The sequence below is a fragment of the Schistocerca americana genome, chromosome 1 (genome assembly GCF_021461395.2).
Source record: "Schistocerca americana isolate TAMUIC-IGC-003095 chromosome 1, iqSchAmer2.1, whole genome shotgun sequence".
Lineage (NCBI taxonomy): Eukaryota > Metazoa > Arthropoda > Insecta > Orthoptera > Acrididae > Schistocerca > Schistocerca americana.
Window position 1 is genome coordinate 607,417,933 of NC_060119.1, and position 288,358 is coordinate 607,706,290.

General features: G+C 39.2%; 4 protein-coding genes and 1 non-coding gene across 10 annotated transcripts; 3 read left to right on the forward strand and 2 right to left on the reverse strand.

Annotated features, from left to right (window-relative positions):
• Positions 1-993: 993 nt before the first annotated feature.
• LOC124607202 (density-regulated protein homolog) lies at positions 994-51,976 on the forward strand. 4 transcript variants are annotated; one of them, XM_047139439.1, is made up of 6 exons: positions 994-1,073; positions 1,156-1,307; positions 31,036-31,123; positions 36,831-37,007; positions 51,595-51,734; positions 51,817-51,976. In XM_047139439.1, the coding sequence occupies exons 2-6, from the start codon at positions 1,206-1,208 to the stop codon at positions 51,859-51,861; spliced, it is 552 nt and encodes a 183-aa protein (XP_046995395.1). In that variant the 5' UTR covers positions 994-1,073; positions 1,156-1,205; the 3' UTR covers positions 51,862-51,976. The 4 variants fall into 4 exon arrangements, with proteins under 4 accessions (XP_046995395.1, XP_046995415.1, XP_046995423.1 ...); XM_047139459.1 differs by having other exon boundaries at positions 997-1,078; XM_047139467.1 differs by lacking the exon at positions 1,156-1,307 and having other exon boundaries at positions 1,001-1,073.
• LOC124607210 (DNA-directed RNA polymerase III subunit RPC9) lies at positions 51,862-73,038 on the reverse strand. 2 transcript variants are annotated; one of them, XM_047139481.1, is made up of 5 exons: positions 72,802-73,038; positions 72,328-72,364; positions 61,388-61,468; positions 61,136-61,288; positions 51,862-52,055 (listed from the first exon to the last, which is right to left on the reverse strand). In XM_047139481.1, the coding sequence occupies exons 1-5, from the start codon at positions 72,855-72,857 to the stop codon at positions 51,969-51,971; spliced, it is 414 nt and encodes a 137-aa protein (XP_046995437.1). In that variant the 5' UTR covers positions 72,858-73,038; the 3' UTR covers positions 51,862-51,968. The 2 variants fall into 2 exon arrangements, with proteins under 2 accessions (XP_046995437.1, XP_046995445.1); XM_047139489.1 differs by lacking the exon at positions 72,802-73,038 and adding an exon at positions 72,446-72,707.
• A 79-nt stretch (positions 73,039-73,117) lies between these two features.
• On the forward strand, positions 73,118-218,654 carry LOC124607225 (serine/threonine-protein kinase unc-51). Of its 2 annotated transcripts, none has more exons than XM_047139500.1 (21): positions 73,118-73,513; positions 73,601-73,693; positions 73,781-73,831; positions 74,922-74,954; positions 75,069-75,105; positions 75,254-75,304; positions 91,319-91,444; positions 92,461-92,534; positions 106,107-106,267; positions 107,581-107,753; positions 125,350-125,439; positions 128,635-128,755; positions 128,843-128,987; positions 129,364-129,459; positions 133,998-134,157; positions 134,979-135,125; positions 144,743-144,846; positions 178,599-178,902; positions 197,216-197,364; positions 214,176-214,311; positions 218,268-218,654. In XM_047139500.1, exons 1-21 carry the CDS (start codon positions 73,424-73,426, stop codon positions 218,330-218,332), a joined length of 2,406 nt encoding a protein of 801 aa, XP_046995456.1. In that variant the 5' UTR covers positions 73,118-73,423; the 3' UTR covers positions 218,333-218,654. The 2 variants fall into 2 exon arrangements, with proteins under 2 accessions (XP_046995456.1, XP_046995463.1); XM_047139507.1 differs by having other exon boundaries at positions 144,746-144,846.
• Trnas-cga lies at positions 152,707-152,781 on the forward strand. Its single transcript has one exon. It is a non-coding gene; the product is annotated as a tRNA-Ser (tRNA).
• A 20,161-nt stretch (positions 218,655-238,815) lies between the features above and the next one.
• On the reverse strand, positions 238,816-257,794 carry LOC124625343 (kelch domain-containing protein 10). Its single transcript, XM_047149162.1, has 2 exons — positions 256,980-257,794; positions 238,816-240,921 (listed from the first exon to the last, which is right to left on the reverse strand). The coding sequence occupies exons 1-2, from the start codon at positions 257,646-257,648 to the stop codon at positions 240,433-240,435; spliced, it is 1,158 nt and encodes a 385-aa protein (XP_047005118.1). The 5' UTR covers positions 257,649-257,794; the 3' UTR covers positions 238,816-240,432.
• Between the last annotated feature and the right edge of the window lie 30,564 nt (positions 257,795-288,358).

Below are 288,358 nucleotides of genomic sequence, written 5' to 3' on the forward strand. Positions count from 1 at the left end.
CTGCCGTAGTGCAGGTCTTATTACATTCGACGCTACATTGGGCGACTTGAGCCCCGGATGGGGATGTAATGATGATGAAGACAACACAACACCCAGGCGGGAATCAGACCCAGGCCCATAGGACGGCAATCCGTCAGCTATCAGGGCAGACTTTCTAAAGTATGAAGTTCAGTTTCCTCTTCTTCGAGCTCCTTGTATAGTGTATCGGTACTTTCTTCCTGAAGAAATCTTAAAGGTGCCATGACATGACGTGACGGATACGACGGCCACTGCAGAAATCCGCTTTATGAATGTAGTACAGGGCAAGTAATTTAGTACATGCATGTCGTACATTTCAGACTACTACATCACTGTTTCAATTAATCTTTCGTCATTTATTAGAAATGCGTGGACGCCACCATTTGAAATACATTGCAGAATGTTTTGACGGGTGACGGCCAGTGTGAGTTGACCTTTACCTGATATTCCGGACAGTACTTTAAATTCCGCGAGAATCCCGCCGAAAACTGGACGGGTGGCAATGCTAGCTAGAGATGTAATTTCCAAAATTGATGTGAAGTGAAAATAACGCCAATGTGTGCAAAAATCCAAAAAACTATCAAGTGCATGTGTACAACGATGTTTCTGTCGACCTCAGCGCCCGCTAACAAAGAAGGAAAAAAGGACATGTTAACAACAGACAGAAACACCAATGACCGCAAACATGCTTTGTAAATAAAAGAGAAACCCGTGTGGTGTAGAATTCTCTTTAATTAATTCTAGTAAGGTTAAGACAGAGAAACCAATAATAAATGATAATAATGAAAATTGCGTGCAAGTTTACGTATTTGTTTGAAAATTTATTCATGTGAGCAGGAAAATTTTACTAACTGCATGGAAAACATGCTTGAAAGCTAACAAAGACTTCAGGCTGTGGAATTCTTTCAAAATCTTTTCCTATTCTGCAGTCTGCATCGGAGCAGAAGCCAACTGTAATGTCTTTTTCCACAATCTGTTTGGGCTTTTGTTAAATTCGATTTTATGTGTCGATGTTTCGATGGTCCATATCGACAGGACTGCTTGAAATCTACCGGGTAAGGTAAAGTACACGTTTTGCTTGTTATCGATATGTATAGGTTTGTGATCGTTTTATCTAAAGATTTTTTTTATTTTCAGACTGAAATGCAACTTTTAAACTAGGCTTCTGTGCACAACCTAATCAAAATATGAGTGAGAACGAAACGATTAGCCTTCCTGTGGGCCCACAACCGGACGTCACGTACCCTATACGAGTACTTTATTGTGGGAATTGCTCGTTGCCTATTGAGGTACGTATTGGTAAAATAGAAATTACTATCGACAACAGTAGAAACAAAATTTCTAGTAACGCAGGAAATTTTCTGCCAATTATATAGAGGGTATGGCGATTTCTGCGGTACATATCAGCGAAAAACAATCATTTTATTTCCTTTCTTGACTACCTTAAGAATTGATGCATTTTAGCGAGATCGGGAGAAAGTAAGCTTTGTTTTCCCACACACAGTCGTGTTTACTAGAACACAGCATAGAATTAGACGGACGTGGTAATTTAATGCATCCGTGGGACAGTGACAAAAATCGTTAAATCGGATGTGTTGAAGTAAATGCCGAGACATACGTTTTCCAGACAGTTTTATACACGTTTGGTTCGTAATAATGTTTCTGGTATTTAAGTAATATGGTGGTGTTAGATGCACTTGACCTAATCGTTTTTCATGTGGGGCAGACAGTGTGGTTAATTTGACGGAGGCTGTCATCACCCACTTTGAGCGCAGGATGCAGAAGTGCCTTTACTTTTCATTGTCTTCCTTCACCACGTATTATTAAGTGTAATTACCTAAATATGTACTCTGTGAATGACCGGAGTTTTACAGGGGGTAGGCCTATATTTTAGGGTGTTAAACCTAAAGGTTTTCTCAGTCATAGAAAGATCATGGGAAGGTTGGCTGCTTGTCTTTTGTGCCATATTCAACGCACTTTTAACTATAAAAACTAAAAAAATCAGAAAAGCTTTCTTATTGAACAAATATTTGTTGCATCTCATGTACATATATCACATATATGTAGAGTTCACCACTGTGTAACTCTTACCTATTTTACATAGTATGGTCTCTCTAGGATTGGTTCAGAGATATCTGAAGCATTTTCTTAGTTTCTGCCCTGAAAGTTGCTTCTCAGGTGTTCCCTTGAACTAAATTGCACTTATTTTTTGAGTACCTACCACTTAAAATTTTTTAATACTTCTCTTACTTTCTCTTGTTAGTAGTATAAGCCTCTGACCAATTGCACTCCTCTCCCTTGTAAATAGGCCTACTCAGTGTCCCTTGTCAATCTGATGTGACGTGGATCTCGTACAATTGAGAATTGTTAAAGTATGGGTCATGCAAATGACATAGTATTCTCAAATATTTGTATAACACAGACCCTGGCTGCCCTGTGGTTGAAAGATAACTTGCTTCTGTGTCTTATGCTATGCTTAAATCTCTATTTCTCATCATTAGTGGCTACTTGCCAGTCTTTGGCTCAATCTGATATTTTGTCATGATGTAACTGGATGTCACTATAACATTTAGCATTTTAAGTAAAACATTCTTCTTCTTCCAGAGTCATTACTGTATAGCAAAAACAGATGGTCGTATTACACTTGCTTGGACACACAAGATATTATTTCAATGCCTGTTGTAGACTCCGTCCATTATAACGAGCTGTGGTGTGTCTATTGGGAGTGTTTTTATCATTTCATAAACCTTTTTATATATCCCATAGGAACATAATTTATGTAGAAGATGATGATAATGAACTTCTTAACTCCTAATCAGCTTGGTTTATTTTATCTGTGGTGCTGATGATATCATGTGAAGAGTGTAAGTTAAGTTCACATGATTGATGTTTTCAGAACACATGGTTCTTTCTATGCAGAAAGTTTCGTCCCTGCTGAGACATAATGTTTGAACTCTTAAACTGTTCTAAGATTTTGCTACATGTAGATGTGAGTGGTATCTGTTGTAGTCATATGAGTCTTCTTTGTCTGTAGATGAGTGTAACCTGTGTTCTTTTTCCAATCACTGGTAACATTTCCCTGCTAATGTGGTCTGCAGAAAATTGTTACAAAGAACAGACCTAATTCACTCAAAAATGACTTGACTGAAGCTTCATGTGTAAAGAAAAAAGTATCACAAACTAATATTAGATATAACCAAATGTGACAGTAATAAATATAAGCATTTTACACAAAACATTGACAGCGTTTTAATTATTCTGGTAAATTAGCTTTATGCCAGGCTATTGAAAAGGTTATAAGTGATAGGTTAAAATGTCAGAAAACAATCAACAGCTGTGAACATGAATGTCCCCAGCAGGGGAACTTGCAGTGATGACCAAGACTTGTTCTCACAAATCTTGGTCTAGGCCTATTAACCTTCAACCACCACCATTAACTACAAAGTTGGATTATGGGAAACCAGTGCTACGATCAAAAGATAACTTGTGACCATCTGTCCTTGTTTCATATAAACTTACAGTCAGTGAGAAACTGAATGAACTTGAACTGGTTTTAAAAGACTTGCATTGTGATATTCTGTGCCTAAATGAGCACTAGCTTAAAGAACATGAATCCAGGTTGTACACTCCTGCTGGTTTTATATTCTTAACTGGCTATTTTAGACCAGTTATGGAAAATGGAGGAGTGTCAATACTAATGAAAAGTGACCTCAAACATACAGTTAAGATTATAGATCTTAAGGATTTAGTGCATGAAGGAAAAATTAAAATTGCTGCCGTTCACTTTACCGAAAGCAAGATTGTTGTAGTATCTATGTACTGTGTCCCAAAAACTGGTGCCAAGGTTATTGTCCAGCATATAGATAATCTCTTAATGTACTTACTTAGATATAAGAATCACAAAATTTTAATATTTGGTGACATTAATATAGATGTGATTGTGCAAAATTCTAAAAGCGGATTACTGATAGATACCTACAAATCATACAGTTAAAATTGCCTTAACTACAAGTCTACAAGGCAGAATGCCTGTCTAGATAATGTCATATCAAACATTGTCAAAGATGAGGTAGTCTTAAATGTTTTTAAACCAATGCTCTCTGACCATGACGGAATTTTCCTGAAATTAATGCCGTTCAAAAGAAATAGTGTTCAACCAGTAGAATCCTGGATATTGAGGCAGATAAATCCACCAAATTTAACAAACCTCACACAAAGACTTCAAACTATTGATTGGTGTAATGCTGTCATGGAGAATGAGTCTTTAAGTGATGTTTTTGAGTATTTCTAAGATACCATTACCATTGTCTTTAATGAATATTGCCCCCTCATCATTAAACACAATAGACTAAATGCAAGGAGAAAACAGAAAAGTAATGTAACTGACTGGTATACACCTTACTTAAACAACTTAGGAATTCTATTAAGAATTTACTATGACAATTCTTGCTCAAATAATGAATATAGACATACATATGCCAAATTAAAAAGCTTTACAGAAAAGTTATCATTTCTGCAAAGAAAAAGCAAATTACAACTATATTTCGCAGCCCAGTACCAAATGTAAAGCAGCATGGAAAATAATTAAAGCAGAAACAGGGTTAATTGCAGAAAATTTACCTGTTTCTCGAAGTGCAGATGAAGCAAAATAATAGTTTCATAAATTCTGGGGAATTAGTTTTAACAAATTAAAGAAATTTAGAGGACAATGCAGGTAGACTACCCAGTTTGTGGGGAAACAGACTTTCCAGTAGACCTGCCAAAATTTGGATGGAAAACTATCCTAAGTACCGGGTGATCAAAAAGTCAGTATACATTTGAAAACTGAATAAATCATGGAAAGATGTAGATAGAGAGGTAAAAATTGACACACATTCTTGGAATGACCTGGGGTTTTATTAGAACCAAAAAAATACAAATGTCAAAAAATGTCCGACAGATGGCGCTTCATCTTATCAGAATAGCAATAATTAGCATAACAAAGTAAGACAAAGCAAAGATGATGATATTTACAGGAAATGCTCAATACGTCCACCATCATTCCTCAACAATAGCTGTAGTCGAGGAATATTGTTGTGAACAGCACTGTAAAGCATGTCCGGAGTTATGGTGAGGCATTGGCGTTGGATGTTGTCTTTCAGCATACCTAGAGATGTTGGTCGATCACGATACACTTGCGACTTCAGGTAATCCCAAAGCCAATAATCGCACGGACTGAGGTCTGGGGACCTAGGAGGCCAAGCATGACAAAAGTGGCAGCTGAGCACACGATCATCACCAAACGACGCGTTCACGCGTCTAGCAATATGGGGTGGAGCGCCAACCTGCATTTTGGTTCTAATGAAACCACATGTCATTCCAAGCATGTGTGTCAAAATGAGCAACTCAATGATGGAAAAAGCAGCTCAGTGGTTCCAAGAAAACAGACTGTCATTAAATAAAAACAAAACTGAACACATCTCCTTTTCCCTTAGAGATATTAACAATAGACCAAATGAACCAAGACATTCAGTAAAATTGTTAGGCATATATCTAGATACAAAATTATGCCGGAATACCCACACAGAAGATCTCTGCAGTAAGTTGACAAGAGTTTTATATCTCCATAGGGAACTTAAGGATTGTGTCACTAAGGAGTGCATGCTTATGGCATATTGTGCCTTTTTTCATACTCATTTGCATTATGTAATACTTCTTTGGGGAAACTCTGCCAGGGCAAAAAATGTCTTCCTCTGGCAGAAGAAAGCCATTAGATGTATTCTCGGTTTGAGCAAATTAACTTCTTGCAGGCAGTACTTTATTGAGAACAGAATATTTGAAGTCCCCAGTCTATACATACTCAAAGCACTTACGCAAGCCAAACAGAATGCCCACATGTATGAAAGCAGGTCAGATGCGCACTCATGAAACCAGGAACAGGAACTTATTAGACATTCCTTGGACATGCTGGCAAAACATTTTTTAACACACTTTCACATGGTACAAGGGAGCTGCATAAAAATAAATTAAAATGGTGGTAGAGATATGGCTGAAAGAGAAAGCATTCTATAGTACAAGTGAATTCGTATCTAATAACAAAATTGTATGCTCTTTTATACAATGAAAAATATGATACTCTTTTATATAACAAAAAAAAGAATGTGATTGTGAACTAAGAAAATTGTAACTTACGAAATACAACAAAATTTGTCTGTGCAACCAGTGTAACTAATTATGGATGAGTAGAAGATATGCAATATTTATGTAATAGTATCTATGTATGTCAACATTTTGTATAATTTTTGTAACCAACTGTATAATTATGTAACAAATGACGATGCCTTGTACAACACAACAGTTGTTTACAGGCAGATAAATTCCATTCAATTCAATTGTATGGAATTGAAAGCGTCTTCCGTCAGGTCCAGACTTAATGAGTTTTAGCGATCGAAGCTGCTTTTCACCACTACTACTTCAAATGTCACTCATCCTTGCTGTCATAAATATGTGAAATGAGTGTTTCATTCCTTGATTTTCCTTTGTGGAGGAACATTTGGAGACTGAATTTATCATTTCAGCTTTCCTTTTATTTTGTGTTCTTGCCTGTCTTGACACTCTTTGAACACTGATTTTTGTGCCATTGCCAACCTTTAAGAGATGTCCAGAATAACATTTTACTGTGATTGTTACTGAATACTTCAGGCTTTCATGTGTACCCTCATTAAAAACTTTGTTTCGACACTTGTAACCTAGTAGCACATATCATGTTTCACTTTGCTGTGCTGTGTTTAGACTAGAATCAGTGACACAGTCCAACACAGGTTGTATATAAGGAAAAATGCTGAAGACAGATTCTAGGCATGAAACAAGTATGGTGGCTACATTGTGTTGTGTAGTTGCAACTTACTCCCTCCCTCCCCCCCCCCCCCCCCCCAAAAAAAAAAAAAAATCACCTTCCACCTCTCCTCACCACCTCCCCCCTCCCACCCACTTTTTATACTACTATGTACATACTACACCTGTTCACTATGTGTTTCAACATACAAGTATGGAGAAGACTAGCTATGGATTAACACCGCATGATAAAATGACATCTGATAGCATTGCAGGCATGTGATGCTGTAAGGAGTATATGTAAGCAGAGCAGACACAAATGGAGACTGATCGTAGTATGATTCGGGCCACAAATGGGGAAATCCACTGACATAAGTAACTTTGATAAAGAGCAAGTTGTTCCAGGTTGGTGTCTGAGAATAAGCATCTTGGGAAAGATAAAGCTGGTCAGGTAGCCACATGCTACTTTCATGAGCATCTAGTGGTTGAGGGTTAGTGAAACCATGAGTTGATGACACTGTGTTAGACTTCCAAGCCTCATCACAGAGAACAGAAGTCAAAGGCTTCCTCATTCTGCAAAGCAAAATAGGCTGCCTGGGTATGTAGGACTGCAGTGTGCAGTTCTGGTGCAAGCAAAAGTGTTCAAAAGTACTTCATTCACCACACAATGAACATGGTACTCAGCAGCAGACAACCCCTATATATGATCATGTGGACCAATTGACATCAGTTAAGGTAGCAATGGGCACAGCAGTAATGAGATTGGACTGCAGATTTATTGAAGCTTGTTGCCCATCAGGATTATTCATGTTTTTTGTTAGACCAGGTAATATCCTGATACTCTGTCACCCAGATTGAGGGCTGCCTTAAACATGAACCTTGCCACAAACACAGGCTAATGTGGACAATTTTGTGGTACGAGGGACAATACCACACCTATGCTTACTGTCAAAAGTATGATCATATGGTGTGTCAAGTTGAATTTGTGACTGGATTGAGGACTTATTGGTAGGGGGGACTCAGCGTGTTACCTTGGATGGAGAGTCATTGTGGGATACATAGAAGCATGTTTGGGTATGCCCCTGGGATGTGTGGTGGGGCCCTTGCTGTTCATGTTGTATGTTAATGATCTTGTGGACACAACAGTAAACTCACACTTTTTGCAGATGACAGTTGTCTATAGTGAAGTACTATCTGAAAGAAGGCACATAAATTTTCTGTTAGTTGTTGATAAGATTTCATAGTGGTGCAAAGATTGAAAAATTGCTTGAAATGTTCATAAATGTGAAACTGTACACATCTCAAAATGAAAAGCATAGTATCCTTTGATTATCTTATAAATGAGTCACTTATGGAGTCAGCAAACTTGTATAAATAACTGGGTGTGACACTTTGTAGGGACATGATCACATAGGCTCATTTGTGGGTAAAGCAGGTAGTAGATTTTGGTTTTTTGGTAGAACACTGGGGAAATGCAATCATTCTACAAAGGAGATTGCTTTCATATCACTAATTTGACCCATTCTGGAAAACTGCCCAACTGTGTGATACCTGTGCCAAGTAGGACTAACAAGGGATTTTGCCCTAATAACTGGTACAGTGGGAGTATCTTCTGCCGTGTACTTCAGTGATTTGCAGAGGGACCTGTGGTAGCAGTACATTATGCCATGACAGCTGTGTACTGTGTGAACATTGTTGTGGACCATCTGCATCCCTTTTGGCTTAATACCTTCCACCATGGTAACTATTCATATGACAAAACTGGAATGTCGCTGGTTTGAGGAACGTGATAGTGAGCTTATATTAATGTGTTGGGTACCAAATTTGCGTTACCTGGACCCAATGGATCTTTCATGCTATCGGGTGTCAGCTCTGTGCCCTGAGACTCCTGGCCAATAATTTATAGTAATTGCCTGAACTGTCCATAGGCATATAGTAACACATACCTCTGAAAATCTACCAAGGACTTCTCTTTGTTGTTCTGTGCCACCCAGAATTGCTACTATTATGCAGGTGGGTGTAATGGTTTGCCTCATCAGAGTATTTTTACGTTGGTTTTTGTAGGCTTGTTAGTAGCTTGTCACAAAGAAATTGCTTTAACTGACTGACAGTTTACCGAAAGACATGAATAGTGTTACACCTATTGTTGTGTGTAGCCTATAGCCATAAGATGTACAAGGATGAACACTGTCAAAGTATTTTGTAAGTATGCGTGTTTGCATGTTAAGTGATTTGTGTTCTGCCAAAACATCTTATAGTGTCTTCTTTGAAAACATATATGTATAGATGAGTCATTCCATGTCAAATCAACACACTTTTAAATAAAAATTTTACCTCACCTTCTTAGATTTTGCTGGAAGTTGGTATACTTATTGTGGGTGCTGAAACTTTACCTCAAACCATTCCTGAAATATGGTCATGTAAACTTTTCAAAAACTGGCCAAAAATGTGTGACCAGACTATTTTAAATTGCCCTAGGAGCTGCCGTAATTGAGCTACAGAACTGGGAAAGGTGCCATTTTGCATGCTCTTTCCACTGATAAACAAAAAACATAGCTTCTAATTAATAACCTTTTTCAAAATGGCAATTAATATTTTGATTTAATTTTTTTACAAAAAGTGCATAAGTGAAAATTTTCAAAATATAACTACTTCATACTGTTGTAAATCACATGGCAAAATATAAATGTGGGATGATGATGGGTTCATTGTTAAAAAAAATTATTCCAGACTCTTTGTTTTTCACTAACAGCCCTAGTTTGACCAAACTGACCTTTAAGGTAGTACGTCAGTAGAGGATCGTATACATAGGGCTTGATGTCTGTACAATAATTCAGAGACTGGAGCCATTGTTGAGATGATGTAGTCTGCATTGTTACCTTCTAAGGCTTTGTGTGCCTACGGCATTATTGTGCACTGTGGTTTTAGTGCAAATCAATTGTTACCTCTGTGTTGACCAGTCTGTATCTATTATATTTAATAGTTCATTTTCAAGTAAATCTATACATTGAAAGACAGTTTATAAGTGGTTTTTGTATAAATATGGAACCAAGTAAAAAGTGCAGTGCTGTAAGAGAGCAGTGTTGTAATCCATTGAAGAAGTCAAATCATTTTATTAGACAGAAAAAAACTGAGAAATGTCACAACATGGATGCCCAAATTATTTCCTCAAATACCAAGTGGTGCCAAGATTTTTGATAAATGTAGGAAAGATGTAACCAAATTGAAAAATACACCAGAGCCCATTAGTGATGAAAGTGTTGAAGAAGAATCTTCTGGATCAGAGATAACCATCAGAGACCAAGACCCTGACTTCACTCCAACTTCAGTAGCAGTTAAAACATTTAACACAACACTTCAAGAACTATGTGAGTCCCCAAATGACAAGAGAAAAATAACATCTAGGCATTACACCAAATCAAAAGTGAAGAAAATCTCATCAATGACACGTAAACTTTTTGTTGCTCCTGAAACTTCTTCGTCGGATACTGATACTGATGAATCCGTTCTTGAAAATCTTAAAAGAAACTTAAAAAATTCTATAAGTAGAGCAAAAAAACTAATGATTCTTACAAGTTTACCTGAAAAGTGGAGTGTCAGGAAAATGAGGGAATTTAATGCTCCTAATTACATTGTTCGGCAGTCCAAAAAAATTTTGAAAGAGAGAGGATTCATGGAAGGTCCAAACCCAAAACCAGGGAAGTGTTTACCAACAGAAACTGTCAAAACTGTACATTCATTTTATGAAAATGATGAAGTTATCAGGGCAATGCCAGGAATTAAAGATTGTGTGACAATTACAGAAACAAGTGGAAGTAAAACAAAAACATCAAAAAGATTTATGTTGTGTAATCTTAAAGAAGCTTACAAACATTTTAAAGACAAGTTTCCTAACATAAAAATAGGTTTCTCTAAATTTGCTGGGTTGAGACCAAAACATTGTGTATTAGCTAGCCACAGTGGCACAAACACTGCCTGTGTGTGCACAACTCACCAAAACATAAAATTAATGATAGAAAATGCCAAACTAAATACAGTAACAAACAGCAGTGTAAACAATTATAAGCAGTGCATTGCAAAAATGCTTTGCAACCCATCATCAGTTGATTGCAACATGGGAAACTGTGAATACTGCCCAGGAGAAACTGTCATACGTAAAATTTTAAGATTCTTTTCATGAAAACTTAATTGAACAAGTTCAGTTCCGATAGTGGGTGTCAGTTGACCGATGTTATCTGGAAATTGTTCAGAAAACTTCTGAAGACTTATAGATTTATTTTGTAGTAAGATGTCGACTTTGATTCGGCATGACTTCATTGCCAAGCAACAACGAACATTCCTTAACTCCACAAGAGAAAACCTTATGGAATCTGAATTTGTTGTCATATGTGATTTCTCAGAAAATTATAGTATAGTTCTACAGGATAAAGCTCAGAGTTTCCAGTGGACAAGACAACAGATTACCATTCATCCTTTTGTTATATATTACAAACAGGAAGACAAAATTGAGCATATGAGCTTTGTCATTGTTTCTGATTGCCATGAGCACAATACAACTGCGGTTTACACCTGTCAAAAGAAGCTAATTTCATATCTAACATGGCGACATGACGTTTCGTATGCCTTCCGCATGTCAAAAAAGACAGCGATGAGGTGCTGACGGCGGGCAAAGGCCGTAGGGATGACTGACTCCAGACTCACCAGACTGTCGGCAGCAGAGCGGCCTTTACGGAACCCACCCTCAGACAGAGCCAGAAGGCCCCGAGACTCGAGTACCCAACTCGCCATGTGTTCGAGCAACTTGCAAAGAATGTTGGTGAGGCTAATGGGGCGGTAGCTGTCCACCTCCAATGAGTTCTTACCAGGTTTCGAAACAGGGATAACAATGCTTTCCCACCACTGCGACGGAAACTCACCCTCGACCCAGATACAGTTGTAAAGGTCGAGGAGGCATCGCTGGCAGTCCAGTGAGAGGTGTTTCAGCATGTGACAGTGGATGCAATCTGGCCCAGGAGCTGTATCAGGGCAAGCGGCTAGGGCACTGGAATTTCCACTCACTGAATGGAACATTGTAGGATTCAGGATGGCGGGTGTGAAATGAAAGACTCTGACGTTCCAACCCCTCTTTAATGGAGTGGAAGGCCAGTGGGTAATTCACAGAAGCGGAACAAAGCAAAATGGTCTACTAAGCAGTTTGCAATTATGTCTGAGTCAGTACAAACTGCTCCATTCAGTGAGAGTGCGGGGACACTGACAAGGATCCGATAGCCATAGAGGCGCCTAATCTTGGCCCAAACCTGTCACGGAGAGATATGGAGCCCAATGGTGGAGACATACCGTTCCCAGTACTCCTGCTTGTGTTGGCGAATAGGGCGGTGGGCCCGCACACGCAGCCATTTAAAGGCGATGAGGCATTCTATTGAGGGATGTCACTTGTGATGCTGGAGCGCCTGCCGGCGATCTTTAATCGCCTCAGCAATCTCAGGCGACCACCAAGGCACAGTCCTCTGCCGAGGGGACTCAGAAGATCATGGAATGGCAGATTCTGTGGCAGTAATGATGCCGTTGGTGACGGAGTGAACCACCGCATCAATGCCGTCATTGGGAAGAGGCTCAATAGTGGCAATGCAGGAGAACAAGTCCCTGGCAGCCTTATTCATAGCCCATCTGCAGGGCCGCCCAGAAGAGTAAGGCTGTGGCAGTGACAGAAAGATCGGAAAGTGATCACTACCTCACAAATTGTCGTGCACACGCCATTGGACAGACGGTAAGAGGCTAGGGCTGCAGATCGAAAGGTCGATGGCTGAGTACATGCCATGCGCCACACTGAAATGTGTGAAGGCATCATCATTCAAAAGTGAAAGGTCGAGCTGGGCCAATACATGCTCAATGGTGGCGCCTTGGCCTGTTGCCACTGATCCACCCCACAGAGGGTTATGGGCATTGAAGTCGCCCAGTAACAGAAAAGGGTGCGGCAATTGGGCTAGCAGCGCAGCCAGGACATGTTGTGGGACACCACCATCTGGTGGAAGATACAGACTGCAGACAGTTACAGAATGTGGCTTCTACACCCGAACAGCGACAGCCTCTAAAGGTGTTTGTAGAGGGACAGACTCACTGTGAAGGGAGTGAAGGATGTAGATGCAGACGCCACCAGATACCCTTTCATAAGCTGCCCGGTTCCTATAACAACCCCGATAGCCACGGAGGGTGGGGGTTCGCACTGCCGGAAACCAAGTTTCTTGAAAAGCAATGCAGAGGAAAGGGTGAAGGCTGAAAAGTTGTCGGAGCTCAGCTAGATGGTGGAAGAAACCGCTGCAGTTCCACTGGAGGATGACATTGTCCACGGCTGAGAAAGGCGTGAAGGGACTGGGGAGGCAGATTATGCTACTGGGTCACCTGCTGCCACCAATTGAGCACCTGTGCAAGTGATATCCATGGTGTCTGAGGGACCGGCGAGATCAAGGTCCTCAGCTGACGCCAGGATCTCCACCTCATCCTCAGACGCAGAGCTCGAAGGGTGCAGTGGGGTGGGTGCCACCTCAAGTTCTTTGGCCTTAGAGGTCTTTCTCTTGGACTTCTCTCACTGAACCTTGGGTTTCACCGGCTGGGAGGGCTTCACCAATTCAGTCTCCGGGACGGAGGAGGATCACGTAAGCCCTGTGACCAGCCACTTGTTGGCACTTATTTCAAAAGATGTACTATTATTCTGACGGTTCTGCCGCTCAGTATAAAAATAAGAAAAACTTCCTGAACCTTTGCCTTCATGAGGAAGACTTCAACATAAAAGCTGAGTGGCACTTTTCAGCCATAGCACATGGGAAAGGGCCTTGTGATGGAGTAGGGGTTTCAGTAAAGAGACTGGCAGCTCGTGCAAGTTTGCAAAGGCCATACCAAAATCAGATCCAAACCGCACGAGATCTATTTGAGTGGGCGGTGGATAATATCACAAATGTTGATTTTGCATATTCCACTCAAGAAGACTATGCTGCTTCAGAAATATTCTTAAAATGCCGACTTGAAGAGGCATTGACAATCAATGGAACACAGCAATATCACGCTTTCATTCCCACCACTAACATCAAAATTAATAGTCAAATACTTCTCAGGTGATATGCAGAGTTGGGGGAGGGAAGTAACTACATCACCAGACAAACTGAAGTTACAAGATGTATCAGGCTATGTCACCACTGTATATGGCAGAAACTGGTAGCTTGGGTACATTTTAGAAAAAAAACAAAGAACTTGATGAAGTGAAAATAGCTTTTCTTCATCCATGTGGACCAGCTAAGTCATTCTCTTATCCTGCACATGCAGATGTCCTGTGGGTGTCAGTTGTGGATGTTCTCACAAAAGTGAATCCATTTACCCCGACAGGGAGAACATACATTCTTAATGAAAGTGATGTAAATGAAACCCAGTAAGCTTTATTAAAATGTAATGTGTGAAGTTCCAAGACAATTTATTGGGAAACTGCTTTCAACTCAAAACTTAATTTTTGTCTCAGGTTAGTTTTAATGTATATTTTATAGAAAGTTGTTTCAAAATTATTGTTAGTACCTATTGTGTTAAATTTAGCTATGTACAGATACCTGTTGCTCAAAAACAAGCATTACGTATTTAATTTGTTTAATAGTTCCATTTCAAACATCATGAACCAGAACTATTATGTAAATAATTGTACTTATTCATACTTTATTTCAGTTTGTAGTTAAATGCTCAATTTCTTGTTTTTGTTATATCGGTTAATATACTGTTAGTGAAGTTGTATGAAATTAAAATAAGCAATCAACTTAATTATAAAATATGCTGATTAGTTTTGGTTTAATAAGGTGATGTTTTGATATTTCTAATACTTTTTTTACTTACCTTTCAGTATATTTTAAAGAAATTCCTGTTTGTTAAAGGTCAATTTGGTCAAACTAGGGCTGTTAGTGAAAAACAAGATTCCGGAATAATTTTTTTTAACAATGAACCCATCATCATCCCAGATTTATATTTTGATGAGTATGAAGTATGAAGTAGTTATGGAAATATTTTGAAAATTTTCAATTATGTACTTTTTGTAAAAAAATTAAAATTAAATCAAAATATTAATTAGTATTTTGAAAAAGGTTATTAATTAGAAGCTATGTTTTGTTGTATATCCCTGGAAAGAGCATGCAAAATGCTGCAGAATGACACCTTTCCCAGTTCTCTAGCTCAATTAGGCCAGCTCCTAGGACAATTTAAAGAAAGTCAGTTCACACATTTTTGGCTGGTTTTTGAAAAGTTTACATAGCCATATTTTAGGAATTGTTTGAGATAAAAAATTGAAATTTTGTATTTTTCTTAGTCTCAGTGCCCACTATAAGTATACCAACTTTCAGAAAAATCTAAGAGGGTGAGGTAAAATAGGTGTGTTGATTTGACGTGGAATGACTCAGATGAAAATTCTACCACTATGTGGTGGGAGGAGAGAAAACACATAAAAGATATGGAAATGGACATGCTTGTGGTTCCACTTGCTCCTTCTGGTATAAGGGTTGAGGGGAAAGAGAGAGGGGTGAAGGAAAAGGACTGGCAAGATTCAGGAAATGTGGAAAATTATGGAAAAGTCACCCAGAACAGGGGGTAAAGAGAGACTTCCTGGATGGGGTGAGAAGGAAATATCCTTTGTAATAAAAAGGAAAGTTCAAGTTATAAAATTAAGTACACAGATATAGATTACCTTCAGGCAGATTATCTCCCAATACAGCTTCTAGAAAATAATAAATAACAGCTTTTGAAGTAGTGGGTATCTACTTCAAGGAGAAAAGAGGAATTCGGGGAAGGTGTACAGTCGGACACGTGTCTCCCCAAAGACAAAGACCCGACTGTATGGAAATGAAAAGGGGACAGGGGGCAATTATGAGAAAACTTACATTCCTTCAATGAATTTTGAATGGTATTCCTTCATATTATTGCTTTTAGGCATAAGAGTGATGCATAATAACTGTTAAATGACAATTATTATCATCATCTGCAAGGAATCTGTTGCCACAGTGTGCTATATCCCACACACACTACCATAAGATGTGGTCATACCATGTTTTCCACAGTTGCTTCTGACTGTATGCATGGTGATGAATTGAGGCAACCCAATCTGGTGTTGACTGAATCGTAATAAGGATCTCTCCCTCACTTTCCTTTATCAGATTTAAGTTCAGAAATCTAGTTGTTTATAGTACTGGTTGAATGTGTGTATTCTGTGCCATGAAGTTTGCTCTAGTATATTCTCATCATTCTGTATAATGTAGGGAGTGACACAATTTCTTTCTTTACATTAATCTAGCTGCATGTTGGAACAATAGCAGGGTTCAGAATGTTTGACAAACACCTAGCCTAGGATGGGTACGGGAATAATGCTATTTAGGAGTGATTGCTAAGTTACATATTTTTGAAAACAAATTTCTTTCTTGCACTGAAGTGACAATAGAGAAGTGAAAATAAATAAATAAATAAATAAATTGGCATTCGACACAAAGGAAGAAGGCTTTTATTCCATTATGTTCCAAATCTAGTTTAATTTAATCCTGCTCAGTTTCATTTTTACTGTAATACAGCCCATTGTTATTCACTGTATGTCAATACAGGATGTGGAAGAATATTTTCTGGGGAAAAGGTTGTCAGCTGTCTCATCTCTGTTTCTACCTGCTGTACCGTATATTTTGTGAGGTCCCCCCTTGGGGGGGGGGGGGGGGGGAACGTTTCTCCAGAGGAAGTCCTTGTTCTTAGCTCTGTTTCCTCCCATTGATCGGGCTTAATGTGTAATAGTTTGTAACTCCTTTTTCGTATTAGTGTCCTAAGGCTCTGACATGGATGCATATGACCTTAGTGGTTTTTCCACCCTAAAACAAAAGAAAACCAAATGTATTTTGCAAACTTCACTGATAGCTATACGAGGAGATCTGAACTTGAATTAAACCTGTGTGTGACACTTTCAAGCAGATGTTTAGACTTGTCATTCCATGTGGTGGAATGGGACATTTGCATGACATTGTAATATTTCTCACATTAGAAAATTGAAACTGAAAGAGGAATTCTTTTTGTGCCCACAAAATGACATGAGCCTAAACATAATTTTACTAAAATAAAATTATAGAAATGTTATTCAGTATTATGTCAATAAATAAAAAAAAAATACATGTACAGGATTCCATAAAAATACACCCAACTTTATTCAGAAATTTTTGGTGATTGATAAATCGAATCTGCTGTCATAAATTTTTTATCATCTGTTATTGTACTTTTAAAATTATTTCTTCAAGTCATGGACTGTGACTAATATAAAACAATTTCATTTTTTGAACATGAATGAGTATACAGATTTTAAAGTTCAAAGAAAATACATCAACCTTTGAAATATTGTTGGTGTCCAGGCCAGGGAATGAAAAGATTTGTCAAAAATTTGAACAATATTGGACCTTGGTACTTGTGCAGTATTATATGTTTTACACACACATTTATTTGCCTGTACTGTACTTTCTAAAGGACGTCACTTGTTGTTCGCCATCTACTGTTAGAACTTCTCCTACGATTTGCTTAATTGACTTTTTGGTTGCAAATTTAACAATAATAATAATGTTGCGATTTTCCCTGAAACAGAGTTAAATTCAATAACGTTTTTGGCAAAGGAGTGTGCCAGATACTGAATGGATATCAGCTATAGCTGCATCAAATAAAGACCACACAACCCCCCTTTTTTTTCTAATAAACATTACACATTACTTAAGATACAAACGTTTTGACTTTCTGTCTTGTATGGCAACTTTTTAAGCATGTTAAGAGTAACTAGAAGTTGATTAAAAGCACTTCATAATCAACTTTATTCAGAGCATCTTCAAATAACACTTTAAGCTGTGGCAGAATTGAACAAGTTGTAAAACATCATTCTGAAGGTTGACGTTTTAAGTCGATGATTATTTATAAATTGCATGATTTTCCTTTGTATTTCTTATTAATGAAACACACTGAAAATATCATTAGTATTTTTTAAACACTGTAAACTTATTTGTTTTACTGTGAATGAATGAGACAGTAAAATATACTTTCCTTTCTTTTTCAAAAAAATTGTGTTAAAAGGTATGATCGTGCTACTGCAAAACAATGAAATAATTTAAGTTAATAATGGAAGTACTAAATAATTTAGAGAAGCAAAATAGAGAAAATCAATCACCGCATGCATAGAACACGTGTATTCTGAAAACTGTGTTCACGAAATTGCTTTCTTATTAACAGATACTTAGGTTTGTCAGTAAAGGCTTCAGTGAGACCCTCGGTATATTTTGAAAGCGACTTCTCCCTATTTGCTTCACCTGGTCCTACTCAACCCAACAAGCCACCTTCCTAGATGTTGACCTCCACATCAAAGATGGCTACATCAGTACCTCTGTCCATATCAAACCTACTAACTGCTAGCAATACCTCTACTTTGACAACTGCCACCCATTCCATGCCAAGAAGTCCTTTCCGTACAGCCTAGACACCCGTGGTCATCGCATCTGCAGTGATGAGCAGTTCCTCTCAAAATATATCGAGGGTCTCACTGAAGCCTTCACTGGCTGTAATTATCCTCCCATCCTTGTACAAAAACAAATCTTCCATGCCTTATCTTTCCAGTCTCAGTCACCTTAGAGCGTCGAGGTGTGCATTTCATCCGGCGCGTTCATCGGGGTCCGAGGGATAATCAGGATGCTACTGGTGCCTTCATCTTGGCCTTCGAGGGTGATACATTAGCGGAGAAGGTCAAGGTGATGGTCTACTGCTGTGATGTCAAACCCTATATCCCTCCCCCAATGCGGTGGTTCAAGTGCTGGAAGTTTGGCCGTATGTCTTCCCGCTGTACTTCCATCCTCACATGTCGAGATTGCGGACGCCCATCACATCCCTATACTCCATCTGCCCCGCCTCCCACCTATGTCAACTGTGGAGAGCATCATTTACCTTGCTCGCCGACTGCAGGATCTTACTGAAAGAGTGAAAAATCATGGAATATAAGACCCTGGACCGACTGACCTATAGTGAGGCTAAGAGGCAAATATGACCGAATACATCATGTGAGAATGACATCTTCATACACCGCCGCTACAACCACCATGCTAGCCCCATCAGTTCCGAGAATTCCAGCCAGATCGACGAGCCGTACAACTCCACATGCCCCCTTGCCCGTGGGGGGGGGGGGGGGCTCTACCCACCCTGTTGCTCCTGCATCACCTACCTTGGGAGCAACACCCTCCCGCCCATCGGGGACATCCATCTCTGCTTCTAAGCCAGAGACTTGTCCAACTTCTTCGGCTAGTCTCGCTCGCAAGGGCTCGGCCCCTTCCCAGGTTTCCACAAGCGGGAAGGATGACGCCGACAGTGGCATAAGTGCCAACAAGTGGCTGGTCATAGGGCTTACGTGATCCTCCTCCGTCCCGGAGACTGAATTGGTGAAGCCCTCCCAGCCGGTGAAACCCAAGGTTCAGCGAGAGAAGTCCAAGAGAAAGACCTCTAAGGCCAAAGAACTTGAGGTGGCACCCACCCCACCGCACCCTTCGAGCTCTGCGTCTGAGGATGAGGTGGAGATCCTGGCGTCAGCTGAGGACCTTGATCTCGCCGGTCCCTCAGACACCATGGATATCACTTGCACAGGTGCTCAATTGGTGGCAGCAGGTGACCCAGTAGCATAATCTGCCTCCCCAGTCCCTTCACGCCTTTCTCAGCCGTGGACAATGTCATCCTCCAGTGGAACTGCAGCGGTTTCTTCCACCATCTAGCTGAGCTCCGACAACTTCTCAGCCTTCACCCTTTCCTCTGCATTGCTCTTCAAGAAACTTGGTTTCCGGCAGTGCGAACCCCCACCCTCCGTGGCTATCGGGGTTGTTATAGGAACCGGGCAGCTTATGAAAGGGTATCTGGTGGCGTCTGCATCTACATCCTTCACTCCCTTCACAGCGAGTCTGTCCCTCTACAAACACCTTTAGAGGCTGTCGCTGTTCGGGTGTGGAAGCCACATTCTGTAACTGTCTGCAGTCTGTATCTTCCACCAGATGGTGGTGTCCCACAACATGTCCTGGCTGCGCTGCTAGCCCAATTGCCGCACCCTTTTCTGTTACTGGGCGACTTCAACGCCCATAACCCTCTGTGGGGTGGATCAGTGGCAACAGGCCAAGGCGCCACCATTGAGCATGTTTTGGCCCAGCTCGACCTTTCACTTTTGAATGATGATGCCTTCACACATTTCAGTGTGGCGCATGGCATGTACTCAGCCATCGACCTTTCGATCTGCAGCCCTAGCCTCTTACCGTCTGTCCAATGGCGTGTGCACGACAGTTTGTGAGGTACTGATCATTTTCCGATCTTTCTGTCACTGCCACAGCCTTACTCTTCTGGGCAGCCCTGCAGATGGGCTATGAATAAGGCTGCCTGGGACTTGTTCTCCTGCATTGCCACTATTGAGCCTCTTCCCAATGACGGCATTGATGCGGTGGTTCACTCCGTCACCAACGGCATCATTGCTGCCGCAGAATCTGCCATTCCCTGTTCTTCTGGGTCCCCTCGGTGGAGGACTGTGCCTTGGTGGTCGCCTGAGATTGCTGAGGCGATTAAAGATCGCCGGCAGGCGCTCCAGCATCACAAGTGACAGCCCTCAATAGAACACCTCATCGCCTTTAAATGGCTGCGTGTGCGGGCCCACCGCCCTATTCGCCAACACAAGCAGGAGTACTGGGAACGGTATGTCTCCACCATTGGGCTCCATATCTCTCCGTGACAGGTTTGGGCCAAGATTAGGCGCCTCTATGGCTATCGGATCCTTGTCAGTGTCCCCGCGCTCTCACTGAATGGAGCAGTTTGTACTGACTCAGACATAATTGCAAACTGCTTAGTAGACCATTTTGCGTTTTTCTGCTTCTGTGAATTACCCACTGGCCTTCCGCTCCATTAAAGAGGGGTTGGAACGTCAGTCTTTCATTTCACACCCGCCATCCTGAATCCTACAATGTTCCATTCAGTGAGTGGGAATTCCACAGTGCCCTAGCCGCTTGCCCTGATACAGCTCCTGGGCCAGATTGCATCCACTGTCACATGCTGAAACACCTCTCACTGGACTGCCAGCGATGCCTCCTCGACCTTTACAACCGTATCTGGGTCGAGGGTGAGTTTCCGTCGCAGTGGTGGGAAAGCATTGTTATCCCTGTTTCGAAACCTGGTAAGAACCCATTGGATGTGGACAGCTACTGCCCCATTAGCCTCACCAACATTCTTTGCAAGTTGCTCGAACACATGGTGAGTTGGGTACTCGAGTCTCGGGGCCTTCTGGCTCTGTCTGAGGGTGGGTTCCGTAAAGGCCGCTCTGCTGCCGACAGTCTGGTGAGCCTGGAGTCGGTCATCCCTACGGCCTTTGCCCGCCGTCAGCACCTCATCGCTGTCTTTTTTGACATGCGGAAGGCATACGAAGCGACCTGTCGCCATCACATCCTCTCTGCGCTTCATAGTTGGGGTCTTCAGGGACCGCTGCCGATTTTCTTATGAAATTTTCTGTCGCATCGTACCTTCCGCGTGCAAGTCGTGGCCTCCCGTAGTTCCCCCTGAGTTCAGGAGAACGGGGTACCACAGGGGTCTATCTTAAGTGTCTGTATGTTTTTAATTGCAATTAACGGGCTCGCTGCGGTGGTGGGAACATCTGTCTCAGCTTCCTTGTATGCTGACGTCTTCTGCCTCTACTATAGCTCCATTGGTATTGTAGCTGCTGAACGTCTGCTGCAGGGCACTATCCACAAGGCACAGTCTTGGGCTGTAGTGCATGGCTTCCAGTTTTCGGCTGCCAAGACCTGCGTTATGCATTTCTGCCAGCAACGCAGTGTTCACCCTGAGCCGCGGCTTTATCTTGCCAGCAAACTTCTTGCTGTGGTGGAGACACATCAGTTTTTGGGTGTGGTTTTTGATGCCCGGTTGACTTGACTTCCACTTATTCGGCAGCTTAAACAGATGTGTTGGCGGCATCTTAATGTTCTGCGATGCTTGAGCCACACCAGCTGGCACGCTGACCGATCTACCCTCTTATGGTTGTACCAGGCATTAATCCAGTCCCGTCTGGATTATGGGAGCCTGGCTTATGGTTCAGCATCCCCTTCTGCGTTGCAGGTGCTGGACCCAATCCTTCACAGCGGGATCCGACTTGCCATTGGTGCTCTCCGGACCAGCCCTGTGAACAGCATACTTGTGGAGGCAGGTGTCCCTCCACTGCGGTTACGACGCCAATGTTTACTGGCCGCTTATGCTAGACATGTTTGTAACTTGCCCGGGCATCCTAATTATCGTCTCCTGTTCCTTCAGTCAGCCGTCCATATCGCAGAACGTCGGCTCCGGTCGGGTTGTACAATCACGGTCCGCGTCAGAGAGCTTCTCTCCGGGCTTGGGGTTTTCCCTCTTTCACCTCATTTCCGGGGCCCACCTGTGTACACCCCCGTGGTGTGTGCCTCACCCTTCCCTTCGGCTCGAATTGGCACAGGGCCTGAAGGACTCAGTCACTCTGGAGGCCTTCCGTCGCCGCTTTCTTTCCATGCTCTGGCATTGTTTACACTGATGGTTCGATGGTTGCTGGTCGTGTCGGTTATGCTCTCACTCTAGGGGACCATTACGAACAACACTCATTGCTGGCTGGCTGCAGCGTTTTCACTGCTGAGCTGGTCGCCATCTTTCATGCCTTAGAGTATATCCGCTTCTGATCAGGTGAGTCCTTCATTATCTGTAGCGACTCCCTGAGCGGGTTACAAGCTATCGACCAGTGTTTCCCTTACTCTCATCTGGTGATGGCTGTCCAGGAGTCCCTCCATACTCTTGCCCGTTGCGGCCACTCTGTGTTCTTTGTTTGGACCCCTGGTCATGTTGGCATGCTGGGCATTGAACATGTTGACAGCCTGGCCAAACGGGCCACCAGTGGTCCAACTCTGGACATTGGCCTCCCGGAGACTTATTTGCGAGCTGTCTTACGCCGCAAAGTTTTTGCGCTTTGGGATGCTGAATGGCGCTATCTGACCATACCTAATAAACTTCGTGCTGTCAAGGAGATGACGACTGTGTGGCGGTCATCCCTGCGAGCCATTCGCAGGGACTCAGTTGTCGTTTGTCGGCTCTGCATTGGCCACACCCGGCTGATGCACCGATATTTACTGAGCCTTGAGGACCTGCCCCTCTGTCACTGTGGTGCGGTTTTGATGGTGGTCCACATTTTCTTGGCCTGTCCACTTTTAGCTGTGCTCAGACAACCATTTGCACTGCCTGATACGCTCCTTGCCCTTTTAACAGAGGACACTGCCATGGCAGGCTTAGTTTTGCGTTTTATTCGGGCAGGGGTTTTTTATCACTTAATCTGAGTGTTCGTAATTTTTTTGTTATGAGGCTGGCCTTTAGCCTACGATTTTAGACTGGGTTAGTTTTTAGTGTGTTTCTAGGTCGTTGGCTTTTCCTTTATTGTCTCTATGGTCGGCCAACCACTGTCACACTCGATGTGATTTTAATTCCTTTTGTCTGGTCTGTCTGCGTCTTTCTTGTCCTATGTCATCTGTTGTCATGTCCATAGTTCGTTTTTATTCTGTGCAGTGTTTGAAGTTTTGAAAAAGGGACCGATGACCATAGCAGTCTGGTCCCTTTAAGCCCACAAACCAACCAACCAACCATTTTGGCCTTGTGACCATAAGCAGAAAGCGCGACAGTCAGTATTGTATCCTAATCTCTGTTTGATGTCAGTATACATAGAGAGCATATCTGCCAATGTCTTATTAAAGCCTTCTGTTATCGTGAGCAATTGTCATTCCGTTTGTGATGTTGCAACGTAAAATTATTTCTGACACTAGTCTCGACTGGAAAACTTTTTCAACAATCAGACATCATACAGGGTTTTCTGTGCCTCAAAATGATGTCTTTAATCACTGCAGAATATTATCCACCAATTGTCAACTTCAGGATCGTCCGTAAGAGTTTGATTCCAGTTTGGTCGAATGGTGCTGCTGCAGGTGGCATTAGTGCCAGATGCCCCGAGCATGAGTTTCTGTCATTGGCATTCGTTACAGTGATTGACATACTGTCTAACAGATCTGTAGAGACCTGACCAGTGTTACCTGCCTCAGATTGTGTATAAAGTCTTAAAAAATCCTAGGTGATCATATGCTGAAGTGTTGTGGAACTGCTCCAGGATAACTGGTCGTAGGTGAGTTGGGGTGTCAAGTAACTGTTTCTGCCCCATAAGATCATAGTTCTTCTTACACACAGTGTTTCAAAAAGGGCTTTATGACTTTAAAAATTCATATAAATTTATTGAAAGAAGATATAGAGCTGGATTTAGTGTTATTTTGTAGGGAAACACATCAAGCTTTTTACCTTAAACTAAAGGTGTTGTATATGGCTTCCGTTGGCTATCCTGCACACATCCCATCGGAAGTCAATTTCTTCCCACATTGTCTTCTACAATTGCCAATCTACATGGTTTCAAATGCAAACGGTTTCTCAACACATGCCAAACAGTCGAATGTGGGATTTGCAGTTTGCGAGATGCACTCCGAGTTGATTTTATAGGCTGTTGACAAAACGTATCACTCACTCAATGACACTGTTGGATGTGCTTGAATGACCTGATTATTTCCTATGTCTTACCGAGCACCCTGTTTCTACAAAATATTTGTCATTCGTAAACTGTAGGCCTGCTAGGAGTATCTTTAGTTTACTTGGTACGAAAATTACGCTGAACTGTTGTCACCAACTTTGATTCTTCAAACCAAAACACACAGCTAGCACGCTCAGGTCCAGTGAAGGCAACCATCTTTAACGCAACTGCTGCGAGCGCTCCTTATGGTGCAATTCAGCGCTAGCGAACTACATAAGACAAAACTTTATGTATTTTCCTATAAATTGACACTACAATCACCTCTGTAGGTACTATGAATTAATTTATATGAATTTTCAAATTTGTGAAATCCTTTTCGAAACACCCTGTACAATGTCCCGTTTGTTAATTAAAATTCTCCTTTGGTTGGTTCCTCATTCTTCAAAGCTTCTATGGTTTTCAGTAGTGTTGTATCTTTCCTTTGTCCAGCAACAACAGCCATGACTGATATTTTGTCCATGCTACTGTGTTCAGCCGCGGGATTTTGTGAAAGGCAGTTGTGTGTACTTGTGTTTGTGTCCATTTTTATATATTACTGCATTGTCGCATTACTGAAGCCTCCCTGGCCATCTTGTTAGTCGACCTGATGGATCCTTCAAGCTCGTCAGCCAGCACAGAGAATGGTGGTGTGTCACAGTGGTGATTAGTTTGCTAAATAAATGTAGCCGGAATTTATGGCTCAAACAAATGCAAGACACTCTTTCTTGGATTTGGAGCATAAGATACCAACATATTAGCACACTCCTAGATTTGTAATAGAATACCACGTACCTCGTAACTGCTAGCATCAATGTGAAGTCAGTCTCGTCATTCTTGTCATACATTGATAGGGCTGGAGAGATGTTAGCACAGTTCTGTCTTGTGCCTTGTTCCAGGAAAATTTGACATCTCTCTGCTGTAGTCCTTGCAAGAAATATGCCTTGTTACAGAAGTCCTTTATGAATTGTAGGTAGTATGAGCACATTCTGAGAAAATTTCTAACATCCTAAACATAGTATCAAGTTGTAAAAATCTGTGAATGATCATATTTTCTCTGAATCAGGACAGACCTGCATCATCTTTCACTCAGTGTCCCAAGATTTTTATTTGTTGTGTTGTTGTTGTTGTTGTTGTTGTGGTCTTCAGTCCTGAGACTGGTTTGATGCAGCTCTCCATGCTACTCTATACTGTGCAAGCTTCTTCATCTCCCAGTACATACTGCAACCTACATCCTTCTGAATCTGCTTAGTGTATTGATCTCTTGGTCTCCCTCTACGATTTTTACCCTCCACGCTGCCCTCCAATGCTAAATTTGTGATCCCTTGATGCCTCAAAACATGTCCTACCAACCGATCCCTTCTTCTAGTCAAGTTGTGCCACAAACTTCTCTTCTCCCCAATCCTATTCAATACCTCCTCATTAGTTACGTGATCTACCCACCTTATCTTCAGCATCCTTCTGTAGCACCACATTTCGAAAGCTTCTATTCTCTTCTTGTCCAAACTGGTTATCGTCCATGTTTCACTTCCATACATGGCTACACTCCATACAAATACTTTCATAAACGACTTCCTGACACTTAAATCTATACTCGATGTTAACAAATTTCTCTTCTTCAGAAATGATTTCCTTGCCATTGCCAGTCTACATTTTATATCCTCTCTACTTCGACCATCATCAGTTATTTTACTCCCTAAATAGCAAAACTCCTTTACTACTTTAAGTCTCTCATTTCCTAATCTAATCCCCTCAGCATCACCCGATTTAATTTGACTACATTCCATTATCCTCGTTTTGCTTTTGTTGATGTTCATCTTATATCCTCCTTTCAAGACACTGTCCATTCCGTTCAACTGCTCTTCCAAGTCCTTTGCTCTCTCTGACAGAATTACAATGTCATTGGCAAACCTCAAAGTTTTTACTTCTTCTCCATGAATTTTAATACCTACTCCGAACTTTTCTTTTGTTTCCTTTACTGCTTGCTCAATATACAGATTGAATAACATCGGGGAGAGACTACAACCCTGTCTCACTCCCTTCCCAACCACTGCTTCCCTTTCATGTCCCTCGACTCTTATAACTGCCATCTGGTTTCTGTACAAATTGTAAATAGCCTTTCGCTCCCTGTATTTTACCCCTGCCACCTTTAGAATTTGAAAAAGAGTATTCCACTCAACATTGTCAAAAGCTTTCTCTAAGTCTACAAATGCTAGAAACGTAGGTTTGCCTTTTCTTAATCTTTCTTCTAAGATAAGTCGTAAGGTTAGTATTGCCTCACGTGTTCCAACATTTCTACGGAATCCAAACTGATCTTCCCTGAGGTCCGCTTCTACCAGTTGTGTGTGTGATTAAGAGGAAATTTTTCAGATTCAGGCAGAGGCTTGCAGTCTGAACACATTTCAACATGTTTGTCAGGTAGCTTAGATATTTTTAAGGTGTCTTCGAAAAAATGTCAATCTCATCAGTATAACTGATAAACATCATCCATTTAAGGCGTCGAAGCAGGCTGCTTCTAATATGCTCAAAGGTGGCTGGAATGTTACTTGGGCCAAATGGCATAACTTTGAACTCGTACAGGCTGTCAGGAGTTACGGAGGTAGTCTTTTACTGATTAGCTTCATCAGTCTTAGTTTACCAGTATCCTATCTGTGTGTCCATAATTGTAAAATACTTCACTTCTTTCAAACACTCTGATTTTGTTCAGTTGTTGGGAATTGACTCAGGAATGCCATATGCCAGCCTTCTTCACTTCGACCACAGGAGAGGACCAAGGATTCATTGAAGGTTCAATGATGTCATCTTGCAGCATCTTCTCACTTACTCCTGGATTATCTGTTGTTCAGCTGGCAACACCATGTACGAGCACTGGCTAATTGGTGGATGATCCTTATTGCTGATGCGAACTTTACCATGGACTGTTTGGTTCATCTTTCCTCCAGTTTGGATTTGAAAAAATATGAAAACTGGTGAAGAACTGCCAACTCTCACCGACGTTGTTCTTTGGTCAGGCCAGATATTATTCGCTGACTGGTAGTAGCTTCCTCCTGTTGTCTGTGGTGGTAGTGAAGTACAGTTCTCTGTTGATAGCATAAAGCTGCACTTCCTGGATGGTTTGGCTGTCCCTGTGCACATATTTTTGGGATGCATTGTCTGCTCATAACAGTTAACAATCCACAGTTCTCCTTGACCGCCTAAAAAGTGTATGATCATCACTGGCATGTAGATTTATTTTATGAGCCTAAGTAGTTCTTTGCAGTTGCCAAAATCTTTACAGTTTAACTGAGCATTTAGATTGATGACTGGAACTCGGCTTGTTGATTATGGTGTGATAACGTTGCCTTCAATGGCAAACAACCAGCTTGAGCAATGTTTCTTGAGTGTGCTTGTTGAAATAGCTTTGTCAGTCTGGAGCTCTGATCTTTTCAGAGAATACTTTTTTGTTGGGTAATGCAAAGATAGTGTTCCTTGGGCAACTTGTAAATAATTCTTATTTTTCTTTTCAATACTTCAGATATGTTTTGTTGGTTAAAAAAGAATTCATTCAGCGTAAAATCACATTATTTCTTTAATATTTACAATATATTTTATAGTCACTGAAGATTCATGTATACAATACAGCACCTAATTTCAGAATGTATACTTGAAGACTTAAAACATGACCTGTTACATTACAGATACGTAAATTGTTTCATTTGTTTTACTTTTTAACAATGAAAGTCATCAACAGTGACAGCAACAAGATCTTCTTGCAATCACAGGCTGTTGTGTAAGCTGTGGCAATACCCGACTCAGCATCTTTGGCTGCTGCAATAAAGATAATGCCATCAGCATGTTGCATCGCTCATGCTCTCAATGTGAACAGAAAATGAAAACATCTGTGTAACATACAATATATTTTTGTACAAATAAAATGATTAAAATGACAGAAAGTCATTAACATATATTTAATTAATATAATTTCATCTCACCTGTATTCGTATAGGTGTGAAAGTTTCATTCTCTTGTCATACTACACCTTGCACAGTCCGATTGCTTGTGAGGCCTGCAAGAAGTATTGTCCAAGAATAAAGTTATAACAACATTATGTTGAAATGACATAATGTGAATTGTTTTTTTCTGTCATTTCATGAATACATTTCCAGTTGACTGTACATATTTCCCATTAGCGATTTTGAGCACAACTGCATTTGTATTGCAGAACATAACCTGTTTTAGTTAGTGTGGTAAGCATATGATATTACAGAAAATGAAGCCCTTGAGTTGACTAGTGTCCTGATAGGTTGAGCGTCAGTGATGACGTGAATGAGATTTAAAGACATCTTGGTGACTGTCAGCTTCACCTCAACAGGTGGTTTCTTTGGATACTTTCCTGTGTTTGGCAGCTGGGCGATTAGTTGTTACCTCTGTACAGTGACGGGAAATGGCTATGGCACGTTGAGGAGTGACCTTGTGCGGGGCACGGCAATGGGCTTCATCCCACAGGTTGACCATAATTTTGTGCAATTGACTTGTGTGAACAGAACTGTTGCGGTGGTTAATGTCTAGTGACATAATAGTTGTAAACTCATCTTCCTTCTTGCAATAACATATAACATGTCCAGGGCACCCACAATGGAAACAATTTGGTGTGTTGTCCCTCCATGCAAAGGATTGTTCTTTGGCAGGAGGAGTTGATTGTACCTGCATTGGTCCAAGTAACATTGTCAAAGGTCCAATTATCCCACGACTTTGAGCCCTGTGCTTCAGTTTATCCCCTAAGACTTGCTATTGATTGTTGCTGAATGTTTTCTTCAATTCAACGTGCAGTTTATCTCCGCCATTGAGCTTCTCCTCATTGTTCTTCAATCACTGCTAGGCTGTGCTGTCCAAGTAAAAGTACACATTTGTTAACACATCCCAGCTGTTGCGTTTGATGACTATGTAGAACCCTTTCAGCCATTTCATTGGGCCCCGACCAGTGTCTCCAGATGCTTTAACTGCAGCTGACTTACTGCTGTTATGGATTACATAGGTCATGTCAATATTTGGACTGTGTACTGTTTCTATTCCATTTCCTGCTTGTATAGGTGACATATTTTACATTACCTCATTGGAGTCACAGTGATATATCCAGTGTCGCCACCAAACAATGTTGCACATCATAGCCAGAGTCAGATCAAAATCCAAAACAATGAAGTAAAACACATGGTATTGAATGCAAATTTATTACGGACACCAACACATGGACAGAACAGAACTGCAATCCTGGACAAAGAGTGCAGCTATTTATACAGAGATTTAGTGTTCCACAAGATGCCAGCCAGTGATTCTATCTGCTAAACAACATTGCATGCAGCATAGCTCATGGAAATATGAACAGTATAACAACCAATGCACTGGATAATATGATTTCAAATCTGTAAATAATTTCCCAGACACCTTGATAACGCTATACTGATTTCTCATCTTAGTACAACAGTTAAAATATTAATGCATTTCTTTTAATTTTAGGAACTGAGATGACTTAATTATAAAAGTACTTAATGTCACTTATTCTTGACAGCAACCATGGAAGCATTGACAGACTGTGCTTATCTTTGTTTTATTTGCATTTCATTTTTCTAGTAGGCAGGTCCTATTTAACTAGTGTTATCTGGGGGCATCCAACATTACACAGAAATCCTCAAGACTCAGAAGGATACTTTAAAATGTGATAAAATAATATATCCAGTAAAAAATGTATGAAAGAACTTCAGTATTCTCATGGTAATTGAATTTATATCAAGGTGTCTTGTATATTGACTGGCTGATACTTTTCCATTCCCTAAGTTTTTTAGAGCTGTCACAATAACAAACTATTAACACCTTAAGTAATTTCTATAGAGTTACAAATTTGGTAAACACATGCTGTAAATTTGTGCTTAATAAAAGAATAAATAAATTAAAGTTATGATGTATGCACTGGACGTTGTTGTTTCATTCATCATATTTCTGAAGTATACAGTTGATCAGAATTGTGTGGATAATTCATATTTTGGAACAGTTTTGTCTCATGGCCTCATGTTTCTAAGACTAGGGAAAGGAATTACTTCTTCAAACTGTGTTATTAAATTGCCTTCGTGAAACAGTGCAAGTGTACATTGTGTTCTCTCAAGGTATCTCAACTTGGTCGATTAATGGTGCACTGTTGTGTTTAGAGCTGAAGAATCAACAACTTGAGTGAACATTTGAAAGCACATAGTAAATTGTGCATTACTTCAGCCCTTTACGCATCGGAAGGAGGGAGTATATGCAACACTAGTATATTTCACAATAATTATGTGTTTGCATTTTTTCACATATTTAAAAATTTGGTGACAGAAGTCAGAGCAGTGTGTGTGTGTGTGTGTGTGTGTGTGTGTGTGTGTGTGTGTGTGTGTGTGTGTGTGTGTTTTAAAGAAATTCTAATACAAAATATCGCATAAACCAGTACCCCACTCCCTCCTAACCCATCAGGTATTGTGTTGTGCTTAGATTTATTAGAATTGCTTGGCAGTAGCTTGGATGCAAACCCAGTAAATTAATTGTCTTTCCTTTTTCAGTATTGTGAATACTATCCTGAATATGAAAAATGCAAACAGTGGTTGGAGCGCAACATGCCATCAGAATTTGAAAAAGTGCTGAAGTTAGGTGAGTTCTGTATAACTTGTGCATTAAAATCTAACATGACTGAGAAAGAAGTAAGCTACAAAATACAGGGTGTTTCAGGAAGAACAGTAAATATTGTAGGAAGTGGTATATAGTCAAATTGCATTAAAAATGCCATATAACGTGTCAAATTTTTATTGAATACAGAGATGTAGCTGTTAGTATGTAACCCAGACAAACTTAAAGCAAATGCAAATCAGGATATTCAGTTGATTTTTCAAAAATTTCACCAACTACTTCACTGCAGTTTTGACATCTCTTGATAACACCACCTGTAGCTCTCATGAGGTGATCTTCGTGTTCTTTTATGAGGGCTGCACTGATCATAATCCAAATGATTAAATTGGCTCTGGTTGTTAATTCTTCTTTATGGCACACTGGCAAAAATCCAAAGAGGTGAGATCCAGGGACCTCGGTGGCCAAGAAACGTGCCCGTAGCTATTGACACATCTTTTGGGTAATGTTAAGTTTAGATGATGTCACCCGATGACTACAATGTGCAGAAGTCCCATCATGCTGGATGAACATACACATTCTTGTACCCAAAAGAATATCTCCCAATAAAGCTGGAAGCCCATTTTCAAGAAAGTGTAGATAACGGGGTTCTGTAAGACGATGCAGTAACACAACAGGCCGAATCAACTGGTTGTCTATAAAACCACAACACACATTTACAGAGAAGCATTCTTGAAAATGTGTCTCCACAGCAGTATGTGGGTTATCTTCGACCACTGATGTGAATTAAGAGAGTTATTGATGCCATCACAAGTGAAAGTGGCTTCATCAGTGAAGAGTAAAAATGGGATTACTTGGCAGTTTTCAAGTATCCAATTGTCTATCCTCATCTCCTGAATAAAGGTGCTGAATGAGTTGTAAATTATATGGATGGAACCTGTGCATACGTAATGTTCGCCATACTCTTGTATGTGGGGCACAGATACATCCAGAAATTCTGGGAGTGCATGTTGAAGGACTACGTTCTACCGACTGAATAATGTCTTCTACTTCATCCACAGTCTGTTCATTTACACTTTCATAAGCAATGTGACTGCTGGGCATTGTACCAGTCTCACACAGTGTATTAAACACATAAGTAAACACTCCTGAATCTGGTAGTCTGCAGTTAGGAAATCGTACTGTATTGTCCACAAGCAGCATCAACATTTCCATTACAAAACCCATACACAGATACCATATCGGCATACTCAGTATTTGTAAATACATGTGACATGTTAACACACTACAGTACAGTAGACTTGGCCAACAAATCACAATGAATACTTCAATGTAAACTAATGCACAACATGAACATAAACACTCTACTGCTGACATTCAGTAAATATGACCATAGCAACCAGTGTACCAACACATGAAGCGAAAATACATTGAACCGAGCTATATCTCTGTACTCCATAAAATTGTTATGCGGCATTTTATTGCAATTTGTGTATACTACTACCTCCTAAAATGTTAACCATTCCTCCTGGAGCATCCTGTATCCTAAAAATAAAAAAGAAAGCTTTTTTTAGTAGTTGAATATCTCATTGATCTTCCTGTCTCAGAGATAGCGAATTGTGTGCCACCCTTTCAGTTATCTCTGGCATTTTTTCAACATCTTTGTTACTTTGATATTTTTCAAATATATTTCATAGTACAGAAAGACAAATTACAGTTTATTATGTTTTTGTTGATTTGAATTTTACGTGCCTCATTTCTGTTACCTGAGCTCTTGACAAATCTGGAATATGAAAGCTTTAAGTGTACTCAAAATGGATATTAATTATATATGCATCTGCTTACTAGCAGCCAAAACTAGAACTGGACTGAAAACCTCACACACACACACACACACACACACACACACACACACACACACACACACACACACACACACACACCTCTTAAATATGTTTATCGGCCCTGTTCTTGTTTTGACTGTTGGTAAGTACACTCATCTGTCGCAATACTGACTCTATGACTTATCATAGAAGATAGGTTAAGGAAAGGCAAACCTATGTTTGTCACATTTGTAGACTTAGAGAAAGCTTTTGACAATGTTGAGTGGAATACTCACTTTCAAATTCTAAAGCTGGCAGGGATAAAATGTAGTGTGTGAAAGGCTATTTACAACTTGTACAGAAACCAGACGGTAGTCATGAGACTCGAGGGTGCATGAATGGGAAGCTGTGATTGAGAAGGGTGTGAGACAGGGTTGTTGCCTATCCCAGATGTTGTTCAATATATTGGGCAAGCACTAAAGGAAACAAAAGAAAAATTTAGAGTAGGAATTTAAGTCCAGAGAGAAGAAATAAAGACTTCGAGATTTGCCAATGACATTGTACTTCTGTCAGACAACAAAGGACTTAGAAGAGTAGTTGAATGGAATGGACAGTATCTTGAAAGGAGGATATAAAATGAACATCAACAAAAGCAAAATGAGGATAATGGAATGTAGTCTAATTAAATCAAGTGACGGTGAGGGAATCAGATTAGGAAATGTGACATCCTGAGTATTAGATGAGTTTTGCTATTTGGGCAGCGAAATAACTGATGATTGTTGAAGTAGAGAGGATATAAAGTATACATGGGCAATGGCAAGATAAGTGTTTCTGAAGAAGATTTTTTTTAACATCAGTCATAGATTTGTGTGTTTGAAAGTCTTCTCTGGAAGTATTTGTATGCAATGTGACCATGTATGGAAGTGAAACATGGGCAATAAATAGTTTAGTCAGAGAGAGAATAGAAGCTTCTGAAATATAGTGCTACAGGAGAATGCTGAAGAATAGGTAGGTAGATCATGTAACTAACGAGGAAGTGCTGAATAGCATTGGGGAGAACAGAACTTCATGACGCAACCTGGCAAGAAGAAAGAATCGGTTGGTAGAACACATTCTGAGGCAGCAAGGGATCACCAATTCAGAATTGGAGCGAAGCCTGGCAGGGTAAAATTCTTAAGAGGGAGACCAAGAAATGAATACAGTAAGCAGATTCAGAAGGATGTAGCTAAAGTAGCTTCGTTTATTTTGTAAAATAAGCTATGAGATAGTGATTTTTATTTCATGTGCTGTATATGACTAACAAAGTAGCAAAAAAAAAGTGTAAAATATCATAGTAGCTAAGAGGTTAAACCATAATCATAAATGTGGATGTCTGCTTAATAGCAAACTTTGTCACCATTGCTGTTATTGTTTAGTGCTTTTCTTACTACCCAAACTTCATATTCTCCACTCTGTCAGTGTTATTTTAGGCTTGATGAGAGAAATAGAGGTGAGAGTTTACTTCCCCCATTGACTTTACGAGCTTATTATTAACCAGCTCAATGAATTTCTGTACACTGTGTAAAATATTAATTTAAAAGACAGCTCGGGCACTACAGTCCTGCTTAATGCCTTCTATCACTGTTACCAATCTTGTATGATCTACGGTGTGCGGTGCTAAGTATGTATGTAGTTGATGCAAGTGAATCATGTCAGATTTGAACACAAAAATGTTTAAAATGTGCTATTGCAAAACCTGTGTTCTATTTCTTGGGACATATCTCCCACAGCACATGATCTGCATGATATTTTCAGTACTTAACAAAATGATTTCACACCTGCACTCCCATCATTGAAGGGCTACTCCCCCCTCTCCACACATCCAGCAGACACTCATTTTACATGTGCTAGTGTGGTTTGGTGGCTGTGCTGGCTGTTGTATGATGTAAAAAGTTGCCAGCCAATAAGAGCTCACTAGACAGAAGTGGCCAGTGTTTCTTTGGTCGTGACTGAGCATATTCTTAAAGACTTGATGTTTAAATTTAAAAGGTTGATAATTGACATTGTTGCTGAGTATAGTAAATTGAAAATACATGCAAGAAGAAGAGACTGAGTTAAAGAGAAGGTGGTGGCTGGGCCCCTTTGTCACATAATGGCATGGTCCGAAACACTTTGCATCAGCTGTCCTGTTTTTTTTTTTTTTCCCATTGCTGCCACAACATAGCAGTAGCTGTATCATAATTGCATGGTGAAGCTAAACGTTGCAAATTGTGTGGGTAGTGACGATTGTGGATTGTGCCAGCATTTCCTCTCATGTCTCCCCTCTCCACAACAGCCAAAAATATTCCCTTAACTCTGTCACAACCATGGTGTGAACCGTCTGGTTTTTGTGCCACTTATGACTCACTCAGTCACATCAAATGTCAGTATGAAGAAAACAGGACAACATCAAGTGAGGCATTGAATAAGAACATAGAATCGAGTTAAACCTTACTAGGAAGAAACACAAAGCCGGTGAATGTTTTTAGCATTGCTCTTAGTTGTTCAGGGGGCCAGTTAATTTATGGCGTAGAATTGCAAAAAACAAAAGTCAGAGAACATAAAATTGAAGTTCCACTGTATACTCCTTGACAACTATTAAAAGTAATTTCCAAGTGGATGTACTCCTCTCCCAAACTCTTCTGGAAAAGCAATGAGTATGGTGGACAGGGAGCACTACATAAGAAGTGTACAACAAGTTGGGAATTTTGGGTTGGATGGGGAACATGCTCAGACAGGAAAGTAGTTAAGGCTATTGCTTGCATAAAGAGATAAATCAGTGTTACAGTCCTAGTACAGCACGAATTTTCACACATCACTACTGAACTTATTTCAGTGCCTTTCTGTCATAATTTCTATTTCATTTTATCATGTATGTGTACAGCTGTGGATTGAGAATTGTTTCTATTCTCTCTGACATGTCTGAAAGGAAAGACATCAAACAGATATAAAATTTCCAAGCTTTGCCTAACAGGCTCCACTGTGTCATTTGTGGTCGTCATGTTTGTTGATGTCTGCTTGATTGTCTCAACAAATCCTCGTAGTTCTCATTTCTTAACTTTGCTTCTCCATCTCATAGAATGGAAAAGAAAAATACACACGCAAGCAACTCATATATTGACACTTGCATACCAGGAAAGATTGGCTGCTATGGGGTTCAGCACTAAAAGTTAAACATAAACGATAATACCACTCCTTCCCTAGTCATAACAAAAATATTCACATAACGTGCTATGGGCTTAATTTCAGCCTTACCTAGGTACGAGCCTTATCTTATCAGAGGAGTTATATAGTCTAAATACACAAACCTCCCAATCAAAGCACTACATCTGGGGCAACCATGTATTCTTAAATATTAAAAGCACCCTACACGTAGGTTTGCCACCTCATAGGAAATGGTGGATATGTTGTTAAGTATCTTTAATGACATGGGCTGCCGCAGAGAATCCATTATATATGTGTAAACGATACATGCAGTTGTCGTGCATTACATAATGCTTGTGTGCAGGAATTACTCCGTGGGTAGGTGTAATGTCAGACTACCTCAAGCGATCCTTAAAAACTATGGCAGGTGCGGTATAATGTATCTGTGGTGCATTCTCTTTGTGTCCTTCCATCCTGGTGATTTTTTTCAGCTGTTGTACATTTCTTTTACCAATGCTGGTCACACACACACACACACACACACACACACACACACAGAGGGAGAGAGAGAGAGGGAGAGAGAGAGAGAGAGAGAACTGGGGGCGGGGATATGTACTCTTCGTGTCAACTCTTAATTGACTTGCTTGTAGCTAGTAATTAAATGCCCAAAATTTTAACGATATTGCACATTCATTCCAGGATTTATTTTGCCAATGACTTTGTCATTTTTGGTTAATTTTCTTTATTAGGTGACAAAGATGAAAATGAACCTGGGGGAGAAGAAGAGAAAAAACGGCAGAAAAGAGGTGGAAAGGCTTTGATGAAAGCTAAAAAGAAGGAAGATGGCCCAAAACAAGTTTGTATTTCTCGTGCTCCTCGTGGAAAAAAGAAGTCTGTAACTGTTGTTACCGGTCTAAGCACATTTGGTAAGAAAATTTCATTATCTTCAGTATGCATAGAATCGCAATGATGTTACTTTCATTAAATCAAACTGTTAATGACAGAGAAGATTGGTGCATATAGAATTATTTTGTGGACTCAGTTGACTCCAGACTTCATAAACATTCTCTAACACGCAATTAATACTCCTGTGAAGGTTAGTTCTTCAAACATATCTGTAGTGCAGTCACATCCACTCATCTGTACATATATGAGCCCTCTGTAGAAATCACTTGCAGCCACCCATAGTTGTTACTTCCTGCCCTCATTCATCCAGAACATTATTATGTCTTCAGTCTTTCAGTTGGGCATTTGCTGTGTAGTGGATCACTTTCATGATGTCTTAAGAAGAAGAAGAAGAAGAAGAAGAAGAAGTTAGCACCAGTTTTGCTTATGGCCCTTCTAAAAATAATTCAGCCATATATAAGGAACAGTAGAATGAGAATACCCTCAACACAATGCCAGTTATTCCTCCAAAGAATGCCAGCCCATGTTAATATACTGCTGCTGATTTGAAGCTCATAGCCGATGCCCTCTGGAAGGGCTAGGTGCGAGGTCTGTCCCATGTATCCATCTGTCATATGATAGTTGCAATTTATTATTGGAGTAGAAGCAGAACAATGTGCCAAAGCTTGCTACAACAATTCTGGTGCTTCCTATGTGGATATGATTACGAGGCAACTGTTGTAACTCATAAGCAGATTTTACCAAACCGTGATTGAAGTCAGCTGAGAACAGTTTTTATTTTTACATGAATCTGAAACTATATTAAGGCATTTTTGGTAAGGATGGGTTGCAGGCAAAATAAAAATGCCATCAAATTATATGCATTTTGAGATTCAGCAACAGGCTGAGTATTAAAATGCAGAGTAAAAGTAGGACTGTAGGAGGTGTCGTTATAGTTCCAGGGGCTTTATACATTCTTACTGTTGTCGTCATCTTCAGTCCGAAATTGATTTGATGCAGCTCTTGATGCTAGCCTATTGTGTGCAAGCCTCTTCATCTCTTAATAACTACTTCCCTGTACATCCGTTTGAAACTGCTTGCTGTATTTGTGCCTAGGTCTCCTCGTAAAATTTTTATTCCTAACACTTCCCTCCATTAACAAGTTGGCTATTCCTTGATCCCTTGGGATGTGGTTTATCAACAGATTCCTTTTTTTTAAACTCATGTTGTACCACAAATTTCATTTCTTCCCAATTCCGTTCAGTATCTCCTCATTAGATACACAATCTCCCCATCTAATCTTCACCATTCTTCCATAGCAACACACTCCAAAAGCTTCAATCCTCCTTTTGTCTGAACAGCTTGTCATAATTGTTTCACATCTGTACAAGGCTACGCTCCACATAAACACCTTTAAAACAGACTTCCTAATACTTAAATTTATATTCGAAGTTAACAAACGCATCTTTTTCAGAAATGCTTTCTTTGCTACAGACAGTCTGCATTTTATATTCTCTCTCGTTTTGACTATTGTCAGTTACTTTATGACCCAAATAGAAAAAAACTCAACTTCTACCTATAGTGCCCCATTTCCCAATCTAATTCCCTCAGTACTGCATAAATTAATTCACCTACATTCCATTACCCTTGATCTGCTTATGCCAATAATCGACAAACTGTGGCTCGCAAGCCGTTTGAGTGTGGCTCTCCCACAAAGTACTACGTTTGTGCATGCACAAACAGTCAAGTTGAAACTTTGTGGCCTACGTGTGTAAGACTGGAATGGTTTAAAATCCACAATCCCACTGTTGGCAATTCCAAGTGCCTCTGTACTAAGTGCTTGTCTCCTCTCAGCAGTTTCAGCACCAGCAGTACTTTCCTTTCCATTCTGCACATTTAGGGGCCTCGAAGTTTCAGTCCGCCTGTAAGCATGGCAAAGGTGATGGTTAGTGCTAACTGTGCCCACAAATCACATGCAGGTGACAAAATTATCTACTTGAATTATAAAGTTACCTTTATTTTTGCAAACAGCTGTAAACCCTAGAGGTACTTTTTGTCATAAATTTAAGAATTGAAATTGTTTTTTGATGGTGGCTGTGTTATTATAAAATGAAACATTAATATTTTTTGTTAAAAAGGACAGCCTTGCGCAAAACACAATGTATTTCGTTTTTACATGCCCATACATGTTTTGATGCCTGTGTGTCATCTGTGCATCAAATTTCTGTAAAATATCAAAGTTCATAGTCATTTCTCTATTGTAGGCCTAAAAACCATAACATGTGCATTTTGTTTCGTTTGTTTTACTTTCGCATCTGAAAATTAATGAAATGATTGATAATTTACAAAAATAAATTTGATTCACTGAAGATGATACACAGGTGTCAAAACATGTCTGAGTAAATAAAAAAGAAATACATTGTGTTTTCATTGTGACAGATTTTAACCCTTGAGTGGACACACCATTTTTCGTAACACTTTGTACATATGTAAAGAATAGCTGTCTTTTATATTACCAAGGTAGACTTGTATGAACAAAATTACAGTTTAATCTTAGTTTAACTAAACAATGATAAACTACCATTATATGAGCTAACAATATTATGAGGAGGATAGTTGCTACTTGCCATATAGTGGAGATGCTGAGTCGCAGATAGGCACAACAAAAATATTCACAAAATGAGCTTTCAGCCAACAATGTCCTCGGTAAACCCCCCCGCACCCCCCCCCCCCCCCCCACACACACACACACACTCTCTCTCTCTCTCTCTCTTCGCTGTATCACTCTGTTGCTGCACACAGGTGTTACCACACAGTAATCACCCACTTGAAGCATTAAACAGCGCAGTTGCATCAGATCCCTGTGAAACGCTTAATTTATAATTAATTGTCTTGTAGGTAACTTCCTCATTGTGGGATTGTGCTGCTAGCTTGCAATCTAGGTCATTTTATGCACTGATTGTAAATTTTTTCTAAGCCAACTTGCTATTTATTTTATATTACTGTTTTCCAACTTGGATGTACGCAACAAAACTTGTTACCTTGTTAGCTGAAGCAGTAATGAAGGAGGTAGTGGCTCAAAATTGTAAAACAACTATGGAATGGTACAAAACAATGTTATTTGTGACGGGTGCACTTTCTACACAGGTTCGCCCACTCGAGGCTTCTTCTTCTTCTTCTTCTTCTCTTTTTTTTTTGTTTAAAAACCTTATTTCATTCACCATCATGGAAAATGTCAACATGAACTTCCAAGCCAAGCAAGATGATTTGATGAAATTTTATTTTAGGTGCCATGTTTGATATAGGTACAAAGGAGCACCATAGGAAAACAGAAGATGAAAATTGTGATTTAAAGCTGATTGTATTTAGTCAGACCCACCTTACTTGTCAGAAAACATTGAATAATAATTAGAAATCAAATTTGGAGAGGTGCTTTTCAACTAAACACATGTTGTTTAGTATTAAACTAGTGACCCACCCTGGATTCACACAGAACGCCACGTATGAACTGTCAGATGTCTTGAGTGTAGTAGTGGTAACTTTGGTTACGGGCCACTGCATACAATTAACAAAGAATCGGAGAACAATGTTAAGTAACTTGCCACTGCATGTAGTTATGATTAAAAAATCTGAGAATAATCTTACATAACTTTAATCGTCAAATTCTAGTAGTGATCGTATTTGAACAGAAAGTTGAATTAAATGTGTTGGATTTAAGCTTTGATAAGAAACCCTTGAAAGCTTTTGCATTTTAACTATGATGCCACAAATATTTTAAATATTTCTGTGTATATTGTATTGATAACCTCATCAGGATTAGTTGTAAAAATGAACTTGTTTCCATGTCCCACATGGCAGGGACATGTACAGCTTGTCATGTGAGAAATGCTGCATACTTACGTCAATTACAACACCGTTCAGTGTCTAGTCCTGCGCTTTGTTAATTGCCACACCAAAGGTTTGTTTAGTGGGAAACTGGAGTTTTAACTGGAAAGGTAAATCTGTGGGTATCATTACTATTCCTGGTATCAAACATTGGTCCAGTTCCACAGGAAGGTAGTATTGTGCAGTTGATCATAACACTACTCCAAACTTTTCTTTCGTTTCCTTTACTGCTTGCTCAATATACAGATTGAATAGCAATGGGGAGAGGCTACAATCCTGCCTCACTCCCTTCCCATGTTGTTGTGGTCTTCAGTCCTGAGACTGGTTTGATGCAGCTCTCCATGCTACTCTATCCTGTGCAAGCCTCTTCATCTCCCAGTACCTACTGCAGCCTACATCCTTCTGAATCAGCTTAGCGTATTCATCTCTTGGTCTCCCTCTATGAGTTTTACCCTCCACGCTGCCCTCCAGTACTAAATTGGTAATCCCTTGATGCCTCAGAACATGTGCTACCAACTGATCCCTTCTTCTAGTCAAGTTGTGCCACAAACTCCTCTTCTCCCCAATGGAAATGGAAATGTCGTGTGGCTAGGGCCTCCCGTCGGGTATGCTATTCAATACCTCCTCATTAGTTACGTGATTTACCCACCCAATCTTCAGCATTCTTCTGTAGCACCACATTTCGAAAGCTTCTATTATCTTCTTGTCTAAACTATTTATCGTCCATGTTTGACTTCCATACATGGCAACACTCCATACAAATACTTTCAGAAACGACTTCCTGACACTTAAATCTATACTCGATGTTAACAAATTTCTCTTCTTCAGAAACGCTTTCCTTGCCATTGCCAGTCTACATTTTACATCCTCTCTACTTCGACCATCATCAGTTATTTTGCTCCCGAAATAGCAAAACTCCTTTACTACTTTAAGTGTCTCATTTCCTAATCTAATTCCTGCAGCATCACTCGGCTTCATTCGACTACATTCCATTATCCTCGTTTTGCTTTTGTTTATGTTCATCTTATACCCTCCTTTCAAGACACTGTCCATTCCGTTCAACTGCTCTTCCAAGTCCTTTGCTGTCTCTGACAGAATTACAATGTCATCAGTGAACCTCAAAGTTTTTATTTCTTCTCCATGGATTTTAGTACCTACTTCAAACTTTTCTTTCGTTTCCTTTACTGCTTGCTCAATATACAGATTGAATAGCAATGGGGAGAGGCTACAATCCTGCCTCACTCCCTTCACAACCACTGCTTCCCTTTCATACCCCTCGATTCTTATAACTGCCATCTGCTTTCTGTACAAATTGTAAATAGCCTTTTGCTCCCTGTATTGTACCCCTGCCACCTTTAGATTGTGTTGCCTCATGTGTTCCAACATTTCTACGGAATCCAAACTGATCTGCCCCGAAGTCAGCTTCTACCAGTTTTTCCATTCGTCTGTAAAGAATTCGCATTAGTATTTTGCAGCTGTGACTTATTAAACTGATAGTTCGGTAATTTTCACATCTGTCAACACCTGCTTTCTTTGGGATTGGAATTATTATATTCTTGTTGAAGTCTGAGGGAATTTCACTTGTCTCATACATCTTGCTCACCAGATGGTAGAGTTTTCTCAGGACTGGCTCTCCCAAGGCTGTCAGTAGTTCCAATGGAATGTTGTCTACTCCCGGGGCCTTGTTTCGACTCAGGTCTTTCAGTGCTCTGTCAAACTCTTCATGCAGTATCATATCTCCCATTTCATCTTCATCTACATCCTCTTCCATTTCCATAATACTGTCCTCAAGTACATCGCCCTTGTATAACCCTCTATATACTCCTTCCACCTTCCTGCTTTCCCTTCTTGTCTTAGAACTGGGTTTCCATCTGAGCTCTTGATATTCATACAAGTGGTTCTCTTTTCTCCAAAGGTCTCTCTAATTTTCCTGTAGGCAGTATCTATCTTACCCCTAGTGAGATAAGCTTCTACATCCTTACATTTGTCCTCTAGCCATCCCTTCTTAACAATTTTGCACTTCCTGTTGATCTTATTTTTGAGACATTTGTATTCCTTTTTGCCTGCTTCACTTGCTGCCTTTTTGTATTTTCTCCTTTCATCAATTAAATTCAGTATCTCTTCTGTTACCCAAGGATTTCTGCTAGCCCTCGTCTTTTTACCTACTTGATCCTCTGCTGCCTTCACTCTTTCATTCCTCAAAGCTACCCATTCTTCTTCTACTGTATTTCTTTCCCACATTCCTGTCAGTTGTTCCCTTATGCTCTCCCTGAAACTCTGTACAAACTTGTATACTTATAAACTTGTACTACTGTAGTAGGCGTGGGCTTCATGTCTATCTTGGCCACAATAATGCGTTCACTATGCTGTTTGTAGTAGCTTACCCGCACTCCTATTTTTTTATTCATTATTAAACCTACTCCTGCATTACCCCTATTTGATTTTGTAGTTATAACCCTGTATTCACCTGACCAAAAGTCTTGTTCCTACTGCCACCAAACTTCACTAATTCCCACTATATCTAGCTGTAACCTATCCATTTCCCTTTTTAAATTTTCTAACCTACCTGCCCAATTAAGGGATCTGGCATTCCACACTCCGATCCGTAGAATGCCAGTTTTCTTTCTCCTGATAACGATGTACTCTTGAGTAGTCCCCGCCCGGAGATCCGAACGGGGGACTATTTTACCTCCGGAATATTTTATCCAAGAGGACGCCATCATCATTTAATGATACAGTAAAGCTGCATGCCCTCGGGAAAAATTATGGCTGTAGTTTCCTCTTGCTTTCAGCCATTTGCAGTACCAAAACAGCAAGGCCGTTTTGGTTAGTGTTACAGGGCCAGGTCAGTCAATCATCCAGACTGTTGCCCCTGCAACTACTGAAAAGGCTGCTTGCCCCTCTTCAGGAACCACACGTTTGTCTGGCCTCTCAACAGATACCACTCCGTTGTGGTTGCACCTACGGTATGGCTATCTGTATCGTTGAGGCACGCAAGCCTCCCCACCAGTGGCAAGGTCCATGGTTCATAGGGGAGGTTCAGAGTCTTATTTCATTGCAAAATTGGGGTGGGCTTAAATTTCTCCATAAAACAATACGTGCACCTAGTTTTAATTTTAATTTATGTGGCAGATTTCCAGGTGGCTTCAGTGAAGTAGAGTAATGCACTGCTTTATCTCTATCTGAAGTCTAGTTTACGCTAAGACATTGGCTTGTGCCACTTGTTGCATGCAAATGGTTTTGTGTATGCCTGTAGACGCAGTGCCGTCAGTGTATATTTGTTTCATCATTTCCAAGTGCTGTATATTCTGGTGTAAATGAAAATTTTAGCAACTGTATGAGTTGTGGCAGAGATAATGCTTCTTTGCGTGAAAAGATTAAATGACCTAAGAAACGTATTTGGGTTCGAGACTGGATCAAGAAAAGGCATCAGCTCCGTTGTTCAGCGACCTAAAAGTTATTTTAATTATCTTAGACTGCCACCAGACTAGTTCACATTTCTTTTAAATACAGTTAACAACGCAATAAGGAAAGAAGATACTGTAATGTGGGAAGAGAATGTTGATAGTAGAGTTTATGAGCCAAGGGTATGAAGAAGCATAAATGCGGCGGGGGGCTGATCATGCAAAGCTGCAAGCAGTCAGCACTAATTATCCAAAACAAGCTGCATTAACAAGAGATTGGTTTTCCACCTACTTTCTTACAGATGGAGCTGTACCTTGGCAAAATTTAAGTGTTTAAAAATATATATCAGATATATGTCAGTACTACATGTTGTGAATGTAAAGCACTACTCTGACTCTTTAAATAAATCAGTATTCAGTAAAGTTCAATTCAGCTTAGCATATTTTTCTCCTGTACACAGTTTCCCTAAGAAAACGAACCAGCCAACTCGAACCACAGGATTTTTGTCTTGTAGATGTGGGCATCTCCACCACCATATGTTTTGCTTGCCTGCATTTTTCTTTGTTTGTTTGTATAATATTCCTAATTAAATGTATTGTGTGCTGTCACTCAGACATAGTCAGTCCTTCGGTTATCAGATCACTCAGGATGGCCACAAGTGCAGCAACATGACGCTGCCTGTTTTTGTAGTCAACAGCATTGAAATTCCCCCAAACATCTATGCATAGCATAGATGTCCACAAAGCAAAGTATTTCTTCTGTTCTCCACTTCATATTTCAACTTGTTCACTCTATACTGACACATGTAACATCAAAACTTAGGCAAGTAGTGTCGCCATAGTTGCAATGAGCCGAAACTGCTTATTTTCACTGACGAGTTGCACAAATGCGCATCCTGCATGCTGTTGCATGCAACCCAGTGTTGTCGTGTAAACTAAGCTTAAGACTGTGTCAACAGTGTAATAAATTTGTGACGGGGCCTCAAACTCTGATGTAATCAAATCAGTTAAGTTTATTGACATTCATTTGTAGGTGACAATATAGCCCTTTGATGAAACTGTAAAGTGTCTTAGTTGGCACATTATGAATATTTGGGCATCCTATTTCAGTTAAGAGACATTCGGTACCAAAACAAAAACAGTATTAATATTTATTTTTATTGCTTGTTGCTTTGAAATTCGCCATTTTCTATTTCGAGTAAGTTATTGGCAAAGTGTATATTATCTTATCTAGAAGATAGAACTCTCATAATAGTTTTAAGTTGCACTTTTATTATGTGCAGCCATAGGTGTTATCTTTACAATGATGGCTTGACTTCTTCTGCACTTGTCCCCCTTTCGATTACTGGTGAAGTTTGACAGAAATCTCAGAGAACAAAACAGTGCAGCCACCCATAGCACTATTGCTGTTACACAAGTCTGGCATTGTTTTGTTGAGTGCTTCAATGGATATTTTATGGGACATCAAAACATCATCCCAGACAATCGAAGTGCAATCCTGCCTCAATTTACCAGTATTGCTTTGCTTAAAAACATTACAGACGCTGGTGTCGCTGCCGTAAAATTTCTGGGGAAATTTGAATGCGGAATGTGCAGTTCAACTGCCTTCATAAAGTGTGACTGCACTGCCAGATGATGCCACAGCAAGGGCAATTTTTCCACCAGATCTGACTTTTGTGAATATTAGATTAATTACAGATGTCGTGCCAGTTTCTCCAGGTGCATAAAAAAAAAAAAAACAACCACTTCATTGTTGTTGATTGATGACATTACAAAGTTGTAACCATTTTTTGCTTGTGATTCAAACAACACTCATCTTGAACAGTCTGAAACAGTTGGGAAATATCATAGTTTGTTTCTCACAAATAATATGTATTTGGTTGACAGATTTAAATTTGTTGGTAAAGAAAGTCTGAAATCTGTTATGTATTTGCCTCATAGAGAATGAACCTCTTTATTCAATTCAAGTACAGGTCCAGCAAAAATATTTTGGTTGTAATCATATCATCTGAATAGAGTTCTTGTCATTTACAAAGCAATATGTCGTGAGCCATGCTTTCACAGTAATTTTGCCAAAGGTGCATCGGGTCAGTAATTGCACAAAATGATATGATGACAGCAATTAAATGTCTGAATGATTTGCTGTACAGCATACTGCAGCTTCAGATATCATATTTTCAGTGAGAATCGTCTTCTAATAGACCCACAACTTTGCACGCTCCTTGGAAAGCATCATATGTCACACCTTCTCAGTGCTTAGCATGTAAAAGAAGTAGCCTGTTAACAACATGGGTAACATTCTCAAGTGAAAGCATTTGCTGCTATAAGGGTGAATGCTGCCAGGAGCATCTGTTTTTCTAACGACAGTATGACCTTCAACCAATATACCTTGGTTCCATTGATGGAATGTTTTGATTCCATGTTCAGTGGCCTAACTTCAATTGTTGCTCTTCTTTTGTCAACTGCTAGGTAAATGTAGGTTGAGTGCTGCCTTTGTTGATGTACTTTTTGACATTTTATCGATTTCACAGAACTACACAGTTCCACATTTACGTGCACATCATATATTTTGAGTACAAGTTTATTATAGGCACCACCCATCTATTGTCAGTTATGTAGTTTTGCACCAGTAGCCTGTAGTCCACCTTCCTCAGGAGACGATTGTCTGTATTTTGGATGTCCATCATTATCAGCAGATATAGGACTAAAAGAATTTTGGAAATTTTGTTGAACATTTTCCTTCATTAATGCACATCACATTAGGATTTAAAGCTCCACATTGGCCATAAACTGTGTGTCTTACCACAGTGTCATAAAGTACTGGGTCTTCTTCATTTGGTACCTCTGCTGTGATTACAGTGTTGATTTTGACTGGCCTGATTTTATTGATGACCCATAGAAGCAGATATATGTATCGCAATCCATATTTTTGCCATTCAACCGTGTATATGTTATGGCATGGAGGACCAAAGATATGACCTTTATGTACGAAAAATAGTTTCTGCAATTTTAAATGAAACACTTTATTAACTCTGTCATACCTGTCTTGGGGTGGTACATTAAAGCGTATGTTACACTGAACCTCTGGCCAGTTCGGATTGCGAACTGTTGTGATGAAAAGACCAGGTTTTCCTCCCCCCCCCACCCCACCCCACCCCACCCCACCACCACCACACCCACCAAATGTGTCTTTTTGTGTATACATTGTTTGCTCCTCCAATAAAAGTTGGTGGTAGTCCAACATTATTGCTCCTCCAATAAAAGTTGGTGGTAGTCCAACATAATTGCTTCGTTCATATAAAAGAAAGGCATCCTGCAAGTGAACATAATTTTTAGGTCACAGTTTTGTTCGATTGAATTGTGTAAATGTTTTATGTTCTTATGCGATTTTAGTGTCTTGATCAACTAAATTTTGATTAAGTAACATGTTGCCTCTAAATAAAACAGTAAAATTGTCCTTGTGCTCCATTATAAGATATCAATAATGCATGAAACTTCATTTTCTGTAGTGAAGCCTTAGTAACAGGACCAACTTGAGGGGTGTCAATGAGTTTCCATCCCTACATTGACTTAACATCAAGGGATTCTGTAGGCTGCTGTGGGATTGATGTAACTCTGAATTTTTTTGAGATTATCATCAAGACTTTGTAGCATGATATACTTTTTGTCGAATTAGTATACAGCAATCACAATCACTACTTTGGTAGTTGACAGAGCATTATAATTATAATAAGCAACTACACTGTAATCTGGGATGTTAGGAGGAACACATTCCATAGCAGTTTTGAAAGGCTGTATGTGTACATTGTGTGAATGTAAAATACCTCGAAGTGATGTGACTAATGTGTGTCCTATCTTGAATTGTTTTTACTTCATGTAGCTGCATGTGTCTTAGGATCGGCAATGAAGTAAATCTGCAAAAATTTGTGGTCTTCAGCATGATATGGAAGAAGACTGCCTGTCAGGTGGTAAACCTGACCCTGCACTTAAAATGTTGGTATAAAACCACTTGCTGACTGTTGAATGAGATCATTTGAAGTGCAGTATTGTAATGGTAATGTTTTGGGTGACTTCTAGTAAGAGGCAAATTCAAAGGTTTTGGTGGCGTGATAAATTCATCCAACATAATTTTACCGTTGGATGAGTTTATACAATTGCTCTCAACTTTCCATCACAAAACTCAGCAGTACTAACAACTGCTTTCCACCCCCTCTGTCCTATCATCTCCTCCCCATTCTCATCTCCCACCATTTATTTGCAGCTCTCTGCCAACACACCCATCCATCTTTCCCTGTTCCTCTTCTTTTTTGTTCCTTTCTTTCCCCTCCTCCCTGCTCCACAACCTCCTATGCTGCACCTGTTGGCAGCCTAGACCCTACACACTCCACCAGACTGTGTTCGTCTCTCCCCCCACTTGTATATTACTATCCCTTCCCCATCCCTTCAATATCGCTGCTTGCATCCCATGTGATGTTGCATTCCGGCCTGAGATGGTGGAGTTCACGGTCGTGTGTGTGTGTGTGTGTGTGTGTGTGTGTGTGTGTGTGTGTGTGTGTGTACTGTCGAAGGATGTGGGTGTCTTTTAATTGTGCCTGCCTGTGACTTGATGTGTCGTCCTTACAATAAGTAGCAATATATCTTTTCCCACATTGTTAATATACCTACCTGGAGTTTCCATTGTTTGATTCATCATAATTCAGACAACTAGACAATGTGTACAAAATATTTATAAATACCTTCCTGCTTATTCAGTGTATCTAATAGTCAAAACAGGTCAAGTTTCCTGCATGTACAGAAAGACGCAAGCATTCAACTTCAGCTTACATATACAGATATCTTGTTGTTGATGCAAGGAAGAAAACAGTGGAAACTTAAGGAAAGCTTTTCTTTTTCTGGTGCCTGCACACCCACAGTGGTGCAGTCGTCTCTCCCCCTCCCTTCCTGGATGGAATATGTGTATCCCAGTTGCATGTTTGTAGTGATACTCATGCAAAAGTGCGTGAAACTGGAAATGTCCCCCAGGCTGTGGCTAAGCCATGCCTCTACAATATCCTTTCTTCCAGAAGTGCTAGTTCTGCAAGGTTCGCAGAACTTCTGTGAAGTTTAGAAGCTAGGAGACAAGGAACTGGAAGAATGAAAGCTGTGAGGATGGGTCATGAGTCACGCTTGGGTAGCTCAGTTCGTAGAGCGCTTGCCCATGAAAGGCAAAGGTCCCAAGGTCGAGTCTCGGTGCGGCATACAGTTTTAATCTGACAGGAAGTTTCAGTTTTCTAAATGTTTGTCAAGCTTATAAGTGAGCCAGGACTTGAGTATCAGCCCTCATCATTAATCTGCTGGGAGGATTTGATCTGGGCCAACACATTTCCCTGTCCTGGAAGCAGCTTGTGACATGCACAACTATTTGGATGGGTCAAACTTCAAAAGAGTCAAGAAAAATAAAGTTCTGTGTTTAGTTGTTGGATGAAATCTTTAAACAGTGGATAGCTTAGGAGTACCCGAATCAAGTTAAAAACAGTGGACCTACCTATATAGTAGTTTAAAACATTTGGCTTTCCAAAGAAATTTCTTCGGACACTGTCTATTCCATTAAGCTGATATTCCAAGTTCTTTTCTGCTGTCTCTGACAGAAATACAATGCCATTGACAAATCTCAAACTTTTCTCTCTTCTCACAATTTTTCTTTGGTGCCCTTTACTGCTTGCTCAGTGTACAGCTTGAACAACATTGGAGACAGGCTACAACCTTGTTCTATCCTTTCTGAACTACTGCTTCCCTTTTATTGTCCTTAAACTCTTTACAACTACATACTGATTTCTATAAAAGTTGTGAATAAACTTTTTCTTCCTGGATTTTACCCCTGCTACCTCCAGAATTTGTTTTTCTGTATATGAATATTATTTTTGAAGAAGGATAATGTATTTACATGATCTGACACTATACCACATGACTCCTGGTTAGTGTATGGTGAAATGAAATTAGGGCTGTGGGAACTGCAATGAAAATATGTTGTTTGAGGCTCTAAAACAAAAAAAAAAACAAAAAACAAAAAAAAAAAACACGTGAAACATTATTTCTCCTTATTTCTCAGATACTGTCTTGGCAGTGTTGCTTTTCCACAAAATATATAACCACTTCAATTTTGATAAAGGCTAATCGGAACTCAACAGAACTCTTGAAATGAGATCTGATCTAACAAAAGTAGTGACTGATGACAGAGCAAATTAGCAATAGATCTATTATCAGTTTGCTTGAAACCCTAAATGTGTGAAAGTTGTGTTTTTTTTTTTCGCTTATCATTAAATCTTTCAAAAATACATTTTTTTAATAAGAGAAGTTGTGTAAAATTGTATACTTCGTTGACTGTGAAGATGGTAGGAAATAATTGGCTTTAAAAGAACACTGCATCAGTTTATTCCATCCACCAATAGTTACAAAGTGTTTGTTTCCAGCAAATTTCATCATACAAAAATAAAACATGCGAGTCAAAAATAGTTTTACTTTGGTGCTTCCGTATATTATTTTTATTCCCTGAGACTAAATAAGTATTTAAAAATGAAGTCACAACTGCAAGAAACTTCTTTTTTATGAGGTCACTGGTTTTCGTCTGTTTTAGACCATCTTCAGACCTCACACCATGATGGTAGACAGTGGCAGTTAACAGAGCAAGTGCTACACGTCACGAATACTAACTTTTCATGTTCATTTTTAAGTAATAACAATTCGCTGTTTCCAAGAGAAATGTTCTCAAAAATTACTAAATAAGTATTGTTATATATTCCAGTTATAGAATAATTTCCTCTTCAAATGCTCTAACAGAAGTTCTTAGTTCTTATCTTTGTAACTTATGTTTCATAGTAGCCACAAATTATTTGTTTATGAAGTCAGTATCCTGTGCAATTATGGGCTGTGTTAACCTCTGTGCCTCTCTTCCCTTCCTGCCACTAAATTTTTACTTAACACTATTACTGAACATAATGATACTTTCTCTTATTGTGTGACATTGCACTACATTTTTTTCGTCTCTTCTGTCATTGTCCCTTCTACTCTCCTTTGCCACATTTTATGGTCCTCATTTATTTTAATTCTACCACTGATATGTTCCCCTTCTTTTCGCTAGAATTCTGCCTATCCACCTCATCTACAAAATTTGAAGCAGTTGTAGTCAAGGAGATGAAAAAAATAAACCATGTATAAGAGTGCCAAGGAGACCTACCGTAATCTTTATTTTCTTATGTAGTATCAAGACAAACTACCAATTACACAATTTTATACTAATGTACACTGTAAGGTTAGTTTTAACTAGATGATTTTGTACTAAATGTTTATATTTCATTTTCAGACATAGATTTAAAAGTGGCTGCAAAATTCTTTGGCACAAAATTTGCATGTGGATCTTCTGTAACGGGAGAAGATGAAATAGTAATTCAAGGTGATGTTAAAGATGATTTGTTTGACATTATCCCAGAAAAGTGGCCAGAAGTAAGTTCATAATCAGCATGTCCTCTCTTGTACATGTATTGTGAAAATAACTATTACATAAACAATTTCTTTCTCCTTCCAGATTGATGAAGATAGCATTGAAGATTTAGGAGATCAGAAGAGGTAGTGCAGTTATTATTTTTCTATTTATTGTAATAAATAATTATAATATTTATATTTGTGGAATTGGTCACTTGTATATGTTAACAAATAATAATAAAGGCAACCATGTATCTAAGTAACCAATTGACAGTCCTGCACAACTTGTAGCAATTGGCCAACTTGCTCATCTGTGAGTCTCTCTTCACTCTCTTCAACCATCTGGGGGAAGAAAAAAAAATGAAATTGAAAACATGTTGGCTTTGCAAACTATTATAAACAGTTGTAATTTTTATCACACATACTGAAAAATGTTGTGATGGAACCTTCATTAACCATATAACAATCACAATGGGCTGTATATTACACACATTTATTTAATATCTTTCTGAACTACAAAGAATTAATGTACAAACTTATGAATGTTATCAGTTCCCTACACAGTTTCTCCCCCCAAGATTAAACACACAACTGTGAAGCTGAATAACTACTCTCTCCTAGCATTATTCTTAAAGTTGAAAGCTTTGGCTTCTTGACAACTGACCTTACAAGTTCATTCCATTTTATGTCACTTCACAACATTATGCCTACATATTTAATGGATGTGACTATATGCAGAAGAGCGCCACTAATACTGCATTTGTACATTATATGATTGTTCTTCCTATTATTTTGCATTAAATTACATTTTTCCATATTTAGAACAATCTCACGATTGCAGTACCAAATAAAAATCCTATCTCAGTCATCTTGTATCCTCCTACAATCACTCAATGATGACAGCATCTTCAGCAAATGGTCGCAGATTACTGGCCACCACATTCATCAGATTGTTTGTTTATGAAGAAAACAGGGGCATCCCAGAAGACATCTTTGTTTCCTGCGCATACTTGCCATCCACAACGATGTATTGAGTTCTGTTAATTAAAGAAAAAAGTTTAAAGAAGTCTTCAAGCCTACTCCATATGTTTGGGCCTTTGATATAGTGACACCCTGCAGACTTTAACAAACGCTTTATGAAAATCTGGGGATATGGAATCTGCCATTTGCTTTTCATTCTATGGCTCGCAGGACATAATGTGAGAGGCAAGCTGAGTTTCACACAAGCGATGCTTTCTAAATCTGTGTCAATTTATGCATAGAAATGTTTTCTCTCAAGGAATTTCATTAGTCATTTTCCTTTGCCTGCATATACCCTCCCTTCCTCCCACTCTGGTACTGCACAGCTTCTATTCCACTAACTCATCCACAGTCTTTTTACTTCTCTCCTTTTCTGCCTCCCTTCCCATCTAATCTCCTGCTGTATCTAGTTGCCCTACCTTTCTACTACTTTGTCCCTGTATGTTCTCATAAGCACCAATTTACCATCCCCCCCACCCCAACCCTGCTAGCCCTCCCTCTCCCCACTCCATGTTCCTCCTTACCCCACCACCAAGAATGCTTCTACCATCATATGCTGTTGCTCACAGTCTGGCCCAAGCAGGCAGAGACAATGGTCATGTGTGTATACAAGCTGAATGTGTGTGTTGGATAATTCAGGAGGCCTTTTAGGTGTGAACTCTATCCTTTTCATTATAATGTCAAGAAATGTAATATTCCCAACAAAACCTGCAGTAAACAGAAGTTATGGATGTTGGTCATAATTGTGCAAGTCTGGTGTGTAAGGAGGGTAAAAGTACAGAGTCACCTGCACTTTTTTCTTTTCACTTGTAACTTTTCTGCTGGGTGAGAGATATCCATAAAGTGTGAAATCTAAGAATGGGCCAATGTCAAAAGGGTGGTTGTTGTTGTTGTTTTCAGTCCAGAGACTGGTTTGATGCAGCTCTCCATGCTACTCTATCCTGTGCAAGCTTCTTCATCTCCCAGTACCTACTGCAACCTACATCCCTCTGAATCTGCTTAGTGTATTCGTCTCTTGGTCTCCCTCAACGATTTTTACCCTCCACGCTGCCCTCCAATACTAAATTGGTGATCCCTTGATGCTTCAGAACATGTCCTACCAACCGATCCCTTCTTCTAGTCAAGTTGTGCCACAAACTCCTCCCCAATTCTATTTAGCACCTCCTCATTAGTTACATAATCTACCCATCTAATCTTCAGCATTCTTCTGTAGCACCACATTTAGAAAGCTTCTATTTTCTTCTTGTCCAAACTATTTATCGTCCATGTTTCACTTCCCTCGAGTATATATTTAAGTGTCAGGAAGTCGTTTCTGAAAGTATTTGTTTCAGAAATGACTTCACGAGACTTAAATATATACTTGATGTTAACAAATTTCTCTTCTTCAGAAATGCTTTCCTTGCCATTGAGAGTCTACTTTTTATATCCTCTCTACTTTGACCATCATCAGTTATTTTGCTCCCCAAATAGAAAAACTCATCTACTACTATGTCTCATTTCCTGATCTAATTCCCTTAGCGTCACCCGACCATTACCCCCATTTTGCTTTTGTTGATGTTCATCGTATATCCTCCTCTCAAGATACTGTCCATTCCGTTCAATTGCTCTTCCAGGTCCTTTGCTGTCTCTTGACAGAATTACAATGTCATTGGCGAACCTCAAAGTTTTTATTTCTTCTCTATGGATTTTAATCCCTACTCCGAACTTTTCTTTCGTTTCCTTTACTGCTTGCTCAATATACAGATTGAAGAGCAATGGGGAGAGGCTACAATCCTGCCTCACTCCCTTCCCAACCACTGCTTCCCTTTCATACCCCTCGATTCTTATAACTGCCATCTGGTTTCTGTAAAAATTGTAAATAGTCTTTTGCTCTCTGTGTTTTATCCCTGCCACCTTCAGAATTTGGAAGAGAGTATTCCAGTCAACATTGTCAAAAACTTTCTCTAAGTCTACAAATGCTACAAACGCAGGCTTACCTTTCCTTAATCTATTTTTTAAGATAAGTCTTAGAGCCAGTACTGCCTCACATGATCCAACATTTCTATGGAATCCAAACTGATCTTCCCCGAGGTCGGCTTCTACCACTTTTTCCATTCGTCTGTAAAGAATTCGCATTAGTATTTTGCAGCCGTGACTTATTAAACTGATAGTTTGGTAATTTTCACATATTTCCCTTCTTTGCTTAGAACTGGGTTTCCATCTGAGCTTTTGATATTCATGCAAGTGGTTCTCTTTTCTCCAAAGGTCTCTTTAATTTGCCTGTAGGCAGTATCTATCTTACCCCTAGTGAGATAAGCCTCTACATCCTTACATTTGTCCTCTAGCCATCCCTGCTTAGCCATTTTGCACTTCCTGTCGATCTCAATTTTGAGACGTTTGTATTCCTTTTTGCCTGCTTCGTTTACTGCATTTTTATATTTTCTCCTTTCATCAATTAAATTCAGTATCTCTTCTGTTACCCAAGGATTTCTACTAGCCCTTGTCTTTTTACCTACTTGATCCTCTGCTGCCTTCACTATTTCATCACTCAAAGCTACCCATTCTTCTTCTACTGTATTTCTTTCCCCCATTCTTGTCAATCATTCCCTAATGCTCTCCCTGAAAGACTCTACAACCTCAGGTTCTGTCAGTTTATCCAGGTCCCATCTCCTGAAATTCCCACCTTTTTGCAATTTCTTCAGTTTTAATCTACAGTTCATAACCAGTAGATTGTGGTCAGAGTCCACATCTGCCCCTGGAAATGTCTTAGAATTTAAAACCTGGTTCCTAAATCTGTCTTTCCATTATATAATCTATCTGAAACCTTCCAATATCTCCAGGCCTCTTACATGTATACAACCTTCTTTCATGATTCTTGAACCAAGTGTCAAAAAGGCACTCCCTGCAAAACTGAAATTGGTATTTTCCACCTCGACCTGTATACTGACTGGCCCTAAAAGAGAGCTTAATAATGTGGGATCATGCTGTTTTCAGGGTGGGTTTGCTCAGATACCTGTTCACTAACATCACACCAATGTTCACCCAGGGGCCCTCCTGCAATCCATGTTTACATGTTCAGCATCCTCACAAAACTTGCAACCTGGTACTCTGAATCTGATTTTCCCTGCAACCTAACAGCAGGTCTGTGTTCGTATTCTTGGTCTCCTGCACCTACATTCCTCTACTCTGTACGAGTCCCATCCTATTCTAGTTTAGATGACAACCAAATCTATTTGGAAATGAAGTTTCAATGTTTTTCACAATAAAGGATGGCAGCCAAAAACAGTTGCAGGATAGAATTTTTTTTATTAAATTCTTGACCAAGGTTTCGGTACATATAAATATACCTTCATCAGAAGTACATTTCCTGAATAGAAAGACACATTCATTAGAAAAGCCATATCAACGAAAGTGAGAAACAGAAGCTTAAATAACGGTGAAATTGCTAAAGTAATACAGGCACACAATCTTTAGTACTTACTAAAATTACATCATGCACTGGAGAATAATGAAACAATTATGCCAAAAGGCGTCGTCAGTAATTAAAATATCATCTCCATTTGTACGACATGTGTAATGGGTACAGGATCAAAGCGAACAGTTTAACAATGTTACTTCGCCTATGAACTGTTGAGACACGAGTGTGAAGGCACTAAGGTAGATTGTTTCGCCGAGAGAGGGCACTTGCATGTGCCAGACTCGCGCATATTACAATCCATAAATACATACATTTGATGCGCTTATGTATGTATTTATGGATTGTAATATGCGCGAGTCTGGCACATGCAAGTGCCCTCTCTCGGCGAAACAATCTACCTTAGTGCCTTCACACTCGTGTCTCAACAGTTCATAGGCGAAGTAACATTGTTAAACTGTTCGCTTTGATCCTGTACCCATTACACATGTCGTACAAATGGAGATGATATTTTAATTACTGACGACGCCTTTTGGCATAATTGTTTCATTATTCTCCAGTGCATGATGTAATTTTAGTAAGTACTAAAGATTGTGTGCCTGTATTACTTTAGCAATTTCACCGTTATTTAAGCTTCTGTTTCTCACTTTCGTTGATATGGCTTTTCTAATGAATGTGTCTTTCTATTCAGGAAATGTACTTCTGATGAAGGTATATTTATATGTACCGAAACCTTGGTCAAGAATTTAATAAAAAAAATTCTATCCTGCAACTGTTTTTGGCTGCCATCCTTTATTGTGAAGAATTTTAACAGTTGCTGCTGCAGCCATGTTTAAAATCTTGAAGTTTCAATGTACTTGTCACCATTTCCCAGCATACTCTTGGTTTTCCTTTTTAAGTGGCATAGTTTAAATTTTTCACATCATAACTCTGCCTAAAGCCTACATATTTTCTCCTCGTGTTCTGTGGTTTTCTAACATAATCTAAAATTCCACTGAAGATCTCACCCTGATGAAGTCACTATCTAAAATTCTTATTACTAAACAGTTGACTGTTTAACCAACCTACAGCAGAACATCTGTTAAACTAAGTACACTTAAAATTTGTTTGCAACAGTAAGACCTGTGATCCAAGGATAGTACATTCTCAATCCCTGGTTTGAACCCTATCACTGCTCAAATTTTGAATAAAAATCATCAGTAATGGCGATCGAAGACTTCTGACATAAGAAGTCACCCTTATACTGCCAATGGCCTTGTCAAAAGGGCAGAGGAGTGTACAGAGGTTCAGGGCCATCTCTTGTACTTGGGGTGGGAATCTGTACCTAAAAGGTGGAAGAATCAGCAATGATCAATGGCATGAGGATATGGAAGCCACTGCATTGAAGACAAACAATGTGTATCCTGAATATCCACAGCACATGCGGCCTGTGACTGAAGAAGTGTCATGATCATCTCTCCATTTGAAAAGAATTACAGACTAGAGTTGTGGCATGCAATGTCAGAAGTTTGAGCATGGTAAGGAAGCTAGAACATCTGAAAAGGGAAATGCTAAGTTTCAATCCACATGTATATGGTGCCAGGGAAGTGAAATGGAAAGAAGACAAGGATTTCTGGTCAGATGAGTACAGAATAATACAAACAGCAGCAGAAAATGATATAACGGATGTAAAATTCATTATGAATACGAAGCTAGGGCAGAGAGTGAGTTACTATGAACAGTTCAGTGATAGGATTGTTTTCATCGGAACTGACAGCAAACTGATACTGACAACAATAGTTCAGGTATACATGCTGACATTGCAAGCAGAAGGTAAAAAGATGGGGAACGTATACGAGATGAAAATCTAAGTCATGGAGGGTTGAAATGTGGCTGAAAGGGAAGGAGTAGAAGAAAGGGTTACAGGAGAATATTGGCTTGGTAGTACAAATAAGAGAGGAGAAAGACTAATTGGGTTCTGCAATAAATTTAAGAGGGTTAAAGGGAATGCTCTTTTCAAGAATCACTTGAGGAGGAGGTGGTATACCTGAAAAGACCAGAAGATATTGGAAGATTTCAGCTGGATTACATTATGGTCAGGCAGAGATTCTGAAAGCAGGTACTGGATTGTAAGCCATACCCAGAAGCAGATACACACTCTTAGTGTTATCACCCTTGCTTTTAATTTCACCAAAGGTTGTTTTAACTCTTCTACATTCTGATTCAGTCCTTCCAACAATCTTTTCTTTTTTGATTCCTTCACATTTTTCCTGCAGCCATTTTGCATTGACTTAACCACATTTCCTGTTTATTTCATTCTCAAGTAATTTATACTGCTGTATTCCTGTTTTTTCTTAAACATTTTGTACTTAGTATTTTCAATGCTCAATTGAAGTATTTCTTCTTTTACCTGTGGTTTCTTTGTAGTTATCTTCCTTGTACCTATGTTTTTCTTTCCCCACTTGTGCGATTGTCCTTTTTGAATATGTCCATTCCTCTTCACTGAACTGCCTATTGATTTATTCATTATAGTAGGCTCTATAGACTCTCAGAACTTAAAGCACATCTATTCATTCCTTAGGCTTCCTATAACCCTCTTAAATTTATTGCAGAACCCAATTAGTCTTTCTCCTTTCTTGTTTGTACTACCAAGCCAATATTCTCCTGTAACCCTTTCTTCTACTCCTTCCCCTACTACTGCATTTCAGTCCCCCATGACTTAGATTTTCATCTCACTTTACGTACTAAATTACCTGTTCAATCTCCTCGTATACGTTCCCTATCTTTTTATCTTCTGCTTGCAATACCAGCATGTATACCTGAATTATTGTTGTCAGTGTTGGTTTGCTGTCAATTCTGATGAAAATAGCCCTGTCAATGAACTGTGAATTCCACTGTTAAATGCAGAAGACAGAGCAGATAGGTGGAAAGAGTACACTTAGGGCTTCTATGAGAGCAAGAACTAACTTGATGATGTGACAAGAAGATAGGGGATCAAGAATTAGAATTAAGAAGAGCTTTGGAAGACTTAAAAGCAAATAAGGCAGAAAGGATAGATCACATTCTATTAGAATTTCTAAAATTATTGCGGAAGTGGCAACAAAATGATTATTCACATTGGTGTGTAGAATGTATGAGACTGGTGATATACCACCACATTGTTGGAGAAGCATCATCCACACAATTCTCAAGATTGGAAGACCCAAGTGCGAGAATTATGACACAATAAGCTTAACAGCTCATGCATCCACATTGTCGACAAGAATAATATACAGAAAAATGGAAAAGAAAATTTAGGATCCTTTAGGTGATGACCAGTTTGGCTTTAGGAAAGGTAAAGGCACCAGAGAAGCAGTTCTGCTGTTGGGGTTGATAATGGAAGCAAGACTATAGAAAAATCGACGCACATTCACACGATTTGTTGACCTGGGAAAAGTGTTAAATGGTGCAAGATGTTTGAAAGCTAGAGAAAAATAGGGGGAAGCTATAGGGAAACACAGATAATAAACAATATGAACAAGACGAGTGGAAGACAAAGAATGACGTGCACAGATTTAAAAGGGTGCAAGAAAGAGATGTAGTCGTCTGCCCCTACTGTTCAACATATGTGTGAAAAGAAGCAATGATGGAAATAAAAGAAAGGTTCAAGAATGGGATTAAAACTCAGGATGAAAGGATGTCAATGTTAAGATACACTGATGACATCCTCAATAAAAGTGGAGAAGAATTACAGGATCGGTTGAGTGGAATGAACAATCTAATGAGTACAGAACATGTATTGAGAGTAAATCGAAGAAATATGAAAGTAATGAGGAGTGGCAGAAATGAGAACAATGAGAAAATCAACATCACGATTGATGATAAAGGAAGTAGATGGAAACGGAAATGCCATGTGGCTAGGGCCTCCTGTCAGGTAGACCGTTCGCCTGGTGCAAGTCTTTTGAGTTGACACCACTTCGGTGACTTGCGTGTTTATGGGGATGAAATGGTGATAAGGACAACACAACACCCAGTCCCTGAGTGTAGAAAATCTCCAACCCAACCGGAAATTGAACCCGGGCCATTAGGTACGACATTTCGTTGCGCTGACCACTCAGCTACCTGAGGCGGACAGGAAGTAGATGAAGTTGAGGAATTGCTTACCTAGGCAATAAGATAACCCATGATGGACAGAGCAAGGACAACATAAAAAGGAGACTAGATACTGGCAAACAGGGCATTAGTGGCCAAGAGATAGTCTACTAGTATCAAACATATGTCTTAGTGTGAGGAAGAAATTTCTGAAAATGTACGTTTCGAGCATAGCATTATCTGGTAATGAGACATGGACTGTGGGAAAGCAGGGACAGAGAAGAATTGAAGCATTTGAGATAGGGCACTAAAGAAGAATGTTGAAAATTAGGTGGGCTGATAAGGAAGTAATGATGAGTTTCACCATAGAACCAACAAGAAAAAGGAATATTTGGAAAATACTGAAGAGAAGAAGGGGCAGGATGACAGGGCATTTGATAAGACATCACGGAATAATTTCCATGGGACCAGAGGGAGCTGTAAAGGGTAAAAACTGTAGAAGAAGACAGAGATTTCGGTACATCCAGCAAAAAATTGAGGATGCAGGTTGCAAGTGCTACTATGAGATGAAAAGGTTGGCATAGGAGAGGATTCATGGTGGGACGCATCAAGCGATTCAGAAGACTTAAAGAAAAAAATACAGCAACGTTTGTTCATATCACTTATTTATGAAAGTGGAATTCATATTAATCATATGGTTTTATGTTGCCAACTTGCATTAACTTTTTAAAACTTTGCTTAATCATTAAATCCTGTCAACGAACACAGAGTGAGTTGTGCAGAAATGTGACAGTACAATGCATACTTCTCAACATTGGCAGGAGTGGAATACACTGTGATTGTCAATTCTGATCTGAAAAATCTATCTAGCTTATTGTGACAAGTTGAGCTTTAAAATTCTGATAAGAAAGCCACTATAGGTTAAGTTGTATAAAAATTAAAAACAGCTTCATTTTACCAGTTGTATTTCCACAGGTGTTGTTGGTGGATTGTTAAGCAGCATAACTTTCTCTGATTTTGTTAATTTGAAAGGCTCAAGTGCACGCAGAAAATTTTCAATAATTTCTGGTGTCTGCTGACTGCAAGGAGTATCTTGCAAGTAGCGTGTAGTCTGAAATATGAAAATAACAATTAAGCATGACCATACCTTTTGATCAGAGCAAATCTTCAAACCATTTATACTGGAAGGTACAAAACAAAATTGTGTTACCTCGTAAGTGATAGTGGCTAGTTGACCAAATGCATTACTATGCTGTTTTTTTCCTCGAATTTCTTGTAACAAGATCCACACCTTTAAAATAAGAGACAAATGAAATATTAATGCAATCTAAAACAAAATCAAAATGTTATGATTACAGAGAATACTAAATAATAAATTCTTAGGTAGGTCTGTCCCCCCCCCCCCCCCCCCCCCCCCACACCTCTTGATGTTTGACACGTTGGTTGACTGGCACAAGGCCGGTTGTGGCAGCACTGCAGAGCCGTCTGCTGTGCCCACTGCCGGCCACAGGGCAGTCAATGTGTTAAGCAGTTTCTTAATTTCTTTTTCCCTATGTTTTTTTCTCCAAATAACACGTAACATCTCTTCACAACAATAAAAAATATTTTTACCCACTTGTCATACCTTCTTAATATTAGCAACATCCTTTGAAGATGGATGCTCTGAAGTATAGTCTTCTCTTTCTTAACTGGTGGTGTTTTCTATCTACATCTATATTCCGAAAAACCAACATGAGATGCATGGCAGTGGGTACATCCCTTGGACCCGTTATTAGGGTTTTTTCATGTTCCATTCATGTACGGAACGGGGGAAGAATGACTGTTTGAATGCCTCTGCATGTGCACTAATTATTCTAATCTTATCCTCACAATCCCTGTTTGAGCAATATGTAAGGGATTGTACTATAGCCCTAGAGCAATCATTTAAAGCCAGTTCTTGAAACTTTGTTAATAAACTTTCTTGGGATAGTTTACATCTGTCTTAAAGAGTCTGTCATTTCAGTTTCTCTGTGACAATCTCCCATGGATTAAATAAACCTGTGACCATTTGTGCTGCCCTTCTCTGTATACGTTTAATATCCCCTGTTAGTCTTATCTGGTACGGGTCCCACACACTTTAGAATTTTTCTAGGATGGGTCACAGGAGTAATTTGTAAGCAATCTCTTTTTGTAGACTGATGCACTTCCCCAGTATTCTATCAATAAACTGAAGTCTACCACCTGCTTTACCCATGACTGAACCTATGTGATCATTCCATTTCATATCCCTACAAAGTGTTGCATCTGGGTATTTGTATGAATTGGTCGATTCCAGCAGTGACTCATTGATATTATAGAAGACCACATTTTTTTGTTTTGTGAAGTGCAAAATTTTACATTTCTTAACATTCAGAGCAAGTTGCCAATCTCTGCGCCATGTTGAAATCTTATCAAGATTTGACTGAATGTTTATGCAGCTCCTCTCAATAGTACTTCATTATAGATGACTGCATCATCAGCAAAAAGCCTGATTTTACTAATAATGTTGTCTGTCATTAATGTGGAACATGAACAGCAAGGGACCCAACATGCTTCCCTGTGACACACCTGAAGTTACTTCTTCATCTGATGATGACTCTCCATTGAAGATAACATGCTCTGCTGCAGTTCTTTAAGACTATGAGGGTTGTTGCAATACACCTTAGACTTTAGGGCTCCCAACACAAAGTAATCGCACACTGACAGGCCAGGTAACCTGGGTGACGAGCTAGGGTCACGGCCAGACTGACCTCTGCTAACTACTCTGTCAGGTATGAAGATTGTGTACACGTGCACAAAGGAACCAGTGTGGATCATGTGGTGGGCGTACATGTGGAATTTCCACTCATTCAAATCACACTTATTTGCCCCACTCCCTGTACAATTAAAGCAAACATGCCTGGAGAAAATGAAGTATCCTCAAGAACATGGATTTGAACATCACTGTGCTTTACTAGGCATGGCTCACTGACTCTTTATGATCTCTGAACTGACAGTGGGACCTACGGTTTAAATACGACAGACCAAGCCTCAACTTGCTGTAAGTAGGATTAATATTTGGAAAAACTTTTCTGCAATACACAACACACCTTCATTAATATGTTGATAGCACTGTTGTGCAAGTATACAAATGGAATCGACTGTAGACAGTAATTTACCTGACTCCAGACAAAGGTAAACTCTATGATGTAAGCCGATGATCAGGCAATTGGCCTGGCTGTAATTAAAGTACAGCCATTTGTTGAAGCGGCACTAGGCGGGGGATGGTAGTTGACCTCCAGCAACCTTTTACATCTGGCTAAGATTCCTGGCACTCATTTGACCCAGAGGAGCTGGAACAAGGAAAAATCCTTGCCCCTATCTGTGACTGAACCCTGGACCTCCAGGGCCAGAGTGTAGTGCTCTACACCCTACAGACAACCACAGCCAGGTTTCTGACTTATCATTGCTTGAAGCCATTATATATTGTGTACAGATAGTGAGAGGTGGGGTGGAGGGAATATTAAATATTTTCATGTGCCTGACGAGATGCAGATAGAAAAAGAAAGAAAAACAATTCCTGTTTTGTATAGTGGTTAGACAATCACTGAAAATTAATATCACATTGTTTGCAGCTATTAATTGTAATTAGCTAATTTGAAACTGAATCCAGCAGAAATTATGGAAAGATGACATTTGCAATAGCTAATTAGATGGCTTTCTTCAATAGAATCATGTATGCTTTATCTGTTACTGACAGTGGTGGCGAGGTTTGCAAAAAAAAAAAATTATAAGCAATGAATATTTACTGGAGTCATTGTTGATGATATACTGTTAATTGGAAGACTTGGCACTTCATATGTCATCCTGAGGAACACAGTTCTGTTAGAAAAAATGGTCAGAGTATGTCATAAACTGAATGTCAAAAGTCATGGTTCAGTACGCAGAAAACTAAAATCGCATTCTTGGAGTTGATAGACGTTACATTTTAATTTAATGTACTATCACAATTTCTTACAATTACAATAAGTAGGTAAAATGCTCCACATATAGGAATGATTTGCTTCACTGTTTCTAAAACCTATTGTCAATAGGCTATTGAGTGGTCTCTTCGAAAAGTAAGCAGCTGATTGATACTCGTGATCGAGAGTCTATTACAGGTCACATACACTATCTGAGAACACATCTATCACTAACTGGAAGTAAGTCAGTTTTGTTTTCAAAGAGCCATCTTAACTGATCTAAATGAGGCTTCAGGGAAACTGTGAACAACCCAGATATTACGAAAATGGTACAGGAGAACAACTATCTTAATTGTTACAGAATGCCATGTGTATCTTGCCCAACCCTGGAACAACCTAACAAGGAAAGTGTTAAAGCTTTTAAAGGGGTAGGTCAGTTTACCCTCTTCCCAGGTGGGCTCGATTAAATGATCTAGCTTACCAGAAGAGATCAAGCCACAAAAGTGCGCGAGGCCTACCACTATTTACACTATTGCTGTTCCCCAATATTTTTCTCCCCATCCCAGAAAAATGCTCCTAACTTATGTTAACATGTTTTTTTAATGATTTAGAATAATGGCTAAACATTACAAAATCACTGCATGCCTGCTCATTATACTTGATTTACCACTGTCTTTTGAAAACGTCCAAGTTTCTTTGAACTCAGCCCACAATTTCTTGAAACTTCAAAAATGCACTGCCAGGCTGCAACATTAATTACACTATCAATGGAGAAATTTTCTTCCAGTATAAGTCTTTGATGTTGTTGTGGCACTAAAATGCAACTGTTTTTCTCTAAACATATGCATACTCAGCTTCACTATCCTTTTTTGAGTACAGCAGTATTGAAGCCAGGCAGGAAGCTGATGTGCACTTGGGGTACTAATCACTTAACCACTGAACTTGTAGAAAAGACAGAGAAGATATTTGCAGTACAATGTGGGCCTTGTTATTTTTAAAGAAGGAGGCAGCAAAATGGAGTTCTTTGACAAACTTTACAAAAACTGCCAAGTGGTTCTTCTGATCAACATAGCACAATTATGTTATAAAATGTCAATTACAATGATGTGATACTGTAAAAGGAAGCACTCACTCATATATAAAAAAACAAAGATGATGTGACTTACCAAATGAAAGTGCTGGCAGGTCGACAGACACACATTTATTTTTACGAGGGCTGTTTGGTTGAATCTGGGAGTGGGGCTGAAGGTGAGGCCTTTGGATAGGACAGAGGTTTTGGATTGGGAGAGAGGTTTGGAGGAAAGGTTAACTACAGAATTAGGGTGTTGTGGTGCCAGATTGTATTGCTTGGAATTTTGACGTTTTGGAGGGAGTGGAGCTGGAAGTGGGAGACTGAGTAGATGGGAGAGACTGGGTTTGTGTGCAATGAGAGGTGGTTGAGGTTTGCTGGAAAGGTTGTGAAGGGCGAGTGAGTTGCCTTTCCGGAGGTGGGAAACCAGGAGATTGGATAGTTTTTTGAGGTGAAGGGTGGCTTGCTGTTCTAATTTGCGGTTGGCCTGTAGGAGGATGCTCTGAATAGCCGGTGTGGATGTGGGAGAGGAAAGATTGAGGACTTTTATTATGGATAGGAGTTGACGGGTGTGTTATTTTTACGAGGGCTGTTTGGTTGAATCTGGGAGTGGGGCTGAAGGTGAGGCCTTTGGGTAGGACAGAGGTTTCGGATTGGGAGAGAGGTTTGGAGGAAAGTATTTTTACGAGGGCTGTTTGGTTGAATCTGGGAGTGGGGCTGAAGGTGAGGCCTTTGGATAGGACAGAGGTTTCGGATTGGGAGAGAGGTTTGGTGTGTGTCTGTCGACCTGCCAGCACTTTCATCTGGTAAGTCACATCATTGCCATATAAAAATCATACTTATTTTAGTGTCCAATCTCCACATGATTGTTGGCTGCACACAGCTGTGACTCCTCAATGCTGGAACATGCCAACACACTCATTTGAGGTGATCGACGGATTCCAAACAAACACCATGCTGCACAATAGACGTCTCTGTTGGTAGTGCTGAAATTCATCCACGAGTTTGGGTACTCAAAGGTGTGTATCCATTGGGTTCCTTGTTGTCTAACAGAATACCATAAAGAGCAATGAAGGACCATCTGTGTGGAACTGCTCGTGTGTTATAAGGATGATTGTGGCACCTTTTTTTCAAACATTGTCGCGGGTGATCAAACGTGTCCATTATTTTGATTCAGAAACAAAATGGCAATCCAAGGAGTAGCACCATCCCACCTCTCCTCCAAAGAAAAAGTTTATTGTTCTAACAACAGGAAATTGAAGAAATGACTTCAGCACAAAAATGTAACTGTTGTACTACTACTACTACTACTACTACTACTACTACTCCATGACAATGCAAGGCCTCATAGAAGACTACGCACCTGAGAGGAGCTCATAAAATTTCATTAGACTCTTATCCCTCATTCACCCTACATCCTTGATCTCGCACCTTCGGACTTCTATCTGTGAGATCCAAGAGGGAGCCACTCTGGTGGAAGCAGAATTGGTTAATGGGTAGGTTATTGATGCAGGAAGATGTAGGCTCTGATGTTGACCAGTAGACTGGTAGTACCATGCAGGCATACAGACAGGCCCTCCCAGTAAGGTGGCATAAGGCCATTAACAGAGATTGTTGGGGAAAGGGGGCGCGGGGGAGGGGGGGGTGGGGGGTGGGGGATAATAAGGTGTATTTAAATACTAAATAAAACCAAGCTGCTTTAGAAGCAAGATGTTTCATTCATTATTTATTGACCGCCTCTGATAGAACTGTAGTTTATCAATGTCAGGATATTTGACATGCGACTCCAGGAAATGCACGTGCAGCGAATGAGTGATGGGACACAGCATCTCCGAGGTAGTGATGGAGTGGGGATTTTCCCGTACAAATATTTCACAAGTGTACTGTGAATATCAGGAATCCAGTAAAACATAAAATCTCAGACATGGCTGCAGCTGGAAAAAGGCCCTGCAAGAATGGGGCCACACACTGTCAGGTGGCTTGCGGAGTATGGATGTAGATGTAAATGTAGAATGCCAACTGAAGAGAATTGTTCAATGTAACAGAAGTGCAACCCTTCCGCAAATTGCTGCAGATTTCAACGCTGGGCCATTAAGTGTCAGCATGCAAACCATTCAACGAAACAACATCGATATGGGTTTTTGGAGCTGAAAACCCACCTGTGTACCATTGATGACTGCATGACACAAAGCTCCCGGGGGCCTGTGAACACTGACATTGGACTGTTGCTGACTGGAAACATTTTGCCTGGTCTGACGAGTCTCATTTCAGATTGTACTGAATGGATGAATGTGTACAGGTATGCAGACAGCCTCACGAATCCAAGGACCCTGCTTGCCAGCAGCGGCTGTTCAAGATGGTGGAGGCTCTGTAATGGTGTGTGGTGTGTGCAGTTGGAGTGATATGGGACCCCTGAACTGTCTAGATATGACTCTTACAAGTAGCACATACGTAATCATCCACTCTCATCACCTGCATCCATTCATGTCCATTGTGCATTCCAACAGACTTGAGCAATTCCAGCAGGACAATGGCATATCACACATCCAGAATTAGTACAGAGTGGCTCCAGGAAAACTCTTGAGTTTAAACACTTCTGCTCGCCACCAAACTCCCCAGACATGAACATTATTGAACACATCTAGGATACCTTGCACCGTGCTGTTCAGAAGAGATCTCCACCCCTTGTACTCATGGATTTATCGACAGCCCTGCAGGATTCACGGTGTTCAAATGGCTCTGAGCACTATGCGACTTAACTTCTGAGGTAATCAGTCGCCTAGAACTTAGAACTAATTAAACCTAACTAGCCTAAGGACATCACACACATCCATGCCCGAGGCAGGATTAGAACCTGCGACCGTAGCGGTCGCTCTACTCCAGACTGTAGCGCCTAGAACCGCACGACCACTCCGGCCGGCGATTCATGGTGTCGATTCTCTCCAGCACTACTTCAGGTATTAGTTGAGGCCATGTCACATTGTGCTGTGGCAGTTCTACATGCTCATAGGGGCCTTACACAATATTAGGCAGATGTACCAGTTTCACTGGCTCTCTTCAGTGTATGATTTAGTTCATCCTTTTCTTTCAATGTTGTTTGCAAGTCTGAGGTTTTTGTGCAGAGGTGAAATGACTTGTGATTATTCAAATGTATCTTTATCATGGTATTATCATTTCCATTAGACATAATGGTATCAGTTGATAATCCAATCCCCTCCCCCTTTCCCCTCGTCCCTTCTTTTTTTTTTTTTATATTCTGTACAAAATTTTACCATCAAATTTAGACACACTGATTATTAGCAGATGGTTAATGCCTTCAATGGTTAACTGGCTTTTGGGAAGATATGTTAAAATCTTTAACTCCAGGTGGATTCAACAGCTTATCTAAATTTGTGTGAAAGAAAAATGTTCTGGGTATGATTGCTCTTAAGGTTCTCAGAGGGTACCCAGAGTTTCCTTTCTGAATATTATCCAAGTAGACTACACATCCAAGGTTGCGCTCTTTCACAAGACAAAACTAATGCAATAATATAACGCAACAATTATTTACATAGCCGAGGTCAAAATTCTTGGTGAATTCCACAGTCTGTATCAAAACTTAAACTAGGCTTTTCCTTAAGCACTATTTTAAGCACTTGGTGAAATCCAACTAGTTCTAGTCACCATAGCCCTGAGGGGCGTATAAAGAGCATAGTTTCACACACCTCAGTTTCATAATATCTGACAGTGTGTCTATTGAATACAAATTGTCAGGAGACAAAGTGCAGTCTTTGTATGGTGTTTCCAATGCCATGTGCCCATGTAAACAGTATGGAACTTTCTGAACATTTTGAATGAATATTTACAATTATGAGCTAGTTGTTCTGGATACCTCTATTTTATTGTATTCCATAGCTAACAGTTACTTGTGCAGTCACAAAGTGTCATATGAAAAAGGAAGATGATAGTATATGTGGGTCAAAGTTCCAAAACAATGTGCCTTTATTGTCTACTAAACTTAAGGATAAAATGAAACACCATAACACTAAATCAGTGACAGACACGTTTCAATTGGTGTTCCATGCATCATAATTAAGAAGGATGGAGAGTGCTGAACAACACAATATACAGGAAGCCTGTGTAGATGGACCAATATTTGCATAGTCTATCAACTCATCATCTGAGCGACAGAGCTATAGTAAGTACCCTTTAACTTGGGCTAACTTTCTGTGCAACGCTTCATATCTTAAAACTCTCAAAAATGATGAAAAGAAGCTAACCTGAAGCAGAAATTTAAATTATTGCAATGGTAAAAGTCTAGATCAGAACCAGTGGTGTACTTAAATGTGTTTAATGCAGCATGTTGTCAGCACTTGCCATGAGATGTGATGGTAATGAAAGGGGGGGGGGGGGGGGGGGGGAGGGTTCGTCATTTGCTGGCTCTATGCAACCAATGAGAGAGCAGTGGATGGACAATGTTTCAAATCAAGAGACAATATACTGCGACCTAAGAAATATTAAGACATTCAGAAAAAGCAGTGAAATGATTCCCACAGCCAAAATTATGACTTTAACTCTTTATTTTATTTTTAGCAATTAAAGCTGTTTCATTGGGCCCCGATTTAACGACAACCTCGTAATTCGTGACTTATTCGGAAAAAGATTCAAATATATGTGGCAAGAGTAAAGAAGCGAGTGGTTTCTATTTTGTTACTGAATTCACTTCTTCGTTTCTCATCCCTCAACTGATTTTGTGAAAGTAACCTCCCATTGGCTATGTGAAACTGACACATTGCTAACCTAAGAGTGGTAGAGAAACACTGCCCTGAATGGCGCTGGGCCTGATTTAAACTTAGCCCAAGGAATCCTACAACATGTTCAAAGTGATGCAGACAGGAATATAGAAACATACATTCGAAAGCAGAAAGTAAATAATCAATTTTACAAACATGGATGTTATCTCTAAAGTTGCAAATACTGCACTTAAACCCTAATTACGCAGTAATCGACAAATATGTCAAAAGTTTAACAGGAAGGAAGGAAGGAAGCAAGCAAGCAAGTCGGCCAGCTAGCTCAAAAATAAACATTACGTGAAATCAATGCTGCAACAAATACCAAACATATACTCAACAAAGGTAACCAATTCATTTACTTATGAGCTTTAACTTTTTGGGAAAATAAGGTCATCATAAATTAGTTAAAATTATCATTAAAAAAAATCAATGACCTTCAGTTGTAGTCAAATTAAATGTCTTTCTGAATACTGACAAAGGGATTACTAGATGTATTTGGATACATCAAGGCATCATGTAATTGCTGACCAATTATGGGGAAAGGAGTTGTCATTTGCATGAAGTGGAGACGAACATATAAAAACAATGGTATTCTGCAGCTTTCAAGATTTTGAAGTTCGTCAACAAAAACAATTAATATTTGAAAATTTAATTGGATAGATAAAAAATCTACTGCAAACTGAAATACCTTTTAATGTGTATGTGCATTCTTCTGCCACCACTTGGTGAGTAGTTTCTTTACCTATCCAATTACTTGCCGCACCAGTTCCTGTCAGATCACTTAAGTGCTGCTGGGCTGGGCTAGCTCCTGGATCGGTGACCATCTGGTCTGCCAAGGACTGTTGGCAAGTGAGGTGCACGTAGCCCTTGTGAGGCAAAATGAGGAGCTTCTTTATTGAGAAGTAGTAGCTCTGGTCTTGTAAACTAACAAATCGGCTAGTAAAGTGCTCTGCTGAGCACATGCTCCTCCATATCTGTATCTAGTGATGCCTGTGGGTTAAGGATGACACGGTGGCCAGTCAATACTGTTAGGCCGGAAATACGGAAGCGTCCGATCCCACCCGTCTGCTTTGACCCATGACGTCACAAATTTGGCGGAAATAAAAACAAACACACACACTTTCCACAAGAAGCCTAATGACACTAACGGGACAAGTGCAGGAAATGGGGTGTTTTGGGTGGGGTGCAAATTAAATATAAAGAAATTTAGACACCTTGCGTAGCTACAACGTGTAAGTGAAGACAGCCATGCATGAATACCCACCCACCTCCCCAGGGGTCGTAACCCCTGCAACCCATAGAAGATAAAGATGCTTCAGTAGCTGATTAGTGTTTTTTGTCTTAAAAAAAAAAATCTCACGGGATAGAACAAACAGATCAGAAAGATAAATATAATAAACTAACACAGAAATTCGAGGAAACAGATAATTAAAATAAGTAATAAGTGTCTTTAAATTAAAAAAAAAAAAAACTCACGAGATAGAACGAACAGATCAGAAAAGTAAATAAAATAAGATAAAACAGAACAGGAGACAGCCACACTCAAACCAAACTCCGCGCCGTCATGACGTCACACACGACAACACCCTTACGTCAAAGCCGACCCGTGGGATCGGACGCTTCTGTCGACCCGTTAGGCCTTCATGGCCTGTTCGGGCGTAGTTTAATTTTTTTAATTATTCAGATTCTGAAGTTTGCATTACACAGAACCTATGAAACTCTGTAGTATTAACATGACAACATCCAAGGATAAATTGTTTGTGAACAATGTGGGTTTATTAAATTCTCAACCTGGGGATGAAGGAATATCAGCTATTCTCTATCTCCATCTAACCTAAATCTCCATAGACAATTTGTGAACAGGATTGTGCAAACTAATATCACTACTTCTTAAGAGACAATGCTTTGCAACCTTCACATTGTGAAATATTGTAAATGATATGGTTAGCGCCTGTCAAATTGCGCTCTTCAACTGCCGATCTTTAATATCATGAGGTTCAACATAAATAACGATAATTAGAAAACAACATGGACTAAATGAAAAACTAATTAGGATATCCATGAAGTGCAGGTGTGCTACAAATTGTACAGGTGCACACAATGCCCTTATAATAGACATAAAATATCTCCTGAAACACAACCATACGTAAAAAAAAAGAAAAAATATATATATAGTTCTTATAATAGTACCAGTACCTTTTGTCGGCAATCCAAAATTCTGGGTTAGGTCACTCGTAGCATCATGCATTATATCTCGAGAAGGAAGAGAGTTTACCATAGCATACGTACATTATTCATCATAATGAGTAACACTTAAATTACTTGAGCACAACCAATAAGCAAAACTTACCTCATAATTGCTGAGAATTGCAGCGTTGGCATTTATTCTGAAGAAAAAAAAATATTGGGTAATATACGTGAGCATAAAAAAAGTATAAGTTAGAAATTCAATAACAACTTTTACGTACGTCTCCATTACGCATGAACGCTCCGAACGCTAGTCCACAACACAGCTGGTACAAACATAAACAACGAAGTACACAACCCCTTCTTAACTACTCAATGAATGTAGTACAAAGAGAAAACTACGTCAATGAACAGCTGACATTTTTGATATAAAATATGTAACTACGAAAGTATCTCGTAATTTTTTAAAGTAAAAGGAACCAATTTAGGTATATCATAGTTTTTCCGTCAAACTGCACCACAGAATTTAAGAGACACAAAGTTTTCGTGCTATCGCTACATAGACCAACCAAAATTGTTCAGATTTTAGTCTTTCGTGTCACTGGTGCTTCTAGAATAAATGCTATTAGAGACTTACTGTCCATTTCCGAAATATTTTCCTGCTGTCTTACTTCTCACGATATTTATCTTCATCTTCTTTGAACCAAGTACGAAACCTGACAATAATGCACAAGGCCTCAGTCGGCAACTAATTATAAAATACACCTCATTATCTTTGTAATCAAATGTGTGTATGACAGCTACATATATCAGTGCCAAAATTAAGGGTTATTTAATCTATTTTCACGGAGGGATCAATTTATGCAAGCAACCTGTTTCTAGTTTGCCACTGGAGATAACTGTTTTCGTACAGAACATGTGAAGTATCTGCCCAGCACTATGACTTTGGACGGAACATTTTCACAAAGATAGTACATGGCAGTTCTGACGTTTGTTGTTATTTTTGGTGAACACCGTAGTTTTTGTGAAAATGGTTGTTCGTTGTTTCCAGTGAAAGTGCTCCGGGATCCGTGCTTGCACCATGTAACAGCCATAGAATCTCAAACAACATGAACTCATTAACTGGTTGATTTGAGAACGACAGTTTTTTTGTGTTATCGATTCTTCCTAGCACCCCCTCATGAGGTCTTCAAAACACGATCTCTTCAAAACATGATTTCTTCTCCTAGATAGTATAAAAACGACAAGTGCGCTGTAAGATGGAAACTGTGGGCGATTTTGAGTACAGCAGCAAAGAAATAATTGGCCATGGAGCTTTTGCTGTTGTCTTTAAAGGAAGACACAGAAAGGTAAGACCTAACGTAATGATCTTTATGAATTCGATGACATCGTTTCCACTTTAACAATCGTGTCCTAATACAATTAATTGTTCCCAGAACCCAAATTTTGTAGTGGCAATAAAAAGTATCACCAAAAAGAATCTTGCAAAATCTCAGAATCTTCTTGGGAAAGAAATCAAGATTTTGAAGGTACGTGTGTATGCAATGTTTTAATAAGAATTCTTGTGGTTTTTCGAGTAAACATATACCTGTTTTTGACGTGACATTTTCTCGCAGGAATTAACGGAATTACATCATGAAAATGTCGTGGCGCTCCTTGATTGTAAGGTAAGGGCTACAGTCCATATATTGTCCACATGGGCCAAAAATTTTTGTTTGGTTAAACATTGTTTTTACTTCCATTCTATCGCACATTTAGCTAATGAATGCAGTACATACAATAAATTCTCGATTCCTTAATTTTTTTAATTATCAAATTAAACCTGAATATCTTCACAGTGACATCTGTTTTTAGATTCCTCACATCACTAGTTTCAAAGCTATGAATATTTTTGTTCCATGGCACTACCAGAAAAATAAATAATTTACATTTCTTGTTATTTGAAAAAAATAGGGGGTATGCATTAAAAGAGTGTGACGTTTTGAATTTTTTGTTTACTCCATGTGAACACACAGCAGACAAAAAATAACAAATATTTGACACTATGCACTGATTTAGTGAGACTCAGACCTGTTAATGTCCCTGGTCAGTAGCCTTATTTTCATAGTGTGGCCAGATACTTTCACATATTTAATTTATTAGAAAGTGTTAATAACAAGAACACTTGGAGCCCAAAAACTCCTATTCCCTTTCATTAATGTTTTCACATTATTAGTGAAATCAAACATTGGTTGTTTCTTAAGGCTTGTATTTCTGCGATGTTAATGATGTCATTGGTCTGTCACTGTGGTGTCACATTATTAACTGGTCATAAAATCATAAAACTTCTGGGTCAGGCATGCATGGATTATAGCACAATACATATCAATGTTGGGCTGAAAAAGACTGTTGTAAGTTGAAGCATATTACCATCATGGCTTATGTATCCATAATAGTCATATGTCACACAGGTTGAATTGATCTCTAAATTTGTTGCCTTAATTGTGTACGAATAAACTATAAAGCTTGATCATTGAGTTGTAAGTATTCAGAAAGTAATAATTTTGTGTGCTCTAAATTGTAACTAAAAATGGTGACAAGTTATTTAGACATGAAATGTTTTGATGAGTATTGTGTATGGTACTTTAGTCATCCTATTTATGAAAAGCTTATATTTATCAATGAAGATTCATTTTTATTGTTTGATAAACCATATTATTTTAAAACATAACATTGTTCTCCACATTCATTAAGAATGGCTCTTCTGTTTTGTTTCAGGAAACTGCACTCAATGTTTTCCTTGTCATGGAAGTAAGTATTTTGAGTTGCATGTATTGAATTAAATATATGTGTCTTTTCAGATTGTGCCAATTTTATTTTTTTTTAATAGAAAATGTCTAACCACCCTCTTCTTACGTTTTACAGTATTGCAATGGAGGAGATTTGGCTGACTATTTAGCAGGTAAATAAAATATTCTCAATGCTTTTACTGTAACGTAAATACAGATGTGAATTTTGTTGAGGTGTCATTTTTATGTTGTAGAATACACAATACAGTGTTGCATATTTTCTGCTTTAATCCCAAAATTGTTTAATTATTTTGCTTTCAGTCAAGGGGACATTAAGTGAGGATACAATTCGGCTCTTCCTCTGTCAGTTGGGTGAGTCAGTCACATTAGCAATATTTCATACAGTCTGCGTATCAGCAAGTTTTGTTTCCGTGTTATTATTTGTAGGATATGTATAGTACTGGGTGAAAATAGAAAAACAGTTGGCCTAACCAAGGGTTGCACAGTCTAAAATTATCAGTGCTCTCTGTCAGAACAGTGTGATTCAGGTACAGTATGTTCAATGAGTAGGTGAGAGTGCATATGCCAACAATTTGTAGCTTACACACCATGTAATGATAGAAGTAGTTATAATAGATATATCGAATTTACTATCCTTGTTGACTTTGTGGGGACATGAACTTTTTGGCGCAGTCCTAGTTGTCTGTATACCTCAGGCCACTAGTGATGATCTTGCATAACCATCACAGAGATTTTTTTTTTTTTTTTTAAAAAAAAATCAGTTGCATGTGTTTCCAGTGAACTTTGGTAAAGTTTCACAATCATTAATTCAGTACCATCAGAGGTATAGTTATTGATTTGATCCATAGTGCAGGTATCAACAGTGCACCCTTGACTCTTTTTTTCTCCTACTGCTTTCCAGTAGTTCACAAACTGAGGGCAAAGTTGACAATTTTTCTAAAAAGCCCAAAAAGTCTATTTTTGGGCCATGTTTACAAAAAAGTGTCTTCTGAAAAATCTTTTAAATAATTTTAAGTAGAAAGACCTTGTTCCGAACCACCTAAAAAAACTATAATTGGTTTTGCAAACCGTCCATATAAGGCCATAAAAAAGAACCATAAGGTGGAGTTGCCTAGATAATGTGCCCATGTTCCACTGGCACTCACATTTAATCTGACATATTTTATTATGTTCTACTGTTGTTCAGTACTCTCAGTGGAATATAATATCAAAGGTTCAGATGACTAGGAAATGAGCTCGAGTCAGAAAAACTTCAAGGAAGTAGTCATCTTCTTCTTCTCCTCCTCCTCCATACTTTTTCTTTAATTCCTCTCTTGCATTCAGCTCTACAAAATTATTTTCATAAAATTCTATGGTATAAGGAATCCAATACAAAGAACTGGTTTCCTTTTTTTTTTATTTTTAAATCTAATAATTTGAGGTAATCTAATAATTTGAGGTAATCAAATTTGAAAAGGGGGATTTTGGGTCTGACTAATCAAAATTTCTTCCCAACCAATCCCATATCTGGCTGGCAGTATAGTTTCCCTTGTGACCTTCAACAGCAAATTAATGAAACCTGTAAAAAATTCAACTTGCTTGAAGTAAACATAAGCTTAGGACACTAAAGGAAACCTCTTCTAGCTTTTGCCTCTGACACTTGTAGAAATGTATCATGAACTTGGGATCCTGTGTAGAGAACCCTTATCAAGTTTGGGAACCTGTGGCTTCTGTTGCACAGTTCGTGGGTGTGGTCCATATGGGGGCTTTAAAAGGAACCAGTAGTGGTTAAGCGACCATGAACCCTTCCAACACCTTTATACAATTTTTCATGCGTATGCTAATGTTCCACATTAACTGCAAACTACACAACCACACAATACATTGTCCCTAGCACTATCACATCAGTAGCATTACACAACAAAAGGGTGTACTAATAATTCTGTGTAACATGAACCCATTCCAAAAAATGTCAGGAAGATTGCTGTAAGCGTCATCAAAATGTAACAGCGTTAAGAAAACGATAGTTGCTATTCACCATATAGCAGAAATGCTGAGTTGCAGAAAGGCACAACAAACAGACTGTCAGAAAGTTACCTTTCGGCCAACAAAGCCTTTTTCAAAAATAGACAGTGCATGTGCCCCCCCCCCCCCCCCCCCCCCCACACACACACCACAGTCTCTTGCAGCTGGAACCAGACAAAATTTAAACACTGTGACAGTGGCCTAAAACATGCAGACTGTTTATACTATGTGTGCTACAGCTGTTATGCAACAGTTTCCACAATTTTTCTTGCCTCTAGTTATAGCAGGAAAACAGACTGAAATATGTCATGATGAGTCGTGGCAAAAAGACACCCCATTTTTAAAGTTTCTCAAGCTATTTACTTTATCTCACTTTCTAGTTCTCAAGATTTTTTATATTATTTTCCCCAGGAAGCATGAAGCAATTGTAGAACATAGTAAAAGATGTCATTTAATTTGTGTAGCAGCAGAATATGGACCAATTTTCAGTGCAATCCCACCTTGTCATTTTTCAGGGCCTTATGTGCTTGGAATGCAAACCAGATAAAGTGTTTTAGGTGGTTTAAAATATGATCTTTCTAATGAAAACAGCTTAAGAGAATTTGTACAAGACTTTTGTAAAAGTGGGCAAAAAAATAGCCTTTTTTCGGTTTTTAGGAACATTATCAACTTTGCCCTCAGTTTGTGAACTATTGGAAAGCAATAGGTGGATGAAATTTTGTATTCTAAGACCTTGTATCAGCAAGTTAATGTGTGCTAGGTTTCAAGTATCCTTCCGGAAATATAAAATGCTGTACTTCACTTTTTTTTTTTTTTTAGAGCATCAATTTTTAGGCCAACTTTGCTTCGAATTATCCATATGCCAGTGCCGCAGGAAACACCTCTTATTATTTTGCTTAAGACAGTCCAGAAAGTTGTATGACATGACCTAGTTTTGTTATTTTCAAGAAACTATTACCAGAGATATTATGTCTTATTAAAGTTGCCAAAAGTCATGCATACACTTTTGATAGCTGCGGTATGGGGCCAAATAAATGATTGTATCTGCAGAAGTAGTGAGTTAATGATCGCGGGTCTTTATCGATGTTCATTGGGAACATTTGCGATTGTTCACACAAAATTTCTTCAAAATCTGTGATGGTTCTGTTGGAACCTCTAGACCACTTCGCATAGAATGATCCATTTGTGTGCCAGACAGAGGAAGGATTGGAATGTAAAGCTTCCACTCATTTTACTTAATTGCACTCAAAACCCATTTGCAGTCTCATTGAGTGATGTCAGCTTATACTGTTGTGCTGTAAATTTTTTTTTTTTTTTTTTTTTTTTTTTTTTTTTTCTTCCATGTAGCACGGGAAGTAGTGAGTGGAGGAATGGGAGAGAATAGATCCTACACAGATTTGTGCAATAGTTCAGTGGGCTCAGAAATGCAATAGTAAGAAAGTCACATTGCCTCTCATTCAGTTATGTACTTCTTAAAAATAAATGTTACAATTGAAAACCGCATCTAACTTGAAATGGTTCTGTGATAGAATTTTTAATGTAAAAAAAATCACAAAATTTGTTCTGTGTATAGACTGAATGTGTTGTGTGGTGTCCTTCATTAAACATGAAGAAATGACGATACATGATGACAAGTGGCCAACAAACGTAAGTACAGAAAATCAACCAAAACCGTTGTGGAAACTGCCATTTTACAATATCTCAATGGTCGGACAACTTTCTGTAGTTGACTTGAAGTTTCTGTTGAGAACATGACAAAACAAATATTGTACCATAACTTCTGTGGCTTCCAAAACTCTTGAGATCCACCAAAGGAACGTCTTCTTTGGATTTTTGGAATGTGGAAGTAGTGAGCTTTATAATGTCTGAGATAGGCTCAGTGTTTCCTAGTTACTTGTGTTTGTGTTTTAAACAAGTTTGATAGTACAACACCTTGTCTAAAAGACACCTGGGTTCATTTTTATCTTTTTCTTGTACCTATTGTTTTCATTTGAATTTTAGCAGCAGGATGGGTAGGAGGCGTGCATGCTGTGCTCATGTGGATTTAGGAGGAACGGACCACAGTTCATAAGCTGCTGAAGACACTTTTGGCCATGGTCATCTGTCTGCACACTACTACCTCAGGATGTAGCAGTGGCAGAGAAACTTAGCATATCACATCACACACCTCAGGTGTCGCTTGTTTCACCAATTGGGCAGCCATGCTCACTGCAGAGTGGATGCAGGTCGTAATGCGTTTGCATCACTCAAAGCAGAGGATCAATGTAGGGGCTGGCCATGCCCATTCACCCTGTAAGTGAATAAGTGACTGATCCTTTAGCAGTGTCCTCGGAGACATGTGAGGAGGCTGGTTTGCTGGTTATTGGAAGCTCGAATGCTAGTCATGTTATAGAACCCCATCACTCGGGCCTTCACAACCTGGATGAGGAGCTCGTTATAGCTACTGCAACGTACATGTAGCTGAACCTGCTGACTATATTCAAACATTGGCATCCCTCTACAGTTTTTATCCACCATAATTTTCTTTGTTACTAAATTAACTACTCTTGTGGTTGGAGAAAAACTTACTTTTCATGTAAATGAAAAGCAATTACTCAGGTAGGAGTGTACTTGTGGAGCGCACATGGGGGATTTTTAGACTACAAGGTGCCACTCAATATGCAGACAGGAAAAGCAGACTGCATTCAAAGTAAAGATACTTCGACTGTCAAAATTTTATCAGTAAATTGTCCACAAATGATATTACAAGTGTAACAGAGCCAAACTCTCGGAAAATCAGAAAAAGAAATGTCGGGTATGGCCTTTCTGCCGTACATTCCCATAGTGAAGGACAGAATCGGCCGTATATTGCACAAACATGGCATAAAGACGATTTTCAAACTGACGAGGAAGATCAAAGAGTGTCTTAGATTGGCAAAGGAGAAAAGGGACCCACTTGCAATGTCGGTAATATACTGTATACCATGCACAGGCGGAAAAGTTTATGTCGGAATGACTGGATGATCAATCAACAACAGCATCAAAGAACATAAGCGACATTGCAGGTTGGGGCAGGTGGAGAAATCAGCTGTGGCAGAGCACGCACTGCGTGAGACCGACCACTTAATAAAATTCCCCGCCACGGAAGTTCTGGCTGTAGAGAAGCACTATCACACGCGCTTGTTCAGAGAAGCTGTAGAAATACAAAAACACGCTAACTGCTTCAACAAGAAAGAGGAAAGCCTTAAAGTAAATGGATCCTGGCTTCCCGTACTGCAGCGAACGACCGTCGTAGGTGGCAAAAGGAGAACCGTACCAGAAATGACCGCAGAGAAGCCCTTGGACATTGGAGCGCCAGGTACATACAGTCTGCGGCCGCGAGCTCGGCTCCAGTTCACCACTGGCAATGGAGGGTGAAGCTTTGACAGTGCCAGCCACTCGTGCTGGCAGAATGTCAGTAAAATCATTAGAAGAGTGTCGGCCAAAAGACTCAAGGCAGAAGCCAAAAGGCAATGATTCAAATGACGTGATTAAGAATTAGAAATTTAAAGAAAACTACATTTAAACCTATTAATTTATAAAAAAATATTGATCAATGTCATTTTGAGAAAGAATAAAAAATTAAAAAATTTCAGGGCACCTGTGAAGATTCGAACCGACAACCTTCTGCTTGTGGGTAATGCACCTTCTCCATTTCACTACATTAATACTTTGAGTAGTGATACTATTCTTATTGCTGTAGATCATTGCATGAAATTCCAAATTGTTTTTCGTCGATTACTCGCAAATGTGGGCTCACCAGGGTGAATGACTACAAGTTGTAATAACTGGGAGTGTAACATGCACAACCATATAGATGTATGAATGATATAGATGATTTCAAAAAGCCAGTCCCACCCTTGGGGATCTCTCCTTGTGAGATAAACTGATGCAGCAGTCTTCATCTTTGACATGTCAGAATAGGGCTTGTCACAGAAACAGCTAGTAGAAAAATCCATGCAATATACATGTTTATTTATATGTAAAAGCCGACTTTGGAATTTTTCTTTGCGTGAGACTGTTTTTGCCAATTTGAAATTCTAGATTAACATATCATATTGTTCATATCACTTCTGCATGATCTTTCATTGATTATATCAATAGTCATTTTTATTGTGATATAGCATGAAATTTTGAACATTAGCGAGGACCCTGATGAACTGGTACTGTTATTGCTGACAGTAGGCTTAAACTTATTTGTGCTCTTTTAAAATTTTTGAGAACAGTATGCCTATCCTCATTCAAAACATTCTTTCTCTAATGCAGTTGTATAAATATATGAGAAATAGCTTATCTTTATACTGTATTTTTTAAAATTTTCATAAATTGCTAGAGTTGTGGATAACTTATATTGTAGCAAATCAGTGTTTGTGACTCACACAGTTTCTGCCAAAGAATAGATCACCTTAAATTTCAGTGTATATCAATGAAAATAAATATAAATATTTGAGAAATTTTGGAAGTTACTACTGTTTTACGCAGAAACTAATTCACAGTATTAAATCTGTGTTTGCATTAAGTTACTGCAAAATATATTGTAACTAACATATTGTCTTGAATTAAAAAAATGGCTCTGAGCACTATGGGACTCAACTTCTGAGGTTATCAGTCCCCTAGAACTTAGAACCACTTAAACCTAACTAACCTAAGGACATCACACACATCCATGCCCGAGGCAGGATTCGAACCTGTGATCTCGAATTTTTTTCCCTTTCAGGAGGAGTATAAATTATCTACATTTACTATAAATTAACTCTATATTTTAGTTTTTTTGACTATAATCTCAAAAAGCCTTAGGAAAGGAGTAATCAGTAGCTTAGATTTTCCTTTTGCCTTAATAGAAATCTGGTTTTGTGTATTTGTGTCAATTCTTGTGCAAAGTCAGTAGTTTCTTAGGTCAACAGATTAAAAGGTAGTCAGCAGACTTAGTTAAAAGTTATTTGTTCACTGTCCTTTAAAACACTGCACAAGCCACAATGCAGCTCCTCTGTGAGTGCTGTTTTTTGAAGATGGGGTGAATTAGTTGACATTCATAAGCACCTGGAAATCGTGCTGACTGCTGTTGAATGATTGGCAGCTGCTGTGAGTCGGTTTGTTGAAAGAACACCTGAGAGTCATATACCTGTGGTACCGAAGAGACCTCAAGTAGTAACCTTTCCTGTGTACCCTGTCTCCCCTGCAGTAAGTATGGGATCTGTCATTACTTGTGCACTTGATTGTCAGTGGTGGAGATAGGCATATGGATGTATCTTCTCCTTATAAAAATGAAATTTGCTCCATCAATGTTGAACAGAGAAACAGTGAGAATAATACTTCGGCAGCATTCCTGGTGAATAGTTAGCCATGAAACAAAGTAAAAAAAAAACTCCACAAGAGACACCAGCTGTTAACAGAAATGGACATTTCAACTTTTTTGTGTTGACATTTAACATGCAATTGCTTCCTGATTATATAACAGCAGGTTTCTTCCGTTGCCCAGCTAAAGATACTGCTGTACATTTCCTGTCATTTAAGATGTTTTAAATTCCATTATTTAAAACAAACTATAGTAGCATGTTTTAATGTCTGTACAGGCATGGCAAGTGGCGGCATTGTAGTGTAGCTGCAGAGCACTTCACAGGCTGACAGTGGTTCAGTAATAACTGGGGAATAGGACCCAGTGAGAGGAAACAGAAACTTGCTATGCAAGTCACTCTTCAGGAAGCAGAAAGTCTGTAACCATGTAGAGCGCGCACAAGGATAAATTCAGCAGATGGCTGGTGCGAGCGGCTGATACTAAGCACTGGGTGACAACACTCTTCATGAAGCACTAGGCTAGATCCATGATGGTTGAACTCAGAGTAAGCACCAGCCTGCATAGCTTTCTTGTGTGTGCAGATAAACCCTTCTGTCAGCAGGTCTGCCCAAACAACAAGGCATTTGCACCCTTCGTGGCTGGTTTTGGCATTATTCTGCTGCATTATCCATACCAGCGCATCTGCCCTCATTGCAATGTTCACTGGCAGGTGTACTAAATACCTCTCATCTGAAAGGCCTTGTGAGGCTGGACACAGACAGGCTTGGGCTACGACCTCCATCTCAGAACTGGAGAGGCTGTTCGAGAACCTGGCAGTGGACCAACCACCAAAGGAGTCAAGGCTGGCGCCATTAGCTCTCCCAGAAGGGCACAGAGGCTGTGACAGCAGGGAGAATCCACTGGCAGCAATGGAGGTGAGGTTACCACCGTCAGTGAGGAGGAGGAGGGGGGGGGGGAGTCGTAGGAGTAGGTGGAGGAGGTGGAGGCAGAGGAGGAGGGGGGGGGGACACAATCAGAATCCATGGGCTCTACATCAGCAGGGGCAAATCCGAGCCTCACTGTGTCCTGAGGCTGCAGATGAAGGGAGGACAGTGGAGGAGGCAGCAGCAGGGAAGTATGCTGTTGCAAGTGAGAGCCCCCACCCAGAACAGTGTTGTGAGCCAACCCTCTCACCCACCAGACCAAAAGACCATGGTGGAGATCCTCCAACAGTGGACAGGCACAACTGGTTTGCATGACAGGTCAGCTGCTTCCTACTGATATCCACCACAAACAACTGTCGACCTTTGTAGCCCACCACGACACATGGCAGCAACCCCTGCCACCGGCTAAAGAACCGGGCCCAAATGGCAGCTCTGGGAAGAAAACGTGGAAGGCCACTGTGGTATGTGACTCAGGATGCAAGAAATCCAGGAGACCTTGTGGCTGGAACCCTTACAAACTTCCACTGGACTGCACCTGCTAAATGGTCTTGTCCAATATGTAACTAGAAAACTCGGCAACACATCATCATAGGAAAAAACACTCATGACCTCTTCATTTGGGTCTTTGATGTACCCATGAAGTTATCCACCTCTTGAGTTAGAAGCGGGTGCAGTGGGGCAGTAATCAAATGCTGAGTCCTGTTGCGAATGCAAAAGTCATTAAACTCCCACTACACAAATTGCCTCCACTTACTGGACACAAGGGTCGTGGGGTATCCCTCAATGGCAAAAATATCTGACGTGTGGACAGTGTTAGTCGGGAATGTGAAGGACAGCTTGGATGCATTTGGGAAATTGGTCAGTTCATTGACTACCAACAATCACATGCTGCCCAAAAAGAGACCTGCGAAATTCATGTACACTCTGTCCCAAAGGTGCTCCAGGACTGGCCAAGGAGGAAAGTGATGTAGCATGCAGCTTGGTTCTGTACAGACCCCTCAAGCCTACACCAGACGTTCAGTGTCGCAACTGATCACTGGTCAGTAGATGGGGTGTGGCGCCAACGCATTCATATAAGTCGTACCCCAGTGCAGCAAGTGGAGTAAAAAAAATGGAGCATTTCGAGGGGGATGAAATGTATTCCCTGCAAAGTCCACACTAGATAAATTTACTCCAGCTAACCCATGTGGACCGCTGAAATGATTTTCTGGAAAAGCAGGTCAGTGGCTACGGCATTCACAACCTCTTGTGCTGTCAATGGAAAATCCAACAGGGTTTGCTGCAAGACATCACCCAACGTGAATATGAGAGCCTCAACACAACCATGAGAGCCTCCTACAGATTGAACTCCAGATTGAGACCCACCGGTAACCGTAATAGCCCATCAGCCTTGGCATTCTGGGTGGTCAACCAATGTCATAGCAATAATTGCTGAGAAAGAGGGCCCATTTCTGCACTCAGTGGACAATCCTGTCGTACAATTGAAGGAGGGCAAATAAGGAAACAAGTGGCTTCTGGTCGGTGATCAGGAGGAATCTTACTCCCATGCAAGAAAATGTGAAACTTTTTAACCCAGAAAATAATAGCTGTCATCTCCTATTCCATCTGTAAATAATTACACTGCACAGTAGAAAGTGTCTTCAGTATGTGAGCAACACTGCACCAATACTGGGATGCATTATAGGCCAGGACTAAAGGTTTACCGTTCATAACAGAAACAAGATAGGGAGCAGAGCACAAATGCTAGTTGCCAGACTGAAAAACCTGTTGACAATCTAACAATCAGACAAACTTGACATGTTTCTGACAAAGCTAGTTAAGAGGATGGCAGTTACGCATGGCCTGGGGGAATGAACTGAGCATGATGCAAAATCTTACCCAAAAAAGACTGGAGCTCCTTCAGGTTTTTGGGTGCCAGCAAGTTGACGACGGTTTTGTGTGGTCATTCTTAGGGATAAGCCTATCTTTGCTAAGCACATGTCCCAAAAAAAGGACCTCTGAGGAGAAAAAAACTGCGCTTCTTCAACTTGGAACAAAGGAGTTCTCCAGGAGCTTTAGAAAACCAGCTGAAGGTTTCATGAATGCTGCTCTTTTGTAGGTCCATTACCCAGATGTCATCAAGGTAATTGGTCAAAGAGGGAATCTCCTGAATCAACTGTCCCAAACACCATTGATAAGTCTCTGGCACAAGTGAGATTCCAAAAGGCAAGTGATTAAACTGGCAAAGCCCAAAGTGGGCACCGAGGGCCAAGAAGATCCAAGAAACAGCATCCAATGACAACTGCAGGTATGCATCATGCAATCCAATGCATAAAAAATACTGGCCCCCTGACAACTTCAATAACAACTCTGCTGGCCGCAGAATTGGATACGAATCTGTGATGAATTGCAAGTTGAGCATCTGTTTAAAATTGCTGAAAAGGCTCATGGTGCCATCAGTCTTCTGAATCACCACCAAATGGGAAGTAGAAGACACGACACTTTGATTCTGCCATAATAGAAACTTGGCCTTTGCATTGTCATGCTTGGAGAAGAGCTGTGGCATGGGTGACCTAATTGAGGCACATTCCAGTTATCAGACAGGCAGTTCCTTGCTACTACTTTCAACTTATGGGATTCCACAATCTAGGCAAAGTCAGCTAAATAAATGCTGAACAAAGTTAACGCCTTAGTCTCAACCTCTTGGCTGGATGCTAACTGGCAATTGTATCCCAAATTAGCAAGTCTGCATAAGATGTAGCGCATTTAGGACACTAAAATGACCATTTTGGAAGATACACTGCAAGTCAGCAACCCAGGCCACATACAGTGGCCTGGGTGATTGTAATGCCACCACATGGATTTGAAATCCAAAATACTGTGTCAGCAACCAACAAAGTTCATCAAAGGGATGTTTCTCGAGGTCAGTGGAGGGCTTCAAATTCTGGTCAACTTTGAACAAACCCATGTTGCTGGACAAGAAGAAGCTGATCTTATAAACCAGATCAGTGATACACATTATTTGGCAGAGCAGCAAGAATGACCTGAGGTAATTCTCTCACCTTTCTGTAGAGTCATCCAAACCATGAAATGTCATCTGGTGATGGGAATGGGGAAGAAAACTGCGCAATGGATACCTGGCCGTGGGCTACTGCTGGTGGTGAAAAGGCACAAAGCAAATCTGCATTCTGGTTCGTCAGCACTTGCATCTGCTTCTGCTGCCGCTTCTTCTGTAGATACAACTGCCACTGCCAGCATTGGAGATACGCCAAGTCAATGGTGGCTCAAAAGTAACACGAGGAAAAGAGAGACAAAAAATAGGGGATTCATATGTGTAAGAACGTCCTTTGTTGCCACTATAGTATCTGCACAGGCTGCTAGACTACCTTGTTGGCGGAGGTGCTTTATGGGTCAACAGTGACTCGTTAATAACTGGGGAACAGAGCCCTGTGAGAGGAAACAAAAACACATAATGTGTGTTGATCTGTGGGAAGCAGGAAGTCCAAAACCCTGTAGAGAGGTGCACAGGGGTAAACTCGGCATGCCGCTGGCCCAGCTGACTGAGCACTTGGCAACAATACTCGACACAAAGCACACGGCAATGTCTTGTGGTTGAACCCAGCAAAGTACTGCCCCCAAGTCTTAAGACTGCCTGCAGGTAAAGATTTCTGTCTGCGGGTCTGCCCATATTACACGTCACATGTGGGCTCCATGGTAGTTCAGCACACTATTCCATTGTGTGATCCACACTAGCTCATCTGCCTGCATCACAATGTCCATTGTATTGTAAACTTTCAATGCATAGGCATAAATTGTGGTGAAGCACAAGAAGTTCATTGTCAGAAATAATTTGTTCCTCTCTACAATCCTACATTAATTGGTTTGGTAGCCATCTCGTTTGGAGTTAGTCTTGAGTTGTGTACATGGAAGAAAAAATAACAATGCATGAAAATTAGGAGTTGACTATCGTACAGTTGGAAAGCCTACCATTTTTAACTCATTTGTGGCAACTAAGAAAAGAACTCTGCAGTCAGACCCAGAGAAGAGCATGATGTCAACCAGCTGCAATCTCATACTTTGCTGTATGGTGTCATTCAGATGTGATATGAAAGGCAAGTGATCAGCACCGCTCTCTCTTGCCCATTGTTCAACTTTTCACACATTGAAGCTATCATTTTTCATTCAAGTAGTACCCCAATTGCCATCACGAGGCAAAGTGGACCCTTTTCCAGTCTTCCCACCAAGGAAAAATCCCAGGCAGTACTGGAGTTTGAACACAGATCCTGTACATGGCAGACAGATGTGCTGATCAATCAATTATGGCGGCAGACCATTTGGGGCAATAGTTAAAAATACAAAAAAAAAAGACTGTTGGCCATTACCACATGGACACATGCAAGTGATGCAGGCCCTAACATCAACTGTGGCATATATATATTTCCACAAATGAATCACCTGTGCCCACTATTAACCTAGTGAAATGGGATCAAACAGTGGAAACCTCAGGTATGAATATCAACAGTGTAGGAAAGGACAGATGGCTACTCACCATACAGAAGACATGTCAGGTTGCAGTCAGGCAAGGTTATAAGACACCCACATATAGCTTTCGGCCACAGCCTTTGTCAGTAAAACACACACACACACACACACACACACACACACACACAAAGGGGGGGGGGGGGGGGGGTGGGGTGGCAAGTACACCTCATGCACACATGACTGCCAACTTCAGCATCCAGCCCAAGATGCTGGAGTTGGTGGTCATGCGTGTGTGCGTGTGTGCGTGTGTGTGTGTATGTGCGTGTGTGCATGTGCGTGTGCGCACGTGCGCCTTTTACTGATGAAGGCTGTGGCCGAAAGCTATATGTGAGTGTCATTTAACTGTGCCTGTATGCAACCTGATGTACCTTCTCTACAGTAAGTAGCAGTCTGTCTTTTCCTAAATTGTTAGTAAAATAGGATGATAGCTGAGCAAAAGGGAAGATGAAGGTAGTGTATTGAGTCCAAGAACAATATCTTGTCATCATTTTCACACGTGAGTAAACATGCTTGAAAGATAATAGATATAAAACCTAGTCAAGATTATCTGACCAATTATCATCAGCTCTGCGAGGTTGGTTGGGTGGCAGATGCATGTGCACCGCTTAAAGACATTAAAGTTTGTCAGACAGGACCCTCAACAAGTCCCCCAGCTTGACTCAAACTTGAGCCCTTTCCTTCTGATGCCAGTGTCCGAGTTTTGGTCCAGTGCACTGCTTTATTCAGTTAGAAACTTTCACAACAGCTCTCTGTCCATCAGAGTGAGATATTCATTCTGAAATCCTAGCTGTTGTGGGCTCCTGATTTCAATGAAAAGAGAGTAAGGAGATGGGAAGATTTCACTGATAAAATGGTATTAATGCAGTAAAAGTTGTTTCAAGGTACATGTGGAGTAATTAAGACTTCACAAAAGAGACTGTCATGCTGGAGTTTACAGATGTGATCAGTGTTATCTTTAACAACATATCTATTGAAACATTATGTTGACCCCATGCCAATGGCTTATTACCTTTACAGGACAGATGAATACATTGGAGACACTATGAAAGATCATCAGTATATGCCACTTTTTACCTCCCCACCTCATGTCAGGCTGAACAAGCATGTACTCTGCCATCTCATGTAAATCGTGGATTAGCTACGAGGGCCCTATACTGACCCCTCATGAAACCACCCGCATGGTCTACTGAAATTCACTGGTATACTGGAATTTTTGAAACAGCCATTCTATTTTGACCACTGATGTCATCAGCTTCTGTACATAGAGATAGTGGTGACAGGCTAGAATCTGCTGCATAATCTGAGGTCTAGCTTCGGTTGGAAGGTTGTAATTTGGTTATGATGTTACTAAATCCACTTAAGTGTCACAAAACTAACAATTTTTTAAAGTGATATTTGTGGTCATAAACTGTTCCATAGTGTAGTTTGAGGTCTGAGTCTGTCATATGACACTTTCTTTGAGAGTTGGTCATGACAACCATTTTCTACATATAAAGTGCACCTTCTGTGCTTAATATTACATCCCCATGAAAAATCATAATTTTCCTATGTGCTCTGATGTTTTTGGGTTAATGTGTTTGTAGGCTTAAATAACAAGAACATCCACACATCAAATTTGCATATTGCCATTAGGGTTCAAAACCTTGAAAGTCTGTAAGACATAACTGCCGAAATGGTTGGCGGTGTTACTGATCAGAGCTGACGAGATGTATCATATCCTCCAGTGTTTCTGATTAGATGATTGGAGTGTTGTCTTCTCAACAACAATCTTAGAATTCGCTGCAGCATGTCTGTGAGATTGTTTTCTGCCATTGGTCTTTCATCATCTACTGATGCTTTTGCAGACATATAGTTAGTGGGAATTTGCATTCCAATGAATACTTCTCTATCTAATGAAACAATGGAAACTCCATGTAGGAATATCAACAATGTAGGAAAAGATAGCCGGCTGCTGTGGCTGAGTGATTCTAGGCACTTCAGTCCGGAAACGCACTGCTGCTACGGTTGCAGGTTTGAATCCTGCCTCGGGCATGGATGTGTGTGATGTCCTTAGATTAGTTAGGTTTAAGTAGTTCTAAGTCTAGGGGACTGATGACCTCAGATGTTAAGTCCCATAGTGCTTAGAGCCATTTGAACAATTTTTAGGTAAACATAGATTGCTACTTACCCTAAAGAAGACATGTCAAGTTGCAGACAGGCAGACTAAAAGACACTCACATATAGCTTTTGGCCACAGCCTTTGTCAGTAAAAAGACACCCACACCAAACACCCCCCCCCCCCCCCCCCACACACACATATACAATATTCTCACACAAACACATCTCATGTGCACATGACTGTCAGCTCCAGCATCTTGGGCTAAATGAAACACCACGTGGGATGCAAGCAGTAATATGGGGAAGGGGAATGGGAAGGAGTAATGGTGGGAGAGAGACGAAGGCAGTCTGGTGAAGTGAAGTGCGCAGGGTCTAGACTGCCAACAGGTGCAGCGTCAGGAGATTGTGGGGTAGGGAGGTAGGGAAAAAAGGAATGGAAAAAGCAGAGGAGCATGGTAAGCCAGGCCGACGTGTTGGCACAGGGTTGCAAATAAATAAGGTGGGAGATGAGAATGGGGAGGAGGTGATAGTCCACAGGGAGTGCAAACTGCTCATCTCCCTAACTGTTTATTTGCAGCCCTCTGCCAACGCACCCGCCCATATTTCCCTGCTCTTCTCCTATTTTGTTCCCTCCCCCCCCCCCTCCTCCCTGCCCCCCTCCCCCCTGCTAACTGCGAATGCACCGTTGTTTGGTAGTAGAGTAAGGTTTGCTTCTTTGTAGTAAGTGGCAGGGAACATCTCGCTTCAGAATAAAGTGCAGGTCCGCTACAGACAGCTCTACAGGTGCTACAGGTTAAGAGGGCCGAATTAATAGACAGAGCTAGAAGAAATTATGAAGAGAATTTTTGAAACATGTACTCTGTCTCACTAATTTTGTAGTAGTATGGAAGTCCTTCATGTATGTTTCATGGATATGTACAATGCAGCTTTTAATGATATATCAACACAGCACTGAAGTTTTCAGACCATTCATTTGTATATAATTCAGTGGTGCAATGTAATTGGGTTTTCTCAGCATGATATAATTTTTATCTGTTACACTGCCACTTAGAGAAAAATATATGGGCTTTAGTTACAGCAATGATGTTCAGAACCTACCCTTATCAATGTGGATTTTGAATTTTCCATTACTTACATCTTATGATACGCTACATGGTCATATTCAATCAGTTACAAAATGTTTTAGCAACTTCATTCTATCTCCCAACCCACCTTTCCAAATACGTTTCTTGGCTTTGTCATCTTTCTGCACAATTCCTTTCAAATGTTTTCTCTTAAATGTTGAAAAGAAATGTCCAGAAGCACATATGTATTATGGTGTGTCTTTGTATCCCACTTGTTAAATACTGTTCCATGTATGTTAGGGAATATCACTTGTTTTCTAGTGCAGTTTGTGTGTTGCACACTGTTATCATTATGTGTAAATGAAAGCCATTATGTAATGTAATTTCCTTAAACAACCAATGTTTCTGTTTAAGATATCTTAATAATTTATTATTATTGCAGCTGGTGCCATGAAAGCTTTGTATGCAAAAGGCATTGTACATAGAGATTTAAAACCACAAAACATTCTTCTCAGCCATTCAGGTGGTAAGATGTGCCCACAGCCTCATGAAATAACACTTAAGATTGGTAAGTTGATCAATCATGCTTACAATAGAGAGACCTATTTAATGTATTTTTATTTTGTTTTGTTTGAATTATGTGCATCACATAATTTTGAACCCTTTGCTTTCAGTTTCATATACTCTTGCCTGGTTGAAAGTAAATAGAAAAATATTTGCTATTATTATTGTTTTCCTTTTGCATGACCAATACTAACAATGTATTAAATTTAAAGTTATTTTGATATTAACCAAATAAGAAGTACCGAAGTACAAAAAAATACAAAAAGATATTTGCGAAGTGTTGGGGTGTATGCAGGTGGATGAAGCCCCACAATTGCACCCTGTCAGACATTCATATATTTGTATATCTAGCTACATGAATGAAGAGAGAAAGTGATCATCATCTTGTTATGGAGGAGTGGATTGACAGTGGAGATAAAACAGAGGAAGAGAGAGAGAGAGTAGAATGAATGAGGCGGAAGTCTGGGGGGAAGTAGAGATGGATGTGAGATAGGGACTAGTGGAGATTGAGGCAAGGGGGACTGTGATATCGAAGGATGGGGTGTTAAGACAATTCCTATTAACATATTTTAGTTTCCATATGCCCTTGTCGCACATCCACCTCCATCCGTGTTCCCATCCCCCCCTCCACATTTTTCTCGTTCTACATTAACACACTTCTCTTCATGATATCACTGTTCTTCCTATCTGCACCTCCCAATCCACTCTTTCATTTCATTGTGTACATTACACAATTCCCCCCTCTTTTGGCTGGGGCTAACTCACCATTGCCATGTTGCTATCCCATCACTTTGCTTTGCCCCCTCCCTCACCCTCCTTCTCCTCTTAACCAACTCCATCTAACATAGCACTACAACTCAGGTGAGCTGCAACACTGTAGCAATGTAGTCAACAGATAGATAGATAGATAGATAGATAGAGAGAGAGAGAGAGAGAGAGAGAGAGAGAGAGAGAGAGAGTGAGTGTTTACTTTTTCTATGTATTTTAACAAATACTTACCCAACATTCTTTTCTTTCCAGCTGACTTTGGTTTTGCAAGGTTCTTACAGGATGGTGTTATGGCAAAAACATTATGTGGATCTCCTATGTACATGGTAAGATTGTTTACATTGTTGTTAATGGTCTAATAAGAACAAAATCAAGTGGAACTGTCATTTTCCAATTGTTCATGGTATCATTCTGTAGAAATGTTATGAACATGCCGTGGGAGGGACTGTAGGTACACTAAGTTTTAAAAATTTATCTAATACTAACTAAAATATCAGCAAAAATTTTGTTCACTTGTAAGAGCTTTGCAACAAGATGATACAGACAAGCAAAGCTTCTAGTTACTAATTCCACATTAAACTTATTCTTAAATTTTAAATAAATAATAACAGTATAAAGATATTCCATCCTGGAGGTCATTGTTTGAAGAATACAAAGATAATGACATACATAAGGTGTACCAGGAGGAATAATCATTCACAGATATGACATCAATGACCATTCAGAGCAAAATGTCTTGTAAATATGAGCTCTAAAATGCATACCGTAAGACCTATGAGCACTTCTTCATTTTCAATGCTATGAAACAAATCTCTTTCACTGCAAGCTCTTTGCTTTCCATATTTTGGGAGCAAGTAGTATGGACAAAAACAAGAAAAAATGTCTACTAAACATGTGCTGTAAAATGCATACCTTAAGAGCTATGAGCACTTGTTCTGGAGAAGAGACATGTTTCACATTAGCAAAGGTGAAAAAGTGTTCATATCTGTTAACATATGCATTTGAGATCCCATGTTTTCTGGAATTTTTTGCCTCAAATGAGCTTTCCTTTCATATCCCTTCATGGATAGTGATAATTCCTCCTGAGACATGCTGTATAGACTGGACATCCCACTCTCAACGTGAGACTCCTACTCTGTCCCCAACCCCCTCCCCGTGCCCAGTCCTGCTTTATACTTCACACTGTTAGTAACAGTCGCAACCACTAGGAAAAATTTACCAGACATTTTATAACAGCTTCTAACATAATCACAGTCAATCAGCATTAACTGCTTCATCTATACGGGTGGGACAAAAACGGTGTAATGAGGTTTATAGTAATTCAATAACAATAATGGAAATTTCAAAATGGAAAAATAAGTAAAATAAGAGAAAGGCATCCATTCACATGTACAGCAGACTGATGCGTAGCACACATGAACATGTAACAGAAAACGGTTTTCACACCATCTTTCGATTTCTTTTTTTAGTAAAAGCACTCATTCACATTCACAGCCACACAAACACCCAAACACATGACCATGTGTGTGTGCATGCATGCAAGTGCACGCACACTTTTACTTTTTTAACTATGTTGTTGTCGTTGTTGTTATTGTAATCTTCAGTCCTGAGACTGGTTTGATGCAGCTCTCCATGCTACAGTAAAGCTGCATGCCCTCGGGAAAAATTACGGCTGTAGTTTCCCCTTGCTTTCAGCCATTCGCAGTACCAGCACAGCAAGGCCGTTTTGGTTAGTGTTGCAAGGCCAGATCAGTCAGTCATCCAGACTGTTGCCCCTGCAACTACTGAAAAGGCTGCTGCCCCTCTTCAGGAACCACACATTTGCCTGGCCTCTCAACAGATACCCATCCATTGTGGTTGCACCTACGGTGCGGCCACCTGTATCGCTGAGGCACGCAAGCCTCCCCACCAACGGCAAGGTCCATGGTTCATTATTATTCACAAAAATAACTTAAAATATTGTGCATGATGCGAGCCTCGCCTCCAACATAAAGGACCATTCACACAAGTATCAAAGGACGTAAATGTCCTAGTTACGTGTTCACATATCACATCAGAGTGGTGTTGAATTCTTATTTGTGGTATGATGATGGTTATAGACTGAAAATCTCTATTGGAGAAACAAATATTATACAGAAAAATTAAGAGACCAAATTGTTGACCAATATTTACATTCAGAAGGGAAGTACTGTCAGTAGCCACCTAAAAATTACATATAAAAGTAAGAGACACAAGTTTCAGAACTGATAGTGCCTTTGTCGGGAGGAGAGTAGGATATGTTGAGGAAGGTAAAAATGGAACAACTGCTTACTCAAACCTCATGATGAGAGAGACCCACTTATATTGAGGACAGGGATAGATCATATATACACATACACTATGTGATCAAAAGCATCTGGACACCCCCAAAAACGTAAGTTTTTCATATTAGGCGCATTGTGCTGCCACATACTGCCAGGTACTCCATATCAGTGACGTCATTAGACATCGTGAGAGAGCAGAATGGGGCGCTTCGCGGAACTTGCGGACTTCGAACGTGGTCAGGTGATTGGGTGTCACTCGTGTCATATGTCTGTACACGAGATTTCCACACTCCTAAACATCCCTAGGTCCACTGTTTCTGATGTGATAGTGAAGTGGAAATGTGAAGGGACGCATACAGCACAAAAGCATACAGGCTAGCCTCGTCTGTTGACTGACAGAGACTGCCAACAGTTGAAGTGGATCGTAATGAGTAATAGGCAGACATCTATCCATTCCATCACACAGGATTTCCAAATTGCATCAGGATCTACTCTAAGTACTATGACAGTTAGGTGGGAGGTGAGAAAACTTGGATTTCATGGTAGAGTGGCTGCTCATAAGCCACACATCATGCCGGTAAACGCGAGATGACGCCTTGCTTGGTGTAAGGAGTGCAAACATTGGACGATTGAACAGTGGAGAAACGTTGTGTAGAGTGATGAATCATGGTACACAGTGTGGTGATGTGATGCCATGGTGTTGGTATGGCGAATGCCCAGTCATCTGTGGTAGTGTGTAGTGCCAACAGTAAAATTCTGAGGCGGTGGTGTTATGACGTGGTCATTTTTTCATGGAGGGGGCTTGCACCCCTTGTTGTTTTGCGTGGCACTATTACAGCACAGGCCTACATTGATGTTTTAAGCATCTTATTGCTTCCCACTGTTCAAGAGAAATTCAGGGATGGCGATTGCATCTTTCAATACGATAGAGCAACTGTTCATAATGCACGACCTGTGGTGGAGTGGTTACACAACAATAACATCCTTGTGATGGACTGGCCTGCACAGAGTCCTGACCTGAATCTTATAGAACACCTTTGGAATGTTTTGGAATGCCGACTTCGTGCCAGCCCTCACTGACCGACATCAATACCTCTCCTCACTGCAGCACTTCGTGAAGGCTACCATTCCCGAAGAAACCTTCCAGTACCTGATTGAATGTATGCCTGCGAGTTGCAAGAGCGGAAGCTGTCATCAAGGCTAAGGGTGGGCCAACACCATATTGAATTACAGCATTACCAATGGAGGGCGCCATGAACTTGTAAGTCATTTTCAGCCAGGTGTCCAGATAATTTTGATCACATAATGTATTAAATTGACCCATCTGTCATTATTATGAGTTACACAAATATGTTTGCTTTCAAAATAGATTTTAACTTGAGGACTGCTATCAACATAAGGCTTGTTTGAAATTTTTGCTATTCCTATTAACTGCACAAGGAGGAAGGAGTCTCAACAATATCAGGACATAATTACTGTGAAGGAGTTACTACAGCTTGCTTGAAATTTAGGAATTTTATCTTTTGTATGATAAAATTTACCTGCATCATTGTTCTACTATCACATACTGATAGGGTTGCTCCTTTTTGTTATATATTTGGCACATAAGGTGAGATACTGTGAAAGATATACAGTAAATACTTCTGACACCAAACTCTAATGTTGTCTGTGCACAAGTATCTTGATTCTGGCAAACAACAAGCCGATGCATGCGTTGTAGCTTATTGAGAAAAGTCATTGCAGTATAGAAAATCAGCTAACGTCACTCAATATTGGAAAGGTATCTGAACCAGATGAGATACTAGTGTGATTCTACAGACAATATGTAGAAGAACTCGTTCCCTTTCTAGCAGTATTTATCACAAGTCATTGGAGTGACAAAGTATAACCAGTGATTGGTAAAAAGCACAGGTCTTTCTTATTTTTAGGGTGGATCATAGGGCAGATGCTTGTAATTATAGGCCTATATTTGCTGATGTTAAGCAATAGAGCGGACAGGTTGGAATATCTACAATTATGAAAAGTGTTGTGCTACTCACTATAAGGATGATGAGTTGCAGATAGGGACAGTGAGAAGACTGTTTATTATTTATTTATTTATTTATTTATTTATTTATTTGTTCATTCATCCCATTTCATTGTAGCCTGTTACCTATAATTTAAATGCAGGCTGTATTGATTCTTAAACAAATTATGCAATTTACATTGATGCTTAATTTTATCTATATAATGCCATCTCCCATCGCCATAATTATTTGTACAGTGAAAAGACTGTTACACACTGAGCTTTCGGCCAAAGCCTTTTTCATGAAAGAAAAGAAGCACGCATGCGCGCGCGCGCGCACACACACACACACACACACACACACACACACACACACACACACACAAAAATCACGATCACGGATCACATTCTCTGGCAGTTCTAACCAGACTGCAGCCATTGGATGACATTAATGTTACCATGTTTGGTCCTCATATGGTAAGTAGTTTCAGTGTTATAATGTGTTAAATAGGGGCTGGGATTGGGAGAGCAAAGGGATGGACTATGATGATGTGAAGGTTTGGTGGGCAACGGAACACTGAGTAGGGTGGTCCCTCATTTCATGGCATGGTTATAGATAATCAAAGCTCTGCAGAAGGATGTGGTTCAATTGTTGCAGTCTGGGGCAATATTAGGTGATGAAGGGTATGCTGCTTTGGAGCTGGTTTTTGGGGAATTTGGAGTGGCAGAGCTGCCAGAGGTAGGTGTGTGAGGTGTGCCTGCTTACTGTCTTTTCTGAAGAATGCTCTGGCCAAAAGTTCAGTGACAGTCTTTGCGTTGTGTCTGTCTGCAACTCAACATGTCATATTTACAATGAGTTATAATCTATCCATTACACAACTGTCGATTTGCTAATGTTAGTCTGTTATACCGGGTGGTTATAATCAAACTTCCCCTATTTAACATGTTATAATATGGAAACTAATTACCGTATGAGTACCAAACTTGATACCATTAATGTCCAGAGTATGGGGTGCATGATTTCTGTGCGTCACAGCGCCACTGCCTAGATCCAACTATGGCCACCAGGTGCCATGATCAGTCATCGTGATTCGTAGTCTCGTGCAACCGACCAGTTGCTGTCCGCTTGTTGATTTTTGAACATGAGCTTTGACAAAATGAGCTGGGCATTATTGGTGAAGCTCTATTATCAAAACAATACTAATACTGCAGCTGCACTTTGAGAATATTGCTGGCAGAAAGGGTTACAGGAGGGTCCTCTTTCTCCACCTTCTGTATGGAGGATGGTGAAGTAGTTTGAATCAGCTGGAGAACTGTCACCACTCTGGGAAAAGGCCAATGACTTGTTGCACCACAGATGGTTGAGGAAATTGCTGTTCGTATGGCAGACAACGCTGCGTGTAATTCCCAATCATCAAGCAACACGCATACTGTGTCACTACAGTTGTACATCCCGTGGTCCACTGTACGGAAGGTGCTTCGAACCATTCTGAAATGGTATCCGCACAAGATCCATATCACACAGCAGGTTACACCACAGGACTCACAACAACGTGTTGACTTTGCTCTCCGCTTTCTTACAAGGACTGAAGTTGACAAGGGCTGGCCCTGGGCTACCTCTGGACAGACGAAGCTCATTTTTCTGTGACAGGTGAGATGAACACTCAGAATTGCCGAGTGTGGGGATCTTCACTTCGAGTCAGTGTGCATGAAGTTCCTCTGTATGGTGAACGTGTCACCCTATGGTGTGGCTTCATGGCTATGTTCATTATTGGCCCATTCTTTTTTGAACAGGTTGGCACTTAAGGACCAAAGACGTACAGTGTGACTGGCAAGCTTTACTGTGATATGCTTACCGGCATGTCATACCTGCCCTACAGGAGAGAGACGCATTGAACTCAACAGTTTTTGTGCAAGATGGGCCCCCACCAAACATTGCTCATGAAGTTCTCCTGCTTCTCCAAGACACGTTTGGAAATGGTTGAATCATCAGCCGATTGTTTCCAAATACTGGGCTGGTACAAGCACCTGACCTCACTCCCTGTGATTTATGGCTGTGAGGATACCTGGACAAGATAGCCAGAATACCTACGGACATGCTTTGTTCTGCTATGCTTAATCCAATCCTGCACTTTCAGACTCTTCTGTGCACTGATGGGTGCCATATTGAGCCCCTTTTGGTGCAGTAATGGTACCGGTATCTAATGGTGCGATGTACCATAGCAGCACATTAAAAGATTTCCAATTGAATTGATTCTGCAGTACTTTCCTCCTCCCTCCCCCCCCCCCCCCCCCCCCCCCCCCTCCATGCCCTTGACATTAATGTTACCAAGTTTGGTCCTCATTTGGTAATTAGTTTCTGTGTTATAATGTGTTAAATAGGGAAAATCACCTGGTACAATAATGGGAAATGTTTTATGCTCATGTCTTCTGATATTTTTGGAGGGAATTTACCACATGAACTTATAAGAAAGTTATGCACAGCGCATAGAAATGTACTGCACTCCACAATTGTTTTGTTGGGAAGTCAGTAATTAGAAAAAAATACCAAATTATATAATATTTCAGAAACTGCTGCACCAAATCAAATTTTATGCCCCTTCACTCTGTGATAGTAGATACTGGTTTAGCCGATAAAAGCAGTGTTGACAAAAAATTCAACTAAATACATACCACGCAAAGGCCACATAACCCCAGTCCACAGGTAGTAGCTGGAAGTTAGTTAAATTATGTAGCATTTGCAATTCTTGCACGAGTCGTTTGAAAACTATCAAAAATTTCCATTTAGTTGGTTTACTGTCTATCAAGTCCATATGTAATATCCAGACATCATTTATGCAATGTTACTGACTATCTCTGAACAAGTTCACACCGAAAAGCAGCCAGAAGATATTTAGTCTGACCCGACATTTTAAATGTCCTAAGCAGTCACTTATCCACAACTACATGCAGTTTAACACTTCAGTCATTCAGTAGGCTCCCTGTAAAGATGTGCTCACCGTAATGTCTCGTAATCTGTACAAAACATGCCACGCAGATTTTATGTACCACTTTAAATGTTCACATTCGAATATCTCCTGAAATACAACACTCAAACTTTCACAAAATACTCAACACTGTAGTCGCTTTTTGCTAACAACATGAGAACCAATCAAACATACTAATTTCTTTATTTTGGTGCAGATTTCATCAACACAGTTTAAAATAGGTGTTTATCAGAAGATGGCTCCTGAGAAACTATCTCGACTCATAGTTCTGAGGCACAATGCCCTACTCAGATGCACGAGAAACACGTACTTCCTATTGGCTAGTATATTAAGCACCCAATCAGATTGTCTCGAGCGCTTCTATACTCGCAGTATTTCTAATGTCAGCCAATCAGATTACCACAAGTAATTTAGACTAGAAATCTCATAATTCCGAAACTAAATAAAATTTAATAAAAACAATATGTAATTCCTTTTCACAGAACAAATTACTAATAAATATAATACTCAGCACCCCTTCTGATTGTCTTTTACAAACTCATGCTGATTCAGACATACATCACAAATTCCCCTATTGCACAACAACTTCCTTATGCTTATATTTACATAGTTTTAATAAAATATCACATTCTCACTTTACATACATCTTCCATTAACTCCTTCAGTCTTTCCAAAACACTAACACAACCAAAACAGAATGAAATAATAATTTTCCACACTACTATTTTGTACGTTGGAAATCTATGGTAATGAAACTGAAGATGATTTCAGAAAATTGGGTTATATGAACCTATCCTCTTACTTTAGTTTCAGTTGATACTATAGACGAATACTTTACAGTGCCTAACTCAGTTTGACAATGTCAGCACGGTTATTATGCGTTTTAGATAAAAATTTATATGCCTGAAAGTATAGAAATTATTGATTTGAAATTTTAACAGTATGGCTGGTTTATCCATATAATTTGGTATACAAAGTATGGGAAAGCTATCGTCCCATTACCCTCACCAACGTTTTGTGCAAATTGCTCGAACGTATGGTGGGGCGGCGTTTGTGTTGGGTCCTTGAGTCACGTGGTCTCCTCGCTCCATCCCAGGGTGGCTTCCGTCGGGGCCGGTCTGCAGCGGACAATTTGGTGCGGCTGGAATCTGCTATCCGTACGGCCTTTGCCAGACGTCAGCATCTCGTTGTTGTATTTTTTGATCTGCGGAAGGCGTATGACACCACATGGAGGCATCACATCCTTGCTACGTTGCATGAGTGGGGTCTTCGTGGTCGGCTCCCGGCTTTTCTTCAAACCTTTCTATTGCGCCACTCTTTCCGGGTGCAAGTCGGTGCCGCCTCTAGTTCATCTTATACACAGGAAAATGGGGTCCCGCAGGGCTCGGTGTTGAGCGTTTCCTTATTTCTAGTGGCCATTAATGGTCTGGCTGCAGCCGTGGGGTCGTCGGTGTCTCCTTCTTTGTATGCCGACGACTTCTGCATCTCCTTTAGCTCCACGACTACGGGAGTCGCCGAACGCAGGCTGCAAGTAGCCGTTCGCAAGGCCGCATCATGGGCTCTGACTCATGGTTTTCAGTTCTCTGCAGCCACAACTCGAGTTATGCACTTCTGCAGGCGTCGGACGGTCCACCCTCATCCTGAACTTTACCTCGACGGCCACCTGCTTGAAGTGGTGGACACTTGCCGCTTCTTAGGACTCGTCTTTGATGCCCGGCTCACATGGGTTCCTCATATTACTCAACTGAAGCAAAAGTGCTGGCGGCACCTCAACGCCCTCCGCTGCCTGAGCCACACATCTTGGGGTGCGGATCGCTGCACGCTGTTGCGATTATACAGGGCCCTTGTGCAGTCCAGGCTTGATTATGGGAGCCTGGCCTATGGGTCTGCATCACCCTCAGTGTTGAAGTTGTTAGACCCCATACACCACTGTGGGGTTCGGCTTGCAACTTTTCATACGAGCCCCGTGGATAGTCTACTGGTGGAGGCTGGGGTTCCCCCGCTGCGGATTCGCCGCCATCGACTGCTCGCTGACTATGCTGTCCACGTGCATTGCTCGCTGGGCCATCCCAATCGCCGCCTGCTTTTCCCTGGCATGGTCCTCCATCTGCCCGAAAGGCGACCTAGATCTGGGCTTTTCCATAGCTGTCCGCGTCCAGTCCCTGCTGTCGGAACTGGGGTCCTTCCCTCTTCTGCCTCCCTTCCGGGTCCGTGCACCTACGCCTCCCTGTTGTTTGCCCCGGCCGTCCGTCCGTCTGGACTTGGCACAGGGACCCAAGGACTCGGTTCTGCCTGTAGCCCTTCGTCGCCGTTTTCTCGCGCTCCTCGCCTCATTTTCGGACTGTGAGGCTGTCTACACTGATGGTTCCCTGGTTGATGGTCGCACTGCCTACGCTTTTGCTCACGTTGACCATGTTGAACAGCGCTCCTTGCCGGCTGGCTGCAGTATTTTTACTGCAGAGCTGGTGGCTATATTGCTCGCTCTTGAGCATATGCGTTCCTGCTCAGGTACGTCCATCTTCATCTGCAGTGACTCCCTGAGCAGCCTCCAGGCCATCGACCGCTGCTTTCCCTCTTCTCCTCTGGTATCCTCTATTCAGGAGTCTGTTTCCGCCATTACCCGTTCTGGTCGTTCGGTGGCCTTTGTTTGGACTCCAGGTCACGTTGGCATCCCGGGGAACAAACGTGTTGACAGGCTGGCCAAAGGGGCGATCGACGCCCCAGCTTTGGAGATCGGCCTCACGGCTCGCGATCAGCAGCTGATGTTGCGCCGTAAGGTGCTTGGGATGTGGGCTGATGAGTGGCGTGGCCTGCCATCGCTGAATAAGCTGCGGGCTGTTAAGGAGACGACCGATGTGTGGCGGTCCTCCTTGCGGGTCTCTCGCAAGAAGTCTGTTGTCCTGTGCCGGCTGCGCATTGGGCACACATGGATGACGCACGGCCACCTATTGCAATGTGAGGACCCACATTTATGTTGCTGCGGCTCCGTTTTGACAGTGGTCCAAATTTTATTAGACTGTCCACTTTTAGTTGTGCTCAGGCAGTCATTCCCACTGCCTGACTCGCTCCCTGCCCTTTTAACAGATGACTCTGCTATTGCTGACTTAGTTTTACGTTTTATTCGGGCAGGGGGTTTTTATCATTTAATCTGAGTGTTTCTGTTTTATTTGATTGTTTTGTGTTGATTCTGGCCTTTGGCCTACGGTTTTAAACTCAGTTTTTAATGTGGTTTTTTTTTTGTTCCTATGGTCGGCCAACCACCGTCGCACTCCGTGTGATCTTCTTTTGTTTTGTCTGGTCCTTGTCTACGTTTCTTTTGTTCTGTGTCATCTGTCTCCTATTCTGTTGAACATATTTTATTCTCTGTGGGTATTTTTTAGTATTTTGGAAAAAGGGACCGATGACCTTTGCAGTTTGGTCCCTTTCATCCCTAAACCAACCAACCAACCTTTCAAAGGTACCATCCCAGCATTTGCCTGGAGCGATTTAGGGAAATCACGGAAATCCTAAATCAGGAAGGCTGGATGTGGAATTGAACCGTCGTCCTCCCGAATGCATTTCCACTGTGCTAGCCACTGTGCTACCTCGCTCAGAGTAGAAAATGAGACACTCAGTGTTGTGTAGTAGATGAGTTTTGCTATTTGGGCTGCAAAATAACTTACAATGGCCAAAATAGAGAGGATATAAAATCCAAACTGGCAATTGTAAGAAAAACATTTCTGAAGAAGAGTTATTTGTTAACATTGAATATAGATTTAGGTGTCAGGAAGTATTTTCTTAAGCTATTTGTCTGGAGTATAGCTATGTATGGAAGTAAACATGGATGATACAGTTTCGATAAGAAGACAATAGAAGCTTTCAAAATGTGGGATTACAAAAGTATGCTGAAGATGAGATGGGTTGATCATGTAACTAATGAGGAAATACTGAATAGAATTGGGGAGACAAGAAATTTGTGACACAACTTGACCAAAAGAAGGAGTTCATTAATAGGACACATCCTAAGGCATCAAGGGATCACTAATTTAGTATTTTTAGTATTGGAAGGAAGTGTGGAGAATAAAAAAATCATAGAGGGAGACCAAGAGGTGAATACAGTGAGCAGATTCAGAAAGATGTAGATTGCAGTATTTATTCAGAGATGAAGAGGCTCGCCCAGGATAGAATAGCATGTAGAGCTGCATCAGAGCAGTCTTTGGACTGAAGACGACAACAACTATAACAACAACGCCATAACAATAACTGGTTGGTGGTCCTGACTGCATAAAAGGTTGAGCAGAAGCTGCAGTGAACTTTGCATAAGTTGTGCATTCTTTAGAAGGGGCCCTGTGTCTGAAGAGATAGGCCATGCGTAGGACCAGACTGGATTTCATTTCACCTCTTTGTTCCCCTCCCCTCTCCTTATCACCCACTCTACCGAACACAACTGCCGTGTTTTTAGTTTACTGCTAAATTTCCCAACTATATGGTGAGTAGTTACCTTCATTGTCTCTCCTAGAGTTAACGGTGAAATTAGAACTTTTGCAAATTATCAGTCAGGATCACAAAATTATTTAAGCTGTGTAGAATATCATCTGCATTTTACCTGCCACCATTGTAAGAATCTACATGAATGCAACACATACAATTTATTGAATGAGGAATATTACCCTTCTGCCCCCATCACCATACTTAATGACATCCATAATAAGTACCATTTTGTTTCTATTTTTGCTAACCATAATGGCATTAGAAGCTTTTGAGATGTTCCTCTTGATAATTTACCATGAGTTACGTACAAATCTTCACCTTTCAGATGACTCTAAACTATTTAAACAATGTTACAGTGAGAATACAGAAATGTTACTGTTAAGACTTCAAGAAAAATATAATTGTTCCAATTGCAAAAAAAAAAAAAAAAAAAAGGCTGACAGGTGTAAATACTACGAACCCTCAGTTTTCATTAAGTCATGCTTTGCTTGCAGAGAGAGAGAGAGAGAGAGAGAGAGAGAGAGAGAGAGAGAGAGAGAGAGAGAGAGAGCAAGCGAGAGCACCTTAGTAGAAGCCAAACTCAAGGAAGATCAGTTGGGGTTCCAGAGAAACATACAAAAAGTGAGGCATTACTGACTGTAAAACTTACCCTAGAAGATGGGTTGAAGAAGGATAAATCTACCTTTGACAATTGTAGATTAGGAGAAAGCTTTTGATAATGTCGACAGAACTACAATTTTTAAAATTCTGAAGCTAGCCCGGGGGAAATAAAGTGAGTGAAAGATTGTTTACAGATTGTACAGAAACCAGACTTCAGTTGTGATAGTTGAAGGACAGGAAAGGAGTGAAACGGGGTTGTTGTCTAGTCCCAAAATTATTCAATCTGTACATTGAGCAAACTGTGCAGGATCTGAAAGAGAAATTTGGAAATGGAATTAAAGTTAAGGAAAAAGAAATAAAAACTAAGGTTTGCTGATAATGATGTAATTCTGTCAGAGACAACATAGGATTTGGAATACCAGTTGAACAGAATGGACAGTGTCTTGGAAAGAGGTTATAAGATGAACATCAGCAAAAGCAAAGCAATGGTAATGGGGTGTAATCACATTAAATCAGTGATGCTGAGCGAATTAAATTTGAAAACAAGAATGTAAAATTAGTAGACAAACTTTCCTATTTAAGCAGTAGTGATGATCAAAATAGAAAAGATATAAAATACATTGTGGCAGTAGCAAGAAAAGAATTAAAAAGGAATTGGTTAACAACTAATATAAATTTAAATGTTTGGAAGTTTTTTCTGAAGGTATTTGTCTGGTTTGTAGCCTTGTACAGAAATGAAACATTGATGATAAGCAGTTCAGACAAGAAGAGAATAGAAGCTTTTGAAGCACAGTGCTGTAGAGGAAAGCTAAAAATTAGATGGATAGTTTGATTTACAAATTGAGGACATATGAAATCGGATTTGGGGAAAAAATAAATTTAAGGTATTACTTGACTCTAAGAAGGGATAGGTTGATAGGACACATCCTGAAGCATCAAGGAATTGTCTGTTTGGTAATGGAAATGAGGGGGGGGGGGGGGGGGATTCAATACAATACTTGTATGAGCTGTGGTAGGTATTTAGGGGTGAAGAGACTTGCACAGGATAGATAAGCAGTGAGACCTACATCAAACCAGTCTCCAGACTGAAGGCCACCACCACCACCACCACCACCACCAAGAACAACAACAACAACAACAACAACACATACATTTAATGCTGTATGCAGAAGGAAAAAAGTTCATGGTATTTCACAATGAACAAAACTGCGCATATAAAGACACCTTGGTCAAATGGCCATATCATTTGTGTGTGTTTCCGCACATTTGCCTGAAACTTACTTGTAGGTAATTATCGCCGGTAAAAATAGTAAAGAATTGTGACAAAACAGTATTGGTCTTCGCTCCACTGTACCCATTCTTCAAAAATGCCTTTTTGTGGACTGTGTGTCAAACATAACTCGTGTGCAGTTGTTTGTCTTATCCACTGTTTAAACACCGCCTAGATGGATAAAGTTCTGTAAATTTTGAAGATTTATTATAAAGACACTTGTATACGCACACATCATTAGAGGGACTTCTGGTCTTTTCTAGGCTCCAGAAGTTATAATGTCTCTCCAGTATGATGCGAAGGCAGATCTGTGGAGCTTGGGCACAATTGTTTTCCAATGTCTGACTGGAAAGGCTCCATTTCAGGCCCAAACTCCACCCGCTCTCAAACAATTTTATGAGAAAAATGGAAATTTGTCTCCAAAGTAAGTATTTCTGCTTCAGATTTCTTAATCCTAGATTGTTGTCATTGTAGTACTTAGAAAACTAAAAATGGGGAAACATATCATATCTAATTTATTTGAATGTCATTTATAAATAGAAAAAGAATTGAAACTTCCTATCATATTAAAACTAAGTGCTGCACTATGACTCAAACCTGACACCTTTACCCTTCACAAAAGAAAAAGGGTCCCAGGTTCGAGTCTCAGACTGGCACACAATTTTAATCTGTGAAGAAGTTTCAGATTGGTGCAAATTCTGTTGCAAAGTAAAAATTGATTCAACAAAAAAGAAATATGCCATCCTCTAAATGAATATTGCTAAATGTGTTCCCTTGTAGTAACAGATTGATATAGTCACCTCATTTGCAGTCCATTTTCTTATTGCTTTTTTTTCTTTGTCTTGGTCATGTGATACCTTTCTATTATTTCTCACATAATTATTCCTTTTCACTTGTCTGTGATACCTCCCTCCCCCTTCATCCCACTCTCCCTTACTTCCACATTCCTTACTGCCACTCTCCTTTCCTCCTCCCTTATATGTCCTTTCCATTCTTCATTAATGCTTATGATGTTTCATTAAACTCTGCAACTTCTCTTATTTAACTATATAAATTTATTAACTGGAGAAGCTGTTGATCAGGCTTGTAGGTACTGCAAATTAACTTTTTCTAATCATCCTCTACATTTTAACTAATATAATGTGTACCCTACAAAATCTTACAGAAAAGAGCCTTTTTGGTAAGTCCAGTTGTGGTTAGGTCTTTATGAAAGTCTTTTCTGTAATACTAACTTCATAGAATCCATAGAACATTCAAAGATATTAAGTAAAGAAAAAGCTTACAATGTAGTAACTTTGCTCCGTAGTGTAATATATTGTTGGATATATGCCTAAACATGGACACACTGTCCAAAATAGGCATGATTCCTAAATCAAAGGAAAAATTCAGTTCATCATTGTTGGTTGAATTTTGTGTAATCTGTCTTTCTGTTAGTGTCTCTGTTGAATTTTATTTCAAATGTTTCCGATAAGTTTCTGTTGTGTACGACACTGAAGCTACTTTTTGTGTTTTGGCATAACTAACGGGAAACATTTCGAAGTTCAACAACACTCTTTTATATCTGATAACAATTGTACCATCATTTTAACATTGTATTTAAAGCCTGTGTGTGTGGTTATTAGCAGAGATATTACTTAACTCATTGAGATATTACAAGAATAATGGCTATGGCTATAGTGTGTTACCCATGCAGTTTCAGCAGTTGTGTACAAATGGCTTTTGAATTTCTCTTGAAAGGATACCACCAGGAACATCACCAGAATTAACAGATCTCTTGATGGGGCTGTTGCGACGTAATGCTAGGGACCGCATGAATTTTGACACATTTTTTAATCATCCGTTCTTGAAAAGACATTCAGAGCCTGTTCCCACCCCAGCTCCACCACCACCGCCGTCCTGTACTCTACCTGGTGAGTACAGTTTGTAGTATGTTAGGACACCTCATTAGTCATGTAAAATGTTTTTATGTATCTTGACTTAATTATTTTTTGTTAGAATTATTTTTTTCTCACATCATGTAGGGCTGAGAGGAGCAACATAAAGCTTTTTAGGGAAAAGGCTTGTTCAGGAGTTCTTTCTTTTATATTTCAAGTGATATTTTCCATTCTTTCAAAAGTTGCATGCAGGTTATGTAATTATTTGTTTATATAGTTAAAACTGAGAATTGCTGATGATTTAAACAGTCCAAAGAGAAGTTCTGTCTGTCTTAGCATACAGGCTGTGATTAATTAATATTTATAATGTCCTGGAAGGAAACCTCCAAAGACAGATTAAATGGCTTAAAAACATACATTTAGTGCTAAAAAAAAATCCTTGGTGGAATATAAAAAAACTGAATGAGTGAAGATAACAACTCATAGTATAAGTGATTGATAGGTGCATAAATTAAAATTAAACATTGATACTTTTGTACAATTTCTTTCTTCAGAGCTAAGTGGTACACAAATATGAACATTGTTACACAGCCTTCCAGTAGCTGAAAGTAAAGGAGAGTTATAGGAAGCTTGCAGGCTACAAAGGAGAGGCGCAGTAATTCTGGACTGCAGACAGACATACAGTTTTCTGTTGATAAAGTTTGTCCCCATAATACTGTCATCATTGCCTTGGGTGATTGTACTCTTGCTGTGGCCTGTATGGAACTGTAGATCTCTGTGTTATTTAATACTTGTATGAAAAAGCGTGCTATATCTTTAGTATCTAAATTGGCCAGTCTGTGCACTGCTGTTATTATGTAAGATTTTAGTTGGAATCTTTACATGGCTCTGCAAATACCGTATTTACTCGAATCTAAGCTGCACTTTTTTTCCAGTTTTTGTAATCCAAAACACCGCCTGCGGCTTAGAATCGAGTGCAAAGTAAGCGGAAGTTCTGAAATATGTTGGTAGGTGCTGCCACAAATAACTTCTGCCGTTGAATATATGTAGCGCTACTCAGGCATGCTTTGCAGGTACAAAGATAAATACTGGCGCCAAAACCTCTGCGTCAGTAAATAAATTAAAAAAAAAAAAGGCGGAAGACGAGCTTTTTTCTCCGCCCCGAATTTCGACCACTGCATTTTCATACATTATCCAACGAAGTAAATTCAAATTCCGTATTGTTCATCTTCGAATGTAGCAGCTTTTCAATGTACTACGAAAGTCCGACTGGCAAGACTGTTTGCGATGTTTGTCAGTATGGCCAATTCTATGTTCTGAATTTTTTCCTACCTGTGAGAAGAGATGGTTGCTAATGGGAACTTTTGTGAATCACAGGCAGTATTGTCTTCACCATAAGAATAATACGAATATAAACATTTTGCCATGTAGTCTTTCGTGTTTGCTGCTATCTCATTTAAATCCTGTCTGGCTAATAAACTACGAAACTAGAGTGAGACAACAGCAAACGCGGAAGTATACACATATCATATCATGTTTATATTCGTATTATTCTTATGCCTAATAGGGATACAGTCAGAAGTGAAGCACAGCAATTGACTAGGTTGTTGAATCTAAGATGACTAATTTCTGTGCAGAAAGTAATGTACTAAAGAGGCGTCTGCAAAGATTTTCAAACGGAGAAAAATTTTAGCTAAACTCTCGTTCAGAACATATTCTATCATACGCAGTTTATTACTTGGTTCTTGTTGATCATTAACAAAGAAAGCAGCAGTGTAAAAAACAACAAATAGCAGTCTCTTGCCATTGTTTCGCTACTGAGACAATTCCTATCTTTTTATTATTGTAAGCGGCGGTAGCACGCACAAAAGCAAACCATGCCGCGAGCGGCGACAGGTTGTAAACATTCATTATCAGAATGCGACAAACAATGAATGACACAGTACAGTAATGCATTTTCAGCTCGGAGTGACGTAAACACCTATAACAAAGAGAACAGCAGTTATCAGATCAAAGAAAAATAAGCAATCAATTCAAACCAGACGAAACACGTGAAAAACGAAGGGTACCCGTATAAATACGGACGGAGCGCCTGAGGCATAGCAATGGTTACCTGGTAAAGCTTAACTGCTAGCTTACGGCTCGAACCAAACTACTGTAGCTGTATCGTCATTCATTCGACCTAAATTGTGTCTCATATTACAATGGACCAACTTTGTTTCGCTTTGGAGGTGCGGCCTAAAACTTCTCTCCCCTTGAATTTCGAGTCTCAAATTTCAGGTGCAGCTTAGATTCAGGAAATTTTTTTATCCTTAATTTCGAGTCTCATTTTTCAGGTGTGGCTTAGATTCGAGTGCGGCTTAAATTCGAGTAAATACGGTAGATGTTACTGATACACCAGTCTGTGGAGTCCTAAATAGGTCAGCGATCTTCTCAAACTTCTTCCCAAGGCTGCATCTATCTCGTCTAGTAATGCCACCTGCCAAAGTCTGAGAAATGGACAGGAGCACATGTATGCAGCATTTGGAGACCAACTTTCTGGTATCGGTTCCTGTGCAAAGATGGACACAAAGCTTGTGCATTATGTAAAAGACCTTGTAGACCTGGTCACTTTGTCTCAATTTTCTGAATAAGTTGTGAATACAGGGCAACTGTAGAATGTGTAGCTAATAGTCCTTATGATTTATGTAACTATAAAATGTATTGCACATTTTGCATAAAGTTTTTGATGAAATCAACTTTTATTTTATGAGTGTGGTATGTGCGCATTGGGCACTAAAACTTTGATAAATAATGAACATCACTTACTTCTCCCAAAATTCCTGCTACTTCTTGCAGTACATTTCATCAGAAGACACATTTTCCAACCGAAGGCCGCCAGTGATGTTCTCCATTTAGTTTTACTTCTCATTAATATTGAAAAAATTATATGCATTTGACTTGGAAGGTAGATGTAATTATGGCTGTAAGTGTATGAAGTTGATGAAATTTGAACAAGGGAACATCACCAATTTGACCTCGCATTTTAAGGAGGAGATATGGGCCCCAGCAATTAATCCTGCACAAAACTTTGGGCCGTACTTTTGATATTATGCAATTATAATATTCCAAACTTACAGCTTTTAAACGTGTGCTTTTAAACTGGTTGTCACTCACTCCGCCCCACTGCAGACACTTAATACCTGACAGATTTCCGACTGGATTTGAGACTTCTTTGCAGATAGAACTCAACATGTCGCTCGTAATGGAACAAAATAACAGGTGTAAAGTGACCTCAAGGCAGTTTGTTTATATACAATGTAAATAGTCTTATCAGTCTAGCGGAAAGCATTGGAAACTCTTTAAGCTGTTTACAGATGATGCAGTTGTCAATAAGAAAGTAGCAAGACCAGAAGAAAGTATCAATTTTCAGAATGCCTACAGAGGATTGATAAATGGTGCAGCCTTGGGTAGTTGGCCCCAAACATAAATACAGGGCTATTACAAATGATTGAAGTGATTTCATAAATTCACTGTAGCTCCATTCATTGACATATGGTCACGACACACTACAGATACGTAGAAAAACTCATGAAGTTTTGTTCGGCTGAAGCCGCACTTCAGGTTTCTGCCGCCAGAGCGCTCGAGAGCGCAGTGAGACAAAATGGCGACAGGAGCCGAGAAAGCGTATGTCGTGCTTGAAATGCACTCACATCAGTCATTCATAACAGTGCAACGACACTTCAGGACGAAGTTCAACAAAGATCCACCAACTGCTAACTCCATTCGGCGATGATATGCGCAGTTTAAAGCTTCTGGATGCCTCTGTAAGGGGAAATCAACGGGTCGGCCTGCAGTGAGCGAAGAAACGGTTGAACGCCTGCGGGCAAGTTTCATGCGTAGCCCGGGGAAGTCGACGAATAAAGCAAGCAAGGAGCTAAACGTACCACAGCTGACGGTTTGGAAAATCTTACGGAAAAGGCTAAAGCAGAAGCCTTACCGTTTACAATTGCTACAAGCCCTGACACCCAATGACAAAGTCAAATGCTTTGAATTTTTGGCGCGGTTGCAACAGCTCATGGAAGAGGACGCGTTCAGTGCGAAACTTGTTTTCAGTGATGAAGCAACATTTTTTCTTAATGGTGAAGTGAATAGACACAATGTGCGAATCTGGGCAGTAGAGAATCCTCACGCATTCATGCAGCAAATTCGCAATTCACCAAAAGTTAATGTGTTTTGTGCAATCTCACGGTTTAAAGTTTACGGCCCCTTTTTCTTCTGCGAAAAAAACGTTACAGGACACGTGTATCTGGATATGCTGGGAAATTGGCTCATGCCACAACTGGAGACCGACAGCGCCGACTTCATCTTTCAACAGGATGGTGCTCCACCGCACTTCCATCATGATGTTCGGCATTTCTTAAACAGGAGATTGGAAAACCGATGGATCGGTCGTGGTGGAGATCATGATCAGCAATTCATGTCATGGCCTCCACGCTCTCCCGACTTAACCCCATGCGATTTCTTTCTGTGGGGTTGTGTGAAAGATTCAGTGTTTAAACCACCTCTACCAAGAAACGTGCCAGAACTGCGAGCTCGCATCAATGATGCTTTCGAACTCATTGATGGGAACATGCTGTGCCGAGTGTGGGAGGAACTTGACTATCGGCTTGATGTCTGCCGAATCACTAAAGGGGCACATATCGAACATTTGTGAATGCCTAAAATAACGTTTTGAGTTTTTGTATGTGTGTGGAAAGCATTGTGAAAATATCTCAAATAATAAAGTTATTGTAGAGCTGTGAAATCGCTTCAATCATTTGTAATAACCCTGTAAATGTAATGTATTCCACATGCATAGAAAAAGAAATCCACTACTGTGTAACTATACTATTGATGACAAATTGCTGGAAACAGTACCTACTGTAAAATGTCCAGGAGTAACTATCCAGAGCTATCTCAGTGAAATGACCACTTAAAACAAATAGTAAGAAAAGTAGGTGCTAGACTGCAATTCATAGGAAGAATCTTAAGGGAATGTAACTCATCTACAAAAGAAGTGGCTTGCAAGATGCTTGTTTCACCGGTTCTTGAGAAATTGCTCATTAATCTAGGACCCTTAACAGATAGAAGAGATAGAGTTGACCCAGTGAAGAACAGCACATTTCATTACAGAATTGTGTAGTTGGCGTGAGAGCATTACAGAAATGGTCAACGAGCTCCAGTAGCAGATGCTACAAGAGAGGCATTGTGCATCACAGTGAGGTTTAATATTGAAATTTCGAGAGAGTACTTTCTGCGGAGAGTCGGACACCATATTACTTCATCCCACATACATCTCATAAAATGACCATAATGAAAATTCGAAAAATTAGAGTTAATACTGAGGCTTACTGACAGTCGTTCTTCCCATGTGCCATTCACAAGTGGAACAGGGACGGGGAGATCGTTAGTGGCACCAGAAGTACTCTGTGCTACACACCCTTGTGCTTCCGGAGTATTGGTGTAGATGTAGCTATATATGTAGACTACATTGAGATTTGGGAAATACTGTTTTGAAATTAGTAACATGCTATGTTCGTTGTGTCAGAATGTTCTTTTTACAACCTGTAGCTGATGCTACAGATGCAATGTAAATGAATGAAATGGATAATTGTCTCATTAAAGAAGAGCATAGTGCTATTTAATTATTAATGTCACTGTTCTTCAGTTGCCCAGGTTTATTCATTTTAATTCTGAGACTATGTATAGCTGCAAAATATCAAAATGTGAATATTGTTAAAGTAATGGTGAACATGTGTGTAAGATTGACATATTATGTGGTCATATTTCTTACTATAACATGTGTGCTCAGACAAGATTTCAAAGCACGTTGGGCGAATATTTTCACCTCTCCCTTTCTCTTCCCTCATCTTCAAAATCCCATGAATTAGGGAACTCTGGGTGTCTCTCCACTGTACAGTACTTCACACTCAATCATTAGACTACTTACTGCATTAGGGTGTGTGTATTGTATATTGAACCGGGGACCTAGAAATGACGGAGAGGCTTCGTCCCGCTGTAGCCCTCAGAGGTTCACAACCCCACAATAGGCCACAGCAATCCACCCACCTCACCACCACCCCACGCTGAACCCAGGGTTATTGTGCAGTTTGGCCCCCAGTGGACATCCCCCCACCCCCTCCCTCCCACGGGGAGTGTCTCATACCAGGCGAGTGTAACCTCAATGTTTGCATGGTGGAGTAATTATGGTGTACATGTACATGGAGACGGTGTTTGTGCAGCATTTGCCAACATAGTGTAACTTAGGCGGAATAAGGGGAACCAGGCCGCATTCGCTGAGGAAGATGGAAAAGCGCCTTAAAAACCATCCATAGGCTGGCCGGCACGCCGGATCTCAAAACTAATCTGCCGGGCGGATTCTTGCCAGGGTCCGGCACGCCTTCTCGCTCGGGAAGCAGCGCATTGGACTGTGTGGCTATCCGGACGGTCTACTTCATTGGGGTGGTGCGAGTGACAAAAAACTGGTGTGCGGGAAAGTTTAAAAGCTATACCTTCAGAATGTAATAACTGTGTACTATCAGAATCGTGACCCAAATTCTTACTCATGGTTGATTGCTGGGTCTGATATTCTACAGGTTTTCTTCCTTCTCCTTAAAATATGAGCTCAAGTTAGTGATGTTCCCTTGTCAGGAAAAATCCTGAACATGAATTTTATTATCCGCAGAAGTGGAGGGACAGTGATCTTTAGTTGTTTAATTTTTTGTAGCACCTTTATGTTTAGAATTTGAGGACTGCATACTATTGATGTGTCTGTTTCCAAGCAGATAATCAGCAACGTAATTTCATTTTAGCTGTTAGTCCAAAAACCTGGTAAAGTTTTCTGTGATCATGTAGAAGCCTTTCAAGCATCGTTTCTTGAACAAAATACAATGTACACTTCTGCCATGTGTCGCTACAGGTTGTTTATGACACGTTTGTTGTATGGGGACATAATTTTTATTGAAATGACACAACTTCAGAGACTTCACTGATCTCAGACAGGCATGATTTTATGTATATAGACTGAAGCAACAAGTGAAAATTTATACTAAGGCTGGGAATCAAACCCAGGTCACCTGCTTACTAGGCAGGTGTGTTAGCCACTGAGCCACCTGGGCACAGCTGTTCACACAACTCTGTGGATTACCCTGGTATCTCCCTCCTCAGTCAAGATTCTCACTGCCACCCCAATCTACTGTAAATTCCACCTTACAAACAAACGGAATTTCCAAGGCTGTCTATATTTTGGAATAACATCTTAGCATCAAATGTGAAAGCAAGATCAAGCCTGGAACCCAGGTGCCTCCCTAAAATATTACAGACGTGTTCAAATTATTAGACTAAAGACGTTTCTTCCAAAACTTTACATTTATTACACATTTACATCCCCATACATATTATATTTGTACATTCAATACTTTATACGCATACCTTTGTTCTTAATCAACATTTTTATCCTGTTTGGCATGGTTTTATTAACTTTTCACATGACATTTTCATATTGTTGTCACGGTACCAGATTTCCTCTAGTTTATCCATTAAGATCTTGTTTGGTGGTTATTGTAAGTTTCCTTATCCTCTGTTTCACAGTAGCCCATAAATTTTCAGTTGGGTTCATATCAGAGCTATTACTGGCCAGAGCAACACTTTCAGTTGCTTTTCTTCCAAGTACTTGGAACAACCACTTTTGGCTTTGTGGCAGGGTGCCCTGTCATGCATAAAAATGGCATCTTTATTAGGAAACCACTCATTTATTTGGAGGAAAAGTTCCTTTTCAAGGATTTCTTTATGTTGTTCTTGCCTCATTGTCCCTTCAACAATGTGTAATCTGCCAGTACCTTTCACAGACATCACGCTCCAGACCATAACGGAAGTAAGATGCTTCACACGTTGCTGCACACACTCAGCTTTTAACTGTTCTCCAGACCTGTGATGAGCATACTGGCTGCTTTCTTCCATCGCAGTGAATACAGCAGATTCATCACTGAAGCATGTGTACAAAATTGCAAGTTAGAAAAGTTGGGAATGGTAGCGTAGGGCAATCCCAAAATTCAGATGTGCACTTCTTCGATATCAATACATCATCACAATTTCAAGCCGAAACTCCTAATTTTAGAGATTAGACCCACTTAATTTACCATATCATTGCACATACCTTAGCCCAACCCTTGCTTGTCTACTGCTGAAGTTGTTTAGCCCACTGCAATCTTTCGGTTTTCATGGCAGGTGTGATTTTCTGTTTTTTCCTTGGCCGGCATGTCTTTAAACCACATTCAAGCAGTGTCCTTCTCACTGCAACAGGTGAAACTTCAATACCCAAACCTTTCACCTGATGGCTTATGCCTGTAGAACTAAGTTTATGGTTCATTGTTGCCATATCTGTAAGTCTTCTCATTGTTCTAGAACTGATTTTTCTGTTATGTCCACATTTTCCTTTCCTGTTTGGCTTGTGTTCACCACTTTTCTGTACAGAAAGTTTGATTCTGCTGACAGTTTTCTGTGATATTCTCATTCTGTCAGCAATTTCTTGCTGTGTATAACAATTTTCAGTAAGAAGTGCTACCACAGCTGGAACTTTCCAAGGTGAAACCTCTTTTGTCTTTCCCTCAACCTCGCTTTCTATGGAAACTCCATGATTTATTCCTAAAGCTAAAAACATGTAAGTTCACAAGCTGTGTAATGTCTTGTTAAAGTAGCGAGAAATTGATAGAATAAATAACAAGCTGAAGTACAGCACTAACATAAAACATTACTGTAAACACAGTTTCAAAGCATATACACAGACAACTAACACCACCACAATTTGGAGAGAAAATGGAAAATGTTACCAACTGTGAAAAATTCAGTGATCTGTAAGTTGCTTGGAAGGGAAATTTTGTGGCATCATTCAAACCATTAAAATAAATCAATTATTACACTTTTCTCTCCTACTTTTAAACCAGACAACTAAAGAGTATCAAAAATAATAATTTAGTCTAATAATTTGAACACATCTGTATGTCTGGCATCACTTTAAGCATCCATGATTTGAAAATACTTTCAAACTGAAGTACATCAGCAACAGTCTCTGGGTAGATTTAAATTTATCTAACCCATACTATAATTAAATAATAGAAAATCCTAAATGGAATCCATCCCATATCTCACCTTCCACATTGAAACCTTTGCCCTCCAGGAACTAGAGCTGTATGAAAAATGTCCACTCAATAGACTGTGCAAACTGTTCACTTCTTGTTCATGCCTTGTACTATTTTCATCCACCATCACTACAAACAATAACCTCCATCAAATATCCCCCCACCCATTCAAAGCTGCCAGACCCTGCCTTGCAGACATATTACATTTGTCACACACCCAGAAACTCCCACATGCCACCTTACAGAACTCTGAGCCTAAACAGACCAACAACTCAGTCAGGAACATGTCTTCCAAAAGCCTCAGTCCCACAGAAGTCTCGGTCTTGTACGATGGCTTCACCTTTTGCTCCACTTCCAAAGCTGGCCACTGTGGCCAAGTGGTTCTAGGCGCTTCAGTCCAGAACTGGACTGCTGCTATGGTCGCCGGTTCAAATCCTGCCACGGGCATGGATGTGTGTGCTGTCCTTAGGTTAGTTAAGTTTAAGTAGTTCTAAGTCTAGGGGACTGATGACCTCAGATGTTAAGTCCCACAGTGCTTAGAGCCATTTTTTCCACTTCCAAATTCAGTCCTGCTGGGCCTCCTAAGACCATCTCCCTGTCCCCACAACAGAAAAGCTTTTAAATAAACTGGAAGCAGTCTTGATCACTTAACTTTTTTAACGGTGACAGGTTTCGATCTTTTTATCAGACCATCTTCGGACCATGAATGTCTGCTGGAGGCGGTGGCGCATGGCAATCCTCTTGTTTGTGGCTGGTGGTGTACACAGTTTATTTATAATAATTACAGATCACTGTTTTCCTGTATAAGAACTATGTTCTTTAAAATGAGAAAAGCTTTTTCTCCACTAATCGTAAACACAGACTTGATTCAAAACCAGTATTGAATTCTGTCTTACTCAGCTTTACTCTAGCTGTGATCCATGCCCAATCTCTTTGAATCATCCACTGTTAAATTTGCAGAATTTCATAACTGCAGAAGTTGCGTCTCAGTTATTCCCAAAATCCCTCAACATAGAAACTAATCTCAAATTCATGGAAAGAAAAACCACTTATAAAATGGTTCCAACCAACAGCCAACCAAGTCTCCACCACTGTGGATATGAACCTCTAGGGATTACCTGGCAGAGAGGCTCCTGCAGCTGATGGTCTACTAGCTCTACAACAGTGACCGCATACCTGAAATCCAGCAGAGCTACCAGTCCCTCCTCAAATTCCTTGGTCCATCCCAGAACCTCTCCCCCGAGTACAGTTTCCAGCTCAACACAGAACTCCCAGCCCTTGTACCCTCTTTCTGCATGCATCCCAAAGTACATAAACCCAACCAACCAGGTCACTCCAGTAAGGCTGCTTACTGTGGTGGCCAAGAGAGAATCTCTGCCCGTGTGGACAAACATCTTCAGCCTATTACTAGTAAGTACTCTCTTATATATAAGGCACTAAACATTTCTTCTACTGATATTCCCAGTTTCTTTTTCTTTACTGCCTGGCGACTGCTCACCACTATTGATGCCACCTCCCTCTACACTGAAACCCAGAATGCTCATGAGCTTGTCACTATTGAACACTATCTTCCCCAGTGCTTGACTGACCCCTTACATACAACCTTCTTCTTGGTCATCATTACCAACTGTATCCTCACCAGCAATTACTTCTCCTTTGAAGGCAAACCTACAAATAAATATGAGCTATACCATTGGGCATCCACATGGCACCATCGTATGCCAACTTACTCATGGACCATGTAAAGGAATTTTTCGTATCTACTCAGAATCCCAATCCCACACCACTGGTTCAGATTCATTAATGACATATTCTTGATACAAACCAAGGGTGAGGTCATGCTATCTACACGCCTGCAGAAACTTAGTGCCTTCTTCTCCATTTGCTTCATACGGTCCTTCGCAGCCCAACAAGCCGTCTTTCTTGAGGTTGACTTCCACCTCAAATATGGTGACATCAGTATCCCCATCCACATCAGAACCACCAACAATGGCATGGCATGGCATGGCATGGCATGGCATGGTATGGTATGGAATTGGGAACCTAGAAACGATGGAGAGGCTTCGTCCCTGCCATAGCCTGCAGTGGTACACAACCCCTACAGCAGTCCACTCACCCCACCCCCACCGCCACCCCACACTGAACCCAGGGTTATTGTGCAGTTTGGCCCCCAGTGGACCCCCACGTGTCTCAGCCTTCGCTACTATCTGCCTTCCACCTGCCTCTGGCCCTCTCCTGCTCCCTCTTTCCAGCTTTACACATGCCTATTATCTCATCACGGCACTTCTCTCTTTTTTCCCTTTGCTTACCTTCTCCCCTCCCTCCCATATAGCCTGCTCGCTGCCCTGTCCTCGTCTTCCACACATCCCTCCACAGTCCCACAGGCAGCACTATTGTTCCTTTCATCACAGCATTTTTATCCCTCTCCCTCCTCCCCCGACTCCTCTTCTCTACCCCCATTACCCACCACAGCTGAAATTCTGCTCACCACAGTGGTAGTTGGGACTTGGAACCAAGATGACAGTGGTCGTGTGTGTGTGTGAGAGAGAGAGAGAGAGAGAGAGAGAGAGAGAGAGAGAGAGAGAGAGAGAGAGAAGGGTGGGGAGCACTGCCCCTCAAAATCTCTTTAATTTGGTGAGTAGCAATCCACCCATTGTCCATACTAATTGTTTAAATATACCACGAGCTGAAGGTTTTTGTTTTGTCTCTATAATCAGGCATTTTAATAAGAGTTAGATACAAATCACCTGCTAGTAATTACAATGGTAAATTATAGCACAAGATGGTGTTAATCACATGTCACCAAGTTAATCACATGAACAGTGAGAGGCAAAAAGATGGTCGGCCAGAGTAATTTAAGTTCAAGAACAGAGCATTGTGCATGCTCTAGTTCAGAAGTGCCATGTTCACAACTCTAGGGGTCTGTGGAGCTTCAGCTTGGTGTTTACATCATTAAATAGAAGCATTATAATGGTTAGGATACAATATATGTCGAGATTTATTGCAAAAGAATTCATCGTATCGTTTCTTTTGAAAATCGGTATTCGAGCGTGTGTAAACAGTTGACATATAGGAACTCCATTTCGGTAGAATTATTGTGACAATAAGCATTTCACAGTTCCACATTCTTTCAAAAGATTGCATTTTATAATAGACTAATCTTTAAACAAATAGACAGATGGCCATAGTAAAAATATTGAAAAGGGATTTATTTATTTGTAAGTACTTAGACTGCCACCTGTTGTGTCTACAGTTTTCAGCTAAGAGAATTGTATCAATTGAGTGGCATACATTGTACATCTGCTTCAAAATGGCTGATGTGAATGTTCACAAGTGAATAATTTCTCTCTTTGAAAATGGTGCTACTGCATCTGAGGCAGGATGTTGTGATGGTATTGATGCTTCCACGGCAAAAACATACATTAGATGATTTGGAGATAATGGTGAGGTAGTGAGACGTCCAATACCTGGAAGACCACTAGTCTCTACATGAAGACAAGATGAAGAACTGGTCAGGGTGGGCCAGAAAACTCCATTGTCACTCATTCGGGAACTAAGGAGAGCTTCACGTTTTCTGGGCTCTTCGAGAACTGCTCTCAGAAGATTAAAGGACCAATGAATCAGGTCCTGTCATGCTGTTCCTATCAAAGAGCTGATGTCTGATGAACAAGCCATGGATAGATTACCAATTGTGAGATACTGGGAAGATGACAATTGGAGAGAAGTCATTTTCTCCAATGAGAGGACAATAGCAGCCATGAGCAGAGCTCATGCTCTTGTTCACTGCATAGATGGGCAACGATATGATGTGCACTTCGTGGCCACGTGCACTAGAACCAGGTGCATAAGTGTGAAATGTTGGGGCTGGATGTCTTACATGAGTGAAGGAACTTTAGAACATATCCAAGGCAACTTCAATTCAGCATGCTATGAACATTTCTTTGAAAATGTAATTATCCCTGGAGCTTGACTTCGGTACCCTGAAGGACGACTCACTTACCAACAAGATATCATCCATCACACACTAGAATTAGGATTCAGAGCTGGTTTTTAAAGGAGGGAGAATATTATTCAGTGCCTTCCATGGTCTCCAAAGTCACATGTTCTCAAATCCATAGAGCATGTATGGGCTCAACTTTAGAAGACTCCGCAGGACAGTTGGACAGACCCTCCTCCGGGAACTCCGAATCCCATATAGGATTTGGTTCATTCTTCGTGGGGAGAACTGCCATGGATGAGGACTTTTTCCACAGACTTGTCAGTTCTATGCCTCAAAGGAATCAAGCTGTTCTTGGTGCCATTGGCATGTAGAGAAAATACTGAAGCTACACGAGGAGCGTTTGAAAAGTCCGTGCAAAAATAAAAACTACTTACATGTTTGGGGTAAACCTTTTTTATTTTTCAACATAGTCTTCTTTAGACTTCTACACTTTGTTCAATGCTGTTCTAATTTGTTGATCCCTTCCGAATAATAGGACTTGTCCAAGTCTGCAAAATATCTATTAGTTGCTGCCATCACCTCTTCGTTTGAATAAAATCTTTGTCCCGCCAACAATTTCTTCAAATTGGAGAACAAATAGTAGTCCGAGGGAGCCAAGTCTGGAGAATAGGGGGATGTGAAACGAGTTGGAACCCTGTTTCCATTAATTTTGCGACCACAACTGCTGAGGTGTGTGCTAGTGCATTGTCATGATGGAAAAGGACTTTTTTGCGGTCCAATCGCCGGTGTTTTTCGTGCAGCTTGGTTTTCAAACGGTCCAATAACGATGAAAGTTGCTGTTGAGATTCAGTCAGACACATACTGCAGCTACATGTACAGTAAGCTGACACAATATCAAGGAGCTACTGATTTCTTCTTTTTAGCATAACCCTCAAATAGGCCTATCGTAGTTGAAGAACAAATATTACACTGGAAACAACAGTTACTGGAAGGCACATCCACTTGCTCATGTAATCCACACATAAGGACTTAGAAGAATATGCCACTCAGCTAATACATTTCTTGTACCTGAAAACTATAGAGACACCAAGTAGCAGTCAAAGCAATTACAAATAACATGATCCATTTTCAGTATTTTTACTATGACCATTTGCCTGTTTGTTTAAAGATTAAACTGTTATACAGTGGAATGTTTTGAAAGAATGTGGAACCTAGAAAAGCCTGCAGCTGCACAATTTGTAGCGAATTAAGGTTTCAAATGTTACCTGCAAAAGTCTAAAAAAATTGACAATTGACTACAGTTCGATTTGAATGCTCATCCTTTACGTTTTTAAACGATCAGCCTATCCACTTGGCCATTGTAACAGGTATGAAACAATCATGGTTTAGGAATTCTGCCAACATGGAATTCTTATATTTCAACTGTTTCTATGTGCTGGAGTAATGATTTTCAAAAGAAATGATACAATGAATTAAATTGCAGTGAATCTTGACATATACTGTATCCTAATTATTATATTGCTTTTTTTTTGACAATGAAACATTAAGCTGAAGTTCCACAGTCCACTAAAGTTGTGAACACTCGAACTTCTGAAATTCGGCATGCACAGTGCTCTGTTCTTGGACTCTAAATTATTTGGGCCAGTCAATCCTTTTACCTGTCATTATTGAAGTTAATGCTTTTCTAGTGCAGTGAATAGAACAATGACATCATAAATGCTCAGCTTTGTGGTGATAATACTTTTTTTTCTTTACACATGGAGATAACATATTCTGTGATATTAATCCAACAGAGTAATTCTTCTGTCTCGCCTTTTGCATTTGTATTATTAGGGACTGGTTTGGAGTATAGACTTAGGCTTGACCTTGCACCAAACATCAAAAGAGCAGCTACATCAAGATGATTGAAATTCTTCTGGGTGTTGTACCATGTCATTATATAAAATATGGAATAATGTATATATTTTGTAGTTTATATGTTTTAAAGTATTTTATATAATGATACAAGATCCAGAAAAATTTTAATCCTCTTGATGCTAGCTGTGGAAGCCTACATAATACAACTGATCTGGCCTTAAAATCGCTAAGTTAGTGAAATTTATATTGTTCAGAACTAATAGTCTTGAGGATGGAATACACAATCATAGATAATGTGAATTATGCATGAGGAATCACACAGTCACAAATCTTAATATTATGATTCTCCTTGATTCTGAGACTCTGTGTGGAATTTAAAACGGATGCTCTTGTCGCTTGATTGAGAAGCTTCTTTTCAGCCATCTCTAAACAGCAAGACATAACTATTTACTGAATCGAATTTGGTGCAGTTGGATTAATGCATCATCACATTGTTCCATGATATGGAGGTACTGATCAGCTTTGAAAGTGTTGTCAATATGATAAATCATTTTAGGTATTCCAGCTAAATCATGCATAGGTTGTGAGATGTTTGAACATGGAACAAATGAAACTCATTGACAAGGGTGCCATTTTTATACTGTTAATTGTACGTGTACATGTGGGGTAACTAAATGGCTAAAGAAATTTTGGTGTAGCAAGAACCATTCATAAGGTGCTTCCAGTGGTGTGAGCTTGTAAATGTAAATAAGGCACACAACAGTCCAGTATTTTAATTTACTATATTATCCATAGTTGCCCTCTACAATGGTTTTAAGTGCTTTGTTTGATCTGGATGAAACATTATTGGACCCTGCTGCTACTGTAAGTTGTTTGTGAATCAGTGTTCTTCTAATGTTGAAATTTTGTACATGACTGGTTATTGACGGGGCATCAACATCAAGAACATACAGTATAACCCCACTTTTACATTCCCGGAAGTAACGTTTTCCTGCCGTTTACAACATTTTGTTATCATTCCCGTCAAATTTCCAATGCCCACAATGTTAATTTGCACCCGATTTTGCAGCAGGATATTAATAATTTCCCCGTGATTTACGCATTTTGAAAAAATGTCTGTGAAGAAGTCAATTCTGGCATGATGTTGCTATCCAGCAGAGTTTACAAATATTATGGGGTTCAGTTTTTTGACACCAGGGCACAATTCGTGCCGTATCTCCTGCCCCTGCGAAGCTCTACTTGGTGTGGTGGCTGATGGGAGTAACTGGGTTCATTTGAATGAGGGTATGACCAATCACAACCATTTCCAACCTGTCTCTACTCCACAAACGCAGTTTCGTGTTTGTTGTGATCATCATGACACCTTTGTTGAACCATATTTAGCGTGTTTTGGCATTTTCCACTTGGAGCACTAGTTGACACCGTCATTCACTTCGCATTGCTCAAATGGTTTTAGTCTAAACGCAGTGCGGGTTATGTTTTTTAACCCCCATGCTGAACAAAACATGTTTCGAGAATTTATTCTTGTTGTCAAGTGCAGTATTTACATATGTATTTTTTGTGATGTTAACAAACAAACAATGTGAGTGATAGTTTGCATGTGTGCGGTTTTCTACATAACTGAGGAGGCGCAGTACCTGATAACCTCAAAAAGATGATTACAGTGGAAGAAACGCAGAACAATACATTCAGACACCACACAAAATACATATGTACATGTTTGCACTTGACAACGAGAAAAAATTCTTGAAACGCTCCTCGCTAAGCATGAAAAAATAAGTAACTAGTGCCATTATAACAATATTGTGAGAAGGAAGGTTGCTACTCACCATACAGTGGAGATGCTGAGTTGCAATAGGCACAACAAAAAGATTTTCACACTTAAATCTTTCAGCCAATGCCCTTTGTCAAAAATAAAAACACACACACACTCAACTGAAGCCACACTAGTGCATTATTCATTATTTAAATAATGAATGACAGCCACAGGCTATCAAAAACATAGATTATGATGTGTTAAATTGAGTCAAACATTGTTGAATGTTGTTGTTTTTTTTATTTTATTTATTTATTTTTTTTTATTTTTTATTTTTATCCCATTTTCCACCTTATGTCGCGCAACTGGTTGCACTACACACACCCAAACAAGTAGCAGTCTCAGCATAGACTGTTAGCTAGTTATTGCTGTCACACTACAAAGCATATATGCTCCAGTAAGTGGGCACATGACATAGTTTCTTCGTATTTGGTTTCATCAATACAGATCTTTAAAGGTCCATAAGCAATTGGAACTTAAAGCTCTGTAAGCAACTAGAATTTTGTGTTGTATAGGTTTTACTTATACACTTTATTTCTGTAATACAGAAATCAGCAGCAACGTCACAGTACTTCTCTGATGCATTATGTTATCAAATAATTAATACTTTTATTTGATATCAAAATACACCAGAAAATTATTGTTCTGCAAGATTGTTGTTCATAGTTGTAAATTAAGAATTTATAGGCTGTATGATCTTTACTCTATTTTTCTTGCTTAGTTTGAGCACAGAATAAATTTCTATCATTTGGCCACAGTTTCAGTGTGTGTGCACAGTATAAGACATAGTGTTGTGTTTGTGCTTGGAATACACATGTTCTATGCTATTCTGAAGCTAAAATGCTGTACTTTTTCTTTCAGGAGAGCTTCCTCCTTCTCCAGCTACATTGTTTGCTCCTGTAGCAGCGGCTTCTTCACTACCAAGGGCTGAACCTTCTTCACCAGAACCAGGTACTTTTAGTTTTAATTACCATTGTGTCGTTCTCTCTGTCAGTGTAGTTTTACGTTTATTTTTGTGTGTGAATTTATTTTTTACAAGTAACTTTAATTTTGTAGTAACTTCTATTCAACACTAATTTCCAGTTGTTCCAAGTTCTTTAAATATCCTTATCTGAATTCTGAAGATTTTTCAGTAGACTGCTTCAACTCATTCATATCACAGTTTCTTATATACTATGATAAATTATGTAAAAAGACAGCATTGTCTGTCTATAAAACTTCAACACCACTACTCGATCATCCAGAATAAACTCATGAAAGAGGACATAGCAGGCAAAAGTGTAAAACCTGAGGAAAGGGGAAATATATTACCAGTGCTAGTCTCACACTCTTACTTGAGCTTATTTTATTGACAAATGTAGTTAGTCGTCATACCAATTGCAATACAGTTTTCTTCATGCTTTATTAGCATTCATATTTCTGTTAATTAGCCTATTTATTGGCAGAGATTAATTACTGTGGTGTCTTATACTCTTTCAGTCTTCTGACTTTCCACTGTAACTAATATCACATTCATTCGATTACATAATGTTCAATACAGGGTGTTTCAGGCCCTAAGCAACAAACGATGAGTGGTGACACATCTCATATATAATTGGTCTGCCATTTATGAGGTATGCGCTCCGCCACATGGTGCCGTGCTGTCCAGTCTCTAGTGAAGTGATTATTTTGTGGGGTTGTAAAAGTCCTGTCATTCAGCCTGTGTTATTGTAGTACTGTATCTTCAGTTTTTGTATTTTATTAGCCCTGACTTCACATTTTCTTGCTTGTTGTTAGTACTTAGTGAAACATATAGTATAGATTTGATTAGCTCACAGACATGGTACGCGTTATAGTGAGTGGAAATGGAAGAGCAGCTCTTCATATCTACAAACATGAGATCCGTAACAAGATTCCCACACCACAGTACCTTTGCTGTAATTCATGGATGCTTACCAGAGGCTGGGTGCTCGTATGGCAGTGTAGTTACAGTTGCCTGAGACTGCAGTCGTGTGTGTGAGTGGCATTTGCATGAGAGTTTTTGTGTCTGTCATCTATTTTTGATGTAGGCCTTACTGGCCAAGAGCTTTATTTGTGAGTCTTTTTGTTGTGCCTATCTGTGACTCAGCATCTCCACTATATGGTGAGTAGTAACTTTCCTTTTCATAATATTGTTACATTCCTTCCTGGGTTTTCCATTGTTTAAATTTTAATCTAAATTTATTTAAGACTTCCTTTCTGTTGCCACTTATTTACGCCCATTAGAGATAAATCGCTTTTGGTAAATGCCAAGGTGACAGGAACATAAGGCATGTAAAATACTTTTGTTAATTGTGTGCTTACTTAACAACTTGCTTTCAAGCACATTCATTATTTTGGTTTGAATTTCTTTAATTAATTTAATTTCAGAATATGAATCATCTTTCCAGATACACTGTATTGCAATGACTTTATCTTGTTAATTGCATTTATCCAATCATGTGGTTTCTTTCACTCCCATGCCACTAAGCTTTTTGGAATTTTGATCCAGACACAAAGTTCACTATCATGTACATGCCATGTTCATAAACATGGATGAAAAACATAAGTGAAAGCTAAATCAAACAATGAAAATTCCAGGTTGGAACATCAACTATACTATGAAAAGGGTAGATTGCTACTCACTATAGATGACACACTGAGTTACGCACAGCCACAATGAAAAGACTGTTATGCACTGAGCTTTCAACCAAGACCTTTCTCAGCAAAAAACGCACGCACGCACTCACACACACACACACACACACACACACACACACACACACACACACACACATATGTCCTGCTGCCATCTAATACCTGCACATTCCGCCATATAGTGCTCTACCCCCCCCCCCCCCCACTACCCTATCCCTCTACCTCCCCCATCCCCACCCCACTCTCGATTGCTGCATTCCTTCAGCATGACAGTTGCATTCTGGCTTTAGCAGCTGGAGATAGTGTTACTTTGTGTGTGTGTGTGTGTGTGTGTGTGTGTGTGTGTGTGTGTGTGTGTGTGTGTGTGTTGTTTTTTTTATATAAAAGAAGAAGCTTAATGTTTAACAGTCTTTTCTTTGTGCCTGTCTGCAGCTCAACTTGCCATCTTTACAGAGGGTGGCAATCTATCCTTTTCAGAACTAAAAGCTGCTAATTGACCCACAATAAAAAGCAAACATCAGAATCATAACAACAGTGATGGCAGACAATAACAAAGTACAGTCAACAATATTAATAATGCTGAAATTTCAAAACGGTCTAATGTTTCTGCTCAGAACTGAATGTGCAAAGGTGTGATTCCAGACTCCTTTAACAATAATGGCAAGAGAAAATGGTTAGCTGTGAAATTGAAGTACCAGTGTGTGAATGTGTATAGCACTACTTCATGCCTGTGAAATACTATTTGCTGCTTTTCAAAAGCTGTAAAATGTAACAGACTTGTGTGCATGCATATTATTTATGTGTATATAGCTTGTAACATAATTTCCTACACGATATAGTTACCTACCACACACATGAATGGCAGAATAAGTGTTTTTTCAAATGCTAGATTCAAATGATTTTTAATTAATGGACATCATCACACCTTTTCAGCTAAACGGAACGCAGCAATCATTAAAAGTTGGCGATGTTCCTTTCTTATTCATGTACCTGTAAGGGAATTGTCATGCTCAACATTAGCTTAATTAGTTAGGCACATGTGTTAATTACATCTGAAATAACTTAATCCACAACAATATATTTACTAGTTTCAAATTATGAAAAGACTTGTTTCATTCAGAAGAGTGGATAGCTGTCAACTAAAACACTTAGAAGTGGTTTCAGTTGAAAGTTTGAGTACATGGTTCAACTGACAGAAAAACTGTAGACTCCTTTAATTTTACAAGAAAGAATGAGTAATTCAGTCACTATGCTGAATTGATATTTTTTTTCATTTGGTTGCTCCCACAGATTGATTCCACTAAAAAAAATGAATGAATAATTTAACCAATATGTAAAACTACAATCGAATGTGTAGATTGTTTTCCAACAACTGACAGGATCAATTGTTTTCATTTGGTTGTTCCCATTACTAACTATTTGTGTCCTCCGATAAACATGTAATCCTGAGACTGGTCTGACAGGCATCTGATTTACTTTTTAACTGCATAGGATCGCCAGTGTCTTGTAGAGGTCAAGGCAGTAGTTCAAGTCCAGAAGAAACGGATGACTTTGTCTTGGTTCCATCAAATATTCCTTCTGATCAGTCAAGTGATAGCAACATTGAAAGACAGTAAGTTTATAGCAGACATTTCCTTTTATTGGCCTTACGTGCTTTGAATTTACAAAGATGTTTAAATTCATAATAATTTTTCTGTAGGGTGAAAGGTATTCGACCATGCATGGCAATAGCTAGTCCACCAAGGCCAAGTTTCCTGCCAATATCAGACCCCATCCCTGTACCAACACAAAGGGATGCTTATCAGCAGTTACAAACAAATGATGGATTGCAGTCACCAAGTAAGGTATGTGGTTTTGTAGATGTCAATGAATGAAGTAAATTGAGAAAATCCAATTCAAAAATAAGAAATACAATTTAGAACAGAAAAATATAGAAGACAGAAACAATAGACATAAAGTATTGTTTTTAGTTGCCTACAGCTGATAGGTTTGTCTGTTTTTATTTTATCATGTGCTAGAAAATGAGGTAAAAAATTACATATAATTTACCCATTAACATTTTGACATTTGATGTAAAAAAAAATGAGAACTGAAAGCTGTAACAGTAACTCAACAATTTTCAGTATTTGGCTGTATTTATTAAGTGAACTACTGTGTAACTGTTGAATATGAAAATATCAATGGAAATAAAGCCTGTAAAAATTTATATTTATTTTTCAGAGTACAGTTCCTAGATCACAACCAATCAACATGAAGAGAGGGAATGATTATTCGAGAACAGCTCCACCAGATCTTAGCTCACTGTCACCACCTTCTGTAAGTTCTTTCAGAATGTCACAACCTGAAAGATCTTTTTAGTTTTAAGTAGTGCATAACATACTAACAAAGTGGGGGTTGAAGTGGGTAAGGAGGCAGATTTCTAATGTGTGAAACATCATGTGGGTCATACAATTGTATTGGCGAAAATAAATTCATTTTGGTAAAATGTGAACCTATGATAATTGTACTCCATGCTGTATTTGACATGTTGTTGGCACAGCTACTTGTTTTTGATGTCACTATATTATTTTGTGTGTGTGTGCGCGCGCGCACGCGCACTTGTGTGTGACACAATGTTTGAAAGTGGCAGTTTGTAGCAATGAAATGTTTGTAAATGGATCACCACACAAGATCCCATCAGTTGAAATGGAAAGCACTTACAGAAACAAGAATTAAATAACATTTAGCATGCACACAAACTGGCTCCTATATCTGTACAAATTTTGCCTATTGTTCAGAAGTGCCAGAAAGCACTTCCAATAAAGAATGCTGCACATAACAAGGATGGGTTGCTCATTAATAGTATTCATTGAATCATGCAAGAAAAACCATTTAAAACATTCTTGATGACAGCAAAAATGTGAACAACCAACCATTTTGCAACTGTTTATGTTTTGTTACATATTATTAGAAAGCCAAGTAGTTTTGTGTATTTTCAAAGCAGCAGAACAAGTGCCTCTTGGTCCCCTGCCACTCCAGAGACAAGCTTATGGAAGGAGGAACTCTTTCTCTACGACCTTCATGGTACTGAAAATCCCCCCCCCCCCCCCCCCCCCCGCCCTCTCTCTCTCTCTCTCTCTCTCTCTCTCTCTCTCACACACACACACACACACACACACACACACACACACACACACACACACACACACACAACCACCACCACTAGCCAGGTTCTTTTATGTGATATGAGGTTAAGTAATATTTCAATACATACACATATTGATAGATCAGTACAGTCAAATCAAATGAATAAAAAGTACACAAAAAGAAGTACTTCTTATGAAGTCCTCCTCCAAAGCATTTTGAGGACTGCACCAGTTACACAACTCTATTTGTTCATGTTCCATGTACATTCTCAATACAGAATGACTATTAACCCTTTAACTGCTCTGGACGTGCCAACATGCGTGCCTATGTACATGTCCCTGTGTGCTCTGAATGTGTTTACGCGTGCCACTAGTCCTACCTGGTACTCTGAACGTGTGTACGCGTAGACACTTTCAGAGTACCAGGTACAAGGACTGGTGGCGCGCGTAAACATGTTCAGAGCACACAGGGACAGGTACAAAGGTGTGCGCGTTAACACATCCAGAGCAGTTACAGGGTTAAGTACTTCCCGTAACATATCAGAAGATCCCTTTCTCCTTTGCAGCAACAGCTGTCATTGTCAGTCATTGTTGTGAATGTTTTTATAAGTCATAAGTAATAGAGCTTAAGACAGAGCCTTCAAGTATTTGTAGTTTATAGAGCTGGAAAATATTTTCTTGTTTGTTTTTACCTCCCATCTCAGTGTGTGCTTTATGATGTGACGTGATTTTCAGTTTAGACTCATTTTGTGCAGCCCCCCCCACTCATGCTAGTCTATCCTGTGCATGCCTCTTCATCTCTGCATAATAATTGCAAGATACACTGCCTGACAGAAAAAGTGAAGCACTCAGAGGTCAAGGTGACATATCAGTTAACTTCTTACACATACACACCATCAGGGGTGTGTAAATGATTACAGCTGCGATCTGCTATTCTCCTTGACTGCTAGAATGACCACCAAAGTACAGCATTGTTGTTCATGTTTAATGTTGCTACAAGACCTGGTAGAGTATATGAGGGGAGTGGATGGTGTCAAATTTTCCACTCAACTGTGAAGGACATGGAGATGCCATGTACTCATGTGAGACAGTGTTATCAGCACCTGATGGAGCTTGGAGGGGATTCTCATTACAAGTCTGCATTTGGCCAGCTGGTTGAATTGTCCAATACACAGATTTTCTTTTTTATGTGCCAAAGTTTTTATTTTTTTCAAACAACGACATTGTACCTTTCAAAGCACTTCCCTTCGGCAGCTATACACTGAAGGGATCATTGTTCTCAGTCTTGGTAGCAGTGCTGCAAGGCTTCAAATAGTAGGGCCTTACATGTCAGTCGTGTTGTTTTGAATGTTCTCCAGAATCCCAAAATGACATCCTTTTATTATATTTTTGGATTCTGGGTAAAGAAAAAAGTCACAAGGATTCAGATCAGGGGAATAGGGAGGTTGAGGAACAACAGGAGTGCCTTTTGAGGTCAAAAATTCTGTGTTGGAAGTGGTCATGGGGCATTATCATGATGCAGCATCCACTTGTCTGCAGTGTTCGATCTCACTTGACACACCCTTTTCCCAAGGCTTTCAAGGTCATTGACAATTTGTCCTGAAGGGACAAATTCTGTAGGCATGTTACCCCTACAGCCAAGAAAGTGAATCAGCGTTGTTTTGCTCATTTGAGATTTATTTGGCCGAGGAGATGTCTCAAGTGTGCCACTCATCACATTGCCACGGGCTCATTCTGAAAAAGTCAGGATTCATCATCTGTGATCACATGGCTGAAACCATTTGTGATCATTGGCAATCCTCTCAAGGAGATCAGCACGTTTCTTCAATTATCCTTTTGCTTAATTGTGAGGTTTCTCGGCACCATTTTGGCACAAACCTTTCGCATGTGGAAAACTTTGATCAAAATTTGATGTATGGAGAAAAAGATGAACAGTCACCTGTCATACTTATTGTTAAACATTGTTATGATCTTACAAGAGCACATGCACATCCAGTGAGCTGTTTTTGAACTAGATCATCTCCCTGAGTGAGGTTCATTTTCAACTTGTTTTCGTCTTTCGAAAAATGATTTGTGACAATGAAAAACTTGTGCTCATGATAAGGAATGTTTCCCATTGGCCCATTCCAACTTTTCAAAGGTCACAGTCACGGATTCCCCAAGTTTAACACAGAACTTGATTGCATAATATTGCTCAAAATTCTGGTGTCCCATTTTTGTCACACACAGTGAAAACACACATTCACTGATTTTGCTCTGAAAAATGATGTGATGGATTTACAGTGCTGAAACTTTGACTGAGCATCTGTAAGGAATGAACACACCGGACTACACAAATAGAAAGTCATAGCGTTTTCAGATTGCTTACAATGTTGTCAGTCTCATTACATTTCTCACACATCTTCTACATACCTCCATAACAAGACTGACATTTCCTTGATGCCTAGTCAACTGATTCTTCTTTTAGTCAGAGTGTGCCATACATTTCTATTCTCCCCTATTAGATTCTGTACCTCTTAATTAGTTATTTGATCTACCCATCTAATCTTCAGCATTCTTCTGTAACACCACAATTAAAAAGCTTCTATTCTCTTCTTGTCTATACTGATTATCATCCAAATTTCACTCCCATACTGAGGTACACTCCAGACAAATACCTTCAGAAAAAGACTGCCTAAATTCAAGCTGGTGAATTTCTGTTTCTTAGAAGTGGTTACTGAGGAGCAAGATAGTTATTTGGCTGCATCGTGCACAGAAATTACTTCATTTGGTGCAGTTAAAGTTACCAAATGGTCAGTTTTTGTTAGTAGAAACTCTCAACCCTCTGAAAATGATTTCCAAAATCTTTACTAGATTCCCAATTTATGATGACTGCAGTGCTAACAGGTGATGAACGCAGTGTGGAGAGCTAGTTTTTCATGTTGAAGCTTCGGTAGCCAGTTTTGGTTTGTATGTTCGTGCATCAGCCAACATGGTTTTCAGTAAGTAGCAATATTTTCTCAGTAAAACAGTAAAGAAAAATGCTCCAGAGCTGAGCAGATGGCTTACTGGTCCCTTCTGCATAGTGACTTCCATGTAGATTTTTTCGTATAACATTCATGAAAAAAACACTATTGTAAGGGATGATGGAAGATAAAAAAACAACTTAATCACCAACAGACCTGGAGCAGATGGTGACAGAAATATAATGGAAAAATGTTCTGTGATTAGAAGTTGGTTTTAATCATAGTCACTATGAACAGACTAGGGAAAAGAATTAATTACTATACATCAGTATAAGTATGTTAATGGAATATAAGTAATGGAAGGAGTAATGGTAAGAAGTCACCATACAGCTTGTGCCACTGGATCGTTGATAGATGCAAAAACGCAGCCGAAACTGTATTGGCAGAACTGAAGCTGTGAGAATGGGTCATGTCATGTTTAGTAGTTGTGTGTGTGTGTTGTCTACGAGCTCTGTAGAAGAATTCATCTGAAAGCTAGTACATCAGTCTAGATTTCCATACCCATTTAGATACATGATACCATTTTCGAAGCAATGCAATATCAATATTAACATTAGCTATGGAATCAGAATTGTGGCTGTATTTTTCTTATGTCTCAGGTTTGCTGTAAACATTACTTTTTGGAAGAAAGTAATTGATTATAAGTAAGCGTCATTAAATTTTGTAGATTTACTTCTCTGTGTTGTCATAGTAAGAGCTACTGAAGACAATGGTGGTTGTTCAGGTGCAGTTCATGATAGGTACACCACCTGGTGGAGGGGGTCAACGTCGTCGTTCAGCATCAGGCAGTTCATGTGAAACACCACCACCTGTAACAACGTGGCAAGTGTCTCCTGTCTCTGGAGGAAAGTTAACTCCAACTAGTTCACCACTTAGGCGTTCAGGTAATTGATTGATTTTATGTTAATATATTCTGTTAAATCTTCATTAACAATTGAATAAAAGAGTTATATGTTTATTACTTTATTTGTGCAAAATTAAATAATGTCAGAACACAGAGTAAAGTAATCTAGGTCACATATTCGAAAGTGACAGATTTATGACTGACTTGTGTTCTGAGCTTATAATTCAAAGAACTTAACTTTTGCAGTTGCTCAAATTGTTTAATATTTTCCCAGTGGAAATTGCTGTTCAATCATTTATGAGGCAGTATACAACGTGAGTAAATACTTTTCCATGTCAAAAAATCAGGTATTGAAAGGTGACAAGGTGTAATAGTCAAATGTGCATGAGAAGAGGTGACAATAACATCATAAGGTGATGACTGAATTGTGTGATGGGTTTCTAGCATGCTGGGATGTTGAAGGGTCAGCTACTTGTGATACTATTTGAGTATGACAAACATACAAAGTTGCAAAATAGCTCTTTTTATTGCATGATGATGACTATTCACAGGTTTTTGTTTGTAACCCACTCTCAAACCATCCATCCAGTCATAATAAATATTATTCCACATAACAAAAAATGATGACAGTCATTATACAAAGGAGTACAGTACTAGTGTTTATGTAACTGTATACAAACAGAATTATTTGAGATGTCACTGGGTGCATAAAAAAAAAGTCACTGATGATTTCCATTGCATTTGTTATGTCTTTTTTATGCCCTCTACTTCACTGGTGAACATGTTGAGCTTTGTTGCAATTGGTGTTCTTGTTGTCATTTCCAAAGTTTAATGTCTGTTTTGTTTTTCTCTCAATCACAGGAACAAGTTCACCCCTTCTGAGCGGTCCACTAGCTGTTTTACCACCTATACTTGGTTCCCCAACTCGTTTGACAGAAAATAATAATCTCCGACATTCACCAATAATGCCATTTGGTACAAGGGCTATGACGTTGCCAGAAATTTCAGGTAATACTTTATTTATCTTTGTTTCAGACAGGTTGTAGCGTTTTCATTATTAGAGTACTTACAGTGAGATCTTACTGTGGTCAATGCTGACATTTTGTAGCTTGGGGTATTGTGAAGCATACATTTAATGCAAAGTGAGCATATTTATGTTAAATGCATGCTATAATCCGTTCATTGTATGACTAAACCTGATGTAAACATTGCACTATGTATTCTTCCGCATTTTCTGGAACCTCATTGGATTTCAGTTTCATGTGGGACTGCAGCCAAGCTGTCGCGAGTACTGTCAAGTACGATAATAAGGGTACGTTTTGTGCTGTGCGTTACACGTACATCGACTTAGCGATAATACGGGACAAGAGCTTTACCGGTGCATTTAACTTAGCACTGGCCGGCCAGCTGATACAGCTAGCCTGCAGTGACGTGGCCAGCTTCAGTTCACATGTAAAACGAGACGAGCAAAGGAACAATTTCAGCTTCGAATGTCATTTAATTTTTAAGCAGCATGAAATAATACACTGCAATTCTCCCACAATATGCTCCTTAGACGTCTAGGTGAAAACCACAACACATTATCATTTTTAGCTAACATACTATTGTAACTAAAAACAAGAATGATGAAAATTCCTGACTCAACCACAGGGTAATTTTTCTGCATAAGCTGTGTGTAACGTAAGAGAGTATTCAAGGATTCAATAGTTAAATATTGAAGCCACTGAAGGTATTACTTATTCAGTCATCTTGTAATCTCTTAGCTCTTTCCGTATCTGAATCTGAGAAACACATTTCAATTCTGGATGTGTCAGCCTATCAACAACAGAATCCACGAAGCCAATCAGGGGCAGCATTTTTTCTTCTTCTTTTATGACGAGCCATTCTATATCCCGCCAGCGTTCGGCAGTGATGTGTGAAAAAGTGTGTGCATTAGTTCCAGTATGTCTGGCAGCTTCACTGTCTTGTTAGTTCTCGGGCCAAATCTCACACCGTGGCTCAATATCAGTTCTGTTGGGTTCATATTGTAATGGTACAGTAGCAAATGTAAAAAGGCAGCATTTGTATGAATGTGCTCAATGCTGTGAAAATGATTGTTTTTCATGTTTCTGTGATACTTATCTACCTATGTGTTATAAAATTATGAACATAATCCAAATAAAGAGGATTTGGTTTTTCATTTTTGCTTTAAAAATTAAATTGTTAGGATTTCTTAATTTAAACAACTTTTATGAACACTCTTTCATAAAATATCGATAATTAAGAGTTTGTATTTGAAATGGAAAAAGGAATTTCGCGTCCAGTATGTAATTAGAAACAAGGTATGTGTGTTATTCATAAAAAATGATGATGAGTTTCATAATTAAGAGATGTAGGTATTTCAAATTGAACGAGAAGAAGAAAATGCTGTTAACGCATGAATAACCGTCTTTGCTTTACATTCCATTAAGCTTCTGACTACGCTACCTGTTCAATAAAAGTTTGTTTATCAACTGCATTACATACAATGCTGGGGAACTTCAAAGCTGATTACCTCCTTAAATTTATGAAAAACATTAAGAACAGCCTATATCTTGGCACTTTCTAACCATGTTCCATGCGCATGTTTCACTACAGAACAGAAAGCAGCCTCAGCCATTTTCGTACTGCGCATTAACAGCGCAGCAGTCAGCGCACAACACTGCAGAGGCTGAGACTGTACACTATTTTTGAAATGAAAACTATGTGGCTAAAGCATGATTAAGAAAAACATTGATGGCTGTTAATACATTTGAATATCTTAAAGTTTTATTTGACGCAGCTTAGTAATAAGATCAAAAAAGTCACCCAGAACCCCAGGTCATGGGAGACTTAACCAGCGGGGATGAGTAGGAAAGTCTGATTTTTGTGGACTGCACTGGATGTGATTTGAATACCTGAGAGCTTAAAGGTGAAGACAGGGTAATACACACGACAGAGATTACTGCTAAAACATCATGCACAACTTAGTAAGAGTGAAAAGCTAAGTGCGTTGTATGTGATAGAGGTGGGAAGCGGACGGTGGAAAATAAACAGCTCAGAAAATGAAAGGTGTAGAAAAATGGATTGAAAAAAGGAATAGTTACTGTGAAGAACTGCTGAGATGAAAGAAATTCATATTATTAAAGATAGATTAAAAGGTCTACTTACCAGCTGCAGCTCCACAGTTCAACTGAAAGAATGACATGCTCCTAAGCTTCAAGATTCAGAGTCTTCTTTATCAGAAGAGAGGGAAGGCTGATAAATATTTGCTGTTAACTAGATGGGAAAGTCATGTGTAACTTAAAGCCTAGGGAGGTATATTGATGGGGAAATAGACAGTGAATTCAAAAGAATGTTCAGAATGCCAAACAGTAAAATTGATAGAATGTTTAACGAGCCTGAGGTAAAGTCAGAAAACAAAATAAAACTAAAAATTGAGGCTTTTGTGGTCATTGTTGAAGTGTTACCTATTGGCTTTCAACTTGGGATCTTCAGCAAATGTCGGTTCAATGATTTTTTATGAAGTTTTACCACCATGAGTGGCTGGTATTGGCAAGATTCACCCAGTCTGCCACCAGCAATAGACAGTGAACTTTTGATAGCATCACCCACTCATGCTGTTGAAATGTCAGAAAAATCATTAAACAAACACCAGCCAAAGATCCTGTGATAAAAGCCAGCACCACTGCACCAAAATAAAAATCATTGGAATGAAATAAAAGTATAACAGAATTCATGAAGTAAAGCCTATAGGGGTGACAATAGATCTTTAAAAATATGAAGGAGAAAGATTGTAGAGAAGGGGTAGGAAACCACGTAGAGGAATAGCAGAAGTATTGTGCTAGTTATGAAAAAATAGTGGCAGCAACAGTAATAACTCATTAAATTGAGAGCTTGTGAATGATGAGTGGTAATGAATAAATCACCATCTGCGAGTCTGTGGAGTTTGGGTACTACAAGGAAGTGTCACTGTAAGCACCACACTGAAGCTCTTTATTTGCCATCTTTGTAATTTACATAAACAATATTATTATTGTTTTGTTGTTGTATTGACTCCCCACACTCTTCAGCAGTTATTGTTGTCATCACAGGACTGTAGTATCTCCAGTGCAGTAGCCATTGTGTTCATTAGTTGTTCATGAGGGGAACGTTGTTATGACCAGATAAAGATTAAAAAAAGATAAAAGGGATTCACTTTCAATATTCAGTATCTTTGAAACAAAACTAAATGCTGTTAAAGCTCATGTAATATTTGAGCATTGCTTTCGTAGGTACTGAACTTGACTAAACTGTGGCTTTGCTGCTGAACTGTTGAAAGCAGCAACTGCCAAGGTACTAAGTGTTATAGACAATCTTTACTACATACTCCTCTAATCTTGGGTGGTTAGAAATTGGAATGCTTTGGGCAAATAGTTAGTTTCACTGTAGTTCACACAAAGATTTGGTAGTAAAAAACATATTATGTAACAGAAGTTGCCACACTCTCTCCTGTCACTCAATTTTAGATTGTGTTTAATTCACTCATTAGTGTAGCAATGTCATCCCTATTTTTCCTGTCAACAAATTCCAGTGTCCTCAACTTTACTCACGACTATTCCAGTCAAGGTAATTGCAATCTTCTCCAAAGAAGAATAGTGGTCTTACTATAACACAACCATTCAAAAATGAAATTTTGTCTCTTAATAGGTGCAAGTTACATATTTGCTGTTTGTGTGAAAATGCTGTGAGATGACATGGCCACCTGGATGCACTTTTAATAACTTATGACTTGACCACACTTTTATTTTTCATCAACCTTATGCATTTTGACTTTTTCATTTTCAGGGGCTACAAAAATACAACCCAAAACTGGTATCAGACGATATGAAAATATGATACATTTCACCATTGGCAAAAGACATATTATGACGACTACAATATAGCTTCGTAGCTTACCAGTGCTATGTCAGTCATATAAAAACATTGGATACATTGGATCATGTCAACATTCTCGAGCACGAGACAAGTGCAAACTGCTACAAAGTGAAAATTTTGGAAGCTAAGTGGACTAAACCGCTAGGTGTCACCGGGTACGTGCTACAGCCTGCAATTTATTTCTGTTTACAATCACAGTTTTCATCGTTACAATTTATAAAATGATTTCAGCAGTCAGTGTGGAAATTATTTACAATGTTTTACAGAACAATATGTTACAGATTTTTTCTTTAATCTAATACACTGGAAGAACACGCTGATTGACACTGCGGCCAACTGTCTGTTAACAAACAAATCTTTTTATTCACAACTTACAACACAAAAACTACTACCATCAGTAGAAATTCATGAATATTTAATTAAAATTAAAATTATATAGATTACTAGAGGGTTGTAAGGGAACTGATTAAAGTTGATTTAAGATACCGTACTTAGGATCTTCTGTGATGATATGACCATGAAATTGTTTTATGTGAATAACAAACATTGCAGATCGCCATGTTGCAATTAAGGGAAGGGGAGGTGTCAAGGGTACACAATTTTAATCTGAACATATTAAAAAATCCTTTAAAGCTGTTTGTAACACTGTGACCGTAAATGTTTATGAAATGACAGCTTAAATAAAAAAAAGCAAAAGCCTTATGAAATGGCTCTAATAGCACTGTTGTCAACAGTTTTCAAATTGTGCCATGCAGCATGAAATGCTGAGCAACCGATTGTGAATACTCTATCAGCCATGACAAATCTGCATGTATGACACTAAATATGCAATAAATAATTATATAATTTTACTGATCTTGTGTTCAAAACAAAGCACAGGAGGAAGCTACACAAAGGTGCATAGTCTTGATGGTAAAATACAGAATGGTACGCCATTTATCACAAATAGAATACTGTGTAGTGGCAAACTGTAGTGCGTCGCTCTCTACTGAAGTCCCAGTATGGCAGCAGAACTATAAGTGCTCCGTAAATGGATTGAAAAACCAGTTCTTGGTGAAATCTGTTTGTTTGTTTGTTTAGTATCTCTGATGACAGTTTTGTTTTACTCTGAAAAATCTCAAATTCCTTAGGTGTATTTAAGATTGGTCAGGATTTTGTTTAACGAGTGGTTTTTCATAAAAGTTGCATTTTTATACAGTCTTCATTGCTGTCATATGTATGCTCTCTAAAATGTTTTTTGAAGGACCTGACAGTCTGTCCTATATAAAATTTATTGCAATGACCATACTTAATCCTGTTAACTCTGTAACATTCTTTAAATATGGTATTCTTTTACACTCCTGGAAATGGAAAAAAGAACACATTGACACCGGTGTGTCAGACCCACCATACTTGCTCCGGACACTGCGAGAGGGCTGTACAAGCAATGATCACACGCACGGCACAGCGGACACACCAGGAACCGCGGTGTTGGCCGTCGAATGGGGCTAGCTGCGCAGCATTTGTGCACCGCCGCCGTCAGTGTCAGCCAGTTTGCCGTGGCATACGGAGCTCCATCGCAGTCTTTAACACTAGTAGCATGCCGCGACAGCGTGGACGTGAACCGTACGTGCAGTTGACGGACTTTGAGCGAGGGCGTATAGTGGGCATGCGGGAGGCCGGGTGGCCGTACCGCCGAATTGCTCAACACGTGGGGCGTGAGGTCTCCACAGTACATCGATGTTGTCGCCAGTGGTCGGCGGAAGGTGCACGTGCCCGTCGACCTGGGACCGGACCGCAGCGACGCACGGATGCACGCCAAGACCGTAGGATCCTACGCAGTGCCGTAGGGGACCGCACCGCCACTTCCCAGCAAATTAGGGACACTGTTGCTCCTGGGGTATCGGCGAGGACCATTCGCAACCGTCTCCATGAAGCTGGGCTACGGTCCCGCACACCGTTAGGCCGTCTTCCGCTCACGCCCCAACATCGTGCAGCCCGCCTCCAGTGGTGTCGCGACAGGCGTGAATGGAGGGACGAATGGAGACGTGTCGTCTTCAGCGATGAGAGTCGCTTCTGCCTTGGTGCCAATGATGGTCGTATGCGTGTTTGGCGCCGTGCAGGTGAGCGCCACAATCAGGACTGCATACGACCGAGGCACACAGGGCCAACACCCGGCATCATGGTGTGGGGAGCGATCTCCTACACTGGCCGTACACCACTGGTGATCGTCGAGGGGACACTGAATAGTGCACGGTACATCCAAACCGTCATCGAACCCATCGTTCTACCATTCCTAGACCGGCAAGGGAACTTGCTGTTCCAACAGGACAATGCACGTCTGCATGTATCCCGTGCCACCAAACGTGCTCTAGAAGGTGTAAGTCAACTACCCTGGCCAGCAAGATCTCCGGATCTGTCCCCCATTGAGCATGTTTGGGACTGGATGAAGCGTAGTCTCACGCGGTCTGCACGTCCAGCACGAGCGCTGGTCCAACTGAGGCGCCAGGTGGAAATGGCATGGCAAGCCGTTCCACAGGACTACATCCAGCATCTCTACGATCGTCTCCATGGGAGAATAGCAGCCTGCATTGCTGCGAAAGGTGGATATACACTGTACTAGTGCCGACATTGTGCATGCTCTGTTGCCTGTGTCTACGTGCCTGTGGTTCTGTCAGTGTGATCATGTGATGTATCTGACCCCAGGAATGTGTCAATAAAGTTTCCCCTTCCTGGGACAATGAATTCACGGTGTTCTTATTTCAATTTCCAGGAGTGTAGATTCTTAAGTGATTGCCTGTGCACATTTCAAATAACTTACTTTAAATAAATTTTTGAATGAATGTCTGAACTGTGGGATGGGTGCTGAACTTGAATTATCATGTAGAGTGTTGCAACTGCAAGTGGTGTGCTTACTCTGTGTTATTGTTAACAAAACTTAATGCGAACTGATTGGCAGTCCAACTTCCAATACCAATAAGAAATACAGTCACAGCAGAATACATTCAGGCCCTTATGCACTGAATCCTGTGGCCCTGTTCAAAACTGATAACTTTGGCCCCTGTGCACATAAAAAAGAAATTAAACTATCTTACTTCTAAAACAGCAACGGTGGTACGCAATATAGTCTGGTCTCTCATGAAAAAAATATAAATATGCTAGCTACAGGCTCAGCAGTGTGCAGTGTTGGCCGTAATACTTTGAAATGTACATGAAATTCTTTTGGCTGATAAATGAAAACATCTGAAAAAATCCAACTTCCTAGAAAAACTTATGATCTGGACAGGGAGGCGGTACTGATTGTGGTGAATTACTAACACTGATTTGTTTTTAGCAAAACTATATTGCAAGTTAATTTTGTCTTTTCAAAACATTTGACAATTGTATTTGGTCAGAAAAATACATCATATTTACAAATTGATCCACAAACAATGAGATTGGTACAGCAAGTGTTATCTAACCTCACTAAAAGGGCATGAATACAGATCTTCAAATTAATATAGCTCTGCTAACAAATCTTAGAAACATTACAAAAGTGAAATATCTGACTAATCTTATTATCAAATCAGTTTACGTACCTTCTGGGGTTACTCGGCAATTACAAATTATCTGCCAAATAGTCTATACTAACGTGCTGGCAAAACAAAAATCATAATTATTTAACACCTTTACCTTGCTTACATGAAGACTTCTGCTTCCATGTTCAACAATATTGACATACGTACATTAATCTAACACTTGGTGGCTTCACAGAGCACACCACAAAAACTTCCTAATCCATCGTCTTTCGCTCACCGACAGCTTTCTACAACTGTGCGCCAAGCACTCTCTTACTCCAACACTACAATGTAAGACCACAAACAGTATCTTTGGCTCTGCCGTTGTGCACAGTCAGCGATCGCTTTATAAAGCCTATCAGAGACATACATCGTTTATCATGTGTGGGTACCATATACAGGTGTGCCTCAGCAGACTCCTTTCAACTTCCATGCCGTCATACTTATCATGCCTGGCCACAGTCAAGTGTCACAGTTTGTTCCCTGTTAGTTTTTAATCCTAAACTGATATTACACTTCCTGAATCTGTTTACTATACGTTCAGTGAATGTTCTGTTGCGTGTCATAGTCATCCTTACTTTGTGCTGTCTTTTTGGCTGCCGAGTGCTTTTCTTATTTATAAATATACTGTACAGAGATCTAACTTTTTTGTGATAAATGACGTACCATTTAGTATTTTACCCCCAAGATTATGCACCTTTGTGTGGCTTCCTCCTGTGCTTTGTTTTGTGCACAAGATGAGTAAATGTTTAATTTCTTACTGCATATTTAGTGTCATACATGCGGATTTGTCATGGCCGATAGTTTTCATAAGTGGCTGCTCAGTGCTTCACACAGCTTGGCACAAGTTGAAAACTGTTGACAACAACACTGCTATAGCTGTTTCACAATGGATTTGCATTATTTCGCTTAAAGTTGTCTCTTTTATAAACATTTGTAGTCACAGTTTTACAAATAGCTGTAAAGGATTTTTAATATGCCAAGATTAATATTGTGTACCCCTTCCCCCATTTTTTAATTTGCATCATGGCATTCTACAATGCTTATTTTTCACAGAAAAACAGTATTATGGTTGTACAACCATAGAAGGGCTTATGTATACTCCCTGAATTATGCCAGTAGAGTATTCACAAGCAGCTGCTCAGCGCCTCGCGCTGCTTGGTCCAAGGTGATAACTGTTGACAACAATGCCACTATAGCTCCTTCACAAGGATTTCACATTATTTTATTTAAGCTGTACAGAATTTTTTAATATGTGAAGATTAATATTGTGCGCCTCTTCCCCTTATGTTAATTGTAACATGGTGATCTACAATGTTTGTTATTCACAGAAAACAGTTCTGTGGTCATATACAGGAGATCCTATGTACAGTATCTCAAATGTGCCAATTTTTAGTCAAGTCCCTTACAACCTTCTAGGTAGTAATTTGTGCTGTAAGTTGTAAATAAAACAAAAAATTTGTTTGGCACTGGGGCCAACTGCCTGTTAACAATCAGCATGTTTTTCAATATATTAGATTAAGAAAAAAAATCTGTAACACATTGTTTTGTGAAACATTGTAATTCCCATATTGACTGATGAAATCATTTTATATGTTATAAAGATGAAAGCTGTGACTGTAAACAGAAATAAATTGCAGGCTGTAGCATCTACGCAGTGCCGCCTAGTGGTTTAGTCCACATGGCTTCGAAAATTTTCACTTGGTAGCAGTTTGCACTTGTCTCCTGCTCGAGAATGTTGACATGATACAATGTATTTAATGTTTTTATATGACTGACGTAGGAATGGTAAGCTAGGAAGCCACATTTTAGTTGTTGTAACTGTCTCTTATCAGTGGTGAAATGTATAACATTTTCATATCTTCTGATACCAGTTTTATGTTGTATTTTTGTAGCCTTTGAAAATGACAGAAAGTAAAAACGTGTAAGGCTGATGAAAAATTAAAGTGTGGTCAAGACATAATTAAAGTTATTAAAAATTACATATTTGTGGCAATGTACAGAAGCTTCATGATAACATTCACAAAAAGCATTGTTTTTCTATAGTAAATAATATGCACTGTCATCACTGCCCTATTTATTTGAATATCTTGATTGCTGTGAACAAATTATTTCATAAATGTTGTTTTCATTGCACAAAAGACAGAATCTATTTGGTGTGAACATCTTTTACAGAAGCTGGAGGAATTCAGAGGCTTTTCCACAATTCTCCAGCACCTGCAATTGAAGGGCCTATAACTTTCCTAGCTCCAGAACTTCCTGAAGAAACACTATTAGAAGTAAGTGTATTAACTTGTCTTCATTCTTCTTTCCAAACTGAAAGTGTTGGCTATTATTCATTAATTTTAATAACCAAGTGCATTAAATTACATCAATATAGTTACTTTCAATTTACCTGCAGTAAAGAATAGTGCACCTTCAGGTGGCCTGATTGTGTAAGAAAACATTTTTTTATGAAATTACTAAATTACTTTTTCTTCCATCTACACATATATAAGTAGGAGTAATCTGCCACAGTTCTAACTGTGAGCTTGCTCTAATAGAGAAACTACCTTAGGAATTTTGATTAAGTTTTCCTTAACAGTCATGGGGAAGTTATTGTATATAGTTTATAAATGTTTTGTTGACTTCATTGCAACAGTGAAAATAATCGCCATCGCCATCTAGTGGTGAATGCCAGGAATCCTTGAAAACATAACTCAGTGCAGGGCGACACAGCTCCAGTCCAACTGAGGGTGTACATTCTACTTAGTTTTATATACTCACAACAGCCTGAATGTGTTCAGTGCAGTGCACTCAGTGTGGACATGCCTTAACATATTCAGATATTATTTGTTTGAGGGAAACAGACGATGGCATGATCTTCTTGATTCCTTAAACAAAGATGTTGCAGTGGGATTCAGAAATTCCTTGCAGATGACGGCAGAAGTTTTTGAATGTCTTCTGCGGATGGTTGAGGAACACATTTCAAAAAACGACAATGTCACATTGCCAGTTTGTGCTTCCCTTAGATTAACAATCAGAATTTGCTCTCATAATTCACTTCAAATTCTTTGAAGAGTGAGCAGTGAGTTATTCAACTTCGAAATATCATAATAAATACGACCAATAGTGAAAATGTAACCACTTCATCTTCAAGCTGCAATGTGAGATTATAAAATGCGAAACAGTTGAATATTTTTACCAAATAGGTACTCTACAATCATTTGAGAAAATTATGTTGTGAATAGTGGTGGGCAGGAAATCGCGTATCTATTAGAAATCACAGTGATTGAGAAGTCACAGATATCACAATAACACCTTTACAAAATCTAACTGCGATTTCAGTCACAGTTAGCAGTCGCAAGTAGCATTTCACATTCAACGCCGTGAGCCATCTGTTGGCTGAATTCCGTACTGCATTCTGCGATTTCAGTGACAAGTCGCGGCTAGAAGTCGCAAGTAGCAACTAAAAAGCGCAGTTAACAGCGCCATCTGTTGGCCAAAGTTCGTACTACGCTCATCTCTGCGACACGCTATTGAGTCCAACTGCGATTTCCGTGACAAGTCGCAACTAAGAGTCGCAAGTAGCAACTAAAAAGCGCAGTTAGCAGTGCCATCTGTTGAGCAAAGTTAATAATACGCTATTCGCTACCGAGTCAAACTGCGATTTCTGTGACAAATCGCAACTAAGAGTCGCAAGTAGCTACTAAAAAGCGCAGTTAACATTCTTTTCCTAGTGCCATCTGTTGACCGACGTACGTACTTCGTTATGAGAGTCTTGTGCCTCACGAGATCGATGTGCTGTGTGTGCATATGAAGGACTTATTTCAATAGTGGTACAAGTCCATTTTTGTTCATTTTGAGATACAGAGTCGTAAATTTAAATGAGTGCTGAAAAATCTGCAGTTGAGATACCATAAATATTCAAGCATATGGCTTTTTGCTAGAGATGAACCTTTATTTATGTTTGTTTGGATCATTAATTTCAGAAGCATTATAGACAGAAAAGTGGGGGTAATGGACTTGTACCACTATTGCAATAAGCCCTTCATATTATATGACGACATGCACATTCAGCATCAGTTACGGTTGGTCAAACACAGCTGTGACTCTGAATGTATTATATTAATAAGAAGCAACATTGCCTTTTTCTCCTGAAAATATCAAGTAACGTAACAAATGTGTTTAATTCTGCTTCCAATATGTCAGTTTTGGTTAATACTCCACATGCCTACAGGACTTTGCAATGTTAACACAGCAGAACTCAGACATCTTTACAAGTGTAGTGAAATGAAAACAGTATTATTGAGTCATATGAATGCCTCACTTTTGTTCCGACACAGTTCAAGACTCGGGAGAAAAGTTTTACACCTGGTGTTCTACATGGTAACTTCACACACAAGAACTTTTTGCCGACACTACTACCACCTACATAAGTAAGCTTTTCCTGTGTTACTTTCACGCAATGCACTTAAGCTATTCCTGATTTAACTGGAAGATTGGTACTTCCCACTTTCATATCACCAACCTCAAAATGCATATTGTAGACTCCGGGATATGTTACAGGTCAGTGTCACACCAAGACTGAGGAGTAAAGGGGAGGGGGGGGGGGGGGGGGGGGGGCGCGGCATGTCACTCCCCAACAAGTGTTTACCAAAAAAATAAGTGGCAGAAAATTACGGGTCTAGGACGGCTTAACATGTGGAAAATGAGATTTTCATTATTCACTCACTGTATTTAACATTTATTATTCCTTTAAAATTGGACAACTTCAATAAAACACAGTTTAATCACTCATCTGCACACTTATTTCACAATTATGTCACTTTTAAACTGCAAATCCTTGAAGAGCTGTCTTGAATCTTCACGAGTCTCTCTCAACAGCCTTGATGTGGATAGATACGTACAGCAACCGATAATCAGGGTCAGAACTGTGTCTGCAAAATCACAAGGATTATTAAACAATTTTTGCTGTCACTAATTACAAGCAATATAATTGACAGAGTATATTGCTAATATTTGCTGTAATGAAAGCCACTCAATGGGGTATATTTCACATTTGCAAGAACGATCTCACTGAAGTAATTAAGTCCATCAAAACACTTAGAAACTAACCTCTCGTCTGACAAAAACGGTCTAAAGACGCAGTGGCAATTTCTCCAGATCTGTTGACAATGATATTTTGAGTTATCACTTTACTGGGTGACTGAAATGTAGTTCGGGTACCTGTGAACGTAACAATATGTTAGAATTCATTTTCTAAACACGAACTATTACGGTACTGTATGGCCACTTACATATTAATTACACTATTAATATTTTCACAGTTGTTTCTTTAATACAAAATTAAAGCCAACGGAAGAATAAACGTAAAACATACTTACCAATGACAGGTTTGTTGAGATGCAATTTTCTGTGTAGACAGATGTAACTTTTTCATACGGTGGTAAGTCGCAGAAATCGCAGGAGTCATGGAAATCGCAGAAGTAGCAGAAGTCACAGAAATCGCAGAAGTAGCAGAAGTCACAGAAATCGCAGAAGTAGCAGAAGTCACAGAAATCGCAGAAGTAGCAGAAGTCACAGAAATCGCAGAAGTAGCAGAAGTCACAGAAATCGCAGAAGTAGCAGAAGTCACAGAAATCGCAGAAGTAGCAGAAGTCACAGAAATCGCAGAAGTAGCAGAAGTCACAGAAATCGCAGAAATCACGGAAGTAAGAGTGGCGGAGGGATACACAACCTAGGTTCCTTAACTGCAACTCTTAACTGCGACAAATCACAGTTAAGAATAACAGATACTGAAAAATAGCATTCACAGAAATCACTGATATCGAAAAATCGCAGTTTAGCCCATCACTAGTTGTGAAAAAACATGTGAATCCAAAAACTGTGCATTTTAATTTTTGTGCCAAAAGTAAAGTATTTTTTGAAAAACTGCTTTGCCAAGAGCTGCAGCGATCCTTTGTTTGCACAAAATTTTTTCAGCAGCACTGCATATGACTCAGATTTCAACTTTCTGCTTTCCTTCAATCAAATCTGCATGTGGACATGGTTCTTTGCATACCAGGGCCACAAAGAATTTGCAACAAAGACTTGTAACAATGAGTCTGTACTCAGTTGTAAACATATTAAATCACAATTTTCTCCCATCAGCACCACAAGGTCACCACAAATGCCAATTAGATATGGATCATGTAATATTTATGCTTCAGAGAAATTTTCTCCTGGTGTGCACTGCTTAATTTTTTTCCTTCATTATACCCAGCTATGGAGCACATGCGAACTTATTTCACTGATGAGCTAGCTTTCTTCTTCTTCCAGAATCTCTTCATCTTCTCACTGGTTTTTTGTACATTCAGCTGTCCATGTTCTCTTAGATGTAGCATTTGGTTTAGCTTCAAACTGATGATTGTTAACTGAAGTTTTGAATGCAGCTCTGTCCTGTAGATTTTTTTGTAATGGTAATTTCCTAAAGATCTTTTTCAGTTTCAAATATTCAGTTTTTTTTAAACTTTCATTGAGAGGGCAAGGAAAGGATCTTTTTTGTCATCTGTTATCATTCATTCAGAGAATGTGGCTGTAACATTTCAATCTTTTTTTCCTGGACATGCCTCAGATTTTCTCCAAATTTTGATATAACTCATTAGACCCCCATCTCATCCAGATTCCCTCAATAGAAACTGGGCCAAAATTTTTCTCTAGTATTTTTCCTTTCTTCTTCTTCTTCTTCTTCTTCTTCTTCTTCTATGTCTTGAGTTAGTGATCTACCTCCAAAGATTATAGTCTCAGATGTATATAACACTTCATGTGTGGCTACTGTGATGTCATGCCTTAATTTTGCATCAGGAAATATTGATTTTTTTATTGTACCTATTCCAGGTAATTCCAAAAGCTTTTGGTAATTTAATGAATCTTTGTTTGCTTCATAATTGAATCAAGGTAGTGGGATGATTTCTGCCAGGTATTTAAATTTAGGTATTTGAGATGTTTCGCCAAACTGTGTACACCTGGGTTGTCCATCAGGGAGAACCTTCCATGTGTTGGGCTTTTTCACAAGAAATTTTTAGTCCACTTTTACTGCTATTTCCTGGTATTTGCAGGGAATGAATTGCATTATCTCCATTATTTGAAAAGATTGTTGGATCGTCTGCATGAGCTAAATATCATACATGAATTTTAGTTTGCCAATGGTAATTCCTCTTACTTCACCTTCCCACGTCCTAATTACTTTTTCTTGTAAAAGATAGAACAGTAAAGGGGGACAGTACGCCTCCCTGTTGGAACCCCATTTTTGTATCAAAAGTTCCAGATGTTTCACCTTGGAATTTAACTTTTGAGCTGGTATCGGTTAATGTTTGTTTCATGAATGATCTTGTCTTTCTATCCATTAAACAGTGTACATCTATCTATTGAATTGTATCCTTTTTTTGAAGTCTAAAAAGGCGACCAACTTTCATTCGTTTGTCCTTGCAGATTTGTAAGACCATCTTGAAATGAAGAATTTGTTCCCCACAGGATCCTCCTTTCCTAAAACCTGCTAGATGCGTGCCATTTAAATCGTCCATTTGTGTTTCAAGGCTTTTAAGTATGATTTTTTAAAGAATATTTTTAAGTGCCAGGCAACAATGAATCCCCTCTCTAATTATTTGTATTAAGGCACGTGTCCACCAGCAAGTAAACTTTCTCTACTCAGTTGTAGAAGCTACCTCGGCAAGTTATTTGATGTGAAAACACTCAGCAAGTCGACTTCCATAAGTTCCATCTGCAGCAGAAATAGTTTCTGCAAGTTAGTGGAAACAGTTTCTTGCATCTTGTTGCAAGTACTTGCCAAACTTGCCAGTTGCTGGAGGTTTTTCTTCAACTTGCAGAAGTTCCATGTGTTCATTACCAGTATGAAAATATCATTGTTGAAAAGGAGAATGGCACAAAGGCAGATGAACCGAAACAGATACACTTTGAGAATCCATAAACATATATACTTGGCCATTGTCAGCTACGAAAGTGTGAAAAAATTAACTGATTACTTTGTTTCATCAGAAAGGAAAGTATAATGACAGTATAGAGTAGTCTTTAAATTTTAGCTGACTTTACATGTAAAATAAATAATGTTTTCAGTAATTGAAGAGTAATTAAAAGGTGGTCTCTCAGGATCTAGCTTGCAGCATTTTTGTTTCCCTGTTTTTGAATCTGTTACATTTGTGATAAAAGTAATAAATACTGTTCGCAAAAGTCAGAGAAAAATTGCACATGACATTCTTGTAAAGTTTTTAATTTGAACGAAGTCCTTTGTTTTTAATTCATTCAATAGTATTTTTTTGATAAACATGTACACCTATGTATCAATTTCTTCACCCAAACGTTTCTGTTTCTCTTAATTATTGATTTTTGTCATGATTTTTCTTCAGTAATAGTAATAATAAACCAGCAGTAATGGTGGTTGCATCGGTTCGTAGCATGACACTGTAACATCCATTTGCTCAACTCGTAAATCGTCTCTAGTAGAAGCACTTCTCCCAGTACTTGAAGCAAAATGCTGAAATTATCTTGCCCGAGGTACTTGCAGAATTTTTTGTTCTAATGTAAACAAGTCAGCAAATGTTTGCAGAAATTACTTTTGTGAGTTACTTGCTACTCAACACGTGCCTTTAGTTTTTTTCCCCTTTTTAGCTATTCTTTAGGGATATTTTCCTCCAGCCAGATATCTGTAAGAACTTTATGAATTTACTGTGTGAGGCTGTAGCCATCTGCAGAGCCTCATGCAGTGAGATTTGGTTCCAGATTCACTATTGTGCGCTGTCTGGGTTTGCAGCCTCGCTGCAGAATTGCAAGCAGTCAGAAAGGCAGCTGGAGGCTGTTGCAGACTTGGCTAATTGGCTGCATGATACACTGGCAGTGGAGCCCAGTACTGCTCTCATGGCAGCGTACGAAATCCCAGGACTGGCAATTTCTGCTACAGGGCGACACATGCCTACCACACCTCCTGGCCTGGATGACGACCTGCACCACATAGTTCACAGCTTAGCTGCACAGGTGGCAGCACTCAGCTCATAGGTTGACCATTTGATACACTCTCAGACAGAGGGCAGCAGGCACCATAGCGGCAACCGATCAAGCCGCCAGCGATCCCACTCGTGCAATTGGAATGCAACACCAGCCGTTAATGCAGTACCCTGCCAAAATCAGAGCAGCTGGTATCGTGCCAGTTTCAGCAATGAAATGACGAAGTGTCTGCCTCCCAGCTCACACACAAAAGCCAGCTGGCACCTGCCTGCAGCGTTGCAATATGCAAGCATCTTTTTGTAATGGAACGGGCTGGCAGTGTGAAGTATCGTGCCAGTACAGGTTCCACTCTATTTTCTCCTGATGTATGCTAAGAGACCTCCAGAAGGCTAAGGAACTGTCTCTTAAAGAGGCAAATAATTCAATTAGAAAAATGTATGGCACACATCCCCAAAATTTGGACATTAGACTGCACAGCACATTTGCATGGACATTCACTGTTTCTGAAGTCAATGAGCCAATCTTGAGTGTGGGTTTCTTTGGCCACTACAAACTGCTAGCCTATATTGCCAATGACCAGCTGATTGTTTCAATAATGAATTTGAAAATGTGGGACAGCAACAGCCAGCTGATTTATTCAGTGGTAAATCAGCAAAGCATCCTGGATCTATACACTGACATACTGGATCAATTTCTAGAGCGCACTCACCCACCTGGTGCACCAAGGGACATCAAACATTTGTTTGTCCACTATACTGTGACTACGCCCAGCCCTCCTAGCTAGTCCCGTCCATGTCACCACGCGCCTGAGTATCAAAGCAAAGTCTGAGTTTGAGGCCATTCTGCAACAAGGTATTGTTCAACCATAGCTCAGTTGGTAGAGCACTTGCCCGTGAAAGGCAAAGGTCCTGAGTTCGAGTCTCGGTCCGGCACACAGTTTTAATCTGCCAGGAAGTTTCATATCAGCGCACACTCCGCTGCAGAGTGAAAATCTCATTCTGGAAACATCCCCCAGGCTGTGGCTAAGCCATGTCTCCGCTATATCCTTTCTTTCAGGAGTGCTAGTTCTGCAAGGTTCGCAGGAGAGCTTCTGTAAAGTTTGGAAGGCAGGAGACGAGATACTGGCAGAAGTAAAGCTGTGGGTAGCGGGCGTGAGTCGTGCTTCGGTAGCTCAGTTGGTAGAGCACTTGCCCGCGAAAGGCAAAGGTCCCGAGTTCGAGTCTCGGTCGGGCGCACAGTTTTAATCTGCCAGGAAGTTTCAGCCCTTGGTCCATCGAACAGTCCATGGTCCTCTGCCTTGCACTTAGTCCCCAAGAAAGACAATTTGTGGCGACGATGCGGAGACTGACGTGCCTTAAATGTATAAATAGTCCCAGGCTGATATCAAGTACTGGAGCTGGATTCAGTTATATTTAGCAAAACTGACTGCACAAAGGCTTTCATGCAGATGCACGTGGCACCTGAAGCTATTCAGAAAACACTTTGGCATTTGACGAAAACCCAATCTATTCAAAGTCATATGAATTTTATCATCACTCACGCTGAGAGAACATGCAACATTGAGTGCAACATGAAGCTGAACAAGGTGTCAGTTGATCAATTCCAGCCGGCTTAAATCTTTACCACTTGTGCCACCAATAATTTCGTTGATCCAACTGGAAGACGTTTCAATGAATGACTCTTCTCCCACCCCCAATGAGACAGAGACCGCTCCCATGGCCACCAGTGATACATGCGTTCCATCAGCTATCATCACACCACCACATGTGCCTCAGCCCCTCCCATTCTTGCCCAGCCAGCCGTCACAGCCACCCAGGCTGTGCCCACCACAGGTTTCTGCACCTACCCCACTACGTCACACGTGCCAGTTACTACGTCCATTTCAAATGCCCTTGCCATGTCATAACAATGCGTCACCCACCTGTTCTCTCTTCCAGCCAAACGATGGATACCACCTCCCATGTAAACGTCGCAGCTCCTGAACTTCTGTCCCAATGACTCCACTGTGTTGGGCTTTGAGGCCAGATTAACTGCCACACTGGTTTTCCATGCTATTTCCAGTCACTACGGACATTGTCCCATGTGCCACCACACTTGTCCATTGCAGTTTTGGGATCTGCCTTCAGGTTACCATGACACTGTACTTGCATGAATATAGACACTTCATGTAGTCTCCATGCCTCTTCTGTGCTGTTACATCATGTCTGGAGCGAGTTACACACCTGCTCCGTTGACCATATGTCTCCGTGAACTCTGAGCAGTGTTGGTAGTGTCAGTGGCCAACTACGCCAAAGAAATGTCCTCTGTGTGCTTGACCAGACCCACAAGCTGACACGATATGCCACTGCCCAATTACCGCTCACCTGGCTGCTGCCATAGCACACTTGATGATGTTATTATGAAGCACCCACAATCCAAATATCTGCCACATAAGCTTAAGCTTTCTCGCAGCTCTTGAGCTCCATCTTCTAAGTGGGATCTGTGGTGTACACAGGTGCAAGTTAGCAAAAAGCAATAGCAGTGCAAGCTGAGCCATCATATAGTGCAGAAGCATTTTCTACATTCCATTTCTGCGAGTCATGGACCACGTGGGACAAGCTTACTACAAGCTCTACACTAATGTGCATGGAAGTTTGTTTGGTGCTCTCCATTCATTTTCACTTTCGTTTCATTGTGTCTGTGAAGTGCATGGTGACCTGCAATTGCAAACAAAGTTCACTTCATTCCGAACATGCAACCATTGTTTTGCCATTATCATGTATTAGTCGACACGTTTGTCACTGAGGAGTGTAGACCCTCGAAGACAGCATTTGAGTGGAACTTCTGTGCAAGCACTATTTACTGAGATCACCAGAGATTGCAATCAGAAGTTATTTCTTCAAGTGTTCGTTTATTTTACTCATTTGTTCTCAATAAATACATTTATGGCAAGCATGTACTGTATCAATTCTTGTACCACACTTCATCACAGTCTACATCCTGAATGTAGTGCCTGGTTGCAGCTGTAACACTGGCTTACTGCACGACTGACATGTAAATGGTGATGCCCATGCATTGAAGGCTTTTACCACCTATTTTCCACATTTCTGCTGCCATCCAATCTCCGCCTGGAGCTTTATTGTTTTTAAGTTCATTTATTGCTTTGTCGAGTTCTCTATTGTTGAGGATTCTGGTTATATGTTGTAGGGTTGCCACTTTGCAGAGTTGCCACAAGTTCTGGAAATCAGGGAATTTTAAACGTGTCAGGGAAATCTGAGGAAAAAACTCTAGAAAAAATATTTTGTCTAAGTAGATGAAATGGTTTGTTTACTGAGATGTCATGCATCGTCGCTGGCTGGGCACAGCTGAGTACGTGTGTCGCTTCCCTACTCCCCCATTCTTACTGCGTCTCCCCTTCCTACCATTCCCCTCAGCTTGCAGTCTGTGCCGTTAGCCTAGCAGCTGCCGACTAGAGGCAGGGAGGCGTGAGGAGTGCTTTGTTTGGATTTATTCTCAGAGATTGTTGGTGCAGCTACAAGAGACAGTCGTCATGTGTGTGTGAGTTGTGTATGAGTGACTGTGTGAATTTGTGTATGCTCTAATTTTCTGACAAAGAGTATGGCCAAAAATTTAGTTGTGAGAGTGTGATTGTCTTTTCTACATGCCTGTCTGCAGCTCAGATCATCTTTACAGTGAGATGCTACTTATCCTCAAGGTCTCATTTCATCAACATGGTATCTGTGACACGTGAATAACTGACCACGCAAGTGTACTTCCACGACGAGCCGAAACCACAGGCCATTTATGCAGATATCTCTAATGGATTGGGCCTGCTGATTTGAAGCCCATTGTTTCCCACTAAAGTGCAGGCCCTGCTTGTCGGATCTAGTCTCGCCAATCTTCCTGCAGGCCAGGTCTGGTTGTGTGTGGCATAATGCGGCGGATTTTCGTGGTTTATCCAAGGACTGTGGTGCCCCTTGGCAGGCCAGAGGCCACGGCTGATGGATTTCAGGAATTGCTACTGTCTCACCACAAGCACATTGTTCAGTGGTGAATTTTATAATTTTAGTTATTCTAGTACATTTTGGCACTTCAAAAATAATTTGCATGTTAGAAAGTGTGGACAATTAGATGAAAAAAATTGAGGCAGTCATTGGCGGTTTGTACGCTATGTACTCATATATTTCTCAAAAGAAAAATCATACAATATCTGTAAAATAATAGAAATAACACAGTGACCAGTAACCAACAATAGTGAAATAGTAGGACAAACATTTTATTGGTGGTTACCTATAACGTTGGTTTACACAACTCTTCCCTGCCTTGTACACTTCTTTCAGGAGGCCAACTTTTTTCTGAGTTTATTTGTGAAATCAGTGAAGGTATTTGAAATCTGTCTTGCAACTCCAAGGAAATGCGTATTCTTGTCAGCTAATGTGTTTTGTTTTATTGAAATAAAATAACAACCGTGGTCTTAATGAAACACACATACCATTTGGTTTGCTTTCTCCATGTAAAAACAGTTCATTAAAAAGATGTTGATGTTAGTACTTAAGATTTTTGCTCATACAAAGTGGATCACCAAGAGTTTACAATTCTCTTTATTTCCAGAGCCCATCTGGTAATCAAATACAGAAATTAGGTGCTCGTTATGTTGACATTCCTTCTCTGAAGATAATATAGAAATTCTGTGTGTTATCTTTCTTAGACCGTTATTCTGTTTCTCTTAGTCTGGTTTATCGTAATGGCATTTTACAGATCAAATGATAGTAAAGTCTTTTTTCTGGAATGTGGTGAATTCATGTCATTTTTTGTGTGTGTTTTATGGGAATTCCAATTTTTTCATACTTTATAATTTTTTGGTCTGTGCCTTTGTCATTGATATTATTTTGTTATATGGAAGTGATGATATTCAGCTACCAAATGATGATCTCTGTTTTTTATTTATCTCTCTATGCAGTGGCCCATAAAAACATTACTGCTATGGTATACTTTACCACAAATAGAATGAACGGTGAAGATTTCATACTGTATACCTCTACTTAAGAATGAAAACACACTTTTGTTACTATATTAAAACTATCACAATTCTTTGGTCATCTTTAAGTAAATTTTTCCTAGAAATGTGTTGCAGAAGAATCCAGTAACAAAATAATACCAATGGATAAAGCTGAGAATTTAGGTAATGGGAAACAGCAGTGTCCAACAGTTAACAATTGAAATCCTTACCTTTCCAAACTTTGGAAGTCTTTTGATCAGAAGGAAGACAACATTATGTGAAAGATGGAGCTGAAGTCTATAGGAATTAGCCTGTGGTTTAGTTCGTATGTATTGATAATGCCATCAGGTTTCATGGAGGTTCATTTTTCTTAATTTTCTGCAGTGTGTCTTGCACTGAATTTTCCTGCATTGTTTTCCAAGTTGTTCACACATATTAATACCATCTGCATATGGAACACCTTGAAGTGAACGATAAACTACACTACTGGCCATTAAAATTGCTACACCACGAAGATGACGTGCTACAGATGCGAAATTTAACTGACAGGAAGAGGATGCTGTGATATGCAAATGATTAGCTTTTCAGAGCATGCACACAAGGTTGGCACCAGTGGCGACACTTACAACGTGCTGACATGAGGAAAGTTTCCAACCGATTTCTCATACACAAACAGCAGTTGACCGGCATTGCCTGGTGAAATGTTGTTGTGATGCCTCGTGTAAGGAGGAGAAATGCGTACCATCACGTTTCCGACTTTGATAAAGGTCGGATTGAAGCCTATCGCGATTGCGGTTTATCATATCGCGACATTGTGGCTCGTGTTGGTCGAGATCCAATGACTGTTAGCAGAATATGGAATCAGTAGGTTCAGGAGGGTAATACGGAATGCCGTGCTGGATCCCTACGGCCTCGTATCACTAGCAGTCGAAATGACAGACATCTTATCCACATGGCTGTAACTGATTATGCAGCCACGTCTCGATCCCTGAGTCAACAGATGGGGACGTTTGCAAGACAACAACCATCTGCATGAACAGTTCGATGATGTTTGCAGCAGCATGGACTATCAGCTCAGAGACCATGGCTGTGGTTACCCTTGACACTGCATCACAGACAGGAGCGCCTGCGATGCTGTACTCAACGACGAACCTTGGTGCATGAATGGCAAAACTTCATTTTTTCGGATGAATCCAGGTTCTGTTTATATCAGCATGATGGTTGCATCTGTGTTTGGCGACATCGCGGTGAACGCGCATTGGAAGCGTGTATTCGTCATTGCCATACTGGCTTATCACCCAGTGTGATGGTATGGGGTGCCATTGGTTACACGTCTCGGTCACCTCTTCTTCACATTGATGGCAGTTTGAACAGTGGACATTACATTTCAAATGTGTTACGACCCGTGGCTCTACCCTTCATTCGATCCCTGCGAAACCCTACATTTAAGCAGGATAATGCACGACCACATGTTGCAGGTCCTGTATGGGCCTTTCTGGGTACAGAAAATGTTCCACTGCTGCCCTGGCCGACACTTTCTCCAGATCTCTCACCAATTGAAAAGTCTGGTCAATGGTGGCCGAGCAACTGACTCGTCACAATACACCAGTCACTACTCTTGATGAACTGTGATATCGTGTTGAAGCTGCATGGACAGCTGTACCTGTACACGCCATCCAAGCTCTGTTTGACTCAATGCCCAGGCGTATAAAGGCCGTTGTTATGGCCAGAGGTGGTTGTTCTGGGTACTGGTTTCTCAGGATCTATGCACCCAAATTGCATGAAAATATAATCACATGTCAGTTCTAGTATAATATATTTGTCCAATGAATCCCCGTTTATCATCTGCATTTCTTCTTGGTGTAGCAATTTTAATGGCCAGTAGTGTACAATGCTGTTGGGTTCTCAGTCTCAGGCTGTAGCATATTAACTTTATTATTAGTTCAAGAGATATCCACCATTTACTACGTGACTGTGCTGACTGTGGCTATGTTACTAGCTTACCCATGAAGACAGCCTATAACAGGTTCCATTTTTAACCTTAGGAAGACTGGACATAAGACCTGAGCGACTAATGAGAAGAGCTTGTGGGAACTACTTCTCAACTTCATATATAGTCCTATTCTTTTCGGTATTATTTTAAACACCAAGATTGTGAAGTTAAGTTTCAGTGGTTTTGTCTAAGTGATTTCCTTGAAGATGGTATCTTTAGTGTGACAATTTTCATTCTACAACTATCAGTAAACCACCAACAGTAAGGGATCCAGTTATAATACCTCAGTAATTGCAAGAAAGAATCCCCCACCCAGTCCACCCCCCCCCCCTCTCTCTCTCTCTCTCTCTCTCTCTCTCTCTCTCTCAATCGTTGGAAAAAGTACCTCAGCATGCCACATTTTTGAACGGCTTCTACATTTAAGCCATCCAGTGTCTACTCCATGTTTGAGGTACCCACCAACTCCAAGTAACAGGATGTAAACTTCATCCCTGGTGACTACAACGGCCGAAATACATCTTGGGGGGTATCCAGATTTGGATACCATTTGGTGAAAAACTGGAAATCTGGACAGAGACTCATGTCTACAGCTAATTGATAATCCAAAGCTACTGGCATCCTTTCACAGTAGTCAGTATAAGCAATGCTACAATCCAGATAACATTTTTGTGTTATCCAAAGTTGCTGGAAGCTGCTTGAGGATGATGGGTGAGCCCACCCATCTATCCAACATAAGTCTGTGATCTGTAGAGTGAATGCCATCATAGCACCAGAGGAGGTGGCTTTTGAAGCAGAGGCTCAATTTTCAGAAGTCTGATTAGATAAAGTTCACTAACAAGCTTAATATAGAAGCTCCAAAGATCTCGCCACAACCTGAGGTGTACGAGACGTTCATCAGATATGCCCACTGTGTTTCAAAAAGAACCACCCTAAGAGAGTGTAGTACAAGCTGTATATCACGACTGACTGGCAACAATAAACAGCTGATGGATCTCTACAAAGGTCTTTTTGAGACAGACCCATTTGGTGAGGACACTATTCTGGTTGGTGAGGAATTTTTGCAAACTGTCTTAGCAAATGGTACAGATAAGCGGAGATCACTGGTAGAAAATGAGGGTAAAGAGCAGGGGGCTTAGAAACTTCATCTTAGTAACAGCAGATTGCATTTCAGTTCTTCATGAATGGAAAGTCTAAAAATCTGAGTGCACGAGAGCAACTGGAACGAACTTCAGGGTGTGAGAACAGTCTCCTCCGAGAGCCCTTCTTGAATAAACTAGAATCTGCCATCTCCACTTGGAAACTGAATAAAGCTCCTGGCATTGATGATGTCAGAGTAGAATAGATCAAAAAGTTTGGCTGGACCACAATGCAGTGGCTACTTAAGTTGATGGATGAGTGCATAGCTAAGTTTTACATTCCCAGGCTTTGACAGAAAGCTCGAGCGGTTACATTGCACAAGCCTGGTAAGGATCCAAGCTTTCATCCAGTATCATAGTGTCTCAAGGTTTTCAAATGTCTTATTCTTAACCAAATTAACAGCACAATAAAAGGGATGTTCATTTCTCAACAAGCTGATTTTTGACCTGGGAAATTGTGTTAGATATTGCATTCTATACACTGAGGATGGTTTTGAATAGGGTAAGTACAGAGTTACCTTTGTCGACTTAACAGCTATCTATGACACTACCAACCAGAGAAAGATGCTGAAGAAAATTTACCAGCTCACCAGTAATTACCATCTAACTTCCTTCATAGAGTGTGTATTGCAGAATAGAAGATTCCATGTCTTTATTCAGGGTACGAACTGATAGTGCGAAGAAAAGAATGGCCTACCTCAAGGCAGTCCTGCGCTTTTTAATATTTACATCAGTGCTCAGCTCATTATGGAACACTCCAGACATTCATCTATGCAGGTGATACAGCAGTGACTCCCCAAGGGAAGAGGTATAAAAAATTTTACCTTCATCTTTGGATATGCTTGGCCTTTAGTTTGTTTATCATCTAAGTCCAAATTCTGGGAAGACTTAGATGTGTGCATTTCACTTATGGAATAGAGAAGCAAGTGTGAATTGGACACCACATGGCAAGGTAAAGGACTTCAACATTGCCCAACACCTGTATATCGGGGTCTTACTGCTGATTATATACTGTCCTTCAAGAAACATTGCCATTACACCAGGTTGAGGGTCTGTGCAAGTAACAATATTTTGAGCAAGTTTACAACAACCACCTGTAAAGCTATATAATCCATTCATCATAAGAATAAACCTGATGTAAACATTGCACTATATATTCTTCCATGTTTGCTGGTACCTCGTTGGATTTCCGTGTCACGCGGTGCTGCAGCCCAGCTGTCTAGAGTACTGTCAAGTACGATAATAAGGATATGTTTTGTGTTGTGCATTATGCGCACATTGACTTAGCGATAATATGGGACAACAGCTTAACCAGCATATTTAACTTGGACAGCACTGGCCGGTCAGCTGGTACAGCTAGCTTGCAGTGACGTGGCCAGCTGCAGTTCACACACAAAGAGAGACCAGCAGAGGAGCAATACAGCTTCGAAAGTCTTTTTATGTTTTAAGCAGAATGAAATAATACACTGCAAATCTCCCACAATATGCTCCTTAGATGACTAGACGAAAACTGCAACACATTATTGTTTTCAGTTAACGTACTATTGTAATTAAAACAAGAATGATGAAAATTCCCAACTTAACCACAGGGTGTTTTTTCTACAGAAGCTGTGTGTAATGTAAGAGAGTATTGAAGGATTTCACCGCATAGTTAAATATTGAAGCCACTGAAGGTATTACTTGCAGTCAGTCGTTTAGTAATCTTTTAGCTCCTTCATTATCCGAATCCGAGAAATACATTTCAGTTCTGGAAGTGTCATCTGCTACTTTGACAACGAGCCTTTCTATATCCCGCCAACATTCGGTAATGATGCATGAAAAAGTGTGTGTAGCAGCTTCACTGTCTTGTTACTTCTCGGACCAAATCCCGCAGCTTGGCTACAGATCATTTCTGTTGTGTTCATATTGTAATAATACAGTAACAGATGCAAAAATGCAGCATTTGTATGATGTTATTGGTGCTGTGAAAATGATTGTTTTTCATGTTTCTACGGTACTTATCTACCTCTGTGGTATAGAACGATGGATATAGTCCAAATAAAGAGGATTTGATTTTTCATTTTTGCTTTAAAAATTAAATTGTTATGTTTTCTTAATTTAAAAATTTTATGAACAGTCTTTCATAAAACATCAATAATTAAGAATTTTTATTTGAAATGGCAACAGGAATTTCACATTCCATATGTAATTAGAAACAAGAAGGCATGCATTATTCATAAAAAAATTATGATGAGTTCTATAATTACGAGATGTAGGTGTTTCAAATTGAACAAGGAAAAAAAAAATGTTACAGGAGGGATTTGAACCAACGCACAAATATCCGCTTTTATTCCACATTCAGTTTTGCTACCGACTGCACAACAGTTAAATGTTGTTCTTGTTTGTCAACTGCAATGTATACATGCTGGAAAAACTTCAGAGCCAATTATTTCTGTAAATTTATGAAAAATGTTAAGAACAGCCTATTCTCGACACTTTTGAACCGTGTTTCACACGCTTTTCACTACAGAACAGAAAGCAGCCTCAGCCATTTTCATACTGCACATTAACAGTGCGACAATCGGAGCACAACACTGCAGAGGCTGCAGCTACATACGATTTTTGAAATAAACACTACATAGCTAAAGCATGATTACAAAACACATTGATGGCTGTTAATACATTTGAATATCTTAAAGCTTCATTTAACGTAACTTAATAATAGGATATCTAATGCATAAGTAGGACCTACTTCCAAGATCGTAACACCACCAGTCAACATGTGCTACGGCTTCTGACCAATCATCGCGTTTGTGTTTGTTTACATCAGGTTTATTCTTATGAGTAACGAATTATAGTCCACGTGTCCTGAGAACTTCTGCTATTGTTTGTGCTTGTCACCCGCACAGTACACCTGTCCTGTGCGGAGTTCATTTGCTTACACCAAGTAGGTTGACACTGCAGTGAATGAGCCTGTCCAAACTTGTTGGGATGTATGAAGTAACTCCAGTTGACAAATTTTACCTGACTGTTGGAATCGCTCATCTCCACTGTTAGAAGGGCCATCACTGATGATGTGGAGGGGCAAGGCAGATCAGTGATCCCCATCATCCACTGCATGATCATCAAGCTGTAGTTTGTTGATTGATATCTTGAAAGATCCTCATTGCAAGGTCTCAGCCATTTGAGGGACCACCATAGTCTAACAGGATCACCAGACGGAATAGTAAGTTGCTAATGGACGTTCCTGTAAAGGAAGAGCTAGCCCCAAGAAACAGTCTGCACCTGTTTGGAGATCATTCATTCGTCTTAGGACGGGCGTCACCATTGCAAGACCAACATGAAAAATGGGTCTTCCTTCCAGCTAGTGGAGATGTGTCCATCGAATACAGATTAACACGAGATCTGGGCCATTTGCTCATATGCCCTTTACTGGAACAACCTTACACAACATAGAACGTGATTGAAGCATATAACAAGGCCATCAGAGTTGCTACATTCTGGAAATTCCAACTGGACACGAGAGTGAAATGAAATGAATGAGCAAAAAGAAAGAAAGAAAAAAAAAAAAAAAAAAAACATATTGTCCTCTTCCTTTATTTTATCTGATAATGAGATGAAAGTGATGCACATTTATAAAAGTGTGCTGCCTCATTCTCTACTTTAGTTTCAAGCATGAAGGCTTGAATGTATTCCAGAGTGATTTGCTGTACTGTATTAGTGTAGCGATCAGCTGTCATAAGTGTTTCCTACACTATTTTAAGTATTTTACTTCACTTTTCTGTCTTCATTTATGCTATTTTGCACTTGCTTGTTACTTTAACAAACAGTATTTGTGCACAATTTAAACAAACGTTTTACCTTTTCAAACAATTTTATAAATAATGCTTCAGTGAATGTACTAATGGCCTTTTTATTCTATGTCCAAAATACCTATCATTATAGTAGTGGCAGAATTTTTCATGTTGAGTGTTAATGACAATAAGTATGTCCATGGTTTGTCTCAAATGAGAAACTTGAATGATTATCAATGATCAATTTTATTTAACTGATACATTGATGAAACCATACAAGAATGGAAAAGAAGACTTATATAATTAACTTGGCAATGACATAAATACCTGACAATCGGGCTGGTAAGCTACCTTTTGGTTTATATGAAGCTGAAGTACGGATCCTCACTAGCAAGGATAAAAGTACATTCCAAGCATCTGAAGTGCAGTTTCTTTGATCAGTTATGGAGGTGAGAAAAAGAGACAGGAAAAGAAGTGATGATATATGGCAGACACTTGTTGACATTTTCAAGTTGAGTGGTAAGTCCTTTGAATATTATCAGAATTGGTGATATGAAATATACTGGATGATGAATGAAAATTTGCCAAAACTGATCTACAGGCAATCCCAGAGGGTTCCAGAGTGAGTCAGCAGAGCAAAGATGGAATAAGCAGCTTTGAAGGTCAGGAAAGGGTCAGCAGAAAAATGTACCTGACACATTGAAAACTGTATTCCTGATAAATTGAATTTTTATTTGGGAATAGTCAGCTTCAAATTATCTTATAGATACCTTTGTATTTCCAGTAGTGCTTTTTTTTCCAAGGTAGCTCTCTTCAAAATAGGTTTCTGGCTGACTGAACCTTATTGACAGTAGAACATTGAATCAAAATAACCGTAAGTAATGCAATTAAAATTATCCCTAAAAGCATTTCTGTTTCTGTCTGACTGACTCCCGTATCTGCCCTATCTGTTGTGAGTTGTAATCTTGGACAAAATGAGTTGTCATGGTGGTCAGAGAACATGACGAGGGGAGAAGTCAAAACAGCAACTCGTAGGTATGTGTGGTGGTAGCGGCTGACACTTACAATAAGGCAAACACAAAGGAAGGTACCTGCTCTGAGAAACTCATGAGAGTAGTACAGTGTGCCTTCCTCCCCCCTTCTGCATATGTGCTGCTTCCATAGCAAAGCTACAGTCTCACATTGTTTTTCTCCAATTGTGCTTGCCATTTGGTAGTACCTCTGAATGCCTCATCCTGAAAACTACTATCTCTGTTCCTAACCTATCTTTCCACCAATCCTTCCTTCGGTTCCAAAAGGATCAGCCCTTATCCTTGTCATTCCCTTGTCTAACCACCACTCTAAACACTTACAGTCTCTGATTAAAATTGTCTTTATTTCAACCCCTGGGTCTTTGATCACAACAGGACCTTTCTCCTTGAAGTCAATCATAAGATTGAACAAAACACTTCACACCACCTGAGTTATCAGCCACGTTGTTCAGATACCTCAGAATTGATGTTCTTCCTCTCTCACACAATTAACTTCTGATACATTACCTACTCTTCCACTCGGACGCATCTTCCGAACAAAACACTTCACACCACCTGAGTTATCAGCCACGTTGTTCAGATACCTCAGAATTGATGTTCTTCCTCTCTCACACAATTAACTTCTGATACATTACCTACTCTTCCACTCGGACGCATCTTCCAACCAGGCTTGACCATTGCTGAAATCACACCCAAAACAACCAACTCACAGCTGGCCCAGAAGCTCTCATTCAGAGACATAATTTTATCAAATCTTCAGTCCCACACCTAAAGTTAGCCATGAGCTTCCAGCATGCTGGAGTAGTTGCAGGGCAGCAACTTGTGTTAATCTATACAATGTAAACACAGCCAAAATTGAAAATTTCACTTTAATGCACTTAATGGCCAGTTTTAGGTCAGGATCCAGTTTTAAATCATCCAGATAGTCAAAATAGTATTTCCCAAAATTAAAGAACTATGTCAACTCTCTGCATGCTCTTAGCCTCTGTAATTGCTCATTTGAGCTTTATTGTAAGTATGTGTTTGTTGTCTTGACACTGTTCTTATATTTTGAGAAATACCATTTTGATTTTCTGGATGATTTAAAAGTGTATCCTGATCTCCAGTACCAAAGGGGAATGCCACTTCTTTTGCAAAACCATCTTCTATAGATGTTTCACGAATTATTTACTTCCAGTATCATTCTGTAACATCTCATGGGAAAAAAAACTAAAATCTCAAATCTTACTCCAGTTGAGCCCCATGTGATCTGAAAGAGATAACTCAGCCAAGGGTTTTTTTACAATCGTCCTTGATCACACACAGTATTACTGTCTTTCTCCACTTATCTACAATGAATTGGCTAGTGTGAATACTGTCTACTGTTACATGTTTCTGTTCTCCACACATCAGTCTGCTATATGTCGATTGTTGCATTACCCTTATTTTATATATTGCCCTATCCAGGAATTTCCATTAGTGTTAAACGTTACCTTAATGTGAGCTGTGCCTTAGTTGGTCGATAACTGCTGGAGCAAAATAATTGTGTGTCTGCAGTTCTGGAGTATTGGCCACACATCAGTTCTGTTGGCTTGTTCATGTATATGTGGCTTTGTATGAGTTTTTTCCCTGCTGTCCATAAGAACATCATGGGACCTACTAATTCAAGCAACCAAACAAAAAAGTCAAGAGAAAAGTGGACTACTGGTGACTGCTATCAGACAGCTAGTTTCAGTTTCAGCAAGGCTGTCACAAACATGCAAACACATCACAAAATCAGAGATGGAAGTGTGACGTCACATGTGCTGCACTGCTGTTGAAATTGCTCGTTAATGTTTTATAAAATTTTAGACTTCATTTACTTACTTTAAAGTTTATTTGTGTTAATATTTGCCGTAAAAGTAACTTATTAGTGGATTTTCATTAATCTCAGTCTTTCTTCCTGTGTTATTGACTCGAGTGGTCTATTATTTGTGAGTGTGCTTGCATCGTTTGTCTAAGCCGCGCGCCTCATTAGTGTGTTTACATTTTGCAGCGTGCACTGCTCTTTATAAACTTTTGTAATCGTTCGCTCGCTGTGTTTTTTAGAGTTTTCTGTGCGTTGAAGTCGTTTAGTAAAATTCATGCTTCAGTTTTCAGTTGACGTTTATTATTGTTTCTAGTGAAATATTTCAGTAAAATTTTCATTCAGTGTTTTAACTTCGCTTAGTGTTACAGTGGCTGTTTGAATTTTTTGGTTTTAGCTAATAATTATGTGAAGTTTTGTTGGTATTGGTATTAGCTGTGGTGTAGCAGTATTAAGACAAGTATTTGATTTCTTAGTAGGCAGAGAATTTCGAGACCATTATTGTTAGTTCTTAAATAGTTCTACTGGTGTAACTGAACTTTGGTAACGTAGACATATAGTTTTTTTCAGTAACTGTAAAATTTTACCATGAGTGAGAAGTATGAGCTCTGTCGTAGGTCTCGAGTCAGTACACCTGGAGGGCATTAAGGTCCTCCACCAGGGATGGAGTAGGGGATCTCCCTGGCTACTACAAAGGCCAAGATTACTTCTTGATCTGGCTGCTTACAAGAAGTATTGTACCCCGGACCACCTTTTTAAAATTAAACTTACTGAGATTTTAGACTGCCATTCAGATTTTATTACTGTTTACACGGGTGGGTCTAAACGGGGATTTTATGGGCTGCTCTGCTGTGTTTCCCGATACCGTCCATAGGATAGGGCTCCCAGAGCAGTTCTCAGTTTACTATGCAGAACTTTTTGCCATTCTGCAAGCATTAGAGCTTATGCGACGACATCATGGCACGAAATTCATCATCTGCTCCGATTCCCAAAGTGCTCTACACGCTCTTGAACAGATGTACCCAGCAGATCGGATCGTGCAAGAAGTGCAGGACGCACTCCTGCCCTTGCAAAAGCAGGGTAAGGATGTAATTTTCTGCTGGGTTCCAGGGCACATAGGGATTCCTGGAAATGAACTTGCAGATGCGGCTGCCAAGGAGGCTCTTGCTCCATCCCACCTCTTGCTCGCTGTTCCGTCCCCCCTGCAGGCAATAAAATCTTTCGTGACGCGGAAGGTCATGCGTTGGTGGGAGGCTCAGTGGCTGGACGTGAGGGATAATAAGTTACGAGTGGTGAAGGATTCTGTCCATCCGTGGCTCACCTCCTCCCGACAATGACGAGCTGAGGAAGTAGCCCTTACACGGCTTAGAATAGGACATTGCCCGTTGACACATGGTTTTCTGTTACGTCGTGAGGAGCCACCAACATGTGCGACTTGAGGGACACAGCTGTTGATACGACATATTTTAACTGAGTGTGTTTTATATGCGGGTTTGAGGGAAGATTTCAGTTTCCCACCAGACCTGCCCTCTCTTTTAACTAATAATGAGGCGAGTGTCACTAGAGTTTTACGTTTTTGTGTGATGTCTGGACTTCTTCCCAAAATATTGGGATTGCGGTCTTAATGTGCTGTACAGTGGTTTGGTCACCCATTATTTGTAAGTGGTCACCCAGCCACAGTTAATTATTTTTACCTGTTTTTTACTAGTATTTTATTTTTAGTTTTATCTACCTGTTTTGATGTGCCATGTCCAATCTTGCAATTTGAACATTTCCAATTCCCGCAAAGATCGGCTCTGAACTGATCTTTGTTTAACAGATCTTGGCTGCACTCGTCAACATTTCTTTTGGGAACGGGCGCTGATAACCTCGTTGTTGTGTGCCCTAAAACACTCATCATCATCATCATCATCATCATCATCATCATCATCATCATCATCATCATCATCAATTGTCGTAGGTTTGTGAGTGGTGGATTACGGTGTGGGATTTGTTCAAAGTATTTTCATGGGGGGGGAATGCATTGGGGAAGCCAGTGGTCATTTTAGTGAGATCCTCTCCTGGGAATGCAGAATCTGTAGTAGAAACAAGTTGATAAAGGAGCAGGAGCTTAAGATCTGTGCCCTTCAGGTGCAGTTACAATGCACAGAGGAGGAACTAGATAGATTGAGGAGGGTGAAGGGTGGTGGAGAATGGGAACTGGCAGTTGGCAAGAAGGCAGCTAGGAAGAGGAGGTATTCAGACAGTTTTACTTTGCATACATGCAATAGAAATGACCAGCTGTCAGAGTTGAGTGGAGAGGAGCCTCATGTAGCTGTAGATGTAGGGAACTTGCATTGTGAAGCCTAGTGCAGGGTTGGCTCAGGTGACTGAAAGTGTAGAGGAGTTGTGTAAGAATCTTACGAAGGAGGATCAGGTAGTGATAGTGGGTGGAGCATGGAACAGTCTCGATAGGGACGGGGAATATGATGTCAGTGGTGACTTGGTTAAGATAGCTACTCAAACTGGTACCACTAATGTGCACTTCGTGCAGCTGTTTCAGCGTCGTGATTGGCCTCACCTTAATGCGGCTGTTAGGCACGTTAACGTGGGGCTGGGGAGGGCACTGATCCCAGAGGGCATGGGTCACATCTCAATGGTGCCAGTTGGGTCCATCAGTAGATTGGGTTTCACTAGGCATGGCCTGCACCTCAATAGGTAAGGGAAGGAGAGGCTGGCTAAGCTTATAGGTGACAGTGTAGTGGGTTGTGGTGGTGGTGGTGGTGGTGGTGGTAGTGGTGGTGTCACTCATGGAAAAATTCCTGTAGTGGTTGGTGTTAGAGCTGCACCTTTTTTAGATTGAAGTTAGCTGATAGGTATACCTGCTTAAAGGAAGTCCCTCTAACTAAAGGCTCATCTTCAGAGGATGTAGTGTTTCCAAGTAGAGAAGGAATTAGCATATTTCATCAAAATATAAGAGGTATTAGAGATAAAGTTAGTGAACTGCTAATAGATGTTGACTCTGAAATTATTGGTATATCCGAGCACCGCGTAAATAATTTGATAATTCAGAGGCTTCCTTTACCAGGCTTCAGATTAGCTGGCTGTTTCTCACAGAGTTCCTTGCGGGGTGGGGGAGTGTCTCTGTACGTAAAAAAAAAACAGTAGTCCATTTGAGTCCATAGACGTATCACGACACTGCACTAAACAGATATTTGAAATGTGTGCAGCGTTAGTTGAATTAGTGTAACTAAACCTCTAATTGTTGTTGTTGTTTATAGGTCCCCTAACTCCGACTTCAGAGCATTTCTGCTCAAGCTAGAGAGGGTTCTTGATTCACTTTGTAGGAAGTACCAGAAACTAGTTATATGTGGTGACTTCAGTATTAATTTTGTATATGATTGTGCAAGAAAAAGGATGTTGGTAGATCTCCTAAATTCATATGATCTGATGCAGACTGTGTTTTTTCCAACTAGGGTGCAAGGGAACAGTAGCACTGTCATAGACAATATTTTTAGTCATTCTTCATTACTAGATGGGCATTCTGTTAGTAAAAGTGTGAATGGCCTTTCAGATCATGATGCACAAATTTTAACACTAAAAGGATTTTGTACTCAAACCAATGTCATATTTAATTACAAACTATGTAGGAAAGTTAATCCAACAGCAATAGAGAGTTTTAAAAAACTTGTCAAGGAATGAGAGTGGCAGGATGTTTGTAGTACCAATAACATAGATGATAAATACAGTGCTTTCCATAACACATTTCTCATGCTCTTTGAGAGTTGCTTTCGGTTAGAACATTCTAAATGGGGTACTAGCAGTAATGGGCAACCTGGATGGCTGACTAGTGGGATAAGGATATCATGTAGAACAAAGTGGGAATTATATCAAAGTGTTAGAAGTAGTCACAATCAAGCTACAGTAGCCCATTACAAAAAGTATTGTAAGGTGCTTAAAAATGTTATTAGGAAGGCAAAGAGTATGGGGTATGCAAATAGAGTAGCTAATTCACACGATAAAATTAAAATCATATGGTCAGTTGTGAAGAAGTGCTTGGTCAGCAGCACAAGGTCGACGATATAAAGTCAGTTTGCAGTAAAAATATTTCTGTTACTGATAAATCAGATATATGTACAGTATTTAACAATCATTTTCTGAGCATTGTTGGTGAATTAAATAAAAATTTAGTTTCTACAGGAAATCGTATAACTTTCTTGACAAATGCTTTTCCGAGATTGATGTCTAGTTTGAGTCAATAATTAAACCACTGAAGACTAAGGTTTCTAATGGTTATGATGGAGTGTCTAGCAGAATATTAAAGTACTGTGCTGCACATGTTAGCCCTGTTTTTAGCCATATTTGTAATTTTTCCTTTAGGAATGGTCAGTTTCCTGAGCGATTAAAGTACTCAGTAGTATAAAAAGGGAGAAAGGGATAATGTAGATAATTTTAGACCTATTTCTATGCCATCAGTGACTGCAAAAGTTATTGAAAAGGCTGTGTATGTAAGGATAATTGATCATTTTATATCATACGATTTGCTATCAAATGTACAGTTCGGCTTTAGAAGTCGTTTAACAACTGAAAATGCTATATTCTCTTTTGTCTGTGAGGTACTGGATGGGCTAAACAAAAAGTTTCGAACGCTTGGTGTATTTTTTGATTTAACTAAGGCATTTGATTGTGTTGATCACAAAATATTCCTCCAGTAGTTGAGCCATTACGGAATACGAGGAGTAGCTCACAATTGGTTCGCCTCTTACTTTAGCAACAGGCAGCAAAAGGTCATTATTCACAATGTTGATAACGGCTGTGATGTGGGATCTGAGTGGGGTACTGTCAAGTGCGGGGTGCTCCAGGGATCAGTGTTGGGGCCACTCCTGTTCCTTATTTATATAAATGATATGCCCTCTAGTATTACAGGTGACTCTTAAAATATTTCTGTTTGCTGATGACACCAGCTTGGTAGTAAAGGATGTTGTGTGCAACATTGGCCCGGTTTCAAATAGTGTAGTATATGACCTCAGTTCATGGCTTGTAGAAAATAAACTAACATTACATCACAGTAAGACTCAATTTTTACAGTTTCTAACACACAATTCAACAAAACCTGATGTTTTAATTTCACAGAACGGGCACATGATTAGTGAAACTGAACAGTTCAAATTTATAAGTGTTCAGATAGATAGTAAGCTGTCGTGGAATGCCCACGTTCAGGATCTTGTTCAAAGACTTAATACTGCCATTTTTACTATTCGAACGGTATCAGAAGTGAGTGATACTTCAACATGAAAATTAGTCTACTTTGCTTATTTTCATTCATTTATGTCGTATGGTATTATATTTTGGAGTAACTCTTCCCATTCTACAAGGATATTTTTGGCTCAGAAACGGGCGGTTCGGGCAATAAGTGGTGTGAGTTCACGAACCTCTTGTCGACATCTGTTCACAAGTCTGGGTATTTTGACATTGACGTCTCAATATGTATATTCCTTATTGCCGTTTCTTGTTACCAATATTAGTTTATTCCCAAGACTAAGCAGATTTCACTCAGTTAATATTCGGCAGAAATCAAACCTGCATTTTCATTGGACTTCCTTAACTTTTGTGCAAAAAGGTGTGCAGTATACTGCTGCATCCATTTTCAATAAGCTGCCACTTGAATTAAAAAATCTTAGCAGTAATCCACGTACTTTCAAATCGAGACTGAAGAGTTTCCTCATGGGTCACGCCTTCTATTCTGTTGCGGAGTTCCTTGAAAAATTAAGCTGATTCTTATTGTATTGCTGATAGTGTTTACTTAAACTTATGGGCTGACTTTTTTTCAGGTTTATGAACATTTATTTTTATCTGTTATTACTTTTATGTTGTAATTTCATGTACTGATACGTTCCATGACCTTGGAGATTTGCTCCTCAATTTGGTCCTACGGAACTCGACGTGTAAATAAATAAAATGAAAAATCTTCTATCCTTTGTCTTGCATGATAACCATACCATGACAGTTACAACTGAGCATTGAAAGATGGTTAGAATGGGTGAAAAAGACTATTCTGAGGTCTTCATATGAGCAAAAAATTTGTGTAAATTTAAATTTTCTGCTTTACATTTTTAAGCCAATGTTGTATTTTTAACCAACCAGAGTTCAGAGTGGGGGCCACTAATTTAAATTTTGGGTGAAACTGTGTAATTGGCTTACTGTTTGACAAGAAATTAATGTGATACCTCACCAGAAAGCTCTTAGAACTAATTATATAAAATTGCAGAACAGTATGAAATTCCTCAGCAGATGAGCATAATGCACTTACAGCTTGTCTCCGAGAGTTCTATAAATTATTTATAAAGTCCCCATATTAATTATATCTCATGATACTCTTATAGCATAAAGGTATAAAAGTTTCTTCACAGAGTTTTGTGAGCAGTCACCACAACTATTGAGATATCTGAACATGCCTCCAAACCAGACTGAAACCATCATTGTTGCTGATGTTTCCAATAATTTCTGAACACTACAACCAGAGGTTCTCCCATCACATATATGAAAACAGCACTGGGAGTGCATTTAGTGGAGATACTGTAAACAGTACATGAAATTAATGGATGAATTGGAATGAAACTATATCTTCATTGATTACACATCAAATTATCCGTTCACTTTATTTCAGCGAATCTAATTCATTTGACATCATAAAGGCTTTGGGTATTTATCATACTAGTCCAATCCATCCAATTGTGTGTGTGGGTTGGAATGAGCTATTGCTAAGGAGGAAAATTTTGTGTAAATGTAACACAATAAATAACACAAAATATGTGGTTTTCACAAATGTAACAGGTAATCGATGGTTTCTACAAAATATACAAAATTTGGCATTTTTCCTGTTCCACCATAAAAATCTTATAAATATGAAAGCAGCTAATTTCTGAGGCAAAAATAACTTATATTTTTGCAACAAAAATGAAGAAACCAAAATAGCTTTACAAATGACCAAAGCCCTACATAATGCAGTAAATGCAAATACTTCTAATATACTGGAACTTACCACAGTAAAAACTTTAAATAAAAAAAATTCTAGATACTGGAGTTCTAGTGACAAAATCTGATATGGATAACACAAATGTGCTATTGTGTAAAGAAGATCACATAGAGAAAACATTACAGTATTTTGACAAGAACAGCGTAAACAAAATTAGTATGGATGAAAAGACTGAAATTTTACCCCCAGCATCATCTTTCTGCAACTGTGTTGTTAATGAGGCCGTACTTATCCACATGGCAGACAATCTTATCAACAGAGATGCAGGTTTTCAATTACGTGCCACCTGGGATCGAGCACTGGCTGCCATTAAATTAAAACAGAGAAAACAAGAACTTCCGATTCATGACTCCATGCAAAACGCTGCTGAGATTTAATTCAGCTGTAAACCATGGAAGCATATGGCAGCACAGTCATAACCCACAGCGCATGTGTAGAAGGCTTTTTGTGGCTTCCAGCAGGGGGCACTAGGAGCGCAACTTTCCTGCAATTGCGAGCATCTTCCCGTGCATGCGTATTGCCTGCTTCCGGCTCAATAAATTTCGGCACCGCCACGCGATTATCATCAGTTGCAACTCAGTTGCATCTTGCAGCAGTGACAGTAGCAAGTACCACCACCTGAAGATGTTGGGAAGGTGCACTGATACAATATAGTGGGATTTACTCAGTATGGTCCAGTGGCAAACTCAAGAACTGTATATGCAACAGATCCATCAGGAAAGCCTGAAAAGTCACATATTTTTAACAATTACAGGAAGCCTATATATCCAGTCATAATTATAAGGAATAATTCAAATCATCCAATCCAATGCAGAAAAGCATATTTCTATTCAGTTTTACCCCGAATGTTACAGTTACCATTTACAGACAAAGACAGAGCTGTAGAATTACAGACAAACAAAAGGGCAGTGTTAAGGAACAATTACCAAGAACGTGATATAATGAAATTGTACCACACTATCCAGGAAAATACTAAATGAAAGAAAACAACAGTATTGGCAAGCCAGTAGGAACAAATGGTATATTACACACACATAAAATGTCCTAGAACAGATCATATTGTGAGATGTTACCCAAGACAGAAAGTTAAAGTAGCATTTTGAACTAGTAACTTCCTTAGACATGCACTAATGTACGAAGAGAATGTACATAAGGTCAAATACAGTAATTCAGGAGTATATGAAAGGATCTACCAAAATTGTCAGAGCACATACATTGGCCAAACTGGAATAGCCTTTAAAATACCTTGTAAAGAACATTGTGATTTAAATTCAAATTGTACAGCATTTGGTGAACATTTGATAACAACAAAACACACAATAGGTGAGATTCAGAATAATTTGAAAATTACCCACACCACAGATAAAGACCCTATGTTAAATGTTTTGGGAGAATTGGAAATTTTCATAGAAAAGAGGGAAAAAAAAAAAAAAAAAAAAAAAAAAAAAAAAAAAAAAACCTGTAAAATTTCTAAACAACAAAACGATTTTAATTTAGATGGGCTCTTCCAGTTTGTTGTGAAATGCTGTAGATATGCTACCAAAATATAATACTTGCCATGTCTTCCTAACAGAAATGTTTTTAAAAGTGATAGTTTTGAATGCATTATGATTAAGACATATTTTAAATTCATATTTTTTATAATGTATTTTGAAAGATAAGCTAATGTTTACAGATGTACTCGTGTTGTTTGAAAGATAAGCATGTATGTACAGATATGAGATGTCTATACATACACACACACACACACACACACACACACACACAAAAGAGACAACAAAAATGTAAGTTTCATTTTCTGTATTTGTAAATTATCTTTGGATATACTATACAATGGATGGTACAAGTATTGTTGTAGTGTACTTTAAACAGGGTGTATACGACCCGGGACAGCCAGGAGATCCGGAAAAAACCCGGGAATTTTTTCATCCGGGAGAAAACCTTGAAAAACTCGGGAATTGTTTAGAATTCGGGGAATTTTTCATTGATTTAGTTTTCAGTTAAATTTTTGTGATCTTGGCTGGTAAGAACTGATACTCTAACAAAGGGTATTACTGTATCCCACTACTGCAGAATAATACTGCAGCAACACAACACGAACGAAAGAATAAAAGAAAACGGAAATGAAACTTAAGTTGCAAAGGAAATGCGCCATATACAACAACAAAACACAGTGCTCATACAAGCGTCTGCCAACAGCAAAGTGTGTCAAATGCTTCAGAAATACAGTGCAATGCTTCATAAAAACAAGTTGCCTCCGATGAGCGTGACGTAACAGCTGTTTAAATTAGATTCATTTGAGCAGTTGAGGGTGGGCTCTTGGGCATGTGCAGTTGCTTCTGGTTACAGGAAGTGTGGCTGGGTGCCACTATCTACTATTGCCCCAGTTCGGAAATATCGTAGATCCGGGGCTGATGCACAGTGCAGTCTGAGCTGTGGTGGGGAGGTGGGTCGTCTCCATGTGAGCTGAGTTTACGTTCAGTGATTTTGTTGTTTCCTCTTCATTTATTGCCCTCACGTTAAATGAAAACAAAACGGATTTTTATGGCTAGGAGCTATCAAATGAAGTAAAATACATTCGCATAATTACGGAAGGCAAAACTATGTTGTTAGTTTCAGATTTTATTTCCACGTTTCTGACAGTCAAGCATTAATCGTCATGCAGAACAATGAAGTTATTTTTATCGATTTGCTAAAGAGATTTGGCTTTATTAATCTTTTCCGCTGAGGCAGTCAATTTATTCGAAACAAAGTGTTTAATTTCACGCTATTGGCTAGTTTCAACTGTTCGCTGCATTTTAAGTACACGTATGGCATTACGTCATAATAAAGAACCAAACATGAAGTAATACAGTACTGGTACTCCAAGAAAATCTACATCCGAATCTGGACATACGAATGTGCGCTTTAAGCTGAATTATGCATTTTAGTACGATTCACGAAATTCCGATGCTCTTGAAGTATCCTCTGATGTCTTGTTTCTTTTATGACATAATGCAAGATCTTTTAATGTTTCACACGTAGGCACATTGGGCTTCCTGCATCATCGTAGCTGCAGCACAAGTGTGGTGACGCCTGTTATCTGGCACTCTCTTGCATCTGCTGAAACAAACCTATTTATAACAGGTTGCGGGAAAATGTTGCAAATGGTGGTTTGAAAAGCGTTACATTCAAATTAAATTTCCTTTTGCGCAAGATGAAGTATGTGCGAGAATGTAAGATGAATTTTCTTAAATCACAAAGCGTTTGACTCTCATTTAAGAATCACCTCTTTGAGGAGACCATTTAGAAGAATTTCAAGCCCAGAAGATCAGACATTTAAATTGTTATATTGTTATTAAAAGTTTACTGGCACATTTGTGTGATATATCTTAAAGTGTAACACGTGCAAAAATGATCAAGTTACATGTGGAAGCTTAGCTTCTCTTCCAGCTTATTAATTTTAGAGACCAATATTATATGTGAAAGCTATATCTATTAATTTAAACCATAACATTTCTTAATTGAGTGTTCATGCTACTTAAGAGTGATCTTGCTAATGACTGACTGCATCATGTGTCCTATTCTGTTATCAGCTGGTGAGATCACACGACATGAGCTATGACTGTCGTACAAACCCTCCCCCCCTCCCCCCCTCCCCCGCCAGGGAAATTCTACATCAGTATATAAAACCATAACCATTCAAAGGATTGATCAGTTTCACAGTGCCGAGGAAGAGAATACTGTCACATAACAGGGAAAAAAGTGTATTTTCACGCGGAAGAATGATGATGGGGAGTTGTGTTAATGATGACATGTCAAAGAGTCTGTTATGTATACCTGGGGTGACAAATCTCTCAGTGTAGTTATTCTGAAGGAATACAAATCTCTTAAAAATTTAGAGAAATAGTAACTTTCCACTCCATTCGTGCTGTTCGACACAGTCGAACGTATGCTCTTGTACTGAGAGAAGTTGGGCTTCCGTATTCAAATATACATTCTGAGTGGCAGTTTCCACACTGTACAGGGTCTCCCATTTATCTTGACCACCATCAAGTAACTTTTTGCCAGATGCAAAATATAAAATGTTTCAACCAAATATTATTTAGTTGCCATGGGACAATAAACAGCATGATAGCCTTTCTTGTAACTTTCTTCATTATTAACATATATTAACCATATGTCTATTTTAAACAGCAGCCTGTATTTTTTTATTTGGTAATCCACCATCTTTGTGTTATTGTGTTTATGTTTGTGCCTTTGAATTTAACGAAACGCAACACACACAGTAACTCAAAATACGATTTTGTGTATTAGCACTTTCTCTTGAAACATAAACAGCTAAAATAAAAAGCACTTAAAGAGTAGCTGTGGACCTTCTATTTTCAAAGCAAATGCTTTACTAGCCATGAATCCAATTTCCAGAGCAGATACTTTATTAACTATGAATTCTGTTTCGAAAGCAGATACATTATTGGCTAATTCAAATAAAATTCTCCTACAAAATAAATGGAGAAAATAATGAAAGGAAAGAGATATTATTAAAATTTGTTAAATGCCAAGTCTGTTCATAAGGAGGGAGATTTAGATGGGTTATTGAAGTGGCTGATCTTTTGTAGCCCCCCCTTTTTTTGTCAGCCAGCACATATGTATGCATTAAAAAGTTTTAGAATTGTTTAGTCTATTTATATTTTGAGTAAGTAGATATTACCAAATTATGCGAGGACTTTGGTTAATAAAACAAAGACAATGCATGAATTCATGTTTGTAGAGAGCTACACTGTCATGTATGGTATGGTTATTTAATTCTTCTGATAAATATCCTTTTATGCAGTTTAGTCTCATTTGTCCAGTACAACTATGGTACAGGATGTAACAATATATTATTCAACTGACCACTTATTTTGATAACAATGGAAGGAATATTTTAATTGTTGTACAGCTTTGTATTTCATCTAGCTTTGTTAACAAAATACAGGGATGTTTTGATCTATTACATCAGATTTTTTACACTGGTTTTTTTTTATGGTTGGAGATTGGTAACTCTGGCTTTGAACTGCTGCATAATCGCCCTTGTAGATGTTGTCTTTGGCAAACAGTCTAAAAGTAATTAAATCACAGGTGATAATATATGTTCAGGGGCCAGTTCTTGGTATTTTGCCTCTGTTTTATCTCTGTTGAAGTAGTTAAGAATAAGGTCCTATCAGAAGACAATTTATTTTGTTCAAGTTTATATGGTTAATTTTTTAGTATTTTAGTGACATGTTTAATAGCTGTCACATAAGTGTCGTATTTTCATAGTTTGTTTTATATGTTTTACAGAGGGAACATAATGAGACACTGGCCAAACTAAATTTCGTGTTAGCACTGTCGGACTGTGTAGCAGAGTTGGCAGCATCTCGCGCAACTCCACTAGCAGCATTAGCGGATGGTGCAGGGAGTGGTGGTGGTAGTGTTGGTGGTGGTGGAGGAGGAGGAGGAGGATCACGACAGAGTGAAGGAACTCGGCGTGCTGAGCAGCTGGTCCTACTTGTACGTGCATTGCAGCTTTTAAGCTCAGGACTGAATCTAGCAACACAGCAGTTGCGAGCCGGAGTACTGCAACCATCAGCGTCAGTCAAAAGTGGTGAGTAAGAGTCCAAAAAAATTAGTGGCTTTTTTTCACATTAAATCATATATTGTGATATGTGACATTTAGTGAAAGCGGTTCTCATTCTCTAAGATTTTTCTCAGTTCTATACCATCAGTTCTTGCTTTGCACAGTTATTCCCCATCTCCAAAAGAAACTTCTCTTTCTCACCTTGAGGGTTTTCTCTCAGCTATTCTCATGGCTTTTTGGTTGCTTTGTAACATCAGATGAGATTGAACCCTGATTCAAAAGTCTTGTGACTTTCTTAATTCATAGTATTAACTTTACATTGATTCTTGTATGTGCTTCGTGAACTCTCATGGCATTTTTCTCTGCCTTATTTTTAGGTCTTTCTAGTTTACTTTCTAATTCCAGATTTTGCATGTTCTGTATTTTATTGCACTGCAAAACTGCCTGTTTCACAATTTTTTTGCATTATGTTCTCAAACCTTCAACATTTCTTCCAGTGTATGGTAAATAACAATGACAGTTGGCTTCATATTGGATTGATAGAAATATTCCTTGTGCTTTTTGGCTGTGAGAAAGCTATTTATTTGCTGAGGCAACTAGCAAACTGTAATTAATCAGCAATACATTTTCATCCATTATCTGTGTATCTTCTGCTCTTGGATACTTTCTCAGTGTCATATCTGAAGAAGATTTCTGGTTTGGAGCAGAAGAAATTACCCAGCAAAGTTTGAAGAAGATGTTTTATCTGAAAATAAGGATAAATAATGGAAAATTTGGAAGAGAGCTTAGGGTCTGAGACTATGGGGTCTGTGGAATCACTTCCCAACCAGATTTCTGAATAGCTTTTTTTAATAGCATTGTGGAAAGCTTTACATGTTCCTTATAGGTAATTTGTTGTGCAAGATGCTGCACTCATCAACAACACAAACTATTTTCTGTGAATGCATAGAAACTTACATACAGTTGCTGTGTTCTCAGGGGACAGTCATTCTTTTTTATGTTGTATAAAGCCACCACTTTTTGGCATGACTAAGAATCGTGGTTAGAACTGGCATATATGTGTGTGACAACTGGTGTGGAGCTAGCAGAAATGTATATGCATTAGTTTTGCTTGAAGAATGCAGTACCTATGTTCACTATTTTCAAACCTCACCTGTGCAACAAAAATGTTGCCTAATGAATGATTGGTCACTAGTCAGCATGTCCACTAGTTATTGACAAGAGACATGTGGATCATGAGATATAAAAATGTTCCAAAGGTTGCCAGTGCTACCTGATTATAAGATGAGGATTTACCCCCAAATTCTTCATTTGAAAAGTACAGATTAAACTATTGCTGCTAAGGTCAACATTTTTATGTCATTGAACAGGTTAATATAGAGGGTCTCTTATATTTAAAGGTGAAGTTTTGGCTGTTCGGGTCACATGCAGATTTATTTTTGAAGAATTCTGGAGGTTAGAGATGCACAAATGGTATTCACATTCAGACAGGCTAGATATGTTCTGATACACCGAAGCACTCAATATGTATCAATCTTGCTCGAATGATCACATGATATTTGGCTGACATGGGACTAGTGCAAGGGATGAATTAGCCACTACAACAGTCTGTTGCTCCACTTAAAATTTATCAATTTTTTTTGAAAGACAGGAGGAAATAGCATTAAATTCTATAATCTCACAAACTCTTGTATGGTATTTGAACAGGTTTGCAATAAAAGTTCTAATACATGCATGGATACCGTATACAAATATTTATGCTGCTTATTAAGAAAAGACAACATTCAGAGGCAAAAAGGCAGAACAGCTGTGTTCTCATGTCCCGCCATAACCACAGCCTCAAAAATTGTAACATATTCGGGAGAAGCAACCAAATATAAATGACCATGAAAATATAAATTTCACAGCTCTGCTATTAGGATAATGATGATGATTAAAATAGTGGTATCACAGATAACAGGCTTAGTAAAAAGGTAGTGGAGGTAAAAATTATGTAAACCATTTCTTTTTGTTTATTTAATTTCTCCTTGTATTATCAAAATGTAGATAATAACGAAGGGCGTAAGTTTAGAATAGGTATAATGCTAACTTTTTAGCAGATACTTTTTATCAATAAAACAGTTTGTAATTTTAATTAGTCAGAATGTGCACAAAAATAAATAATAAAAACAGTTTTGCTGAAGGGTCTTATATTCAGCATCATCTTATACTTAGGTAAATACAGTACTAGATGGGTTATTGAAGTGGCTGATCTTTTGTAGCCTTTTTTTATTTATTTGTTTTTGTAGTGGTCAGCCAGCACATGTATCAGCATTAAAATGTTTTAGAATTGTTTAGACTATTTTTGTTTTGAGTAAGTAGATATCACCCAAATTATGTGAGGACTTTGTTTTATTAACCAAAGACAATGCATGCATGCATGATTGAAATAATATGCTGTGCGGAGTGTCCGCTTGGTTTGACACACCATGTCATGGATTGTGCAGCCCCTTCCACCTGAGGTTCGAGCCCTCCCTCGGGCAGGGGTGTGTGTGTTGTTTGTAGCATAAGTTAGTTTTAAGTAGTATGTAAGTCCAGGGACTGACGACATCAGCTTAGAAATTCACGCACGCACACACACACACACACACACACACACACACACTTGAAATAATATAGCTATTTTCATCCTTGCTTTCTCCAGTGGCATTCTCTTTGTAGGCAGCAAAAATATTTTAAGCTTCTGCTGCATCCTTTGTTCTTGCATGAAACCCAAACTGATGAAATAATAGTATATTGGACATATTACTGGTTCTCTCTCCTTTCCATTTTTATGATATCATCTTTAGCTCATAACTAGCACTAACTTGGTTCATATTTGTAGAACTCTTAACCAGGTTTATGAGTATGATACTATAAATATTGAATGAGAGATAAAAATTGTAAACAGTGTTGTGGTATTGAACAAGAATGGTAATAATCTGTGCATCAAATTTATACCAGTAGCTTTTGATGCTCCAGTAATCTGTGTTGGTATTTTTGTAGATTTCAAAATGTATTTGTAGATAAGACAGTTCTTAAACTATGACTGCAGCTGGTTCTTCATATGTTTTTGTTGAGACTAAATTAGGGAAGTCCATAAAAAATGGAGCATTATCAGCAGGATTTTAAATACCAACACCCTCCTGTCTTCGCCATAAAGCAAAATTAGATGTCAAAAATAAAATTAAAGGAGTCTAATTTCTGTTACAGTTGTACAGTTGTTCTCTGACAACTGTCACTTGTTTACCACACTGCCGTACAGATTTCTCATGCCAAAGTATTGATGGCTGAGTTAAATACTAAAACATACTATCATTAATCGCCCAATATTATTTTTCTTGGTATTAGTGTACTACCTCTGCAAGGGCTGATATGAAAAACATCTCTTTAATTTCTTCTTGCATTGGCTGTTCTTTATATCCACTTTATTTTGTGTTCTACAATGTTTTGGTCATTTTCAAGCAGCTGCACACTTGTCAGAAAAACAAATTAGAATACAAGCTGCAGAGCAACCATTGGTTATAGTCACCAAAATAAAAATAGCACACTTTTTGGATTAATGTCATATAATTTTATGGGCAGTGCATGCTTGGCATGATATACAGTACAGTAAAATAAAAATTAAACTCTTTGTAAGTACAGGTAAAAATGGTAAATTGACAGTAGTTGAAAATGACATGGTAAAATAGTTTACAAAGCTTGAGAGCTGTAGCCATAGTATCAGCTTTTGTATAAACGATAGCAAACAGCTCAGTCATTTACTAGTCTGAGAGATCACTGAACTGTGTGGAGCAACGCCTTCTGTCATACAGGTCAAAAATAGATGTGGAAAGGTACATTCTATGTGTGACCCATGTTATCTAAGTTATTAACACAAATGTTAGGAGGGGAAGAAAGCATTATTTCGTCTTTATTCCTCATAGAAGGATGATAATCGATACTAGCAAAGTATAAAACTCACAATAATGCCATTTTTAATAGTTGTTGTGTGCAGTTGATAACAATAAAAATGTTTAAAGGAAGATGATGCACCTGGGTGTATATGCCCTGGGACAGTCGGGAAATTCAGGAAAAATGTGGGAATTTTTTTCACCTGGGGATTTCTCATTGTTTTCATTGTCAGTTATGTTTTCGTGATTTTGAGTGGTAGGAGCTGATACTTTAACAAAGACTTTTATGTTAGCCCACTACTGCAGAATAATACTGCAGCAGTAAAACTTAAATGAGAGATTAACACCAAAATAAAACTTTAATTGCAAGAAAATGTACCATTTACAACAACAGAAAACATCTCACAAGTGTCTGCTGGCATCTGAATGTCTCAAAGGTTTTATGATGAAGGCTATGCACATGCAATACTTTATAACAACAAACTGTATTTGATTAGCTTGACATCACAACCGTTTACATTTGTAACAGGTCATGGGAAAGTATTGTGAATTGTGGCTTGAGAAGCATTACTTTCAATATAAATTTCCTTTTACGCAAGATGAATTGTGTGTGAGAATGTGCGATGAGTTTCGTAAGTCATGGAGAATTTGTCTCATTTAAAATTTAACACCTGATGATCAGACGCTTAGAAAAACTTTGGGCCCAGAAGACCAGCCATTTATGTAGTTATTTAAAATTTTACTCACACATTTGTGTTTTATGTATCTTAAAGGGTAACTGGAGATACTACAAGGTTTCAGATAGATTATATAATGGTAAGACAGAGATTTAGGAACCAGGTTTTAAATTGTAAGACATTTCCAGGGGCAGATGTGCACTCTGACCACAATCTACTGGTAATGAACTGTAGATTAAAACTGAAGAAACTGCAAAAAGGTGGGAATTTAAGGAGATGGGACCTGGATAAACTGAAAGAACCAGAGGTTGTTGTACTGAGTTTCAGGGAGAGCATAAGGGAACAATTGACAGGAATGGGGGAAAGAAATACAGTAGAAGAAGATTGGGTAGCTTTGAGGAATGAAATAGTGAAGGCAGCAGAGGATCAAGTAGGTAAAAAGACGAGGGCTAGTAGAAATCCTTGGGTAACAGAAGAGATACTGAATTCAATTGATGAAAGGAGAAAATCAAAAATGCAGTAAGTGAAGCAGGCAAAAAGGAATACAAACGTCTCAAAAATGAGATGGACAGGAAGTGCAAAATGGCTAAGCAGGGATGGCTAGAGGAAAAATGTAAGGATGTAGAGGCTTATCTCACGAGGGGTAAGTTAGATACTGCCTACAGGAAAATTAAAGAAACATTTGGAGAAAAGAGAACCACTTGCATGAATATCAAGAGCTCAGATGGAAACCCAGTTCTAAGCAAAGAAAGGAAAGCAGAAAGGTGGAAGGAGTATATAGAGGGTCTATACAAGGGCAATGTTCTTGAGGACAATATTATGGAAATGGAAGAGGATGTAGATGAAGATGAAATGGGAGATATGATACTGCATGAAGAATTTGACAGAGCACTGAAAGACCTGAGTCGAAACAAGGCCCCGGGAGTAGACAACATTCCATTAGAACTACTGACAGCCTTGGGAGAGCCAGTCCTGACAAAACTCTATCATCTGGTGAGTAAGATGTACGAGACAGGCGAAATTCCCTCAGACTTCAAGAACAATATAATAATTCCAATCCCAAAGAAAGCAGGTGTTGACAGATGTGAAAAATACCGAACTATCAGTTTAATAAGTCACAGCTGCAAAATACTAACACGAATTCTTTACAGACGAATGGAAAAACTGGTAGAAGCGGACCTCGGGGAAGATCAGTTTGGATTCCGTAGAAATGTTGGAACACGTGAGGCAATACTGACCCTACGACTTATCTTAGAAGAAAGATTAAGGAAAGGCAAACCTATGTTTCTAGCATTTGTAGACTTAGAGAAAGCTTTTGACAATGGTGACTGGAAAACTCTCTTTCAAATTCTGAAGGTGGCAGGGGTAAAATACAGGGAGCGAAAGGCTATTTACAATTTGTACAGAAAGCAGATGGCAGTTATAAGAGTCAAGGGTCATGAAAGGAAAGCAGTGGTTGGGAATGGAGTGAGACAGGGTTGTAGCCTCTCTCCGATGCTATTCAATCTGTATATTAAGCAAGCAGTGAAGTAAACAAAAGAAAAGTTCGGAGTAGGTATTAAAATCCATGGAGAAGAAATAAAAACTTTGAGGTTCGCCGATGACATTGTAATTCTGTCAGAGACAGCAAAGGACTTGGAAGAGCAGTTGAACGGAATGGACAGTGTCTTGAAAGGAGGGTATAAGATGAACATCAACAAAAGCAAAACGAGGATAATGGAATGTAGTCGAATTAAGTCGGGTGATGCTGAGGGAATTGGATTAGGAAATGAGACACTTAAAAGTAGTAAAGGAGTTTTGCTGTTTGGGGAGCAAAATAACTGATGATGGTCGAAGTAGAGAGGATATAAAATGTAGACTGGCAATGGCAAGGAAAGCGTTTCTGAAGAAGAGAAATTTGTTAACATCGAGTATTGATATAAGTGTCAGGAAGTTGTTTCTGAAAGTATTTGTGTGGAGTGTAGCCATGTATGGAAGTGAAACATGGATGATAAATAGTTTAGACACGAAGAGAATAGAAGCTTTCGAAATGTGGTGCTACAGAAGAATGCTGAAGATTAGATGGGTAGATCACATAACTAATGAGGAGGTATTGAATAGAACTGGGGAGAAGAGGAGTTTGTGGCACAACTTGACTAGAAGAAGGGATCGGTTGGTAGGACATGTTCTGAGGCATCATGGGATCACCAGTTTAGTACTGGAGGGCAGCGTGGAGGGTAAAAATCGTAGAGGGAGACCAAGAGATGAATACACTAAGCAGATTCAGAAGGATGTAGGCTGCAGTAGGTACTGGGAGATGTAGAAGCTTGCACATGATAGAGTAGCATGCAGAGCTGCATCAAACCAGTCTCTGGACTAAAGATCACAACAACAACAAAGGGTAACACACTCTAAAAAAGACCAGGCTTCAAGGTTAGTTAATCTTATTTATTTTAGTTCTCTCATAGATTATGAATTGTACAATAATGATGGTAAAAAGTATAATTATCCTTAAAAAAGTGTGAGGTGGGTTTTTGAGCAATTTCACCAGTAATTGTCTTATTTGTGGAAGAGTTGAAGTGTTCTGGTGTGCAGAGAGATATGTTGCAATCAGAGCTATATAGTTTGCTTCTTTTCTGCTTGTTTTGCCAGTGAATTGTTTTGCCTTCTCTGGACCATGCTCAAAACAGCTCTAATGTTCACTGCTGTTTCTTTTAAAGTAATTTTATAAATAGACAACAGAAGGCAGCACCAGTCAAGGACAGGTAACAGGACACCCGCACCTTAATCTCATATGTAATTAGTCTAATTTTTGAGTGGTAGGTGATTAGTGTGTCTAGAAAATAGTGATCCGCGGCTGTACTTGGGCTTGGTCTCCAAATTGTTAAGCATAAATTGAAAACGTGTGTCTAATACAACTGAACTGTTATATTCGCCACACTAAAATTTTGTAATACAAAAATATGAAGTGTACAAGTTGCCGCACATCCAATTCCAAAACACATTATTTTTGGCTGGGTTTCATTTCCTGAAGTGCTGGGAAGTTCTGTGCTGGTGTAGAAAACCTTATCTACTCAAAATATTGATAAGTTTTACAACTGTCAGGGAAAGTATGTTGTCACTTAACACAGAAAAAATGAACTTTCTTCTGGAATGTAACAGTACCAGAGAAGGAAAGTTGCTACTCACCATATAGCGGAGATGCTGAGTCGCGATAGGCACAACAAAAAGATTCACACAATTAAAGCTTTCAGCCATTGAGGCCTTAGTCAGCAGTATCTTACTTCTTAAAAACATAGCCATTAGGATACATTAAAATCAAAAGCGAAACCACATAACCACATATGACACCATTTTTGTGACATTTTAGTGTGACATCTTATGTTATATAAGCCAAATACAGACTTGTTCTCCTGCACACTTCATGAATACAGCATGCAAGAGAGAGTCTTTGTATGAAAATATCTAAACTACTGTAAAGATATGAATATAATAGAGGGAAACATTCCACGTGGGAAAAATATATCTGAAAACGAAACCGCTGGCAGGTCGATAGACACACAAACATACACACAAAATTCAAGCTTTCGCAGCCAACGGTTGCTTCGAACAGGAAAGAGGGAAGGAGAGGGAAAGACGAAAAGGATGTGGGTTATAAGGGAGAGGGTAAGGAGTCATTCCAATCCCGGGAGTGGAAAGACTTACCTTAGGGGGGAAAAAAGGACAGGTATATACTCACGTGCGCGCACACACACACACACACACACACACACACACACACACACACACACACATATCCATCCGCACATACACAGACACAAGCAGACATTTGTAAAGGCAAAGAGTTTGGGCAGAGATGTCAGTCGAGGCGGAAGTACAGAGGCAAAGATGTTGTTGAAAGACAGGTGAGGTATGAGCGGCGGCAACTTAAAATTAGCGGAGGTTGAGGCCTGGGGGATAATGAGAAGAGAGGATATACTGAAGGACAAGTTCCCATCTCCGGAGTTCTGACAGGTTGGTGTTAGTGGGAAGTATCCAGATAACCCGGACGGTGTAACACTGTGCCAAGATGTTTTGGCCGTGCACCAAGGCATGTTTAGCCACAGGGTGATCCTCATTACCAACAAACACTGTCTGCCTGTGTCCATTCATGCGAATGGACAGTTTGTTGCTGGTCATGCCCACATAGAAAGCTTCACAGTGTAGGCAGGTCAGTTGGTAAATCACGTGGGTGCCTTCACACGTGGCTCTGCCTTTGATCGTGTACACCTTCTGGGTTACAGGACTGGAGTAGGTGGTGGTGGGAGGGTGCATGGGACAGATTTTACACCGGGGGCGGTTACAAGGGTAGGAGCCAGAGGGTAGGGAAGGTGGTTTGGGGATTTCATAGGGATGAACTAAAAGGTTACGAAGGTTAGGTGGACGGCGGAAAGATACTCTTGGTGGAGTGGGGAGGATTTCATGAATGATGGATATCATTTCAGGGCAGGATTTGAGGAAGTCGTATCACTGCTGGAGAGCCACATTCAGAGTCTGATCCAGTCCCGGAAAGTATCCTATCACAAGTGGGGCACTTTTGTGGTTCTTCTGTGGGAGGTTCTGAGTTTGAGGGGATGAGGAAGTGGCTCTGGTTATTTGCTTCTGTACCTGAAAACAGCTTTCGCATCCCGCAACTACTCTCCCGACCTGGTACAGAAGCAAATAACCAGAGCCACTTCCTCATCCCCTCAAACCCAGAACCTCCTGCAGAAGAACCCCAAAAGTGCCCCACTTGTGACGGGATACTTTCCGAGACTGGATCAGGCTCTGAATGTGGCTCTCCAGAAGGGATACGACTTCCTCAAATCGTGCCCTGAAATGAGATCCATCCTTCATGAAATCCTCCCCACTCCACCAAGAGTATCTTTCCGCTGTCCACCTAACCTTCGTAACCTCTTAGTTCATCCCTACGAAATCTCCAAACCATGTTCCCTACCCTCTGGCTCCTACCCTTGTAACCGCCCCCAGTGTAAAATCTGTCTCATGCACCCTCCCACCACCACCTACTCCAGTCCTGTAACCCGGAAGGTGTACACGATCAAAGGCAGAGCCACGTGTGAAAGCACCCATGTGATTTACCAACTGACCTGCCTACACTGTGAAGCTTTCTATGTGGGCATGACCAGCAACAAACTGTCCATTCGCATGAATGGACACAGGCAGACAGTGTTTGTTGGTAATGAGGATCACCCTGTGGCTAAACATGCCTTGGTGCACGGCCAACACATCTTGGCACAGTGTTACACCGTCCAGGTTATCTGGATACTTCCCACTAACACGAACATGTCAGAACTCCGGAGATGGGAACTTGTCCTTCAGTATATCCTCTCTTCTCGTTATCCGCCAGGCCTCAACCTCCACTAATTTCAAGTTGCCGCCGCTCATACCTCACCTGTCTTTCAACAACATCTTTGCCTCTGTACTTCCGCCTCAACTGTCATCTCTGCCCAAACTCTTTGCCTTTACAAATGTCTGCTTGTGTGTGTGTGTGTGTGTGTGTGTGTGTGTGTGTGTGTGTGTGTGTCCTTTTTTCCCCCTTAAGGTAAGTCTTTCCGCTCCCAGGATTTGAATGACTCCTTACCCTCTCCCTTAAAAACCACATCCTTTCGTCTTTCCCTCTCCTTCCCTCTTTTCTGATGAAGCAACCGTTGGTTGGGAAAGCTTGAATTTTGTGTGTATGTTTGTGTTTGTTTGTGTGTCTATCGACCTGCCAGCGCTTTTGTTGGGTAAGTCACATCATCTTTGTTTTTAGATATATCTACTGTAAAGATAAAAATATAAAAATGTGAAAAAGATGAAACTGGTGGTTATGCTCATACGATTTGGGCATCTTTTTTTAAATACTGCACCAATGTAGAAGCTCACATTCAATTCTCATACCTCATAGTAACTAAACTACGGAATCACTGAAACCAGGTAAAAGACAGGAAATAGATAAAATAATTAAAGTAATTAATAACGGGGTGGTAGTTACATACTATAAAGCTTGCAAAACAACTGTAAGGTGTCAAATGGTATGTAGTATCTGATCAAAGTTTTCTAGGAACTTTCGAGTGTTTTAGTTTGATTTCTTCATTACTTGAAGGATGTTTGTGAAAACTGTTACATAATTCTACCTCCTCAAGAATGCTCATAACTTTCTTTTTATTCAGTTTATGAAGGATTTGCATTCCATTAGCTATATTATGTGCCTCATGCCTCTCTAACATAATTTGAGTCCCCTAAACCTTTCACTACATGTTCTGCCCATGTGACGTACATAGAACTTACCACATGTTCCACAGTCAATTTTATAGATACCTGAATGTAAGAGTTGAGGTATTCTTTTGAGTATTGTGCTACAGTCTCATTCTCTTGAGAGTTCTATGTGCAGAAACCTATTTTTATTGTGGTGTTATGGAATACTCTCGTGACGTTACTTGAGATGTTGCGAAGATAGGGTAAAACACTGTATAAAGGCTTTCCTGTCTCTGGTTCCTTTAGTAGTGTTATCCTATTGTTCATTTTCCCTTCTTCCCATTATTATTGTACATTGTTTGTACCATATCTGTTTTGTATCTGTTATTCCTCACAATCTGCTTCAGTATCTGAAGTTCCTTATCAATCTCATTTTTTTTCCTAGGGAAACATTTATTAACTTTCATATCACAGAATGAAAGGTATGTCAAGATGAATTGTGAATAAAAGGGATGTCAAGATGAATGGTGAATAATGACATCTGTTGTAGGTTTATGAAAAATTTAATGTTTTGACGTCAAGAAATGAAGCGTTGCCCTAGATCCAACATAAAATTTATCTTACTATGAATGCTGTTCAGTTGGAGAAACATAACATTAATCTCATCTTTAGAACTATCAAACATAACCAATGTTCAAAACAATTTTACTCTATTGTTTATTTTTTAAAATACATGATTAGATTTGATCTCCCTCGATCATTTTCAGATATATGTATTTTTGTCCTCGATCCATCATGTCTGTATCAGTGCCATACAGTAGAATACTGTGTGTTGTCGGTATAACATTTATAGTGAACCATTTTTTTCAGCTGTTTGTTTAAACTTTTGAAAAGGAAATGCAGTCAGTATGATTGATAAAAATGTGGGCAAACTTGCCTGATGTGGAACTACCCTTGCTGTGTGTACGCATTACTCTGAAATGCAAAATAATTATATGAGAGGACCAGCCATGGTAGTTAAATTTGTTCTTTTCTTCATTGCTAATCTTTTTGTATTTATGCAAATTAGTTCTTATGAATAGATACTCTGTGCTATAGATGCATGTGTGTAATTTGGTGATGTCAGAGGACACTAGCTTAGTGTTAGAGTTGGGATTTTGTCATCTTGAATATCATTTATCATCTCTTCAGAATTCTTTACTCCATGTGTGGATTCATATATGTAGTCTTTTGATCAAACTGTTAAGCTATTGCTTAATAAATAAGTGGGACTATGTACATTTTTTATGATAGGGCAGATGGGATTGTGTTGTGTATGTGTTTTCATTTGTGCATTCAGCATAGATTTCTTGTGGTTTATTGCAAGAAGGGATATTATTTTTTATCTTTAAAAAGGAATTTGGAATTCCTTATAGTTTTCCTGCTCAAGGCATAGAATTTCTTGCTAGTTTCTTTATCAAATTTAATGATCTTGTCGTTAGCAGAGAATTCGTACACTTTATCTACGTATTCATCATGTTAGATGATAATGACTGTGTTTCCCCTGTCTTTCCCAACTGTTATGGCTTTCTACGCTTTTAGTTTAATACTGATTTCACATATTATGTAATTATTCTTAGGACTGACATTCCTGGATTGTTTCTCCAAATTTTTTTGCTTTTCTTTGATAAAATGCAAAAGTGCATTCCACTTCATGTTACACTATGGTATTTCCATGATTATTCTGCCTGGCCTCACAGTGGGACATTATTTTATTGTTAAGTCTATGTGGGACTACTTTGTTTGCATCTGAATATATTCCTGAACTACCTTGTACATGATTTCTAATTGGGCAGGTTCTAACTGCCTATCAAGTACTAAATTTATAAGGTATAGTTTAACACTTAAACCTTTTTTTTTTTTTGTTAAAACTTATTATGAATTTGCTCTTGTCCATAAAAGTTCACTTTTCTTTTTTTCTTTTCAGTCTGTTGAGCTACACTCGTCTTAGCTTTTATCTTGATGTTAACATATGTGGTAGTCACATTATTAGTAAGACACTTCCTATTAAAGTGAATGCTTTCTTTTAAATTCACTAACTTGACTTTGCAGTATTTTAATGCAACAGGATTCACAGCCAGTGCAGGAAACTCATTGCTTTCAAGAAGGTTATCATGGCTGTGGACCCTGTTGAAACTAAATTCTCATTAACCTTAAAATCCAAACAGTGGAAGAGTTGGGATAGAATAACATATGGCCACACAGAGGAAGATGCCTGCTCAAATGTGCTGAGTAGCAGAGTGTGCTTTTTTTATATTGTTTATCTTAAAATTCCAGAAATAAGATTTTTATGTTCCAAAGTAAACCATTTAGCTATTCTTAATTAGCTAATGTATGCAGTCTCCATTATGAATAAGCCTACAAAAATGCTGGCATGCTTAAAACAACTGTCAGGCTGTCTCAAAGCTAACAAAACTGATGTCAGTTCTCTTCAGTGGTAGTTACTCTCATTCATGTTAAGGTTTGTAATTTATGAGGAAGTAACTGTTTGATGTTTCGTTAAAGTGTAACCATGGTTCTGACAGAATGTAAATGATTTAAGAGTGAATAAGATCACTCACCGAATAGCAGAAGTGTTAGGTCATTGACAAAAGTTAGCCTTCAGAAGAAATCCTTTCATGAGCTTGAGTGTACACACACACACACACACACACACACACACACACACACACAGAGTGCATGTTCATTTGCCAGTTGGACACACAGTGCTGAGATCGCAGCTTGGTGGGTGGATTGAGGCAGGGATTGTGTTGTGTTGAGTGGGGTGAGTAGAGGCAGAAAGAGGTAGGAAACAGGAGGAGGGACTGGGGATGGGTAGCTAGCAGATTGGAGGAAGACAACAGGTATGCAGGTTAGGAATGTGAGAGGGAGGGATAGCAGATACATGGGTTAGGCTTGTGACACACAGGTATTAGAGCTGGTTAGTTGTAGTGTACAGTGAACATGATGTGGATGTGTGAATTGGGAGGAGGTGATGACAAGTCAGAGGAAGCAGAAAGTATTGTGTAGAGAGTGTGGTACAGTGGTTTGGCAGAGATTGAGTCCAGGAGAATCACAGGAGTGAAGGGTATGTTGCAAGGATAACTATCATCTACATAGTTCAAAAAAACTGGTGCTGGGAGGAAGGGTTGAAATGGCATGGTTTGTGAAGCAGCCATTGAACTCAAGCAAGTTGCGCTCAGCAGCCTATTGTGCCACTAGTTGGTCAACTTTGTTCTTGGCCACAGTTTGGCAGTGGCCGTTCGTTCCTGTGTACAGCTAGTTGATGGTCATGCCCAAAGAAAATGCTGTGCAGTGATTGCAGCAGAGCTAGTATATGACTCGATGTATTAGCTGGGTGAATTGAGCAGGTCTTGTACCTGTTGCTTCCATAGAGGTATGACCCCTGTGGCAAGGGATTGGTTTCTTAACTTTCTTCCTGTTGATTTTTGTCCAAACTTATATTTGAGACAGTTATTGTATTGACAACTAAGAGTGTCGCACAAGGAAACTCTGACTTTGAGTTAGTTGTCTAGTTAGACTTGTGTAATAGCAGTAGCACTAATGTTGATGACAACAAAATATTAGTTGCTAATGACCTTGTATATGCTATGGACTAAAGGACAGTGCGAAATGAATCACTGGAAGGTTCACAGAGGAATCATCTGTAGGATTTAAGTGGTACTCTTGACAGAATAAACCCTATCAACACATTCAAGATCTACAAAACAAACATGTATCGTTGAATCTGAGCAGTGAAGATAATCCTGGTGATATTAGTAACCGTACTTCCTTGGTATTATTAATTGCTCACCTAGGTTACACATTTTTCCCCAGAGATATACAATCAGGCGTTGAATTTGAAAATTGTTTCAATGTTTGAGTTTTGATATCTACTTTTTGGGAGGCATACTTTGCTCTGAAATGTGTCAAACAGATGGGAACAGCAACAGAGTACTGTCAGCAGATGTTTACCAGAAGGGAGATTCATATCATGGTTGTAGTTCTGCTACATGTCTTCTCATCATCACCACCATTATTATTGTTGTTATTCTTATTATTATTAGTTTCTTGTTCTATCTTTCTGTAGCATAGGCATTCCCTAGAGGCCAAGCACATTCAGTTTGTTGCAGTGCAGTAAATATCTTTTCTGCCATAGCATGCAAAGATAACCAGTCAACAAACTGAAAACTGATTTCAGCTTAACGTTTCCTTGCACATAGATTGTACTATCTACTCCCGGTCATAATTATCATTTCTTCTTATATATGTAATTTTCCTGTTACAAAAGGTCTTACAAAAAGGAACAAGACTGCTCACTAATAAGATGGTATATTAGTATGTCTTTGTTGATCTTTAATTATGCTCTTATAGTGTGATGAGTTTCATAAAAGTCATTCAGCTCTGTGGCAGTTGATGAGCAGTTTAATATAGATATGTTTTAGTGCAGAATAAATAATTTTCATCAATAGTTTTTGTGGATGCTAATTACGTCAATATATATAATGTAACAGCTGAGAATCCTGATAAGCACAAAATATTTACATTTTTACTCTGTTCTACAAGTTCCTGAGTTTTTAAGTGAATTTAGTTCTTACTGTTTCTGTACAAGGTGTTATCAAAAAGTAACTGGAAGTTTTTAATTTTTGTGTCTATATAAATCCAATTTTCAAAATATTTCCTTTTTTTTTTTTTTTTTTTTTTTTTTTTTTTTTTTTTTTTTTTTTTTTTTTTTTTTTTTTTTTTTGTATACATTTTCTGATGTATGTGTGCAATATCAGTTGTTTTAAGTCTTTAGTTTACTGTTGACACTCTAAAAGGTGATACGTGTTTTCGAGTGCTGAGCAAATATTTGCTTTTGAAAAAGGTGGATCAAAGAATTTGCATTAAATTTGGATGAAATGTGGAGTAACATACAGCACCACATTAAAAATGTTGACTGTGGTTTTTGGTGAGTCCACAATAAGTAAGACAAGAGTTTACGATTGGTATAAATGTTTCAAAGAGGAGGAAGACAACAAATGCCCTGGACGCTGTAGCACATCACGACAATGTAAATGCCAGGCAGATGGCATTTATCCTTACAGCACATTCTCCACTTCCAAAATTATCCCGGCCTGAACCCAGGGTAACCTACTGTCCCCAAACATAACATAACTTACCCCCCAAGCCCTTCACCCAGCCGCCTTTCCCCTTCTCCACACCTCTCCTTTTTCACTTGGGCTCCCCCTCGCCTCCCACAGCCTCCTGATGCTGCACCTGTAGACAGTCTAGTCCCTGCTTGCTCTGTGAGACAGCAATCTCCTCTCCCATCACCCATACTCTTCTACCACTCTACATGTCGGTTGCATTCCAGTCCAAGCTGCTGGAGATGGTGGTCATGTGTGCATGAGGTGTGCTTGCTTGTTTGAAGGAATATGGGTGTGTGTGTTTTTCCTCTTCTGACGAAGCCTTCTGGCGTAAACTAATGTGTAGTTATCTTTTTATTATGCCTGTCTGCAACTTAACATTGTTGACGACAGTGTGGAAGAAGTAAAGAAAATGGTTCCGGAAAATTGCCATCAGAAAAGTTGCTGGGGATGTTGGCATATCCTTTGGCTCATGCCAAGCAATTTTTTCAGATGTTTGGGGCATGAAACGTGTAGAAGCAAAGTTTGTTCTGAAATTACTTAATAGACAACACTCAGGAATTTCTGAATGAAGTTGACAACAATCGAGAACTTCTAAAGGAGGTTATAACAGGCAGTAAAAACACGGGTATGCAGGTATGATGTCAAAACAAAGGCCTAATCATCCCAACTGAAACCTCCTTAAGAGTCAAGACCAAAAAAAAAATTGACAAGTACTACCACATGTGAAGATTCTCACTGTTTTCTTTTCTTACATGGGATAATGTATCATTAGTTCCTGCTTCATGGTCACTGTGTCAATGAGGAATACTACCTGAAAGTTATGCACCATTTACACGAAGCAATCCAAAAAAAACACAACCAGAATTGTGACTAAACCACTCGTGGAAATTGAATCACAATAACGTCCTACATACCTCGATAGTTCTTTGTAATTTTTCGGCAAAAAAAAAAAAAAAAAAAAATATTATGTTGCTTCAGCCACTGTATTCTCAGGACATGGGCCTCTGTGACTTCTGTCTATTCCTGAAGCTGAAGAGAGCCATGAGAGGATGTTGTTTTGCCACCATTAATGAGATAAAAAACAGAATCACTTAGCTAAAGGAGCTGAACACCGAAACCAAAAGTGAGTTCCAGAGCTGCTTATAAGATTGGAAAAGTTGCTGGCACAAGTGTATTATTGTACTTGAGGGAGATTACTTTGAACAGGATGAAGTTGATGTTGTGAATAAATAAAGATTCTTTAAGAAAAACAAAAATTCCCATTACTCTTTGTTCATGCCGCATGCAAGACTTCATAAATGTTGCAAAATAGCTGTTTTGTATATTCCTCATCTCTTCCCTAATATATGTGTTTTGCTTATTTGTTTCTATTGGATAATAAATTGTAGGAATATGGATGTCTTCATAATAATTTCCTTCCCCTCCTACATGTCGAGCATAGTCAATACTACTCTTTAATTTGTCGCATAGTTGAAGTTAGTGATACTTGTAATAGAAAACAGAAATTTTCTCTTTTTCTTTCCAAACATTGACAAAACATTTATGACTATTTTTATGATCTTATTTTCCTTGACTGATGTCAGAACCTAAGTTATTTGTTTTATATATTGTTTGAAAATAATTTGCTCTTGATTTAGCTTGCGTAAATTTTCTGTTTCTGAAATTTTCTGATTGCTTATATGTTTCAACAATTCCTATAATGATTGTAATTGTAATTGTCAACATTGGAAAAAATAAAATTATGCATTGAATTTGTTGCTTAGTGTGCTTTATTAATACAAAAAACTACAGCCTAGCATTCAGACAGTGCTTTATTTTTTCTATAGCTGTAGTATCAGAGTGTTCAGTATTGTATAATAGTATAATTGTGGGTATTGTAGACTAGACAGTGTACGTAGAGTGTCTGTCATTTTCAGCTGCTTACTGTCTGTAAAAACACCCTTTTAAACGGAGTAAAAGTTCTTACCATTTTATTGGTGACATCAGTTACTATATGTGTGGTGTCTGTTCTCTCAGACATGATCAAAAGAACAGACACTACAGATTTATGATTCTGCATACATATAATGAAAGAGAAATACCGACATCAGCCACGTCTGTGGGCACTGAAATAATTCAGTGGCAACAAGTGAAAATTTGTGCTGGACTGGGATGCGAATCCGATTTCCCACTTTACGTGAATGATCACCATAACTGCTTCATCTATTGAAGTAACATCCGTGTAAAGTCACTGTGCCTTTTCCATTTATGCGTGTTATTTCTTGCTCACTTCTAAAAAAAAGAGAGAAATATCACTACAGCCCACTGTTTTTAAACTTGCATAAATGTGAGTAGTTTGTTGTACGTCATATAAAAAGTAAAGTGTCACATTACAGTGTTTCAACATTTTTTGTTTTCCTCTTTTCAGTGGTCAGTATGTTGAATTCAAAATTTCACCAGTGTTTAAATGAGTGCAAGCAGCTAAATACTCCTGGGCTTCTGCAAAAAGCAGGAGTAGATCCATCAAGCACTAGTATCACTGCAGATAGAATTCTGTACAACCATGCAATCCAGATGGTAAGTTATGAAAATTGATAGTTGTTACATTAAATATATCACAAATCATGCATTCTTTGTAAAATGAGAGCTTAATTATTCTTAGTGAATGCAGAAACAGCAAACTGACAAATGCCAGTTTCTGTCAGAATACTACACAAGTATTAGTCATTATTCTCAAGCTTTTGTCACTGGAAGAATGGAAGAAGAATAAGTGCTCATAGTCTTTGAACGAGTGATATGGATATCATATGGCAAAATATACAAAACATTTCCCTATCCTCATATCTCTCTGCAGTCACCTCATTTCTGTATTTATTCATCTGCACATTGATATTAAATTATGTAGGTCTTTATTTTTCATCTACTTGTATTCATTCACACTTGAGAACTTGTTAGCTGGAAAGTGCCTGGTTCCCATCAACTATTTGGTGTTAACTCAATTCTAATCATTTGTGTCATTGACTACATACTTACTGATTTCTTCTGTCTGCTGCCCCCTCCTCCTCCTCCTCCTCCTCCTCGTTTAGTTGCAAGTTTTTGCACAGTGCTTGGAGGGAGTGTTATGAACTAAAAATCCTGACTGGTGGCATTGAGTGTTGGGTTTGGGGTTGTTTCAAAGGTCACTTTTTTATGTTTTCTTGAATAACGTAAAACTGCTACTTCTATTGAAAATGTGTCCCAGTTAAAAGTTTTTACCAAAGCAGTTCTATTCTTTTTTTTCTGTGGCTGATAGTTTCCATGTTGCAGGGAATAGAAAAATCAGATTATTAATAATATGTTCTAATGCTGTAGAATTAATGTGTACCTTTAAATGAAATGGTTTAATAACAAATGTTTGTATCAGATCTAAGTGCAGTAGAGCCACATCAAGAGGAATATGTTGTGTTCTGGGGTTGTAACTGCATTGAGGTGGTGTGTAGAAGTGCGAGGGAAGGTAGGTCACTGGTTGTGTTCATGCACTTCCATTTTTCATAGGTCTGCAAACTGAAGTTTGAGCAGGTAATCCCTCACTCTTATCCAAGCCACTATGTCACAAGAAAAAAACTACAGACTGTTTCACAGAGTTATACGAGCCCCCAAATTGCGTCTAATGAATGACAGGCGACGCAGAGCACAGGCATGCCCTGCAAGCGTCAATTTTGCACAAAATGCATTAATACTACATGGAATGCATATATGAATTACTAACTACACTAACACAGGTAATGCATATGAATAGAATTTACAAAAATTTCTGCATACAGTTTCAGGCTGCAGGGTAGAATTCAATTCTTAGTAACCCCCTACAGCAGCTGTAGTGTTCTCCCAGGAAAGGCAACTTCCTCCCACCATGAGTGCTGCTCACTTTTCACTTTACAGACAGACTCTACCTACCCAGCATTTCCTGCTCAGTTCTCTTATGCGAGTGGGCAAAATGAGCTTGTGTTTATATACTGGAGTTACTCTCAGTTTATTGAGTGAGTTCTTATTTGCAGCTGTTAAGTAAGCTATTATGCAAAAAAAGCTCAACAGCTGGAGCTGTCAACTGTCTACGACACTGATGAGCCTCTTCCAAGTGCAACATTCCACACTCTCTGCAACTTGCTGATCCCGTTGTTGATATGCCACTAGACCCTTTGGAGAACATCCCAGCACTCCCCTCACCCCTCTGCCCCATAGTTCACATTAATTACTGGGCTATGTTTGGCCTAAGTGTCAATTAAAGGTGGGGGGCATCAATATGTTTGCCTAGCAATCATTTCAATTCGGACAGCATGCCAGATACATTACTGCTATCCAGTAAAGTTACGCCCATGCCAGATCAAATGACAAACCACTTTCTCACCTTGCCAATTAAATATCTGAATTGGTTCTCTATTAAAGACAAGAATTCATTCACTTGTCATTTATGTTGTTAGTCGTAGTTTACAACGCTGCTGCCCAGAATGGTGATTATGGATGTAGCTTATTAACTGCTGTGTCAGGTAGTGAACTATGGAATAGTAGCATTGAGGGAGAAAAAAAGGTAGAATAAAAAGTATCACGATTTTATAGATGACTTTTACAGAGAAAGTTCCATATTTGAGTCTTCCTAATTACTGACATGGTCAATTTGTTCGTACTTTCACTTGGTGGTGGAGCTTCCTTCGCAGAATATAGATATTTCACTACAGATCAGCTAAATGGTTTGAAACGTAACATACATATTAATTCAGTTAATCCATACTGACAATTTCATTCCCACACACACTGAATGGCCGTTGCTTTCATACTCTTTATTTCTAGCATTTACTGGCAGCCTGTTTACAGTGAACTTATGATAGTATATAAAAGGTTGATCTACGCAAAATCAGCTACAAATCAGTCTTTTAAATGCAACATGGAAACAGCTCATCCAGTATTTCACTCACTCTAATGTAATGTAAAATCCACGCAATGCCTTACTGGTGTATATCTTGCAAAATTTCACTGTTTATATCTTAGAGATGTTGTTATTGGTCACGTAGCTCAGTTGTATAGATTATTGATTTTATGAGTGAAAAATTTGCGATGGAATATAGTACGTACGTGAGGATAGGTCACAGCTGGAAGTAGAAAAGGTATTAACCAGAAGACAAGCACATTGAAAGAATGATAATGATAAATTGCTTAGCTTGTGAGAAAGACTCATCAGATGTAGAAATGTGTTGGGATCCGTTTTGTTCATGTTGCATGTTCATGACTTCGGAGACATAAGTAATAGTAACCTCAGACTGTTTGCAGATGATGCAGTTATAGACAGTGAAGTACTGTCTGAAGGAGGCTGAAAGATTGGCAACTTGCTTTAAATGTTCAGAAATGTGAAATTGTGCAATCCACAAAACAAAAAGATGTTGTATCGTGTAACCGTAATATCAGTGAGTCACAGTTGGAATCAGCCAATCATACAAATAGCTGGGTGTAACAATTTGTAGGTATATGAAATGGAATGATCGCATAGGATCAGCCTTAGGTAAAGCAGGTGACAGACTTTGGTTTATTGGTAGAATACTAAAAATTGCAATCAGTCTACAAAGGAGATTGTTTACAAATCAAGAGTGCGACCCCTTCTTAGAATATTGCTCAAATATGTGGGACACATACCAGGTAGGACTAACAGATGATATTAAACATATATAGGGAAGGGCAGCACGGATGGTCACACATTTGTTAGACCCCTGGAAGAGTGCAAGAGTGATGTTGAAGAAACTGAACTGGTAGACTCTTGAAGATAGACGTAAACTATCCCAAGAAAATCTTCTAACAACATTCCAAGAACTGACTTTAAATTATGATTCTACAAATATACTACAACTCCCTATGTATTGCTTATATAGGGATTGTGAGGACAAGATTAAAATAATTACAGCATGCACAGAGACATCCAAAGAATTACCTCTCCTGCGTTCCATACATGAATGGAACGGGAAGAAACCCTAATAACTGGTACAGTGGGACATACCCTCTCTCATGCACTTCACAGTGATTTCCAGAGTATGGATGTAGATGTAGATGCAAATGTTGAAAAACTGTCATCAAAGTTTGTGAGAAGTGGCCACTGATGTACTAGAGAACTTGGCTATGAAATGCTTTACTACTAATCGGGAAGTTGCAATGGCAAGTTAACATTGCAAATTTATTTTACATTGGATTTCTTAAACATTGTTCAAAAGACCATAACAGATTATCTGCCCTGTTGTAATCAAAACTGAGAGCTAGTGCCTTGTTTCTAATGATATTACTGTAAATAGATTTTAATACTTAACAGAAAAGAAATTGTGCGTCAGATTCATGAAATAGTGCTTCCATAGTAGGAAGAGATTAGAAATATGATATTATCCTCCCAGGTTAGACTGTAGCCAAAGTTGCTTAGCTCTGCAGTCCTTGATTGAGTGGAGTCAATAGAGTATTGAAACATCTAATATGCAGTTTTAAAATTTTGTATTAAATGAGAGTTCTCCACTAAGTTAGTGGAAAACATAGTGTGTGTTTCCAGTTTTGCTGTAGCATATGTAAGTAAGTAAGCAAACAATTTGATGAAATACAATGGTTCAAAAGAAAAATATCTTGTGCACCCAGGTGCGTTTTGCCATTGTTACAAGGAGTCTTCAATGGGTGTCTTGAAATATTACACAATTTTTTTTTTCTTTTCCATACACAGATTAATGTTACAGATTTAAATACGGTTCATTGAGGATTTCATATTAAAATGGAAAAATACTTATCTATCAGCATGTAATTCATTATTTTAAAGCCAAACAGCTATCTCTCAGATAGCAAAATGGTTGAAAGTTTCCAATTTTCCTTTTGGTCACTGTTTTCAATATATAACACTTCAACCACCATTTTCTGTGTGTATCGTGTCATTTGTTTCTGTAAGTGTTGCCAACTTTCTCAGGTTGGTTTGCTTTTTTTTCCCTGTGGCTATATGCATGCTGATGTAAGTTGTGTGTGTGTGTGTGTGTGTGTGTGTGTGTGTGTGTGTGTGTGCGTGCGCGGGTATGTGTGTCCTTTCTTTATTTTTTAATTTTTTTCCCCTATACTTATATACTTGGGAGAGAAATGAGATTTGTGATCATCTATTGGAATTACTGTGTATTATGTGATCAATAAGTGTAAACAGTCAGTAGTTAGTCACATTCACTTGGTCGTGTAGTCTTATCTTCCTTTCAGCCTTTGTTTTATGTATGCAGTAATTTTCTTGTAAGGTTAGGAGATGTCTTTCTTTATTTATTTTATTTTCATGTCTTTCTCTCTTGTAGTAGGTTTGTGCTTATTTTCTCTTAAATGTTCTGCAAAAGTGGAATGGCTTATCCCATATTCCTATGCTCTAATATATTGAAACTTCCTGGCAGATTAAAACTGTGTGCCGGACCGAGACTTGAACTCGGGACCTTTGCCTTTCGCGGGCAAGTGCTCTACCGAGTCTCGGTCCAGCACACAGTTTTAATCTGCCAGGAAGTTTCATATCAGCGCACACTCCACTGCAGAGTGAAAATCTCATTCCCCAATATATTCTTTGTACTGAGTGTCACATGTTCTGCTGGTTTACCCTACATATCTTCCATCACATTTTGCGTTGTAGTAGGTATATTCCTGATTACTGTCTGTTTTGAATGCTATGTTTATCCCTTCTCATTTGAGAACATTTGTTATTTGATGTGTGCGTTTTTGCATGTGGGTAATTGTGCACGGTCTTGAGTCTTCTTTCTTGTTTTCATGTACTCTTTGTGTTATTGTTGTTCTGTTGCTGTATGCGGTTTGTTTCTGTGGTGTTTTGTTTTCTGCTGTTAATGGCTGTGTGTGTGTGTGTGTGTGTGTGTGTGTGTGTGTGTGTGTGTGTGTGTCATTGAGACGTGAGACATACGCTCAAGGATACTTCAATTCAATAAAAATAAGGAAATAATTGTCAATCAAACACAAACTCTGGCTTGTAATTTCCAACAGATTTTATTTAAGAATTACACAACAACAGCAAACTGCTGTTACCCCAGAAAAATATACGTAATTGCCCTAGAATTTGAAACAAAATGTCTACGAGCATCAAAGCCCACCCCAAACAATAAATAAGTTTAAAACCCTCTTTACATAAATCTTAAGAACCATGCAAACAAGAAATGGTTTACTGATAAAAACTTCCACAGAAGCAGGACACCTTTTAAGACATAACAGCAGAAACCACTCTGAATAAGATGTTAAAAACCCAGTACAATGAAAGGCATCTTTCAGGTATTACAAAATTTCAGTGACAAGTAAAGGCACATCAGAGGTGTGTGGAAACGGGAACTCAGATCGAGCCGGAATGAAAGCTGAAAGGAATGGTGAAGAAGGAAAGACGGGTGCCTCGGCCTCACCAGGAACAAGTAATAAAATACTCAACTTAAATTCGCTGAAGAACTGGAGTCTGCTGGTAAACACAGTGACCCCGCTATCGGTTATTTTTGAAACTGGCCGACACCAAAGCGTCATCCTCCAGTTAAATGACCAGCTACAATGGTCGACGCACACCGATGGTTATACCACTGAAACAACAATGTAAAACCTCCCAGCGACTGGGTAATATCCAGAGTAACACAATCCTTAACACATTATTAAAATTTAAAACAAGAATATGGCGGCAAGGAACCCACAATCCATTCATAGTACCTAAATACCAGCAGACAGCCATAAAATTGAACCTGTGGTTATTTCAGAGAGAACAGACATGCACTTAGATATACAATCTTTGCCTGTATTTCAAGTGTGTCCAAAACAGGCAAACCTCATTCACACAGGTAACCACTGTTCAATAAGTTATTCGCCAGCGGTCAATACGAAACAGTGCTAGTTCCAAAGTGGTGTTGAGATTAGAGCCACAGTCCCAATTGATAAGATTATCCCTGGTACAAATCTCAATGCTTTCTCTAATGACACTGTCCCAGTATTTGGAAGTCTGCACTAAAATAACGGTACATTCGTATTCTATTGTATGATCCTCTCACAAACTGTGCTCTGCAACCACCGACTTGTTAGGGGTACATTAGCTGAGTGTACTGCTGGTGTTCTCAGCATCAATCTCCCATTGTGCACGCTGTTTGTCCAATACATGTCTTGTCACATTGGTACATAATTTGATATACCCCAGCCTTGTGCAGACCAAAGTCATCTTTGACAAGCTCCAATAATAACCATGTTTTATTGGGCGGGCAAAAGACCGTTCTTATGCAGTGCTTTTTCAGTATGTGCCCACTGTTCCCGATGGCATGCCAGTATACAGTATAAAGGCTGTGGCTACCTCTAGCTCTGCAATTTCTCCCATCTCCACATGTTGTACTGTAGCAGTGGGGCAAAGAGCACACTTAATCTGGCACTCTGAGTATCGATTTTCAGAACACACTTCTGAGATGTCCAGTTCCTGTGGCAGGCTCTCTGCATCTGAGATGGTACGTGCTCTATGTACTAGTGTTTTTAGTAGCCCATTCCTCTGCAGACGGTAGTGGTAGCTACCTGTGTGCAAATAGAGGTCAGTGAGGGTTTCCTTCAATACATAGCATGGACCAGAGTGCCATCTCTCCTCTTGACCATGACTTGCAGGAATTGTCTGTCTTCTTCTTTGGTCTCAATAGTAAATGTGATGTTCGGATGTATCGATTTCAGATGTACAACGAAGTCAAGGTGTTTGTCCCTTTCATGGGGCTAGATGCTGAATGTGTCCTCCACATAATGAAAAACCAAATGGGGAAGATCAACGTCATGAATACCAGTGGCACACTCGACTCATGTGCTTCAACAAGTTGGCAATTGCACAGCACTGTTTGTCAGAGAATCATGCGATGGAATATGAGCAGACCACGATTTTACCGTAGATATCCAAATATTAGGACAGCATCATTAGAGGAGCAACTGTTATCAATCAGGACTGCAGCTAGAATGTCAGCAGGCTTTGGAACCAGCACTGTGTCTGATTAAGAAGACACTCAGTGAACACAAGGATCTGGCAACTGCGGAGGACACAGCAACTACATTGACACTACCACAGATGCCAATGCAAATGTCTTGGCCACTGCAGACATGCACCCTCAGGTGCAGACTGTGGAAGGAACGGTTTGAAGTAAGTTGGCCACTTGCCCTCAGGAGCTCAGTTCATAAATGCACCTGACAATGCTGACACATCTAATCGCCAATTGTATTGTGCCTGAGTAACACTTTGGGCTAGCAGTACACCCATGGACTGTTTGATCAACAAATTCACTGGGAGAAACTGAGGAATCACACTATACGCCTTTACGGGGAGGAGAAGTATTGCAGCAACAAAAAACTCGACAGGCTGCACCACCAAAGATGTCGTTTGCAGGGTGCTGAGCATGTTATGCCAAACTTTGCTAAGATCAAGCATTACATCGATTGTAATGCAGCTAGGAGAATCAAGAAGCAGGCCAGACTTGCCTTGGTATGTGACAGGGTACACTTAATCCAGTGGAGCCTTGAGTACATTTCTCAAGAACTTTTAAAACTATATTTACAACTGGCAAATAATTTTAACTCTTTGACCTGGACTCGATTGATGGTGCTACCTGGGAGGCAGCCGATTCCACCCATCGGAAGGCTACAGGATGTCAAACAAAATTTTCATGTCTCGTTGACAAACTCTCATTGGCAGCCCCATGCAAGACTGTCATCAATCTAACATGCAGCTCCTTGATGATGTGGTTCACACTGGTCACAGATATTATCAGTGTAATTGATTGACACTAAGACTCTGAAGTGAAACATTACCAGCAAATATAGGGTTTGAAACTGGCAAGAGTGCCCTGAGATTGTTAGGTAGTCTGCTGACGAAAGCAATGATACTGTTGTTCTATCCCTCAAGGATTACACTGAGAAAGTACAGAGCCTGCTAAATGATGACTTCTACAGGAAGATCAACACTGATCCCAACAAGAAGATGAAGAACAAGAGTGAAGGAAAAGATCAGGGTGCTTCTCAAGGAATTCGAGTTACCAGAGGGGCTCACTAAGAATTTGCATCACAAGGACCTGTACCTCCAAGACTTATGGACTTCCCTAGATCAAACAAAAATGGCGTGCCATTATGGAACACTGTCAGCAAAATCTGAACTCTTACATGTTTGCTGTCAAAATACCTTACAGAGATAATAAGTCATTATATAGGTAAATGCCTATATAATTGCCTTAATAATGCAGATTTTGTTAAATGCCTAAACAACTTCAGGCTGAAGGACTCAGATATCACCATGAGCTTTGACATCATTTCATTTTTCACCACAGTTCCTCTATGTGAATACTAGAACTGATTGATCAGAAACTTGACGAGAAGACCACCAACCTTTTCATGCATTTTCTAATCTCCACAAATCTTACATGTAGTAGAGAATACTATGCGCTAAGTGATGGAACCACAACGAGCTGCCCACTCGCACCAGTGGTTGCGAATTTGTATATGGAGCGCTTCGAGGAAGAGACCCCAATGTCATACAAACGGAAACCCACCTGCTTCTTCCATTACGTGAAAGACACCTTCTTCATCTGGCCCCATGGAAGGCACAAACTGCTTGACTTCCTTGTACAGTCGTGGACAAAACGAGTGAGACCCCTCACCTTTTCGTTATGCTGATCTGCACAGCTTTAAAGTCTGCTACACAGCATAACAAGCAAGGCGACGAAGTTCTACCAACATACTATACACAGGCGTGAAATTGGCAAACTATCCGAATTTAGACTGTTTTCACTCATGTTTAAGACTATATTAATGCTGATTAGTGTGTTAAACAAAACACGTAAATATAAGATATAAATGAAAGAAGAAATGGTAATTAGTATGAACTGTACTAATAAACATGAATTTCAGCTTATCGAGATAACACAACTGTTCTAGTAAGACAAAGTACCCCAGATCGTTAAGAGTTAGCAAAATATGCGCATTCGGCCGTGAAACGATTTGTGTCAACGTTCAGACCAGTCATAGTGGATGGCCTTTGCTGGCCTACCATGAAAGTGTGCAAATTTAGCAATGCGTCAAGATTCATAACGAAATTCAGTTAAAAATCATTCAGTGCCACACATAAGTCAATTCAGTTATTGACAGAAGTGCAAAAAGGAAGGCAGTAACAAGTATGACATTCCACAAGAGTTTCATATTGACATCCACAGGGCGCCAGATACATGGTGAAGAAAGTAAGACTAGTAGGGTTCAATTTTTACGTATTTAGGTGATGAAACCCTAACAACGAAAATAGCTACGACATTTACTGAAGATGAGGGTCGCATAAATAATTCTCCCTACTCTTTGTTCGGAATGTTCTAGTTGCAGTCGATACAACAGCATATTACTCGTAGCTACACTTTCGATCTAAATCATGTTTACAGGAATGCAAATAAAATCCGTCTTCTTACACACGTGGTAATTCAGATCATAGTATTAATGCCATCGTGTTTTAGAAGTGCGAGCATTACCATTGCTAGCTAGCTTAAGAAACACTTCAGCTAATGAACGTCTTCTGGCTGTGGCGAATCTAATGGAGAATTTGAAACATTGTAGAATACGTTTTACAGCTATGTAGCCGTTTATTTCCTGGAGTGGTGCAGAATTATCCTACTAAATTTACTCGCTAATAACAGTATTTTGTTATTTTGATAAACATCCCGAATGATTGTCACATAAGAGGTGACATAAAGGTAGAAAATTCATGTTTTAGAGTCCAGACAGCTCTATGCAACAGAAACTGAAGATCATTTTGCTATTTTCATTGCGAAATTGCTGGCTTATTCATGTCTGGGGTGATAATAGAGGCAATCCACTATGACTGGTCTGAACATTGACACAAATCATTTCGCGGCCGAATGCGCATATTTTGCTAATTCGTAATGATCTGGAGTACTTTGTCTTACTAGAACAGTTGTGTTATCTCGATAAGCTGAAATTCATTTTTATTAGTACATTTCATACTAATTAGAGTTTCTTCTTTCATTTAGATCTTATATTTGCGTGTTGTATTTAACACACCAATCAGCATTAATACGAAGATTGGAACTTAAATAGTGGCAACTATTTATTCACAACCGATACAAAACAGTTACATGTTTTCACTTATTCCTGAAAGTAAATGAATTTTTTGGTGGAAAACAGATCTCAAACAAGCAGTGAAATCCTTGCTCAAATCTTTGGCGGCAGAGGAGTAAAACATGGGAACTGAAAAACTGGCCCTAAGTGCCTTGACGGCAGTAGCTTCTCCAGTAAATTCATTCAAAGTACGTCATTTTCATCTGTTTCTGGCATGTCAGCTTGAGTTTTGGTGTTGCCTCCTTCTTCCCACCACTGATAAGCTGTCTTACGATCTAAGAGTTTTCCCCAAGACCTAACAAGAGAAATTGGAGGAATACCAAGCTTCAGCAACCCAATGAATGACACTTAAAACATCAATTTTTAAGGGGTTGCACAAAAATCTTCTTCAGCATCAATCGCACCGATTAAGTATTCCAGCAGCTTGCGTCTGTAATGTTTTTCTGTCACCTTGAGAACACCTTGGTCCATCAGGTGACATAGAGACGTGACATTTGGTGGGAGAAAAACAACTTTTGATGTCTCCATATTGTAGATCATCTGGGTGAGAAGGAGCATTGTCCACAAGAAGTAGTGCTTTTCAAGGAAGTCCATTTTCCTCCATTCATTTTGCTCCAACTGGAACAAACTCTGCCTGGAACCACTATTTGAAGATACTACCATTCATCCATGCCTTAGACTGATTTGTGTGCAACAATGGTAAAGGTTTATCAGCTGGTTATCATCTAAATGCCCTTGGTTTTTTGGATTTGCCAATTAAAGTAAGGCGCAGTTTAAGATTGCCAGTGGCATTACTGCATGCGAGGCCAGTAACTCTTTCTTTGCTTTTTTTATATCCAGATGACAGTTTTTCTTGCTTAGAGGTAATGGTTTTCATTGGCAACATTTTGTGATTCAACCCAGTTTCATCACAGTTGTAAAGTTGATCGCCAGTACAACCTCCTTTGTCGATCCTTGTGCACAGTTTCTTCTTAAACTCAGCGATAGCGGCTTCATCCCCAGATAATGATTTGCCGCTGATGGCAATTTCACGAATGCCATGCCGCTTCTTGAACTGATCCAGCCAACCATCACTTCCAAGGAATTCTTGCTCCTTTCCTTCAATCAGCTCATAAAAAGTCATCACTTTTTGACGAAGTAGAGGACTGAAACTGGCACACCTTTGGCTCTTATTTGCTCATGCCACAAAAATAAGGCCTCTTCTAACTAAGGATGTGCACCTTTTCTCATTGTTTTTCGAGATTTCACTGTGCTGTCTGAAGCTTGGATGGAACAAAATTTTTCAATTTCCGATCGATTTGTCTTCCAATCAGCAATTGTACTCCTACTGACATTCAAATCTGCAGCAACTTTTATGGATGGCTCACGAGCATCAATTCTCTGCAAAGTGTGAAGCTTTTGTTCCAACAAGATCACATTCTTTTTTCATTTTGCGCCCGTAGTCACATTCAGCATTTTTTTACCAGAACTGAAACACGCACAGAACACTGTTATTAACCTCTTCACCAAAATCCTGAGCCCCGCAGAAGTTTCAGTCCTATCCAAAGGCCTCACATTCAGCCCTACCCCTGTGTTTAACCATACTGGACTTTGAAAGACCTACTCTCCTTCTCCCACTCTCCTTCTCCTGCTCCCTACAGTGGGAATACTTCTTTTCCACTAACCCCTCCAACCAAAGCCAATCCAGTCCTAAACGCTGTCTGTCCCAATATGTACCACCATCCAAATGTGACACTCCCACGGTGCTGTCTAACCATCCTGTGGTCATCTTCCAGGAATTTCTAACTTCCAACCTGCCCTCACCATCCTTCCCCAACTCCCTCCCTAAGAACAACTACTTTTCAGCAGAAGAAATGTTTGCCGTACACAACCTAAAAACAGATCCTCGCATACAAAGGTTCTACCACTGTTGTGATGCACCATGAGGGCCTCTGTCAGTTGTCATACCCCACCACCAACCTCCAATCCCTGCTAAAATCCTTAGGCGCTTCCCACAAACTCTCCTCCGAATCCATCTACCTACTCACCCCAACAGCAGCCCACACACCCCCCTTCTACATGCTCTCCAAAATTCACAAACTTAAAAATCCGGGGTGCCCCACTGTGGCTGATTACAGTGCTACATGATATTAGGCAGGTGCACCAATTTGTTTGCCTCTTCAGTGTATCATGCAGTGTTGAGGCACAGCCAGCTCATAAAGTAACTAACAAGAGTAGTCAAAGATTAATTGAACTGTGTGTTTACTGCCTGCGCCAAGTAAGTTGACTCTCAGCGCAATGCCTGTTGGGAGCAACTGTAATGGCATTTCACATGAATAGTCATTCCCATCAGCCACCGCAGCAAGTGTCAACTTAGTTTGCACAGAGAGATTCATAGACTTATTTTGGAAACCTCGAAACTTAGGAGGCAATCTTGCAAACGTAATGATCTGGAAATGCCCAAACATGAAATTGAAGGTGTAAGGAAATTTATAGAGACAAAGTCCTCTCTTTGGTAAACATCAACTCGGATCGTTATGACTCGATGCAGCGGAGTGTGCGCTGATTTGAAACTTCCTGGCAGATTAAAACTATGTGCCAGTCCCGAGTTCAAGTCTCGGTGCGACACACAGTTTTAATCTGCCAGGAAGTTTCATATCAGTGCACACTCCGCTGCAGAGTGAAAATCTCATTCTGAAAACGTACCCTAGGCTACGGCTAAGTCATTTCTCCGCAGAAGAGTTTCTGTGAAGTTTGGAAGGTAGGAGATAAGATATTGGCAGAATTCAAGCTGCGAGGGCGGGTCGCGAGCCGTACATGGGTAGCTCAGTCATAAGAGCACTTGCCTGCAAAAGGCATAGCTCCCAAGTTTGAGTATGTCTGTCACACAGTTTTAATCTGCCAGAAAGTTTCACATTTTGAGAATAACTAACCTATGCTAGAAGAAAAATGCCCAAAGACATTAGCAAAATGAAAGAGTGGTAGCCATAGACAACATATTCAGTCAATTTAAAACAAGGGACATTACAGGACATTTAGACAGTATCAATCAGTGTATACTCAATCATACATAGGATGAAAAATAAAAACAGGAAAACAGTACTTAATAATTGAGACAGTGCCAACATTCTGGCCAAACAATTCAAGGAATTACTTAGCAGTGAGCAACCGCAGAATACTGCAGATCCCCCTGCAGGGGCTGGAACAGAACCGTGGTCCCCTTTTTGGATTTGACCTCCACTTTCCAAATTTTACCAAAGTGCAGGCTGTTTGGGGAAGGATGCCTTACTGTGGTGCGTTACCTCTCCACAGTGTGGTGTTATATTTTGCACCTACCAGTCAAGTGGCTCTACCTTTGCAGCCAAAATACAGCGCAGTAGCCATTACATCATGTTGGGGTTGTCATGTACACTCTCGGTGGTAGCCACCTGACAGTGCAGAGATCGCACTGCCAATGCCTGAGCTGTGACCTCCCCGTGTCAGCCAAGGATTAGGTGCCTGCCTGCTTTGGGGTTCTGGGACTCCGGACAACGGCTACTGTGCCAGGTGACCTTTGCCTTGGTGGGGTGGTGCTCATGGGGAGAGCCTCCATTCAGAGTGAGTTGCATCAGGGTGGATGAACTGCAATGAAACGAATCAAACTTAATGGTGGCCATGCCAGCACAGCTGTCTCATCAGTCAGTAACAGTGATTTTAATGCATTTCTGTTATTGATCATGCCTCAAGATGAGAACCGGGCAAGGAGAAATGGAAGTGGTGGACAGTTTACTGAGTTCTTGGTTTGTCCAGCTCTTTTACTTCACGAAGCCATTGTTTATCAATGAAAATATTGAAGATCAGTGGGGGGGAGGGGGAGGGGGTGCGGCAGTAGTGAAGGCGAGAAATGGATCTTTGCGGATCAAAACATCACATGCCCATCAATCACGGGCACCCCAGGTGTGCATCAAGTTAGGAGATATACTAGTCACGATTTCTCCTCGTAATAAGCTCAGTGGACTTCAAGGTGGTATATTCCATCAGGACCTCATGCTACAAACTGATGAAGAGCTTCAGACTAAGCTGCCACAGCATGGGGTCCATTTTGTTTGCTGCTTCCAACAGCGACCCAAGGATGATAGAGTGGACACTGAGCTTTTATTCTGGCCTTCAACCGCAACATTTTGCCTGAGAAGGTTAAGGTCAGGGTTTATAGGTGTGATGTCATCCTTATGTCCCTCTCCCAATGAGCTGTTTTAGTTGCCAAACATTTGGACGCATGTTATTCTGCTGTTCTAATGACGCTATATGTAGGGCATGTGGACGGGTGTCCCATGAGAGCAGCCCTTTTGAGCAATCCCGTCAATGCATTAACTATCCGGAACCGCACTCTTCTCATTCACCACAATGCTCAGTGTTGAAGAGGGAGAAGAAAATTCAAGAGTATAAAATGCTTGACCGTCTGTCTTACCAAAATGCAAGGAAAATGTCTGAAAAACTTCATCTAACTAATAAGGCCTCCAATTTTGTGACTGTTGCGTCACAGTCCACACCTCATACAATGACAAGGTCACACGCGACTTCTGCTGGTCCTGGTCATATTCCATGAACTGCCCCATAGTTAGGGGAGGGAATGTCAGCTCTCTCATCACCTACACCTATAGCACTGGTGATTCCCACACCATTGGTGCACCAGAGATGTCCAGTCATCCTCTGTTGTCAGGGATGAGACACCTTTAAAGGTGTCTCCCTCTCAAGACAAGGTCCATCAGCCACAGACTGCAGGTAAAAGAAAAGTATGGTCTTCTTCTCTCCCAGAAGGTAAAATGGGGAAATCTTCACAGAAATCGAAGTCTCAGAAGGATAAGCAGAAAGGTAAGGTACTTTCTAAGGCTTCAGATGTTCTGCTTCCCAGCCCTGCAGCGGTCAATCCTATGCACATGGATGATGTATCACACAATCACGTGGACCATGACCTGGTAGCAAAATAATCACAACCATCTTTTCCATTTGCCACTTTCTCAGACCTGACTCCAATGCTCTTTTAATGGAACCATAATGGCTACTATCACCATTTGACCGAACTCTGTCATTTAAGGGCTACTTATTCAGTAATTGGCATAGCACTTCAGGAAACATGTTTTGCAGCAACGCACCTCCGTGCTAAGAAAACTAACAAGCCTACTGTACCAACGGGGTTAATGTCAACAGAACGTCTGATGGGTTCTGTACCCCCATGTGCTCTGATACTTTCAGTGAGCAGGTGCCATTTTCCACTGCACTGGAGGCTGTGGCCGCTAGTGTCTACCAGTGTGTTTGGATGACAATGTGCCCCCAGAAGGACCTTTTTACTATCACAAGCTGTTAGAGTTAATGCCACAGCTTCCTGCCCCCTTCCTCGTATTAGACTCTCAGCAACCAATATGTGCAGGAAGCTAGAGTCCCTTGGAATTGGTTCTGAGTGTAATGCTGTTTGCTGTCGCCATCAATGGTATTGTAAATGCAAGGGGTCTCTCAGCCTCTCCATCACTGTATGTGAATGCTCTTTGCCTGTACTGTGCCTCTGCATCACTGCTCACCACTGAGTGCCAACTTCAGGGGGCTGTCTGGAGAGTGCATGACTGGGCCCTGAATCACAGCTATCAGTTTTCTCGTGCAAAATTACGAGTTGTGCATTTTTGTCGATTCCAGGCTGTGCACCCGCACCCGGAAATTGGTCTTGGTGACCAGTTACTTGAAGTTGTCAAAACTTTCCAAATCTTAGGTATTTCATTTGACCACAAGCTAACTTAGCAGCCGCATATCTGCTGGCTCAAGGCAACTTGCATGAAGAAGCTGAATGCTCTTCATTTTCTTAGTCACTCCTCGTGGGGTGTGGGCTAAACTTTTTTTAACAATACATTTTTACTTTCATTTCCTTATGAAGACCGCACTCAATTATTATGAACTATTAGGGTGAGCTAACTTGCAAGTTGCACTGGATAGAGTAGCATGGAGAGCTGCAACAAACCAGTCTCGGGGCTGAAGACCACAACAACAACAACAACAACAACAACTTGCAAGTATCTCTCCAGTGACAGCTGTTACAACTTTTATGGAAATTACAGTAGTGTCATCTTTGTTATTATTTGAGCATCATTTTTTTCCAGTAATTTTTAGGCTTCATTTGTGACTTTATTATTATATTTTATGCTTAAATCAAATGTACTAATGACATAATTTTAATATTGTGATGGCATAACTCCCTATCTGTAATTTGTTCCTTCACACACATACAGCCGTTTTGTTGATAGAATATGGATGTTTTCATGATTCAGTGCCAGTCAGCGGCGCTTGATGAGCTTTTCGGTCAGCCTGAAGAATGCTTTCAGCGTTACCAGACGGCTCAGATCTTACTGCATAGCCTTTCACAACAAGTGAGCCACCAACAAGATAGAGCTTTATTAACAAAGTGTAAGTAGTTTCTATTTTTCTTGTATTTATAGTAATTTTTCTGACTGATGATTCATTTGTATTTGATGTAACAACTGATGGAATAACGATGTTGCCATTTGGGGGGGGGGGGGATAAACCATCGACATCTTCAAGAATATTTTTAATCTAACCCATTGTCTTGTTACCAAGGAAGTAATTTAAATTTCTAGAGCCTTTGATGTTGTGGAAAGTATATTTTTTATTGTTCCAAGATAAAAGGAAATTCATGTCTGTTCATAAGACGAAGTATGTTTTCTACAGAACATCTACTTAAACGTGTAGCTTAACCATTTATGAATACATAAGAACGAGTGATATTCTGTGCCACAACTTTTGTGTTTTTATACACTCTAGTAAAAGAGAAAAAAATTGCACTACAAAGATATTATCTGAATGGGATAGAAATTACTAGATGCGATGCACATATACAGACAAACCAATTATTACAATTTCAAGGAAACTGCATGATTTATTCAAGAGAAAGAGTGTCACAAATTAAGCAAGTCACTAATGTGTCAGTCCCCTCCAGCCCTTACGCATGCAGTTATTGGGTTTGGCACTGATTGACAGTGTTGTTGGATATCTTTCTGAGGGATATTGTGCCAAATTCTGTCCAATTGGCATGTTAGATCATCAAAATCCTGAACTGGTTGAAGGACCCTACCAATAATGTTCTAAACGTTCTCATCTGGGGGAGATTTGGCGACCTTGCTGGCCAAGTTAGGTTTGGGAAGCACAAAGACAAGCACTAGAAACTCTTGCCATGTGGGAGCAGGCATTATCTCCTGAAATGTGAACACAGGGTGACTTATCGTAAAGGACAACAAAATGGGGTGTAGAACATCGTCAACATACTGCTTTGCTGTAAGGATGCTGCAGATGACAACTAAAGGGGTCCTACTGGAAAAGAAAAGACACAGCAGACCGTCGCTCCTGTTTGTCAGGGTGGATGGAGGGCGACTGTCAGATTGTATCCAACTGCTGGCCAGAGAGTCTCCAGACAAGGCTTAGCTGGTAATCGGGGCTCATTTGAAGTGGACTAATCAATGAAAACAGTTCTACTCCAGTCAATGTGATTACAGGCCAAAGAAATGTCTGGAGACGCTCCATACAGCTGTGGTATACCAACCTGATTGTCGCCAGCAAATGGCCTGATATCTGGGCTGCCATGACCTCTTTGCTTGTCATCTACAGCACCCTTACAGCACAGCAATTTGTCGACACCCGTTTTGTTGCCATTCATGGCAAGCCATCGTGGGCTTACATTTCAGCAAGATAATACCCACCCACACATGAGAAGAGTTTCTAATGCTTTTCTTTGTGCTTGCCAAGCTGTTCCTTGCCCAGAAAAGTTGCCGAATCTCTCCCCAATTGAGAACATTTGGAGCATTATTGGTGGGATTCTCCAACCAGTTTGGAATTTTGACAATCTAACAAGTCAATTGGACAGAATTTGGCATGATTTCCCTCAGCAAGGCGTCCAACTACTCTATCAATGCCAAATCAAACAATTGCTTGCACAAAGGCCAGACGTGGACCATTGCATTGTTGACTTATTCAATTTGTGAAGCTCTTTCTCTTGAATAAATCATCCATTTTTTCTGAAACTGTAGTCATTTGTTTATCTGTGCATGTACGTAACATCTCTCGATTTCAAATAAAAAATGTTTTGGAATGTTTGTCTAACAGTCGGCAAGTGATGATTGAAGGGATCGCTGTGTCAAAAATCTGCAGGTACCAGTCACTGAATGCTGGCCCATGTTTTTGACTGGACCAGAGGTGGGATTCTTCTTAAATGTCATCTAGGCCTGAAGATAGCGTGATGAAATGCCGCAACTGGTTGCTAAAATAAAATAACAATTGGAAATTTTGACAGGTGAAAGGTGTTTTGATTCAACATTTTATACTGAGCAGCTGAGGTCCCACAACCATACGCATAAAGATGGACTCACAGAATGTACCAGTATTTCCAGCCCATTCAAATAATTCCTTCATGATGAGGTTTTTTAAGTATATTTGTAACATATTGTGGCATCACATCGTGTCAGTTCCAGTTTAATAACAATAATAATATTAACAAGCACTCTTTATGATTTGAGGCATAGTGAATTCTGTTTTCTTCTTTTCTGTTGTTGGTATGTTTACCTATATGACAAACCAGTAATTATGTGTAAAATATGTAGAATTGGAAAAAAAGACTTATAAATATTTACAAAAGCATGACATGTCTAACAGTGGCCTAAACAAATTAAGAATTATATAAATTTAGAAATTGTAGTCAATAGTGCAGATTACATAATACTAGCAGAAAAATCTGCATACGAAAAAGAGTGATGGGATATGAAGAAGAAGAAGAAGAAGAACATAAACACTAAAGACAGCAAGGAACTCAAGCCTTTTAGAACTAAAATCTCAAGAAATTATAAGAAAATAGGAGAAGAAATTGAGAGAGCTGTCAAATAAAAAGGAGAACCTTGCAAAGAAAATGTATTATTGAAGCTGTGCCAATAATGATAGAAAAGGAAATTTCCATTATACTGACAGATTGAATTCATTTCAATGCATTTTGGGTTTGTTTTGTAGAGACCATTATTTTTTTACAAAATAGGTTTCAGATTGAGTCCATAATCTAGAGCAACACTTGTTAATGTGATGTTATTGTTCTGTTACACATAAAAACAGATATTCTACATATATTACAAGCTAATATTCTAACAACAACTTAATGATAATACAGAACACACACATTATTCTTAAATGTGATAGAATATTGTAAGGATATGGATTAGCATTTATTGCTATATGTGCCCCCCTACACACACACACACACACACACACACACACACACACACACACAATGTGTGCTAGCCTCATGAAAACATACTTATATATTGTTGAAAATAATCAATTTTTGAAAATATAATGTAATTGGATATACACTTAATTATATATTCTGTGTGTATGTACAGTGTTAGCTCATTTATGTTCACCGTATTACGATGGCAAATCCGATATCAATGTGAGATGATCCCTGGATGAATAAATAAATATACACGCACAACTTGTACACAAAAAAATACACATGGCCACTGTTTTCTCTGGGCACTGTGCCCCCACTAGGCTGTAATAACTTTGTGGTATTAATTGTTGGTGTTCTTGATGATGGACTTGTAACCTGGAACGCAAGGTGGGGGCTTTACTGAACACCATCAAAAGAGATAAATGTGTATTGGTGTAATAGTTATGAATGTTTTCGTCAAATGCTCACAGTTTAATCAATCTAAACAGTTTAATCAATCTAAACATTTGTATTTTTATTAATATTTCCAGTATGCATCTTCTATAATTCTATGAACAAGAATGAAACGCATATCACTTTTCCTCACAGTACTCATAATGTGCCAACAAACCGAACAAGGTGGTGCAGTGGCTAGTGTACTGGATTCGCGTTTCGGGAGGACGACGTGTCATATCCACTTCCAGCCATTCTAATTTAGGTTTTCCATGACTTCCCTAAATCGCTTCAGGCATGTGCTGGGATGGTTCCTTTGAAAGGGTGCAGCCAACTTCAATCCCTAATCCGATGGGACCAATGCCTCACTGTTCGATCCCCTCCCCCAAACCAACCAACCAACCATGCCAAGAATATCAAGTTCTTTGTCTTTTCATAACAGCAACATTTCACTTTTCAGTAGATGATTGTGGTACTGCTAATTCTTTTTCCCCATTATATACATCAAGTAGGAAGTAATTATGTGGAAAACAGCTACTGCTAATTATTTAATACTGTATTGTAATGTTGGAGCAATTCTCTTTCCTGTGTTTTTTTTTAACCTTAACAATCTTTAACATTGCTTTGTAGAAACAAACATAAGGCTGTAGTGAGGTACTTCCTTTCCTCAAATAACAGTTAATAAGTCTACCATCTCTTACAGACAAAGATGCTGTTGAGAAAAGGTTATTCGTCCTACAACAGCAAGGCTACATTTACTCTACTTGACCTAACCAGTTTGTGTGGATATTCCATTTTGTCCCATTCAAGAAACAAATGGATCATTCCGGTACCTGAAGGTTTGGCAGCTAACAGTGCAAAAACTATTCAACTGTGCTGTTGCGTTGAATGGACATAACATTTTTTTACTGCTGTTGTAGAGCAAGTGGTTTTATAAATGTAAAACATGGACACTTAATGCTAATGTATTTGTGTATGTTACAGGAAGTGTATCGGTTGTCTTTTGTACAATTGAATAATTGTAGTGTGTGCATCAATGTGCATATGTACATATATGTAAAAAATAAAATCTAAATAGCTGTGCAAAGAAGTATTTGCAGTAACGTGATAATAGTTTGAAAGCAGAGTATGTGGAGGGGATGTCACCATTAAACGGGCTATTTGTGTAACTACAAGAGCTGTGTAAATAATCACACATTTCTAAAAGTTTACTTTGAAATATATGAGCTTCACATTACTATTGTAATTTTATGGCAAGATTCTGAACATCAATTCACAAAGAACTGTGTCTTACTGAGAATGTGTATGTAAAATTTGGAGATTATGGAAGCATGGTGAGTAAGCCTGGAAATATGTAATAGGGTTTTGATGTTTAAATGTAACTTATAAAAGAAAACACAATACAAATAAGAATTCCTCTATTACTTAGTCCATTGATAAAATGTTCCCTTTGAATCTTGTAAAACATGTAGTATTACAAGTTTTTAAATTCCATATTTATTTTTAGACATTGTATAAATTAAATTATTGTGATAATGTGAATGATTGTAATTTTATCGCCAATAGAACAAATTTTATATCAATATTAAGTGAATCTGTGTTCAACTATTCAGCCCAAATTAGCATATTTAATTAGTATTCCTTGAATAATCTTTCTGATGCGTAGAAAAACTTAATTTTCTGTTGAACTTGCTATGCTAGTCAGGACAAAGATAACATTATAAATTTCATATTACTTACTTCGTATTTGATGTTACCTGTTACTCCTTCCTCTTTATTTCTGCATGTTTTCCTGTGTTTGTCATATATACTAGATGCCATCACTAACACTGTTGCCATCAGAACCTTAGCTGTCGCAGCTGCTCGATGCTCGAGTTATGAAGTATTTAGTGTGTGGTAGGAAAAAAGACCTAGTATGACAACTCTGCAGTTTTATTGGAAAACTTTAAGTTACATTTATGTTGGTGTAAATATCTAAGTTTCAATCTCTTCAAAATTATCAAGTTATTAGCTGTTACAATTATTAGCATACACTAAATATTTCCTGTGGCAGGAGGATATGGAAAAGTTCTAACTACATATCAGGTTGGAAAACTGATTATTATGCACACTGTACATTGTGAAAGTAATATCAGAACTTCATCTGTGTGGTTGCAGAAATCTGCACACAAATTCAGTAATTATCGAAACTTGAAAAAGCATTTTTGAAATGAGTTCAAGGAGAAAGAAATAGTTCCAAAGCTAACTAAGACAGAACTATCAGTGGTACATATGAAATCAAAGCTGCCTCTTATGATCATAAATAGTGTGTGTTGGTTACAGTACAGTTTGAATTTGCTGAGTTTGTGACAAGACCTCTCCCCCTTTTTTTCCCCATCAGTAATGGATGGAAGCTCTGTTAGATGATATCACCATTTAATTCTAATGTTGTATTGTTATATAAGACAAGAAAAATATTGCCCAAGTTTTAACAAAATCTTCAGTACTTATTTTAAGTTGCAATATTTTACAACAAGCCTACCTACCGTGCCTTAACAATTTGTGTGATACAACTCATTATAATTATGTGCACTAGCTGTTATCTTTTCCGTTTTCCTATACCCATAGACTGATAAACGTAGAGGTCAGTCATTTATAAATAAAATTTTTCCATCTATTCTTTTTTGTGTGCACTGTACGTTTGACATACTAATTACCTTGCAGTAAGGAAGTGACATGTTGGAGCTACAGTAATTATTTATATCAGCCTGTATATGTACCAGCCATATTATCCAGAAATTTGAATCTTTTGATACGTAAATCAATACAACAAAGGGGGGGGGGGGGGGGGGGGCAAAAGCAGTGTGTTCATACAACACCTGAGTTTTGTACTTGTCTGAGGTGACAGAGTTGATGGACAAGAAAATGAAACTATTGCCTGGCAGTTATCACCAAAAGTGTAATAAAATGTAATTGATGAACTAAAAAACTGAGACAGAACAAAATATAGAAAGCAAAAGATATGCAGACAGTAGCAAGAAATACAAATACTGTGCTGATTTTAGAAGAGTTGTTAGAATGAAACTGGATTGGGGAGAAGATGGAACATTATACATAAGTATTATAAGACAGCATTAATGTAAGAAACAGAGAGCATTTGAGAAAGGGACTACAGTAAAAGCTGTCCTTAGTCTGAAGATTGGTTTGAATGTTGCATTGCTTTACTAAGCACTTTTCTATTGGAGGTTGTGTCTCCTTGCCATCCTTCAACCTTTAAACTGGCCCAATCAGTTATATGAAAACCTACAGTTTGACATTGACTCTGATCTGTGGTGCAACATGACGTTTTTCACACATACCAATCGTTATTTCAGGTGAAAGGAGCAAAATATGACAAAGATAAATAAATGTCAGAATCAGTTGGGGATTGAACTCTGGACCTTTAAATTTTTATGCTGACCCACACACTTAGCTATGAATCCACATGACGGGGAACTACATTATAAATATGTCATATTAACAGAATGCACCTGGGATGTTAACAATTGCTTCTAATTCACTGTAGGTATAAACTACTCTATAGAGTCTATGATTATGGGAAGTAATATTCATGTCCATGGTTCAGTAACTTATTTTACTGTGGAACTGCTTTCCTGAATTTGCAAATTCCAACTGTTTATGATACTTCTAATTTTCAGTTTATTTGAATTTTCTTTTTTCTAACTACCGATTCAAATTTTCCAGCTTGATTTTCACTTCCTGCTAAAATTGTATCTTTGTTGTTTCTTTTAGATCTCAGTTCTTATTTCTGCACTACAGCTACTCTTTAATTTGGAGCACTCTCCTGTTAAGATCTTCTTATAATGTTATGTCACCTGCACTGGGTCTTTTGCTGCTGCTTTCAGCATCTACGGTATTTTAGAATGTTGCTCTTAAAAGATGAACCTGAAAGTTTTCTCTACCAAGGTTTTTATGCATCTGTTGCTAACTATGATTATTTCACTTGCCAACAAAGTGAGTACCATTTCATTTTCAGAGTTTTTAAAATTAAGTGTAAGAGAATTGAGCAGTGGCTGTACATTTCCTTATGAAACTTTTGTTTTATGTAATTATTGCACAGTATCATAACTTTCCTTATTTTTATATATCTTGGTACACAAATAGACCAGCCACAGTCAATTTATATCGAAACAATAAATAAATTCCTTTGTGACTGAAAACAGCATACCAGATTGTGTGCTGAGGTTTAGGTCTTAAAAATACGGACCGCACAATGTAAGGCACTACAGTTTTCCACTGCATTGGTTCTATACACAGCAAAACATCTCCTCCTCCTCCTCCGCCACCTCCCGCCTGCCCCCAATTTTGCTACACCTTACCTCCGTTTGGTACGGTCAAGTTTATTTATGTAATATGTTACTTTGCGTGCACAGAAAATGAGTAACCATTTATTTTTGTCTCTCTGGTTTTATCTTGTTTCATTTGTTATATATCATGTGAACAAATGATCTAACGTGTTTCCTCGTTTGTGGGATATCATATACAGGTTGTACAAATACTTTAAGAAAAGATGTCCTGACACTTAAATTTATGCTCGATGTTAACAAATTTCTCCACTTTCGTGGCCCTCAACTCTATAACTGTCTTAAGTCTACAAGTGCTATAAATGTAGGTTTTCCTTTCCTTAACCCAACTACTAAGATAAATTGTAGGGCCAGTATTGCCTCACATGTTGCTACATTCCTACAGAATCCAAACTGATCTTCTCCGAGGTCGACTTCTACCAGTTCTTCCATTCATCTGTAAAGAATTCGTGTTAGTATTCTGCAACTGTGACTTATTAAATTGATAATTTGGTAATTTTTACACCTGTCAGCACCTGCTTTCTTTGTAATCTGGATTATTATATTCTTCTGGAAGTTTGATGGTATTTTGCCTGTCTCATATAGCTTGCTCACCAGACGGAAGAGTTTGGTCGTGGCTGGCTCTCCCAAGGCTATGAATTGTTCTAATGAAATGTTGTGTACTCCCGGGGGCTTGTTTCTACTTAGGTCTTTCAGTACTCTGTCAGATTCTTCATGCTGTATCATATCTCCCATCACCTATGTCCTCTTCTATTTCCATAGTATTGCCCTCGAGTACATTGCCCTTGTACAGACCCTCAATATACTCCTTCCACCTTTCAGCTTTCCCTTCTTTGCTTAGGATTGGTTTGCCATCTGAGCTCTTGATGTTCATACAGGTGGTTCTCTTTAATTTTCTGTAGGCGGCATCTATCTTGCCAGTAGTGATATATGCTTCTACATCCTTACATTTGTCCTCTAGCCATTCCTGCTTAGCTGTTTTGCACTTCCTGTTGATCTAATTTTTGAGACATTGGAATTCCTTTTTGCCTGCTTCATTTACTGCATTTTCATGTTCATCAATTAAATTCAATATCTCATGTGTTACCCAAGGATTTATACTAGCCCTCATTGTTTTACCTACTTGACCCTCTGCTGTCTTCACTATTACATTTCTCAAAGCTACCCGTTCTTCTTCTACTGTATTCCTTTCCGCTGTTCTTGTTAATCAATCCCTAATGTTCCCTCTGAAACACTCTACAACCTCTAACTCTTTAAATTTACCCAGGTCCTGTCTCCTTAAATTTCTACCTTTCTGCAGTTTTAATCTACAGTTCATAACCCATAAATTGTAGTTAGAGTCCACATCCGTCCCTGGAAATGTCTTACAATTTAAAACCTGGTTTCTAAATCTCTGTCTTACCATTATATAATCAGTCTGTAACCTTCCAGTGTCTCCAGGTCTCTTCCACATATACAACCTCCTGTCATGATTCTTAAACAAAGTGTTAGCGATGATTAAATTATGCTCTGTGCAAAATTCTATCAAGCGGCTTCCTCTTCCATTCCTTGGCCCCAGCACATATTCACCTACTACTTTTCCTTCTCTTCCTTTTCCTACTTTTGAATTCCAGTCCCCAGCAACTATTAAGTTTTCACCTCCCATAACTATTTGAATAATGTCTTTTATCTCATCATACATTCCTTCAATCTCATCATCATTTGCAGAGCTTGTTGGCATATAGTCTTGTACAACTGTGGCAGGCATGGGCTTCATGTCTATCTTGGCGACAATGTGTTCACTGTGCTGTTCCTAGTAGCTTATCCGTGCTCCTATTTTCTTTTTTTTTTTTTTTTTTTTTTTTTTTTTTAATATATAATTTAAAACCTACTCCTGCATTACCCCTATTTGATTTTGTGTTTATAAACATGTATTCACCTGACCAGAAGTCTTGTTCCTCCTGCCACTGAACTCACTAATTCTCACTATATCTCACTTTAACCTGTCCATTTCCCTTTGCAAATTTTCTAACCTACCTGTCCGATTAAGGGATCTGACATTCCACGTTGTGATCCATAGAACTCCAATTTTGTTTCTCCTGATAACGATGTCCTCCTGAGTAGTCCCCGCCCAGAGATCCGAATAGGGGACTATTTTACCTCTGGAATATTTTACCCGAGAGAATGCTATCATCATGGAACCATACAGTGAAGTACATGCCCTCAGGAAAATTATGGCTGTAGTTTCCCCTTGCTTTCACCCATTCGCAGTACCAGCACAGCACTACTGTTTTTGTTGATGTTACAAGGCCAGTTCAGTCAATCATGACTTGCCCCTTTACAGGAACCACATGTTTGTCTGGCCTTTCAACAGATACCCCTCCGCTGGGGTTGCACCTACGGTGCAGCTATTTGCATTGCTGAGGCACGCAAACTTCCCCCAATTGCATGGTTCATTGGTGTGGGAGTGATGGAAGGGGGGGGGGGGGGGGTGTTGCCACTACAGCAATGAATATCAGCAGGATGCTCCAACTTCACTAGTGCTACCAAACCAAATAAATCAAATAATAATTTTTCTGTGGGTGCTTCTTGTACATCATCAAACTCAGAACTCGGAATTCATATCATAAATATGATTGTTATGACTAGTTTATATTTAAGTGTTTTGTATTTGATGGCATTACAGGGAAAAGTGATGACTGAGGAAACATTTAGTGTGTCTGTCAGCTGTCGACTTCTTGGATATATGCTGTTAATGGACAATATTTATTTGTAGTTAATCATACAAAATTTTAATCTGTAATTGCAAAGATAATTTTAATCAGACGTGAGTAAATGTATCATAATACAGTTAAATGCACTTTGGGATTATGAATTTAGTTTTTAGTGATTATCAAGAAATGTAATAAGGAGAAGAATTAACCACTGGCCAATACCAAAATAATATCTGTTGTTATGAGTACACAGTACAGCGAAATAAGTCAAACTGAAATATTTTCCTTAATTCTTAAGGTCTGATATTTAACTGCATTGCCTTATTATTATTATTATTATTATTATCATCATCATTATTTGTTGATTGACTGAATAATGCTTTTTGTTCTACTATTTGTGTCAGTGATTACCTACCTTTAGGTGAATTGGATAAAGGATGTGGTTATTGTCCATTTTGAGAGGTTGAAAAAAAAAATATGTACAACATACTGAAGAAGTATGGTACCCTGCACCCTGAGACACTGTCGTGTTGTGTTATGCTATTCATTACATATATTAAAAATTTAATGAATGTACATTGTCGGCGTATTATAAAGGTAAAACAAAATAATAAATGTAATTCATAGAATGCGACACTGAGTGAATTTGACTTAAAGTTCACTGCATCTTTCATATAGATGCAAAAGTCTTGCTCCAAATTTCCTGTTGTGTGCGTATTTTTATTCTCTTTTGAATGTTGGATCTCTTTAGACAATAATCTGCTGTTATGTTCACATTTATTAGAGTGTGGGCATATTTTTATTTGAATATGTTTATAAAAATCCTTAGTGACTGGATTATAATCTGTTTTCTATCCTGGATGAAATCATGGGCCATTTTGTTGCAGTGGGACTCTTTATGGTGGTATGAGAGAGAGAGAAAAAAAGGAGGCAAAACATTTGGCCCTAAAATTGAATAAAAATATTTCACGTCACTGCATCTAGATCAAAATTTCACACTATAAAAAGGATGCTTTGAGATGATAAGTGTGGAGATGAAAGTGAAAAGTTGTTTGTTTGTATTTCAAAGATTAACTTGAGATGTAATTGCTGTGTCACTTTAATCTGGGCTTCCATAATTGTTTCACATTGGTATTGTTGTGCACAGTATGAAGTTACAGTTGTTCACACTGTCTGACTGCAGAGATACACCATGCTGACTTTTAAAAAAATTGAATCACTGTTTCAAGAGCAAGCTTTATTGCTGGGAACACATTCAGAATTAATTTTGTTAGCAATGAATTTGTTTGCCTTCAGTTTGTGGATGTGGATTGAATATGGCATTGTTAGTAAAATCATAGTTCTTTCTCAGATGAGTCACATGTGCCTGTTTTTAATAAGTTGTGGGATTTGTCAGCATTAAAAAAGCTTTTTCCCTGCACTGACATGTTGTCTTTCTTAAAGAAACTATACTATGTATATGAACATATACATCTATTGTAGATGTATTTGCAATAGATACATGTAAGAATCTCGTACATTGAATTATTCTGTCCAAGTGAGGGAAAACCTGTAATCCATGTACCTCTTTCAAAGAACAAAAAAAAAGTATTAGAAGAGTTGTTTTTCCATGTTCCTTAATTACATTCAGGACCCAGAGTGTAATCATTTATGACTGACTAATTTATTGTGTCCACAAAAATATAATTAATTTTCTGTATAAAATGCATATGTAATAAATATTTTTAATGACACTGCTCAGTAAATAGTATTACAAAAAATAAATTTGTAGCATCTTGTAATGATTTTGATGCATATTTCTTTTTTTGTATGTCTAAATATTAATTGTTCCAAAGCCACACTTGGAAATGTTTGATATCATAATGACTCACTTTCTTCAGTATGCACCAACTGTAATGGAAATAATCATAAATAGATGATGCTTTGTCCATGTTCACACAACAGGTCAAAAGCAGAGAAATATACATAGCAAGAAGCAAGGACATGCAGGCAATAGCAAGAAAAGCATTTATAAAATAAAATTGTTAACATCTAATATCAATTTAATTGTTAGGAAGTCTTTTCTGAAGGCATTTGTCCGGAGTGTAGCCTTGTCCAGAAGTGAAAGTTCAATGAGTAGTTCAGACAAGAAGAGAATAGTAGCTTTTGAAACATGATAGAAGACTGCTGAATGTTAGATGGATAGATCAAATAACAAGTGAAGGTACTGAATCTAACTGGAAAAAAGAAATTTATGATGAAAGTTTACTAGAATAAGGGATTGATTGATAGGACATTCTGAAGCATGAAAGAATTGTCAGTTTTGTAATGGAAGGAAGTGTACGTTCGGAGGGGTGGGGGATGGAGATGCGGATGGGACTAAGAGCTGTACAGGGAGACCAAGGCTTAACTATAGTAAGCAGGTTCAAATGGATGTAGGGTGCGGTAGTTAGAGATTAAGTGGCTTGCACAGAATAGACTAGGCTGAAGAGCTGCATCAAACCTGCCAACAAGAACAGATAAATCATAAAAAAAATAGGTAAAAAGACAATCAGGACATCACAAACTTAAGAACCTATTAGCACGACATAATGAAATTTGTCAAAGAGACCTATAATGACCAATGCCTGATATTAGAAATAATATCCAATGTTTAAAACATGTGACCTAGATAGTGCCTGTCTTGAAACTTTAGGTAAACAAAATATATATGCCTTGCTATTAAGCACAAATATTGGTTACATCGCACACAAGATTAGGTATAAGTACGCCTATGAGTCTAGGACAGGTGAACCTTTACAACAAATCCAAGTATTAAATAAATCAGGGTTGGAAAAAAATGGGAAATCAAGGGACAATATTATAAAAAGTATATTTGCAACTCAACATATAGTGGAGATGCTGAGTTGCTGATAGGCACAACAAAAAGACTGTCAGCAAGTAAGCTTGTGGCCAAAAAGGCCTTCATTGGAATTATAACATAGACACACACGCAAGTTGCATTTGTGTGTCTTGTCTAATTCTCATGAAGGCCTTTCTGGTTCAGAGCTTCATTCTTGACAGTCTTTTGTTGTACCTGTCTGTGACTCAGTATCTCCACTATAAGGTGAGTAGTAATGACGCTTTTCATAATATTGTCATGGTTGAATATGAATTATATTAAGCCTAAAATAAATTACAATCTTGGTAACAGAAAGTTTTTGGTAGAATATAAATAATTTAACAAGTAAAATTACCAACTTGCTGAATAGTTGAGCTGTTGACAGACATGTAAGATAGGATGTTGCTAGCTTTTGGTTGAATCCACCTCCAGAGCTATAGTGTCCTCATACATTTGTATGGCTACTATGTCCTGCCTGTCTGTGCTATGCCAGCATAGTAGGTCATCTAGAGCTGAGTTAACTAGAATGGTCAAGGGGAGAAGGGAGGCAGGAAGCTGGAGGGAGAGTTGTGGAAACTGGGAGGGTGAGATAACAGGTACACTGAGTAGGAATGTGACACCAGTAAACTCGTTTCAGTTGCAGACAGGCGGAGTTGTACACAAGACATGAAGAAGTGGATTGACTTCTCCTACCCCCTCTCCCACTTCCCATCTCCTTTGTCCCCTCATCCACTCCACCCCAGATCAGAGAAGAGCAACGAGAGAACAGTGTCGTCAGCCAGGACATTGTAGCCTTACAGGCGTTAAGCGTACTCTACACCTCTGAAGAAGCTGAACACAAGCAACGTTCCAAGTCTTGTTTATGTATCTATCAATCACGCGGCGCCTAGATGGTTTGGAAAGGTCTTAACTTTAGTCCTCAAATTATTTTTAATGTATAATCCACTCACTGATAAGAAAATAGTTTGATTTCACAGAAAACCAATTAAGTTTATGTATTCAGAGCAGTTGAACACACTGACTGGATGGACCACAAAATAAATAACTAGACAAGTGCCCTGAAGTGATTTTGGTGAATTTGTTTTCAGAACTAACTTCTGATTTATATGAAAAGGAAGTTAACCATCAGTGTATGTAACAGCTGTGATACAAACTTTTAACAGAAAACAATCCAAAAACTGAGGGTGCCTCACTGAGAAATGAAACTTGGACATTATGAGGAGAGATAGGTAAACAAAGAGCTCATGGGACACAGTATAGTGGAAGATATAATTCTTACTATGATGAAAATGAAATGAAGATGTGAATGTAGAACATTTTTATGTGGATTCCAAGAGATGAGAAAAATGGAAGGCTAGTAGACCGCATTAGAAAACAAAGGAGCAACACTGATATATATATTGCTGAGGACTGTAATTGCCTGGAGAAGTCTATTTAGAAGGCCTTTTCCAGAACTTTATGTGAAATGGCTAGCAATGATGTCCATCAGGTAGATAAATTAATGTGGATAATGCACAACATTTTCTTCGCGAGAGACTGAAAATGTATTTCAATCAGATCTTGCAGCAATTTTTAAGTCCTCCGTCTAGTTTTTCAGTTGGTTTGATTTTGCCCTCAGTACTTTTCAATCTTCTACTCGTGTTATTGTCTTCATGTTACTACTACATCAATCATCATTTAAACCATTACCCTCCTTTCTACTACTGTTTCTCCCCATCACCTTTGCTTTTTTATACTTGCTGTCCTTTTCTTTCAATAGGTCTTCTTAATCTTTCCTACACTGGTATCTTGCTTCTTTGACATATAACTTGAACAACAGTGGTGCTATGTTGCAAACTCATTTTATACCCTTCTGAACACAAACATGTATTTCTTGCACTCCCACTTGAGTTTTTGGAAGTGTAGAATATTTTTTTGGCTCTGTACTTCAGTCCCTATCTACATATTGCGATGATATTCTGAAGACTTGCCCCAGATCCACAAATGATAGAAAGGTATCCTGAATTATCTTAGAATTGTATCTCTGGTATCTTCCCTCATCCTGAAACCAAACTGCTCAGCATCCAATATGTTTTCAACTTTTCTATTCTTCTGGTCAGCAGTTTACATGACCTTTCAGACTATCTGCACACAGGATATCAAAGGCCAATATCCTTTCCTTTTGCTTTTTGTAGAGAGATGCATTGGGGAGTGGAGGAAGCAAATAAGTCACCACATATGGCTGCAGAAAACAGCAGAAGCAAACCCATCATGTTATCAGTGAGACATATGGAACTAGTGTTGTCAGCCTCATCCTGAGCACCTACTGAAAAGTAACACAGAGGTAAATAATTTACAATTGCTTCAGTAATCACAGTTTGAATCTATATTTGAGGTGCACTCTTGGTGAGTTCCTGTGAGAGCATGAACTCGAGAGCTCTGTCTTTACAATCTAGTATTTTATATATTGGAATAGCCTTATTAAAAGTTTAATTTTGTGTCATGGGAGGGAACAGCAACAACGTAACATATATTACTCGTAAATAAAGTAAGTGAAAGATCAGTGTTGCCTCATAGTGTTTGCACAATGGACATGAAGTCCCACGCCTCTTGACAGAGCATGGGGGAACATAATGGGGATAAATAATGAAGACGACACAACAACACCCAGTCATCTCGAGGCAGGTGAAAAATCACTGACCCTGCCGGGAATCAGACCCGGGACCCCGTGCTTGGGAAGCGAGAATGCTACCACGATACCACAAGTGGTGGACGTTTGCACAATAATAGGAGAAAACATTCAGGAACAGAAAACATAAGCACTGTTGTCCTTCCACAATTAGAATAAATGACTCCAGTTTAAACCTTTGAATACCAGTGGTTTTGGCCTCAAACCACCATTTAAATAATTTTTGAAGTTACAGTGCCTTTCACAAGAAACCACCAACACTATTACTTCTACGAATGTAGAGCATTGTAGCAGTCATTTAAAGCAACAGTCATCATAAGCAAGGGGATTGTGGCTGCCTCTCTCGCCCTCTGTAGTGTTCATATTGAGGAGATCATTGATAGTGAAATAAGTGTATTTGAAGTTCTTATAATGTAAATTTGAGTTTTGACTACTGCTTTTGTGAGTGGAATTAAAATGAAACCACTGAAGTAATGTGTACTTTTGAAATAAAGGTATTAAAATTTAGGTCAATTTGCTTGTTATATAGGATTATAACTTGTTTGAAGCATTATGGGTTCATGGGACTTTCGAGCTGCAGGAGTGTGTCTAGGAAATACACAAAACTGCTTTCAGATATATTGCATGAAATGATAGGTGATTGAAAACTGTGTCTCAGTGGTTCCAAAGTGAAACCACCTTCTTGAAACAACTGATTGTTTACTTTCCAATTTCTTCTTCACAATTTTTTTAAAAAAAGTTTCTTTTTTCATATAATTGGGGCTTAGGCATGGCTCATATGCTTTCAAATGTACTGAAACTATTGTTCTTTTCATAGTATGATCGTTACAAATCCAAGTTCACATCTTGCTGAAAACTGTACTGCAGTGTGTCAGTGGCTGATTTTAACTGTAATTTTCAAGTGTTTCTATGACACAATGATACAAACCATGGCTGAGAGAGATAAAAATATGATGTCCATAATTTAAAAAATTGGCCACGATGTGCACCTATTCAAACAGTATACAACTGTCAGATGTGACATAATACAGGGCGCTCATGAAAGAATGTCCCAATAATAAATTTTAATAGTATCAACTGTAAGCATTGCAGTGTGTTGGTTAAATCATACAATGGAAAGTCCAAACTGGAATGTCAATAATATTATGAAAAGGATAGAGCGCTACTCACTGTAAACATGACACACTGAGTGGTAGACAGGCATGATGGAAAGATTGTTACACATTATCTTTTGGCCAAATCACGCGCGTGACCACTAGCTACCTCCAGCCACACTGGCCAGAGAGATGTCTGAGATGTGCTTGCTTGTGTGAATGTGTGTGTTTTTCTTTTCTGAAGAAGGCAATGGCCAAAAGCTAATATGTAACATCTCTTCATCATGGCTGTCTGCATCTCTACAGTGAGCAGCAATTAGCAATCTACCCTTTTCATAATAATGTGTTGGTTCATAGTCACAATTAAAGAGTTAACTCAAAATGGTGCAACCCCCCCCCCCCCCCCCATCCCGCGCGCGCGCGCACACACACACACAGTGAGAGAGTTTTGTTGTTTTTTTCCACTTATACAGCTTGCAGCTCTTCATATGCAAAATGGCGACTCCTGAGTGTAAAGTATTTTGTGTTTTGCAGTTTGCTAAGAGTGAATCTGTAATCTCAGTTCAGTGTGCATTTAGTTTAAAGTTTGTGACTCCAATGTGGCAAAAACCTCCACTGATGAGTCAATTCAAAGTGACTGGGTGTGTACGTAAAACGAAAAAGTTTTGGATGACCACAAATATCTTGGAGATGTTGCTGACCTTGCAAACCATCTTACCTTCATAGTCGTAAGAAGTTTGCTTGGAAAGCAAGCCTTGTACACATGGTGCCAAAGATGATAGTGTGGAAGGTTTTCAGAAAATGTTTACACAGTACATGTTTTAAAGCCAGATGACTTTAATGTAAGACTTTGCAAGCGAAGTGTTGCAGTGATCATGTGGTGTTCAGAAATGAGGTAACTCTTCATGTAAATGGGGAAGGTAGATGACCATAATGTTCATATTTGGGGGTCAGAACATTCTCATGAACCTGTACAATATGATGAAGACACCCAAAAATGAAATGTTTTATCGTTTTCTGCACTATTTCCTGATGTATAGTGCATGGATACCTCCCCCAGAACAGTTCTTCTTCCAATTAGAAAAACAATTTATGACACATAGCACGGATTCAGAAAATATCGTTCTTGTGAAACACAACTAGCTCTTTATACTCATGAAGTAATGAGTGCTATCAGCAGGGGATATCAATTTGAGTCCATATTTTTAGATTTCCAGAAGGCTTTCGACACAGTCCTCACAAGCTGCTTCTAACCAAACTGCGTGCCTATGGAATATCGCCTCAGTTGTGTTACTGGATTCGTGGTTTCCTTTCAGAAAGGTCACAGTTTGTAGTAATAGGTGGAAAGTCAGTAAAACAGAAGTAATATCCAGCATTCCCCAAGGAAGTGTTATAGGCCCTCTATTGTCCCTGATCTATATTAATGACATAGGAGACAATCTGAATAGCCCTCTTAGATCGTTTGCAAATGATGCTGTCTTTTACCATCTTGTAAAGTCATCAGATGACAAAAACATATTGCAAAATGATTTAGATAAGATATCTATTTGGTGCAAAAAGTGGCAATTGACCCCGAATAAAGAAAAGTGTGAAGTTATTCACATGCATACTAAAAGAAATCTGCTAAATTTCAATTAAGTCACACAAATCTGAAGGCTATAAATTCAACTAAATATTTAGGGATTACAATTACAAATAACATACATTGGAAGAATCAGATAGGTAATGTTGTGGGTAGAGCAAACCATTGGCAGAACACTTTGAGGGTGCAACAGGTCTACTAAAGAGACTGCTTACATCATGCTTGTCCACCCTATTCTGGCGTATTGCTGGGTGGTGTGGGATCTGCATCAGGTGGGACTGATGGATGACATCAAAAAAGTTCAAAGACGGGCAGCTCATTTTGTATTATCACAAAATAGGGGCGACAGTGCCAGAGACTTGATACATGAATTGGAGTGGCAATCATTAAAACAAAGGCTTTTTCTTTGCAACGGGATCTTCTCATGAAATTTCAGTCAGCAGTTTTCTCCTCCAATTGCGAAAACATTCTGTTGGCACTCATCTAAATAGGGAGAAATGATCATCACGATAAAATAAGAAAAAATCAGGGCTTGCAAAGAAAAATTTAAGTGCTCAATTTTCCCGTGCACCGTTCGAGAGTGGAACGGTAGAGACACAGCTTTAAGGTGGTTCATTGAACCCTTTGCCAGGCATTTTATTATAAATAGCAGAGTAATCATGTAGATGATGAACCTGACAACTTTATTTAACAACAAGATGGAGCACCTTTCCATCGGCATGTCTTTGTAAGAGAGTGGTTGAATATCAAGAGTCCTGACTGTTGGATTGGTTGTAATGCTCAATATGACAGCTCTTTTCTGCTGTCCGCCACATTCATCTAATATCAAACCATCAGTTTTTTTAATTCTTTGGGGCTTTATAAATGATAGTGTCTTTGTTCTGCCACTAATGATTTGCCAGAGCTGAGATATAGAACTAAAAAGGATATTGCTTCCATTACACCGGACTTGTTAACCAACATGAGGGAAGAATTGGGTTTTAGGTTGGACATGTGCTATGTAAGTGCACATATTGAACGTTTGCAAGAACAACTAAGCTTACCTCCAATCTGACATATGACTTCTTGTGACTAATCTAAATTAAACTTTTGTTGTACCACTGTAACTGGGACACCCTCTGTGTATTGTCAAACTTTACAGTTGCAAACATCCACATGCAAACTGTAGTACAGTATGTCATACTCGTACATACTCAATTATTAGGACCCTTTAGATCAGATGCAATAAAGAATGTTTGCATACATTAAAAGTTTTTAAATAAATAAAAAAAAGCATTACTCATGAAAAGCAGCTTACCTGAGAACCAGAATGTTTTGAGTGATATCTGAAGACATTATCCCTATACAACAGTTTCTCCTATTATTTACAATGCCTTTCCACAAAAATCACTCTTGGTACCATATCTAATTTGGCAAGTCAGTTAAAGATACTATCCAAAAAATTCGCTTAACATGTCTTGCATGTGTGAACTATGCCTAATTTAAAGGACCAAAAGCTGAAATGCACTGCACAACAGGAAAGTAAGTTGGGAGCTCACAATTATGAGAATGCCATACTTGACTGATCACATCTGCTTGGTGCATTTGTTCCATTTACAAAATAGTTATCAGATGTGTGTAATGAATCTGACTGCCTACTACACTATCTCACAGCAAAAATGAAGTCTTAATCACTTAAGAATATCTAATAAAGTATTTCTACCAGGAATGCAAAGACAATAATTAATTGATTTCATTAATTATTAGTGAGTGCTTTTCATATACAGGGTGGTCCATTGACCTACATCTACATATATACTCCACTAGCCACCAAGAGGTGTGTGGCAGAGGTCACAATTCGTGCCAAAGTCATATCCCCCCCCCCTCCCCCCCCCCCCCCTCTGTACCACTCGCAGATCGCGCGAGGGAAAAACAACTGTCTGAACACCTCAGTACGAGCTCATATTTCCCTTATCTTTGAATGATGATCATTACGCGATTTGAAAGTTGGCGGTAATAATATATGCTCTACATCCTCGGCGAAGATTGGATTTCGGAATTTAGTGAGCAGCCCCTTACGTTTAGCCCGTCGCCTATCTGCAAGTGTGTCCCACTTCAAACTTTCTATGAGATTTGTAACGCTCTCACGACGGCTAAATGTACCAGTCACCAATCTTGCCACTCTTCTTTGGACCTTCTCAATCTCTTGAATCAGGCCCAACTGGTAAGGGTCCCATACAGACAAACACTACTCTAAGACTGGACGAACTAACGTATTGTAAGTTATTTCCTTTGTTGACTGGACCAAATATCTCACGAAATAAGTGTCAAACAAAAAAACTACAAAGAACGAAACTTGTCTGGCTTGAAGGGCGAAACCAGAAGGCACTATGGTTGGGCCACTAGATGGCACTTCCATAGGTCAAACAGATATCCACTGCATTTTTTAAAGATAGGAACCCCCATTTTTTATTACATATTTGTGTAGTACATGAAGAAGTATGAATTTTTAGTTGGACCACTTTTTTCGCTTTGTGATAGATGGCGCTGTAATAGTCACAAAACATATGGCTTACAATTTTAGACGAACAGTTGGTAACAGGTAGGTTTTTTAAATTAAAATACAGAATGTAGGTACGTTTGAACATTTTATTTCGGCTGTTCCAATGTGATACATGTACCTTTGTGAGCTTATCATTTCTGAGAACGCATACATTGTGATTACCTGTAAATACCACATTAACGCAATAAATGCTCAAAATGATGTCCGTCAATCTCAATGCATTTGACAATATGTGTAACAACATTCCTCTCAACAGCGAGTAGTTCACCTCCCGTAACATTCGCACATGCATTGACAATGCACTGACGCATGTTGTCAGGCGTTGTCGGTGGATCACGATAGCAAATATCCTTCAGCTTTCCCCACAGAAAGAAATCAAGAAATCTGGGGACGTCAGATCTGGTAAACGTGCAGGCCACGGTATGGTGCTTCAACGACCAATCCACCAGTCATGAAATATGCTATTCAATACCTCTTCAACTGCACGCGAGCTACGTGCTGGACATCTATCATGTTGGAAGTACATCCCCATTCTGTCATGCATTGAAACATCTTGAAGTAACATCGGTAGGAAATTGCGTAGGAAATCAGCATACACTGCACCATTTAGATTGCCATCGATAAAATGGGGGCCAATTATCCTTCCTCCCATAATGCCGCACCATACATTAACCCGTCAAGGTCGCTGATGTTCCACTTGTCGCAGCCATCGTGGATTTTCCGTTGCCCAACAGTGCATATTATGCCGGTTTATGCTACCGCTGTTGGTGAATGATGCTTAGTCGCTAAATAGAATGTGTGCAAAAAATCTGTCATTGTCCCGTAATTTCTCGTGCCCAGTGGCAAAACTGTACACAATGTTCAAAGTCGTCGCCATGCAATTCCTAGTGCATAGAAATATGGTACAGGTGCAATCGATGTTGATGTAGCATTCTCAACACCGACATTTTTGAGATTCACGATTCTTACGCTATTTGTCTGCTACTGCTATGTGGATTAGCCGCGACAGCAGCTAAAACACCTACTTGGGCATCATCATTTGTTGCAGGTTGTGGTTGACATTTCACATGTGGCTGAACACTTCCTGTTTCCTTAAATAACGTAACTATCTGGCGAACGGTCCGGACACTTGGATGATGTCATCCAGGATACCAAGTAGCATACATAGCACATGCCCGTTGAGCATTTTGATCACAATAGCCATACATCAACACGATATCGACCTTTTCGGAATTGGTAAACGGCCCATTTTAACACAGGAAATGTATCACGAAGAAAATACTGTCCGCACTGTCAGAATATTACATGATACCATGTACTTATATGTTTGTGACTATTACAGCGCCATCTATCACAAATCGAAAAAACTGGCCCAACTAAAACATTGATATTTCTTTATGTACCACACGAATATGTAATAAAAAATGGGGGTTCCTATTTAAAAAAACGCAGTTGATATCCGTTTAACCTATGGCAGCACCATCTAGTGGGTCAATCATAGCGCCACCTGGTTTCCCCCTTCAAGCTAGAAGAGTTTCGTTCTTTGTAGTTTTTTCGTTTGGTGCTTATTTCATGAGATATTTGGCCCAGCCACTAATCAATGGACCACCTTGTATGACACAGCTTTTAAGAACACCAGATAGGATATTTGTAATTTCTCTGCAACTAGATATTAATGAAGAAGTAAATTTGTCGTGGTCCTGAAGCAGTGATAAAATCAATAAAGAGTATCTCATACTTTTTACCAATAATTAGAGCTGCAACTGACCATTACTATTCATTAGATCTGAAGCAATAGTAAAATTATGAAGACTCCCAATAGAGAAAATTTGTAGTTCCACTGACTATATCCTCTGGAAAAATGAAAATCACCATATTTTGAACATAAATCTGTATAGTTAGTCAAGCTCGATAAAGGAAAAGCAAGCAATTGTGAGTGCAGCGAACATTTATAATGAAAGAACTATTCTTTCTACCTTATGCCGAGAGTGTTTTGAACTGATCGTATATCAAGTGCACCTGTATGCTGGACGCAATTTGAACATAGATCTTGGGAGTACAGCCTGCACACAACTGAGAAGGAAAACGGAGTAGCCCATGCTACACTGAAATTGAGCCTGTCCAGCAGTGTGCCCTAACTGCAAAATGAATTTGTGTTGCCTATAAAAGACAGGTCCAGATGCAAATTGAATCTAGCACAGTCATAACTCATCACTTATAGTCATTCTAGTGTTTTATCATTGAGACACACACAGAAAAAAGAATGTTAACTTTCATTAGCTTTTGAAAGGACCAAAATGTACTCCAACTCATCAAATGATTTATTCTGAAAGTTAGCAAAATTTTCGTTCTGTTTTGTGTGTACCTGTCAACAACTCAACACTACTGCTATTTGGCAAATGCTCTCTTTACTCCCACATTATTTATGTTCTGCCAGAGGTTTCCTTGGTATATACAAGGGTGTGCTGAAAAGTAATGCCTCTGATTTTTTTATGTACATATTCTTAAAAGCTTTTCAAATAAAACAAATGTTATTCACATTCTACATATTTATTTCTCAACACAGTCATCCTGGTGACAAACACATTTCTCCCAACAAGAAACCAGTTTGTTCATACCGATACGGCAGAATGTTTGACTTTGTTGACAGAGCCACCAACTCACCTCTGCTAGCACAACTTCACTGCTATCAAAGTGGAGTCCTCAAAGGTGTTTTGGAAACAAAAGAAAATTGGATGGGGCCAGGTCAGGACTGTACGGAGGATGATTGATGGCAGTGAACTCATGATATTGGAATGTAGCATTTGTGGGTGGCCTGGTAATGTCATGCTGAAGGAGAGAGTGCTCCTTGAGTGGGCTAACTCTTCGAATTCAAACTTCAAATACAGCACACCATTTCTCATGCACCAATGTGTTACACACTACGATTTGGAGCCCTCTAGCGGCAAAGGTCTGTGTAAATACGAAGACATGAATAAAGATGTAGAATGTTAATAACATTTGTTTCATTTAAAAAGCTTTAAGAGTTTACATATAAAAAAATCGAAGGTATTACACCACACCCTGATGATGATGAGGTCCCGTACTCCAAGGAGCATAGCCGACGATGCAGGAGACCCGCACCGCCATACTAGGCAAGGTCCTAGTGGAGGTGGTTTACCATTGCCTTCATCCGACTGTAATGGGAATGAATGATGATAATAAAGACAACAACAACAACACCCGATCATCTCAAGGCAGGGAAAATCCCTGACCCCACTGGGAACCGAACCCGGGACTCTGTGTGCGGGAAGCAAGAATGCTACCGCAAGACCACAAGCTGAGACACCCTCACGCACTCTAGTATTTCATTTTCTAATGAACAGTTTTTAGGGGTCAATGTAATACCAAGGATGAATGCAGTATTTGTATCACTACAAAATTAGTACTCAGTTTAGTCTTTTAAAAATAAAATAATTAACATCTTAACTCCTTACTAAAAGGCCCTTTATTTTTCTTAATTTGTCTTTTTTCCAATAATTCTGCTGACAACTGTTATTTGGACACACTCACAGTTGTTGCCACAAAATAATTAATTTACAAAGAGTGCTAACAAAGCTCAACCTGTGTTGTGCATTTCAGTGTTCTGCATAAAAGCCCACTTGCTGACTATTTAAAAAAAAGTTTTTTGATGTCTGGATACATGTGCTGATAATCTGAATACAGAAATTACAAAAGAAGTGATACTGAAAAATGTGATTTTCGGGTTAATACACACTTACTGATGACAGCAACATACATACTCCATTGAGTTGATCATAGTGGAAGCAGAAGTCATGTAACATTCAGCTGCAGTCTATTTTCAACAATAAATTGATTTATTTTTACTTACTTGCTAGCACTAGACAAGTTGCAAATTAAATCAGCCGTGTAGGAGAAAGTGTTTGAGGAGAAGTGTAGAAAGGCAAAAGGAAGCCTACTTGAAATAAACACAAATTCTTCTTCATGAAACACACACTATCATTACAATCATAACAGAAAATGATGTTACATTATAAATGAGTGATTAGTTGTTACTTGTAATTAATCCATATAAATGTTACTTCACTGCAATACAACAGTAGCAACAACCTACTGCCTTGTTTGTGTGACACAAAGGCTTTGTGTCCAAGTAATTTCTCATAGTGCACATTTCATATTATATAAACCATATTTGTTTTTTCACAACCATTTACCTTCTGATACGAATGTGTTGTTCTGTCAAATAATTCAATATTTTTATCTAGATAAGAATGTAAAAATTACATAAAATAATGCAATGTAAGTAGTTTACAAATTTATCATAATTTTCCCATGAAAGTGTCTAACAGAAAAGGAGTATCACAGGAAATTAATCAGTGAACATTCATTAGATTGAAACTGTGCTGTGAAGGAGTGCAGACATCAAAACAACATATATGAGAAAACTGAAAATAGCACAGGGAGAAATGAACTACAAATATATAATGAAAGGCTGTGGTGCTGATACTGGACTCTCATCAGAAAGCTGTATGGGGAAAAGTTTTGGAAGCATAATTATGACACAATTCATAAATATAAGATGAACCAACAGCACCAAACAAAAGCAACTTACATAAGTAAATAATCTGCATACGATTAGTCAGAAACTCAGTAAAATATACACTGTAAGTGTTCTGTTACATCCTCTGTGCATATAATGTTCTGTGATCAGTAGGTCCAGAAGAAATTAATTAAACTGCACAATGGTTGAAATTCAACAAATGTGTACAATTGTAATATTTCTTTTAAATCAAATGGTGCATACATCAACAATTAACAAACAATTTTTCTGCACTGATCAATAAAAGCAAGGCTACTGCAATCACTTTTAAAGTGTGCGTAGCCAATAAGATTCTTATAACAACTTGGTATATTCTATGAGCTGCTGGCTCTTGTAAGTTCTTATGATCACTATTCATGTCTCAATATTAATCTGAAGCTGTTTCTTGCAATGTGATAAAATAGGAACAAATAAAAGTTCAAAAATACAAATTATAATAAATAATTTGCATCACCTGTTTTAGTTCATCAGAGACAATGTACACTGTCACAACCTTCCAACGAACTTTCTAGGGAAGCCATAAGATAAAAGTTTGTCTTTTGCTGTCAGGTACAGGTCTGGATTGTAGTGAAGTATAGCCTCCCAGCACATTTCTTCTAGTTTAGGTATGCATACCCAAGTAGCATACAAGTCATTTATTCTTTTATTGTCCCTTGTAACACCACCAAATGTATACATGCATCCATATGGCGTGATCGCAGATGAATGAAAATACAAGGTTTGTGGAAAACTACATTCTCTTACATAAGTCCACTGCAATGTTTTCAGACTAAGTTTCCAAATGTCACGAAAACTATGACTATTCCCATATCCTCCACATATGAAAACTGCAGGCTCTTGCAGTCCTTCTTCTGGCAACTGCACACATCCATGGAACTGCCTTGGAGGAGGATAACCAGGAGGACGAACTCTGTTGTCACACTTTGTTGAAACAATTTCCCATTTCTTCGTCACGATGTTAAAAGCATCAATGTCCTACAAATAGTGCAAATGAAGAACAACTTTGATACAATTAAGTAAAATCAAATACGTGTAGCATACCATATCAATACATATTTGTATATGAAAGACTAAAGTAATATATATCTGGAAAATAGGAATTACTAAATTTATTTACCTCAGCATTTTATACTTGGACAAACTTATGTAAATATAACGCAACAAGTATGTGTAAGAGCATACAGTCATAAGAAAAGAACATACATACCTACCAAAGAAGTCTTACAGTAGTCAAAATATAATGGCTTTTGTGTTATAATCGAAAATTTTAACAGTGTTTGGCTGCTATAAAAAGAAAAACACATACAAAATAACAGAGAGATAGAATAACTGACCAGTATTTATATTCACAAGGCAAAATACCAACTGCCAACAGGCACACTTAAAAGTGACAACAATAACTGTCCACACAACAGATGGGCCCTCTCAACCTGGGGTGTGAGGGACCCGCTACTCGGTTCTAATCATCTCCAACCCATCCCTGTTCTGAAAAGGAAGAAAAAGCTCTTATAGTTTTGAAACATTAGTGTTTACACTTTTAAATGGCAGAACTGGAATTTCACATCCTGAAGAGAATTACTGACCAGCCATTCTGTCTCCCTAAACTTTTATATAAGTAAAAAGTGCACACAGCATCTGCAAGTCAAACTTCAAAACTTGTATCAGGACAAAAGTTTAACTGATTTCTATCGCATGTGCAATGGTTTCCAAACATGATATAAGTTATAAGTATCAGGAAGACAAAGATTCTAATCAGTTCACCAAATGACAACCTTTTGTAGCACTTCCAGAATATTTAACTAAAGACACTGCTTATCAGTCTACCTTGTTGTTAAGGTTTTCAGTACAAAGCCCACACTATCTTGCACAAGCTGTTTCATCTCTGAATAACAACTGCAGCCTACACACATTTGAACCAGGTTACTAACTTCATCCAATGATCTTCCTCTACAATTTTTACTGTCCTATAAAGTGATTCCTTCTTTTAGTCAAATTATGCCACAAATTTCCTTTTTCCTAGTCTTATTTAGTACCACCTCATTTGTTATTATATCAATTCATCTGATCTTCAGCATTTTCAAATGGCTCTGAGTACTATGGGACTTAACATTTTAGGTCATCAGTCCCCTAGAACTTAGAACTACTTAAACCTAGCTAACCTAAGGACATCACACACATCCATGCCCGAGGCAGGATTCGAACCTGCAACTGTAGCAGTCCCGCGGTTCCGGACTGCAGCGCCTAGAACTGCAAGACCACCGCGGCCGGCTTCAGCATTTTCCTATAGTACAATATGTAAAAAGTCTTTTTTCTCTCTTTGAACTGCATATTGTCCACATTTCACTTCCATACAAGGCTACACTACTGAAAAATACCTCCAGAAAAGACTTCCTTAACACTTCAGTTTATATTTGCTGTTAAGAAATTTCTCTTTCTTAGAAATGTTTTCATGCTAGTGCCAGTCTGTATCTTATATCTTTCACCGATCAGGCATTTTGCTGCCCAAACAGCAAAACTCATCAACCACTATTTCCTAACCTAAATCCCTCAGCAATGACTAAATTTAATTTGACGACATTCCATTACCCTTGCTTTACTTTTCTTGATGTTCACCTTATAGCTTCTTTTCAATACTCTATCCATTCTGTTCATCTGCTGTTTCATTTCTTCTGCCATCCCTGATGGAATTTTCTTCTGCCATCCCTGATGGAATTACAATGTCAACTGCAAATCTCCCAAGTTTTTATTACTCCTCCCTGATTGGAATTCCCTTTACAGATTCTCCTTTGTTTCTACATCTACATCTACATTGATACTCCGCAAGCCACCCAACGGTGTGTGGCGGAGGGCACTTTACGTGCCACTGTCATTACCTCCCTTTCCTGTTCCAGTCGCGTATGGTTCGCGGGAAGAACGACTGTCTGAAAGCCTCCGTGCGCGCTCTAATCTCTCTAATTTTACATTCGTGATCTCCTCGGGAAGTATAAGTAGGGGGAAGCAATATATTCGATACCTCATCCAGAAACGCACCCTCTCGAAACCTGGCGAGCAAGCTACACCGCGATGCAGAGCGCCTCTCTTGCAGAGTCTGCCACTTGAGTTTATTAAACATCTCCGTAACGCTATCACGGTTACCAAATAACCCAGTGACGAAACGCGCCGCTCTTCTTTGGATCTTCTCTATCTCCTCCGTCAACCCGACCTGGTACGGATCCCACACTGATGAGCAATACTCAAGTATAGGTCGAACGAGTGTTTTGTAAGCCACCTCCTTTGTTGATGGACTACATTTTCTAAGCACTCTCCCAATGAATCTCAACCTGGTACCCGCCTTACCAACAATTAGTTTTATATGATCATTCCACTTCAAATCGTTCCGTACGCATACTCCCAGATATTTTACAGAAGTAACTGCTACCAGTGTTTGTTCCGCTATCATATAATCATACAATAAAGGATCCTTCTTTCTATGTATTCGCAATACATTACATTTGTCTATGTTAAGGGTCAGTTGCCACTCCCTGCACCAAGTGCCTATCCGCTGCAGATCTTCCTGTATTTCGCTACAATTTTCTAATGCAGCAACTTCTCTGTATACTACAGCACCATCCGCGAAAAGCCGCATGGAACTTCCGACACTATCTACTAAGTCATTTATATATATTGTGAAAAGCAATGGTCCTATAACACTCCCCTGTGGCACGCCAGAGGTTACTTTAACGTCTGTAGACGTCTCTCCATTGATAACAACATGCTGTGTTCTGTTTGCCAAAAACTCCTCAATCCAGCCACACAGCTGGTCTGATATTCCGTAGGCTCTTACTTTGTTTATCAGGCGACAGTGCGGAACTGTATCGAACGCCTTCCGGAAGTCAAGAAAAATAGCATCTACCTGGGAGCCTGTATCTAATATTTTCTGGGTCTCATGAACAAATAAGGCGAGTGTGGTCTCACACGATCGCTGTTTCCGGAATCCATGTTGATTCCTACATAGTAGATTCTGGGTTTCCAGAAATGACATGATACGCGAGCAAAAAACATGTTCTAAAATTCTACAAGAGATCGACGTAAGAGATATAGGTCTATAGTTTTGCGCATCTGCTCGATGACCCTTCTTGAAGACTGGGACTATCTGTGCTCTTTTCCAATCATTTGGAACCCTCCGTTCCTCTAGAGACTTGCGGTACACGGCTGTTAGAAGGGGGGCAAGTTCTTTCGCGTACTCTGTGTAGAATCGAATTGGTATCCCATCAGGTCCAGTGGACTTTCCTCTATTGAGTGATTCCAGTTGCTTTTCTATTCCTTGGACACTTATTTCGATGTCAGCCATTTTTTCGTTTGTGCGAGGATTTAGAGAAGGAACTGCAGTGCGGTCTTCCTCTGTGAAACAGCTTTGGAAAAAGGTGTTTAGTATTTCAGCTTTACGCGTGTCATCCTCTGTTTCAATGCCATCATCATCCCGTAGTGTCTGGATATGCTGTTTCGAGCCACTTACTGATTTAACGTAAGACCAGAACTTCCTAGGATTTTCTGTCAAGTCGGTACATAGAATTTTACTTTCGAATTCAATGAACGCTTCACGCATAGCCCTCCTTACGCTAACTTTGACATCGTTTAGCTTCTGTTTGTCTGAGAGGTTTTGGCTGCGTTTAAACTTGGAGTGGAGCTCTCTTTGCTTTCGCAGTAGTTTCCTAACTTTGTTGTTGTACCACGGTGGGTTTTTCCCGTCCCTCACAGTTTTACTCGGCACGTACCTGTCTAAAACGCATTTTACGATTGCCTTGAACTTTTTCCATAAACACTCAACATTGTCAGTGTCGGAACAGAAATTTTCGTTTTGATCTGTAAGGTAGTCTGAAATCTGCCTTCTATTACTCTTGCTAAACAGATAAACCTTCCTCCCTTTTTTTATATTCCTATTAACTTCCATATTCAGGGATGCTGCAACGGCCTTATGATCACTGATTCCCTGTTCTGTACATACAGATTCGAAAAGTTAGGGTCTGTTTGTTATCAGTAGGTCCAATATGTTATCTCCACGAGTCAGTACTCTGTTTAATTGCTCGAGGTAATTTTCGGATAGTGCACTCAGTATAATGTCACTCGATGCTCTGTCCCTACCACCCGTCCTAAACATCTGAGTGTCCCAGAATTACTAACATTCTTCTTGAAGACAATGTATTTCGACTGCCTCATATCTTGTATACCAGGTGTAATAGTTTTGTTATGGCTGAGTAATGCTTTACTGCTGATCAATGTACAGATCGAAAACATTGAGGATAGGCAAAGGCATTGTCTCACTCACTTCTCAACCACTGCTTCCCTTTCATGAGGATCTCCCCCCCCCCTGCCCCCCCCCCCCACCCCACCCTGCACTCCTGCAACTGCAGTCTGGTTTCTGTACAAGCTGTATATGATCTGCCACTCCTTGTATTTTATCCCTGCTACCTACAAAATTTCAAAGCGTGTATTCCAATCAACACTGTCGTAAGTTTCCTAAAAAACTGCACCATATAACATAGTTTTGCCTTTCTTTAACCTATCTTCTAAACTAAGTCACAAAGTCAGTATTGCCTCATGTGTCCCTACAATCTCTGGAGCCCAGACTTGTCTCCCATAAGTTGGTTTCTGCTAGCTTTTTCCATTCTCCTGTAAGTAATTCATGTCAGTACTTCACAACCATAAACTGTCAAACTGATAGTTCAATAATATTTATAAGTTTCAGCACCTGTCATGTTTGGAATTTGAATTACTAACATTCTTCTTGAAGACAATGTATTTCAACTGCCTCATATCTTGTATACCAGGTGTAATAGTTTTGTTATGGCTGAGTAATGCTTTATTCTAGGAGCTTTCTTTCGACTCTGGTCTATTAGTGCTCTTTTGAATTATTCTTGGAGTATCATATCTCCCATCTCCTATTCAACTTCTCCTTCGCTTTCTACATTATTGCCTTCAAGTCTGCTTCTGTTGTATAGAACTGCTATATATTCCTTCCACCTTTTCCCTTCTTTGCTTAATACTCACATACCATCTGAACTCTTGATACTGTAACAGTTGCCTCTCTTTTCACCAAAGGTGTCTAACTCTACTGGCATCTCTACCTTTCCCCTCATTACACACGTTTCATTATCTTCGCATTGTCTTCCAGCCATTTTGCACTTTCTGTCAAGCTCATTTTTTAGGATTCTGTAATCCCTTCCACATGCTTCATTTGTTGCATTTTTATACTTTCTCATTTTGTCAAATTTTATATGTACTGTTAAAAATATAAGTGGATAGATAAATCTACTCACAAAGTGTTGGCAAAAGAAAACACACACAAAACTACTTTGAATTTATTTGTTGTATTAGGTATACCCATTAGTAACATGTGAAAATTTGTGCCAGAACAGGACACAAACCTGGATTTCCTACTGATTGTGAGTGGTTGCCTTACCCAATTCGACTACCCATGCACACTCCTCGGATTGACCCAAACTTCCACATACCACACTGTCTACTTCCTGCATCAAAGTCCGCTATGTAGGCCGAAAATAGCGGACTCTGATATGCGGATGCAGATAGTGTGACATGTGACAGTTTAGTTCAGTCTCGGGAACATGCATGGATACCCAAGTAGTTTGGCGACCACTCGCGATAAGCAGGAAATCCGGGTTCGTGTCTCAGAAGCACAAATTTTCACGTGTCACTCGTGGGTAGTATATCCGTACCTATTACAGCTGTTGTCAAGGAATTCACAGTCAGTGAATAAAGTTCAAAGTATTTTCATACAACTGTGGATGGTAAACAAGTCTGTTCCTTCAGACATGCAAGTTACATAAACATATAAAACTTAAGGGAAATATGCAAGCTTTCACAATCAGTGTCTGTGTTATGTAAGGATATCTACTAGGCCTTGCTTTTACCTAATTGACCCCTTTTGCCTCACTACTACAATTGCCTTCTATTGCACATCTTTCTCCTACTTCAGTCAATTGTGGCCTAATGTTTCGTCACACCCTCAACAACCTCTAGTTACTTCAGTTTACCCATGTCCTATAGCCTTAATTCCCTACATTATTACTATTTCTTCAGTTTCAATCTGCAATTTATAACCAATAAATTAAGGCTGCATATGTTCCTGGGACTGTCTTACAGTTTAAAATCTAGTTTCAAAATCTCTTACCATTATTTAATCTATTTGAAACTTCCCAGTGGGTTCCGATCTCTTCCAATCATACAACCTCCTTATATTATTCATAAGCCAAGTGTTTGCAATGATTAAATTATGCTATGAACAATATCTGACCGAGCAGTTTCCTCTATAATTCATTCTCCTTTCTTATACTTTTTTGCTTCTCTTCCTTTTCCTACAATGAATTCCTATCCCTTAACTACCTGAATAATTTCTTTTATCTCCTCATATATTCTTCAGTCACTTCTTCATCTGTGGAGCCTGCTGACTTATAAACTTGTACACTACTGTGTTGCACATTGGTTTCTTGGCTAGGATAATGTGTTCATTATGCTATTATAGTAGCTTATTTGCATTCCTATTTTATTATTCATTATTAGACCTACTCCTCCACTGTCCCTATGTGATTTTGTATTTTTTTACCCCATACCTACCGCACCCTATACTGTTCCAGTAACATGTTGCAGACTTGCAGTAATACTAATTTTAAACAATGAGATAATAGTCAAGTGACAATTATCTACAAATCCTATTGCAATTGCTCACATGATGCATTACAGAATATTTTAAAAATCTATTTCCAAGGTATTGTCTACAATTTTTAACTCTGACTGAAAACAAAAAATATAGGCAAAATAAAATGGTAAGCTAACCAACGCAAAGGTACGTTAAAAATCCAACATGAAAGGAAGGAGGTTTTAAAAGAAACCATAATCGGGGGAGAAGAAAAAAAGAATGTACAACTGTAAAGTAATTCCATAAAAAAGATAAGTTACCCTGAGAATTGCCTCCACTCTCTACTGCCACCACACTGCTACTCATGCTATCATTTCTGTTACACTTCGTTTTGTGAGATTTTTTACAATACTCACCTCCAGTTCATGTTTTAACTCACAAGTTGGTAAAAATATATTTTCTATAGAGAAATAACTGTCTTCCTTGTAGATTTTGCTGCCTTGCCATCTGAACTCACTGACTATAAATTACTATTTGGTGCCAAAAGTTCTATTTATTAAAAAGTTTCACTGATATGACAAGTAAGAAATATTGTGATGGGCCAATGATAACTTCCAAGCAATTTTTCAGAAGATCATGCAAGACAACGATCTTAAAACTGACAGTCTATTATGAAGTGATACAGCCTGCAATTAACTGCTGAAAAACATCAGATATGTTCACTATATATTACTAAATAGCAGCAAAAGTTGTCAGATGGTGTCAACAGAAAAAGGATTGGTCATTCATTTCATACCACCAAAAAAGTTAAAGGAAGATTGGGATAAATATACTCCATGAGAGAGAAAGAGAGAGAGAGAGAGAGAGAGAGAGAGAGAGAGAGAGAGAGAGCGCGCACACAAATTCAGATTGGGGAAGGAAATCTACCCTGTCTTTTTCAAACAATCCATCCAAGAACTTGACTTAAAAAAAATTAAAAGAAACTGCATAAATGCTAAATTTGTATTGCTAGACAGGAATCAGAACGAACCATTGTTCTCTCAAATGAGAATTCAGTGTCCTACCATTGTGCTAACTCACTTGGTGTATCCATTCTAGAACAATACTTCAAGCCACTTAAAGGCACCAGATAAACAGAATTACACTGCAAATTATAGGAGGAATGGCTAACCCTGACTTTGCTTTCCTCGTAGAAGTGAGAAACATTCTTGAGAACAAAAGCTGGCTGAAACCTGAAGTGGAAAGCTCTGAGATATATAGCGAGTCATTGAATGCATATCAGAAAGACAGATTAGAGGCCATGGAAGGGGGAGCATTTACTGCAGTTTACAATAATATTATCTCCACTGAGGTCAATAGTTGAGCATGACAGTTAAGTTACCTGGTAGCGTATAACAGGTTTAGGTGAAACCAAGGTAATTGTTGGGCAATTTTACTGATCGCCCTATTTCGCTGCGACAGTTCTAGGGTCACTTAAAGAAAGTCTATGGTCAGTAGCATGTAAATACCCAGATAATGTGATACTAGTTGGAAGTGACTTCAACCTACAAAGTATACACTGGAATGTCTACAGATTCATTGCAGGGGGTACAGGCAGACAGTTGTACAAAATACTGTTAAACACATTTCCTGAAAACTGTCTTGAGCAGCTAACCCATATGCAATGGAAACATCTTGATGTCATTATATCAACTATGGTTATGAAAGTTAATGAGTCGGCCAAGGAGACTAGGTGTGGTTGGTTGATTGGTTGGTTTAAAGGCGGGAAAAGGGACCAAACTACGAGGTCATCGGTCCCTTGTTCCTAACAAAACAATGCCACAAGTGTGAGACTAAAACGGATGAAACATATAACACCAAATGGAAAGAAAGGAAAAGCCACAAGAACAAAGGGAAGGCAACGAACACTAAAAGGAACAAAAGAGGACAAGAAAACAACAGAGAGATGCTAGAAACAGAAGAGAGTAAAAACATAAAAGCAGATTACAGTGGTTGGCCAACCACAAGAATAAAAAGGGAAAGCCAGCCACTAGGGTGGAGGACATAGAGGGAAAAAGGACATGTGCTAAATCCTACACAGAAGTATAAAACACACTCTCACATATAAAACATAAAGCTAAAGCTGTTCTGGAGGCATTGTCGCCCAACACCGAAGGCAGGGTGCTGAAAAAGTTAAAAGTCTGCTGCAGAGCAGCTAAAAGTGGGCAGTCTAGCAAGAGGTGGACGACTGTCATTTGGGAGCCACAGCGACACTGAGGTGGGTCCTCGCGACGGAGTAGGTAACCATGCATCAGCCATGTATGGCCAATGTGGAGCCAGCACAGGACAATTGATTCCCCGCGAGAGGCCTGCATGGAAGACTTACACATATTCATAGTCTCCTTAATGAAATGCAGTTTATTGTGCGTGCTGTTATGCCATTCCGTCTCTCAAAGCCGGAAAACCCTGCGGTGTAAGAAAGAACGCAGGTTAGCTTCAGAGATGCCAATCTCCAGAAGTGGTTTCTGCGTCACCTGTTTGGCCAGCCTGTCGGCAAGATCGTTGCCGGGGATTCCAACGTGTCCTGGGGTCCACAAAACACCCAGGAATGGCGGGAGTGTTCCAGAGCATAGATGGACTCCTGAATGGACGTTACCAGAGGGTGGCGAGAGTAACCCTGGTCGATAGCTTGAAGGCTGCTCAATGAGTCAGTACACAGGAGAAATGACTCACCAGGGCATGATTGGATGTACTCAAGAACATGAGATATGGCCGCCAGCTCTGCAGTGAAAACACTGCAGCCAACTGGCAAGGAGTGCTACTCAATATGTCCTCCATGAACATATGTGAAGCCTATGGGACCATCAGCCATTGAGCCGTCAGTGTAAACCACTTCAGAGCCCCGGACCACGCAAGAATCGAGAGGAAGTGACAGTGGAGAGCGGCGGGGTTAACTGAGTCCTTAGGGCCATGCAAAAGGTCCAGACGAAGCTGCAGCCGAGGCGTACACCATGGAGGCATATGTGAACGGACCGCAAATAGAGGCGGTAAAGGGAAGGACTCCAGTTCGGAGAGAAGAGGCCGCACGTGAACTGCAATCGTTAGCCCCGATCTGGGCCGCCTATGCAGGAGATGGACTGCCACGAGCGGGAAAAGGAGACGGTAATTTGGATGCTCAGGGGAACTATGAATGTGTTCTGCATAACTCGTGAGCAGCTGCACACGTCTGATCTGCAGTGGAGGGACACCAGCTTCCACCAGTACGCTGGTCACCGGACTCACCCTAAAAGCTCCTGTCGCTAATCGAACCCCACAGTGGTGCACAGGGTCGAGTAAATGCAATGTTGAAGGTACTGCCGAACCATAAACACACTCCCATAGTCAATTCGGGATTGGACAGGGGCTCTGTAGAGCTGCAGCAGCGCACAGCGATCTGACCCCAATTGGTGTTGCTCAGGCAATGGAGGACATTGAGGTTCTGCCAGCACTTCTGCTTAAGCTGATGAAGATGAGGGAGCCAAGTCAATCGAGCACTGAAAACCAATCCTAGGAACTGATATGTCTCCACTAGGGTGAGTGGATTGTCATGAAGGTAAAGTGCGGGTTCTGGATGAACGATACGACATCGACAGAAGTGCACGACACACGACTTTGCGGCTGAAAACTGAAGCCGTGGGCTAGAGCCCATGACTGCGCCTTGTCGATGGCACCCTGGAGGCGTCGTTCAGCAACAACAGTACTGGAGCAGCAGTACGAAATGCAGAAGTCGTCTGCACACATAGAAAGTGAGGTGGAGGACCAGACAGCTGCTGCTAGACCATTAATGGCCACTAAAAATAGACACACATTCAATACAGAGCCCTGTGGAATTCCATTCTCCTGGATATGGATGGAACTATGGGAGTCACCAACTTCGACTCTGAAAGTACGGAGCGACAGGAAGTTTTGGATCAAAATTGGGAGTGGTCCCCGAAGACCCCACTCATACAATGTGGCAAGGATATGTGTTGCCAAGTCGTGGCGTATGCTTTATGTAAGTCAAAAAAGACGGCAATCAGGTGTTGCCGTATGGAAAAAGCTGTTAGGATGGCAGACTTGATGGACACAAGATTATCAGTGGTGCAGCAACCCTGGCAGAAGCTGCCCTGACATGGAGCCTGCAAGCCACGTGACTCCAGGACCCAACACAACTGCCAACATACCATACATTTCAGCAGCTTACAAAGAACGTTGGTGAGGCTGATGGGCCAATAGCTATCCACGTCAAGCAGGTTTTTACCGGGTTCGAGCACCGGAATGATGGTGCTCTCCCACTATCGCGATGGAAAGACGTCATTGCACCAGATCCAGTTGAAGATGACGAGAATATGTCGCTTGCAGTCAGATGAGAGATGTTTAATCATCTGGCTGTGGATGCTATCAGGCCCAGAAGCTGTGTCGGGGCAATGTGCAAGGGCACTCAGGAGCTCCTACTCTGTAAATGGGGCGTTATAGGATTCACTGCAGTGTGTAGTGAATGAGAGGACGTTTCCTTCCAGCCGCCGTTTGAGTTTGCGAAAGGCTGGGGGGTAATTCTCCGACGCAGAGGCTCAAGCAAAGTGCTCTGCAATCACGTTTGCGTCAGTACGTAACTCGCCATTTATGGTAAGGCCAGGGACAGCTGTTGGGGCCTGGTACCCGAAAAGACGTTTGATCTTTGCCCAGACTTGGGAAGGTGACATGCGGCACCCAATGGAGGAGACGTATCTCTCCCAACACTCCTTCTTCTGTTGTATGATAAGGTAGCGAACACGGGCACAGAGCCGCTTAAAAGCTATGAGGTGCTCCAGGGAAGGGTGCTGCTTATGCCGCTGTAGAGCTCGCCAATGCTCCTTAATTGCTTCAGCAACTTCTGGCAACCACCAGGGGGCTGCCTTACACCTCGGGCACCCTAAAGAGCAAGGGAACGCGTTTTCTGCCGCAGAAACAATTGTGCTAGTCACCTGCTCAACCATCTCATCGATGTTACAGTGTGGGGGAGATTCAGCGGTGACAGCAGAGGTGAAAGTTACCCAGCCCGCCTTGTTCAAAGCCCATCTGGACAGGCATCTGTGTGCCTGATGCTAGGGCAGTGACAGGAAGATGGTCACTACCGCACAGGTCGTCATGTGCTCTCCAGTAGATAGATGGAAGATGTCCTGGGCTGCAAATTGATAAATCAATGGCTTAGTGACTACCATGAGCCACACTGAAATGTATGGCGGCCCCAGTATTTAAGAGGCAGAGATTGAATTGCGACAGTAAAGTTTCGACATCTCTGCCTCGGCCAATAAGCATAGTACCACCCCACAAAGGGTTATGGGTCTTAAAATCTCCAAGAAGTAGGAAAGGTTTAGGGAGTTGAGCAATCAGTGCAGGTGCTACATTCAGGGGTACTGCACCATCTGGAGGAAGATATACATTGCAGACAGTTATTTCCCGAGTCATCCTTATTCTGACAGCCACAGCTTCAAGAGGGGTTTGAAGGGGCACATGTTCACTACAGACCGAGTTGAGGACATAAACGCAAACTCCACGTGACACTCGATTATAGTCACTACCATTCCTGTAATATCCCTTATAGCCACGGAGGGCAGGGGTCTGAATTGCTGGGAACCAGGTTTCCTGGAGGACAATGCAGATAGCAGGTGTAAAGCTTAAGAGTTGCAGTAGCTCAGCCAGGCGGTGGAAAAAACCGCCGCAGTTCCACTGGAAGATTACATCATAAGACTGGGAAGGTATGGAACATTCAATGAGGCAGTTTACGTCTCAGAGTCACCTGCTGCCACCGATTTATTGTCTGAGCAGTCTATATCCATTGTGTATGTGGGTCAGGCATGATCTAGGTCCTCAGCGGACGCCAAAATCTCTGCCCCATCCCCAGCTGCAGAGCTTGTAGGTAGTGGTGGTGTGGGTGCCACCATAATTTCCTTGGTCTTAGGGGTTTTCTTTTTGGATTTCTCTCACTGCTCCTTGGGTTTCCCTGGCTGGGAGGACTTCATTGGCTCAGTCTCTGGGTCTGAGCGTGAAGCCCTACGACCAGCTGCTTTTGGGCTCTTCAGCCACTGGTGGGTGTCGTGTTTCCCACTAAAAGAAACCTGAGAAGAGAGTGACCCAAGGGACCCCTTCCTAGTGAGAGAAGCCAAAGAAGACTTACGCTTCTCTGGCTTAGAAGTGGGGACAGATGTCCCCGATTGTTGGGGAGGGGGGGAGGGATGTTGCTCCTGAGGTAGGTGACGCAGTAGCAACAGGGAGGGAAATGGCCCCCACCATCAAGGGGGCAGGTGTAGTCTTCCGACTCTGAGAGGGGACGTGGGTTGGCGGAGCTGATGGTGCCATAACTGTTGTAGCGGCAGCGCAAGACGATGTCATACACACAGGATGCAGGCGTTCAAATTTTCTCTTAGCCTCAGTGTAGGTCAGTCTGTCCAGGGTCTTGTACTCCATGATTTTCCTCTCTTTCTGGAGAATCCTGCAGTCAGGTGAGCAAAGCGAATAGTGCTCTCCACAGTTGACACAGATGGGAGGCGGGGCACATGGAGTATTGGGATGTGATGGGTGACCGCAATCTCGGAATGTGACACTGGAAGTGCAGTGGGAAGACATATGGCTGAATGTCCAACACTTAAAGCACTGCGTCTGGGGAGGGATATAGGCCTCTACATCATACCGGTAGACCATCACCTTGACCTTCTCGGGCAATGTATCACCCTCAAAGGCCAAGATGAAGGCACCGGTGGCAACCTGGTTATCCTTCGGACCCCGGTGGACACGCCAGTTGAAATTTACACCTCGCCGCTCTAAATTTGCGCGCAGCTCATTGTCGGACTGCAAAAGAAGGTCTCTGTGAAATATGATACCCTGGACTATATTTAAGCACGTGATGGTTACAGAAACATCCCCCTGCTTGTCACAAGCGAGTAACACCCGTGGCTGGGTAGAGGATGCTGTTTAGATCAAGACTGAGCCAGGTCTCATTTTGGACAAGCCCTCCGTCTCCTAAAACTTGTCCTCTAAATGCTCAACAAAAAACTGAGGCTTCACAGTATGAAGTAATTGGATTTACCAAACAGTACAACAAAAGTACGACAACATGGTATACGAGTTACATAAACTTACAAGTCTAGCTTGTACAGTTCCCAGTCAATTAACTGTTGCCACTGAGTCCAACCATGTCACTAACTACAGTTTAACATTAACAACTGCGCGCATAACTTCCTGATTTGTGTAAAATTATGTCAATCAATATATACTGTTTGTTTCTGTGTACTGCTTGCCATGAGCTACTTAGAAAATTTTCTACACTTATTAAATTTTATTATGTCTGTCATAGGCTCACTTACATACGATAGATTATAAGTGCAAACAAAATGTATGACACATAAAGAACGCTAAAGGCATGTCGCAACAGTATAACTCCACAAGAGGAAATTTGATTTAGAGCACATACCGTCTTTTCATTCTCCATTTAGGCTCATCTTATAATAATTTGCCATTGCACATCAATTCTGCTCACTACATCACTTTTAAAAACTTAACACTGTTTCCTGCAAACCACTGTCATGCTCCACTACTAACTCACAACCGAACACAAGCGCATTTAAAGGACTGCTTAAGGACTCCATGAATTCACATTATTAAAATAGGCTATTTCTTTTACGAGTGCTGACAATGATCAATCTAACACTGCCAAAGAATAAATTACAACTTGAATCTACATATTTGTGCTCAATGAGCTTACCTACATTACATTCAGTTTTACATGGCGACACAAAGGACTGGACACAAAATAACAAATTTCTAGATCAGAAAATTTTGTGTGTCAAACAAGGCCACCACTTAAATACTATAGAGTTAAAAGAATTTTGCTGTCTGTGAACAAACAACAGTAGCAGTGAATCAAATATAAGACAAATGTTAGGGTCAATCCAAATGAAGTGGTCCAATAAAAATTAAGTTGGGTGCTTGACCATTTTTAAATATTTTAATTTTTTTTATATGTGATTACCCTATAATTGAGAAGTTCAAAACAGTTTAAAAAAAAAAATTCCTATTACCTTTACTGAATGGTGGCTATTTTCGTTTGTAAGTGCACTAAAATGTTTCAGTTTAGAGATTTTAGCAAAATTATGAATATCTCTGCACTGGGTTAAGTTACAACATTGCAACTGACATGATTGTTTTTAGAAAAGTGTCCTCTACAACACTGCCTATTACACAAAATATCCTAAATTCAAAAATAACCAGTCAAAATGATCTCCACAGTTCGGTATCCAAATTTTCAAAAATCCACTTTTTAGGCCCAAAAATAACAAACAAGGAATGATTTATGAGAGACTATTTTTTCCTATACTTAGATTACATGCACTACTAGCCTCATACAGAGCAAGAACACTTAAAAATGCTTCCTTAAATTTTTTATGAATTTCTGAAATATGAAAATTTGTTTGTAAAGTTTAGGGTTGGTTATCTCAGGTGGGACTGAATATTAAAATATGATTTTTGCACAGTTTGTACACCTAGATGATAGCAATGTACTGTAAAAATTTCAACACTGATTTCTGACTGTGAACAAAGAAACGAATTTTTGAAAATGGGGAAATAACTCACATTACTCTACAACTGATATTATGGCTGTGGCCCATTGAAATGGTTTATTGTTTCATTGTAATAAAATTTAATTGTGACATATTTAGTTAACACTATCACCCAATATTCTTTCAGTTTATTTTTAATAATGCAATATTAAACAGTAGGAGGTTTCACTTTTGTTCTATGGTAATAAAAATGCCCATTTACGTTTAGGTTTATTGTCAATAAACAAGTACATTATTACTAGGTGTGGCATTGTTGTAGTCAGTCTGTTCTGAAACCTCCATTAGAGTCGATGTACGTACTTCGAGGGTGTAGAATGTGTTATGTGCTTTGTTGTTTGTGTAGTTTGTAATCAGGTTTGAGATTTTAACTGGAATGTAGTAACATGGATGAAAAGTGCTCTGTTGGACAGATAACAGGTGAAGTGTGTCGCAGAACAGTTTATGGTTCAGTTTGATGAAGTTAGACAAACTTGTTTAAATTTCGAGCGAGTTGTTCTGCAAAATCAGTGTGTGAGTATCATGAGAAGAAATGCATTCTGAAGTACAACCACATTTTTTGGAATAAAGTGCTGTGATCCACTTAAAGTTCATATAATTTGAAGACAGACAATGCTTTTGTAAATGAAGGGTGGAAATGCGTAATCTGCCATGTTAATATCAGCAATTTATTTACTAAGAAAACTGGTATCATAGGCCAAAATTATTCTTCAACGTTGAAGAAACTGCATACTGATAAGTTTTGGAATGAAGCTCTGCGCACACTAGCACACACGCACACACACTTAGTAGGAAAGAATAATAACTACCTTGAATCCAAAAGTGGTATCTACAGTGCCACCTCCTAGCACATATATCCTTGTTCCATCAAACGCCAGTTCATGCCTGTATCTCCCTTCTGGTGATCGTGCATTGGCGGAATATACGTAAACTTCTTCCCACACTTTCGTTTTTAGATCTAGGCAATGAATATCCGTGGTAAACTCATGTCCCGTCGTACCTCCTACCGTATACAACCGACGACCATCCAATACCAGGGCCTGGCCGTACAGTTTGGGTGGTACACTGCCTTCAGCTGTTATTGCAGTTATATTAAAATTATCTCTCACATTACAGACGTGAACTTCACTCCCAGAAACTGCTCCAAACGGGTAACCTGTTCCTCCAAATATTATCATTGTACTTCCTCTCAATATAACGGCACTCGAAGCTAATTCGTTTGGCATATTTGGTGGGTAAACAACTACCCATGTGCGGGTAGCGAAATTGTAAACCCATATTTCTTTAAATAAAACGTTCGTTCCTGGAGGTCCTCTCAAATTTTCTGGATTATACCCTCCAAAAACATAAATATTACTTTCATCACACACAATGCGATGTCCACTTCTCGGCTTTGGCACTGGGTATTCATATCTAGCACTACACTTAACAATTTGGAAAGGCTTAAAACAATACAAATCTCGTTTTTGTTTCATCATTTTCCTTCAATGCAACCTAAGCGGTAATCCATGCTGCGGGTACCCCCGATTTTTCATGTTGTTACAGAAACATTCTGATTAAAAACATAACCTCTTCTCATCATCCACGTTCAGATCTTGAACGCTTTCCAAAATTCTTTGATCGAAATCGAAGCATTAACCACTGCTGCCAACTTTAAGCTGGGTTGACACAAGCAACTAATGTGACTCCGCAGTACGTGCTTCTGTGTAGTGGCACCATGAGCTATCGTTCAATCGGAACGCCACAAAATTCTAGTTAGTTGCACGGCTTTCAACGTGGCGTCCATGAAATCATATGGTCGGGACATGGTATTATAGCAGTGACAAGAGTTAAATACAAGGAAGGCGAAACATAAATGTTAGGTCCGAAAACAGATTTCGCTTACGGATAAATCAAGGGCCGCAAATACATTCACAAAAGAAATAACAGTCGATGGTGAAAATGCTGTCTGCTGTGGCAAACTAACCAACAGCTGGCATGTATATATTATCTGCGGACAAACCACCCTTCCAAGATTTTAGAGTGTTATTGTATACGTTGATCTAGGCAGTTCGACTAATTTTCAGCTGCCACATTATACTCGGGGGCAGTTTACCACACATGACCCCACAATTCATGTAGTGCTTCGTTTCACATACCATGAAGTTTATATGATTCGTTTTTTGGTTACGTATTAAGTTTATTTATTTGATCATCCAAAAATCTTTCGAGATTCTGGACTACTTCATTGGTCTGACACACACATACACACACAATGCTCCAGAAAAATAAACATAGGTCGTTGTTCTTGTAGGTCCAGAAGCTGCGAAAGTGTACTTTCCAATCACTGTTTTGACGTTTTTCAGTAACAAAATGAAAACACACTGAAATCAAATGGAGTAAAGCAGCAATTGCTACACGATTAACTGCGACAGCATGCTTGTATTTCGAAATACAACCACCAGGGACCAATGGAAGAAGGAAAGTGGCATAACAAAGGGGAACCATGTAGAACCTTTTGTGGCATGGCAGAAATTGCGTCTCTTAAGTCGCGTCACTGAAAATTGGTAGTTCACACTGCAACTGCATTACGCCACTAGCTGTGTCAACACTTTTGTTGCGTGTGTGAACTTGGCTTAAAAAATAATTAACACTAGACGTACGTTCAGAAAATGCCAAAAATGTGCTAAAGTGCACGGAAAATGTTGAAAAAATTGCTAAGACACTTACCCTGAACTAACAAAAATAGCTATGCCAGTAGACAATTGTACCAATTATTAACTGTATATAGCAACATCATTAATGTACTGTAAGCCAAAATGAAAACTGCTGCTATCACAGCACAAAAAGGTGAATATATCATGGGCTAAGGCTAATTCACACTGGCCATCACATCACATCATGTTACGTCAAAGTGTACATTCTGGCTAACCCGTCACGTTACAGCATCATCAAGGTTTCTCGAGAAGAAAGTTTTGATGGCTGACGTCATCCATCTGTTGTTGATCATGTGACCACCCAGCTAATTTCATCACTACACATGGCTATGTGTGTATCTCCTTATTTCATTTGGTTGTGGTGTCTGCGGTTGATATCTGTTATTTGCTGATCGTTGTTTTTCATATTTGTTATAAACTGACTTGTGTTGGTGTTTGTTTTGTTAAAATTTAAAATTTTATGATAAATGATGAAAGAGTAATTGAAGCAGTAATGCAGGAGTCTGAAGTGTATGGTATGAGTGTACTAAATTATTAGCCATCTGCGACATTTATAAAGTGAATTTTTATGTATACCAATATCATATATAATATTTTACGAAGGAATGGATTGTAATAAGGCTGCAACAAGTGAAAAGAGTATTGTGGGTAGAATCAGATTGATTAGTAAGCGGAATTTATTTGTATGTCGTCTGGCGTTGTAATGTTTCATAAAGAAATGGACTGAAACCTTCAAACACCTCACGAATGGCAAAATGTTTTGTGAAGAAAACATCAAATAATGTATAGAACTGTTTTTTCAAATATGTGTTTGCAGAAGGCTTATTTATTGTTAAGTAGCCCTTGGATTGTGTGTAAAACAGTTTTACAGGCATCAGTGGTCAGTATTTATGTGGTTTTACTAGCTATATCCAGTACAAATAAGACACTAGAACTCACAAAAACCAAATACAAGATGTAAAGGAAAGCTATAATTCTAGAAGAGAAAGGTAGTGAGGGGGATATGAGTGTTGCACAAAAATCTGCACTGGACTGGTAACTAAACTTAACCTCAGACAAATCAGTTTCTCACAGAATATCAATTCAGCTCGTAACACTGTGTTTCTTTTAGTAATTCTGCATGAAATTTGTGCTCACAATGAAAAAACTGTTGTTTCGCCTTTCTAATTTTTTACAAAATGCAGATTCCTCTTCCTTGAACTGCTTGTACAATGTGTGAAATTCCGCATCTGTACCACATGATGAGATTTTTCGGACCAACACCTTTTTGGTCTTGTTTTGCTCTTTTGGCTTCCTTCTTTAACTTGCAAGCTATACCTGCAAGTTGTCAACCATTTGAGCTCAATAAATGTCATTTCTGTGCAAATGTAGGCTCCAGAAGCCATGTATATAAGCTGTCATATTGTGTATGTGCACTTCGAATGTAAAAACACTTGAAAATCATTTTGTGAAGGTCACAATCTCTTTGAAAAAAATAGTTGGGGACAGACGTGCTAGATGAGAACACTTACTTGAATTGACTTGATGTGTTGTGATATGATGGACACTGTGAATACACCTTTAAGGGATGGTGCCATGATGTGATGAAGCCTTGATGGCTAGTGTAAATTGGCCTTTAAGGATGTTGAAAGGTCCCTGCGATGTGTTTCTGTATGAAAATTAGTCCACATTTACCTCTCACTCTATAAATGGTCTCTGTATTATCAGAACTATGTACTCACTAACTGTTATCCAAATTAAACCTGTATCCTAACCTTTGACTAAACAAGACCTAATTTGAACTGGACTGTAACTGGTCTGAATACAACTTGTTTTTATAATAAATCCACAACTGAAGTAAAACTATTATATGGCCCTAATCAATATTTCCATTTACCTCACATTGTGACAAAATTATTACATATTTCTCACAACCACAACAGTGAACAGCAAGTAGGCAGCTGCTAAGGTAGATTTCTATTTTTACAAAAAATCTGCAACCAATATCCAAATTGTTGGTTATCATATGGGGCAGTGTGGTAATGCGTAATGATAAACCTTCGCTGGCCAGAGTGGCCGTGGAGTTCTAGGCGCTACAGTCTGGAGCTGAGCGACCGCTACGGTCGCAGGTTCGAATCCTGCCTCAGGCATGGATGTGTGTGATGTCCTTAGGTTAGTTAGGTTTAATTAGTTATAAGTTCTAGGCGACTGATGACCTCAAAAGTTAAGTCGCATAGTGCTCAGAGCCATTTGAACCATTTGATAAACCTTCTTTAACCAATGGGATGGGCAGAGTAACTATTCCTATGAAATGATATTCCAAGATACAATTTTGTAATGAAGTACACATTAAAAAATACATAGTAAAACTTCACATGATCTTCACACACAACATTGATCTGAACAATAACATACTCTGCAAAGTGAACAATGATTTGAAAAAGGTACAATGTTAACATAGAATTTCTGTAAAAACCAAATAGCTCAATAAAGTAGTATGTTAATGCATGACTCAGCTCTGAGCAAATGAACAAAGTAGAGCGGTTGAAAATAACTGTTATGACAAACTAGCTGCACACTGCTGCAGTCTAATCTCAAATTTCTTCTCTATGATAATAATAATAACAATAATAAAATGGTTTTTCCATGTTTCAATACATACATCATATTCAGCCTTTATGTCCTTTACAATAAGTCTTTCTTTGTCTAACAGATACAATCAAAAGTCAAATACAGCACTACTGGATACATTCATCACCTACTACAATTTAACTAAGGATGTGCCAGACTACACAGAGGCAAAGACTGTGTCACAAGATGAAAGATTGTTTAACAGTAACATAACATGCTGTCACTCTGGTGTGCACATCAATAACTTACAAAAATCAAAATGGCATGTCCACCCTACAATTTAAAAGAAGGGAACGAACTTTTCCACTTACCTGACAGCTTCAAAGACATTTATATGAAACCATCTTGACATGTTCGCATGTTTTTAATTGTTAGCGTTGTTACCTATGTCATGTAGTATAATGCATCGTGTGAAGCAGGGACATGCAATGATGTATAATGCTGTTTTGAGATTTATAAAGATTGTAGTAAGTAAAACAAAGGGCAACTCCGGTTAGCAACTGAGTAAATTGGATTGCAATAGTTAATATCCCTAGTTTTTTGAGAAAAAGCAGGAAAAAGTTACTAAAAGTTATACAAGTTGAGTGTGTTAAGTAAATGAAGCAGAACCAAAGCTCTGCACAACCAGAACAAATAGTGGTACAATAAATCTGTACAGTGGCCCATTCAAGGAGGGAGAATTACAGGGAGCAGAAGCTCTCCTGAATATGAATCTGGATATTGGGCAAAAGACGAGCTATGCAGTGAAACGCAGAATGGAGCGTAAGGAAGAATTAACATAGAAGAAACGAGCTGTCACTACTCAGCAATATGTGCAACAAATAACAAAGTAGGTAACGAATTCGACAACATACAACAAAATTGTGTCTGATACCTTTACTTTAAACGAAGGATCAAGTTCCCTTCCCTGCAGAGGAACTGTGAGCATGGCACTGGATGGTAACTGATTTAGCACACAACGTATGCAAGAAAAGAGTAACATACCGAGCGAAAATATTTCGCAAACAAATGTAAATGTAATACAGAATCAAAACAAAGGTAATAGATGCCACAGTGATGCAATAGGACCATTTTATGTTTTTATTGAGGGTCTTTATGGTAATGTAAGCAAATGCTACCCCATTGCCTTGTTTCCCTCAGATTCTGAGTACAAACAGAGAATCACAAATCTCAGGGTGGTGGGGAAAAACAGGATTATTATTGATTTATCAACAAGGGAGGCTGGAAACAAGTTCATGTAGAGCAACCAACTACACCATAAACAGGTAGTAGCATACATACTTAACCACAGGACACATCATCAGGGAGTTATTAGAAATGTGGATTCTGATCTAACATGATTAGAGCTGAAAGATGCTATTCAGTCTAACGTTTAGTCACTCATGTATGCAAAGTGACCAAGAGAATAAGTAATTTATAGATGACGAGCTACATTCCCTAGCAAAAATGTGTGGTCACATCTGCATCACAGTTCCTACCACACTATGTGATAGCACAGGGCTTAAGTGTAATGTTAGACCATACATACCGCTAGTGAGGCAATGTTTTAGATGCTTTCAGTATGGTCATCTTAGTAACCAACATATGCATCACCTACATACAATATATCCCTCAAGGAAGCTGAAGCGTATATAACAGGGAGTTTTTGGAAGAATATATCAGAATGGGAGAAGGAGTTCCCCTACTGAAAAAAATATTCAGCACAGATTCATGACAACAGTTTATCACAGTAGACAAAAACACATGAAGACTACACCAACTCCACGTCCTTTTTTTGCTAATATAAATTTACCAATATCTCCAACTAAAGAGAATCCATATGCACCATGACCACATACTTCAGATCCACAACAGGCAATTGTATCAGGAGGGGAGGATAAGAGTATGGCAATAATCAAACAACTGGTGACTAGAATAACAAATCTAATAACAGAGCTTATCTGATTACACAAAGATAGTTTGGATCAAGCTAATGTATACAATATGGTTGCTTTGATAGAATAAAAAAAAGTACCAGGAGAGAAGCAGGCCATACTTATGTTCTCCTCATGTAAACATAATAACAGGCATTTAAGTTCTCCAATGAAATACCAGGACATTTTGTGCTAATAGAGAGTCGTTCATGCATGAACTTTATACTAATGACTATTCTATTGCTGTTATAAATGAAATCTCTATTAAACCAAACATCTCTATTAGATATTGAGAATATAAAGTAATAGGACTGGACTGAGAGGGTGGGAAAGGTGGAGTAGCCATATTGATTAGTACAAAACTTAACTTTAAACCAATTACCATGCTGCCACCTAACCTTGACTTTCTAGTAACAGCAACAGAAGTAAGTACTAAAAAATGCAAATTCACCTTTGCATCTGTATTTTGTCCCCCAGGTCATAGGAATCTTGAACAAAACACACACAAAATGTAAAATGTTGCAACACATTCCAAAACCCTTTTAATCTGTGGACACTTCAATGCTCACCACTTAGCATGGGGCCAGCATGTGAATGATAAGGCAGGGGGTACCTAATATCTTGCACTGATGATTATAACATGATCATATCCAATGATGTATCTGTAACACTAAGCTAAGGACCATGGATGAGACCAACTGCAGTGATATGGCATTAGCTTCTCCTTGTATGAACCAAACCACAGCATGGTCGGTTCTGCTGGATACCAGGGGATCAGATAATTTCCCTATACGTATGAATATGCAGTGCGAGAAAAATAACCAAGCCACTGTTATCAACAAATTGACTTCGAACATAAACAAAGTGGTTTGCTATAAATATCACCAAATTCTTGAATTAGAAGTAAAATCAATAGCAAAAAACCAACACAGAGCCTATACACAACTACAGAACTGCATATATCATCCAGCAAATGAATATGTCCCAGAACGACCTTTATCAACAAAAGCATGAGACAGAAGAGCAGATGAATATGTTAAACAACCTAAATTAACAGTTTCCTGCTCTATAAACGAATGGCAGCTAGAATCAAGAAAATGCTGAAATCCATCAAGAAGAGTAGTTGGATAAAATGCTGTAATAGTTTGACCAAGAATACTAAATCGTCAGAGACATGGCAGAAGGTTAACAGATTTAGGAATTTCGCTCTGCAGTCAATAGCATACAGTCATATGAGTGGATAAAAGAATTCTGTGGTCTTATTGCCCCACCAAGTGTTTACAATAAGTTCTTCAGGAGACGAAGGGAGACTTACACTATTCAACATGTGTTAACTATGCAGTTCAGTATTAATGTGTTGACATCAGTTATCAAAGACTGCCCCAGTAATTGATCAGATATCATATTCCATGATTTGAAATATGCCTGACAATGCTATAGAATTACTCCTTCAAATCTATAATGGAATTTGGATGCATCAAGAATTAGCCCCAGAATGAAAGACACATATCATAATTCCCATATATAAAAAGGAAAATATCCATTATTATCAGTTTCTTATAAACTGATAACACTATCGTCATGTACTGCTAAAACGTTGGAAAAAGTGATAAAAAGGCGATTGGAATGGTGGATAGAATCTTCATCCCTACTAGCTGATAGCAACTCGGGTTCCATAGAGGTAGAAGTTGCATGGACATCATTTCATCAATAGTAGCCTTTGGTGAGAGCAAATATACATCAGCACTATTTTTTGATATTGCAAGAGCATGTCATAATATCCAGACAAACATGCTGTTAGATAAGCTACTACACTTAGGAGCTCCAGCTCAGTTTGTAGAAGATATGTTGTCATGTAATCAGTGAATGAACCGTACATGTTAGAAGATGTACTGAACTGAAGGGCTTGTGCGTGACAGACAATGGAGGAAACAAGACAGTGGGTAATCCACATATAAACAGATGGACCAAAGACAATATAGGATTGCTATATTTGGTCCACAGCTACAGATAGTCCACAAATATATATTACCAGCAACTACCTCTACCTATCTGGCCGAAACAGTCACAGTATTAAAGGTGATACCAGTTTGGTCCCATAAGGTCTTACCACAGATTTCCAATTAAAGGTGATACAGTGGTGTATGAACCAGGAAAAAACATCAAGTGCAATATTATCAGTCTTGAAGAGTGTACTTCAAGCAATATCGAGTGTAATAGTTTAAAAACCAACCAATAATATCTATTTTAATTTCGATATCGATGTTCTGAATACCTTAGAAGGCAGAAACAAATTGTGTTTATGTGAGCGAAAGCCTATTGTGGAATCCCAGACAATGAAAAAGTACATCAATTGGCAAAACAGGCTACGAACAATGGGACACCACTGGACAAAGGACTTACCTGTTCGGAATGTGGACAACTTCCAGAAGAGTGCATTCGAATCCTGGCAGCAAGAACGAATGCATAGCTCACAACACAAAGAAGATGACTCTGTGCAAATGCAACTGCAAATTCCAAACAGCCTTGCCTGGAGTACGTTTATGAACCCCGACAAGCAACATTCACATTAAGTAGAATAAGGCTGAATCATGAGACATTACCAGAGCATTTGTACTGACTGCATAAACACCAAACACCAGCCTCTGACAGCGATGGTAATACTCAGCAAGATAAGAACCATGTATAATTTCAATGCAGAAATTATAGTGAGGAGAGGAAGGAGTTTTTAGCATTTATTATCAAGAATAAAATATCATAATCAATGTCAGTCAGTCTTTGCTATATGAAGCCAACATTAAAACTCCAAGAAGATAATCGAATTCGTATGTAATGGACAGATAAAGATATAAATAAATAAAAATGTTGTGTGACTGGAACCTCCCGTCAGGTAGACCATTCTCTGGGTGCAAGTCTTTTGATTTGACGCCACTTCAGCCACTTGCACATTGATCGGAACGAGATGATGATGATTAGGACAACACAACTCACAGTCCCTGAGAGGAGAAAATCTCCGACCCAGCCAGGAATCGAACCCGGACCCTTAGGATTGACATCCTGTTGTGTTGACCACTCAGCTACTGGGGTGGACAGATAAAGATATCAAGTTTAATAGTATTTTATAAGGGGCAGGAAAAGAATGAAGAGAACTGATAATGAGTGAACAAGAACTTTATTATTACATAGCAAAACAGAATGGTGTATAGCCGAAGTAAGAAACAAAAACTTTGTGCATTAACATAAGATCATTGTCATTGATGTATATAGTTATGGATGAAGACTCTTGTTGCTTTTTAGTCTTGTGGTTTTGTGTACTCTCTTAAAATACAAATAAAAATCATTCCCAGAATTTTCAGAGTTATCTTAACAGCTTATGGGCCCAGTAGCACTGGAAATCTGGGGAAGTAAAAAACAGTAATTTGTAAGTGTAAAGTGACTGTACTTTTTCGTGTAAGAAGATTTGTGTATGATGTGTGTACGGCTTCATCAGCAGAAGATACAGCATTAAACAGTGCCCCAAAATTAAAAGACACTGCAAGTTTTCCATTAAGAGATCTGGACATAAATGTTATAGTCATGGCAAAAGGCCTTGATGGATATGTTCAGCAATGTCAGGAAACATGAAAACGAAGCCAAAAAAGATCACAGTAGAAACAAAAAGATTCAGCTGCAAAATATATTTTTAGAACTATAGATTTCATTGTTAAAGCCGACATCCTTACCTGTGAAACGTTAAGGAAATGTATTTACCAAGATATCTACATCAGAAGAATACTGACCAACAGAAAACTGACTGTCTTGGAGGGTTCTACAACTTCCAATATCACAGGAATCTGGATATGATGTCCAAACTGTAACATTCAGACTGAACCGCCTGAGGCAGAATATTGGAGAAACAGCACTGATCACAAGAACAGCAACAAAACTTCCTGACGAATATAAAAAGTTTGGAAGTGCTTGGGACTTGCCTAGTAAGGAGGAGAAAACATTGGAAAACCTGTAATAAGGACTTCAATCAGAAAAAGATAAAATGAAGAAAAATAAAGAAGAAATATGTGCTGTATTCAAAGCTGCAGCCTACAAGAAGAAAGATCAGAATAAGAAAATTGACAAATCGATGAAGTGGTATAGATGTGGAGGTTCAGGCCACTATGTAACTGAATGTAAAAAGAAACTTAGTGATAAAAAGAATGAAATGCACTGCTCTGCATGTGGTAAATATTATCTAGGAGAGTGTTTGGCAATAAAGGATCTGCCTCCTTGTAAGTACTGCAAAAAAAGGAATCGTCCACCTGGAAAAGTTATTACAAAGATGAAGATGACAAGATGAAGAAAGCATCAAAGGGCGGTTTTTGTTTGGGAAGTATTTGTCACAGAAAAGCAAGAAAAGAGAGTGATTAAATAGATACCAAATTTTTTGTAGATAATTGAAGTAACGAACACATGTAACATGAAAGAAAAAGAAGAGCTGCAAAAATTCTAAAATTATGAGTGCAAAAGGAGATTTCATGTTTTCTAATTTTGCTGATGAAGTTGAATCATAAAAGGGATTGTTCACAAATGTGTACCATGTCCCTAAATTGTCAAGAAGTTTATTGTCAGTGCATGGCATTACTGAAGAAGTGGGAGAGCAATATTTGACAAGAAAAATGTGAAGATTGTGAAAAGATGGAGATGGTATTTTAGATGACAACAAATCAGAAAATGGACTGTAAATCATTGACATCTAAAGTGACTTGTAAAAAGGAAGCACTAATGACACAAAATAAGAAAACAGTTCTTTGGTATAAAAAACTAAGACATCTGAATATCAGTTACCTGAAGAAAATACCACAATTGTTTGATGGCATGGACAAAGATGTGTTGGAAGTGATCATGCCTTATTGAGGTACGTGTATCATCACAAAGAAAGTAAGGAAACCATTCAATACTGTGCGGTAGAGAGCATCGAGACTCCTTGAGATTATTCACACTGATGTATGTGCTACAGTGAGCCTACCAACTTACCTCAATGAGGAATATTTTTAGTGTGTTTGGATGATTATAGCTTCTGTACACAAATGATGAAGCAGACAACACCAAAAAATATGTAAGTGAGTATCAAGCCCATTTCAATATGAAGACAGAAAAAATAGGATGTGACAGGGTGGAGAGAACAGAACTATTGACTTCAAGAAATGGCATAAAAAGGAAGTTATGATTATTGATTACACTATTAAAGAATCTCCTTAACCCTTCCTGTATCATTAAGTATTCCCAGCTTGTTTGGGCTTTTGAATGCTTCAATGGTCCCCTTGGCATGGCTTCACGTAGTTCCGAGTTTGGCTAACAGATGGCAGTGGCGTTTGGTTTCGTGTCTTCTCGTTTGTTTGATGTACAACACAAAGAAGAGTCGTAAGCTATGCTGCTGCATTCGTTATTGAACAGCGAGTATTGTGTTTTGTTTTGTTATGTGTATACTGAAAGTCACAGCTATGGGGCCAGTCTAACTAGTTTATCTAGGAGAAGGGAGGGAAATATGGCAAGCTTACAATACATTACATATGCGTTTTTCAGTAATTATTACTTAATTTGTAATAACGCCATTTGGAGTCATTAATGTGTTAGTATGTATGAAGTATGCAAAAATGAATTTGTATCATAAGAGTGTATTGTGTTCGTTCCTCTATTATATTTCGTAGTTTTCATTGTTGCATCATATTTTGTTTATAGTTTTAGCATGGACCACGAATTTCCTCTTCTTCTGCATGGTGATGAATCTGAAACACCAGACGATGAAATTATTTTGGATGATGAAACTGACGATGATCCATCAGTAAAGCAAGCATTGCCTCAACAAACAGAAGATGAACTAAACAGTTAGCCGATCTGGTGATGAAACTACCCCAGCAGGATGGCTTGAAACTTTAGGAGCAGTACGAGGGGCATTTGAAAAGTCCATGTAAAGTCGGAGAGATGGAACCACCAGCGCGTAATGAGGTCTTGTTTAGTTAGTGGCAGTTTTGGAAAAAACGCACACCAAATTTCAGCCATATTGGTCTATTTCTTTGTGTTTGGCAGTCGTGTGAATGAAGGAAGTCGAGTGATTGTCAAAAAATGGCCGAAAAAGAATTTCGTGTGGTGATTAAACATTACTTTATGAAAGGCAAAACGCCTCAGGAGACTAAAGAGAAGCTTCATAAACATTATGGTGATTCTGCACCTTTGATTAGAACAGAGTATAAGTGGTTTCAAAGTATTCGGAGTGGCCATACGGGCACAAGCGAAGCTGAACGGATGACAGAAGAGTTAAGGTGCGTGAGATTGCTAGTGCTGTGGGCATCTCAAATGGACGGGTACATAATATTTTGCATAAACATTTGGACATGAGAAAGCTATCTGCAAGATGGGTTCCGTGATTGCTCATGCTTGACCAAAAACGGAATCATGTGAACTGTTGCAAGGATGTTTTGCAGCTGTTCAGGAAGAATCTGCAGGACTTTAAGCGTCGTTTTGTCACTGCGGATGAAACATAGATACATTGCTATACTCCTGAGACCAAACAACAGTCTAAACAATGGGTTACCAATGGCGATTGAGCACTAAAAAGGCGAAGATCATTCCTTTGGCCAGAAAGGTTATGGCGACTGTCTTTTGGGATTCGCAAGGGATAATCATCGACTATCAGGAAAAGGGTGAAACTGTTACAGGTGCATATTATTCATCGTTATTGGACCGTTTGAAAACCGAGCTGCAAGAAAAACGCCTGCGACTGGACACCAAAAAAGTCCTTGATAATGCACCTCAACAGTTGTGGTCGCAAAATTAATGGAAACAGGAGTCCAACTCGTTTCACATCCCCACTATTCTCCAGACTTGGCTCCCTCAGATTACTATTTGTTCCCCAATTTGAAGAAATAGCTGGCAGAACAAAGATTTTATTCAAATGAGGAGGTGATTGCAGTAACCAATAGCTATTTTGCAGACTTGAACAATTCCTCTTATTCGAAAGGGATCAACAAATTTGTACAGAGTTTGATGAAGTGTATAAGTCTAAAAGGAGACTATGTCGAAAAATAAAAAAGGTTCACCCCAAACATGTAAACAGTTTTTATGTTTGCATGGACTTTTCAAATGCCCCTCGTAAATGCACATTGCCCAAGCTATATGTGGGTAAGCAAGAATTTGCAGGCTATGAAGGATCAGTGTGCTATGCAGTTTTCAGGCCCATCGAGTGAAGAACATATTCTCTTCCAATATTTTGAAAGCTTTATTGATGGGACTGTAATTGACAATTTAGTTAAACAGACTAATCTATACTCAACTCAAGTATTAGGCCAAAGTATAAGCGCTAATGCCAATGAAATGAGATAGTTCATTGGCATTCATTTATGAAGTGATTTTGTGAGTGTTCCCAGTTACAAGATGTATTGGAGAAATGAGAAAAAGTATAATCAGATAGCTGACATGATGCCATTCTATCGATTCTACAAGTTGAGGAGGTTTTTGCACATGAATGACAAAGCAAATATGTTACAGAGGGATGATCTATATCTTGACAAGCTGTTGAAGGTAAGGCCATTTTTTATATCAATTAAAGAACAATTTTCTCAAAACTGAAGTTGAAGAATACAACAGCATTGATGAATTTATATTTACTCTAAAATTTTTATGCACCAGTAAATAAAATCAAAGCCAAACAGATAGAGCATGAAAGTATTTACTGAAGCTGGTTTAAGTGGCTACATTTTTTATTTTGAAGTGTATGTTGGGAAGGGAATAAACACTACAAGCAATCCTAAGTTAGGAATCAGTGGAAATGTCGTGATGCAGCTGATTGAGAACTTGCCTAAGTATGCCAGTTTCAAAGTCCTTAAGGACAGCTGGTTTACTCCCCTCAACCTAGCAGTAAAGCTTAGAAATGAAGGAATACTGTATATGTTGTGGGAACCACAAGAAAAAAACAGATTGGGTGGATGTCAACCGAAAAGTGATACAGAGATGAAAAAAGAAGGCATTGCAAGGCGGATGAAAAAAAGAAACAAAGTCATAGTTTTGAAATAGTTTGACAATAAAGCTGTCCACCTGACTTCTGCTTATGAAGGTAAGGAACCTGTTGCAAAGGTGGACTCTTGGGCTCAAAAAACAGATTTTGTGCAGAAGTTCCATGTCCCAACTTGTGCAGGAGGATAATATGCACATGGGAGGAGTGGGTCTCCATGATATGTTAGTCCAGATATACCGAATAAATATAAAAAGCAAGAGATGCTACCTGAGAATTGTCTTCCAGTTCATAGATACGGCTTGTGTGAATATTTGGCTGCTTTACAGACGAAATTGTGGTCATAAATACATATATACAACACTGCTGAAGTTTTGAGCAGATATAGCAAGTGTCTTACAGAAGAAAGGATTGGTTCACCAGCAAAAAATAGGAGCCTATCAACGACAGACACTCTAAGACCACCTGATTCCAAAAGAAAGCTTGAGGCAATTGGTCCAGTTGCTGCTTTGACAAAGTGGGACACTGGCCAGAGCATTTAGATTCAAAATCAAAAGGCACACTTTTTATAAAGGCCCATTCAATACTCAAATGCTCCAAATGCAATGTTGCATTGTGTTTTAACAAACAGAACAACAGTTTCCGAAATTTTCATTGTAAATAAATCAGTAATAAAATCACATTTTTGCATAATTTCGTGTTAAAAATAAATGTAAGATTCAGTGGTCTTCAGTCCTGAGACTGGTTTGATGCAGCTCTCCATGCTACTCTATCCTGTGCAAGCTTCTTCATCTCCCAGTACTTACTGCAGCCTACATCCTTCTGAATCTGCTTATTTTATTCATCTCTTGGTCTCCCTCTACGATTTTTACCCTCCACGCTGCCCTCCAGTGCTAAATTGGTGATCCCATGATGCCTCAGAACATGTCCTACCAACCGATCCCTTCTTCTAGTCAAGTTGTGCCACAAACTCCTCTTCTCCCCAATTCTATTCAACACCTCCTCATTAGTTATGTGATCTACCCATCTAATCTTTAGAATTCTTCTGTAGCACCACATTTCGAAAGCTTATATTCTCTTCTTGTCTAAACTATTTATCGTCCATGTTTCACTTCCATACATGGCTACACTCCATACAAATACTTTCAGAAACAACTTCCTGACACTTATATCAATATTCGATGTTAACAAATTTCTCTTCTTCAGAAACGCTTTCCTTGCCATTGCCAGTCTACGTTTTATATCCTCTCTACTTCGACCATCATCAGTTATTTTGCTCCCCAAATAGCAAAACTCCTTTACTACTTTAAGTGTCTCATTTCCTAATCTAATTCCCTCAGCATCACCCGACTTAATTCGACTACATTCCATTATCCTCGTTTTGCTTTTGTTGATGTTCATCTTATACCCTCCTTTCAAGACACTGTTCATTCCGTTCAACTGCTCTTCCAAGTCCTTTGCTGTCTCTGAGTGAATTACAATGTCATTGGCGAACCTCAAAGTTTTTATTTCTTCTCCATGTATTTTAATACCTACTCCAAACTTTTCTTTTGTTTCCTTAACTGCATTCTCAATATACAAATTGAATAGCATCGGGGAGAGGCTACAATCCTGTCTCACTCCCTTCCCAACCACTGTTTCCCTTTCGTGCCCCTCGACTCTTATAACTGCCATCTGGTTTCTGTACAAATTATAAATAGCCTTTTGCTCCCTGTATTTTACCCCTGCCACCTTTATAATTTGAAAGAGAGTATTCCAGTCAACATTGTGGGGTTATGCTGTTCAGAATGCGGTTTATCTCATGAACAGAATTCCTGCTGCAGCTGTCAATGTGACTCAGTTCAAGTGTGGTATGGTAGAAGACCAAATTTGTCAATATTGGATATTTTTGTATTTGTGGTGTTCACAAAACAACTTTGGACTATAAAAATCTGTGTGTAAGAGATAAAAGAGGTGTTATTGTAGGATATGAAGACAGCAGCTATGTCATATGGAATCCTAAAACTGGAAAACATTCTGAAGCAAGAGATCTTGGGTTTAGTAATCAATACAAAGACAAAAAGGAGGAAAACAAAGAAGAAGGAATAAAACTAACTGTAGAAAATTAAATTATTGAAGAAGGAAGAAGAGAAGAACCAGAAGAAGGAAGAAAAGAAATGCCAGAAGAAGATAAAAATATATCACAGACTAAGATGTGAAATACATTCATCAAAGAGATATGATGATTATGTCATGCTCACATACTGGGTGTGCATTGAAAGTGAAGACAAAGAAAGGCTACAAATGAAGAGAAAGAACCATTGAAGAAAAATGGAACATGGACTCTGGCTGATATTGAAATTGCTCATGGAAAAGAAATAACTATAGGTTAATGGATTATCAAGAAAAAGTATATTGGAAAGAACACAGCTAATCTAACTGCAAGAGGATTTCAACAAGATCGAGTAAAACTAAATTTTAAACGTGTTTCTAGTTCTGTTGTACAAACAATTCCTTGAAACTCGTATTTGCTCTTCCTGCACTAGAAGATTTGGTGCATCTGATATCAAAACAGCCTTTCTTTCTGGTGATTTAAAAGATAAAGTCTTCACGGAAGTTCTAGAGAGATACAAGGCCTCTGGGAAATTTGCTTGCTCAAAAAGGCACTGCATGGTTTGAAAGAAGCTCCTTTGCAATGGAGCAAGACACTAAAAGAGTTTCTTAAGAATGAAGAACACATCCAACATCTGACTAATGTGTTTACAAATCAGGTATTGAGAAGAAACTGTATCTTATTGTACATGGTGATGATGGTAATCTATTTGCAGAAGGCATCTGTCACATGAAAAAGTCCTGCAAAAAGAAGAAAAATTTTGACATTATAGTTGATGAAGAACCAACATTGTATCTTGAACTAGAAATTAAAAGAACGAAAGGAAGTATTTATATTCACCAAGAACGATATTCTAAGGAAGTGATGAGAAGCTACGTAATGGAAAAATAAAAAAAACTGTAACAACTCCAATTTCACTGTGAGGAGAAATTAAACAAATTAAATCAGCAAAGTCAAATTTGCTTGGTGTAGGAGTTTTTGATAGTGTGGACTTTAAAGTTTTACTACCTTCCAGTCTGTTCAGTAGCGAGACGATTTTTATTGGGAGTGGCAGGTATGTATATTCTTTTACCTCATGACTAGAGCACATTGTTTCATGTCCCCATATGAGCCCCCACTAAATAAACAATTTGGATGCCACTCGTGGAAAATAAGAAATATTTCATTGTCTTTTATTTCTTGGCTTCCAGTTAGGAGTTTTATTACATATCTGCAGCTCAATGTTGCAAGAGATGAAAGTTTGACATGAAAGCATTGCTGAATAAAAACATGAAAATTATGCTTTGTGTGGACAATTAAAGTGCTGTAGCAATGATTGTCTGATCATAAGTCAAGAAGTAGTAAGCATATCGATGTGGAATATCATTTCATCAGTAATGAACTAAAGAATAACTTGCTGACATTGTAATTTAACCTCTCTGAAGTGTTGCTTTTAGAAGACTAAAAGGAAAGTTGATGTTTGATTGAAATTAAAATCTTTTTTTTTGTTTTTATTAATTCAGACACTATGGTCAAAATTGTGTTTCGTGACGTATCATATTGTTTAGTTTAAAGATCATATTACACAACATCTGTGTGCATTACAGTAAGATCTTTGTCGGTTCCTGTTTATAATAATGGATGAAGATTCTCATTCCTTTTTATTCTGGTGGTTTTGTGTACTCTATAACATACAAATGAAAGACAATCCCCAAAATTTTCCGAGTTATCTTGACATGCTGGGTATGCTTTGTGACAATATATTGAAGGGATCACAGTGAAGATTCTATTACTTACAGACAACATCACATTTATTGAAACATATATTTTATGAACTTGAGGCAATGTACTAGATTTTACAAATTATGATGTAACAAATTTAATAGTAATTTCATTCTGACATTTCATACTGTAATGTATACTGTTTCTTGGATCACATGTATCCCTAATTTAAACATTTTGTAACGCTGAACATAACAAATAAGTGGTTAGACAAATACCTGTCATAGGACAGATTAACCACAAAAACAATATCAATTTCGAAATGCTAAAACTGACAGCACAGTACAATAACACAACAGTTACTTGTCATTTATACTACATGTAACGTGAGCACCCAGATATCGTACATTAGCAACCAGTGACAACAGTAACGTGTATGCTAATTACCGCATAACCTTCAGAACAGAATACATTGTCCTAAGAACAAGAGATGCTCAAAGCGACCTTCCTGTAAGTCCAAACATTGCGCAATCCACCAGACCATACACCATCCAAAGTAACAAGAGCAGCATGAACACAAGCTACCAATTGTTCCACATTCATCGGTGGAGTAGAATACAGGTGTCCCCACAGGAAGAACTCCAGGGGATTTAGCTCAGGTGAATGTGTTGGCCATACCCAGACGTTAAAGTAACCTCTGGCGTGCCACAGGGGAGTGTTATGGGACCATTGCTTTTCACAATATATATAAATGACTTAGTAGATAGTGTCGGAAGTTCCATGCGGCTTTTCGCGGATGATGCTGTAGTATACAGAGAAGTTGCTGCATTAGAAAATTGTAGCGAAATACAGGAAGATCTGCAGCGGATAGGCACTTGGTGCAGGGAGTGGCAACTGACCCTTAACATAGACAAATGTAATGTATTGCGAATACATAGAAAGAAGGATCCTTTATTGTATGATTATATGATAGCGGAACAAACACTGGTAGCAGTTACTTCTGTAAAATATCTGGGAGTATGCGTACGGAACGATTTGAAGTGGAATGATCATATAAAACTAATTGTTGGTAAGGCGGGTACCAGGTTGAGATTCATTGGGAGAGTGCTTAGAAAATGTAGTCCATCAACAAAGGAGGTGGCTTACAAAACACTCGTTCGACCTATACTTGAGTATTGCTCATCAGTGTGGGATCCGTACCAGGTCGGGTTGACGGAGGAGATAGAGAAGATCCAAAGAAGAGCGGCGCGTTTCGTCACTGGGTTATTTGGTAACCGTGATAGCGTTACGGAGATGTTTAATAAACTCAAGTGGCAGACTCTGCAAGAGAGGCGCTCTGCATCGCGGTGTAGCTTGCTCGCCAGGTTTCGAGAGGGTGCGTTTCTGGATGAGGTATCGAATATATTGCTTCCCCCTACTTATACTTCCCGAGGAGATCACGAATGTAAAATTAGAGAGATTAGAGCGCGCACGGAGGCTTTCAGACAGTCGTTCTTCCCGCGAACCATACGCGACTGGAACAGGAAAGGGAGGTAATGACAGTGGCACGTAAAGTGCCCTCCGCCACACACCGTTGGGTGGCTTGCGGAGTATCAATGTAGATGTAGATGTAGATGTAGATGTACCACTGGACCTCCACTTCCGAGCCATTTTCCTGGAAATGTTCTGTCCAAACATTGTTTCCTGAGTGTGGAGGTGCACCATCATGTTGGAACCATATCCTCTGCTGAATATATCTTCCAGTGCATCAAGCAGATAGCTTGAGAGGAATGCATGATACCTTCGCGCAGTCAACTGGTCAGGCAACATGTAGGGGCCCAAACACCTGTTGCTGAATATTCCGGCCCAGACGTTGATACCAAAGCGAACTCAATGTCCATGGTCGCCGGTGATGTGCGGGCTAACCTCACACCAATGGTGGGTATTGTGAATATTGAAGACACTGTCATGAGTGAATGCTGCTTCATCTGACTACATTACGGTGTTCACGAAGTCATCATTGACTCCATGTTGTTGTTGGAACCATTCACAGAATTGCATCCACTGATAATTATCTGCAGGATGCAGGTGTTGAATGAAGCATAATGATAGGGATGCAGCCCATGTTCATGCAGTACGTTAATGTCTGCGTGCTGGGAGACACACAGCTGCCTTGCTACGCTATGCGTATTTCTCTGAGGTTCTTGGCGTATGACCTCCAGAATGGCTTCCTTAGTAGCAGGAATACAGCGAGTCTGTGGACGACCTCTGTATCATTATGGTGGAAGGAGAGAACCTGACTCCCAAAGGCGCAGCTCCAGACGACGAAACGCAATGCCATACGTCTGCCGCACTTGTTATAGAAGTTGGCAATGAGAAAATTTGATACGTGAGCATTACATTGGAGGCTGTCAAGGGCGCGTTACTCTGCTTGCAATTAGTTCCCTTTCTGGCGGATAGCACATACAGTATAAACACGCCATCAGTCTTGCGCACTGTTCCACCTAATGCGCATTACCCCCGGGCAGTATTGTTCTGCATGATTCATCCTGACACCATTAATTGTGAAATGTTTGGTGTCGACTTACACTGTTTGTCTAACCGTAATAGATGTGACGTTTCCACAATCCCATTGATAGAATAATAATAACAATAATGATTTGAGATATGTACTAAACCAATATATATATATATATATATATATATATATATATATATATGTGTGTGTGTGTGTGTGTGTGTGTGTGTGTGTGTGTGTGTGTGTGTGTGTGTGTGTGTGTGTGTGTAAGTTGAGCAAGAAATTTAAAGCAAAAATATATAATACTGAAAAGTTGTGTGTGTTTATCGTTTAAACAATGAGCTATAGATTTTCTGTTAAAACTGACTGTGAAAAAGAAAATTCTGAGCTGAAAAAAGTGCTTTTTCGTTTTCTTTCATCCAGTCAATTTTAACTATAGTAGCAATATGTTTAATCATTAGACAAATTATTTCTCCCATATATGTTCTTTCTCCTTATATTTCTAATTTGAAACGAAAATTGTACACACAAATATGAACTGATTTGTTTTTTCCTTGCAGTCTGTTTTAACAGAAAACTGGAAATTTGTATTTGTGGCTTACTGAGTTACGATTAGAATACTACTAACAGAATCCAAATCGTCTGAAACTTTGTAACCCAACCAATGTGCAGATTAAATCTTTGCAAAACACAGCAACTGAAACTACTATCTTCACAGATCCAGCAGCAGAAGAGGGTTCTCATATCCCATTAACAATGATCTCAATCCGTTAACTCATTCATTACAGAGCAAGGTTTTGTTTGCAGTAACAATAAACGAGACTCAATGTTATAGGGAGTCGGGAAGAGGAGATGGAGAGAGGGGAGGTGCGAGAGAATGGACATGGAAAGGGGGAGAGAGGAGATGGACAGGGGGAGGAGGAGGAATGGACATGGAAAGGGGGAAGGAGGAGATGGACAGAAAAAAGCAGGGAGAAGGCCATTACATTGTATATATGACTCCAATACATCTTTAGCAATTGGGAAGTATTGCCAGGATCACTAGTTAGAGATTCGGGAAATTTTATTCAGGAAATTTTCAAATATTTCGAAACGATATATTCACTTGGCTGATATGTAATTTAGATTTAACCACAAATCGATAGGTTCCCAATAAACTGGGAATATTTTGGTCTATCTGTTAATTTGTTAACAGGTTAAGCTCTCAACTAGTTATCTGGTCAAATGAATTGTCTGCCAGTCAAATTAATCAAATTGTCAGTTGGTTCCTTTTATGTCTTATGATGCTTCTTCCTGCTGTTCATCAAATCACTGGATGCTAAAGTGCCACCCTATGATAGTTCATTGTTGCTCACATATAATGATTCATAAAAAGAGACTTTCACGTTTTGTAATGGCCAATTGCGACTTTGCCTGTATATTATTTCGTACTATTTATTCATGGTGTTGTTGCTCAGATGGTTGTGGTGAGGCACTGTACAATTACTTTTAAAAAGCGCGATAATGAACAGTCTCATGTTGCTCTTACATTAGGTGAAAAATTTTTGCTGTCCAGATGCCAATTAACAAGTTATCTTGTTAACAGCAATATGTGCACATGGAGAGATTCCCATAACAAGTTTAGAAGCTACTACTTTGTGTGATCCCTGTGATCACAACCTTTTTTTAGAACCATCCTACATTTTTGTTTGCATCGCTAAGTTTCTGTATGTAATATGGTTGAATTGGTAATATATCTACATAACACTGTAAGGTGTCCAGATATTATGAACCTTACATGAGCTTGATCCATAATGACAGGACGATACAGTATGAGATCCTCAGAAAATGATAATTATATTATATCAACAAAAGGCAATTGCAGTTAACCTCATATACCGAAAACTAACAAAACAGTATCTAAAATATATGGACTAGTATGAACAAACAAGTTATAGTGAAACGCATTTTGGAGACGAACCAAGCAGGTGGTTAATGATATTGTAAAACTCCCATTTAGCAAGAGAAGAGAGAGCTTCAGCGCAGAATGGGATAAGGCCAGAACAATACATTATTCCTTTTAACATAAATAAGGCTGGGACTGAGGGTAAGGGGCTGCATGTAATTAACCGGGCTAGGCTGAGACCCAGCAAGAAAAATAAAAGTGTATTCACCTCTAGCAAGATGGTGATTGGCTGAAGCCATACTTGGCGACGCAAACGTGACATTGTGGGGAGATCCCCATTATATAAAAGCATTTTGAAACCTAAAATATCTATCTTTGTCTCTTGTCTCGCGGAAGACTGCACAAGTGTGTGGACATAAGCGAAGGCATTGAGAGCTTTGCTTTCTGCGAAGTAAGGACGATACGCATCACATATCGTGGCGTCAGATAGCAAAGTGATAGTTAATAATATCTGCAGGAATTTTTGTGGGCAAAGAAATTGTGCACGTCGCTCCAACCCATAGCGAGAGGGCAATAGCCATTATTTCGACTAGGCAAAGATTAACACAGGAAAGTTGCGACTGAGTGAATTCAGTCAAGGCCAGAGTAGGGAATTGGCGTTTCAGATCCAGCACAGAGACAACGCCGTTGTACATGCCGCTTGGTAAAGTGCCATCGTGCACAGTAAATGTTGAGCCTAGATTTTGATCACTCCAACTTGTGTACGCTTTGACCATTGAATATCAAAAGCTAGGATACTAACCTACCCTCACATTGAGTACATGAGAGTTTATTGGTTCAAAAAGTAAATTTATTTTCCACCAACTCAGTGCATTGACCAGCTATGACATTGTAGATTTAAACGAGGTGATGAGGATTTTTAATAATCATTCTTTCCTGTGATAAAAAATTTTCACTTGTAGAGATAACGATTTTAGTAATCGTCATTTCAGTTCGTCAAAGAATTAATGTCAAACGTAATTGAACATGATTGTTGCATATCACTTGACAGCAACAGTTGATAAATTATATGTAGAATAAAAAAGGAAATAGCTGTGTTGTCTTTCTAGAATAGACGCCAAACTTTCACTTTTATTAATTCATGCATTCTGGTTACAAGAGAGCAGCATTTCTAATGATTTTTGTTATGATCCACACCTGATATTAGCTGCCTTACAAGGCCAGGTTCATATTTATTTAGAATGTCTGTTTCACACCCCGGGCTTGAGAAGACAGTTCAGATATTTTGTCCATTTACGCGCTAAGTGGTAAGCTAAGATTTCACACATTAGTACACTCACTGTGCTGATACAAAGGTCAGACGTATGACAACACAAACTATTTACATACATTGTTATCACAAGTTGTGCATGGTAATTAGTATTACATTCAGTATTTCATTTATGTTTGCTGTTATTTTGTGCACTTTGTTAAGTATTTTCGTATGTTTGCATATAGTCTCATGTATATGAATAAAATATGTGTAACTATGAAACAAAAATTAAGAAAAACAATAAAATATAAAACAAAATTCTGAAATATAAAACAAAATAATAAAAAATAAAAAGTATGGAAAAATTAAAAATAAAACAGAAACCTCCCATGGGCATATGATGTAGATCTGGATCTGTACAAAAGTCCAATACAAATGTGTGAGATGCTGTGCCAGCTCGCATTTATTACAAGTAACACTGAAATGTCTGGCAACTAGAGTCACTGCTATATACATATAGCATTACAAAGAGCACTATTTCTAAGTTTTTATGTTATCTACAATGCACTGAAGGTACATAGGTAAGTATGGTTTTTGCCTCAACAGTTCAGCTTTGGTTTTAGTTTCAGAGTTAGTCAAGGTTCTGAGAAGTCACAGGTTTGTAAATACTTCTTTGTGTTATCTGAGTGATACTTAAATATGCAACCAAACACTGTACTACTGTACAGTACAGTCATCACTCAGTAATAGCATCAATACAATGCTATATTTATTTAGGATTTTAATGAGGATTAAACATAGTTTTAAATATTTAAACCCACAAATAAATTTGCATTCCATGGTAACATTTACACTCAATGGCTACAACAAAAAATTATTATTATTATATTGGAATACAAAATACCTTTACAGTACTGACTATTCTCCAGTAGTATGAATCTCAGCAACTTCACACTGCCAGTTTCAATACTTTTTAATCCATTTAGTCACTTCAAACTATGGTATATTACTTTTTCACAAATAAGTGATTATAAGGGGTTACTGAATGCTAGAATGATATTCCTATCGCGTTGTTTAACACTAGAACAGCTGGAGCGGTCATCTGACCGCTTCACATTTTCAGAACGTTATTCTGACTGCTGTTTTTGTTGTATTGCTATGAGTTTCAGTGACTTCCAACTTACCACTCAGAAGCAACCTTACTGAGCATCATTATTTTTTGAAAATTGCGTAGGACATTGTTAACAAGTACACCTAGAACTGCTGGAACAATCATTTTGGCAGCTTTATTAATCATTACAATAAATTGTGTTACAATGTGTCCTTCTTCCTCTGTCTGAGATTAAAACTGTTATAATTATTCTCTAAACTACAGTAATATGCACAACCACGAAACTCCTATATTTTATGTACATACACTCTTTCCCTCTGCATCTCCAGTAGCGTTGTCATTTGTTAGCTTGTCATGGTAAAGTAATCATGCCTCATAGATGACTGTCACTTACCGATGCGGAATTGTTTGCTATATTTCTTGATATTCCAGATGTACTACCAGAAACAGGATGGGACCTAGGTGTAGATTACCTGGGAGAAAAAGCTGTGGATGAAGATTACTGTTAACCAAACGACCATTCTGAAAGCAGTGATTCAAATGATTCAGCTGATTTTCAGTCAGCCTACATATAATAATGGTATACTTTACCTTCATGCCAAATTCAACTTTCGTATAAAATTCATTGTTGAGATTGCAATTGATATGGATGGATTCTTACAACTTGAAGTTTTCTATTGTACTATTACAGCTGCAGAAAATGTAACATTTTAGAAACACCACTTCTGGTAGACTGGCGAGTCCCACATCTTGAAAGAAAATTTAGGACTTACTCCATATTCAGAGCAGTATGTTTCTGATGTCAGTGTAACAAGTGCATGGCGTCTTTTTATTCGTGAATCAATGCTGAAACAATAGAATACTGAATGCGAATGGAAGCAAAACTCGTTCTAAGAAATGAATTTTGGAGCGTAATTTTGGAAAAACTGGAGGCCTTCATTGCCTTATTGTGTGTTCCTGATGAAATGCTGTCTAAAACCGGGGGCACAATTCTTCATCAGTGGTACAATGGGGAAGAATCGCTTTCGAGGAATTCTAAGATTTTTGCGCTTTGACGTTAGAAATGCAAGATGAGAATGCTTTAAGACAGATAAATTAGGATTAGCACCAAAATTTTGGAACAATGTCGTGGAAAATTGTCAACTGACATAAAGGAAGATTTTTTTCCCACTGTGTATGAACTCTGAGGAGGGATCGATGAGAGGATATGGAACAAAAGGGTCTAATAAACTTAGTCCGGAAATGCATGATTTCCGTGTTAGAGACAATTTGTTGAATCGTCCTTTGTTACAGAGATTGTGGACTGTACCATGCAGCCACAGTTACAGTATGCATCGTTTTCTCCTTGAGGACGGAACTGTTCCTCATACATCATGCCCTAGCGCCCTCTCCTGCCATAGTAAATGGTAAAGCTGTGTCTAATTCGCTTCTCTTGCTGATTCACCTTGTGGTGGATGTGTTACAACTTTGTACACATTGGTTCTGTTTTCGAATCGAGAGCTTGCCGACATGTTGTAATCGGATCTTTGTGATAACTCCTAAGTACACATGTGGGCTTCTTGGGTTTTTATATATTGCAGTATTACTTGGAATAATGACTCAATTTTTCACTAGTGAAATAAAACTATATTCTTTCTTTTATCCATATCAAAAATACAGACTTTGTACTTATTCTCACAATCAAAATGACTACTGCGGATTAAGCTCTAAAATAAGGTGGTTCTATCTTCGTTCATTAACAGAGGAACAGGAAAAACATCTTAGGTTTTTTAACATTTGAAAATAAAAAATACATGATGGTAGGCGCAAGCTGTACACTGGGCTACCACTTCATCTTTTCTCTTCGCCTCCGGAAAAAACGAAAACATAAAAGCAAGAAATGCAATAGGTACATCACAAATGCCCATGCCACTGTATACTGTTGGAAATAACTCTCTTTATTTAGGGAGACAGTACACAGTAGCTTTATTTACATTGGGGTTCATAGTTTGGTTACTTGGTGCAACTCAATAGAGTTTTAATACCCCATGCTATTACAAGCATATTTACAAACCTTCATATCTTTGTCCATTGCAAATTCATACACATAAATACTTTCACATAGATTTATATTGCATAACTGCATGCCCATATTTTGCTACCGACTTAGTTTGTTATTTATCCTCACATTTGTTAACCTGCATGGTGTGAACAGAGGAAAATTTTTAAATTTCTTAAATTATCCTTCCACTCTGTTTTAAAAATGGTTTTTCTCATTTCTTTCGGTTCATTGGCAATTCTCATTGTACGCTGTACTTATTGCCAGCAGCAGCTCGTTGTTTAACGCCCCTGTTGCAGCGACGCAAGTGCCATGTGAGCAGTAGCACTGCCCGCAAATCCGTTGCAATGTCGCTCCGGGCTTATGAAGTCGGTGTTGTGCATGCCCTCCAGTCCAGAGAAGACCAATACCTCATCAAGCACCTGGACGAAGTTTTCTGCCAATGAAATTGAAGTAAGCGCCGCACTGCAGTGTTCGGCATTCTCTTCCGTTGTGCACTGTAGCTAGGAGGCCCTCACACATCAATTAGTGGTTATAGGGATTTCCTGTGATTTCTTTGTGGCACATGCATCACACTCACTGTATTCACCTCGCTAGGCTGTAGCGTTTGCTATTATCACTGTTCAGCTTTTATTTTTCGCATTATCAGGCCTTACTATTTTTGTATCACTTCAAATGTGCGAGTATTTTACTCATGCGTCGCCTTGAAACATCACATACATACATAAATAGTTCTCCTTCAAGAATAAAACTTCACATAAAATTGACAATAGTACATACATTTTACATAGACATAGACAATGACAATAATTAAGTTGACAAATGAATGTATAGTTCACATTCACATTTCATATTGGACTCCATGACATGCACTGTCTTACTCACTAATATGTAAATTAGAAGGAATCTTGAATTAATTCTGAATATTTGTATATTCTTTTCTTGTCTTTCAAGATCGACCTCCTGCGCATTTTTACTTTCATAACTACACATAGAAAATAGTACATACATTTTACATAAGCATAACACTGGCAATAATGAAGTTGACAAATAAATGTACAATTCACATTCACATTTCGTACATGGACTCCATGACAGGCACAATCTTACACACTAATATGCAAATTAGGAGCAATCTTGCATTTATTCTAAATATTTCTATTTTCTTTTCTTGTTTTGCAGGACTGACCTCCTGCACATTTTTACCTTCACAACTACACATAGAAAATACATTCCAACACCACTCACAACACGAAAAAAAAGAGGATTTGCTAGGGTCTGCTTCATAGATCAAGCTCCTTCTAGGACTGCTTCTTGTAGTGCGTCATTAGTATACTTATTCTACCCTTGGCATTTGATAAACCTTCATACTATGTACAATATTTAGAAGTGCTCTTTTGTGAGCGAGTATGGGGAATGTGTTATCCCTTGGTAATCCTGACTTCATCACTGCTTGTTAATCGTTGTAATATTTGACGTTCACGTACACATATTTCAAGCTGTATATCTGCCTTATAGGTACAACAACATATACATGTTTACCTTCATAATGTGTGCCTGGTAACTTAACTGTATTTTTGTCATGTGTAATTTCACTCATAATTCATTCCTGCTAAAGAAGAAGGTGCTTATGCTAAATGTACTGCTTTTGCTTCTGCGTGTGTCAAGAACTCAGTGTAGAAAATATTGTTTCACTGCATTTTATGTTCATCCCTTGTACGAATTGTATATCACATTTTCATTTATATACAGCTTAAGATTGCTCAAGCTGTAACAGTTAGCCGCTAAGGAAATAGTTTTCATACTCAGTTGTTATCCATTGTGGCAAATTACTGTGCTGTGGTGTACGTTAAATGTGCCATGTACCTTTGTACTATTGACTTCATGTTCTCTTCTTTATTCTTCAGTGCTTCTTTAATTATTTACAATACTTGTATCAACATACTTCGCTTTTCACACTCATACAATCACTCATTCTAAGACTTAAAACTATATAATCTAATCTTTCTTACATCGATATTGTGGCCTTTTGTAGCAACTAACATAAATGAGTTCTGTAATAGCAAATATGTATGTACTCTCCTTGTACATTAAGCTCACTACTTCTAATGTTGTCTGTAAAGAAGTGTAGTTCTATAAGTGCACAACTGCTCCTCTCGCCGAATCTTGTATGATATGTTATTTTTTAGTTTACATCTCAATCAGATGCATATTTCTTTGCCCATGTTTCATTCTACCTTTCTCATCATTGCTTAGTTGCGTGCTGTATGTAAGTTGCTTAGTTCTTAAGTTCTGTACTAATCGCTTTCTTTTAAGTGTCCATGTTATTACTTCTCTTTTAAACCTGTCTTAATCCTGTTGTATACTGTATAGTCAGATAGGTCATTCCCTGTGTATAATCCTTTCTACTTTTAACTCTTATACTTATTTCTAACTATGTACATTCAATAGCGTACGTCAAGTTAACAAATTCAGCGTATTCTACGCTCCTTGTAGTTTACTTGCGCCGATGCGCCACTTTTCTTAAAACTACATATGCTTAACCTAAAGATACACTATTAAAATTAGTGTTCTTTACAGTATAGTTTCTGACTTGTTAATAAATGTCTCTATTCATTTTGTTTGTGTAGCGGATTTACGTTATAGTAATCAACTGATAGATATTCCATTTCATATTGATCCTGTTTAGTCCAGTTGGCTGCGTGCCGTCGATGCCAATTCGCTTAAATTCAAAATGATTACCGTTATGGTGCACGGTGTGTCTTTGCACATCTCGGCAATAGCCAGCTATCCTTAAAGGTGACACTGACCTTGACTTTGCTTTTTGCCCACTCTACCCCTGTGATCAAATCTTGTGTACTGTGAGTTCCTTCCTGTCCATCACTCTTATTCAAGTTTTTGCACCTGATGTAGTATAAATAGTTTTCACTTGTTCAGTATTATGTATAGTTGTTTTAGTTCTTGTTGTATGTTCTGTGTTTCCTTAAGAAATATCAAAAGGTTTCTTTTGCTTCTATACATATTAAGGCTTAAGAAAGTACAATATAAAAATATAAGGAAAATTTTTATTCACGAGGTTGCATGCCATTCTTTGCATGTTAGATAGTAGAAGAGAACTGAACATTCCTTATTGGCTAAACAGAATAGTAGAAGAGGGAGAGGGTACTGGAAATATAAGTATTGTACCCCCTAGCTAAAGAGCAATCGAGCACCAGTCAGTTTGTTCATCAAAGTGCGACAAACCTCCTACCTTCATGTGTTTTATTGAAATGGCAGATAGGAAAAGAAGAACGAAACTTGAATTTTCTTTTAACAAATTTCTGCAAATCTTTATGTGGATGCATGCCTATTATTTTACCAATTTTTTATATTTACTATCAAGTAGCACCCAGGATGTGGCTTGTCAACAATGATATATGGACCAGCATTTAACAATTGCCCTAATTCAATACTTTTAACTTCGATGATTTTGGATGAGTTCTTAGTAGTACCTCCTGTCCGATCTGGAATTCTGTTACGTTTTTCAATTTCCCATTATGGCGGTTTTTGTGTATCATCAACATCGACAAGTGCAATGAATATGGATGATACTCTATGGTATTCTGCGGTTTGAATTCACTCTGTTTTTTGCAAATTAGTTTAACACAAACCCATGCTATTTTCGACTAGAAGTACAGACAAAGTTGCTATATAACTGCAACTAACAATGGCTGTGCTTCTTGCAGCTATGATAAAACAATTAATACAAAATTATAATTAAAAGAGGAAGTGAATTTTCAACAATTAATCGTAAATAATTTTAACGCATTTGGTTCTATTTGTTTTTATCAGCAAATAAACATAAAAGTACAATAATTTTACATTAAGTGTTTTTCATTTAACAGACCTCAAATCGATTCGCGTCTTGCGTTGGCGATGTACATCAGAAGAAGACGACAAAAGGGTACAAAACAAAAGAAAAGAATGACATAGATTAACAAAGAATGTGAGACAAATATTATCTCTATTTTACATAATTATCATCTTTTTAAGAAATAATTACATAATTGAATGAATATTATCCACACGTTCATATTCCACTTGTAATAAAAAAATATATATATCGTGGATGTTATACTGCTGTAAATTCCTTCCTTATTTGAGATTGCTCTTCATATGTTATTAGCACTTGTCGTACTTTCTCATCTAAGGCTACATCTTTGTGCCCTAACTTAGGTATCGGTTTTGCCCATTCATCTAGTTCCACTTTTCAAACATAAATTTGACCGGTGTGTACCCTGTTGATGTGTGTGGTAGGTGATTTACTATATGCTGATATCGACCCAGGTATTCTATCCATTTCTTTTGATTCTGTGGCATATATGGCTGGATAAATCTATTAAACTCACGAAAGCACCGTTCAACGGGACTTG

What these genes read in the sequence shown, in the direction of transcription:
- LOC124607225 (XM_047139500.1), top strand. Translation starts at nt 73,424, where the DNA reads ATGGAAACTGTGGGCGATTTTGAGTACAGCAGCAAAGAAATAATTGGC. An exon ending in TTTGGCTGACTATTTAGCAG is followed by an intron (nt 75,106 to 75,253) that starts GTAAATAAAATA and finishes TTTTGCTTTCAG; the next exon opens with TCAAGGGGACATTAAGTGAG. An exon ending in CTGAAGAAACACTATTAGAA is followed by an intron (nt 144,847 to 178,598) that starts GTAAGTGTATTA and finishes TATGTTTTACAG; the next exon opens with AGGGAACATAATGAGACACT.
- LOC124607210 (XM_047139481.1), bottom strand. Translation starts at nt 72,857, where the DNA reads ATGAAGATAAATATCGTGAGAAGTAAGACAGCAGGAAAATATTTCGGA. An exon ending in CAATTCTCAGCAATTATGAG is followed by an intron (nt 61,469 to 72,327) that starts GTAAGTTTTGCT and finishes CTTATTTTAAAG; the next exon opens with GTGTGGATCTTGTTACAAGA. An exon ending in TAGCCACTATCACTTACGAG is followed by an intron (nt 61,289 to 61,387) that starts GTAACACAATTT and finishes TTCATATTTCAG; the next exon opens with ACTACACGCTACTTGCAAGA.
- LOC124607202 (XM_047139439.1), top strand. Translation starts at nt 1,206, where the DNA reads ATGAGTGAGAACGAAACGATTAGCCTTCCTGTGGGCCCACAACCGGAC. An exon ending in TGAAAAAGTGCTGAAGTTAG is followed by an intron (nt 31,124 to 36,830) that starts GTGAGTTCTGTA and finishes TTTCTTTATTAG; the next exon opens with GTGACAAAGATGAAAATGAA. An exon ending in TACCGGTCTAAGCACATTTG is followed by an intron (nt 37,008 to 51,594) that starts GTAAGAAAATTT and finishes TTTCATTTTCAG; the next exon opens with ACATAGATTTAAAAGTGGCT.
- LOC124625343 (XM_047149162.1), bottom strand. Translation starts at nt 257,648, where the DNA reads ATGATGAAACAAAAACGAGATTTGTATTGTTTTAAGCCTTTCCAAATT. An exon ending in ATACCACTTTTGGATTCAAG is followed by an intron (nt 240,922 to 256,979) that starts GTAGTTATTATT and finishes CACTATTTGTAG; the next exon opens with GACATTGATGCTTTTAACAT.